General features: G+C 41.1%; 3 protein-coding genes, 1 long non-coding RNA gene and 1 other non-coding gene across 8 annotated transcripts; 2 read left to right on the forward strand and 3 right to left on the reverse strand.

Annotated features, from left to right (window-relative positions):
* Window positions 1-46,286: 46,286 nt before the first annotated feature.
* On the reverse strand, window positions 46,287-78,372 carry LOC131400770 (uncharacterized). Of its 2 annotated transcripts, XR_009217448.1 has the most exons (6): window positions 78,175-78,372; window positions 77,480-77,591; window positions 55,163-55,226; window positions 54,357-54,541; window positions 52,305-52,529; window positions 46,287-46,457 (listed from the first exon to the last, which is right to left on the reverse strand). It is a non-coding gene; the product is annotated as an uncharacterized LOC131400770 (long non-coding RNA). The 2 variants fall into 2 exon arrangements; XR_009217447.1 differs by lacking the exons at window positions 46,287-46,457; window positions 52,305-52,529 and having other exon boundaries at window positions 52,774-54,541.
* A 12,986-nt stretch (window positions 78,373-91,358) lies between these two features.
* CTPS2 (CTP synthase 2) lies at window positions 91,359-189,273 on the reverse strand. Of its 3 annotated transcripts, none has more exons than XM_058535497.1 (19): window positions 188,933-189,273; window positions 183,880-184,084; window positions 178,858-179,028; window positions 176,826-176,926; window positions 168,634-168,750; window positions 168,407-168,490; window positions 167,451-167,531; window positions 164,534-164,685; window positions 159,785-159,917; window positions 157,329-157,417; window positions 156,268-156,362; window positions 153,962-154,024; window positions 153,814-153,857; window positions 130,902-130,998; window positions 114,612-114,667; window positions 111,000-111,096; window positions 105,808-105,952; window positions 93,292-93,402; window positions 91,359-92,297 (listed from the first exon to the last, which is right to left on the reverse strand). In XM_058535497.1, the coding sequence occupies exons 2-18, from the start codon at window positions 184,043-184,045 to the stop codon at window positions 93,333-93,335; spliced, it is 1,761 nt and encodes a 586-aa protein (XP_058391480.1). In that variant the 5' UTR covers window positions 184,046-184,084; window positions 188,933-189,273; the 3' UTR covers window positions 91,359-92,297; window positions 93,292-93,332. The 3 variants fall into 3 exon arrangements, with proteins under 3 accessions (XP_058391480.1, XP_058391481.1, XP_058391482.1); XM_058535498.1 differs by lacking the exon at window positions 188,933-189,273 and adding an exon at window positions 188,714-188,849; XM_058535499.1 differs by lacking the exon at window positions 188,933-189,273 and adding an exon at window positions 187,891-188,089.
* S100G (S100 calcium binding protein G) lies at window positions 140,186-143,472 on the forward strand. Its single transcript, XM_058535500.1, has 2 exons — window positions 140,186-140,370; window positions 143,220-143,472. The coding sequence occupies exons 1-2, from the start codon at window positions 140,236-140,238 to the stop codon at window positions 143,322-143,324; spliced, it is 240 nt and encodes a 79-aa protein (XP_058391483.1). The 5' UTR covers window positions 140,186-140,235; the 3' UTR covers window positions 143,325-143,472.
* A 4,814-nt stretch (window positions 189,274-194,087) lies between the features above and the next one.
* Window positions 194,088-226,883, forward strand: SYAP1 (synapse associated protein 1). Its single transcript, XM_058535501.1, has 9 exons — window positions 194,088-194,367; window positions 200,540-200,658; window positions 201,674-201,740; window positions 205,253-205,326; window positions 211,501-211,640; window positions 218,169-218,317; window positions 219,966-220,024; window positions 220,474-220,621; window positions 223,047-226,883. The coding sequence occupies exons 1-9, from the start codon at window positions 194,184-194,186 to the stop codon at window positions 223,172-223,174; spliced, it is 1,068 nt and encodes a 355-aa protein (XP_058391484.1). The 5' UTR covers window positions 194,088-194,183; the 3' UTR covers window positions 223,175-226,883.
* Window positions 226,884-231,065: 4,182 nt separating this feature from the next.
* On the reverse strand, window positions 231,066-231,183 carry LOC131401504 (U5 spliceosomal RNA). The gene has a single exon (XR_009217703.1). It is a non-coding gene; the product is annotated as a U5 spliceosomal RNA (small nuclear RNA).
* Window positions 231,184-233,986: the final 2,803 nt, after the last annotated feature.

Below are 233,986 nucleotides of genomic sequence, written 5' to 3' on the forward strand. Positions count from 1 at the left end.
TGGGTGGAGTGCTCTGTATATGTCTACTAGGTCCATCTCGTCCAGTTTTTCATTTAAGTCTAATATTTCTTTATTAACTTTTTGTCTGGATGATCTATCCATTGCTGTAAGTGGGGTGTTAAGATCCCCTACTATTATTGTGTTGTTGTTGATTTCTCCTTTTAGGTTTGTTAATAGTTGCTTTATGTACATTGGTGCTCCTATGTTGGGTGCATATATATTTATAAGTGATGTGTCTTCTTGATGGAGTGTCCCTTTTATCATTATATATTTCCCTTCTTTGTCTTTCTTAACCTGTTTTATCTTGAAGTCTACTTTGTCTGATATGAGTATGGCAACACCTGCTTTCTTTTGTTTGCCATTAGCTTGGAGTATTGTCTTCCATCCTTTCACTCTGAGCCTGTGCTTGTCTTTAGTGCTAAGATGTGTTTCCTGAAGGCAGCATATTGTTGGGTCTTGCTTTTTAATCCATCCTGCCACTCTGTATCTTTTGATTGGAGAGTTCAATCCATTTACATTTAGAGTAATTATTGAAATATGAGGGCTTAATGTTGCTGTTTTGTCACTTATTTTCTGGTTCTTTTACATTTCCTTTGTTTCTTGTCCCATTTGTTTTGGACTGCCAATTCAGTTTGGTTGTTCTGTCTTATGATTCTTCTAGTTTTCTCTTTGTTTATCATATGTGGTTTTGCTTTGATTATTTGTTTAGTGGTTACCTTGAGGTTTGGGCAAAAAATCTTGTGTATGAGATAGTCCATTATCTGATAGCCTCCTATTTCCTTATACTAAGTCAATTCAGTCACTTTCCTCTTCCCCTTCTAAGTTGCTCTTGTTATACCTTATTCTATCTTGTGTTGTGGCTGTGTGTTTACAGTGATGAGGTTAAATTTATTTTTGGTGAATTTCTTCCTTTGATCTTTGAGTTTAGTATTTAAGTGGTTGCTAACCTATTCCGGTAAAGATCTACTATTTCTCTGATTTTGTCTACCTACTTTTCTCCTTCCTCCAAGCTTTGTGTTCCCTTTCTCTTCTTTTTTTCAGGCCTGAGGGCCTTCTTGAGTATTTCTTGTAGTGGGGGTCTCGTGGCCATGAACTCCCTTAGCTTTTGTTTATCTGGGAGAGTTACTATTTCTCCATCATATTTGAAGGATATTTTTGCTGGATAGAGTATTCTTGGCTGAAAGTTTTTGTCTTTTAGTATTTTGAATATATCATTCCAGTCTCTTCTAGCCTGAAAAGTTTCTGTTGAGAAATCCGCTGAGAGCCTGATGGGAGTTCCTTTGTATGTTATTTTTTGTTTTTGTCTAGCTGCCCTTAATATTGTTTCTTTGTCGTTGACCCTGGCTAGCCTTACCACTAGGTGTCGTGGTGAAGGCCTTTGTCTGTTAATATATATAGGTGTCCTGTTGGCTTCGCTTACTGGTATTTCCTGCTCCTTCCCCAGATTTGGGAAATGTTCAGCTATTATTTCCTTGAATAGGCTCTCTGTTCCTCTTTCCCTCTCCTCTCCCTCAGGAATACCTATAATTCTTATGTTACATTTTCTAATAGAGTCAGATATTTCTCGGAGTCTTTCTTCATTTCTTTTTAGTCTTAGTTCTCTCTCTTCTTCCATCTGGAGTATATCTGTATTCCTATCCTCTAAAGTACTAATTCTTTCCTCCATATTGTCAGCTCTGTTCTTTAAAGATTCCAGATTCTCCTTTATCTCCTCCATTGTGTTCTTCATCTCCATCAGCACTGATTGGTTTTTCTTTATGATTTCAATCTCTTTTGTGAAGAAACTCCTTCATTGAATTGTTTGTCTGTGTTGTCTCGTATTTTGTTGAGTGTTTTTAGGATAGCTATTTTGAAATCTCTGTCATTTAGTTTATGGATTTCTGTGTCTTCAGGGTTGATTTCTGGGTGCTTGTCATTTTGTTTCTGGTCTGGTGATTTCATATATTTTTGCATTGTGGTTCCTGTGTTGGTTTTGTTTTTCCTCATCCTGGAAGTCTCTGGTTGCAATTTCCACCTGCCGCCACTGTCTGGTGGTAAAGGGCTGTGTAGTCTAAGCCCCCTGCGCTCTGCCCCGGTTTTTCTGCTGCGATCCGCAGTTTTGTTTTTTTTTTTTTCCCCCGTTTGTTTTTTTTTTTTTTCCCGCTGCGATCCACGGGTCCAGTCCAGTTTGATCAGGTCTGCCTCGGATCGCTAGGTCTGGTCTGGTTGAGCTGCAGACTCCGGGTTGCGGGGAGTGGGGAGCTCTCTCTTTTGCCCTCTGGGTCCCTGACGTGGGAGGCTTCTCGTTTGCCCCTCTTTATCCGCTCTCTGGGGTGCTCAGATGTTGATGGTAGCCCTGTGGCTCCTCTGAGTCCTCTTGTGCGGGAGTTTCCCACTGGCTGAGAGAGTCCGAAGAGCCATGGTTTCCCCGCCGAGGGCCGCCCCTCCCCCCTCTCTGGGAGACGCGCGGACCGGGATCGCTGATCTGATGGGGAGGGAGCGGAGTTCTCCTTACCTCTCCCCACTTCCTCTGGGGGCCCAGCACGTTCCGCTCTCAGATGTGCGGCAGTGTGGATCCCTCCGCTCTAGGTTTTCACTGTCTGGGATTCCGTTGTTGGTCTGTGGCTGTTGCTTTTGTTGTATCTTGTGGGGGAAGAATTCACGGGAAAGCTCACTCCGCCATGATGTTTGGGCTGATTTTATTTTAATGCAGAGATCCACTCTTTCCTCTCATTCCCTATGATTATTTTATACAAATTGCATTACATTGGTGCCTTGGGAAATACAGGTGTAAGTTTCTTTTCTGCTTCCTAGGACTGAAAATGACTCCAGAGGGGCTGAATTGGAATTTTTTAAACATTCTTTATCCATTCATATGTTCTGGAGGCAATAGATGCAAATGCAGAGATGCATTGCCATGGTTGACAGTTTCAGAGTCTCTAACATCAACCTGTAACCTTCTATGCTAAAGAAATTTGTTCACCGAAAACAGTTTACCAACTTCCTCTTGGAAAGGAAAATCATCAACATATTTTTATACAAGTGAATTAATTTGTTAACCCTCAAGAATAAAGAAAAACACCCTGGGTTTTTATTAGCAATCACATCTATTCCAGTTCTATCTTTGAAACTGAATGTGTAAATGTCACTACATAGACAGAATGTTGTAGTCATTCTAACCCAGAAGACACTAAACTACAAGCTGGTCTCGGTGTTTCTGTCTGTGACGTCAGAATCAGATACTGTGTGAGAACAATACTCTCATCTCAATGATGCTTGTTAAAGCCATTTGAGGGCTCCTCGTTGGAAACCAGTTTGCAACTTGGTCAGGACTGTTTACCACTGAGAAAGGCTACAAGAGGGCATATCTCTAAAGAATGAGGCTGATTTTCTTTAGGTGGCTCCAGAACCATCTTCGAAGGTTTATTAGTTTTCTAGGGCTGCTGTAACAAAGTACCACAAACTTGAAGGCTTTAAACAGCAGAAATTTATTCTCTTCCAGTTCTGGAGGCTAGAAGTCCAAAATCAAGATGTTGACAGGGCAATGCTCCCTCTCTCCCTCTCTGTAGGGGAGAATCTTTCCTCGCCTCTTCCAGTTTCTGGTAGCCCCAGGTGCTCCTTGGCTAATGGCAGCATCACTCCAATGTCTGCCTCCATCTTTACATGGCCATCTTCTCCCTGTGTGTCTTCTGCCTTCACCAGAATAAGGAAGGACAGGAGTCCTATTGGATTAGGACCTGTCCTAATGACCTCATCTTAACTTGATTACATCTGCAAAGACCCTATTTCCACACATCCCAGACTCTATTTCCTCACATTCACAGGTACCAGTGGTTAGCACTTCAATCTATCTTTTTGGGGGACACAATTCAACTCATAATAGAAGGTAATCCAGAGAACAGGTTCAAAACAATGTTGAAAGTTCATAAAGCCCTGAGAGCTACTAGGACTTTGCAAAGTAACGTTTGCAGAGCCTAGAAGCAAGAATACAAATGGAAGTCCACATTCCATAAGTTTAATGATACAGAACTTACAAACCAAGCTACAGCAACAGCCAGGCTCCCATTCCCGCCCAATACCCCACAGCCTGGGGGCTGCTGTTACCTCAGATAGGTTAAAGGAGCTGAGGCTGCCTCCAGTAGCCAGCCGTACTGTCTGTGAGTCCAAATGACAGAATGGTTGTCAGGGGGTCAGGCATGGTGGAAGCCTGACCTAGGTCTGACTGGACCTGCCCCAAATCAACGAGGTCAAGCTCCCCAAGGAGCCAAGGAGGGCACTTGACCGACTCAAGATTTTCAGGCAGTTCTAAGCACTCCCTAAAACAACACCAGCTGAGCAGAAGGGAAAAAGGGAACACAGTTATCTGGGAACCCCATTTGCCTAATCACCCACGTGGAGTCATATAGAATGGCCAACTTTAAACGAAAGCAGCCACTCTTCCTTGGGTTTCCTAGGGCAGGGGCAGTGCTTCCCGCACACACACACACCCTACACACACAGATGTACAGGTTCTCAGCTACCATTCTCTGGGGGGGGGCAACCTTTTTGGCCTGGGGGGCCTGGGTCAGACAGTGCATCTCTCTCCCACAATTCCCAGTAACAATCGGTTATCACACTTTTTAAATGTTTTTGAAACTTTAAAAATTCATTAAACTTTTTTAAATTTTCAAATTTCATGAGTTTAAAACAAAATTCCAGAAGTCATTGCCTTTCATGGCTTGTGATGTGCGGGGGTCCTCTAAGGTGAGGAGCCCAGAGCAGGGGCCCCTTGTGTCCTGGTCTAAGGGCAGCACTGATGCCTGATTGTGATGCATTTGTTTAAAAGAAGAACTCTCATTACTTGATAAGCCCCAGAGGGAGGTACAATTCCTGCAATGCCCCCACTTTGGGAGTAAGGCAGCTCACACTCATCTCACCACTAGGGGGCGAGGTGGTTAGTGAGGCAAGTCTGATCCCACTAACTGAACTGCCACGGGCCAACCCCCGCCAGGTTCTCCAGAGGCCCTACAAGCTAGACTCCTGTTCCACTTGATTCCCCGGGCAGAGCAACCCAGGTTGAAACACTTTAGTGGAGGCAGGAATGTTCAGACAGCCAAAAGAAGCTGTGAGGGGTTCTGAAGTCCCAATATAAGAAAGAAACCCAGACAAGGCATTTAAACTCTCTGAGCCTCAATTTCCTCTTCTGTAAAATGGGAATAATAACTCATCATATCTCTCCAGCTTACCTTATACAGGGTTGCTCTCAGGATCAGATTTCCAAGTGTAAACTAGAAATGTAAGGTTTATCAGATAAGAAGAACTATTGCTTCTGCTCTTACACCATCCACTGTGTTTGTTGGGTAATGACATTTTGTAGCTGTCAGTAAAGAGATATAACTTCCTGCAAGGAGTTAGAGTTTTAGAGTGGCTTAACCTCTGAGCTTAATAAATGCAAGATTACATGGTAATAATGTTATGATAATAATATAGTCTATTGGTTAATATTTTATGTAAATACTGAAATAATAATAATAAAACAAGGACAGGCTTTACCTTCAGTGGAATGGGTAATGACTTATGTGATGTAAAGGGAGAGGTGTTGGAAAAATTCCCAATATAAACATAACACCTCTTATGCTGATGTCTACAATTCAATTATCAGAGAGTTTTTCCTTTGGGTTAAGCATTTCCCCTCTCCCTATGTTCCAATTTAAAAGCCAATAACTTTGAAAAGAATAATGTATAAATTTATTAACATGTCAGTACAAATGTGTTTATCAGACAGTGTGCAACAAGCCCAAAGGCCCCTGGGCCCAGGAAGGGGTGGGGAGTTCAGGGAGAAGAAATGAGTAGAAAGCAGGATTGTGGGGCTGATTAAAAGATAAACCAAAGAAAAACTGAAAGTCCCCTCAAAGATAATTCCTACCAACCTCAGATTTCACAACCAGGCCCAGTCTCATGACAAAAATATATATATATATATATTTCCTAGCATATAGATATTAAGATTAAGGGAGAAATGGAAAAATACGATGTAAATAGCTAACTCCTAAAAAGTAGCCATGACAATGTGAGCATTTTAGATGGGATTTTCAGAGAGCTAATAATATCTCACAAAGAAATTGAGACATCCTCACGTAAAGATACATGCACCCCTCTGTTCATTGCAGCGTTATTCACAATAGCCAAGACTTGGAAGCAACCCAAGTGCCCATCAAGGGACTAATGGATAAAGAAGATGTGGTATATATACACAATGGAATACTACTCAGCCATAAGAGACGATGAAATCCAGCCATTTGTGACAACATGGATGGACATTGAAGGTATTATGTTAAGCAAAATAAGTCAGAGGGAGAAGGTCAAATACCGTAGGATCTCACTCATTAAGTAGTAGATAATAACAACAACAAACAAACACACAGAGACAGAGATTGGATTGGTGGTTACCAGAGGGGAAGGGGGGAGGGAGGAGGGTGAAAGGGATAATTGGGCACATGTGTGTGGTGATGATTGTAATTACTCTTTGGGTGGTGAACATGATGTAATCTATGCAGAAATAGAAGTATAATGATGTACACCTGAAATTTATACAACGTTATAAACCAAAAATCAAAACTGAGACATCCTCTTGAACTTTATCTGAGGGAAAAGTCTTTCCATTTATAATAAACTAACAAACTAGAAGAGCTCAAAAAGTTCTCCAGTTTTGTTAGTGAAAATAGATCTGTCTTTAAGTAGCACAGGCCATGTCTTCCTCTCTCATCTCAAATTACCCAAGACAATCAGAAAGAAACTAATCTGCAGCTGATTACTTTTTAAGAAAGAAAGAAAATCAAAAAGAAAGGAATGTCAGAGTGGCTTGCCAGGAGTCCTTTACAGAGTAGTTCCTCTTAGAGATGGAAAATGGGAAGAAAGTTACTGTCATTTGACAGACATTAGCTTAGACCAGCCACAAATGAAACTCCTGCTCCTCCTGAAAGCTATGTATCACCTGTAGTGCCCTCAGCCACATGATTGGAGTCTGTGATAGACCGATTGCAACAACTCTTCACCTGTCCCAGTGTCAACTTTGGTCATGTGGTTTTGCAGGCCCTCTCACTAAAGAAGCAGAGTCTAGGGGCCGGCCTGGTGGCGTAGTGGTTAAGTTCGTGTGCTCTGCTTCGGTGGCCCAGGGTTCACAGTTTCAGATCCCAGGCATGGACCCACACACTGCTTATCAAGCCATGCTGTGGTGGCATCCCACATACAAAATAGAGGAAGATTGGCACAAATGTTAGCTCAGGGACAATCTTCCTCACCAAACAAAAAAAAAAGAAGCAGAGTCGATTATCTCACTCCTTCAATCTGAGCTCACCCACAGGCTTTGGCCAATAGAGGAGGTCTAGACCACAGGAGGTCTTGAATGTTCCCACTTGCTCTCTCATATACCTCTGAAATTTCCATGAGAATATGCCCAGGATAGCCTGCTGGAGGATGAAAGACACAAGGAGCAGAGTCATAGTCAACCTGGATGAAGTCAGCCTAAATCAGCCAATAGCCAGCTGACCCCCAGTCAAGTAAGCAAGCCCCCAGAAGACTCTCAGATATATGAGTAAGCCAAGCCATGATCAGCCATGATCAGCCTATAGGAACCTACAGCCAGCCAAGCCCCAGACCCGTCAGTGAGCCCAACCAAGAGCAGCAGAGCCACCTAGCTAACCATCCCAGATGTGTGAGCAATAGATAGTTTTTGGTGTTTAAGATTAAGGTTTTGTGGCTATTTGTCATGCAGCATTATTGGGGCAATAGATAACTGATACACAGTCCTAGCTTTTGGGCTCCACTCTTCTCTGAGCAGTATCCAGAAAGTGAAAGACATCTTCATGATACCTGACCACCCAACAGTTTCATGGGACAGTCAACTGATTCACTTCTTGTAGCATCTTCCCTTTGTCCTGGAAGAGATGCAAACATGTGGGTAACTCTGTAGTAACCTCCCTTGGCATCTTTCATTAGTAGATCAGCCCTGACCACAGAATCATGAAGATACTGAAAGAATGAGGAAAGTAAATGCCTGTTAAAGACAGTTGGTGATAGCAGAGCATGGTTTCATTTATGTAAAAAATTATAATAAAATGTATACGTATGCACAGAAAAGGACCTCAAAGTTTACATACTGAAGCTCCAAAATGGTGTTTTCCTAGGAAATTAGGTAGGATTATAGATTAATGTTCTTCTTTTGTTTGTCCATAATATCTGATTTTCCTGAAATGAACATGAATTTGTTTGTAATTTAAAAAAGAGAGAAATGTAAACCATGAAAGAAACAATAAACCTTTAAAAGAAAAAAGAACAAACATTAAATTTATTTTCAGGGATTCAGCAGGTTATTATCATTTGTAGTTTAAGTCAATTGCACAGAATTGTTGGATGGAAATAAATTAGCTGAAATTTAAAAAGCAGAAATCAGGAGGAAATTCTGAAAGACAGACAAAATTGCTTGGAGACATATAAATAGTTACCAGGTGCACCCAAATTAGCAATGCTTTAAAAAAAACCGGGACTGGGTACAAACATTTTCCAACAAGTTTTTGCCTAGAGCAGGGGTCAGCAAACATTTTCTGTAAAGGGCCTAATGGTAAATATTTGAGGCTTTGCAGGTCAGACTGTCTCTGTCACAGCTACTCTGCCAGTGTAGCACAAAAGTGGCCATAGACAACCTGTGAATGAATGCACATGAATGTGTTCCAATAGACCCTTATTTATAAAAGCCGGCGGCAGGCCAGATTTGGCCCACAACCATAGTTTGTCTACCTCGGACCTAGACAAATTGCTGCTATAGCAATAATAGCTAATAGTCGTGTTGACAATAACTTACTTCATCATAGTGATGAAGAGTTCTCTGCACCCGGCAGGCCCTGTTCACCTTTGCCTGCTGTCAAATCCTTTTCCTTCTTTATGTCTCAGCCTCCTCTTCAAGAAACCTGAGACTGCTTACCTTAGAAGGATGTTCTAATCATGTATTTACTCGTCCTTCTCCATTAGGCTAAGAGCAAGATTATCTCTTAATCACTTGTCTATCCCCAGAACCTTGTGGAGAATCTGAACCATAGTAGATGCTCAATAAATGAATGTGAAGTGAATGATTCAGCAAAACACAATCATATCTGTAGAATGAGAAGACAACCACAGACTGGGAGAAAATATTTGCAAAAGGTATCTCTGATAAAGGACTATTATCCAAAATATGCAAAGAACTCTTAAAACTCAACAGTAAGAAAATGAACAACCTGATTTTAAAATGGGCAAAAGATCTGAACAGACACTTCACCAAAGAAGATATACAAATGCCAAATAAGCATGTGAAAAGAAGAAGTTCCACATCATATGTCTTTAGGGAATTGCAAGTTAAAAAAACAATGAGATACCACTAGACACCTATTAGAATGGCCAAAATCCAGAACACGGACAACACCAAATGCTGGTGAGGATGTGAAGCAACACGAATTCTCATTGCTGGTGAGAATGCAAAATGGTACAGCCACTTTGGAACTTAGTTCGGCAGTTTCTTACAAAAGTAAACATACTCTTTCCGTACAATCCATCAATTACACTCCTTGGTATTTACCCAAAGTACTTGAAAACTTATGTCTACACAAAAACCTGCGTACAGATGTTTACAGCAGCTTTATTCATAATTGCCAAAGCTTGGAAGCAACCGAGATGCCCTTCAGTAGGTGAATGGGTAAACTGTGGTACATGCAGACCGTGGACTATCACTTAGTGCTGAAAAGAAATACGCTATCAAGCCGTTAAAAGACATGGAACAACCTTAAATGCATATTACTAAGTGAAGGAAGCCAGTCTGAAAAGGCAACATACTGTATGATTCCAACTCTATGACATTCTGAAAATGGCAAAACTATGGAGACAGTAAAAAGATCAGTAGTTGCCAGGGGTTGGGGGCAAGGGGGAGGGATGAATAGGTAGAGCACAGAGGATTTTTAGGGCAGTGAAAATACTCTGTATGATATTATAATGATGGATACCCACAGAATGGGGTAATGACAAATTCTTGTCAAATCCACAGAATGTACAACACTAAGAGTGAGCCCTAATGTCAACTATGGACTTGGGTGATAATAATGTGTCAATGCAGTTTCATTGATTGTCACAAATGTACCACTCTGGTGGGGGATGTTGATAGTAGGGGAGGCTGGGCATGCGTGGGTCAGGGAGTATATGGGAAATCTCTGTACTTTCTCCTCAAATTTGCTGTGAACCTGAAACTGCTCTAAAAAGTAAAGTGTACTTAAAAAAAAAAAAACACAACCACATTATTATTGCAATGCTTACTCAGTCTCTTCTATGGCCTTTAGGAGACATTAAAAGGTAATTACTTGATTAGGCAATGGTTTCTTAGATCTGACTCTGAAAGCACAAGTGACAAAAGAAAAAAATTGATAAATTGGACTTCATCAAAATTAAAAACTTTTGTGCTGCAAATGTTACCATCAAGAAAGTGAAAAGACAACTCACAGAACAAGAGAATATTTTTTTACAAATCCTGTATCTAATAAGGGACTGATATCTAGAATACGTAAAGAACTGTTACAACTCAATGATTAAAAGACAAATATGCCAATTAAAAAATGGGCAAAGGATTTAAATAGAAATTTCTCCAAAGATGTACAAATACATATTTCCTCATACAAGAGCGAAATACTGCAATAATAATGATGATAATTGTTAATACTATTAATTTTATGTTAAAAAGAGCAATTATTAAAACCTTTCAAATAATTAAATCAGTAGGGAAAGAGATGAACAGTAAAACTGACTATTAAGAGAGAGTACATTACGTGGATATGTTTGGGGAAAACCTTATAATCTTTTATCCTCACCAATGTTATACAGTTTTAATAGTGATAAGATTATACATAATTCTAATTTTTGTAGAATTGCTCAGCATATACTCAGTCATAACATTAAATGAAATAAGCTTTAAGAACCGTATTTAATTTTTTGTTATTTAAACAAAATCTCAAACCACTGCAGATATGAAAACACAGTGAGAACTTCCAGGCCAATTTCTGCATGAAAGCTTGACTCTGTAGAGGTAAGTGGAAAAGCAAAGCCTCAAAGCTTCTTTAGCCCTTTGGACCCTAGTCACTAAGACAAACACTTGCACTCAATTCCATGGCCATTGCAGTCCAGAGGAACAGAGCCTGAAGGCCACGGCACCCAGAAACAGAGGTCTTGGGGTAGGAGAGGGTGAGATCCAGACCTGCCTGTCTCCCCCTCCCCCTACACCACCATCACCACACCTCTGGGACCTGCCTTGGTCTGAGCCAGAGCAGGAGAAGGAACATGTCCCAAATATGAACTCAAGCTTGGAGGAACCAACTCTGGGGGACAGTCATCTACTTAAAATTGAGGATGTTTTCAAGATATTTGAAACCAAAGTTATCACTGTAATCCCTTTTCAGCCATTTTTAATCCTTTTTTGGACTAAGACAGGTGTTTAAATTGAGAATTAAAATAAACTCTTTATATATATTTTTTAAAGTGTTGGAAATGACAATGTCAAAGGTTCCACTTTTCTTACCCACTTCATTGGTTGTGGGTTTTATTTCACAGCAAATATCCACTAATTAATTTTTGTCAATCTCCATAGCAAAGTGAACAAACGCAGAATTGTAAAAGGGCGCTCTGTTGTTTTTCCCAAATCTGTCTCCAAAGTCCTTTTATTTAAACAGAAGAAGAATTCACCTCCTTTAAAAGAAACAGCACTTCGAATAATCAAAAATAGGAGATGAAAAAGTTATACAAAATCCAGTCAACCAACAGCCAGGCTTTGTTTCCAGCTAATAAAAAAGTAGAAAAGAACCTGGTTTCTATTCCATTGTAATTGTGTTCCTTTCAACAACAGTGTCATAAGCTAAGGAATCATGACAAAATACAATTACTTAAATCTAATATTTTCAATCATTCCAAATGTGTTTGATTCTTTTCTATACGTTTCTTAAAGTATTTGCATTACTCCCAATACTTTTACCTTATTATTGGGAACTTCATAATTCCTAAAGCATTGGTTTCAGCTTAAGTGTGCATTTTGTAAATATATTTTGTCCATATTAACTAGAAAAGAAAAAATGATCCTTTTACAATTACTTAGGATAGTAACAAAAGAATATACAAAGATGCCCTTAGGAAAAATTGTCCAAGACTTGGAAATGGGCAAAAAATTACTGAGTGTCCTTTTAGCAGAGTGCTGAGTATTTTCCGGCCGACCCTCCTAGGATTATTTAATTCCATAGGGGTGTGCACCTGTGGTTGACTGTCATTCCGTTGATTAGGCTATTTTACAAATCTGTAAGGGTAGAAGTTGTAAAAAACTGTCAGTAATGCAAATAATTGCTATCCACTGAAACGCAAATTAATATTGTCTGGTAGAAATATAATGAATTTCTGCCCTATAGAAAGGATAACCTTAAACATTACACTTTATTGCCATATAGGACAGCACTGTCATGCATATTACATTTTCTAGTAGCACATTAAAAAAGGTAAAATGTTAAGAGGTGAAATTCATTTTAATAATATATTTTATTTAATTCAATGTCTCCAAAATATTATCATTTCAACAAGTAATTAACTTTTAAAATATTGAGATTTTTTATATTCTTTTTTTGTATATTGTCTTCAAAATCCAGTGTTTTTACATTTGTAAAAGAATTTTACATTTACAGCACATCTCAATTCATACTAGCCACAATTCAAGTGCTCAATAGCCACGTATGGTTAGTGGCTACCATATTGGATGGTGCAGCCACAGTTTCTCTTTGTCTGCATAGGTCTGGATGGTTCAACTATTATATCTTCCCGTGCAGCCATTTGCTAAAACACTTACGGTGTTAACCCTAGATATTTCCTCAGCACCTACTATGTGCCTGGCTGTTCGCTACTTACTAGGACAGGTATAAAAACTGTGTCATGGATGACCCCTGCCCTCAAAGAGTAAAGTGAGGTAAGACATATAATCATTAAAAAATTAGAAAACGAGACATCATATAAATGAATTCTTGAATTTAATGGATAATAGAGAAGCAAAAAATAAATACAGACAGGCATAGTCAAGGAGGAGGAGATTTGGAAGGGAAGAAAGGAGCCAAGGATATTCAAGGCTTAATAAACAGGATGAGGAAGAAAAGGGGTAAGTTAAAGCTTAAACAAAACAGGAAGTTACTGGCCTGATTTTATTAAAGACTCTATTTATTTGGTTCAGATCATGGTTTTCTTAATACATGGTTACTCTTTGGTGGAAAAATTAAAATAACTTTAGAATGAAAATAGAATTCATGTTATATGTTATATGATCTCAACTGTGCTCTAAAAATGCATTTTGAAAGACATGAAGAAAACATCCAAAAATGGCCCTCAATAACTGGATTGATTATGGTGAGGTAGAGGATGATCCTGCTTCTTTTTTTTTTTTAATTTTTAAATTTTATTTATTTATTTTTTTCCCCCAAAGCCCCAGTAGATAGCTGTATGTCATAGTTGCACATCCTTCTAGTTGCTGTATGTGGGACGCGGCCTCAGCATGGCCGGAGAAGCGGTGCGTTGGTGCACGCCCGGGATCCGAACCCGGGCCGCCAGCAGCGGAGCGCACGCACTTAACCGCTGAGCCACGGGGCCGGCCCTCCTGCTTCTTTGAAGTTTGTTATACCTTTCATTTTTTTTTCAATAATCATATAATACTTTTATAATTAGAAAAAATATATGCTGTTTATAATGTGTAAAGAAATTGCACTTATCTGATGGCTCCAGAAATTCTGACATGAGATTGGACAAATAGGTATGTCTAACCACTCCAATATGATCTCTTGATGTTTTAAAAACTAAAACAAGAGTCCAGGGTTTTCATATCACATATGCTGGAACCATGGGCTATTGGACTAATAAATCATGGAGTAAGCTTTCATCTATTTTCCATGGATTTGTCTGTCAACTGTGAGAAGAGTCAAGTATTGCTTAAGTTAATGTGGCCATGTAGGGTAGAATTTACTTTTAGAAAATCAGCTTGCTAAAGGTGACTGCCTCATTGTTAAGTAAAGTTCACGGCTAATGGTTTTGACAAGTAAAGCTGTTCAACTTCCCAAGGTGGTTCACTTGATCATTCATCCTCTGCTGGCCATGCAACTGATGGAAATTTTAAACACAGCTTTCATCTTTGACCTTTGTCTTGATGATTTAGCTCATACAGCAAACTGTTGTCATATTTTCCAGTTAACTTGGCCAAGCAACCCTTGCAGAATAATTGAATCCTTTGCTTTCACTTTGCCCACCCCACTTCTAGCACAACCACTAATCATGTCTTATCCTTATTTGCTTTTGATATTTACTAATTACTATTAACCATTGCCCTTTGTCGACATCATTCTCTCATTCTGACTTTTTCCATCTACTCAGCTATTTCTCGTCCTTCCCACACGTTCTCCTGCTTTAGCCCAGTAATTTCAAGTTGACTTCTTGAAATAAGCTTGGCACATTTTCAAAATGCTAGAACATTTAGAATACTGATAATAAGTTGACTGTTTAAGTATGATAACTCCTTATCAATCAGTAAAGTTAGCAATTTTTGCTGATCAAACACTGTATTTATAGATATATGGAGCCATAGGGATTTTTTTAAGCAAGTATGGGCCTAAAGAAGTCCTGAATAGCTTGCTTGTACTCATGGAATCAAGCAGTGAGAAAAAAAAGTATGAACTATAGAAAATAGCATATGAATATATGAGTTCACTACAGTGTACTTTATGCTAATGAAAACACTGGAAACAACCTAAATATCCAATAGGGGAATGGTGGGGGAAATTACATATATCTAAACAGTGAATATCATGCAACTATTTGAATATTGATTATGATATCTTTTGAGCAAAGAGTGACTAAGAATAGCCTTTTAACAATACTTGCTCTTATATATATATAAATGATCCCCTTCACTTTCCTGTCTCTAGGTCTTTATGGATCCTCTGTTACCTGGATGAGATACCCTTTCTCTCCTCTCCCTGCCCCCAGCCAATCTCCATGTGTCCAAATCCAAATGCTACACATTTGTCAGCAAACATTTATTCAACAAGCATTTATTGTGCACCCTGCCAGTTGGTACCTGCTCTCATGGGGCTCATGGTCAAATAATCACATAAATAAGTATATGATTACAAATGGAAGGAGTGCTGTGAAGTAAAGAAATGGTTGTAAGATACGGGAATCTAGGGAAGTGACACTTGAGCTGGGATCTAAAGAATGAGTAAGATTTCTGAAGCAGTATGGGCTCAGGGAGCAACATGTGCAATGACCCTGCTACAGAAAATGCTTGGTATTTTCAGAGAACTGAAAGAAAGGCCAGTGTGCCTGCAACACAGGGAGTGATGAATACTTCGAGATGAGGTGGAGAGGTAGACAGGACTGCAACGATGTAAGACTTTGTGGTTAAAATAGAGCAATGGAAAGTCACCAGAGGACATTAAGGTCAAGAAGTGGAGGGATGATGTGATGAAACCTGAATTTTGAAAAGATGATACTGGCTTCAGTGTGGAGAATGGATTGGGAAGGAACCAGGGTGGACACTGGGAGGTCAGTTAGGAGTCTACCACATTGGTCTGGGTGATAGTTCTAGCTTGACCTAGGGAGTTGGCTATGGAGATAGAGAAAAGGAGACAAATCTGAGAGGTATTTAGAGGATACAATTAGCAGGGTTTGTTAATGCAAATAATCCATACTCAATCTATAAATCAAAATTGGGGTGAGTGTATTATGAGCCAATTTGAGGACCAGCCTGGGAGAACTTTTCCACCAAGAGAGGAAGCTCTCCAAAGAAGTGTGGTGTACAGAGTGGTTATATACCATTTTGGAACAAAGAGCATACATCACTTATGACAGGAATATCTCTTTTGCTACTGTCACGAGATGTGTAGCTAGCACAGCAGGTCAGTGGTCACAAGGTGAGCACAGCAAGTCAGTGGTCAGCAAGTCAGTAATTAATCCTTACTTTCTGAAGAAATGCTTATCCTTAAAGAAATGCTGATATGCAGGAGGCAACATCTCTATCTTTAAGGGCATCATTCGTGGCTTTGGGACATTGTGAATGTTTAAAGCAGATGTACAATGCATGCTCAACAGGCCACACAAGGCCTTTCTGGAAAAACAAGGTCAGGCCGAATTAGTTTTAAACCAAATGGCTTCCTCATATACTCCAATATATCCTACTGCTTTCCATTTATTCATCAGGCTTAATGATAGACTAGAAAGGAGAATGAAGGAGAGACGTGAACAAGATGATTCCTAGGTTTCTGGCTTGTGGAACTGGATGGATAGTGGTGTCATTCATTAGAAGATGAGGTTCAGGACCGATGGTCATGAGTTTGGTTAAGTTTGACCATCCCATCATAGGCTTATAGATAATTATTGAAGCCATTGGCATGGATGAGACTGCCTAGGAGGAAAGGTTAGGGTGAGAAGAGAAGAGGGTCTATACTGAGCCTTGAGGAACTCCAATGTTGCATGGAAGATGCAACTGCAGAGGCAGAGAAAAGATGGTCAGTGAGGGAGGAGCAAAACCACAAGAGCACAGTGTCCCAAAACCAGGAAAGAATGTGTCAAAAGTCTTCCATAATCCTCCCAAACAATGGTAATTTGTCAGCCCAAAAACTTTAGCTAAGCCTTTTTTATAACACCTTTTCCTTTTTAGTTTACTTTATATTCCTTTCCACATGTATGTTATGGCTAGTTGTGCACATATATTACTACCACTTTTATAGTATAGGATCCTTAAAGGCGGAGACTGTGCCTTGCTTATCTTTGCATCTGCAACAAATAGTGCAGAGTATTGATTATGTGGCACGCTCAATACTTATTTATTAAATGAAGGAATGAATCATGGGATGGTAAGCCATTTAAGATTTAGTTGCAAAGTTAAAGAACTTTTGTAGCATCCGGTGATGTTAGTGACTCCCTTGGAAGTGAAGTCTTGGAAATGCACCATACTGAGAGGATCTAAGATAAGATGCTTTAGGACATGCAGTATTTTCAACAGTACTAATCAATGCCATGGAAGTGAAAAGAAAGCCAAATCTATAATCTACCTATAATTACTATATAGTCCACAGCTTTTTTTGAAATGGACTTTTTCAAAGTTATTGGGACCAACAATTACTTTCAAGTTTGCAGTGATAAATCAGTTGTTGGTCGTGGTAGCCACATGGTCAATTTGCACAACATTTCCTTCATTAAAAAACTTCAAGAGGCCAGCACCGGTGGCCTAGTGGTTGAGTTTGGCACACTCCACTTCGGCAGCCCAGGTTCAGTTCCTGGGCATGGACCTACACCACTCATCAGTGGCCATGCTGTGGCAGCAACCCACATACAAAATAGAGGAAGATTGGCAACAGACATTAGCTCAGGGTGAATCTTCCTCAGCAAAAAAAATAAATAGTTTTCTAAAAAAAAAGAAACTTCAAAAGTTGTAATGCTGGGGGCCGGCCCAGTGGCATAGTGATTAAGTTCCCGTGCTTCACTTCAGCAGCCCAATGTTTGTGGGTTCGGATCCCAAGTGTGGACCAACTCACCACTCATCAAGCCATGCTGCGGCAGCATCCCATATATAAAGTAGAGGAAGATTGGCATAGATGTTAGCTCAGGGCCAATCTTCCTCACCAAAAAAAAAAAAAAGGCATAGTGGGAGGGCAGAGGAGATTTCAGAAGCCATTTGGGGGAAAAATATCGTTCGTACCACTGGGAATCTGTGTCCAAAGCATTGATGCCATTAGATTAATTCAACTATAGGACATTGTCAACAGGTTTCCGTATAAATAATCTATTTATTTCTCTGCATTCACAGCCTTCTCTCCCCACTGCTGGCCCCACTTAACTCCCATTAACTCCCTCTCACATGGTCCAGTTGTTACTGAGCCAAAGTAGGTTCGCCTCCCAGACTCTCCACCAGAAGTAGTTGTCGGACAAAGTAGAGTTTATTTGCAACAAATAGGAGACCACACGGAATCATTTCCAAAGTTGTGGCTCTCTCCAAGCATGGGACAACAGGGGACTTTTATTTCAGATGGTGAATGAATATTCAAAAAGGAGAGGTGGGTATTCGCTTGCACAGGCTCAGTTGGAAAACATGCTTCCACATACATAGCACGTTAAGTAAAGGGTGACTTTAGGTCATCTCGACTCATCTGTGCAGGCACTGCTCTTACAGTGGGCTCAATCTCATTCAGGGTTGCTGGTGATTGCATCTCTTAACATAACAAAAAAGAAAAAAAACAATGTTTCCGAAACCTCCCTTGAGTTCCTCAGGGCAATTAGTCGGTGACACAATCAATGTGGCTGGAGCATTTATGGAAGGCTCCATGAAATAAGAAGGACCTGAGCGGGGCCTTGGAGAATGGGAAAACCTTTGGTGGGCAGGCATATGAAGGAGAAGAGTCAGGCACATTAGTGCTAAGTAGTGGGGCTGAGAAGGAGTATGAAGTGTCCTGAGGTCCAGGAGACTCTGACCTGGCCACAGTAATGGGTTCAGCTGGGAGGCAGTGAGAGGCATGGTCTGGAGAGCCACATTAAAAAGGTTCTTGAATGTTTAATGCGTGAGTTTAAATGCTATTCTGTAGTTGGTGGAGAATATATAGTGCTATCCTCCTCAATCGGATATGAAGGAGAGCGGGGAGAACAGAATATCAGCATCACACATGGAACTCTTCCAAACCACCCATGACCTTGCCTGCTGCAGTTGAGAACTGGCACTACAAGAAAACAGCACTCAGATAAAACCCTCAAAGGCAGAGAAAAGGTCTTGACTGGGATTTAACAGCAGCAAAGTGATAATTGTGATAAGAAGCCAACTCTCTCACCTCTGAGCTTTGTATTCACCTTTCTGTTCCCTCATTTTGATGGCCACTGTACTTTCCCCCAGGGTACCCTTCTCCCTCATACTGTAGCCGAACAACAACTCAGGGAAAATCTTTTTCTTTGTATTTCCTTGGTAGGGTGGAAACAGACTGACATTTTCCAAAATTACATTACAAATCACCAAGAGATGTAAAACAAGGTAAGAATAGCATGAAAAGAGTCAATTTTCCCAAGTAAAGATTTGGGGTCCAAAATCCCCTAAGATAGATAATCATTGAAGCAGTGAACCTGAGAGGTACCACTGTTAAAGAAGCATCCTCCAGACAGGAACCCCAATCCCTACATAAGGGGATACAACTACATGGAGCATACAACTCAGTAAAACCCTCTTTCCTCTCCAGTTTTCAGGCATCCCAAAATTCCCAGGAGCGTTTCCCTCTCCTACCTGAGAAATTACTCTCTCATCTATGCTGTCCAGTCCCACTGTCTTGCTCCCTTGACTGTTTCTCTTTTGCACAGACCATCCCGTATATCACCTCCCAAAATATCACAAAGTCTGTGCTACAAACCACTAAACCACTACACTTGTCTCTCTCTCTCTTTCTCTCTCTTTTCTCTCCTCAGCCTGGGCCTTTTCTGAAAACTCTGCTGCAGGCACGAAAAGATCAAAGGCTATGAATGCCTAAATGTCATATTTTCATCTGGGAGCCATTCTTCCCAGTTCCTCATCTGACCCAAAGGTATGTGACCACCAAGCTCTGCCTGTTCTTCAGCACCCAGGAAAAATGTCAATGTTCACAAATTCAACTTTATTCTTTTTCAGGCCTCCCTTATCTGCTTCAGGTCTTGTCGGAGGGGAGAACCTATTCCCCTGCCCTCTAGGTCCTTCTGGCTGGCCTAAGAATTAAATTGACATGAGACAGAATAACAGGAGAAAATCAAACAGAGATTTATAACATGTATACATGGGAGAAACCCAGGAAAACTGAGCAACTCGCCAGAATGGCCCAGGCTGCCACCTTAAATACCATCTTTAGCTAAAGACAAAGGAGGATGTTGGGGGTAGTGGTTTGAGGCTTCAAAGGGGAGGAAGGCAAGTCACATGGAGATGGAAAAGCAAGTGTTTGGTAGATAGAACTTTGATAAGAATGGGCTTAGCAAGCACTCTCCCAGTCTATCCATACCCAGACTTATCTATGGTGATGGCCTCTCCTGGGACAGGCCTTTTATCTTAAACTCTTTTAGGCAGTTGCGGGGGGAGTTCAAAGTTTGTTTCAGAGTCTTTTGTTCTTAAAAATAATTAAGCCCTGGATGTTAGCTCAGAGCCAGTCTTCCTCAGCAAAAAGAGGAGGATTAGCATGGATGTTAGCTCAGGGCTGATCTTCCTCACAAAAATAAATAAATAAAAAATAATAATTGAGCCAAAGAGACACATTTTGGGGTCACCAATTCTGATCCCCCACAGTCTGTTGCTAAGTTTCAGGTTCCTGTTGGAGGTACATATCTACTTCACATCCGAAGAAGGGCAGTGGTGACCAGCACCCTTGAACACCCAGGGAATGATATACATCATGTCCCCAAAGCCACCTCTCTGCCGCTCTTGAAATAACTCTCTCAACATACTCCTCCTCCTCTACTGCCAACCCCCCAACACTCCTATACATTGTAACCAGAAAAGATGTTCTCATAGAAATTCACTATATAACAATTCCTTAACTTGATTAGAAAACTAAGATAGATTCCAAAAGAAAGCTGGCAGACATTAAGAGGAAGGAAACAGAGAGAGAGTAACGACTAGTAGCAAAGGTCTGTTTGCCGTCAGGAACTCTTAGTATTGACCTGGAAGTGAGGACTAAGCATAGTATCCTACTCAGAGTAGGAGACTCTGCAATGCGGGATACAGTGCGGAAGACTGTAGCACTTGCAACTGTGGAGGATCAGAACTGGCCGCCCAAAGATGTGTCTCTTTGGCATGAGGATTATTTTTGGCTGGTTATTTTTTTAAAAAACTGCAGATATGGGAAAAGCTCTAAACCAAGTAGAAGTTACCCTTTGTAAAAGACATTTACATTTGTAAGAGAAATCTCCATTTGTAAAGATATCTCCCTCTCTGTACCAGAAAGAGGAGGATGACCTTATCTCTAGAAACTCTTATCAATTCAGAAGGCAAGGACTTAAATCTGCATAATAACCTTACTCTCATTTACTGTGCCTTTCTGGTAACCTCCCATAACTGACTCCCCCTACCCCCAAGATCCTCGTTTGTCTGTAGCTGAAGATGGTATTTAAGCTGGCGACCTTGGCCATTTTGGCGAGTTGCTCAGTTTTCCTGGTTTTCTCCCATGTATACATGCTATAAAGCTTTGTTTGATTTTCTCCTGTTATTCTCTCATGTCAATTTAATTCTTAGGCCAGCCAGAAGGATATAGAGTGGGTAGAGGAATTCTCTTCCTCCCAACACAGCCAAGTTGAAAAGGGAAATCAACTCTTGTGGTGGATCATTTCCAAACGTGGCCAGCAAAAATTCCCTCCATCCCTGTACACACGTGCCACTCCTCCCATCAATAGGTGGAGTCTATTTTACCCTGGACTGTTCTTGTAACTTGCTTTGGCCAATAGAATGAAGCAGAAGTGACATTCTAGTACTCCTAAGAACTACAAGAACTTTAAGGTCTTAAGAAGACTTGTAGTTTCTGCTTTTGTGTTTTCGGGAATTAGCTGACAGGTTAAAAAGCTCAAAGTAGGCCACTAAATGAGAAGAGAGAGGCCCAGCCAGCCACCAGCCATTCCAGCTGAGGCCAGACATGTACGTGATACCGTCTGGGACATTCCAGCCCCAACTAAGCTCCCAGTTGAGTACAGCCAACACCACATCCAGCAGAAAAACTACCCAGCAGAGCCCAGCCAACTCACAGAGTCCATGAGAAATAATAAGTTGTTACGGTTTTAGGCTCTGTTTGTTTTTGTTTTTGTTTTGTGAGGAAGATCAGCTCTGAGCTAACATCCATGCCAATCCTCCTCTTTTTGCTGAGGAAGACTGGCCCTGGGCTAACATCCGTGCCCATCTTCCTCTACTTTATATGGGATGCCGCAACAGCATGGCTTGATAAGCAGTGCGTTGGTGCGCACCTGGCATCTGAACCCAGGTGGCCAGTAGCGGAGCATACGCACTTAACCGTTATGCCACGGGGCCGGCCCCTAGGTGCTAAGTTTTGAGGGCAATAGATAACAGAGATAACTCTTTATCAATTCAACCCATCTCAGTCAAGGATATCAACAAATCTGGATCCCAAATAACCTCTTAATTTTCCTAGATTTTATGTTTGAACTGTCCTTTTGTTGCTTGAGTGTTCTATATTGATCTCAATCATGCATTCCAGACAGTTCTGGTTTCAAATATTATGTCCCATAGTTCCCATAAGAACAGTTATTAGAGCTTACTTTGAGTTCAGAAACTCTGACCACTTTATCCATATTACTCCCTTAATAGAGTTAATGCTTTAACTTCCTCTTTGATTCTAAAGAAACTTTGGATTTTATTCTTGGTCTGAATTTTAAATTTTACTTTCAAAATGTCCTGTGTGGGTATTTGCTGTGATAATTTCCCTTTGAATGTGTTTTGCAAGTTTATTCATGCTTTTCAAATGTAAATTCAATGATGTGAGAGCAATGTGCATTCAGACAATAGCGTTCATCAGATGTCACCACTGAAATAGAAGGAATCTCCAGGATTTCAGCTCTAATCCTTCTCTCTTCCTTACTTTATAGAATGTCTGTGTGACTTTATCAATGTCAATGACTTCAGTTAATGTCTGTAAAATGAAGACTCACAAATTAGACTTCCCATTTGGAGTTTTCCCCTGAGATTCAGATATAGTTTCAACTGCCCACCAGGTATCTCTACTTCGATGCTCTACAGGCTTCACAAACTCAACATCCCCAAAATGGAATTCATTGGCCCCCAGAACTTATTCTTCCTCCCTTAATCCTTTCTCAATGAATGATAGCAGCATTCAATCAGAAATCTGGCATGTGGGTCTCCCCACCAGACCAGGAGCCATACGTCTCATTCATCTCCATATCTCTAAATCCTAGCACAGGACCTAGTATATCATAGTGCCCGCTAAGGGTTTTTTCAACTAATAATTAAATGAACAATGAGGTTCTGGTTACCCCAATAAGAAATATCAGCTCCTGTCTAACTCAGCTAAATGTGCCAACACTTTCAGCACCATCTAGTTAAGTCCAAGGAAAGACTTTGTGAGGAAACTTGTCACCACCAGCCAGCGTAGGAACCAAATGAGCCACCACAGGCCACATATGCTTGGGTAAACCTTGGCCTCAACAATGCCTATGCTGTACAGCCTTCCTTACTAGGACCGACAGAGTTCATTTGAATGGGCTGCATGAGGGACCCATTGCTTGAGTTCCTGAGCCCCTGCTGAACCTGAGCTCTGTTCTGAGCAAAACATGTCACCTTCCTGATTTCAGGAATGAGATCCCTTCCCAGTCATTCAGGCTGCCATGACCCCAAGGTGTTCTTGTACTTCACAGCTGCACAATATCAAATGGCTCTACCCTTTGGAAAACAAGCTTTTAACGTTTTTTTTCCTGGTTACAAAATTCCAGCCAAGTCCAAGCAGTTCAATGTCAACTCAGTTCAAAGCTATGGTTTCTTTAAAGCACTATGTTGCAGATGTTAATCCCTTTTTATTGTTGGGTCACATATGCAAACCCAAGCCCTGCCTGGTTCATAGTGCCCCCCTTCCTGTCTGTGTAGCTCTGGAGGTCCAACCTGCTTCAAAGCCAAACCAGTCTGGGTCACAGGCATTTTGAGTTTGTCTTTATAGCCTAAATGTCTTTCATTCTCTTGGTATGATCATGACTGACAGCTTTGTGAACAATATTTTTAAGATTAATGTCTGTAATAACAGCTTTTATATTCCAGATTAATTTATAGCATCTTACATAATAAATCATTTGATCTGGCAATTTCTTTATGAAATCAAGCATAATCTCAGATATACATGAGATATCCTCTGGCTTTATAATTTTAGACTCTTAAATGTAACTCTACTTTTTTTCTTTCAAATACATTTGCTTTTTTGGAGTTTTGGGTGATTATAATGGGTTCATTTAAAATACACTTTATTAAAACAGCACTTCCCAATTTCATAACATCTGAATAAAAAAGCAATTTAATCTCCATGAAAACAATTTTTGGCATTAAAATTCATTATATCCATTTACATAATTATGGGGAAAGCTCAATGAAAACTACCAATAAAATCTTGTGCTTGATGAAGCACATTAGAACATGAATATACAGTCAAAAGACAGGTTCTTTCATTACCAGACTGTTACACTACTTCAGTAACAAATCTTATCACCCTCTCTCTATCCTTTGTCTTTCTGTACATAGTCTCTAAAACTACGCTATTATAAATTGAACTAACTAGGAAGGAGAGATTTAACATATTTGTGACATATGGATTATAAATAAATCAATGCCAATGTGCTATCAGCAAAGGTCTTAACAGACCTACTTTACTTAATAGAGTAAAATAAACATACTAACAGTTTCCATGAGAAGGGATAAAGCTCAAGTATCAGAAAATAACAATTCAGTTTAGCAAATCTTTTAAGTCTAAAAGTAATCTTTGGATCTGTAAATTCAACGCAATCCCTATCAAAATCCCAGGTGCCTTTTTTTTTGCAGAAATTAAAAACTGATCCTAAAATTCATATGGAAATACAAGGGACCCATAATAGCCAAAACAATCTGAAAAAGAACAAAGTTGGAGAACTTGTACTTCCTGATTTCAAAACTTACTGCAAAGTTACAGTAATCAAGACAATGTGGTACTGGTGCGGGATAGATATATAGATTAATGAAATAGAATTTAGAGTCCAGAAATAAGCCCTTACATTTGTGGTCAGTTGATTTTTGACAGGAGTGCCAAGACAATTCAATGGAAGAAGGATAGTCTTTTCAACAAATGGTGTTGGGAGAACATGCAAAAGAATGAAGTTGGACCCCTGCCTCATACTGTACAGGAAAATTAGCTTAAAATAGATCATAGACCTAAATGTAAAGGCTAAAACTATAAAACACTTAGAAGAAATCATAGGAGTGCATCTTCGTGACCTTGGGTTAGGAATGATTTCTCAGATATGACACCAAAAACACAAATGACAAAAGAAAAAGTAAATAAATTGGACATCATCAAGATTAAAAATTTTGTGCTTCAAAGGACACCATCACGAATCTGAAAAGAAAACCCACAAAATAGAAGAAAACATTTGCAAATCATATATCTATTGATATCCAGAATGTGTAAAAAACTTTCAGTACTCAAGAATGAAAAGACTAGTAACAACTAAAAAATGGGCAAAGGATTTGAATAGACATTTCTCCAAAGAAGATATACAAATGGCCAATAAGCACATGACAAGATGCTCAACATCATTAGTCATCAGGGAGATACAAATAAAAACCACAGTGAGGTATCACTTCATACCCACTAGGACGGCTATAATCAAAAAGATAGACAATAACAAGTGTTATCGAGGATGTGGAAAAATTGGAACCCTCATACACTGCTGGTGGGAATATAAAACGGTACAGCTGCTTTGGAAAACAGTTTGTCAGTTCTTCAAAAAGTTAAACATTGTGTTACCATATGACCCAGCAATTTCACTCTTAGGTATATACCCAAGAGAAATGAAGACATACGTCCACACAAAAACTTGTACACAAATGTTCATAGTAGCACTGTCTCAAAATAATCAAAAAGTGGAAATAATCTACATGTCCATCAACTGATGAATGGTTAAAGATTTGATACATCCATTCGTTTAGTGTTCTAGGACCCAATTCCAATGTGTGTGTTCCAGGGGGCTTCCCACACAACATCAAGCAATTCTCAGACACCAGCAGGGAGTCTGAGAATTCAACTCAATTCTGACACTGTCTACTCGGAGATAGCTTCAGATTCCACAGGCTAAGGGTTCGGTCCTACATGACTGCCCCCCTGACTTCAGACCCCAGTCGCAAGCCCAGTTTGTTACCTGTACTTCTCATTAACTGTCTACAAATTGGAGGTTCCAACATCTTCTGACTAACTGGCTATAAATTAGAGGTTCCCAGACCTCAGCCTCAGGTTTGACTAATTTGCTAGAGCGGCTCACAGAACTCAGAGAAACATTTTACTTACTAGATCACCAGCTTATGATAAAAGGATTGTTGGGGCCCAGGGCAGGCCACCCCAAAATTTCCCACAATAGCATACTTATTATTTTGAATTAAAGTTACTTGAGAAGCAAAAAGGTCATTCTGACCCTCCTGTCTCTGTCCCCCCTGAAAGCAGGAAATAAATCTCCCACGTGAAAGGTGCCCTCCCTGCATCCTTATCACCAGAGCTGGGGAATTCAAGGTTGAGAAGCCTGCATAAACAAACCTTGTTACTTTATACTAATTTACTACCTCAAGCCTTAACTCTGCTTAAATTCCTCACTAATTACATACCTGAAATCTAAGTTTCTTTGTTCTGTCATTCCTCACAAATTTATTGTTTCTTTGTGTAAAAGATATATATACTGCCTGCTTTGTTCACTCTCTGAGCATCACTTCTCTATGATCTCCAATACATACACATTAAACTGGGTTTTTCTCCTGTTAATCTGGTCTTGTGTCAATTTCATCATTAGTCCAGCCATAAGAACATAAGAAGGGTAGAAAGGGGATTTTCCCCCCAGCCCCAACAAGATATAACTTAGGAACAGCCAGACGGAAGAGATGCATAGGGCAAGATATGGGGAAAGGGGGAGGAGTTTCTATGTCCTCTCCAGGTGCGTTATTCTCCCCAAATCTCCACGTGTTCACCAACCCAGAAGCTCTCCAAACCCTGTCCGTCAGGGTTTTTATGGAGGCTTCATTACACAGGTATGATTGATTAAATCGTTGGCCATTGGCGATCGATTCAACCTCCGGCCGCGCTCCCCTCCCCGGAGGTCAGGGGGATGGGACTGAAAGTTCCAACCCTCTAATCAGATGGCTGCTTCATCTGGTGACCAGTCCCCATTCTTAGGTGCTTTCCAAAAGTCATCTTATTAATGTAACAAAAGACACTTTTATCGCTCTCTTCACTTAGGAAATTCCAAGGGTTTTAGGAGCTCTGTGCCAGAAACAGTGCTGAAGACCAACTATATATTTCTTACTGTAAATCACAATATCACATCCGTGCAATGGAATATTATTTGGCAATAAAAAGAATGAAATACTGATAGATGAACCTTGAAAACATTATGCTAAGTGCTAAGTGAAAGAATCCAGCCACAAAACACCACATACTGTGTGGTTCCATTTATATGAAATATCCAGAATAGGCAAATCTACAGAGACAGAAAGTAGATTAGTGGTTTCTTAGGGGTGGGGGGGACGGAGTGGGGTGGGGAATGGAGAGTGACTGTTAATACATTCCAAGTTTCTTTTAAGGGGAATGAAAATTAGATTGTGATTATGGATGCACATCCTGTGGACATAACAAAAAAAATTAATTATGCACTTTAAACAGATGAATTGTGTGGTATGTGAATTATATCTCAATACAGTTGTTAAAAAATTTTTTTAAAAAGTAATCTTCATCCCACCTTGTGTCAACATTCATTATGAAATCTGAATTATGGAGTCTGAATTAAGAAAGTTTTATGAACTTCCTTTTTTTCCCTCAATAGTTTTAATTTGTAGCTGAACATTTTGTAACTGAAGTGCCTGCTAAATTGATCCTATTTCTCTCTCCAGGGCAAATTTCATCAAATTTCCTTTCGATTGTTCTTTCCCCAAGAGAGATCAGTACTCTTGTACTTACAAGATGCAATCCCAAATGACTCTTCACTTATGTCCTGGGTAGCAAGCAGTGTTGCCACAAGAAACCATTTTTCTTTTGATTCAGAAAACTTGGCCAGTCTGCAATCTACATTCTGCTTCCTAATAGACTGCTCAGGGAACATTTCTTTACTTCTGTCAGGAAAACTTGTGAAAGACTTTGAAATGGAGCCCCAAAAATATTTTCCGGGTGTCCCGTCTGGCTCACTCTCCCAGGTTACCTGATTCTATAGGGGCTTGTGCCTTTCATTGTCTGAGCTATTTTACAACTCTGTAAATTGTAGAAAAATGATAATGATGTAAATGATTCACATCCATCGAAATGCAAATGAATTGTGTTGGTGGAATGGAATGGATTATTGCCTGTAGATACTGACCAGTTTTGAATCCATTTCTAAATTCTTGGAAGCATTCCTGATTGCATTTACAAGTGCATTTTTTTAATTCTCTTTTGAACTGGCTGTAACATCTTACTGGTTCCCTCAGTAATTAATGAGATAAATAAGATATTTCATATGTGTTCATTTTATTTCTGATATGAGTCGTGATTTTAACATTTTTTATAAAAGTATCCTTTAACACTTCTACTTTATACACAGTATACTGAGGTTTGGTTTCCCCCAAATGAGTCCCAAAGAAAGTGACAGATAACAAATAAATTAATTAACTAACTAACAATCATAGTTCAGTACCAATGCAGTTTTATCGTGCTGTAGCTGGACATATAATATTAGCACAATACCTAATACATGGTTGATACTCAATAAATTAACAGGTTGTTTTGGTGGGATTTTCAGAAAGTCAGCATGAAAAAGGGGTGGAGAACAGGGTTGGAGGGGATATCCTTGGATAAGACCATCCTCTGAGTAGATGGTAGAGTTTCATTCAAGTTTCATAGAAGGAAGTGGTCTCCCTGAGGAGTAAAGACTCAAGGTCAGGAGAGCAAGGTTCAGAACTAGGGACTATGTTGCATCCCCAAGGAGATCCCCTGTGACGGGCTTAAAGGCCTGAGTACATTTTCCATAGACCATGTGAAATAAGACATAATCAGTACATGGTTTAAAAGTCCTTCCTTCGTAGGTTGTAATTCCCTTTAGTATTCTTAGACCCTTCAGGAAAGCCTGATTCACCTACTTTGTGAGGGGGTGCTGTGAAGGGAAATGAGGGACAGGGCCATGAGGGGAGGTGAGTCCCCTCCTCCCCTCTGAGAACACTCTGGTTAGAGGCAGCAGTGCGAGCACATCAAGGAGGACTGCAGTTTAATGCAGGTCAGCGGCCCAGGCCAGGCCCAGCTGTGGTCCATGACGGCACAGGAAGTCACTCAGCCCTCGGAGAATAACAAGGAGGAACCGACGGAGCCTCCCCTCTCTCTCAAATGTACCTGAGCAGCACTGTCCAGGAGAAATATAATGTGTGCCACAAATGCGAGCCACGTATGAAATTTAAAATTTCTTGTAGAAACATATTAAAGAAAGTAAAAAGAAACAGATGAAATTAATTTTAACAGTGTATTTTATTTAAATAATATATGTAAAATGTTATTTCAACATGTACTCAATATAAAAATTATTAATGAGATGTTTTTCTTTTTTTTAACTAAGTCTTTGAAATCCAGTGTGTATTTTGCACTTACAGCACATTTCAATCCAGACTAGCCACATTTCAAGTGCTCAATAGCCTTATGTAGCTCATGGCTACAGCATTGGAAGGCACAGGCCTAAGGGAAGGTGACCCTGAAAGAAAGCAGACCCTTGGCTAATAACCCCTCATTCACTATGTTTCATTTAGCAGCTGAACTAGGGCTCTCTAGAGATATCAGAGACCAAGCCCAGCAGGAGTGAGTTATGGAAAAAGAATAAGGAATGAGCCGGAAGCCAGCCCACCTCTTAGAGATAATTGTGCGTGGAGCCAGCCCTACTGTCTGGGCCACATCTGCTGTGTCAAAACCCAATTTGGAATCTTACTTTCTACTGTGTCAGGAACAAGTTGTACTTCCTGACATCTTTACAGTATTTTCCCCTATTATACCTTCTATAAATTTCTCTTTCAAAATAAGAAAAAATTCTGGCTTATTCTGCTTGCTGCACTGTGAGCAATAAAGTCCTTTTTGTCTTTGACCCTGGGGTCTTACGTCTTCTGCCGGCATCCATGAAACTGTGGCACGCTAACTTGTTAGCTTGCAAGTAGGGTAAAATTTCAGACCCTTCACAGTTCTTGGTATTACCGTTCCATCCTTCAATGTCTAACCAAGGTCTAACTCCTCCAAGAGACCTTTGCTAACCACTCATAGCTCTTAACACTTCTTGTTTCTACTCAGCCTTTAGCATTTACCGTATAGAATATTTTGTTGTAATTTTGCATGCACCTATATTTTAACATCTCCAATTCCCCCCTACATTCTTTATGCACAATATTCATTAAAATGCTTGCTGATTGACGCATTGATTTTTGTCCCATAAATGTGAAATATCAGAGAACTTTTGTACCATGTGAAGATGAAGTCCTACCTGCCCCCTTCCCACCGTCAGATGTGATGATGATGTATGTCCCTCTCTCCTCCTCTCCTGCACTATCCTTTTCTCCTCCATCCCTACTCTCCTTTAGTTTCTCTTTCTCCTATAGTCCTGACTGCACTTTATTTTCATAACACTAAAACACATCAACTCAGTGGAATCAAGCCCGTTGAATCTGGAGTTATGGGATATGGAAGCTAAAGAAGATCACTTTCCAACGGAATCAACGAATGCCCAAAACATATTTATCTTCAGATTGCCTCAGGAAAAAAATTCTTTCCTTCACCAATGCAAATCCCTTTGGAAGGAGGCTGCACTAACACGGCTGAAGTTAACGGATCTCCAGTTCTTTTCCTCAGAGGAAAAATGAATAATTATGGCATGAGTCCATCTACAGATGAAGGATATTAACTATTGTATTGCAAGTAATTACTCCAGAAAATTCCAGTTATTTTAACCTACCCACCACATAACATTTGAAAAGATATAGAAATCATCTTTTACTCTCTAGATCCGAGTTATTTTTTCTTCCCTCTTTCTTTCTTTCCTACCTTCATTTTCTTTCTTTTACCCTTCCTTTATTCCTTTTTTTTTCTTTATTTTGTGCTTTCAAGTCTACAGCATTAAACATGTATTTTTCAGAGCTTTTCAAGTTAAAATAGACAAATGTATAATGATCCTTTCTACTTAGGTGGGATACATGGTAAACAGCTTAGATTAATCTATATTATCAAAACATTATAGGTTACCTTAGTGGTGCAGAGTTGCTCTGAGACCAGAAGATGTGTCTATAACCTGATTGAAGATTAATCTATCTATGCGAAATTGAGTTTTGTTAGCTATAGAGAGAGTGGGAGGGTAAGGTAGCTTGAACTAAAATTTCTCCCCTATGCTGCCTTCCTCCAACATCAGAGTTAGAGGCAGGAAGAACACTGAGCTTTGGAAAAGAACAAATTCACTGTGGTGTCATTCATTGTCCATTATCATGAGGAAGTTGCATACTGAAACTCAAGATGTATAAGCAATGAATATAACATTAAGGTATTAAGGAATAGCTCCAAAGCCCTGTTGATGCTATTATGCAATTTTTAAGTAGTCTTTGGAAGGCAACTAACGACCTATTTGGTGAGTGACACTCAATTTTTAGGAACCTTAAAAGGGAAATCATCTGCGGCATGCCATCTTTTCCCCACCCCATTCACAGGAACAGAGCTTCCCACAGTCTAGTACCAGCTAAAGTAGAAAAAGCTCTTCAAATCCAATAGACTACTGGGAAGTCTGAATTCAAAAGTCTCAAGAAGAAGGGCCGGCCCCGTGGCGTAGCGGTTAAGTGCGCGTGCTCCACTGCTGGTGGCCCGGGTTCGGATCCCGGGCGCGCACCAATGCACTGCTTGTCAGGCCGTGCTGTGGCGGCATCCCATATAAAGTAGAGGAAGATGGGCACAGATGTTAGCTCAGGGCCAGTCTTCCTCAGCAGAAAGAGGAGGATTGGCATGGATGTTGGCTCAGGGCTGATCTTCCTTACAAAAAAAAAAAAAAAGTCTCAAAAAGAGAGGGATTTTATTATTCTACGGGGAGGGTTAGTAATCCCTGAAGAGATACTGGAAGGGAGCACTCAATAGGGAAGCTCTTAAGGAGAGAGGACTTAAGAAGAGGTGGAAGAGTTAGAGAACAAGGGGACATTTACATGAGACTTACTCTAATGGCTTAGACAGTGAGAATTTTGCCTCTATGCATAATACAAACGACCAAGGGAGCCAAATCAGAGGCACAATACTTGATTCAATCCCTTCCATTCTCATACCACCCCGCAACTCTATGCATTGGGATCATTTCCTGAATCACTTCCTGAGTAAAGAAATGCTCACATCTCCATCAGGGTGCTGTGAGTATTTGGCTTGGGGAAGACAGAAAGGGCAGGATTCAGAACTGGCAGATGATGACCCCACTCCATAGTCATCTGAGAGTCATTGGCTCACCTTCAGTGGGAGGAGTCTCAACCAGCCAACTTAGATGGACATAAGACTATCTCCTCCACCTTTCCCTTCCCAAGAGGATAGTTAGCTACCCACCCTGTGGAAAAGGAAGTAGCAGCACTGTCAATATCATCATGCCCAACCAAACAGCAGCCAGGTGAGTGTACGTCTAGATCCGGATAAGTCACACATTCCTGATGGCAGATATGTCTCTATGGTGGAGTAGTAGGCATCAGGCTTACTCAGCCTGATCTCATTTGTGGTGAACATTTGTTGTTTTTTGACTACACAACTTCCAAATACCCTTCCTTTTGTGGAGAGTCTTCTAATGGCATGAAGTCTAGGGAAGTGCTGCTCTGTTTAAGTAGCATACTGTTTAATTAAGCTGACACTTTTTCCAAAGAAAAATTTTCTCAATAGAGAAAGCGCTAAATTCATTTATATTGTAGCACAAAGTCTTTACCTCGTCACAAAATTAAAACAATTAGTCCATAGCCTGGCACCAGTCTGCAGACTACACTTTGAGAAGCACATGTCCGGGCCCATGTATTCCCTCTCCTAGCATTCTGCTAGCTGTGTAGATGCACGTGACCTAAGTTCAGCAACCAGACGCTCCTACCTGGGTCTTTGGATCTTGAAGGAGAGAAACAAAGATGCAGGGACAGTTGAGAAGCTATACTTGGTGGTGTGAGCATTTTCAAAAGACCAGCAATAGCATCAGCATTGAGAGTCCACAGGTAGCGGCAGCATCAACTGCTCAGAGCTGGAACAGCAAGGTACGCTAAACAGACTATAGCATGCCCTGCCGTGTTCTCCATTCATAGCCGCTCTTGATTCCCACTGTTTTCTTAGCCTGGTTCTCCAGCCTACTCATAATTTCTATGAGCTACTCAAGAACTTCCAATGAATTCCTTTTCTGCTTAGGTGAGTTAACACAGAATTTTGTTGCCTGCACCTAAGAAACTTGACTGATAAACTCTTTCACATTCCAATCAGATGACTCTTGATACCTGTTTGGATAACAAACTTACCAAGCAATTTTCTGATTGTAAGTTGGCTTCTCACAGGTTAACTAGAAAACTCTGGGCTTCTTGGTAACTATATTTCTCAGTGAAAATTAATTAATTGGCATTTAGGTCTTCAATTTCAGGTGATGAGTAGGGATAACGTGAGTCCACCCCAAAAAGAAAGATCTACTCTCTCTAAGTTGACAAACTTGGATTTCATATGCTACAATGCTGACACCCAGAGCACAGGTTGTGGCAAATTCACCACATTAAGGGTATCCTATGAAGACCTGGCCTGGATAGCCACCCAGTTCTGCCCCAGTGACCCCTTCTGCAGAGTTATAACTCCTACACCCTCTGACACCTGGGGTTCAGTTAGCCCTATGGCTTTCCGATAGAGTTACTGGAGACTGAGTCAGACTTATTCACAGTCTTCTAAGTCTAAAACAGGCAATATACTGAACAGGTTCAAATGAAGCTCTTAGAAGTTCATAACTTACCAGTAAAGCAAGTTACGAATCTTGAAATAAACTTGTGCACATGCATCACATATGAATTGCTCACCTTTTATCACCCATAAGCATCCCATACCAAAACCATATGGAAATAAATCATTGTCAAAAAGCAATCTGTTTCTCCATATTGACTACACCTCATTAATTTCTGGCTTGATTCTCTCTAACTTGTATCATTGAATAATGGCTTGTTGATTTCATTTCTTTAAACATGAGTAATGATCATAATTATATCACCTTATATGTATGGAGCTGTTTATAGTTTTCAGAGAATTTGTTACTGTGCAAAGAGTATGATCTACTTGCCACGAGACAAAAGCCAATCCTTCAAGAGGCAAGATGGTGGTAGAGAAAGGACTTTATTAAGCGATGAGCTAGCTGATCAGAAGATGGTGGACTAGCGTCCTAAAGAACAATCTTAAAGGGGTACAGTATCTTGAATCAGTTATATAGGGCTAGCGGGCTATAGAGGAGGGGGTCAGGAATGTTGACCATCTGGCATTGCAGACTGGGAGTCGCCACACCACACCTTTCAGCTGTCATCAACGATGGATACCAGTATAGAATCTCTGTCCAGCGGTCGTTACATTCTTAAGGATTTCAAAACAACAAAGTTATCATCTTATCACAGCTGGGAGGTACATACCCAAGCAGGGGCCATAAAATCTACAGAGTATGTAGATCTCCTGGAGGGTGGTTATTAATCACCTAGACTACTTCCAAGCCATAGCATATCCAGCTGGATTAGTTAATCAGAGGTCATTCAAAGTTACAATATGGCTTCCTTCCTGTAATGTGGCTTCCCTTATGTCAACTTTGTGTTGAGCCAGGATCAAATTTTCTCACCCAATGTTTCATTTGATCCTCACAGTGATTCCTAGGAGAACTTTTAGCCTTTTTTACAAATGAAAAAACAGAAGAGCTAGTCCTAGGTCACACAGCTACTATGTAGCTGAATGTGGACTTGAACCTAGATCTTTCAAAACCCAAAAACCCAACACAGTGGAGGTTCCTGCCATTATCCAGAAAACTCATAACAATTCTATATTGCATAAGCATTACTTTATCCAAAATATCCAAATGAAGGTGCCTCCAAAATATTTCTATTTTACCCCTCCACTGTCAAAACAGGTATTGGGCAAATAAATCAGTGTTGTCATCTTACTTTTAAAAACAAACAAATAATCAAACAGTCTTTTACCAGACAAATCTTAAACCTCCAAATAAGCAAACTTTGCATCCCCAACAATGCTATTAAGAAGGCAACTCTTAGTTTGTTGTTGTATACACTCTTGATTCTACAGGATGATCTCTTCATTATCAGGTAAGTAGTATGATCTACAGTACTTTACAGCTTGCATAGTGCTTTTATACACATTTTGTTAAATTCTTACAAACATCCCAGAAGGTGGTATATGTTGCAAGTGTTTATATCTCCATTTTGCAGATGAGGAAACCAGGGCTCACAGTGATCAAAGGTATTTCTCAAAATGACTCATCTCAGGACTGCCAGGGCCAAGATTGGTTCAAATCTCAGTATTACCTGCTTCACTGCACCAGCATATGAAGCAATGAAGACCTTCACATAAACCCCACTGAGCACATGCTTCCTTCTCTAAGCAAACAAAAAGAATGACTTTACTGCCTTGATACATGCACCCTATTTTTCTCTGACTCTCCTTTTCTTCATATTGCCTCCTTCAAAGAACCAGTGCAAACCTGTTCTTGATAGATCCTTTTCTTCCTGATCATTTTATGTGATAGTTATGAGGATTAAATTTTATAATGCATGTAAAAGGACTTCGTAATCATGTACAGCATGGGTACATATAGGAAAATGTCATTGTAATAATTACCAGTTCCTCAGAAGCCAACAATAGTAGCTCTCCTTCCTCCTCCTTTCTCCCCTCTCCTTCCTCCTTTTTGCCTTTCCCTCCCTCTATCCTAAGTAATTCAGAGCAAAAAGCTCCATCCAATCAATAGCCAACATAGATACCACAAGACACAAAATGCCAGGAATATAAAAGACCACAGTCTCCTGAGGCAATAAATGGCCCTGAGATTGGCCTAAGTTCAGGGCAGAGCCCCAGCTGTGGCTTCATAAAGCTGAGTGCCCATTTCCTACCCTATTTGTGGGATAAGCTAAGTGGTGAAAGACAGCAAAATAAATGCAATATGCTTAGATATCAATGAAGTACGTTTTGCATTGTTCCACTAAATATCAAGATTTAATTATTTTTTATTTATAAATAAAATATAATATTTATAAATAATATTTTAAAATACAATAATTTATTTAATTAAATCAAATTAACTCAGATAAAATATTAGGAAATAATAAAATACATAGTTTTCCTATACATCTATCTATACATCTATACATCTCAGCTTTTGGAGGTCCCAGAAAGATAAGGTCCTCAAGTTTTGGCTTTGCCAGGGTTAAAACAAGTAAGGCCGTAGAAAGAGAACCGATCCTTCTGGAGCACAGATCATGACATGTGCTTTTTCATATGTTAACTCATCCCTCAATACCCACAACAGTTCTAAAAAGATATTATTATTCTTATCTTAGACATTAGAAAAAATGAGGCTCAGAAAAAGAAGTAACTTTCCACAGGTCTCTGACGCCAAATCCAAGGCCAAATGGCAATGAACAGAGTGAAGTGGAAAGACATAGAGGAAGTGTCATGCAGAATGGAAGCAGGTGCAGAGGAGGCAGTAGAAATTTTCAGGTGTGAGTCAGCAGGGAAACCCATTACATGATCAAAACAATGTCAAACAGTAGAACCAACAAGCTAGAAGACCTTCCACATCATAGTAGCAGATGCTGTCTGCACCCCATCCATATCCCCCACACTTACCATTTCCATGCACACCGATCTGACTTCCAACTGCCAGCACCTGCCATTCTCTGCCCTCGGGCTTTCTCTGGCTGCCAGAGCGGCTCTCTCCACTGGGAGTGTTGGAGGATTAACATCCCCCTGGGAATAACCCTCCACCAATGACTGACAAGAGTGGGTGGATGAATATTCCAGCTCCCTTGCCCCTCAGGAGAGCTGACTCTGAAGTGTGTGTTCTACATTGTTTCCCAGGGTTTCCCCAGTAAGATTGCACCTCAGTTGCCCACAGTAGTAACTGGCTTAATAACCCACCTTTTATTGGCTGCCTTCTTTCCCCCATCTCACTTCCCCACTTCCTACCAGTGTTTCTCAGATCTAACTCACCAATGAACTAGTTGCATAGAACCTTTGTCTCAAGGTCTTCTTCTTGGGCGAACCCACATTAAGAAAACAGCCTATCCTATGAATTTAGAGCAGCGGCAAACTTGTATTGGAATCATCCAACTCCAATAAATTCATGCAAGAGAATTCATTCAAGAGCTAGTCAGTAAAAGATAAATTACTACATCATCCATTTCCTGGGATGCACTAGCTAGTGGGTACTATGCAGGATGTGAGCCACATCTCACTCTCTCCTACCCTACATTCCCGGTTGCTCTAAGTTATTTTCAGGCATCCCCAAATGTGTCTCACACACGCTGCAAACAAAAGTCAATCAGGTCCCTGTCACTTGAGCTGGCTCTGCCCCCTGTCCGCTGCCCTCAGTGGGGGTCACCAGCTCTTCCCAGGGGTTCTCACCACACTGAGGAGGTCACACTGAGCTCCAGAGGAAGGGGAAAGAATGTCCTCTTCCCTGCCTTGGTCACACTTTGTCACATGGGCACCACATGGTATTGTTTGTGCTCTCAAGTCACATAAACTCTCTGTGGAAAAGCCCCTCTGGCTGCTGCCTCCAGCTCTTCCAAGCACAGACCTCGACCATGAGACCAAGGGGCCATTTTGGAGAGCATCTGCCCTCCCCAAAGTCTTTTCCCATAATCATCCCTGAGCTCCCTTGTTCTTATCCCTCCCCAAAATCTCCTGCCTACAGACCCTTGATGGCCCATTAATCATCTCTTCTCAGGTATATGTGAATTGCAGGACTGATCATAGCTTAGGCTCCAGCAGGAATCCTCACTTCACCCATTATCCAACGCAGACACATACACATCCTGCACACTCCATCTTTACTCACTCGACCACAAAAATCAGAAGTAAAGTGATTTTGGACACTGGAATCAATTGGATACAGTGATGAATTGGTCTGATAATTCCCATCATAAAACCAACTCTATAATGTGTGGTCATAGACTCGGTGACTTTCATTCTGTTCTGTCTGAAACCCTATAACCTTTTCTGAAGAACATAATGTACCTTTACTTTGCCCTGGAAATTTTGCAAAGGCTTTTGGTCCGAAGTCGTAAAGTTCTGACCTGATTTGGCTTGGATAGCTAATGGGAAAAATCAGAGGTCCAGGAGTTTTGAAGTGTTTCAAGCAGAGTATAATTGGAATGTTAAGAAAAGATCAAGATGTAATGAATTGAACATAGAAACACACGAAACCAGAAAGATATAGCTCAAATGCCACATCTTCTTTAAATCCCCGTCTGTTACCCGCACACACACACACACATACACACACGCGTGCATGCAGTCATGCATGCACACACAGGATCACTCACTCACTTGAATAGGCACGTGGCTCTTGGTTTAACATCGGCAGGGTAACATGCTGATTCTGGAACTGGATTCTCTGGGATCAAATCCCAGATCTACCACTTATTACTTTTGTAACTTGGACAAATTACTTAACCTCTATGTGTCTCAGTTTCTTCACAGGAAAATGAAGATACTAATAATTGCTTAAAGTTCTAATAAATTAACTATTTTTAAAGTGCTTAAAAGAATGACTCGCAGAGTAAGCACTTTGTACAGTGGTATGTATTTTGCTATCTTCAGTTTTATTTTAGTCACCTGTGCATTTTGTCGTATCCTTTCTACTATATTTTAGATGCTAGAGAATAGAGATCACATCTTTATACTGATATTTCTCCTACAGGGCCTTGCATTTGCAAGATGCTTAACAATAAATATCTACAGAATTTGATATTATTTAGTGTCCACCATAGGCCTCCTCCAGCTCCACAGGGAATATTTTTATCATGGCATGATGCCACAATGATGAAATTAATTCAGTACAACCAAAGCAGATAGAAAAGGAATTTGACATAGTATGCAAATGTACAACTAAGATGAGGGATCTACTGAGACTAAATGTAAGCAATGGCAGGGACCACACCTGATGTCACAAAGATCCCCCTACAATGCATGAGGAGATCCTGTTTTCTTGTATTTCTCACAAGATAAGCTCAGAATCTTCAAATTGAATACTCATTACAAAACTAAGAGGAAACAAAGAATCTAAAAACTCATTAAAGCATAAGAAATGTGTGCATTTTGCATGTACCAGGTAGAATAGGCTCCTCCAAATTTATCAAAGTCCAATCTTATACATAGGAATGAATGAAGTACATTCATTGGTTCCTAGTGCTCCACTACCATCGCCACATTGCAATAATAATAGCTACCATTCTTTGTGTACCTATTCTGGGCCAGACACTTTAAATATATAATGGTACCTTCTAAATTGAAATGACAGATTAAAAGCACACCTAATTTTGTTCCTTCCCCAAACCACACTAAAACTATCAAGAAGGGATTTTGTTTAAGTGGGGGGGGAGGAGAAAAGAAAACAAACATAAAAATTTTGGAAGTTGGGGAAAATACCAAGCAAGGAACTGGAGGAGATCTTTGAAAACAATACCACTATTAGTGAATTTTACTGAATAAGCTAGGTAACCTAATCTTCTCCATCTCAGATTTCACTAGCAATGAAATGGTCTATAGTATAGAACAAAGTTTCCAATGCCTGAACAGAGAAGTAATATTTAATATATTATCAGAATATGTTAATTTATGAGTGAAAGTACTTACCTTTCTGTCATCATTAATACATCATTCAAATATCTTTAGACATTCCTGAATTGTATAGCAAAGTACACAGCTTAGGGAACTATTTGTAAAATTTCATTGGCCAAGGATCCAACAATTTTAAATGATCATGAAAATTAGATTGTAACCCCCAAATGTATTTACCAATAATGCACTATAATTTCTAAAATAGCATAACAAATTATCTGATCCCCTTATGTTTAAAACCCACAAATGGTCATGGCCATTAACTAAAATCTGAGAAATACATTATCCATGAATTAATTTAATCAGCCGCTTGGATGCAAACATGGCAAGAAATATTCCCTGTCTTCAAAGGGTAAATTTGTAAAAAGTAGTTTATATGCTAGAAAATAAGTTGATTTACTTATAAATATATGACTACTTTCTTAGTTGCTAACACTGTTTTCCCTTATAAATTGTCTACATATAAGACTTTGAGATAATATTTATTAAATATATGTGTTCTATTGGTCAGGACATTTCTGATTGCAAGTGATAATAAAACCAACTCAAACTCATTTATGTTAAAAAGGGAAATTATTGGTTTGATTAACTGAAAAGTAGATGAAAGGAGTTCTAGTTTCAGTCACAGTTGTATCGAACAATGGTGTCGGGGCTCACTACAGTCCACACCTTGATGTCCTAACACCTCTACACCTTTCTTTTCATACAGACAACTTTAAAAATGTATCCTTCCAACATTATGCAACTATTCAATGTACCCTCAAAATTGCACTCATCCCCTTCCCAAAAGCATATACCCCAGTGCCACATCTCGTTAAGTCATTATACTCAAGATATCTGGGTGCTATCACCCAGACAATTCTAAATGTAGTTCCTTACTGCCTGTAAGTCTATGGATAGATTATTTAACTACCCTGTCAACCTACAAAAACAGAAACCAGTTTAAGAGGCAAAGTGTTTATTTGGGATCAAAGAATTGTAATTTAGGGAGCACAAATTCAGGTAGAAACCCAATAGTGTCCCGCTAGGGAGTAAAAGTAAGAGGCTTTTAAACTCAAAGAAGAGAGGTTGTATTACAAAGAATGTTCATTGGAGTTGGAGGCAGAGAGCTAGTCTTGGCTAAACATTGATAGACTGTTGATTCTATCTTCAGAAAGTCCACAATCCTCAGTCTTTGTGATCAGGATGTCTGTTATCTACTGACTTCTCAAACAATTCCTTGTAAAACAATTGCCCTTTTGGCCCAGTCCAAAGGTTTGGCCCAGTCCAAGGTTCAAGACAGCAAGGCAGTTTCTCTGGAAAGGCAGCTCGGACTCCATTTTAAAATGGCTCCACTGTAGTCAATTTTGACAACCCCAACAGACCCAGGATACAAAGGCTGGTGGGGAGAGGAGAGTGGAAAACAGGCCCACTGTTAGAAAAACAACTCCCATTTTTAAAAAATGGAAAGGAGGGGGAAAAGAGCATGCTCATGAGGAATATATTTTATTGAAAGGAACATCAAGTCAACATCAACTTTCCTGCTGAGGAAAACCGGTTGCCCCTGGTTTTGCACTCTGGGAGAGGGCCCCTTACTCATTGCCCTCCATATCTGCGCCTGAGATGGGCATTGGGGGGGGAGTCTCCTCTGAGGGGGCTGCACCTCTTAGCAGCTTGATTCCCATTGTTGCAGGTTGAGAGCCTGAAAATAACCTTTTAGGTTAAGCAGGAGCTTACAGACCTTTGCTCACTGAATTTAGGATTTCTCCTATAATACAACCTTCTTAAAAGCTTGATAAGTTTCTGCTTACATTCTTTCAGTCAGTTCTCTGAGCTAAGAACCAAAGTCAGAAATCTTGTCAAGTCATAGCCCGTGAATCTAGACCCTAACCTAAGAATTACTGTTTTTCAGTAACAAATCTCAGCGCTCTGCCTAGCCTCCAGCCTTCAGCTTAATGGCTTGCATCTTGCCGTCTGATTCAGAGAAATGCAAAACAGTAGCAGGATTAGGGAGGCACAGCTACTCTGTATTCCCAGCCTGCATACTCAAGATTTGTATCAGCCAGGAAACATACTGCAGAAGATGCCCAGGAAGGGCAGCGATATGCATTGTTTTCCAGGCCCCAAGTTCGTTATGTACTTGTTTCCCACCTCTGTTTTCCCCTTAGCCTCTAACAGAGAGTTCACCTTTTCCCCTCCTGCATGGATCATGTTATCCTGACTCTCAGACAAGTGGCATTGCTGGCTGCAGGCAGAAGGACCTCTAATAGTAAAGTTTTGAAATAGCTTTTATTTCAAAGTTGAGGTGCTTTTCTCTTTCTTATAAGAACTATTGGAGACCATAGAAAGTCGCCAGTGTGGGAGATCAAGATTTGGCCACCCTGAAATCTATCTCTTTACCTTGATTGTTTTCTCTGATGGACATTTGACCTCCCCTACTAACTGCCTAAAGAATTTGGCATAGTAACTCCTTCCTGGAACAGATCTTCCATCTGATGGCTGTAATATAATGTAAAATAGGTGTTACAATAGAAAAGGCACCAACAAGCCCATCTTATCGGAAGTTCTGTCTCTCTGGCCACATTCTCTGGATGGCTCTGCAAGGAGTTGCCAGACAAACATTTACATTTATAAGGGAAATCTCCATTTGTAAAGGTATCTCCCTTTCTGTATTGGGAAGAGGGGGGATGACCTCATTTCTAGAAACTTATCAATGTGGAAAGTGAGGCCTTAAATCTGCATAATAACCTTACTCTTGTTTACAGTGCTTTAGTGGCAATCTCCTGTAACTGACTCCCCCACCCCCAACATCCTCCTTTGTCGTTGGCTGAACATGGTATTTAAGACGAGAATTTCTGCTATTATGTTGAGAAACGCAGTGTTCCTGCTTTCTCCCATGTATACATGTTATTAAACTTGGTATTATTTTCTCCTGCTAGCCTGTCTTGTTAATTATTTGGCCAGCCATAAGAACCTTAAGGAAAAGGACAGAGGGGGCTTCTCCCTCTCTCTCCAACACCAGTATATTCCAACACCCTGACTTGTTTTTCCAATTCCCCCAAAGCTTCAGCCTCAGTACATATAAGATCTTGAGTCCCAAGATGCTGTGAGCAACAATTTAACCAAATTCTTTGCTAACACAAAGCAGAAACTGCCAACTTCCCAGCCAGGGGGAGAGAATCCCCGCAGCCCCACATCCACCTTGACCATCCAATTCCACATCTTGGCTCTGTCACTCATAGTCCTCATTTACGGGGATGTGTGTTGACTCTTACTCTGGGCAAGGCACTCAACAAAGCTAATCAGAAACCTTTTGACACGCTAATTCCCTTCTGCATCATCACAAGCAGTTCCTTTTTTAATTCAGCTTTCCTGCTATTTTCTCATTTCAAAGAAACTTTGCGGAGCCCCAAAGCCTGCAGTTTGGGGGCAGGCCCTTGAAACCCAACTTACTTCTTCCTTGCAAGATTTCTTCTGATTTTCTCACGCTCACATCCCTCCCACCACCCCACCACATGACTTCTGCATTTAGGGCCTTCCATGAGGCCTCTAGGCGGCAATCACTGCATCCTCTTCCCCCTTCACCACCCCCACCCCCCACACAGGCAAAGTAAAACCCCATTTCAATCCCTGTACCTAATGGCCTATTCGTTGCTTTGATTGGCTTCTTACCCTCACACATAAATAAATATCTAATGTGGTAGCTTCAAAGTCAAAAATTCAATCAAGTTCTTTAAAATCAATAAGACAAAAAGAGATCTTCCCTGCTATTTTTAAGTTATTAATATGTAGCAGCTGTGTCCCCAGATCTAATCAACTTCCCAGTATCCCCTAAATAGTACCTTCCCTTCTAAGATATGAATAAATAGGTAGATAAGTAGAGAGAGAGATTAAGTCATTGCCAAAATAGCAATGACTATCTGTAAGTTACGGAATGAAGAGAATTTTTATTTTCTCCTTTCTGCTTTTATAGATTTTCTAAACTGTCTAAAGTGACATCGTATTGTTTTTATAAAAAAAGAAAAAAGGTACAAAAGTTTTTTAAAAATTCAGTCAGCACAGGAGATCTTCTTGGGGTCATGGAAATGTTTTAAAACTGGATTGTGTGGGCCGGCCCCGTGGCTTAGCGGTTAAGTGGGCGTGCTCTGCTACTGGTGGCCCCGCTCTGCTACTGGTGGCCCCGGTTCGGATCCCGGGTGCGCACCGACGCACCGCTTCTCCGGCCATGATGAGGCCGCGTCCCACATACAGCAACTAGAAGGATGTGCAGCTATGACATACAGCTATCTACCGGGGCTTTGGGGAAAAAAAGGAGGAGGATTGGCAATAGATGTTAGCTCAGAGCTGGTCTTCCTCAGCAAAAAGAGGAGGATTAGCACGGATGTTAGCTCAGGGCTGATCTCCCTCACAAAAAAAAAAAAAAAAAAAAAAAAATGGATTGTGGTGCTGGTTGTACAACTGTAAATTTACTAAAAATCATTGAATTGTACACTTAACATGAATGAATTTTACAAAGTGAAAATTATACCTCAATAAAGCTGTTAACAAAGAGAGAACTTCCATCTGACTAAATTTAAAGGAGAGGAATCCCATCAGAATCCCATCAGCATATGTAACAACCTCACAGAGTGCTGGGAGAAAATAATAAGGAGAGGTCGGATGAGAAAGCGATGTGGACAATGAAAGGAAGAAAGAAAGGCAGGAAGAAGAAGAAAGAAAGAAAGCAAAGAAAGGAGGGAAGGAAGGAAGGAAGAGAAAAAGGAAGGAAGGAAGAAAGAAAGAAAGAAAAAGGAAGGAAGGAAGGGAAGGAGGGAGGGAGGGAAAGAGGAAGGGAGGGAAGGCGGGAGGAGAGCAGGTGGGAGGGAGAAAAGAGCTCAGAAATGAAACAGGAGGTGTCCCACTGTAGCACAGCTAAGACAGCCCAGCTGTACAGCTCCATCATTCCCACTTTGTGGGATATACGTGGTACATCAACATGTTGGTAAATGAACTTTTCTTGGCCCTCAACACAGCAGCAGAAGGCTGGTAGTTTGAAGATGTTGATATAATTTGGAAATTCTACCACCAATTCTGTCAGGGTACCCCACACAGCAATTCTGGCATTGCGTCTTTGAAAGACAGATTGTATGCAACAAATAAAATGCTATCATGGTGTTGGCGTACCACATGGACACAAACAACTCAAAGTGTTTGTTGCACCTAAAATGGAGAAGTGCTATCTTCATATAATTTAACTCAATATTTGTTGAACATCTGTTAGATACAATGAAATCTCCTTCCTAATTTGAGGGATATAGAGATGAACAAGGTATGGTTCCCGTCCTCTAGGAATTTGCAATCAAATAGAGAGGATACATTATATTTTCAGGGAGCTGCCACACTTAATGAAGGAGGTAAGTCTAAAATTTTGCGGAAAATTTAAAAAGAAAGAGATGAGAGAGTACCTTCCAGTCTGAGAAACAGCATCCATGAAGGTACAGAGAATGGTAGACTTAGGATGAGATTAGGAAACAGTGAATCATTTGGTTTCACTGCATGCAGGATTCATAAGCAAGTGGTGGGGAATATGTAATTAGGGCCAGATGGTGGAGGACCTGGGGAGTTTGAGACCTCCTGTATATGTAAAGTGGAGTCAGTAAAAATATTTAGAACAAAGATATGTCTCAAGATTCCAGTTTCTGTGAAGTGTAAGATGGTATGGTAGTTTTAAAGATATGTCCACAAATTCTTTGATATGGATTTTGCATGTGCGAGGAAGATAAATAATTTGTGGCCAGAGGGACAAATTGTGGTGACTTTAAAGATACATCCACAAATTCTTCAATACTCCTCTCAAGAGATGGAACTTAATTCCCTCCCCTTGACTGTGGACTGTATTTAGTGACTCTCTTCTGATGAATGAAATGTGGCAGAAGTAATGGATGTCACTTTCAAGGTTAGGTTATAGAAAGGCTGCAACCTCCAACTGCAGAGGGTGCTTACTCTCTCTCTCTCTCACTCTCTTAGCTCCATCTCTGTGGGAGAAGCCAGCTTCCGTGTGCTAAGGCAGCCTGGTGGAGGGGCCCATGTGGTAAGAAACTGAGGCCCGCTAAAAATCCTGTGAGTGAGCTTGGAAGCAGAGCTTTCTTCACCCAAGCCTCAGAGAACTGCAGCCCTGGATAACACTTTGATTGCAACCTCATGAGAGCTGCTGATCCAGAACCATTCAACCAAGCTGCTCCTGGACTTCTGATCTATAGAAACTGAGTTTGTCATTTTAAGCTGTTTCATTTTGAGGTAATTTGTTATGCAGCAATAAATAATACAAATGGCTTAGAGGGAAGAGAGGCTGGAGAAGGCAAAGAGATAAGTTAGAGTTGGCACTAGGCAAGGCAAGAGACAATGAATATGTAAATCAGAACAGTAATAATGAGTAGAGGAGAAGGGATCTATGCCCAAGGCCTGATAGAAATTCAATTGGCAGGATGTATGGGCTGATTAAATTGGGGGTAGTACTGAGATAGAAAGAAATCTTATAATGCTCTTTCTATGTCCAGTTGAGATGACCAAGAAGATGGTAATGTCATTAATGAAAAATGGAATATAGAAAAGGAAGTACATGAAGGGGGTAATGGTGAGTTAATTGTGTGCTACCATGTCTGTGTGTATTTGGGTTTTAAGCATGTTGACTCTCATGTACTAGCTGACATGCAAACAGAGATATCCAAAAAGCTATTGCAAAATCATACCTGGCACACTTTAGGGCACAGTTGATTCGGACTAGAGATGGAGATTCAAGGTTATTAACAGAGATGAGGCAAAACGATCCACACTTTGAGTGGCAAGGATCTAAAGTACCTTCCAGGCTTTTGGTTCTTTCATTGCCTGAAAATAAAAGAAGGCTGTTTACAATATAATAAAGGTTCAGGGGGTCCTGTGGAGGGGATTAGGAAAAGACTCAGGTGGGTAGAATGAAAGTATAAAGAAGGATTCTCTGTCACTGGGATTTAGAGCTAGAAAAATCTTTCCTGTATATGCATCAACAGGATTTTCCCCGTATCACATACAAGCAAAATTTGTTTGTATGTGATACAGGGAATGAAGAAAGTAAGAAAAGGAATGCTTTGGGACATTTACTCCCACTATTAACAAGGTAATGGTATAAATAAGTGATTTAACAATAACGTAATCAAGAAGCCAGAACTCGAAGAGTAAATAAATATGCATGACTTTCCTGTGACACCTGATATCATGAACAGCTTCCTATAGAACTTTATCTACATGAAAATATGCATTTGTATGTTAAATAGGATACATCTAGACAGCCAATTTATTCACTTAAATAAAATAACAACCTATGATGCTTTAAGCCAATATTTGAAAACACAGCAAAGATTCAAAGTTAATATACAGTACTCCAAGGAAAGAATTAAAAGCCTCAGGGAAAATCATACTGCCAAAACTAGAATGATAACGAGCTGAAATTTCAAATTTTGTTCTTGCAATTCGTTAATGTATTTGGGCAGAAATGTTGCTTAGAATAAATTTATTTCAGTGCTTCTAATAACCAAATGGCTTTCTTTCTCAGCCTCTGCCCATTGCAAATCACAGGTCCCTCGAGTGCCCTTCTTCAAGTCAAATAACCCTACAAGTTCGTCTTCTTGGCACAAGGATCTTTATTTCTCTGCTTGCTCTGCAGTCAGAAGTGGTCGCATCTATCCTGGAAATCTGGTGCATCCGACCATTTCTGTTTCAACAGCTGAAAGTCCCACGGCACACTGTGCCAGATTCAGGGAGCTAGATAATTATGGATATTCCCCACACTAAAAGCTATCATTTATTGGACATTTTTAGTAGGAAACAGGTGTGGATCTCAGCTGACAAACTTAACAGTGCAAGAAAGGACACATTTCTTTATTGTCTTTAAGTCAACCTAAATTGGACTCTGAGCCCTAGTTCCTCCCAGCTGGCAGGAAATCCAATCTTAATCATTTGTGCCCACTTCCTCCCCCTGCTCACCCCTCCCCTTTCCCCCAGGTTATAAAATGTCCTAACACCAAATCAGTCATCAATCATTAGTCTGCAATAGTTGCAACTGAAAAGTCCAGTGACTCATGAGTTACAATTACTTCTTGCCTCCTGGGGTGCATGCATTCATCAGTGAATAACAAGGGCCGGAGAAAACTCCTTTTGCCCCTAGAAGCTGCCTTAACGACAGCACCATAATCTTCTCCTAACCCATATGTTACATCTCAGACCTTTGCCTGCCATGACTCCACACTTTCTCCTAGAAAAACATCCAGATTCCTAAGCCCTTGTTGCCATCATGTGGAATGTAGACAACCCTAGTCTAGGACCCCGGCAGCTGAGGCAAGACCGAGTGAGAATACAGGACAGAGTCAAAGGACCAGTCAGACCTATACACAGGCCCAGAAGTTCATAGTCAAGGTGTAGGTAGGGATGTTGAGCTGAATGAGCAAGCCAGTGGTGGCTGCCAGAGGACTGGAAAGAGTCCATTAGATTGAGTAGTTAAGAAAGTCATTTGGTCATTTTGATAATAGCCATTTCAGAGCAGTAATAGGAAGGGAAATCTGATTGAAACAGGCTCACGAGTCTTTAAGAAGTAGGAAATGGATACAGCAAGTTTAGTCTGTTCTTTTGAAAATGTGATAGCTAGAGGTGATTTGGAGAGTCTGCCAAGGCTTGTTATAGTTTTGTTGTTTTTTTTTTTAAGATATCAGCAACTTGAGTATCTTTAAAGGGTATCTTTAAAGGAGCCTTTAAAGTATCTTTAAAGGCTCCTTCCTTGTAAGGAAGGAGCCAGGTTGAACACATAAGACAAAGAAATATCAGAGGAAGCTATATCTTTTTATTCTAGTGGGGATGAGAGGGAAGAGACTCAAAAGCACAGAGAAAAATGTTTGTTTGTAAAAAGAAAAGGGAAAAGGATGCCCCCCATGAATACAGGAAAGGAGGCACATGTAGGGGCTGACTTATGTAAGTTTGAGGTCATGAGGTCAGGAAGTTGTGGGAGCTCAAACCTCAGATCCTCATTTTCCCCTGCACGGTACAAGACGAGGTCATCTGCTGAGTGATGGGGTGGACAGTGGGTTTGAGGCATGAGGCAAAGATTTTGGTTTCATTTACTTTTTTTGTTTTTGCACATAAATGAGTTTTATCTCTTTGTTTATAAAAGTTGTGCCTCTTATTTCTTTTTCTTGCTTTATGGCATTGGCTACACCTGGGCTTACAGTAATGCTTTGGCCAGGGATCCCCACACCATGTGGAGACTATAAATTTGAGCTTCACTCCTTGTATGATGCAGGTTTGGGATTTTAGTTTCTCCAGGAGTCTTATTTTTCCTCACCCCAAACCAGAGCTGGGACAAGATTTCTTCTCTCCTAGACCCATGGGCAGAGGCTTCTGGTTACCCTTACATATAGGGGCAGCATTTTCTGGGGGGCAGCTTTACTCTGGGATTCCCATTCCAGCTCCCCACCTCACACAGACCCAAGGACACCTCTCTTGGGTGGACGGTCCTTGTCTCCCATGGTCCTCCTGTGGTCCTAGCCTAAGGTTGTCTACATTCCTTGTAATGGCAACAAGGACTTTGGATATTTTTCTAGGTTGTGCGTGTTAAACTTTAGCCCCTATATCTGGGGTTTACATACAGCCCTTTGGCCATCAGAACATCAGCTTGGATGCTATGAGTTCCTTCTTTCTTTCTTTCTGGAACCTGGTGACTTCCTTTTCTTATTTCCAGTTCAGCTCTGAAATTATACCTTTTAACCCACACTGTAGTGAGGTGGGGGCCTTGCTGCTGGTACTCCAGTGGTCCCTTCATGGTGCAAATCTGCAGAGCTAGATGGTTTTTTTCAGGAGCCCTCAACAACCCAGGTGGGAAGATGGAGAGAGCAAGAGTTGCATTTATCCTAGACTGGGCTTTGTAGGGCAGGCAAGATAGAAAGACAAGGGGGAGAGGGCATTGAGGATAGTGGCAGGAGGATGTTGAAGTGATGTACCGTGAAGTCTACGTTGGAGAGAGAAGGAAGTGAGTCCAGGAAGGGGCTAAAAGAGAGGCGCAAAGGGACTGGGACAATGAGGTGGGAGAGCAGATGTTCTAGCAGTAAAGGAGCGTGAGAACAGGCAGGCCAAGAGATTGTGCTCAGAAGAGGGGTAATGGAGCTTAAGCCTTAAGCAGAAGATTGTTTCCAGGGGGCATCAAGATCATGGGAATGGATTACTGAAGTGGAAAGTTGGCAAAGCCTGCTGGAATTTGATCCTGGCAGGTGACATGTCAGACCCTCCCACCTATCATCTTATCTTCCAGACTCTTGGGTCCACCATTTCCAACCTTCACAGTCATCTCTGCAAATTTTATTTAAGTCAGTAGTTATCAAAGTGTGGTCCAGGAGCCTCTGAAGGCAGTGTTGCCTAGAAGCTAGGAATGTGAGCTGGGAGTCAGACTGCCTGAGATTGCATCCTTCTCTGATAGGTTTACCTTGGACCAGTTATTTAACACCACTGAACCTCAGTTTCCTCATTTCTAACATGAGGATACTAGTGGTGCCTACCTCATAGGGTGGCCATGAGAAGTAAACGAGGCAATACATGTAAAACGCTTGTTCCTGAGCCCGGCACACAAGAAATGCTCAGAAAAAGTCAACTGCTACTCTTAGAGATGAGGAATGCACCATTGCAGAAATGTAATCATTTCCTCAGCTCTTAAAGACAAAGAGTGACTCCAAAGACTTCATTCTTTCGTTTAAATGAAAGGCTATTTGTTTACTGGTGACTTTAATAAGGTTACTAAAATCTGGTGTTCATACCCGAAAATTCACTCTTCACCTGAGTTTCATGAAGACTTGAAATCTCTCCAGTATAAACCTTGTCCCCACCCCCAGGAACACAGCAAATCCCCTCTACGCATGTGCACGTGTAGATGACATTCCTCTGATTTTGAGGAAGAATACTTTGTTTTGGTGCCTTATCAGAGTGTCTCGAGGTTGGTGAGATTTTTTATTGCTGTTGTTCCTGCTTTTGAGTTAGAAATTACTATTTAGATTCATCAACATCAATTTAATTTGGGAAGGGTTGCTTGGCTAACTGCAGTGGACGGTGAAACATTTTGCAGCCACAGTATTTGGGGCCCATAATGTTCAATAAATGGACATTTAAATGCATATCCACTGAATTTTATGATTCCCTACCACCATCCTGGTATCTCTGCAGATGCTAAAAGGAAACTAATTTGACAAGGCTGGCATGCTTGAGACATGCAAATCTCCCCCATCAATACAGAAGAACATATATGTGGTGATTTCCTACATCAAATATTTTACACACAAAAAAAGACTTGGAGAGGGCCGGCCCGGTGGCGCAAGCAGTTAAGTGCGCGCGCTCCGCTGCGGCGGCCCGGGGTTCGCTGGTTCGGATCCCGGGCGCGCACCGAAGTACTGCTTGGTAAGCCATGCTGTGGCGGCGTCCCATATAAAGTGGAGGAAGATAGGCACCGATGTTAGCCCAGGGCCGTCTTCCTCAGCAAAAAAGGAGGAGGATTGGCGGATGTTAGCTCAGGGCTGATCTCCTCACAAAAAAAAAAAAGAAAAAAAGACTTGGAGAGCTCAAATCCAAATCCATTCTACCATATAAATTAGCCGATTTCACAGTGTACAAGAAGAAGCACTACTTTTCATTGCCTGTCTGAAACTAGGAACTCTCTTGCAGTAGTACATTTTGTTTGGAGCAAAATATCTTTTAGCGAGCACTCACAGAATCATGACCTTATTTTCCAAAGTGTTATCTCTGAACACACAATCAGATGAAAGAAATTTATCTCTTTACACAAATTAATTTTGTAGACAATTTTTCATGAACACCTCCCTTGAAAGCTAACACTAAATGAGATACACTTATGCTTGCAACTACAATTTATCTCGGTTAGTGGGCTTTTGCTTTCTGGGAGAGAATTTTAATCTTGTATAGGAGCAAAGTAATTTGGGAGTGACGAAGTATATGGAACTGTCAACAAACAAAAGAAATGAAAAGAACCAAAGAAACCAACTTTAATTCTAGGACAGAAGGACTATGAGAAGCACTGGGGGAAGTTGCCATCTGCAGGAAATTTGGGGGGCTCTACTTCTGTGATTAACTCAATGTATTATCCCCGACCTACAATCTTGTTGCCCTCCTATTTATCAATTTCTTTGCTCATTGTTCTAATAGATATCTCCCTACGAAAATCAGGAATCCCACCAAACAACTAATTTTACTAGGAAGATCTCAAAACCAGGTTGTTAAGTTCAGAAAGGCTCTCATGCCAATTGGTAAACAGCTGCCACCCAAAGCCCCTTGAATCCTCCCTCCCACACTGACCTGACCAACCCAGGTCTGGAGAGCCTCAAGTGGTTGCTACCTGGGTACTTGGTGCCCACTGGTATTCCAGCAAGCCCACCACAACTCCCATGCACCAGCGCCCATCTTTATGTGTCCTCCAGGCCAGAGAAGGTTCAGTCCTCAGCTGGGAAGATGCCACTCCAGGTGACAATGTCGGCACCCAGTGAACAAATGCCCAGTGCCTATCTGGTCCCTGAGGCTGTGACCTATCATTATAGGCTCATACTCCCTTGGAGTTGCCCTTGCATGGCCACCTGTGGGAACTACAACCTCTGCAAGATACCAAAAAGGTTATTAACTATTTTGAACACCACCTCTGATTGAAACCATACTCACTATTTTATTTTCTCAAAGATGTTTCCTTTTCATTGAGTATAACACCATTCTGTCTATTTTCCTCAAGCAAACACACATCCTCACTCCCTCATCACAACATGAAAAGTCCACACGAACTTTCTGAAATGGTTGATTTCATAGAAGAATGAAACTGCTTCCAATCTCCCTAAAGTTCTTCTCTAAGCTTGCATTTCACATAAGATGAACTTGGGCATGTGCCTCCATCTAAAAGAAAAAAAGATGTGTATTACTGTTTTAGTTGTCAATCATACTGCAATAAAGCTGAAACACATATATACATTCACAATGGGGAAAAAAGATGCATGAGCAATTTGGTCCTCTGAGTTCTGTTATTTTTCTCCTCCCATCCCCCATTGACCGCAATGCTGTGAAGAAAAAGTCCGTTTCATTAAATATATTAACAAAAGAAAGTGGAATGACATAAACAATAAACCATCAGATATTTAATTAAGATCAAGCTAGTTTTATTAAAGATAGTGTGCCACATGGATTTAAGCAATTATACGTTTATGAAATCCTTTGCTTCTCTCCATAGTTCTCTCTCTGGTTGGATATTATTGGCTGTCCTAGACTATGACTAAGTATTATAATCTTTCCCCATCATATTTTTCCCATAAGCTACTTAACTTTTAGTGTCTGGTTTCATAGGATGCAAGATATGTCAAGAATATATGTTATATTATGCAGAAACACCATTATTTGAATTTATTTCTAGCCTGTTATTTTGTGCTTTCTATTATATGCTACTTCCACACTTTCTTCTTTTTAAATTGTTTACTTTGTCTTTTGTATTGATTAAAGTTTTTTTTCTTTATTACTACTGGTTTGGAAGCTCTAGAGTCTATTCCTTTAGTGATTTTTCCTTAAAATTTTAACATTCATATCTTGCTTAACAACGTTAAAATAAAATTAAATCTCTCTATTCTAGAGCAATACAAGGACCATAGATGGATTCTTTTCTGATCATCTCCATTCTTCTTTTACATCACTTTGGATCAATATTTTAGTTTTCCCTTGTTTTAATATCCATGACCTGAATATTTTATAGTTATTTCACAATATCGATATTTTAGATTTGCCCATATGTTTATAAATTTTTAAATCATCATTCCTTCTTGCATCTTATTCCATTCTGGATTCAATTTACTTCCTACTGAATTATATACTTTGCAGCTCTTTCAGTGAGAGTGTGTGAACAGTAGATTTAATTTTTGTTTCTCTGAAAAGGTCTTTCTTTGACCTTCATTCTTCAATGATAGTTTAGTTGAGTATAACATTCTGGATAGATCGTAGTGTTATCTCAGCATGACAAGGATTCCACTGTATTCTGGCTTCTTTTGTTGCAGTTGAGACAACTGTTATCAGTCTGTCTTTCTTTCATAGGTAATCTGTTTTTTCTTCTCTAGTTCCTTTTAAGCTTTTATTTGCTTTGCCATTTGGCTACTATGTGTTATTGTGTGCATTTATTTTTTTTAGTTATTTTACCCAGATTCAATTCTGGAAAATTTTTGGCCATTATCTCTTTGAATACTCATCCTGCACATTCTCTCTCTCTTATCCATTTCTACTTCTGGAACTTCTCCTAGGTATATATTTTAGAAATCCTCATTTAGTTTTCCATCTCTTTTAAACTTTTTCCATCTCTAACTGTCTGTATTACTTTCTGGGGAATTTATTTAGATCTCTATTCTAGTTTACTGATTCTCTCTTGAGCAGTGTCTAATATGTTGTTAAAGTTATCCCTTAAGATTTTAATTTCAACAACTATATATTTCAATTCTAGAAATTCTTTTATTTTAATCTACCTAGTTATCATATATAGGTACTATTCTTTTCTTGTGTTTTCAATTATTTCTTTATGTCTTAGGTCATTTTAAAGACACTTATTTTATAATGTTTGTCCAATAATTCTGGAGTTCTAGTTTTGCTGTTTGTTTTATCTGCTAAATTTTGCTCTTAATGGATTTCTACTAATTTTTTTATTTTGAATTATGAGTTCATGTTCAGCGGGATTTTATCTGTGAGAATTACATGTTGCTTGGGTTGAAGGTATGGTCCTCCGGAGAGTTTTTGTCAGGAATTCCAAGATATTATCAGCCTGGATCACATTTCTTGTCTATTTCTTGAGTTGGGAATTCTCTTCCCATACAGGTAATGTCAATTTAAGATCCAAATTACAGGAAAGCATGCCCATAGTTATAAGAGAATCTGTTTCCCTGCAAGGGACAAAAACAAGATAGACAAATTTCCTTATTATCTCCCTGTGACAGTTGGTAATGACAGATTATTTTATGATAAAACTTTTATTGGGCTTTTCTAGAATTCCAGGTTTATGATAGTCTCAATCCCATCTCTCTACCTTGAATAGACCCAAGTCATTCTTTCCTGTTCCTACATGGCTTTTAAAACCAATTACCCAATTTCCATGGTTACTGGGACTGGCAACTGCCCACACACACACCTTCCAGAGACCATCCAAACTTTCAATTTCTGTTTGTCAGTCTTGAGGTTGAGGGATGGGCTACTTTCTATTTATTTTTGCCCTGCAAGGATTTCCTCTACTTTCTTGTGAACGTGACTACATATTTAAACTGATGTTTTTACAATGTTATAAACCAATGTTACTGCAATAAACAAAAAATTAAAAAATAAATAAAAAATAAAAAAATAAACTGATGTTAGCTACATATTATCCAGCATTTCTGGTTGTTTTGAACTGGGAGGGTTGCTTGATCATCTAGTTAGCCATAGTGTCATAAGTAGGTTTTTATGATCATAAGTCATAATTGGGTTTCAACTATAATATTTGTGTGAAGAATAAAACAAAATTTGCTTACATTGGGTTTGGTCCAAACAATATTTCTCCAATATTTCTCTTCTTTCTTCCAAAGAGCTTTGCATCTGAGAGAGAGTCAAGAGTAAGTACTCGGTTGTACATTTAGTCACTTGTATGAGAGACTAACAATCTGGAAAATTTATTGAACCATCACATTAATCTGGTATAGCTATAACTTCAGTTCTTCTGGTTATTTTAACTTAACATATAATATCCTAAAAAAAAAAAATGTAGCTTTTTGACATTCAAATACTAGCATGACTACCTTTAAAAAATAACACAAACTGAGCCAGCCCTGATGGCCTAGCAGTTAAAGTTCAGCACGCTCCACTTCGGTGGCCCGGGTTCTGTTCCCGGGCATGGAATCATGCCACTTGTCTGTCAGTAGCCATCCTGTAGCAGTGGCTCACATAGAAGAACTAGAAGGACTCACAACTAAAATACACAACTATGTCCTGGGGCTTTGGGGAGAAAAAAAAAGAGGAAGATTGGCAACAGATATTAGCTCAGAGTGAATCTTTCCCAGCATAAAAAAAAGAAACACACAAAGTTTACTGCTGAACAGTTTTTATATAGTACAACTCCCAAACTATTGTTTCTCCTACACAATGACTTCGTAGTGACTTTGATTTGTCCTTCATTAATAATTAGTAGGCAAAACAGTATTTCAGAAATGGAGTTCCTTTTTGCAATCATTGCCCAAACATTTGTTAAGTTCTTGGCATTGTATTCATATACATGGGATAGGGATCAAGAAAGCTAAATAGCCTCTGAACCCAGAAACACAGATAGGTAATCATAACATAAGCAGAAATATTGATCACCAAAAAAACCCTCTTATACACTGAGTTACAAACTATTTTACTGCAATATTATTCCTGTCCAAAAATATATATATAAAGCCTGTGGAATTCAGGGAACGTTTTTACTGCCTTTGCATAAGATTTGAAGTTTCATGGTTTCCAAGCTCTATAGCAAAGACAACAGTGACAAACTCAAATGATGTTCAAACACTTGGGATTCTTTTCCCTTCTCTAAAAATGTCAATAGTATTTTCTAATAGCTACTATCTGTTCAGCAAATATTATGTGACAGGTATAATGCTAAAGACTTGTTGCCTCATTTAATCTTCACACAATCCTATGCTTACATGTTATTCCCTTTACACAGTGAGGAAAGGGGATCAGAAAGATTAACTAACTTGCCCAATCAGGTTTGTCTAACTCGTAACTATTCTGCTGTGTTAGCTTGTGCCCTGTCCCTATTCAGACATTTGATACCAATGCCAAAAGGAACAGATGCTCTGAACAAAGATTGAAATCTGACCTTGATTAGAGTGCCAGAAAAAAAGACTCAGTCTTGTTCTCAAAATGAAGATTTCCTTGCAAATAAAAGCTCTCAATCACTCGACACATATTCACTGAATACCTATTGTGTGACAGACTTTCTTATGGGAGCTGCTTATTAAATTAAAATTGAAATGGATGCTACTAACTGGGTAACTTACTATACTAAGGCGGATGAAAAAAGGAAAAAGTGTAATTTAGAATATTCTTAAGTATCGCAGGGAACTCAGCTTGAATCTAAATTTTGTTCACCACAGAAATCAGACATATTTAGGGACGTGGGAGGTGGAATAGGGGATCCTTGAGCATTTATGGAAATGTGCCTTTTAAAGAAACTCATTCTAAGAGAAGAGAATCATAAAGAACAATTTGGGCACTAGGACAGTGGAAAAGGTCAAAGAAGAAGGTAGGTCTTCAGATCATCTGGATTGATGATGCAATCCCAGAAACGGGCCTGAAGCAAAGAGGCAAGCAAAACCCATAAGAGCTGAACCACCAGGTGTCAACTGTGGCAGTTCCATTCATGGGCAACAGGACTCACTGCCCATGGCTCTTACAGCAAGAGGAGACTGCGCCCTCCAGGCAGACATCAGTGCCCTCAGCACTGCACTTGGGTAGCTTCAAGATAAACATCACTTCTGGCCTCATCTTTGGAAACCACCAACAGTGAGTGAACCAGTTGCCATCCTGGGCATTAACAGGGTGAAAAGACTTTCCCATAGAGGTCTGGAGCAGGAGAGGAGATAAACATGGGTGCCACAGGGCAGCCAAGGAAGCTAGTTCCTGGAGCCTTCATGAGATACCTCCTTGAGTCTCCCAGGACCATCAGGAAGGAATTAGAGAGATCAGAGCTCTATTAGACTGCTGCAGGTGAAGACTGAGCCTGGGAATTTAAGTGTGTGCTCATTTTCTGCCAATTTGTATTAAGCAGATTTGTAATATTGCAGTGTGAGAAGATTAATTAAGTCTCACTTTATGTGTGAAATGTGAAATAATTCATCCAAAATTTTTTAAATTTAAGAATCTCATAATTCCAAAGCTGCATGGCCAAGTGAATTTCATAGTGAGTTTATCCTATAGTGACATGGCACAGCCACATTAGCTATTAAACAGAAATAATGTTCCTATTAGAATATTCACCTGAATTACATGGGTCCTGAATTATGCAAGGTATATGAGCTTTGTTGCTATTCCTTTGACCTATTCAAACTCCAGGTTGATGTGGCTGGGATGCTTGGGTTATATAAAAAGCAGAAACAAAGGGGTTGGTGAGTCAGATATAGCCATTCTAACCAATGAAAAAAGTGCCTTTTCCTTTCATTCCAATAAATTAATGCCTCCTTTCTTACAACATGGCATTTTCTCAGAAGACTCCTGAAAATGAATTAAGTAGGAGTTGCATTTTGAAGCTAGCTCCTGCAGAGGTTTATCACCTAAGTAACATTTATACTAACGTGGCTGTAATATTTTTATTTTTCAATTCATCATGGATTACATCAATCTATTTTGCATCTCTCTATGGGCTTAATTCTGTCCGCCCACTCAGAAGTCACCCATGGCAATACATGAGTCTTTTGTAAAGACAGTCATCTAAATAGACTGGGTGTGCTATAATGGATTTTTGGTTTTGTTTCTTACGGAAAAAGAAAACGTAGTCATTGAGATAAGCAGGCTCTTACAGCAAGTTCTGTTTGTTTTTTTAAAAGGGCTTTGGAATTATTTTAGTAATCATAGAGTATGAAGTGTTAGACCTGCCCTGTCCACTATGGTGCCCATTAACCACACATGGCTATTGAGCCCTTGAAACAGGGGCTAGCCTGGGTTGAGACGTGCTTTAAATGTAAAAAATACACTGGTTTGCAAAGATTTAATACGAAAAAATATAAAATGTCTCATTCATAATATTTTATGTTCATCAAACATTGAAATAATAATACTTTGGATATATCGGGCTAAATAAAATATAGTACTAAAATTGATTTTACTTGTTTCTTTTTACTTTTTTAATGAGACTAACAGGAAATGTAAAAATATACATGGAGCTCACATTGTATTTCTCTTCGACGGCGCCAGGTTAGATGCTGCCATTACTCCTCCATCGTCATTTTCTTTCTCCACTTTTATATGGAGGGCATGCTGGGACTGGGGAATTTATCACTTTTCCATCCGTGGAGGTCCAGATATCTCCAGAATATTTCTGAATATTCTCAGGGAGTGTATATATGTCCTGGCTGTCACTCTGAACTGCATTCATGCTTCTGCCCTCTTGGAACATAGCATCTTTTCCCATCTCCTCCCATCCCTAGTTGCAGCCCCCTAAGAACTCATGTTTCTAGGCTCACAAAAAATTCTTTCACACCAAAGAAAAATTGTTTTTCATGGACACATGCCTTTCTTTAATGAGACAGACTTCGAAGGAGCAATTTAGTTCCCCATTTTCTCTGCGGCTCTCACCAGACTCAGCTCTGGGTCTTTCATTTGCACAACCAAAAAACCCCTCAGAATGTTTTCCCAAACAAGAGGAGTCTTTCCCCAAGATAAATTCTGCACCCCACCCCATAGGATGTAAAAAGGGCTGCCTGCCAATGCTAAACCAGTCCCCACCTTTCCTTACTTCTCGCACTACGGAGGCTTGATAACACCCCATTGGGCAGGGTTTGAAGCCAGTGAGACGTGTTGTGAGAGCTGTGTGTTCACCATGATTGCTTGCCTGAGGTTGGCTCATTCAAGCCTTTTTGCTTACTTACGTGCATTCATCCACAGTCTCTGCTCTGGAACATTTGTGTATTTTTGAACAGATGGTTGTGAACCGTTATCTTTGATTGAATACCCATTCATTTAGCCCTTTCTGTGGGCCAGACATTGTGCTGGGTCAGAGGGATGCTGAGGACCTGGGATGGGGCTTTGTCCCTGCCTCCCACTCTGGATACTTCTGCCCAAGTGAGCTTTCACTGAGCCTCACACAGTATGGATGTGCCTAGGGTAAGGGTGGCTGTTGAGGGAGAACCCCAGAACCCCCTTAGCTGGTACCTAAGCAGAGGGAGGGAGGTATCTCCAGGCAGGTGGATCAGCGAAGTGGATGGTGGAGCCCCATGTTGCCCTGTGATTATAAGGAGAAGAGGACCAGAACAGTGATGGGCTTCAATGATGACTTTCTAAAAATTTAATAACATTATTTATTTATTTATTTATTTATTTATTTATTTATTTATTTATTTATTTATAGTATTGAAGTCTTTATTGGCTGTACGATGCCACATTACGTTTCTTTTTACCTTTTGTTAGGAACGATTGTAGACATACACAGAAGTGGCTGGAATAGGATAATGCACCCCATGGGCCGTCACCAGCTTCCGCGGTCATCAGCTCACGACGGTCTTGTTTTACTCATTTCCCCCACCTTCTCCCTCGGCAAATTGGGAACAATCGTTAGATTATTGATTTCATTTATGAATATTTCAATACACATCTAAAAAAATAAGGACTCCAAAAAAAGTAAATACATCATCACACCTAAAAATAATTAACAACATAATCCCTGAATATCAAATATTTAGTCAATATTCAGACTGCCTGTTGTCTCCGAAGTGTCGATAGATTTTTATTTTAAATTTAAAAATTTATTTGAATCAAGAGCCAGAGAAAGTCTAGGCATGGCAACTGGTTGATAAGACTTTTATAGTCTTTTAAGTCTGTTTTAATCTTTTCTCCTTGAAATTTATTTAATGAAGTCTCGTTGTTTATTCTACAGAATTTTCCAGTCTGCAATTTGTTGAATGCATCTCTGTGGTGCCGTTTGACATGATCCTCTGTCCTGTGTATTTCCTGTCAATTGGTAGTTGGACCTAGAGCCAGATTCCCTTTCGATGTTACATATTTACTGCTTCCCAGGCCCTTAGGGGTCTATGCAGATAGTAATGGGGGATGTGAATCAGTTTTAAGTATTTTTTGTTGTTGTTTTTCTTTTTTTTAAGAGTAGAAGTATTTTAATATTTTTATTTTTTATTTTTTTAATTTTTTGTTTATTGCAGTAACATTGGTTTATAACATTGGAAAAATTTCAGGTGTACATCATTATACGTCTATTTCTGCATAGATTACATCATGTTCACCACCCAAATACTAATTACAACCCATCAACACACACACATGCCGAATTATCCCTTTCGCCCTCCTCCCTCCCCGCTTCCCCTCTGGTAACCACCAATCCAATCTCTGTCTCTATGTGTTTGTTTATTGTTGTTATTATCTACTACTTAATGAAGGAAATCATACGGTATTTGACCTTCTCCCTCTGACTTATTTCACTTTGCATAATACCCTCAATGTCCATCCATGTTGTCACAAATGGCTGGATTTCATCATTTCTTATGGCTGAGTAGTATTCCATTGTGTATATATACCACATCTTCTTTATCCATTCGTCCCTTGATGGGCACTTAGGTTGCTTCCAAGTCTTGGCTATTGTGAATAACGCTGCAATGAACACAGGGGTGCATGTATCTTTATACATTGGTGTTTTCAAGTTCTTTGGATAAATACCCAGCAGTGGAATAGCTGGATCATACGGTAGTTCCATCCTTGATTTTTTGAGGAATCTCAGTACTGTCTTCCATAGTGGCTGCACCAGTTTGCACTCCCGCCAGCAGTGTATGCGAGTTCCCTTCTCTCCACATCCTCTCCAACATATGTTGTTTCCTGTCTTGTCAATTATAGGCATTCTGACGGGCGTGAGGTGATATCACATTGTAGTTTTGATTTGCATTTCCCTGATAGTTAATGATGTTGAACATCTTTTCATGTGTCTGTTGGCCATCTGTATATCTTCTTTGGAGAAATGTTGGTTCAGGTCTTCTGCCCACTTTTTAATTGGGTTGGTAGTTTTTTGTTGTTGAGATGCATGAGTTCTTTATATATTTTGGAGATTAACCCCTTATCAGATGTATGGTTTGCAAATATCTTCTCCCAATTGTTGGGTTGTCTTTTCGTTTTGTTGATGGTTTCCTTTGCTGTGCAGAAGCTTTTTAGTTTGATGTAGGCCCATTTGTTTATTTTCTCTATTGTTTCTCTTGCCGGGTCAGACATGGTGTTTGAAAAGATGTTGCTAAGACCGATGTCGAAGAGCATACTGCCTATGATTTCTTCTAGAAGTTTCACAGTTTCAGGTCTTACATTCAAGTCTTTAATCCAGTTGGAGTTAATTTTTGTGTATGGTGTAAGGTAAGAGTCTACTTTCATTCTTTTGCATGTGGCTATCCAGTTTTCCCAACACCATTTGTTGAAGAGACTTTCTTTTCTCCATTGTATGTGCTTGGCTCCTTTGTCAAAGATTAGTTGTCCACAGATGTGTGGGTTTACTTATGGGCTTTCGATTCTATTCCATTGATCTGTGTGTCTGTTTTTGTGCCAGTACCATGCTGTTTTGGTTACTATAGCTTTGTAGTATATTTTGAAATCAGGGAGTGTGATACCTCCAGCTTTGTTCTTTTTTCTCAGGATTCCTTTACCTATTCAGGGTCTTTTGTTGTTCCGTATAAATTTTAGGATTCTTTGTTCTATTTCTGTGAAAAATGTTGTTGGAACTTTGATAGGGATTGCATTGAATCTATAGATTGCTTTAGGAAGTATGGACATCTTAACTATGTTAATTCTTCCAATCCAAGAGCACAGAATATCTTTCCATTTCTTTGTGTCTTCTTCAATTTCTTTCAGCAATGTTTTATAGTTTTCAGTGTACAGATCTTTCACCTCTTTGGTTAAGTTTATTCCTAGGTATTTTTTTCTTTTTGTTGCAGTTGTAAATGGGATTGTATTCTTAATTTCTCTTTCTGCAACTTCATTGTTAGTGTATAGAAATGCAACTAATTTTTGTATGTTGATTTTGTATCCTGCAACTTTACCATATTCGTTTATTACTTCTAAAAGTTTTCTGGTGGATTCTTTAGGGTTTTCTATATATAAAATCATGTCATCTGCAAATAGTGACAGTTTCACTTCTTCCTTTCCAATTTGGATCCCTTTTATTTCTTTTTCTTGCCTGATTGCTCTGGCTAGGACTTCCAGTACTATGTTAAATAGGAGTGGTGACAGTGGGCATCCTTGTCTGGTTCCTGTTCTTGGATAGCTTTCAGTTTTTCACCATTGAGGATGATATTAGCTGTGGGTTTCTCATATATGGCCTTTATTATGTTGAGGTACTTTCCTTCTATCCCCATTTTATTCAGAGTTTTTATCATAAATGGATGCTGTATCTTGTCAAATGCTTTCTCTGCATCTATTGAGATGATCATGTGATTTTTATTCTTCATTTTATTAATGTGGTGTATCACGTTGATTGATTTGCGAATGTTAAACCATCCCTGCATACCTGGAATAAATCCCACTTGATCATGGCGTATAATCTTTTTAATGTATTGTTGTATGCAATTTGCTAGTATTTTGTTGAGGATTTTTGCATCGATGTTCATCAGTGATATTGGCCTATAACTTTCTTTTTTTGTGTTGTCCTTGTCTGGTTTTGGTATCAGGGTAATGTCGGCTTCATAGAATGAGTTAGGGAGCCTCCCCCCCTCCTCAATTTTTTGGAAGAGTTTGAGAAGGATAGGTATTAAGTCTTCTTTGAATGTTTGGTAGAATTCACCAGGGAAGCCGTCTGGTCTTGGACTTTTATTTTTGGGGAGGTTTTTGATTACTGTTTCTATCTCCTTACTGGTGATTGGTCTATTCAAATTCTCTACTTCTTCTTGATCCAGTTTTGGAAGGTTGTATGATTCTAAGAATTTATCTATTTCTTCCAGATTGTCGAATTGGTTGGCATATTGCTTTTCATAGTATTCTCTTATAATCTTTTGTATTTCTGAGGTGTCTGTTGTAATTTCTCCTCTTTATTTTCTGATTTTACTTATTTGTGCCTTCTCTCTTTTTTTCTTGGTGAGTCTAGCTAAAGGTTTGTCAATTTTGTTTATCTTTTCAAAGAATCAGCTCTTTGTTTTATTAATTTTTTCTATTGTTTTTTTGGTCTCTATTTCATTTATTTCTGCTCTGATTTTTATTATTTCCCTTCTTCTACTGATTTTAGGCTTTGTTTGTTCTTCTTTTTCCAGTTCCTTTAGGTGCATTGTTAGATTGTTTATTTGAGATTTTTCTTGTTTGTTGAGATAGGCCTGTATTGCTATAAACTTCCCTCTTAGAACCACTTTTGCTGTATCCCATAAATTCTGGCATGTCATATTTTCATTTTCATTTGTCTCCAGGTATTTTTTGATTTCTTCTTTGATTTCTTCATTGACCCAGTCGTTGTTCAGTAGCATTTTGTTTACTCTCCATGTATTTGTGGCTTTTCTGATTTTCTTCCTGTAGTTGATTTCTAGTTTCATACCGTTGTGGTCAGAAAAGATGCTTGGTATTATTTCAATCTTCTTAAATTTATGGAGACTTGTTTTGTGGTCTAATATGTGATCAATCCTGGAGAATGTTCCATGTGCATTTGAAAAGAACGTGTATTCTTCGGTTTTTGGATGGAATGCTCTGTATATATCTACTAGGTCCATCTCTTCTAGTGTATCATTTAAGGCCAATGTTTCCTTATTGATCTTCTGTTTGGATGATCTATCCATTGGTGTAAGTGGAGTGTTAAAGTCCCCTACTATTATTGTGTTACTGTCTGTTTCTGTTTTTATGTCTGTTAATAATTGCTTTATATATTTAGGTGCCCCCACATTGGGTGCGTAGATATTTACAAGTGTTATACCCTCTTGTTCGATTGTTCCAACATCCAACATAAGGGCATTATGTAATGCCATTCTTTGTCTCTTTTTACAGTTTTTGTTTTAAAGTCTATTTTGTCTGATATGAGTACTGCTACCCCAGCTTTCTTTTCACTGCCATTTGCATGGAGTATCTTTTTCCATCCCTTCACTTTCAGTTTGTGAGTGTCTTTAGGTCTGAAGTATGTCTCTTGTATGCAGCATATATATGGGTCTTGTTTTTTTATCCAATCAGCCACCCTATGCCTTTTAATTGGAGCATTTAGTCCATTGACGTTTAAAGTAGCTATTGATAATTATGTACTTACTGCCATTTTTTAACTTTTTTTTCTCAGTGTTTTAGTAGTCCTTCTCTGTTTCTTTCTTCTTCTATACAGAATTGATGGTCTCTTTAGTTTGACCTCTGTCTGAAAGCTCTACTCTTTAACTCCCCTCCTCCCTCCTTTTATGTTTTTGATATCATATCTAACCTCTTTTTTGTGCATTTGTATCCATTACGCTCTTATCATGGAAACAGATAATTTTTCCTATTTGTGGTCTTCTCTTTTCCCCTTAAATCAGTCCCTTTAACATTTCTTGTAGCACTGGTTTCTTGGTGACAAACTCCTTTAATTTTTGCTTGTCTGGGAAATTTTTGATCTCTCCTTCCATTCTGAATGACAACCTTGCTGGGTAGAGTATTCTTGGCTGTAAGTTTTTTCCTTTTAGCACTTTAAATATATCATGCCATTCTCTTCTAGCCTGTAAGGTTTCTGCTGAGAAGTCAGCTGATAGCCTTATGAGGTTTCCTTTGTATGTAACTTGACATTCTCTTGCGGCTTTTAGGATTCTCTCTTTATCTTTAATTCTGGACATTTTTATTATGATATGTCTTGGTGTGGGCCTCTTTGGCTTTGTCTTGTTTGGGGCTCTCTGTGCTTCCTGTACCTGGATGTCTGTTTCCTTCCTTAGGTTAGGGAAGTTTTCATCTATTATTTCTTGAAATAGATTCTCTGCCCCTTTGTCTCACTCTTCTCCTTCCGGGACACCTATAACATGGATGTTAGTGTGCTTGATGTTGTCCCAGAGGTCCCTTAGACTGTCCTCACTCTTTTTAATTCTTTTCTCTTTTATCTGTTCAGCTTGTGTAATTTCTTCTAGTCTTTCCTCCAGCTCGCAGATCCGTTCTTCTGTATCCTCTACTCTGTTTTTGAGTCCCTCTAGTGAATTTTTCATTTCCAGTATTGTATTCTTCATTTCTGATTGCTTCTTTTTTATATCTTCCATTTCTTTTTTGACATTCTCACTGAATTCATCTATTCTTCTCCCCAGATCAGTGAGCATCCTTAACACTCTTTGTTTGAACTCTCTGTTGGGTAGGTTGCTCATTTCTGTTTCACTTAGTTCCTTTTCTGGGGTTTTGTCCTGTTCCCTTACGTGGAATGTATTCCTTTGCCTCCTCATTTTGCCTCTTTCCCTGTGCTTGTGTCTATGTATTAGGTAGGTCAGCTACGTCTCCTGCTCTTGGATAGGTGACCTTATGTAAGTGATGGCTTAGGAGGCCTGCAGTGTGCTTCCCTCAGTTCTCAATGTTCTAGGGGTGACTCCTATGTGGGCTACGTGTGTCCTTCTGTTGTGGCCTGTTTGCTCTTCCTGTAGGCGCCCAGGGAGGCTGAGTTATGCTCCTGGCCAGCTATTGTAATGCTCAGCTGCTTGTAGTTGTTGTGGGCCCTTCAGTCTCTTTATCAGGTGTGGGGAGCCCCAGCACAGTTGGCTGCAAGTTCTAATACCACATTTGTGTTGCAGTATTTCTTTTAAATGAGTAGGCCCCCAGCGTGGCAGGTTGTTAGGCTCAAGGCCTTACAATTGCTATAAGCCTCCAGCCTTTAGGTCTCTTGTCAGCTCTCTGAGGATTGCAGCTGGGTGGGGCTGGCCTCAGGCATGGGAGCACCCAATTGTTTCAGGCTTTGGAATGTGGGGCAAACCCCCTATGTGGGTCTTTGAGAAGCACAAGTCTTCTGCAGCTGACAAGCCCTGCCGCCCACAGGTCCACACACACAGTCAACACAGTCCTGCCCCGTGTGCGTGCCCCGACCTCCTGAAGCAGACCCAGTCTCTCCACGGCAGGAGCCCCACACACTCCACCATTGCCCCACACTCTCCACCTGCTCCTTGTGCATGCCCTGCTCCACTGAATTGGGCTCAGCTGCCAGGCTGCAGAGAATCCAGTCACCAATCTATGCAGGCCCACAAGTTGCCTGAGGGCTTGTTGTTGGGTGGGGCCAGTCTCTAGGGTGGGCTGCCTGCCCTGGCTGAGCTGGATTAAATCGGTGCTCTAGCGGGTGGGGCAGACCCTGGGCTAGCAGGCCCCAGGGAGAACTCCAATGGCGTCTGTGTCAGCACACCCACACCAGGCCACAACAATGGCCGCCGCCAATGTCCCAGTCCCTGGAGAGGTCTCACCTCTCACCGAGATGCACTCAGGGCCTATTAGGTGAGTCTGTTTTCACCACAGCACTGTGCACCTTTCTTTCTGGTGATTTTAGGTTGCTTTCTGAAACGGGTGAGTTTGCGCTTGGGCCCTTTAAGAGCCGGTTTTAATTTCTTTGTGAACCAGCTTTTCTGGGGATATTCCCCAATGTTTTAGTAGCAGGCAAAGTCAGATATTCTGCCACTCGCCTCGATTGTGCTGGGTCCACAAAATGCCCCCAGCGGGGGCACTCCCCAGCTCAGGGCCCTGTGCCTCCAGGGAGGGCTGCGGACCTGTGCGCTGCTCCCGGGCAGCCATGTGGCGCTGCGGCTTGTGAAGGCGGCGTTTTTCCTCTCAAGAAGGGAGTTTCTGCCTCTTCTACCTCAGTTAGGATTGTCCGTTGTTGCAGGAGTTCCTCTCATCCAGTTCTCATTTCTGTCTCAGGGGTAATTTTTCCACGAGTAGTTGTAAATTGGCTGTGTCCGCGGGAGGAGGTGAGTTCAGAGTCTGCCTACACTGCCATCTTGACTTCCTCTCCAATAACACATTTAAATGTAAACATTTTTTCACTAATTTAAACATTTTCCTCAAAGAAATGATTGTTTCCAGGTTTGAAGCATGAAAGAGACAAGACATCATGCTGAGTCAGAAAGCATGGAAAGTTTCACATTAATAGGTGAGGTCCACAGGAAACAAGTTAGCTCTTAATGTCCAAAGTCATAAAAATTTGAAAATTAAAAATAAGGACTCTGGTTCCACTCAAGATGGAGTAAGTACATTCTACGCCATCTCTGCCTCAGATTATAACAAAAAACCCTAGACAAAATCCATAAAGGAACTACCAGAAGATTCTGAAAGGTAGATGTATTAGTTTTCTTTTGCTGCTGAAAAATATTATCACAAATTTAGTGGTTTAAAACAGCACAAATATATTATCTTTATATATTATGTATAATATAAATAATTTTTATTGTATATAGTATAAATCTTATTATAGATATGTATATTTAATATAATATCTTATATTATCTTTGTAGAGGTCAGAAGCCTAAAATGGGTCTGCAGGGTCTGTGTTCCTTCTGGAGGCTCTAGAGGAGAATCTCTTTCCTTCCCTTTCCAGCTTCTAGAGGCTGCCTGCATTCCTTGGCTCATGGTCCCTTCCTCACATCACTGTGACTTCTGCTTCTGTCATCACATCTTCTCTGACACTGACTCTCCTGCCTCCCTCTTATAAGGGCCCTTATGATTACGCTGGACCCATGCAGATAATCTAGGATAATCTCCCCAATGCAAAATCGTCAACTTAATCAGGTTTACAAAGTCCCTTTTGCCATGTAAAGTAACATATTCACGGGTTCCAGGGATTTGCACATGGACATCTTTTTTGGGGGGCGGGAGGCATCATTTGCCTAGCATAGTGGATAAAGAGCAGAGGACTGGGTAAGGAGCCCAGGTCTTAAGGCATGACCTGGACGTGAGTTTCTAAATTCCTAGGTTTTTTTTCTTTTTTTCCCTTCTATATATTCCAACTCAAACTCTGCAGTAGTCTGCAACCCAGGATTGAGAGAGGGCACAGACAGAGGGAGTTCTAGAAAAGCCTGCTCTCTCCAGTCATTTGAGGGGGGTGGAGGAAGGGGCAGGTCCTAGAGACAGAGCACTTGGGACTTTCTCTGCCCTCTGTCAGGCGAGAACCAGCAATGAAGTAGCATCAGGAAATCTCCAAATTTCTATTCTATTCTATTTCCAAGTGCTTTTTTTAGGATTCCAGAATCAAATCAAGTGAAAACAATCCCAACAGATAGAGAATACCATTGAGTCTAATAGCAATGGTCTCAGAGGACCAACATACATTGTTGGGATTGCAGGAGTGGATAAAAATTGAGTTCTAAGAAGGCTCTTGGGAAATTAAAAACAAGAAAGAAAAGGAAAGATTCTTGAGACTGAAAACAAGGATCAATCATAGAAAATGCAGAAGGAAAGAATATGACTGGGGCCGGCCCCGTGGCTTAGAGGTTAAGTGCGCGCGCTCCGCTACTGGCGGCCCAGGTTCGGATCCCGGGCGCGCACCGACGCACTGCTTGTCCGGCCATGCTGAGGCGGCGTCCCACATACAGCAACTAGAAGGATGTGCAGCTATGACATACAACTATCTACTGGGGCTTTGGGGAGAAAAAGGGGAAAAAAGGAGGGGGATTGGCAATAGACGTTAGCTCAGGGCCGGTCTTCCTCAGCAAAAAGAGGAGGATTGGCATGGATGTTAGCTCAGGGCTGATCTTCCTGACAAAAAAAAAAAAAAAACACATTAAAAAAAACAGAATATGACTCATGAATTTCAGATACAGGCAGAAAATGAATATTTAACAATTACGCAGAAGATAAAATAGAATTAGGCAGCTGCTGGATGAAATGCTGGAAACAGAACCCCAAGTCAGCTAAAGCCTTCTGCCTATTTCCTGAAAATTTTTCAAGGAAAATTTTCAAGTAACCAACAACTGCACAACTTCAGGTTCCTTTCACAGAGCCATAAGTCAAGCCAGAGGAAATTCCTAAAACTGTTGAAACCAATTACCTGTTCCAGGAAGGAGCAACGCTTAAATGACTCAAAAGGAAATTTTAAAAGCATTTTGGAGGAACTCCTACCACCTCCTCAGTTCCCTTTTCTGATGCTCAACCCATCTCAGATATGCCAGCTGTGGCCCCCTGGCACCTAGAAGGCCAGAGAGAAAGGGGCACAGACCCCAGCCAATGTCATGGCTTGGGCAGTCCTAAATTCTCCCTGTGATTTCAGCTTAGTCCCAGAGTTGCACTTCTGTGGTCAGACTATGATGTCCAACTATACCATCTCTGATCCGGCCCAAGTCCCCCCAAATGCAAAGATTGGTTCCTTCACCACTTCCTACAAGGAACTCAGTCATCTCAAGCATTTTGTTAATTTGAATATAACCTTTTCAAGGTTGAAGAGCTTGCCAAGAGGGGTCATTAGTGAGAGTGCAAGGGTCTCCCTCATCTCCTCCCTCTCTTCCTCCCTCTCCTTTGCATCCCTGTGTGATCATCTCTTCTCCATCCTAAATAGATGATCTCCCCACCCTCCAGCTCCAAATTTTAATCTATTCATGTGTAACAGTCTTGTTCTCTCTCTCTCTCTCTCTCTCTCTCTCTCTCAGTAATTAAGATGTCTCAGTGACTACCACAAGCAGGCAAGACTTTCAAACAACTGTAGTACTCTTGATAAGAGGAATTTTTTTTTTTTTTTTGGTGAGGAAGATTGGCCTTGAGCTAACATCTTGCCAATCTTCCTCTATTTTGCATGTGGGTTGCCGCCAGAGTATGGCTTTGATGAGTGGTGTTGGTTCGTGCCTGGGATCCTAACGCATGAACCCTGGGCTGCTGAAGCAGAGCATGCTGAACTTAACCACTACACCACTGGGCCAGCCCCTGTTAAGAAGAATTTTGATGCCTAAAATTCTCTCTATCTCAGTCCATCGATCAAAGCAGTATCATTTCTGAACGTAAAGCAAATGTTCCCTACTACGGTTCTCACTATTTGCTGACATGGTGGATGACATTTAATTCCAATGCTTCTTGTCACCATTTTGACAGCTTACTTATCCCAATGAACTTTCTCACTTTCAATCTGGGCTTACAAACAAATTCCCATGGATCAGCAGAAGCAAAGGAAAAATTCATTATCAGGAAAGGAAATATCTATAAAAATGATATTGGATTCAGATACCTTGGCTTTGGGCAAAGTGAGAGTTTCCGGTAATGCAGTGATTCTTTTCCTTGTCATAAAGTCTTGGTTTCAAAACATGATTTACTCTTATTTGAGTGTATATGAATATTTGATTGTGAAATGGTGATTTCCTCCAAGTAAAATTAACTAAGTGTGCAAATATCTTTTTCAACTGGAGTCTGCTCTGTCATCTCCCATTATTTTGGCAATCCCCTTTAACATTCCCAACCAGTGTCCTTATATTTCAGTAGAAAACAATGGTATATACTAGAATGAGGGATACCTAGGAGATATGGATGCGGCACCTTTGTGGCCCCACTCAGGTCCTCCTGTCATGTTCCTAATTTATATTTCCCTTTAGTCTCACCTCTTAAAATTCCCATTCCAGCTAGATCTCATGTATATAATGAACTAATTCATATTGTCATAAATATCTTAAAAAGAGCTTAATGCTTTACAAGTCCCCCAAGATACTTCACATTTTAAAAAGAAATGTGTTATTAATGGTAGAATCTAAGGTGATGTGTTGAAAAGGCTGAGAAAATATTTTTTTGTAGGAAGGCCTTTAATGGCATCTCTAAAATCCCTCCATTTGGGTGACCTCCTTTTCCATCTTGTGATATCAGTCCTAGAGGCATTCCAATAAAAATATCATGAGACAACTGAATGAATTGTCTATGTGAATAAGGGATAGGTTAGAATGCAAATACACTTCTCCGCAGGATGATCCCTTTTAAGTTTGATTTCTAAGGAGTTCAATAGAACTCCCATGGTGGTCCCACACAAAAAACACATAGAGACGAAATCCTGAAAAGTAATTGAATAGTAATTGTGTGTGCAAAGGAGTCTCCAATAGAAAATAAGAGTTTGTGGAGCAGAATTCAACCTCAGAAAAGTAATCCCCCAGAGACTATCCAATCTATCATATGCCATCTAAGGTATAGACTGTTGATTGTTCCCTAATACCCATTCTTTCCCTCTTATAACTCCTGATTTTCAATCGGGCACATGGTCACTGGATAAAGACTACATATCCCAGCCTCCTGTTCAGCTAGGCTGGCCGTGTGACCAAGTTCTAGCCGATTAACTATAAATGTGATCTCATCAAGTGATCTTCTCCGAGGACCTTATTTAAGAGCAAGAGCTCACCTTTTCTCTTCCCCCTCCCCCCATGCCCCCATCCCCCTTTCTTTCATCCTGCTGCTTAGCATGTTGGTGCGATGGTTCTAGCTCCATCTTGGACCATTAGGATGAGGGCCATACCCCAGGGATGGCAGAAAGGAGAGCTGGAAGTAGCCTGGGCCTCTGAGGACTTTGTGGAGCAGAACCATTGCATGAGCACTGGAAGACCCACCTCCAGACTTCAAAATTCTATTGGGAGTTTCTGTTACAGTCAAACTAATCCCAACTGACACACCATCCTCTTTTTTTTTTTTTTCTTAATCTAAAAATTTGACTCAACTTTTCATAGGAAAGAAGGACCTATGCAACATGCAGGCAAATTCGCAGGTTGGAAAGCTAATGTTATCACATATGTCATTACTGCAGTGTCACCCAGATGGTTTTTTAACATTCTTCTCTCTTATTATTTTATTATGATCTTTGATGCCTGGATAATTGGAGCATCAGAGGAAAGTGACAAGAATATAGCCAATGTAATAATTCATTAATTAAAAAAAATAATAGAGAGCAATCAGAAGCATGAGTTTAATCCTGGTTTTATCTGCACATTACTAAGCAGAACTCTTTTGGAAGCTGGGGAAAATGAGACGGCTACAAGGCACTAGAAATATCTGTAATCCTCTGTACCCTGTGAATGAGCAATTGAATGAATCCCAGAAGGTTTCATGACCTTTGTATTCCAATATAAGTTACAACTTTAAGGCTGAAATAAGACCCAAAGATTTTTTCATGAAGCAACTAACATGGTCATGCATGTTTTAGGAAGGAAAGAAGACCAAAAAGAGACTATTTTTGAGATTGCATTTTGTGGAAATCACCTTATAACAATAGCAGGCATGCATAGCTCCACAATCTGAAGGCTGATCATACTATGTCGGATATTTCTAGATAGTTATGTTTTGGAAGGTCAAGATAGGACCTCAAATAATGACAAATGTGAGGGAATGACATGCTTCTTCATTTGGTAGAAATATTATTCCTCTATTAAAAGGCCAATTTAGAAAAAAATAACCCCACAAACTTAACTAGCAGGACATTGGTTGTTCCCTAATAAGATGATACATCTTATTAGATGTCTAACTTTCTGTTGACATGTCATTTTGCAATCCCCTGTCAAATTTGCTATGATTTTGTTTAACATGTTGTGAAAAAACCTCATCCTCTTAGACCCTTGGTAGTTTCCCCAAAACAGTGTTCTCTACGTTGGCTGCACATTAGAATCACTGGGGAGCTTTAAAAAAGACTCAGCCCCAGGCCCACTCTCAGACGAATTGAGTAAGAACTTCTTGAGGGTTGGGCTGAGGCACTAGTATTTTCCATATCACCCTGGGTGATTCTAATGTATAGCCTGGGTTGACATCCACTACCACAAAGGAGCCCACTCCATCTGTGTGACTAGAGCCAACTTACACCTTGCTTGAATTAAAATATACTGAAAATTAACCCTGTCATCTCTTCCCCCAAACATACCATATTTAGATTTTCCCCTCACATTCTCATGCCTGTTTCATTTTATTTTTTTATTTTTATTATTTTTTGCAGGGAAAGATTCACCCGGAGCTAACATCTCTTGCCAATCTTCCCCCCCACCTTTTTTTTTCCTCCCCAAAGCCCCAGTACGTAGTTGTATAACCTAGTTGTAAGTAGTTCTAATTCTTCTATGTGAGCCGCCGCCACAGCGTGGCAACTGACAGACAGGTGGTGTGGTTCTGCAACTGGAAAGCGAACCTGGGCTGCCGAAGCAGAGTGCACTGAACTTTAACCACTAGGTCATCAGGGCTGGCTCATGCCTGCTTCATTTTAGATAAAGGTATCAAGAAAAATAATTCCCCAAAATAGTTCCCTTTCACAGTTTTGCAGTTTCTGGTTTGGCTGCAGTCTTGTCTAAACAAAACTGGATTTGTCCTTGGCAGGAGAGAGGAGAGGTTAAAACAAAGTAAAGGGACAGCTGACTCTTGACCCAGACTGGAGATGAGAGAACTAATCAATACTCCGTCCTTCCCCTTCACCCACTCTCAACATCCACCTCCAAATATCCTCTGCCTCGGGTAAGGCTGCAAGCCTGTTGGTGTTTCCAGAACCATTTCTGTACAGAAACCCAAGTAAGAAATAGGGGCTGCATCTGTCATCTTCTGCTAGACCAAACTCTCACTAAAACATGAAAGAAAAATAACCTCTAACGTTGAGAACATCTTTGGATCATTCCTACTCATTGGGAGTCTTGTTATTTGAATAAAGTAGCCTCTTTCCTCTCTAAGCATCAAGGTGGTGGTTGTGGAAGGAGTGGAGGATGTTAGATGTCCAAGCAGCTTCATTACTGATTGTTGAGTAATTCTGGATGAACTTCTAATCCTGATTCACCCAGAAATTATGAAGATAATTTGATTCAAATCCCAAATCTGCTCTACCATGTCTTTGCTACATGTTGAAATCAAAAGCTGGAAAAGGGCATCCGTAAAAGAGACAATGGTGCATAACAAATTCAAAAGTTACACCTGAGTGTCTGTTACGTTATATAAAATCGAATAATATAATTTTAATACTTTTCCTTCTCTTCAACCTAATCATGAATCAGAGGTTTTCAGTAACTCTCAGAGCAAGAAAAATTTCCATATTCAAAATGACACACTTGAAATGTTGGAAACGTTTAGACTGTTAAGTGATTAACTAAATGAGCACTATTTGCTTGTTAAATTGCATAATGTAAAATGAATGTTACTTTCAGATATTCAAATAAAAGACATAAAACACTGAACATAACTGCAGTCAACTTTTGATTATCTATACTCACAGAAAAGAAAAGGTGGCCTGAATAATTGGAAAGTTAGAACATGTTTCTGGAAGGGAAGACAAGTGTCAATTCTTCTAAAAACAAAATATAAATGTCATTACAATCAGCATGAAAATGGAAAATTTTTAACAAGTGAAGTGATTTTAAAGCTCATATAGGAGAATAAATGTAAGAAAATAAAGCCAAGAAAAAATTAAAGAAAAATAATGAGGGGAGTAATTTATGTTTCCAGACATTAAAACTTGCTGTAAAACTTGTTATAGTATCTGCATAGGAAGAGACAAATAGATGATAGAAGAAAGAATGGAGAGTTCAGAAATAGAGTCAAGTAAATATGGAAACAATATACAACAAGGGTGGTGTTTCAATTTATTTTTAAATGAGTTGTGTTAGTATAAATGACTTTCCATATGAAAAAGAAAACTTATAGCTCTACCTCATATCATATTTTTTAAATTCCAGATAAAGATTGCAGTTTTAAGTGTAAATATAAAATAATAAAAATATTAGAAGACAAATTAAGACAGTAAATGGATAACCTTAGAATGTGAGCATCCTTCCTAAGTAAGACCCTAGTCCCACTAAAACCTACCATTATATCTCACCTGGATTACAGCAATAAACTTTTACCTAGTCTGCCTGCATCCACCCAAGTCCCTGTATAATACATTCCCTAATCAGAGTGATCTTTAGAAAACGAAACCTGTACCACTGGACGTGACTGGACTTCCTATAGTTATGTCTTCCTTCCTCATCCTTAAAGTTGTTTACTTGTGTCTTTTCTCATTTTTTGTTTTCTTGAACCAACTTTTGGTCTTTGTTGAGTTTTTTTAAATTATATCTTTATTTTCTGTTTTATTTATTTTTATTATTGCTTTCTTTACCCTTTTAAAAAGGTTTTACTGCTATATTTGGGGACTTAACTCTATTTTTAAGCTTTTCTTCTTTGCCAATGTAAATATTTAAGATTATAAATTTCCCTTATAGTACTGCTTAACTTGCAAGTTTTGATATGCAGTATTGTCATTATTATTGTTATATTTCCATCATGATTTTTTTTACTCATGATTATTTAGACGTGTTTTTGTTCATTTCCAGACATATGGTTTTTTCAAGGCAGTTCTTATTGAAGTGTTACATAAATACCAAAAAGTACAGAAATCGTCAGTACAAACCTCGATGAATTTCCACAAAATGAGTTTAGCCATGTACTCACTCTCAGAACAAGATAGAACGTTATTAGTCCCAGACGCCCCCAGTATGTCCACTCCAAGTCATCACCTTCCTCAAAGGTAACTAACTATCCTTACTTCTATTACCATCAGTTTTGTCCATTTTTGGATTTTATATAAACAGAATCACACAATTTGCTCTGTTTTGTATCTAGTGTCTTTCATTCTTCCCCACAGTTGTGAGATTCATCCATTTTGTTGCATGGATATACAACTCTTGATGGACATTTGGGCTGTTTTCAGTGTTTGATTCTTATGAATAGTACTGTTATTAACATTTTGTAGGCATTTCTGTTGGGTGTATACCTAGGAATGGAATTATGTGTTATAGCTATGCCTAGGTTCAGCTTTAGTAGATACTAGCAATTTTCCAAGGTGGTTGTACCAAGCTACATCACCACCACCAGAGAATGAGAGTTTTTGGTACTTCACATCATTGCCAACACTTAGCATGGTGAGTTTTCCTAGTGCTAGAGTTTGGGGAGTACAGAGTGGCTTCTCATTGTGTCTTAAATTTGCATTTCCCTGAAGAACTAATGAGCTGAGCACCTTTTCATATGTTTATTGGCAACTCAGAGATCCTCTTTTATGAAGTACCTGTTCAACTCTTTTGCCCATTTTTTATTTATTTATTTATTTTGTGAAGAAGATCAGCCCTGTGCTAACATCTGCCAATCTTCCTCTTTTTGCTGAGGAAGACTGGCCCTGGGCTAACATCTGTGCCTCATCTTCCTCCACTTTATATGGGAGGCTGCCACAGCATGGCCTGACAAGCGGTGCATCGGTGCGCGCCTGGGATCTGAACCTGGGCCGCCAGCAGCGGAGCACGCACTTAACTGCTACACCACGGGGCCGGCCCCTGCCCATTTTTTAAAATTGAGATGTTTGTATTTCTCTCACTGACTTGAAGTAGCTTTTAATAAACTGAATATCGGTCCTTCATTCAATATATGTATTGAAAATATTTCTCATATTATGTGCCTTGCCTTTTCACTCTCTTAATGCTATGTTTTCATGATCAAAAGTGTGTAGTTTTAATGAAGTCCAATTTATCAGTCTTTTCCATTGTGACTGTGATGTTTACAACACAACTAACAAAAGATGAGAGTTTGGAATATATAAAGAACTTTTACAAGTCTATAAGGAAGAAAAAATCAATTTAAATGTATGCAAAGGACATGAACAGGTATTTCACAAGAAAGGAAAAAGGAATGGGTAATAATCATATGAAAAGATGTTCAAACTCATTAGTAATCAGGCCATGGAAAAGGGATACTATTTTATACCTGTCAGATTGGCAAAAATTAAGAAGTGTTTGGTCAAGATATGGAGCAACAAAACTAATACACTGGCAGTGAGGGGTGAAAATTAGAACAACAACTTTGGAATACGGTATAGTATTACCTTATAAAGTTCAAGATAATCCTTGTCATTCGGCTTTTTTCCTCCCAGATATCTATCCTAGAGAAACTCATGCACATATGTGCATGGAAATTGGATAGCAGTACTATAAAAATGTAGAAATGACAAATGTCCACTGATAGTAAAATAGATAAACAAATCATAGCATATACACACAATGGAACAATATACAGCAACAAAAATTTAAATAATATATATCAACTTGGATGAATCTCAAAATTATATTGTTAAGTATAAAAATCAATTCTCAGAAGTCTACATGCAGTTTGAAACTACATAAATGTCAAAATCATACAAATTTGACAATATATTGTTTGGGAATACATATATATTCAGAAATATGATAACAAAATTATTATCACAAGGGAATGATAATAAAATTCAAAATAATGATTACCTTTCATGTGAAGGAATACAATTAGGAAGGTGCCCACAGCGGTCCTGAGAAGTTTTGGTAGTATTCTAGTTCTTGAGCAAGATGAAGGAGTACACAGGTGTTTCTTTTAGTCCTATTTTTATATTATATAAATGTTACATCTATTCTATAGAAGACTATTTCATCATAAAAGATTTTTTAATATTATGTAGCCATCAAAGTGATATTTTTGGAATAGTGAAATATCATGAAAATACCAAGATCTCCACATATGCTTTTGTATGCATAGCATATCTCTGGGAGGATATACGAGAAAGTGGTAACAATAGTTGTTATAGAAACTTATTATCTGGAAGGGCTCCATTTGCCCCTCTAGACCCACTTTTCATCCTTCTCCATCCTCTTCTACACCCCAAACTCTTTAAAGTTCCCCTGCTCTATAACTCCAGGCGAGTTCAGCCAATTGGAGGCACCGGGGAGAAGGGTGGGATTTAGGTATTTACTCTCCAAGCTCCCGTCCTGCCTGGTGGCCAGGATTGTCTATGTGCCCCTCTAAGAAAGGCCACAGCACCTGTTACCTTGCCCTCTGAATTAGTCAGGGTTCTCTAGGGAAACAGCCAATAGGATGTGTGTGTGTGTGTGTGTCTGAGAGAGAGAGAGAGAGAGAGAGAGAAGAAGAGAGAGAGAGAGAGATTTACTATAAGCAATTGGCTCACGTGATTATGGAGGTTGAGAAGTCCCAAGATATGCAGGGTTAGTCAGCAAGCTGGAAACCCAGGAGAGCTGACGTATCCTTCCAGGCCGAGTCTGAAGGCCTGAGAACCAGGAGAGCCAATGATGTAAGTTCCAGTCCAAAAGCTGACAGGCTCAAGACCCAAGAAGAGCAGGTGTTTCAGACTGAGTCTAAGGCCAGAAAAGACCATTGTCCCAGCTCAGCAGTCAGGCAGGTGGAGTTCCCTCTTACTCAGTCCTTTTGTTCTATTCAAGTCTTCAACGGATTGGATGAGGCCTACACCCATTAGGGAGGGCAATCTGCTTCACTCAGTCTACCAATTCAAATGTTAATCTTATCCAGAAACACCCTCACAAACATACAGAGAATAATGTTTGGCCAAATGTCTGGGCACTCTGTGGCCCAGTCACCTTCTCTGATAGCTATAAGCTGCTCTCTCTGGGTTCTCCCTCCTCTTTCCCATTCAAGTCTAGAATGTTACTGCACTGTACCTTGTTTTCCTTAACCCACGCTGTTGTAAATAGTCCCTCAAGTAACCACTCCTCAATTATCCTATTTGAGTATACCACCTGTTTCCTGCTGGGTCCCTGACTGATACTCTTATTTTTAAATATTATCAGCTATAGTTAAAATTCCTAACATACAATAAATAATACGAGCTTATTGGTAAAGAGCCTTTTCAAATACAATGCAATCCTAGGCCAGCTGAACTATTCAGAAAGTCTTTGTGCATCAAAGACTTTGTGCATCTCCCCGGCCTTCCAGTCTGAATTTCCAAGTGAAACCAAGGGCAGAGAGGCCAAAGGAAACCTCAAATGCTAACATCTCAACAGCACTTACTGTCCATGGTATCTGGCCAGGATCTCTGAACTGCAGTCTGGCCTCATCATCTCCTCCGGGACACAGCTGGCCACTGACAGGCAGTCCAACACACCTCTTAAAATTCAAAGTGTGAAACACAGAATAATGAAGCCATCTGGTCCATATTATGTTGTCCAACAATTATAAGTAATGTGAGCTATAAATACAACAAGCAAAAGGAAGCAAACAAGAGACCATTAATCAATACAGACAATTTGCACAAGATATGATGACTCAAGTGTATTTACACAAACACAGAAAATCCTTTTTCAAGAGAATCTTTACAAATAGTGGACTAAAGCAGGTCTAGACTGAAAAATACGACCTGCCAATGCCCTTCAGTCCTATAACTTCTCTGAAGTAATAAAAATCTGCATGGGAATTTCACACTGAGAACTTTGATTTGACAGTTAATAATTCATAGAGTTATATACGAAAGGCAACAGGACCAGTCCCGGTTCTGAATCCAGAGTAACTTCGCCAGGGTTACATCATAAGGAGACCTTAGTGGAGCGGACTCTAAGAAACCCGTAATACTCGTCATCAGTCCCACTCACAAAATCTGTGGGAGCCTGAGTGGGAAAATAAACAACTACTCTGGATCTTTACAGCCAACAGTCTCCTCATCTCTCTGACTATCCCATAGTCACTTCAAACACAATATATCTAAAATTGAACAAATGCTCCTCCTTTCCCAATCTGGACCTTCTCTTATATCCTAGGCTTCTAACATGAGCAACTGAATGGATAATGATGCAATCTGCTAAGAGAGGAAACACATTTAAACCACACAGTTGATTTCTCAGAAGAAGAGGGAGTGTGGTAGAATGGATTATTTGTTCTCAATTCTTCCTTTCTTCCCCTGCTTTACCACGGTTTACTGTGGGCGGAGAATAAATCCCAACCCTCACTGATTTGGTTTGGCTTGGCCTCTTTTGCACTTCTGCCATTGGCCGTGAGAATAACATGCCCTGAGTAGCCACTGGTGATATATGGAGCAGACAAGAAACCGACCTGCAGCCAGAAGCCACGTGCTGCAGAGCCACAACCACTTGCAGACCCACGAGTGAGAAATAAATGCTTGCTTATGTAAGCCATTGAGATTTGGGGGGTTAGCTGTTATGTAGCATTATCACAGCAGAAACCTGACTAATATAGGTTTCTTCTCTGCTCTGGGAAGAAAACAATCATAAATGTATACCACAGTCTATCTTGGTAGTTCAGTGTGCACATGCATGCACACACACATACACCCCTTTATTCCTGTGCACACATTTTTTAAATGCTACCACCTAACATAATACAGCTACTCCACATACAACCAAAAAAGAACTGACCCCTTTGCATTAGGAGACAACTCAAAATCACAGCCAGTCTCCCCATCCAGCTCTCAAGTCAAGTATCTCTTGGTGATGTCCATGACTCAGGTAGGATGAGATGTGGCATCTCATGGTCTTGCAATTTGTGGGCTGAATGATATCCGATATACAATGTGAGGAGGGAGGGACCAAAAATATTCAATAAACTTCTCAAGCATGGACATGATCCTACTGGACCATCTTCTGTAAACGTCCACTTGTTGATTCACTTCCCTAGCAGTGGAGAGAGGTCTTTGGTCAACTCAGTTTGTTCCCATAGGGTTTCTTTCACCCAGTGTCTTCAAAGAACCCACTTGAAAGAGGCAGTGGGAGGATTCCCCTGCTGAGCATGGCACCATCCTAGCAGCCCGCTTCATAAGGGAGCATGACCGGCAGATTCTTTTTTTTTTTTTTTTTTAGAATTGTATACTTTTTTTTTTTTTTTGTGAGGAAGATCAGCCCTGAACTAACATACATGCCAATCCTCCTCTTTTTGCTGAGGAAGACTGGCCCTGGGCTAACATCTGTACCCATCTTCCTCCACTTTATATAGGACGCCACCACAGCATGGCCTGACAAGTGGTGCATCAGTGCGCGTCTGGGATCTGAACCCAGGCCACCAGCAGTGGAGCACGCACACTTAACCGCTATGCCATGGGGCCGGCCCCAGACAGATTCTTGATATATCAGATTATTGGCTTTCTTAATGGAGCCATACACCAGTCTCGTTCTATACTTTCAAATGGATCATCTAGAACCAAAGCTTAGCTCTCTCTTGAAGCACCTCAAGAAAGGCAGAAAGGTAGCCCACCCTGGGAAACATCCAGACATTTTACAGGTACGTGCACAGTTCCAGGAGAAAACAAACCATAGTCTGATCAAGTTTTGCTGTCCTTTATTATAGAAAAATAGAGGGCTCTGCCATTCACAACACAATCAGTTCCACATTCTACGGTCTGTTGCTTGCAAAATCCCTCTTCTAGGTACAAATTTCTGACTTAGTTTAGGTTCTTTTGATTGCAAGCAAACAGAAACCAATGAGTTTAGGTTCTTTTGATTGCAAGCAAACAGAAACCAATGCAATTGGAAATAAGCACAAAGTGAGGGTGTGAGCTGTGGGAGAATTCATTGGAAGGACACCGAGGAAGCTTAAACACTCAAAGAGAAGCTGAGCAACCAACCTGTGGAAGGCAGAAACCAGGGCCTCGTAAATGAACCTTTTGTCCAGGCCTGTATGATCAGCAAAGTCACAGGGTGTGCCCATCCTAAACGTGTCTCCTTGCAAGGACCAGCCACTTTTTTGGGCTGATGAAAATGTTCTAAAAAAATATTCTAAAATGGATGGTGGTGATGGTTGCACAACATTGTGAATATACTAAAAGCCAATGAATGCTTCTTTAAGTGGGTAAATCGGAAGTGGAAATGTAAGTGGTATGCAAATTATATCTCAATAACGCTATTATATATATATATATGTGTATACTTTTTTTTAAGTCAGGAAGTCAAAGAGAAAAAAAACAAAGATTAAGAAGAGGTAATCCAGGGGTCGGCCCAGTGGCATAATGGTTGAGGTCACGCGCTCTGCGTCAGCAGCCTGGAGTTTGCGTGTTTGGATACCAGGCACAGACCTACACACCGCTTATCAAGCCATGCTGTGGCAGCATCCCACATACAAAAAATGGAGGAAGATTGGCACAGATGTTAGCTCAGGGACAATCTTCCTCAAGCAAAAAGAGGAAGATTGGCAACAGATGGTAGTTCAGGGCCAATCTTCCTCACAAAAAAAAAAAAGGCAATACATAAAGGTGGAAATCAGAATGGCTAACATCGTCAGCAATCAGAGAAACGTCAAAACAACGAGATACCACTTTGTACCCATCAGATGGGCAAAAATTAGAAAGGTGGATAATACTTGGTGCATATGAGGGGAACTGGCACCCTCCTGACCCGCTGATGGAAATGTGGACAGGCTGTTATGGCCACTTTCCAGAAAAGCAACCTGGCTGGTCTTGACTCAAGTAAGTGTGCCTATTTCCTATGGCCCAGTAATTCCATTCCTGGATATGTGTATTCCAGAGAAACTCATGTATAGCTCCATTAGGGAGCTGTTCTTTGCAGCATTGTTTGTGGTAGCAGGAAGGTGGATGCTACTCAAGAAACACATCAGTAAATGTAATGGCTGCTGACTAAGGAATACGGCATAGCAGCCCAAAGCAATGAACTAAATGTACATAGAGCAGTGGGGACAGACTTCAAAAACATGGCGGTGAATGATAACAGTAAAAAAATAGAATAAGAATTGTAGCACAATGCCATTTATATAAAGACACAAACACGTGCACCAAACAACACTGTCAACGTTTCAGGGATATATACCTTTTCAAGAACATGGTGGTACCAATATTACCTCAGTAAAAAATTAATTAAAAAAAATAGAATAAATAATAATAAAAAATTTAAAAAGAACATGGTGGGAGGGGAATACAAAAAAAAAAAATCAGGGGCCTTGGACTGACCACGAAGGATAGAGAGCCATGAATGGAGATGTATGATGAACTAAGCTCTCTGTGTCAGAGATTTTTTTAAATTAAATAAATCACATAAGTTAAATGTTTTACTGACTCGTCTGGATGACTCTTAAAAATAAAAGAAATTAGAAAAAATAAACTCCCTCATGTTCACCACCACCCAAAGATAACCATTGTTGATACTCCCAATGTTTTCTCAATGAATTGCTTTTTAAAGTTATTTCATATAGCAATTTTACATATAAATGATTTATACTTTTACTACTTTTCAGATAGCTATATTACATGTAAGTGTCTCTTGGGGGAAAAAAAGTGAAGAGTGTATGCCACCGTATTTACCCCCTTCACTGTTTTCTTTGCACATCAAATGATTTATAGCTAAAGAAAACCTCAGGTGTGGACAATCAATAAATTATCTTGATTGGGTTGCCAGTCTGTAGGCACTCTGCATTTTCTCACAGCTGCGGATCCCACCAACGGCAGTTCCAACTTCATGATAAACCTTGTTTCTAGGTTTCAAATTCTAAGTGGTTTAGCCCCTCAAGTGCTATCATGGTTGCCTTCCTGAGTTTCTGAGTGGCATAAGAGTGAAGTTGCAATCGAGAAATCAAAAAAAAAACGAGACAAATCAAAATAAAAATACCTCGAGAGTTTACCTAACTTGTACTGTATTTCCACGTGGTATTCTAGGTTACGTGTTATTTTTCCTTTGATGATCTTTCTGAATTCTTCTTTCTGCCTCAGTTGAACTGTTTAAACTGACCTGTTTCTATAGGACCAGAGAGCTATCAAGAGCAAATAACTGCCATTCCAAAACTAGCCAATCCATATTGTACAGCTCCAGATTAAACACAGAGAAAATGGACACAGAAAAATTCCACCACACCCTGATCGGAAGGATGCTGTGATATTGGAGGCTGCTACTATCTAATTCAGTTCAGCAGCTTTCCAGGGCAGCCACCTTGACCAGGCAATTTGCCCATGTCTGGGCCCGGCGTATTCTGTCTGAGAATTCAGCCTCATTTCTCTTAAATAAAAAGGTATCGCTTCTCCATGAAGGGGGCTTTGGCTCTTTTTTGTGAATCCCAGCTTTGCAAGATACAAACCATAATTTAAGGTTAGTCTTGCCCTCATATTCCTCTAAACAATAAAGACAGAAGTAACATTATATACACACTTTCACTAAGGATGTATTCTGGACCCAAAGCTTCCTGTTTCTGTGCGACCCGCCACAGAGTCTGGCATACCACAGACCACTGCAATGGAGCACTTGAAACATAACTAGTCTCAATTGATGTGCTGTAGAGATCAACAGACCCGAACTATATGCAAAATTTAAAACAAACATCCAATAAACATCAAATCTCACTTCTATATTAAGAAAGCCATCATTTATGTAGCCACTTGAAGGATTTTCTGCTCCACAGTTATGGTTTGCCTTTGTTAACTGACATTTTAAAACAACTTTGATCCACTCATTAGCATTAGGGGCTCCCCGCCTGCTACAGGCTTCCTAGGTTGCCATTATTTTGTTTTAGATTAGAAAATACTTACACTAATATGCAATTACTTATTATCAAGCCAGAAATAGCCAGGATTTAGGAAAGCCATGGAGAGGGATTCTAGTGCAATTTACAAATATAATAAATTCCCAACTGCATTTCCCATTGTTGTTATTATAGAATCCCTTTGTAAAATATGTCACAATTCCACAAATCTACCTAACTCTATCCCAGGTTGGAGGAAATCATTCTTGTGCATGTCCACGTGTGTGTGCAGCTTCTCTCAGTAACGTAGAAAGCCTCACATACACGTCATCACCTCCTCACTAAGATGCCATGACATTATTCTATCCCTCCATTGAAACACTCTCAAAAGACTCAGATGTCACTCGTGTGAATCTCTTCCTATCTGCGCCTAACATCAGACTGAGTTCTCTGAACACAGGGCTCAAAATCTACTGTCTAGCACCTACTGGGAAATTTGAGTCAAAAAAATGTTTGATGAATTGAATTATCCATGTGTCACAACATTTCTTTCTTAAGAAGTTCCATTTTCTTTAGTCCTAATGATTAGCAGGGCCAAATTTGCTGATCAATAGTAACTTCCATCTGAAGCTTGCCAGATGGTCTGGCTATTGTCTAAACTATACCCAAATCAAGGACGAAATGTCAAAGTACAACACTGGCAATTAGTGGATTCTGCTGTCAACGTTTATTCTCCTTTGAATGCAGAAAATACTCATTACTTGCAAATGTTCTTAAGGGGAATTTGAAGGAACCTACCAAGTAAATTTCCCCTACAGTGGTCCTGAGTAGAGTAGTAAATGCTAGAATAGCAAACCCAACTAACTCGTGTCTTTCCTCTCTTTAAGAATGCTATTCGGCATCTGGAGAGTTCTGAGGAAGACAGAAGCATGCACTTTCTCAAAAACCAGAGGCAGAAGTAGGACTGGGGCTGGGAAGCCACCAGAAGAAACCAGCAAGATGATAGATTACCAAACCCAATAGCAAGCCTCATACATGGCTTTACTGTACTGGTTTCACCCCAAACACAAAAATGTGCATAACCAAACATGAGGTGCTTTAAGATTGTAACATATATCCTTGTGCTCTATGATTTATACCCAGGGATTCTGCCATGAGCAAGTGGTGGATCTGCACGTCCCCTTTACACAGAATCTAGAGCTGTGCTGTCCAATACTGTAGCCACTCTCACACGTGGCTGTTGAGCACTTGAATTATGGCTGGTCTGAATTGAGATGTGCTGTAAGTGTAAAATCCGTACCAAATTTCGAATACTTAATATGAGAAAAAAAATCTCATTAATAATTTTTATATTGATTAGATGTTGAGATTATAATGTTTTAGATATATTGTGTTAAAATATATTACTAAAATTAATTTCACCTGTTTCTTTTTATTTTTAATATGCTTACTAGAAAATTTCAAATAATACATGTGGCTCACATTTTATTTTTTGGATAGCGCTGGGGTAGAGAAGGGAAGAGAAAGTGGATCTTGAAGCTCTTCTAAAACCCGGGATGAGAACCCGGGTTTCTCACCACCAAAGTATCTCTGCCTGCTACTGAGAATACCAACAGCACTCACAATGACTCACAATTTTCAGGACGCTCCAAATCTGGGTGGTGTTATTTGAGGAGGTGGGCTCATTATGTCTCAGGAGCATCCTTGGGAAATGGTTGGGTTAGCCAACCATTGGTCTTGCCAGTGTTTGTAATACAAAGATTCATCAACCCAAGTCCTAATCATCCATCAGGATTCAGATCAAGCACTATATTAGGCCCTTCCCCAGCTAGACCACACCCTACAGGTCTTCCATATTCTCTGCCGCATCAGTTCGGGGTTGGGCCCACAGCATGCACACGATATCTGTGAAAAGCTGAACTAAGTATTGACCTTTCCCCTGTACAATTTTCCTCGTTATCTCATAACCATTTTTTCACTAAATAGAGAAATATAATCTCATCTGCAATACGAACGCTGCTCAAACATTATGGTAAAACAATCATCATTGCATGATATGTCTCTGGAAGAACCCAGAATAATTTGATAACATGGCCTCCAGGGAAGGGAATAAGGTGGCTGAGGACAGAGAGTAAAGAGACAGTTTTCTGTAACTGTTCAATGTGGAACCTCACATCATGAATTTTTTTAAAACCTTTTAAAGAGAATATCTTCACTATATAGAATATAGATTTTTAAAACTTAGATTCCATTGAAGACTTGTAAAGAATTTTTCTTGCCTCGCACCTTTTAGATCAGCAGTCAACAAATCGGGCTGTAAAGCACCAGAGAGTAAATGCTTTAGGCTTCGTGGGTCTCTGTAGCAACTACTCAACTCTGCTATTGAAGGAGAAAAGCAGCCACAGACAACATGTAAAGGAATGCATGCAGCTGTGTGCCAATAAAGCTTTATTTATAAAAGTAGGCGGGATTTAGCCTGTGGCCATAGTTTGCCACCCCCCTGCTTTAGGTAGTGCCTCCTTTGAACAATAAAGAATGTGTAATCATGCTCTTGACTTTTTCATTCTTAAACAGGTTAAAACAAATCTGCCTTCAACTCAAGTTAACAGTTATGCTTAGGAAGAGTGGAACAAAGGAATGATAACAGAGAATAGAAGAAAAACACCTAGGTTATGGGATAAAACCATAGAGTTGTGATATTCTCTCAGAAAAGCAAAGATGTTTCAAAAGGCATGAAAAACTCTCATCCTATCAGAAATCTTCCTGGTATGAATCAATGGTGGCAATAAAGAGGTCACAGTCTGGGCTGAAAATTACTTCTGAGTCTTCATACTTCTCAAGTTTGACATTAAAACAATATATACTTATGCAAATAAATTCAGAAATTGCTACTCCAGAAATGTAGATAATCTAAATTAACTAAATATTGACCTCTTGCCATTAAATTCCTTACAGAAGTGACCATTATAACAAGTAGTCTCATGGTCCTGGCCTGTGGCACATGACGAGGTTTCTCTAATTCAGAGAATGCCCTTGAGAGGGTGATTCAGCATGGAAAAGTTTAGTTTCCTGGGACACTGGCCCCACCCCCCAGGTTCTAGGCTTTTATCTCACTCTACGGAATACTCCCAGCATACTAACTGAAAGCATAGTCTCCCTCAGAGAACACAAATCAAAGCAATAGATCTATTTTCAAAACAATTTCTTGTTCAAGAAAAAGATGGGAGGTTTAAAACTTAACACTAAGGCTTAAAAATGAGCTATATAACCAAACAGTGCCAACCGGATCCTCCAGTTTTTCCTTGGTATTCTTCTCAGAGGAAGCAGGTTATAACGAAGAAGCTACAGAGATGGAAAGTGGGCCCCACTCAGGAGAGAGAAAACTGAATGGTGTCCATAGAATTTGCCACCATCTTGTAGACATATTCATGGACATGAACCTTAAAGACCAAAGCTGCATGGCAAAAAGCAGCTCAACAAGTTAAATTTGTATTTCCAGGAAGCTATTATGTCCCACATGGAAAGCCTATGTTGAAACAGGGTAGGATGTCCACTAGACCAGCGAAAAACCTTGATGTTTAGCAAAACCCAAAGAAAAATGGAAACTCAGTTATTTTGTTCAAGGGCGGTGTGAGTCACAACAGCATTAACTGTTTTTCAAAATGATTTACCTATTGATTATTTCTGGTAATAGAAGAAGCAGTGATATGGGCAAAATGGCAGGTCATCATTACATTTGGCTTACTAATAAACCTATATTCAAAAGTAAATACAAGCCAGGGGCTGGCCCGGTGGCGGAAGCAGTTAAGTGCGCGCGCTCCGCTGCGGCGGCCCGGGGTTCGCTGGTTCGGATCCCGGGCGCGCACCGATGCACTGCTTGGTAAGCCATGCTGTGGCGGTGTCCCATATAAAGTGGAGGAATATGGGCACCGATGTTAGCCCAGGGCCGTCTTCCTCAGCAAAAAAAAAAGAGGAGGATTGGCGGATGTTAGCTCAGGGCTGATCTCCTCACAAAAAAAAAAAAAAAAAAAAAAAAGTAAATACAAGCCAAATACTGGTATCACACAATAAAAGGCTACCTCAGGAAGAACTAGAGGCTGGTCGCTTCCACGAAGCTAACTTTCTGGCCAGCACTGACTGTGCCACTCAGATTAATGGCAAGTACAGAGCCTACTTCCTTACCATTGCTGAGAAGAATACAAGTGTGACTCCATTTTACAGACTGAAAGAATCCCATATCTCCTCATCCACAAGTAAGACAGAAGAGGTAGAAGGAAGATTCTTATAAGGGTTTGGCAGCCTAGGGTGAGAGCGGTTCACATATGTTGCTGTTACAAGGTCTTGAACTCTTTCTTGCTCCATTCAAGAAGTCCAACCAAACTCCAAAGATACCAGCACAGAAAGGGACCCCACAGGTGGCATCTCACCAACTCTGGATTTCTGGCGATGTTTCTGCGTATCTCACCTCATCTTGTACGGCATCTTTGGGTTGTGGAACCTCAGATCTAGAGGAAATAGCGGTGAGTGTCAACGTCTGGCACTGACCTTAACAGAGCATAGATGTGTGTGTAACTAGTACTTTTAATTTCAACAAAATAGCAAGCCCAAGTAAGAGATATAGCAACAAAAGTGACAATTAGGAATGGAACGAGATGGCTTAAGGAGAAAACAAAAAAGAATGAGTCCCTTCAGCTTAAGCCCAATCCAAATTTCAATCAAGTAAAAATGTAGATTGAGGGGCCGGCCCGGTGGCGCAAGCGGTTAAGTGCGCGCGCTCCGCTGCGGCGGCCCGGGGTTCGCTGGTTCGGATCCCGGGCGCGCACCCACGCACTGCTTGGTAAGCCATGCTGTGGCGGCGTCCCATATAAAGTGGAGGAAGATGGGCACCGATGTTAGCCCAGGGCCGTCTTCCTCAGCAAAAAAGGAGGAGGATTGGCGGATGTTAGCTCAGGGCTGATCTCCTCACAAAAAAAAAAAAAAAAAATGTAGATTGATACCAAGCAAGTAATGACACCATTGAAACAGTGCCACCACCCACCCAATTGCCCTGCCACTCTGGGAAACCGCACCCCCACTGGGTCTCGTAGCTCTTGGCTCACCCTCTTTGCACTGTGATCACAGGCACACATCTTAAAACACTTACCAGCTTTGTTCAGGAGGCCTTCCCTGGCTCCCCAGTTTGTCATTTGACCCCATTTTACATCTCTCACAAGTCTCTGTGTCTTTATTCTTTGACACTCTATTAGCCCCCAAACATGTCACAGTCATAATTAAATACTTATTTTCTTATAGATTTGTTTAAAGCCTGCCTTCTCCCAAGAGATGGTCAGGTGCAAGTTGCTTCTGTAGGGGAGGAAAAATCATTTTCCCTCTACCCTTCTAGGTTCTTGGCTGAGACTTCCCTGTAATAAAAGGCAAATTAACAGGAGAAAAGCAAACAGAAATTTAATAACATGTACACCTCCTGTATAAATGGGAGAGACCCAGGAAAACTGAGTAATTCCTAGAAATGGCCCAAGCCAACACCTTCAATACCATCTCCAGCTAAAGACAAAAGAAGAAGGGGGGGGGCGGGGAGTGACCAGGCAAAGCACAGTAAACAAGGGTAAGGTTGTTATGCAGGTTTAAGTCCTGCCTTCTCCATTGATAAGAGTTTCTAGAGATTTGGTCATCCTGTCTTCCTGGTACAGAGAGGGAGACCCCCTTACAAATAGAGATTTCTCTTATAAATGTAAATGTCTCTTACAAAAGGATAACTTCGACTGGGTTTTCAGAGCTTTTCCTGTGTCTGCAGTTTCTTAAAAATAATCAGCTAAAATAATCCTTATGGCAAAGAGGCACATTTCGGGGCCAAATTCTGCTCCCCTCTACTTACCTCCACACCTGACACCCTGTGTGGCTCATGCTGGGGGCTCAAGGTACATTTGTTGATGAATGATTTATAATAACTTTCTATGTGTTCATGTCCCACGGCTGCTCCACCATCCTAAGCAGCTATGCTACTACCATTCTGTGATTCCTGGACTCCAAGTTCAAAGGGTGTCTCCAAAAGAGAAAAATCTCATGTAGCAACAACAAAGAGGCTGGTTTATTGTTTCTTAAGTGCCCTTCCTTCTGGTCCTACTTACATGCATCATTAGCCTGCAGCAGCGAAAGCACTCTGTTAGATGTGACTTTAGAAATCCTAAGCATTACAATTGGACACTTTCATTTAAGCCAGACTACCCCTTTGTGATGTTGAAATGCCCCCTCTGTGCTTAAGTCACTCTCTCCAAGAGGCCTATTCCAGCTTTCAACCTACCTTGTGGGTTTTTCATTCGGAGCCTCTGTGATCTGCAAGCTGTAATTTTCACAAGTGGAGCCCTAAAGCTCTTTAATATTTTTGTTTAACAGAATTATTCGTTTCATTTGTGCCTGCGTTTGGTAGATGAATTTTCTGTAGCATCTTACAAAATAATGCTGTAACACCTTACAGCGTTAAAAGAAAAAAGTGAAAAGGCCAAAAACAACCACAAAAAAATTACCTGGGCAGTTAAAATATTTGAATTAGTATCAGAAAGCTCAAATGTAAGCAACAACTAAGTCATCTCAAGCACATCGACAGGAAGAATCAGGAAGCATACTGGACTGGGGGAGGTGTGGGAGGTGTGGGGCTGCACCCCGTCTTTATTTTAAAATTTGATATTTTGTTCATTGTGAATTTTTTAATTAATTCTTTAAAATATTGCATTAAAATATTATTGATGCTTCCTCAAAAAGTTAAATAGAATTACATATGACCCAGCAATTCCACTCCTAGGTATATACCCAAAAGAATTAAAAACAGGCATTCAAACAAATATTTGCAGATGAATGTACATAGCAGCATAATTCATAATAGCCGAAAGGTAGGAACAACCCAAATGTCCATCAACTGATGAGCAGATAAACAAATTGTGGTAGATACATACAATGGAATTTTATTCAGTCATAAAAAAGAATGAAGTACTGATACATCTTACAATAAGGACGAACCTTGAAAACATGATGCTAAGTGAAAGAAGTCAGACACAAAAGGCTACATATTGTATGATTCCATTTATATGAAATATCCACAATAGGCAAATCCATAGAAATAGAAAAGAGGTGAGTGAGGAATGGGGAGTGACTGCTAATGGGTATGGGGATTTATTTTGGAGTGTTGGAAATGTTTTGGAAGTAGATAAAGGTGGTGATTGTACAACATTGTGAATGTACCTAATGCCACTGAACTGTTCACTTTAAAATGGTTAATTCTATGTTATGTCAATTTCACCTCAATTAAAAAATATATACATTATTGATCTTGATTCCTGAGTTTTTTATGCCCCCTTAAATTCTGTACCTGAGGTGAGGGCCTTACTTGCCAACCCCAGTCTTAGACCTGTTTAATTTTGCTTTTAAATAGAAATAAACAGGGTAAGAAATTGAAATAGGCTTGGGGCACACACAAATCTGTGGTTGAGTTCCAGGTAACAGAACGACTCATTTTTGACTCAAAATTAGTTATCGCACGTGCCCCGCCACCCTTCCCTTACAGCACAGCGAAGGCTCGGTTACCCGGATCCTTGCTCACCACCTGGACATCACAATACACTGGACAAAACACGAACACACTTTCTCCCCACTGAGGTTGTTGGGAAAGTTTAATCAGCCACAGAAATTTGAGAGAGGCAAAGGCTGCCTCTGGGGGAAAAGAAAAACTACCCCTTTGGTTCTGGTTCATGGAAGGACGTATTATTAGATTCCCTTCGAGGCTTTATGTCTGTATTTGGTGGAGAAGAGAGTGATTCTTTAAGAGTGTGGTGATTTCTTCAGACAGTTCCTTCATCTTGGCTTCAATTACTTCAGAGGCTTAAAAAAAACAAGAATATCAGCATTAGCAACATCAGAAGCTGAACAATGTAAATCTTTAAAACACCTCCAGCTAATCTTTGCACCATTTTGGTCTGCTCCTAAAGGTCTCCATGTTTGAGGCAAACCTAGACACAGATACGCTTTCTCTGGTGAACATGAATAATCTGCCTCTAAATGAAATATGAAGAGAGCTCACACTGGAGCAATGAAGTCTTTACAAATTTTCCTAAAGCTGCTGTCCCTGCTAGAGAGAGCGGCTCATCCACTTCAAGTCCCGCCAGAACCTTAGGGTTGTCCCAGGAAGTATCTGCCTCTGAGCTTGGATGTAATAAAGCCATCCAGGCTGCTCTCCTCTCTAATAAAGCCTAATGGAGCTGCGGGGAAAATAAGCTGCCCTCAGAAGCCAAGCCAGTCTCTGTATCTTCCTACGAAGAAATAAAATACTATTTTATTTTATACAAATCCAAGGAAATCTGCTTTTCCATGAGTGACCTAGACCAGGGGTCAGCTAAGTGTTTTTATAAATAAAGTTTTATTGGGACACAGCCATGCCCATTCCTTTATGTATTGTCTATGGCTGCTTTCCTTCTACAATGGCAGAGTGGAGTAGTTGCAACAGAGATGGCATGGCCCACAAAGCCTAAAATATTTACTATCTGGCCCTTTACAGAAAAAGTTTGCGGACCCCCGACCTAGACTATTACAACTCTAACCATTACAGCCTCCAGGTATACATTTATCGGTGCCTCAGGTATACGTTTATTCCTGGCCTCAGGTGCATTCCATTTCCCCCATGCTAACTGCTAGCCTTCTCAGGTGCATTCCAGGTTCCCAAAAGCACGATCGGCTAAGTCTGTCCTGCTAACTACCCCAGTCAAATAGGAGCAGCCCAGGGTAGCAGGATCCTGCGAGACAAATCCTGTAATGCTCGCTTCTACCCCAAGACAACAGCTTGTCTGTAAAACAAACAAGAACTTAGAGTCCATCTTACCCTCTCAGGCAATCCCTGTTATTCAGAGTCATGTATTCGTTTCAGCTTATTTCCAACTCAGCTATCCGTGGCTCTGAAAAGCTGTCATCACTGGCATCACTGTATCTATCACTAGATCAAAAGAGGAACTCATTTAGCAAGGTGTAAAAAAAAACCTTGGACAATTATTCTATTACGATCCCCTACACTTCCCATAATTAACCCCCACTCACAGAGGAGACTAAGGAATATTCTATTATCACTTTCTAGTCACTACAGGAAGACGTTAGTCCAACCACACTCAACGGCCTCCTTCTTTTGTCAGAGGAGCTAGCTGATCACTTGCTTTCAATCTTAAATCGGAAGTAACTTAGTCAGAAAATTTATAAAAGCGTTCCAATTTAGATTAAATCTATAATTTTCTGAAGATCGCTGATCATTTCTAAACCTCGAGAAAAGCCTTGAAAGCAGATTGCTCTTGCCCCTCTTACCTATTGTCTGCTTTCCACTAGAGGTGTTATGTTAATAAATTAAGTTAAAATGAAAGCCTGAGCTGATGGATTCATTTATTTTCTGTGACTCTACTCTTGTCATACTAGGGCCTAAAACTCAGTCCATCTGAGGTTGAGCATCACTCAGTCCTATTCCCGCCGATCTCAATTCGTCCTCAAGTGCAATGACATAGCAGAAAATAGTACCTGGATACTCAGAGTTTTTTCATTTTTCACCCTTCTGATGACAACTGTTTCCTTTAGCAACATGAAAGGACTAGAGAACAGAGAGAATAGCTGTATGTCCCTTGATTACGTTAGTCAAATGCTATCCTTTTTCTTCAGCAGCAGGCTGGGTCTTGCTTCTGTGTTTGAGGACCATAGCAGCTCCCTAGACAGCATCATGATAGAGGAGCTGGTCATCCAGTCAGCAAACTCCACAGGGATACTGAACTCAGTGCTCATGAGAACTAAGACGTGCATGTTGGCTTAAGACCCAGGAAACATCCAGTAGCTCACATAAAAAACGTTACTGTACTCTCTAAATTCGCCTTGAAATCCTATCCGCTTGAGATCATATTCACTATGTTTTATAGGTCAGCAACATGAAGGTTTTCCATTCCAAAAAACACTCTCATAGTACCAAGGATTTGAGAAATAATTATGCTGTTTTCAAATTAGAAACTTTATGGGATGCTCCGACTACCTCGAGTCACATCTAGTATTCAAAATAGGAACAATTATTGACATAGATGTTGCCATGTTGGGTGCCCTTAGAAATACACCTTCTCCATGAGACAGCCTTGCAGTTGTACTTTTGCTCTGAGGTGTGTGCTCAGTTTGGGGTTTTTCTTGCTCAATTCCAAATAAGTCAGCAACTTGATCAACTTCACATGAGTTCTCCTGACCTATGGCGACAACATTGCCAGGAAGTAAGCGTTTTGTGCCTGGCCCATCCCTAGCCTTGGCCAAGTTTTTGCTGACTTGTAGCAATAGAAGTCTGAATTTCACAACAGGTGAAAATCCACTTTTTTAAGGGAGGACAGGGAACAATTGGAGGAACTCTATGCTGACAAGTTAGAAAACAAAGATTTACTCTAAACACATTAAGCAAATATCAATAAATATGTAAACAAAATCATCAAAGACAACCTTACTCTCCTCCCTGACTTTTGGACAAAATACCAGAAGGGGGGGTGGCTACAGTATGGAGAGGAGATAGAAGATTAAGAATTAGCACCAAAGACATGTTAGATAAACATATAAATCAAGATATCATTAAAACCAATCAAGTAGAAGACAGCTCCTAGTCAGATTTTAGTTCAGTGAAATCACTTCTGTTACAAAAGGGTTTCCAATAAAGAAAACACAGGAATAACCTAAGAATGTTAAAAAAAAAACAAACCTACCCCCAAAAGTTGGTATATGCTTATCCATGCACTCAGACTACACAAATGCAGAATCCTGCCTGGTTCTATGCAACATTTCATGTCACAGAATTAGCAAAGAAAGGGGATTTGGAAGTTGCACTCAACTCGATATCTGAGCAGAAATGAAGGTCAAGGGTGTTCAAGTGATTCACCAGGCACACAGCTCATTCGAGGCGGGGCCAGAATCCCCATAATGCTAACCCAGGCACAAGCTCAAGTCTAAGCTGCACTGTAGCGGGCCGAAAGGGCCCACAGGGCATGTCCCCTGACACCACAAGTGAGAAGGCCCAAAGGGCCGAGGGCACTCCATCTCCTCAGGCATCAGATTTTACATCTGCTTTCTTCCCCACCTCAGAGCCCGAGGAAGAGTAGGATGGGTCCACGTCTGCCCCCTCACACTCCTGGTTGTACTATTTATTAGCCACGTACCTTTGGACTGGTCGCTTGACTCCTGAGAGTCTAGAAAAGAGCAGTAATAATACCTGCAACCTCACCAAAATGTTATGAGGGCCAAAAGAGGATGTATAAATGTGTTCTGAAAACTATATAAAAATATAAGCTGTCGGGGCCGGCCCGGTGGCGCAAGCGGTTAAGTGCGCGCGCTCCGCTGCGGCGGCCCGGGGTTCGCTGGTTCGGATCCCGGGCGCGCACCGACGCACTGCTTGGTAAGCCATGCTGTGGCGGCGTCCCATATAAAGTGGAGGAAGATAGGCACCGATGTTAGCCCAGGGCCGTCTTCCTCAGCAAAAAAAAGAGGAGGATTGGCGGATGTTAGCTCAGGGCTGATCTCCTCACAAAAAAAAAAAAAAAAAAAAAAAAAAAAAAAATATAAGCTGTCACTATTTATGGGGGTTACACATTCATAATGTAGTATCTCTCAAAAAGTCATAGAACTATAAAGAAGTCATGAAAACTGCCAAGTGCATGATTTTCAGAATTGTTTCCTGGACCAAGAGTAATTCCCTACCCCCATTAGCAAGTGGACTTGGGTGCGTCTGTTTCTAACCTAATGGCTCTCATTTCCTGTCTGATGGCTGTCTGCCTCAAATTCTGCCAACACATCAAAATGGCACAGGCTGAGTCTAACAAAGTGGGGCTTGGCTTGAGTTTACTCATCACCAAGGCAAATGACTGGGTTCCGAATTCTCTTTCCTGTGTGTCAGGGGGCGGCGGTAGGACAATTAAAGAAACCACAGCACTCAAGACTAGAATTATCAAAATAGACATTGCTGCTAAACTTGCTGATTTTATGGCATTCATGTACCAGCAAAAAGCAACTGCTAGACTCAACTGTGGGTCATCATCTGCACACGGAACAGCAGTGGTTCCTGCACATTCAATAAAATGTGGGCGCTATTCTGTGTGGCACAGGACGTAGGGGTTCATTTTTGCTTCACACAGAACAGACTTAAAGAAGTCATAAGATATACTTATCTGGGTATATCATCACTTAATTTGAGACATCTCAGCTCTATCTTAAGACTAACCTGTCTTTTTAAATAATCTTCTCTGTACACACACACGGACACACACACACACGCCTTTCTCAGTGGGGAAAGTTATTAGATACTAGAGTCTTGCATATTAAATTTTATGAAATGCCACAGAATACAGATCCATTCATGTGTGTCTTGTTACATTTGAGGAGGGGAAAATTTTAAACTTGCACTGTCCAGTATGGTAGCCATGAGCCACAGTGGTTATCTAAATTTAAATCAATTAAAATCAAATAAAACTGAGAATTCCATTCTTCATTCAAACAGATTGAGCCACACTCCAAGTGCTCAATAGCCATTTGTGGCTGGTGACTGCCATATTGGACGGTGCATCTTATAGAACATTTCTACATTGCAGAAAGTTCTACTGGATAGGGCTGATTTGAAAACAAATGAATAATGATTTAAAAAAACAAACCATCACCACCATGCAATAGTCCTCCTTGTTACTCCCTAAAAAGGGTTTTTTTTAAGGTCTGGCTATCTACAGTTAATTAAAACCACAGCAAATCTCTCTTATGCATGCATGTGCCCCCCAAACAATGGAAGCATTCTTTAAAAACATTTTTTACTATACTATTTCTTACAAGACAAAATCAAAATCACCAGTAGCAACACATAAGAATTGCTTTCCTTACAACCCTGCTTTGACTTACAAGACTTGACAGCAACAGTCTACACGTGGTTCTTTGACAAACAAAAGGCTCGTCATAGTCAAGTCTGTTTGTCAAAGACTCTTAGCTCCTAATAAATGCCCAATATAAGAAAACATATATTCCAAGGCGCCAGAGCAAGGGTATAGTAATGCCTCATACAGCCCACCTTTTATGCTACCCCAGGGACAGCTGTTAAACCATTTCTTCTCCATTAACAGAAAGGGGTGGTTGGAATTAAAATTTTCCTTTAATGGCATACTTAGGATTACCAGCATGCACGAGTTCCTACAATACTTTATATCAAAATCCATTTCATGTGAAAAAAGCATGTTTTAAAACAGGTTGCCATGCACACGGTTTTCCCCAAAGCATTGTTACCACTATACTTACTTCCTTCTCAAAGAGCCCCTGGAAGTCATAAAATATAAGAGCAATGGAAAAAAACTTAGTATGCTTTGAATGAATTTTTCATCGAATAGTAAATGGCAGAATTACAACCCCGGCAGGGCATTAAAAACACAGTAGTCTATGTTACTATTAACTCCGTTCCTGGCCAGAACCACATCATTAGCACCGCAGTGAACTGCAATCAATAAAGAGCACCTTGTAACCAACATTTAATTCTCAAGGGAAGGTGTACTCAAATGTGGTTTATTAGCAGTACTTTACAGGTAAAAGTCTCAAGGTGTGGAGTTGGAGTCAAACAATCACAGGAGGGGAGCTGTTTTAAAAGACGTTTAAAAGAACTGTTCAAAAAGAAAGCAAAAAAGAATTGTTTTTTTCCAGTTCACTTTTGCATGAAATGTAACAAAGGGGGAAAAGTGTATTTTTCTATCAGTTTAAAATTTACAAAGTACCATCTCAACTGTTCCTCACCCTAAAGGATGAAGATCCTGAGGTTTAGGAGTCGGGAATTGGAAAAGATTACCCAGTAAGCGGCAGACCCAGAAATTAAATCCATAGCACCTGCTCTACTCATCCACACTGTCCCCAGAGAAATAAAATACTTGCACCATATATTGCAAGAATGGCTCCTGGCAACATCAACCATGCAGCTGTTGGGGCCCAGGGCAGGCCACCCCAAAAATCCCACAAGTGCATATTGATTATTTTGAATTAAAGTTACTTGAGAAGCAAAAAGGTCATTCTGACCCTCCTGCCTCTGTCCCCCCTGGAAGCAGGAAATAAATCTCCCACGTGAAAGGTACTCTCCCTGCACCCTTATCACCAGAGCTAAGGAAGTCAGGGTGGAGAAGGCTGCATAAACAAACCTTGCTAATTTACTATCTCAAACCTAAACTCTATTTAAATTCCTCATTAATTACATATCTCAAATCTGAGTTTCTTTGTCCTGTCATTCCTCACAAATTTATTGTTTCTTTTTGTAAAAGACATATATACTGCCTGCTTTGTTCACTCTCCAAGCATCATTTTCATGCTTCCCCTGTATGCACATATTAAATCAGGTTTTCCTCCTGTTAATCTGGTCTTGTGTCAATTTTATTATTAGTCCACCCATAAGAACATAAGAAGGGGACTTTCCCCCTCTCCGACACAACCCAAAAGAAAAAAAAAAGGCAAGGTGATTCCAAGTTTAAAACAGTGCTAGAAAATGCACATCAGATTCACGCAGGAGAAAAAACATCTTACTCTCCCAGTCAAAGAGAAAGAGCCACTCAAAGCGGGATGAGTATGCCTTAGAGGGAGAAATGCGCACTCTAATCAATGGAGGGGCCACTCCCACCTCTGACGCCCACCGTCAGTAACGATTTGGCCAACTAGCATCCTAACAGGATATAGATCGGTACTCCCCTCTCACTGAGCAGTTCAGGAGTGTATATCAAGAGCCAAGAGAGCGGTGTGAGCCAAGGCAACGGCATTAAAACCCTCTGGGGAGATCAGGGGACTGCAAGCTGTTCAGCATGGATTTGTGTGCATTTTATCCTGTAAGTCAAGGGAAGCCATTGAGAGTTTTAAGCTCCAAAATAATGTAGGAAGATTATTCTGCCCTCAGAAGATGGATTGAGGGAGGAAAGCTGGCGGCATAGAGACCAGGTAGGAGGCTATGCAGTAGGCAAGAGATGAAGGAGACCAGAACTAAAGTCAAATTAATAATAATAGCATGATAATAATAATAATTCCCATTTAATTTCCTACCACAGACCAGGCACTGTGCCAAGGGCTTTACATTTAATACAAAACTGAATCTTCATTACTACCATGTGAAGTGGGTACTATCACCATCCCCTTTTTATAAAGAAACTGACGCACACAAGAGTGAGGTCACAGCCAGCTGGGAAACGAAAGAGCTGGGTTTGAACTCAGCAGGTCCCACCTCCAGAGCCTCGCGCTGAGGCCCAGGCCACACTCCTTGCAGTACAGCAGAAGATATGGGGAGGACAAGTGGATTCCAACACCAGGAATCTCCAGGACACGCTGACTATGCGAGATGGGGGAGGAGAGAGGAGGAATCTGAGCTTACTCGTGGGAGTCCAGCCAGGTGTGCGGATGATGTGGATGGTGGCAGGAAGATGTTTATCCTGATTAGTCACGACCCTGGGAGCCTAGGAGCAGCCCTGGGCTGCAGCCATAGAAGAGAGAACAAGCTGTAATGTGGCATTTCCCACACTGCTGAGGCTGTGCACCTGCATGGCCCTGTCGTTTCTTAGCTAGGAGTCTGTACTGGAGGACCCCTAGAAGAAGGTCATTGGATGGAGGTCTTTCAGGATATGAACACCAGGAAACAACACCAAATTGGTATGTGTGTGCAGTTTTCCAGGAAGTGAGTCCCCAGCTTTCATCACGTTCCCAGAAGGTGATTTGTCAGCCCCAAAATGTAAAGAACCATTATACTACTTGATGAGTCCCCAGGAAAGGGAATGTGTTCTTATCGACTAGCAGTTGATTCTGTCGCACCCAGCATAGTGGCTGGGATAGAGTATACTTTAATACACACGGTGCATTGAGTGAATACTGAATTACACAGCCATTAAACATTACAAGCATTGTGCAACTTGGAAAAACGCGTACAAGGTGTTAAGTTCAAAAGACAGTCTTTTGTAATTAATAAAGAATCTGTAGGCCAGCTCCAGTGGCCTAGTGGTTAAGTTTGGCATGCTCTGCTTCAGCAGCCCTGGGTCGGTTCCTGGGCACGGACCTATACCACTGGTCTGTCAGTGGCCATGCTGTGGCGGTGACCCACATACAAAAAGAGGAAGATTGGCAGCAGATATTAGCTTAGGGTGAATCTTCCTCAGCAAAAAAAAAAAATTATTTTCATTAAGAGAAAATATTATGTTTGTTAAGAGGGGAAAAAATGATTCTTCACTGTACTATTCTTTCATCTTTTCTGTAGGTTTGAAAGTTTTCAAAATAAAAAGACTTGGAGAAAAAATATATATACATACACACACACTCAGTATTATGATTACAACCATGAAAAGAGTCATATATAGATACAGAATAAAGACTGGAAGGAAATATTCAAATATGAACACAGTGACTATATTAGGCTGGTGGGTTTATGGGTCCTTTTTTTTATCTTCCAAATTTTCTATAATGCTGCATCTAGAAGTCAACAGAAAACAAAATCCTCCCAGGCTGGAAGCCAGCATGTCACTTAAAAGGAAAACCCCAAAGAGAGATCAGAGACAATGGTGAATGAATGGGCGCCTTTCTCCCTGACCACTGCCAGAATTCAAAAATAAAAATAGAGGGGGAAGAGTAAGTGTGAAGGAGAGAATGGACTTAGGGCCTAGGAGCTCACAAGGGGTCAGGAAATGGAAGGAACTGGCTCTGAGTATGTACTTCCTATAAGGACCCTCTGATTATAAAGTAGTTTCAACTTTTGAATCTAGTCTGAAACAGTCAAGCAAATATAGTGAATCACCGAGTAATTTCCCTCCTGTTGTTTCTATATTAGCCTGCGTCCTGTTTCACCATAAAAAGATGATTTTTCTGCACAAGAGATAGTTGGGTGGAGACATGGAATCCAAGAACATAAAACTTACGCAAAATGCTACTCAAATGTCATAACATTCCGGTTCTATACTTTAAAAACGTGTTTCCCCAAAGAGCTGCATTTCTGTGAACTGCTGACTGAACGCCATCTAAGTTCTTGCTTTCCGACAGAGAATGAGCACTATCTAAGCAAGAGGGTTTTACTCTGACCTGACAGATGGGCATGATAAATGCCAGCATCATAAAAACTGGAAGTTACTCCTAAACTTGGCATATAGCGAGTGCACCTACAAGCCTTGAGAGTAGCCCTGGAGACACACGTGCTGAAAAACAACCTAGGAACTTTCGACTCTGATCCCTCTTCTGTTTCCAGGTGCTCAAAAATGGAATTCTGGACAGAGATTATGTGCTTTGTTGCAATTACAAGCACCTTTGTATATTCTATTTAGTATAAGTCTCCTAAAATTTTTTTCTTACGATTACATGAAGCAGTCCCATTCCATTACATTATAAGCCAGCAAGACCATGCAAATTTGTGGTTACCTTTTATACATGGGACAAATTATCTTTAGACACCAGGAGAGAGATATCAGCAAAGAATTACAAAGATTTATCTAATGGACCATAATTACATTTATTTATTCTAAAAATGGCTTATTAGACTAGTGCAAACGAGATAACACAGCAGGCCTGCTATCTTTGGAAGGGCCTGCTGGCAGGGGAACTTGGTTTTCAGAATGTTTTCTCCATTACTAACTGATAAGGTCGTTTCGCTGGGCCTAAGCTGTTTGTACAAACAATGTGACTTACGGTGAACACTTGCTTTCCTTCTGGGAGTCTGGAATTTGGGTGGTTGCTAGCTATAGAATGCCTATGTGAACAACCCCCACGGAAAACCCTAAACTCTCAGTCTCAAATGGGCGTCTCTGGGCATACACATCACATACACGTTGCTGCATTTTCACTCTGGAGGGAGGGTGAGCTCGACGTGACTTCTCACGGGAGAGAGAGAGCATAGGAAACCTGCAAATAGATTTCTCCAGACTCCACTTATACCTCTTCCCCTTACTGATCCAGCTGTGTTTGCTTACTCTGTCACTGCAATAAATTTTAGCCATGAGTAAAACTATATTCTGATTCCTTCTAATGAATCATCAAATGTGTGGGTGGTCTTGGCAGACCCCCAAAAACAAGGCTCTTAGTTTGATTTTACATATACTTTTGAGTAGCTTATAAAAGTCTAAATACTATCCCAAAACTATTGTGTGTCTTGAACAGACCACTACAAGTCTAAAACCAGGTGGAACTGGTCTTCATAACTGCCGCCGTTCTGTAGACAGCGGAGTAGCTGAGAATTTAGCTCATCAGCTCTAGATCCCAAAATAATATTCTTACTGCAACTTCCCAGGCACTAAAAGATAAATGTTCTCCACGGAGCAGAATGCAGAGGTTATAGCTCAGGTGTACTTGTTCAAAGCCAAGGATTTTTTTTTACATTCTGGGCTTTAAACACATTGGCTGCACATGTGCCATACAGTTAAATATCATCAGCCAATTTCTGGGAGAGGAAGTCATTACTCTAGTGTTCATATTCCCTGTCACATCTGTTTAGGGTTGATTACAGATAGTAATCTTGTTTGACAGAAATACAGTCCCAACTCAGCTCACATTAGAGCCTCGCCATCAAAGCAGTCACTTGTTTTTCAGTGCTCACTAACGCCATGGAGCCGGGCAGGGAGGAGGGGAAGTGCAAGGTTCCTCTGGAATCCTGGTGTCCGTCACTGGATTAACTCATGGTCACCATTCTTAGTTGGAAAACCCCCTGCAAGCTGTCAAGTTTAGACTAGACTATATCCATCCTCCTATGCTAACTATATTTATTACTTTAATGGCTAATAAACAACCCCTATGTGCTAGGGAGCCAGGGAGACAAAGATAAATAAGACGCTGGCTGCTCTTAAGGAACACACCAGTTTGTGGCTGATACATAGGAATTCTTTGACTATAGTGGAAGCCTGCTAGTCAGCTGTAATTCCAATACCAGCATCAGAGTTTTGTTAAGAGGTCTTTCCTCCTCTCTGAGACATACCGTGTCTTGCTCAGGAGTCGCTAGCAAGCAGTCATTTTTCTCAGAAACTACCAGTGAGCTTTACCCAGAGACCACCAGGCCCCATGCAGGAATCAGCATGCCATCCAGCACACAGGTGGGCAGGCCGCGTAAACCAGACACTATCCACATATTAGATGATGCTTGCAAACAACCAGATAGTTACGTGTGAATTATTATGCATGAGTTATTTCTCCTAGCTGTCTAACTTGCTCCACTGTCATGCTCCTTTCACATGTGAGCACCTGAAATAATGGAGACAATAAAGTGGCTGAGAAGGGCACTTCCCAGCACACATCCAACATGGGACCACACTGGAATTTCCAATCTGCTGCGTAAGCAGTGCAGCCTCAGAACACTGGAAGCTCATCTTCATATGAAATCTCATGCAGAATCATGACACGTGAGCCAGAAAAAGTGGAGCTGCTCAGCTGAAGCAGGGAAGAGCAGGAGCCCCTCCAGCCCACTCCTCAGGCAGCCCAGCTCCGCAGGTCAGTGGGAAAACCAGTGCACTGGTTCAAGAATACAAGGAGTGATCATTAATTCAGTGAGATGCCCGACATGCAAAATATGTAAAGCTGTTCCTCTATGAACACACGATTAAAGGAAGTGCTAGAAAGCTGTGAGTTTCTCCTGGCAGGTAATGTTGCAAATAAGCAGGCTTGCTAACACAAGCACACACAAACACACCATGTACTGATCCTGGCAGTCCTCAACTGCAATATCGCAAGAGTTATCTGCTAGGATGATGGTCCATCATGGCAATCTTCTAAACAACATATATCCAGTTATTGTGGAAATAACCCCTACTTAAGTCCATGATTCTGGCTAGTTCCTTCTGCTTTTAAAGTTATCACACACAGTATTCTTGGATGAGAAGTAAAGATATAAATTCTTTCCAAACTAGTATTGAAATATAAAAAAAAAATTTTAATGGAAATCCCTCAGGGATTTTTTATTCGAATTTGATTTTAAAAAATCATTTTAGGGGCTGGCCCCATGGCGTAGTGGTTAAGTTCAGTGCATTTTGCTTTGGCAGCCCGGGTTCACAAGTTCGGATCCCAGGCACGGACCTATTCCACTTGTCAGCACACTGTGGTGGCAAACCACATACAAAGTAGAGGAAGACTGGCACAGACGTTAGCTCAGAGGTAATCTTCCTCACACAAAAAACAAGGAAGATTGGCAACAGATGTTACCTCAGGGCTAATCTCCCTCAGCAAAAAAAAAAAAAATCATTGTACAATTCATCTGGAAGAACAGCAAAATACATTTTTAAAAGTGTTAAATAATAATGGGATTGGGTAGATAAGGACTTGATTTACAATAATGCTATGATAATGAAAAGGGTGATAAGGGTTCAGAAACAAGAGATGAAATCATCAATGGAACAAAACAGAAATCTCTGAAACAAATCTAAATTACTCAACTTACCAACAGTTGGGATGAGGGAAAGCCAGATCCCTACCTCACACACTACACCAAAAATAAAGTCCATATAGATTCTAGATTTAAACTATAAAATTGAAACCATAAAAATGCTAGTGGAAAACAAATGGGTTATTATTTCTATCATCTTTTGATAGGGAAAGTCTTTGGGCATGATACTAAAGGCAGAATCCATAAAAGATTTGACTACATAAATTTAAAAAATACATAAATAAGGACTACATAAAGTCTTTATTTGAAATTCTTTAGGGAAAATAAAAACTACTTAACAACTTAGAAGAAAAACAAAATCACTTTGAAAAAATATTTGCAACCTAACAAAGGATTAATGTCCTTTATATATAAAGAGCTTACCAATCATTAAGAAAAAGGATATAATAGCAAAAGGAAAAACAGGGCAAAGGATATGAACAGGCTATTCATAAAACAAAGGGCCAATAAACACATAAAATATTTATATATATTTATTAATCAGAGTCAACAAAAGAAAATCCCATTTTTCACTTACCAAAATGACAAAAATTTCTAAAATAATGCTCAGCATCAGCACCATTTGGAAAGCTGACATGTTACAGTTGTAGATATGATTAAATAATTTTCATTAAGGGGCCGGCCCTGTGGCCTGGTGGTTAAGTTCGGCACACTCTGCTTTGGCAGCCCCGGTTCGGTTCCCGGGCGCTGACCTACACCACTTGTCAGCGGCCATGCTGTGGTGGCGACCCACATACAAAACAGAGTAAGATTGGCACAGATGTTAGTTCAGGGCCAATCTTCCTCAGCAAAGAAAAAAAAATCATTTTCATTAAGAGAAAATATTATGTTTGTTAAGAGGGGAAAAAAATGATTCTTCACTTAAAAAAAATCCTATAACAATACTAAATTTTACGAGAAACTTAAGATGTTGATAACTGCATCTTGGGTTGTTGCTAAGAGCAGTAAGCTAATTACCTGGAAGACAGCTTGCATCCCTGTTGCAAGTAGGCATTCAGGTTCCCAGTTGCTGCAAGTAACAGTCCCAGGTATGGAGGGGAAGGCTTCATTGGCCTAGAAGAAAACTCGGGATGGAATTGGACACCAACAAAATAGGGATGATCTGAAATGAGAACAATCACGAATCGATTGAAGCAGACAAACATGAGAACTGCTTTAAAGGTCTTCCTACCTTTCAATAAGAAAACTCATTAAATGGTAAGATGATTATTTAACTTGTTATCATCATAGCCAGTTACTTTCATGATCCATCTTCACAGCAGAATTTCAAATTGCAAAATACATCTCACTTAATAAGAGATCCGGCATTTTAATTGCGGAAGGTGTTAGAGTGAGCCAAGTTAAGCAAAAATTTTTGAAAAGCAAGATGAATTCTGCTTTCCCAGAATCTGCCTGCTTTTTGAAGGTCCTTGGTATCCCTCACACTTTAGGCTAAGAGTAGATCATTCTTTCTCTTAGATGGCTTCAGGCCATTTCTTACACAGTCTTCTTTCCCAAGGGAAGGGTGCCCTGGGAACGCAGCAAGTAAACTGCTTTTCTAGTCACAGCTTTAAATTGGATATTAATCCTAGATAGCACCATGAAACTGAACTGGCACACATATTTCAGCCTGTGCCAACTTATCCTTTGTGATGAAGAGTCTCCGAGTGATAAAAGGATGGCCTTTCAACATGTTAATGGTGGCTATGGCTCAAGGTGATGAGAGTTCAAGATATTTTACTTTCCTTCCGTATACTTTTCTGCATCATGTGAACTTTTACAAAGAGCATATATTATTTACATTATCAGGAGGAAAAATTAAGCTGTTTTCACAATGAGGGTTGAAAGAAGCCCCTGTATGAGCAATTCCAGTTTTCCTAGATGTAATAGAAACAGAAAAGTAGCTTTTCCCAGGTATCTGGAATCTCCTGTTTTAGAATGGTAAAAAATTAAAAGGGCAACATTTCCAAATTTGGGTAGAAATTTTCTAGGATTACAAATTCCTTCTGCCAATCAGAACTCTCAGAAACTATGTTTATTCCCAGATTAGGAAGCAAATCCTAATGAGAGACTGGGCAACTCTCTGATCCCATAATTACTGTAGTACAGAGCATGGTCAGTGTGCTGTATTCTCTATCTTAAAATCATTTTAATTGATATACACATCAAACTGAAAACAACAAAATGTAAGTTTTATAGGGAGAAGTAAATATAACTTTAAACCTTTCAATGAGATGCTTTTATTAAATGATCTAAAAATCTAGTATGGAATTCAAAAATCACAAATCCCCATCACTTTCCACTGGAGCCAAGGCTACTGCTACAGTAGGGAGGAAATGATGATTGAGCAGACATGTCCACTCTCTTAAGGTTATCATTTAAAGCTTTGCTATACAAAATGATAGTCCTTAGCCACATGTGGCTATTTAAATTCACTCAAATTAATTGAGCATGTTTCAAGTGCTCAATGGCCACAAATGGCTAGTGGCTACCATATTGAACAGGGAAGAATAGTTCCATCATGGCAGCAGGTTCTTTGGATAGCTCTGAGTCCAGAAAAATTCAGTGTAGAAATCCTCTACATCACATCTAGGAAGAAGCCTCCTTGAATTAGAGGGACACTTAAATATGAAAGCTTGGAGAGGGGAATGCCACCTTCTCCCAGGAATGTGTCCCCTCAAGAAAAGAAGAAGAGAAATCATTCACACTTAGAAAAGAAACTAAGTCATGTAGCTTTAAATTTAGGATGCAATGAATCTTACAGCACAGCATCTATGGATGTCTTTGAAAGAAGCAGACAGTAATTGTGCTTTTATACCACTACAGACAGAAGCTGAGCAATGGATCATGTCATACCAGCACAGAATATTTGAATAATGGATCATTGCTCTGAATCACTTCATCCAAAAAAATCCCCTATGCCAATATGAGGAAAGAGACTAAAATGTTTTTATTTTGATGATGTTTTATTAGTCAGATAAAGTATCTTTAAAATAATGCTCTCAATTGCTTTGAACCAAATTCTGGCATTATACTAATCTCAAGTTTTGTTGTTCCTTTTAGAACTCCTTTAGCAATGTAGAGATTCGTGGGTATGCTTCTAAGGGGTAGCTAAGATCAAAATCTTCTGGGGAATCATCCTTAATAAAATGAATCCCCTTGCAGTCAGCTTTCAAAAATGGCAAGGTTTTACAGGGGCTCTCATTTCCTCTCCAACCCATGTGAAATTTGAAAGTGTCAATGGGAATCTAAGTCCTTGAGATGAAAGAGGCTTCTAAGTATTTGCTGACAATAATGAGAGCCAGGAGAATTAAAAGAGAATCAGTACTTGAACAAACTAAACAAATAGTAATCTGCTTAAGAAACTCTCTGCCCTCTCACATGCCAGAAAGGCTTAAGAGACTTCAACATCAAACTGTGATCCACACTATAAAAATTCTAAATCATGGGCATTTCCATCAGAAAGACCACAGGAGGGGCCAGCCTCATGGCCTAGTGGTTAAGTTCAGCGTGCTCCACTTTGGCAGCCCAGGTTTGGTTCCTGGGCGTGGACCTACACCACTTGTCGGCCGCCATGTTGTGGTGGTGACCCACATACAAAATAGAGGAAGACTCACATGGGTGTTAGCTCAGGGCGAATCTCCCTCAAGCAAAAAGAGGAAGATTGGCAATGGATGTTAGCTCAGGGCAACTGTTCCTCAGCAAAGAAAAAAATAGAAAGACTATAGGAAATACATTGTCATATTCTATTTCAAAACTTTAGGCATGGATTGATAATCTTAGGTGGAATGTCCAGTGAAAACAAGAGGAACGATAAAATCCCACAGGAGTGGTGGCAGAAGGAGGTGATGACCTGGTTTGGCTCCAGCCCTGCCAGTGGCTAACTGGATGGCCCTGGGCAGGTTATTTAACCTCTCTGCACTCCACTCTCCTTTCTCTGTAAAGTTGGAATAACATCACCAGCCTCGTGAGTTACGCAGGCACGCAGAGTCCCTAGCAAGGGGTCTAGTGAGAAACATCTACTGAGTGCACACTCAATGTCCATTGCTTTCCTTCTTTCAGGGTCCAGGTAACATACTACTGCATTCAAAGCCTTTTCCAACTTCAATTCTCCTCCCTGCTCGGGACTTCTGAAGTACCTGAACACATTAGAGACAGAAGGGGGAAAGGACAGAGAAAAGGAATTTGAAGTAGAGAACAGAGACATGCACTAAGATGAAAAAAAGAGGTAGGAAAGTTAGAAGAAGAGTAAGTAGTCCAGGTTATCTGGAGCCTAAAATATACAGGTTGAAAAGGCAGGTGCTAGAAAATGATACTACCGTTTTTAGAGCATCTTGTACATACTAAGCATTCAACGAGAGTGGTCTATCCAACAAACTAGTGTCACATGGACTGCACAGTCAGAGCCCTGCCCTCATTAGGAGGTACTGGAGAGGGGAGAGCCTGGAGGCAGGAAGGAGCTCGAGGACTAGTCTGGGTAAGAGTCACCACCTGCTGGGACTAGGGCGATAGGGATGGGAATGCAATCCCAAATCTGGTCTTTCTTTCCAGGGACGGAATTTACAGCACTTGACAACTGATTACGAGTTGGGGGTATGATGGAAGAAGAGCTAAATAAGTCCAATTTCAAGCCTAATAGTCTAGGACAGTGGTTCCCAACTAGGGGCAAATGTGCCCCTCAGGGACATTTGGCAATGTCTGGAGACGTTTTTGAGTGTCGCAACTTGGGTGGGGGGTGCTATTAGCATCCAGTGGGTAGAGACCAGGGATGCTGCCAAACATCCTACAGTGCACAGGACAGCTCCTACCACAAAGAATTATCCCACTCCAACTTTCAAGGGTGGTGAGGTGAGAAACCCTGGACAAGGAGATTGATGAGAACAGGAATAGGCAGGGGGAAGAACTACTTTGGAGATCATGTAAATTTAGTTTTAAATAAGTTGAGTTGGAAGTGCCAGGAGAATATCCAGATAGACAAACAAGTCAAGCAGGCACCTGCAAATATTAAATTCAAGTTAGTTAAATGAAGTGCATGTGTGTGGGTCTAGAACAGGGGCTGGCAAACATTTCTATAAAGGGCCAAGTAGTAAATAATGTTAGGCTTTGGGGGCCATAAGGTCTCTTTCCCAACTACTCATCGCTGCCATTGTAGCACAAAAGCAGCCATAAACAATACACAAATGAATAAGTGTGATTGCGCTCCAATAAAACTTTACTTACGGACACTAAAAGTTCATATAATTTTCACACATCACAAATCTTATAATTTCTTTTTTTTTTTTTTAACCATTTAAAAATGTAAAAGTCATTCTTAGCTCATGAGCTGTACAAACATGGTCAGGGGGCTGAATTTGGCCCACAGGCCATAGTTTGCCCACCCCTGGGCTAGAATGTCCAGAGAAAGAGCTGGGATCAGCTGGAAGCCTGAGCTTACCATGTCTTTGCAGCTCTGAATGAGAACACTGTCCTCTGTCTTGTCAATAATGGATGTATGGTTTGTGCCTATGCTCTCCAGGTGTCCCAGCCCAGACACAAACAACATCTTTGGTGATCTTCCTCAACAGAAGTCCAATCCCTTTGTGCTGTGTTTGGTCTTACTAAGAACTTCTCTGAGTGCAGCAATTAGCGATCACAAGTTTAATGACTGGCCCATGCTTGACAATGGAGCATGAGCAATAGGGAATGGCAGATGCCACATGGAATGAGGGGCCAGGTCCCACGTGCAACAGATGTCACACCAGTCACCAGTAGTGAGGAGGGCACAGGGCCACTCTTCCTCAAAGGAGGGAGAAAGCAGGGTACTACTCAACAGGGGGCTGCCTGCCTTTCCCAGAGCACCTAACCTAGGGGCTAGCAACAAGAGAAGCCCCAGAAAGGGGGCAGGGATGGTAAAGAAGCATACTACTGGGAGGACTAGTAGGCATACATCATTTTATGATAGGTTCATACTAATGGGCCCCAAAATTATTAGGATTATAAGCAGTCTGTTTTTTCATGCACTTTATATTTAGTACATATTATTTATATTTAGTGGCATATTTATTTCAAAGGAGAGAGGAAAAGAAAGAAAGCAAGCAAAATGAGTCTCAAGTTATATCTTTGCATGTCTACGGTCAACAAAAAGACGTCAACACACTGTGAAAATTTTCAAAAATGAAGAGCCCACTTACTTGCCAGTTCAATGATTTCCATCCTCTCCCCATCGACATCATGACCTACAAAACTTAAGTCGTTCTGCTCAAGTTGGTGGATCAGGCTGGGGTTCACCTGGAAAAACAAGAAATTGTCTTTGGGTAGCAGAGAAATACAGACATATCAGCTTATGAACATGTCCTCCATCAACTGGGTGGGTTTTCCATTTCAGTGATGTACTAACTAGCAGTTAATTTCCACATTCAACCTCCAACACCTGTTTTTAAACTCATGATGAACCTGAGATGGAAAGTCTAATCACAGCCCCTAAATCTGGGAGGCCCACCTTCTGTCACCCAAAGATAAGATTCAAAAAGTAGGGGCCGGCCCCGTGGCTTAGCGGTTAAGTGCGCGCGCTCCACTGCTGGTGGCCCGGGTTCGGATCCCGGGCGCGCACCGACGCACTGCTTCTCCGGCCATGCTGAGGCCGCGTCCCACATACAGCAACTAGAAGGATGTGAAACTATGATGTACAACTACCTACTGGGGCTTTGGGGGAAAATAAATAAAAATTAAAAAAAAAAAATTATAAAAAAAAAATAAGATTCAAAAAGTAGGACTGTGACACAGATATTCTGACTTGGAATCTTGAGACTAGCTATTGATAGTCGTCCCCATATTTGCTTCTTCCCTTGAGTTATGTGTAATTAACTATCTCTCCCCAAATCACAAATCTGCTTAAGGATGGAAAATGTCTTATTTCCCCGATGACTAACCCCAATGCTTTCTTTACATATAGTTACATAAAAGCACTAAAGAGAAGCTTGGAGCAATTTTTCTACTAAAATATAGGTTATAGATGACAACTTGATGACCTGGCTCAAGGCCCTTCCCTCACTTGTCTCATCGCTAGCCTTTTCCCAAACTTTTCAGCCTCTCCTTCACAGAAAGCACTTCCTCATCTAACACCAAAATAGTGTCCCACCTGTCCTCAATCTTAACCCTATGCACTTTTATTTTATTTTTTAACTTTAGGCTAGTTCTCATAATTGGTAATTATTTTTCTTTTTTTAACAGCTTTATTGAGATATGTCACATATCATACAATTCACCCACTAAAAGTGTACAACTCAATGGTTTTTAGTATATTCACAGAGGATTTCAATCATCACCACAATCAATCCAAAAATATACCCTATACCCTACAGCCTCTAATCATCATCCCCCAATCCTCTCATCATCACCCCTTTGCCAAGCCCTAGACAACCACTAATCTACATTCTGTCTCTTTAGATTTGCCTGTTCTGGGCATTTCATGTTAATGGAATCATACAATATGTAGTCTTTTGTGACTGGCTTCTTTCATCTAGCATAATGTTTTCTAGGTTCATTGATGTTGTAGCATGTATCAATAATTCATTTATTTTTATTGTCAAATAATATTCCATTGTATGGATATATCACATTTTATTTATCCATTCATCAGTTAACGGACATTTGAATTGTTTCTAGTTTTTTGGTTATTATGAATAATGCTGCTATGACCATTTGTGTACAAGTTGCTGTGTGGACATATGTTTTCATTTCTCTTGAGTATATACTAGGGATGGTATTGCTGGGTCATATGGTAACTCTATGTTTAACCTTTTGAGGAACTTCCAGATGGTTTTCCAAAGTGGCTGCACCATTTTACATTCCCACCAACAGTGTATGAGAATTCCAATTACTTCACATCCTCACCAACACTTGTTATTATCCATCTTTTGATTATAGCTATCCTAGTGGGTATAAAAGTGATATCTCTTTGTAGTTTTGATTTGCATTTCCCTGGTGACAAATGATGTTGAACATCTTTTCATTTGCTTATCAGCCATTTGTATATCTTCTTTGGACAAATGTCTATTCAGATCCTTTGCCATTATTTATTATTGAGTTGTAAGAATTCTAAGAATTCTTTATTCTAGATACCTTGTCCGATATATGATGTAATCTGTAATTATTTTATCTATCTTTTTTTGTGTGTGTGTGAGGAAGACCAGCCCTGAGCTAACATTCAATGCCAATCCTCCTCTTTTTTTGCTGAGGAAGACTGGCCCTGGGCTAACATGCGTGCCCATCTTCCTCTACTTTATATGGGACGCTGCCACAGCTTGGCTTAACAAGCAGTGCATCAGTGCGCGCCCAGGATCCAAACCAGCGAACCCCGGGCCGCTGCAGCTGAGCGTGCGCACTTAAGTGCTTGCGCCACTGGGCCAGCCCCTCTATCTTATTTTTTGTCCTCTCCAATTAGAATGTAAGCTCCCTAACAGGAGGCAGACCATATGTTTCTTTCCCCCTTCCATCTCCAGTGCATATCAGATGCAAAATAAGTATGAATGAATGGCCACACTATCATGTGCACAGTAGTTCTCACACCTTCTAGCCACCACTTAGACAAAGCAGCTCAATAGTTTTCCTCCCACCAGTTGGGCCAGTTCCCAATGTAAAGAAGATCACAAATGGCCTACACTCAGAAAGTTACATTCACTGATTATAGTGACATTGTTGGTAGCTTGCCCAGCATCAATTCCCACTAGTCCTCCTTCAAAATAGACCCCAGGGCTTATTCCAGTATCTACTTCACCTGCACCTGGCCCATAGGACTCCATCTCCCTCATTCTAGAAGTTGGTCCTAACTGGTCTAAGCCAAACATGATAAACTCATCCCTCTTGGCAGATGAATAATACAAGAACTAGAGTTTAAGCCTGGCTCAGTATTGCTCTGGCAATGGTTACTAGTTCACAGGTGGGCAGGTAATCTAAATTGACCCAATAAGACTGAAAAAAAGCTTCCATGTCTAGGACAGATGCATGCATGTTGCCTCAGTTGCTGCTGGCAGCCATCTTGCAACTATGAGGAAGACCAGCCTGAGGGCAAGGCAGACACAGAGAATAGGGTCAGGCCAAGAGAATTCCAGAGACAGCAGGAGCCCTGATCACACCATGCCTGGAGCCTGCCCAGCATCTGAACTGTTACCTGAGATAACAAATTTCCTTATTGTTTAGGCTGGTTTGAACAAATAATGAGCAGGGATTTTGGTTCTTCACAGCCAAAAGCATCATAATTAATACACTATGAATCCTGGTATAGACAATCTGCATTTTGGGGAACCTGTGCTTCTCATATGGCAATCTCAACAATAACTCTTCTTAATCACGTGACACTAAGCCTCATGCTCAACATGGACTTCCAAAGAGGTCCCCAAACCAAGAATCCATCATGTGATACTCAGAGACACATCTCTATCTCAAGGAGCATTTGGTTCCTTTTCAGAAAAGGCAAGTCCCCCTTCTCCCAAACCTACCAAAATAAAGGGCAGGGGGTTAAGGATAAGGATGACAACCTTATCTTGGTCTAGGAGACAGTAGTTAGGGTAACATAGAACTCAGATATGTCCCATGTGCAAATACTTTAAGATTTTGCCTTTGGAAAGCCAAGAAGAGTAGAGTCTCCCCACCCCACCCACCTCCTCTGGGAAATTTGGCACACTTCCCCTGAGCCCTACGGATACCACTGGGCTGGACACCTTTTCCAGAGGCCCACTTGTAATCACTGGGGTTCCTTGCACTCGGCATCTATATTCTACAGCAATTCAGTGTGAAAGCCATACCTCATACCGATGTCTGTGTCTTTCTTCTATGAAAGGAACATCACCATAAAGTTTCCCTGTAAAGATACGAGAGTGAAATTAATAATGGAGTAATTGGCTTTAGAACCAGACCCATGGCATATGTGTGGGGGAACCCTCTTTGATCTGCCTATCAGAGACCTAAAAATGAACTAGACCCTGGGTAGTAATCTAGATTTTCTTCTCTTATGGTACAGAAGAGCGATAGCTTCTTTGAAACCCTGAGGCAATTCTCAAGTAAGCCATCACCATTGCATAAAGGGAAGCCCGTTATTATACAAGTCCACTGTGGACTCCAACAGACGTGCCCTCCTTTCATACATCTGCCTGCAGGATCAAGAGGCTGTGCAATGTCTGCACCATTGCTTGTTGCATTTTAGTCTCCAAAAAGACTAGGACAGAAAGGAAGACTTTGCCATTTTGTTGCTGTTGAGGATTTCCCCCCATGCCTAGGATCATTGCATGGCACATGTGCTCAATAAATCCATCCAGAGAACCGCTCATAACAACATGGCAGATCTACTCCTCAGTCTTTTCACTCCACACCTAAATACAGTCTACACTCAGCAGCATCTAGCATCTCACCTCGGCATTAATCGTCCTACAGCACTTTCAGTGACAGTGTGGATCAGTGGCTCCTAACTGGGAATGCACAGGGAGCCACTAGTGGTACTTTGTAAAAGCCCACATGCTGGGGTACTCTCCTAAGAGTAACCAAATCAGAATCCCTGGTGCCAGGGCCCTAGAATGAGCACCCTTAGTTTTATTTTGTTTTTAAGGTGTTTTCAAATAGAATTGGACTGGTAACATTCTGAGCTGATTCTCAACGTATAGTTTTAAAGGAAATTTTAATTTTTTCTTTTTTCATGGACATGGCAGTGGATTAATTTTTAAATTCATTCTTGACAGATTTGTAAGTGATCAAGAAAGATTTTGAGTGCACAAAACAATAATTCCAAAGTTCTGAAAACATGTTTCATCATATACCATATACATTATATATATATATATATATATAATAGACAGAGAGAGAGAGAGAGCTCTTCATTTATTAAACAAATATTTATTGAGCACCTGCTTATGTGCTAGACACTGGTCTCAAGAATTAAGGGGAAGGGTCCCTATCTTGTCTGTTATCTTGTAGAGTTTATATTCCAGCTTCTATTCTTTCTATTTGGATTTCATAGTCTAGAGATAACAACAGCAATCACATGGTTTACTTACTTACTGTTCTAAGTGCTTCACATATTTTGATTTATTTAACCTTCACAACAACCCTATGAAGTAGAGACTATTGCAATCCCCATTTTACAGATGAGGAAGCTGAGGCAGAGAGGTGAAGTAACTTGCCCAAGCCACACATCCATTAAATGATGTAGTGGAATTTAAAGTCAGGCAGTCTGGCTCCAGAGTCACTACACCTCCCTCCTCTTCTTGTCACCTCTGAGATATCTTAGCAAACACAGAGTTTGCCTTAAGCCAGGCAGCAGGCATAGGCCATGCAGTTTCAAAAGTTTGCACAAGGACGTCAGAGTGACGTCAGCATCATGGCAGAGTGAGCTCTTCCCTTAGTCTCTCTCCTCTAAGATACAATGAAAAGGACATTCATAAACCAACAGAGAACATTCACACAACAAAATAGACATCTGAACAATCCACACAGCCATACATCTGAAGGTGGGGGTGCTGGACCATCCCCCAGGAGGCAGTGGAAGGAAGTAAGGGGATCCCCTCTGCCTCCCAGGCGGCAGCAACCTAGGGGTAGGACCTCACATGGCAGCTGGCATGCAACCCTGACAGGAGAAGGGGGAGAAGGCAGGCTCCACGGGAATGCTTGGACTCTCAGAATTGCCTCCCAGCCTGTGGCAACGCTCCACACCGAGGCGGCTAAGGAATCGTGGGGGCATCCGCATGAAGCCAGGCAGACAGTGAGTGCAGAGCCAGGGCGCTCAGGACTGCACACATGAAAGAGAGTGCCCCTCCCCCCCTTCCACCTGGTGCACCAGCTAGGCATGACGGCCTGAGCAGGGAATCCTCGCCAAAGCGCCTGTGCATACATGTGTAAAGCAGTAGCAGCCAGCGGGCAAACACAGACGGACCCTGTCAACACAGCTTCCAACAGACTGGCACATCTGCCAGGAGTTGCAGAAGGCTCATAAAACACAGCTCCTGCCCCCTCGTCCCCAGTGGTGGCAGGTGGAATCCATGATCAGATATGACCACTATGCGACAGCAAAAATCCACCCCATCAAATAGCATGAAGAAATATATTAACACTGTAGACCAGAAGGAAAATGACAAATACCCAGAAATCAACCCTGAACTCACAGAAATTTACAATCTAAATGAAAGAGAATTCAAAATAGTTATCATGAAGAAACTCGAGTTACAAGAAAACTCAGAAAGACAGTTTAATGATCTCAGGAATAAAATTAATGAACAGAGAGAATTCTTCACAAAAAGAGATTGAAACTTTAAAAAAACTAATCAGAAATGTTGGAGATGAAAAACACAATGAATGAGATAAAGAAAAATCTGGAGTCCTTAAAAAACAGAGCAGATATTATGGAGGACAGAATCAGCAATTTAGAGAACAGAAATATAGAAATGCTGCAGATGGAGGAAAGAGAACTAAGCTTAAAAAGAAATGAAGAAATTATCGGAGAAATATCCTACTCAATTAGGAAATGCAACGTAAGGATTATAGGTATTCCAGAGGGAGAAGGGAGGGAGAAAGGAGCAGAGAGCTTGTTGAAAGAAATAATAGCTGAGAACTTCCCAAACAGGGGAGAAGAAGCTGGAATTACATGTAAAGGAAGCCAATAGAACTCCTAATTACATCAATGAAAAAAGACCTTCTCCGAGGCATATATTAGTAAAACTGGCAAAAGTCAATGACAAAGAAAAAATATTAAGGGCAGCAAGGCAGAAGAAAATAACCTACGAAGGAATCTGTAGCAGGCTTTCAGCGGATTTCTCAGCAGAAACCTTACAGGCTAGGAGAGAGTGGAACGATATATGCAAAATTCTGAAAGACAAAAACTTTCAGCCAAGAATATTCTATCCAGTGAAATTATCCTTCAGATACAATGGAAAAATAAAAACTTTCCCAGATAAACAAAAGCTGAGGGAATTCATCGCCACAAGACACTCCCCCCTACAAGGAATGATCAAGTAGGCCCTCATACCTGAAAAAAAAGAAAGGGTTTACAAAGCCTTGAGCAAAGAGATAAACAGACAGACAAAATCAGAAATACGCAGCTTTCTATCAGAACAGGACAGCAAACACTTAACTATAACATTAAAGATAAAGGAAAGGAAAGCATCAAAAATAACTATAATCACTTCATTTTAACCACAAACTCACAACACAAAATGGAATAACTTGTGACAACAATAACTTAAATGGGGAAGAGGAAAGGGATGGAACCTGCTTAGACTAAGGAACAAAGAGACTATCAGAAAATGGACTATCTCATCTACGAGATCTTTTATACAAACCTCATGGTAAACACTAAACAAGTAATCAGAACAGAGACACAAATGACAAGCAAAGAGAAAACTGAGAAAACCATCATAGAGAAACACCAAAATGAACTGGCAGTTAGTAATACACAGGATGAGAAACAAGGGAAATACAGAACAACCGGAAAACAAGCGATAAAATAGCAGTATTAAGCCCTCACAGGGGCCGGCCCCGTGGTGTAGCGGTTAAGTGTGCACACTCTGCTGCTGGCAGCCCGGGTTCAGATCCCAGGCGCGCACCAACGCACGGCTGGTCAGGCCATGCTGTAGCGGCGTCCCACATAAAGTGGAGGAAGATGGGCACAGATGTTAGCCCAGAGCCAGTCTTCCTCAGCAAAAAGGGGAGGATTGGCATGGATGTTAGCTCAGGGCTTATCTTCCTCACAAACAAAATTAAAAAAAAAATTTTTAAAAAGCCCTTGTATATCAATAAGCACTCTAAATGTAAATGGATTGAATTCTCCAGTCAAAAGACACAGAGTGGCTGGATGGATTAAAAAACAAGACCTAACAATATGCTGCCTCGAGGAAACACATTTCAGCTCTAAAGACAAACACAGGCTCAGAGTGAAGGGATGGAAGATGATATTCCAAACTAATGGCAAACAAAAGAAAGCAGGTGTTACCATACTTATATCAGACAAAGTAGACTTCAAGATAAAAAAGACAATGAGAGACAAAGAGGGGCAGTATGTAATTATAAAAGGGACACTCCACCAAGAGGACATAACACTTATAAATATATATGCACCTAACACAGGAGCACCAAAGTACATAAAGCAACTATTAACAGACATGAAAGGAGAAATTGACAGCAACACAATAATAGTAGGGGACCTCAACACCCCACTTACATCAATGGATAGGTCGTCCAGACAGAAAATCAACAAGGAAATAGTGGAATTAAATGAAAAACTAGACCAGATGGACTTAATGGATATATATAGAACACTCCATCCAAAATCAGCAGAATACACATTCTTCTCAGGTGCACATGGAACATTCTCAAGGACAGACCATATGTTGGGAAACAAGGCAAGCCTCGATAAATTTAAGATTGAAATCATATCAATCATCTTTTCCAACCATAATGCTATGAAACTAGAAATCAACTACAAGAAAAAAGCTGGGAAAGTGACAAATATGTGGAGACTAAACAACATGCTACTGAATAACCAATGGATCATTGAAGAAATTAAAGGAGAAATCAAAAAATATCTGGAGATAAATGAAAATGAAAATATACCATACCAACTCATATGGGATGCAGCAAAAGTGGTCCTAAGAGGGAAATTCATAGCAATACAGGCCCACCTTAACAAACAAGAAAAATCCCAAATAAGTAATCTTAAACTACACCTAACAGAACTAGAAAAAGAAGAATAAACAAAGCCCAAATTCAGCAGAAGGAGGGAAATAATAAAAATTAGAGCAGAAATAAATGAAACAGAAACCAAAACAACAGTAGAAAGGATCAATGAAACTAAGAGCCGGTTCTTTGAGAAGATAAACAAAATTGACAAACCCTTAGCTAGACTCACTAAGGAAAAAAGAGAGAAGGCTCAAATAAATAAAATTAGAAATGAAAGAAGAGAAATTACAATGGATACCACAGAAATACAAAGGATTATAAGAGAATACTATGAAAAACTATATGCCAACAAATAGGACAATCTAGAAGAAATGGATAAATCCTTAGACTCATACAACCTCCCAAAACTGAATCAAGAAGAAATAGAGCATCTGAATAGACCAATCACAAGTAAAGAGATTGAAACAGTAATCAAAAACCTCCCAAAAAATAAAAGTCCAGGACCAGATGGCTTCTCAGGAGAATTCTATCGAACATTCAAAGAAGATTTAATACATATCCTTTTTTTTTTTTGAGGAAGATCAGCCCTGAGCTAACATCCATGCTAATCCTCCTCTTTTTTTTGCTGAGGAAGACCGGCTCTGAGCTAACATCCATTGCCAATCCTCCTCCTTTTTTTTTTCCCCAAAGGCCCCCAGTAGATAGTTGTACATCATAGTTGCACATCCTTCTAGTTGCTGTATGTGGGACACGGCCTCAGCATGGCTGGAGAAGCGGTGCGTCGGTGCGCACCCGGGATCTGAACCCGGGCCGCCAGTAGTGGAGTGCACGCACTCAACTGCCAAGCCACGGGGCCAGCCCAATACCTACTCTTTTCAAACCGTTCCAAAAAATTGAAGAAGACAGAACAATTCCTATCTCATTCTACAAGGCCAACCTCACCCTGATCCCAAAGCCAGACAAGGACAACCCAAAGAAGGAAAATTACAGGCCAATATCGCTGATGAACATAGATGCAAAAATCCTTAACAAAATATTGGCAAACCAAATATAGCAATACACTAAAAGGATCACACACCATGATCAAGTGGGATTTATACCAGGGACACAGGGATGGTTCAACATCTGCAAATCAATCAATGTGGTACACTACATTAACAAAATGAGGAATAAAAACCACATGATCATCTCAATAGATGCAGAGAAAGCATTTGACAAGATCCAACATTCATTTATGATAAAAACTCTCAACAAAATGGGTATAGGAGGAAAGTATCTCAACATAATAAAGACCATATATGACAAATCCACAGCCAACGTCATACTCAACAGGGAAAAACTGAAAGCCATCCCTCTGAGAACAGAAACAAGACAAGGGTGCCCACTCTCACCACTCTTATTCAACATAGTACTGGAGGTTTGGGCCAGAGCAATTAGGCAAGAAAAAGATAAAAGGTATCCAAATTGGCAATGAAGAAGTGAAACTCTCGCTGTTTGCTGACGACATGATTCTATATAGAGAAAACCCTAAAGAATCCATCAGAAAACTATTAAAAATAATCAACAACTACAGCAAAGTTCAGGGTACAAAATAAACTTACAAAAATCAGTTGCATTTCTATACTCGAATAACAAACTAACAGAAAGAGAACTCAAAAGTACAATCCCATTTACAACCACAAAAAAAGAGTCAAATATCTAGGAATAAATTTAACCAAGGAGGTGAAAGATTTATACATTGAAAACTACGAGCATTATTGAAAGAAATTGTTGATGACATAAAGAAATAGAATGAGATTCTATGCACATGGATTGGAAGAATAAACATAGTTAAAATGTCCATATTACCTAAAGCAATCTACAGATTCAACACAATCCTAATCAGAATCCCAATGACATTCTTCACAGAAATAGAACAAAGAATCCTAAAATTCATATGGGGCAATAAAAGACCCCAAATAGCTAAAGCAATCCTGAGAAAAAAGAACAAAGCAGGAGGCATCACAATCCCTGACTTCAAAGTATACTACAAAGCTATAGTAATCAAAACAGTATGGTACTGGTACAAAAACATACACACAGATCAATGGAACAGAATTGAAAGCCCAGAAATAAAACCACACATCTATGGGCAGCTAATCTTCGACAAAGGAGCCAAGAACATACAATGGAGAAAGGAAAGTCTCTTCAATAAATGGTGCTGGGAAAATGGACAGCCACATGCAAAAGAATGAAAGTAGACCACTATATTTTGCCATACACAAAAATTAACTCAAAATGGATTAAAGACTTGAAGGTAAGATGTGAAACCATAAAACTCCTAGAAGGAAATATAGGCAGTACACTCTTTGACATTGGTCTTAGAAGCATCTTTTCGAATACAATGTCTACTCGCGCAAGGGAAACAAAAGAAAAAATAAACAAATGGGACTTCATCAGACTAAAGAGCTTCTGCAAGGCAAAGGAAACCAGGAACAAAACAAAAAGTCAACCCACCAACTGGGAGAAAATATTTGCAAACCATATATCTGAAAAGGGGTTAATCTCCAAAATATATAAAGAACTCACACAATTCAACAACAAGAAAACAAACAACCTGGTCAAAAAATGGGCAGAGGATATGAACAGACATTTTTCCAAAGAAGATATACAGATGGCCAACAGGCACATGAAAAGATGTTCAACATCACTAATCATTAGGGAAATGCAAATCAAAACTACACTAAGATATCACCTTACACCCGTTAGAACAGCTAAAATCACCAAGACAAAAAATAACAAGTGTTGGAGAGAACGTGGAGAAAAGGGAACCCTCATACACTGCTGGTGGGAATGTAAACTGGTGCAGCCACTACGGAAAACAGTATAGAGACTTCTCAAAAAATTAAAAATAGAAGTACCATACGACCCAGCTATCCCACTACTGCGTATTTATCCAAAGAACTTGAAATCAACAATTCAAAGAGACTTATACAACCCTATGTTCATTGCAGCATTATTCACAATAGCCAAGATGTGGAAGCAATGCAAGTGCCCCTCTATGGATGAATGGATAAAGAAGATGTGGTATATACATACAATAGAATATTACTCAGCCATAAAAAAAGACAAAATCGTCCCATTTGCAACAACATGGATGGACCTGGAGGGTATTATGTTAAGTGAAATAAGCCAGACAGAGAAAGACGAACACCACGTGATTTCACTCATCTGTGGAAGATAAACAAACACATGGACAAAGAGAACAGATTAGTGGTTGCCAGAGGGGAAGAGGGTTGGGGGGTGGACATAAGGGGTAAAGGGGCACATATATACGGTGACTGATAAATAATAATGTACAACTGAAATCTCACAATGTCATAAATTATTATGACCTCAATAAAATAATTTCTTTAAAGTTTGCACGATATCTTGCAAGTCCTGATGACTCCAAGATATAATTCTTTATATCCTAATTTGGAGATTTTTGCCATTTTCCTCACCATCTCTGTTAATATTGGCAGACTCCATTATTGGATTTGCTAAGTCATCTGTTGTAATGAAGGAAGCAGAGAAGAAATTTTGGACTATAGGAGGAAAAGATCAAAGTCAGAGGTCAGAGGGGAATCAGAGTCCTCTCAAAGTTAATTGCAGATCTTTCAACTGCTTTTTTTTGTTAACTTCATCACTTGTGTCCCTCCTCAAGTCAAGCACACAGTTTCAGATTGGCTTTCAGAAGCACGGGTGGCTCTTCACTTTCTGTGCCCCCTGCTCTCCCCCCAGAAGATACTCCTCCTGAAACCTGCAGAACCCTATCTTAGGACTCTCGGCACGAGGCAGCTCTCAGCTCTGGGAGCTGTTTGGGTTTTCTCATCCTCTCTGTGATTAAGGTCCAGCTATTCAGTAAAGTGAGGTGGTCAACAGTTCAGGCTCTGAAATCAGCTCAGTGACTTTCTAACAAGTGACTTAACCTTGCTAAGATTCCTTTCTCTCATGAAAAATGTGACTGGGCCCTAGGGGCACTGAGAGGAATAACTGAAATGATGCACACAATGTGTTAACTTCTGGTGCTTAGAAAGTGGACAGTCAGAGCCAGCCACTGTCTTTCTCCTTCTTCATTTATTACTTCGGGATTTTAGTATGTCATTCTTTTAATTTTTATAAAACATCTCATTTCTTTTAAGTATCTAAACTCCTCCCCTTTCCTTCATCTTACTTATCATGATCTGCTTTTATCTCAATGAAATAAAAATGCTAATTTTGTAGTTTAACAATGCTACTCTTTGCCTTTAACTCTACATTGCAAAGTTACGTTCTTTTTCATTGCTTGTATCTCTTTCTTCCCCCCCATTTAGTATTCTTATCTCATTTTCAACATCTCTTTTCTTAGATTTTCTGTATTCTTCTGCTAGTCCACATTAGCAGGTGGGGAGCAAAGACACCAGAACAGAGACTGGAGAGAACCTGCAAGACAAAGGGGCTGCCTGACCCTCTCCTCAGGCTGCCTTCCCACTGCCTGGGGAAGTGGCGAGGAGGATTGGCCCTGAGCTAACACCTCTTGTCAATCTTTCTCTTTTTGCTTGAGGAAGAGTGGCCCTGAGCTAACATCTGTGCCCATCTTCCTCTATTTTTGTATGTGGGATGCCACCACAGCATGGTTTGATGAGTGGTGTAGGTCCACACCCAGGATCTGAACCCTTGAACCCAGGCCGCCAAAGTGGAGCAAACTGAACTTAACCACTATGCCACCGGGCCAGCCCCGGGACCCCATTCTTAATACGAGGTCACTGACTGAAGTTTACCCCGAGCTTTGAGAGAATCACAGGTTGATACAATGAACTCTTCACATTTACAATCCTAAAAAACAGCCACCTTGAATAGTGCTTTTTTTGTGCCTGGCACTGTTCTAAGGACGCACATGTATAACTGATTTAACCCTCACAAGAATCCCATGAGGCAGGAGCTATTCTGACATCCATTTTACAGATGCAGAAACTGAGGCGTAGTGCAGGGAAGGAGCTACACAGGCAGTGACTGAGAGCTGAGGCTGGAGGGGCCTCTGATGGCGCAGTGTGGCTCCAGGGTCTGGGCTGTTCACCACTCCACTAGTTCCCATGGGTGAAGTACTTGGGACAGTGCAGGTCCAGTAAGGGGGACATAAATGCCATCTGTTGTTATGATTAAAGGAGCTGTGTCCCAGACCTGCAAGCCTCCATTTTAACGAATACACTTTAGCAAGCATGTTCCCCAGCAAAAGGCAATAAGCAGGGGAGAGAGCCGCCCTGCAGTGTGGACCGTCCGTGGGGAGGCAGGGAGGCTGGGCAGCCGGCACACTCCTCTCCCGAGGCCCATCACACTCCTTTCAAATTTGTATCTCAGCACAACAAATTACCGTGGCAGGGACTTTCAGCATCCCTAAATCCCTGGTGACCTCTTTTAAACTGTTTTGTAAATTACCTCATTAACCCAGCCAAGGCTTTTTATGTGGCGTGGTTTTTTTCTTAAACTTCCTAAAAATCTAATCACACCAGGAGCTAGAAGCAGTCTTTCTCTATCAATGCTTTCATAAGAGATAAGAAAGCAAAAGCAATTTTTCTAGCCTGTGAAAATTTGTTCCCCCTTATCCCTATTTCTGTCAGTTCTTTCAAATCTGAGATTGAACCACTCTGCATTTCCAATGCCATGAATTTGACCCAGATCCTTAACACTGGGACTCACTCAATATTTCCTAATTGGTCTTTTGCCTCTGTTTTTTTCAGAACAAAAACCTTTTTCTCTTACAGTAAAGCAGAACAAGTGTTTTAGTCAAGTCTTTCTTCTTATTATGAGAAAATGCAGAGAAGGTCCCCGAAAGGAATGAAGTCTTTTCCTAAAGCATTCAATTCCCACCTGCGGTGTCCAGCCGGCTTCGCTGGCCTCCTGCACCCTGGTCTCTGCCACATTCCCTGTGGCATCACCCTAAGGCACTCTCCCCAGCCTCCTCTGCCAGCTGACACTTGCCTGCATCGTCTCACTGTCCCGTGTCGTCTGCCCTGAGGATGAAGGTCATCTTCTCAGAACTCAGAGGGGAAATCACCAGGACCTGGTCTCCTGCACTGTTGCGTACACTGCACTGCAGGGGGCTCCTGATTCCTTCCCATGTGTCCTGCTGCATTCTCCACTGGACCTGACACCTCTAGAGGGCAAAATGGCAGCCACTCGCTTTTAACGACCCCACAGCCCAGCACTGTGCTCATGGGTTGGCCCTTTCTCTCCTACGCCTCCCAGAGCGCTCGGCCTCCTCTGCACCCTTCCACCTCTGCGCATTCCTGTTTCTAAAGGCCAGGGCTCCCTACCCATTTGGGTGCTGATTTGGAGGGCAGAGTTACACAAATTGCACATAGAATTCGAGACTGCTTTAAACTGGGTTTACTCAAGCCTTCCTACCAGTGCACATACACCAGACTGTGCAGTACTCAAACATGTGACCTAAACGGCCCAAAAAACGTGTGCTTTCTGGTAGGTGGCAGTTTGGTTTGAAAACCACACTCAGCACGGACAAAGACTTGTTTCCCTTCCCGGATGTCGTGGCAACATGTCTGGGACCTGACCAAAAAATTAAGCCTGGGGCCTGTAATATTTTGGAAACACTATCAAACAAGTTGTCAGCTGTCCCCTGAATGAGCTCTGAACCTGGTCTGAATTGTTTTCCACTTTATGATGTTCCTATCTCTTGCACTCAGTTGAGAGCCACAAGCAAAATGATAAAGTTTATTTTTGGAGTCTTAAAACCCTCTAATAACAAAATTCCTCGGTGTTCTCCCTGACTCCCCCTCACCTGAGCCTGATCCCCTCCACCTCTAGCCACCCCTCATTCTAGATTTCTCACTCTTCAAAGCTCCCCATTTAATACTTAACTGTTCTGTGCCATTTCTCCCTGCTTTTCAAAAATCATCTATTGAGTTAATCAACCAAGTAATAGTATCACTATACGGAGACAAGTCTTAGCATGTACATTCCCAGATAAAATGTAGGTTTTTTTTAAATTGAAGTGTAATTTATATGCAATAAAATGTACAGATCTGAAGGGTAGAGCATTTGACAAGTTTAACAATCATAAAATGTGTGTTTTAAGGATTACATTTCAGAGAGTGATTGTAATGGTGGGCTGTGGAGCCAGGGCCATGTGTTTCAGTAGAAGACTAGAAACTAGGTAAGAAGAATGTCCTGGGCCTGTTCTGACCACCCACCAACTGTGAGCCACTTCAGCTCTGAGCCCTCCACTTCCTCAACTGGAAAATGCAGAGCTTGGATCAAATGGCTTATAAAAGCCCTCTTGGCCTTACTCTGTCACTAAATAGGATATTTAGGCAGCCAAGTGGACCAGTGGGGAGATGTCCTTGAACCCTCCCCAGGAGGAGAGTAGCCTTAATGCCTCGGCCATGCCCTTCATTCCACCTGTGCTGCTTCTGTTTAGACCAGAGTACCGCAAGCCATGGCAACCCCGAGGCATAACAGGATTCCCCTGACTGTTTTTGGTCAGCCCTTGAACTAAGAATGGTTTTTACATTTTCAAATGGTTGAAAAAAATCAAAAAAGAATAATATTTCATGATGCTTTAAAATTACATGAAATTCACATTTCAGTGCCCATAAAGAAAGGTTTATTGGAACACAGCCATGCTCGTTTATTTACATAGTTGCCTATGGCTGCTTTTACACTACAAGGGCAGAGTTGAGTAGTTGCATCAAAGACCATATGGCCCCAAAGTTGAAAATATTTACTATCTGGCCTTTTACATAAAGAGTTTACCAACCTCTGGTTTAGATCATTTAGGTAATACAGTAGGCTGGTAGATCCCTCCCTTCCCATGTTTAAGTGCTAGCAAAAAGACTAAAGAAAGCAAGAACACTACAGTACAGTTAATGTCATTATGAACTGGTTCACCTCTTCCTCCCAACAATGTGGCAGAATTAGCAGTCATAAAAGTGTTCTTGCTCTTTGACCTAACAGTCTTACTCCTGGAAATCTATCCTAAGGAAACAATCAAAAGAACAAAAACAATGTGTCAAGATGCTCGCATCAGCGTTTTTCTAACAAAACGCCGAAACTAACAACCTGAAATGTTTAACAATAGGTAATGAATTAGTAGATTGAGGTTCCTTAACTCAATTAAAAATTATATGCCCAAATAATAGACACGAAGGCTAGATACATGAAAAGTTATGCTACAATAAAATACTATAAAAAACTAAGCATGATAGATAAATAAAGTTTGGAAAAGACCACGAATATGCAATTAATACTTAGGTGAAGGATTAGAGATATACAATTTGGAAAAATATCTTATTTCTAAAGACTCTTGAACCAGCTTTGACAATTCCACGCACACTATCATTAGTCCTTTTATAAGAAAAAGCCTTTGCAGACAAAGACAACACACACACAAACAGAACACAGGACAGGAGTGGGCCTCTGGGAACACATTTCTTATAAACAGAGCAGATGATGAGTATCAGTATTTTCGTTTAAATCAATTTATACCTATAATCTCCACTTCCAAAAACTCAAATTCAACTTATCAAGTTGTATACATTAAATATGTACAGCTTGTTGTATGTCAACCATACCTCAATAAACCGGTTTTTAAAACAAGGAAAATCAGGGGCCGGCCCAGTGGCACAAGCAGTTAAGTGCGGACGCTCCGCTGCGGTGGCCCGGGGTTCGCCAGTTCGGATCCCACGCGCACACCGACGCACCGCCTGTCAGGCCGTGCTGTGGCGGCATGCCATATAAAGTGGAGGAAGATGGGCAAGGATGTTAGCCCAGGGCCAGTCTTCCTCAGCAAAAAGAGGAGGATTGGCAGACGTTAGCTCAGGGCCGATCTTCCTCACACACACAAAAAAAATACTAAAAAAAAAAAAAAGGAAAATCAAATTCATATTTTCATAACCCTTAAGGAACTAAGAGGGACTAAGAGAAAAAGAGGGATTGTTCTTGATGAATATAAAAATCAGAATCACTCTAGTAATCCAACCATTGTGTCAATCAATATCTTTAGGCTTTAATCCTATTACAAAGTAGTCTCTTTTACTAAAAAGAAATCTTTACTTTCTTATTTTCCCATTTATTCTAGAGCATTGCAATCACTGGCCTGTAAATCAAATTTAAATAAAGAATGAATAGTATCAAAATGCTTTCCATGAAGACTATAAATTATCGTCACAGGCAATGTAGCCAAATGTATTTTGTTCCTACCATTCTTGCAGAAATGTGCTGCCTAGGAAAAAAAGCCAACAAAATAAATGGGCTGACTAGAGGAAAAAAAATCCTACAAAAGAAATCTGCCAACTAGGAAAAAAAACCCTACAAAACACTATGGTGCTATTTTGTTTTTATATTTTTATGACTCTCAATAGAGCCATGCACAGTAGTTCTATTCTTATCTCTTCTCTCTGACACAACCTTTTTGGGAGACCTATGGAAGACCTCACACAGGTGGGAGGGCAAAACCTTATGCCTCCTGGGGACTACAGGCTCATATACTCACATGCCTTTTGCAAACCATGAAGCACAATTTAAATTTAAGGCAGGCCTGGAAACAACCCAAACATCCATCAACTGATGAATGGATAAACAAAATGTGGTCTATCTATACAATGGAATATCACTCAGCCATAAAAAGGAATGAAGTATTGATACATGTTACATTGTGAATGTACCTTAAAAACATTATGCTAAATGAAAGAAGCCAAACACAAAATACCACATATCATATGGCTTCATTTATATGAAATGTCCAGAATAGGCAAATCTATAGAGACAGTTAGTACATTAATGGTTGCTTAGGGTTGGAGGCAGAAATGATAGCTAAAGGGAACAGGGTTTCTTTTTGAGGTGATAAAAATGACAGTCAAATCACAAATTGACTGTGGTGATAGTCATACAACCCTGTGAATACAATAAAAACCAGTGAACTGTACACTTTTAAAAGATGAATTGTATGGTATGTAAATTATATCTCGATAAAGCTGTTTAAAATTTTTTTTCAAGGCAGGAGAAAGATATTAAGCAACAAGCTTTGGTGTTTGTTTAAGATTCATAAAAATCATCAACATTATTTTTATGTCTACTGTAAAGAAAAACAAATCCTAAATCAGTCTTATTTCCATCAAGACAGATCAAATTTTTAATATATTGAACATAATGCTCTTTTTTAAAAGTTTAGTACAATTATCACTGAATCTTTTACAGTGGATACAATTCTAAAACGTTAAATTTCTCACTAAGCATTTTTTGTCACTTAGGCAATTATTTGAATGGAGTTTCAAAGTATTTGAAAACATCTGAAAGCCAAAGAATCACTGCTAATATCCACAAAGAGAAAAAATTCTTGTATTCTTAAAGAAAAAAGTCACTTTGAGAACAATGGCTTCTTATCCAGAGAAAGCAGGGAAATGTGTATACTTTGAAACTTTTTCTTTTTAAATTTCATTCTTGCTAGGAAGTTCTATATTCCTTAGAAGCTGTTTATCATCCTTAAAGGAGAAACTCATATTTCAGGTCTTATTCTTTGAGTTCAGAAGGCATGTTTCTAAAGTATTCTGATAACTTCACGGGAATGATGCTGGACACCCAAGATGCCAGGGTTCCCTTCCTCTGCCTCCGGCCCTTTTAGCACCGTGCACAGCCCCTGTCATCACGCTCTTTCTGCTGGTTTCGAGGCCCAGAGAGGGCAGGGCTGGTATCTGTCCCGTTCGCTACTATATCTGCAGAATCTAACACAGTGCATATGGCACAGAGTAGGCACTGAAGATATATTTATTAAATTGAATTAAGGGCTTTGGGTTTTTTTACATTGTTGTTCTCATATAATATGTTAATCTATAAAAAATCTCCACAGAAATTAGAATAACCTTATTGGGAGTAGGAAGATCAGCAAATATCAGATGGTGAGCCACATCATATTTTCCTCTGCCCATGCTGGAGCTATTGGGGGGACAGAGAAATAGACTTCTGGGAGACATAACTGCTGCCCTCCTCAAGAAGTTCATAAACTGGTGCTAAAACCAGTCAGACATGAAACAGTGAAACAGGGAGCGTGTTTCAATGTAGTGGAGAGAACAGTGGATTCGAAAGAAGGAAGTCTGAATCAGGGCTCTCCCAGTGCAAGGTCGCCTCCGGGAGCATCGGTAAATCACAAAGCAGCCCCTGGACAGGCTGCGGTGGAGATCAAAGGAGAAGGGGCATTCATGTGTGTTCTACCAACCCTTCTGGGGAGAGGAATCGAGAAGCAGTAGGGGCAGCGAGGGCAGGGAGAGACAGGTGAGAGGAAGAGTCCGAGCTCCTGAGGCTGATGGAAAGGAAGCGGGAGAGGTGGAAGGGGTGGGGCGAACTCCACCAGGAGGGCTGCAGCTGGGCACAGCCATGCGCGCGACACCCAACATCTTGTAAAACAAACGGTCTGAGAAACTTACTTAATATTGAATTTTCAGTTTTGAAAACAGTTCTTCTTATTCCCAGCCTCATTGTTCCTCCCAAATTGCCAGGGTTGTGTTCGGGCATATCGATCACCTTAGAAAACAAAACAGGTCTGATTTTGTCATCTTGTAAAAACGTAATTTCCCAAATTTCAAGCTTTACTTTTAGAGGCATGATCGCTGGGGAAGGATGTTCCCTCAACAATAAAATCTGACCATTCCTTTCAGTTTTCCTATTCAAATATGGCCACGCTTTATACACTCCTCACAGTATGCTTCCTTTTCATCTCTGCGTCTCATCTTTCATTCAAATCGCTTGTAAAAAATTTATCAGGGGCATCTTTATGACCTTCTTCCCATCATTATTCAACCTGTCAGTTCCAGGCAATGTTCACACTTCAAGTTCTGGACTTCTGGGGCCTCCCACTTTGGTATTCACATCTCTCCCATAATAACAACCCTCTCCCACTGCCCACTTCATTCTCTAAAGATTTTCCATAAGCAAATCTGTCAATCCTTGTAGAAAAGTATACCAAAAGTACTTATTTGTAGAAAACCACTCAATTCCTTTAAAAAAAAGTAATATTATCCATTCTATAGGTCAGAAAATAAGCACCAACCTGGATCTCTCCCTCTCTCTCACCCCTCATATCCAATCTGTCAAGTCCTATCAATTTACTCCCTCCAGACTTTCTACATCCATCCACAGCTCCAACCACCTCCCAAACCACAGCACCTCGCCTAGGCTACAGCCAGAGCTTACTGACTGGCTGCCTCACATTCATACAGCCCCAGTGCACCCAGCACACTGCAGGCAGAGTGGTCATGGTATTTCTCCTGCTTGAAGTCCCTGACTGTGTGCTATTGGCCCAGCCTCGCCCTCCAGCCTCACCTCCCATGACTTTCCCCTCACACCCTGAGCTCTGGTCACCGTGGCTTCCTTCAGTTCCTCAAGTGCATCTTCTTTCCTACTGCCATGGGGACTTGCACATGTTCTTCCCTCTGCCCAGAACATCTTCTCCCACTCCCCTACCCTCTTTTCCTAAATTAAACCATCCTCAACCTTGAGATCTTAGCTCAACTATCCAGTACGAGCTTCTATGGGAGCTGACATTCCTGGACACCATAGCCTCGGCAGGGTCCTCTACCTACAGAACATCTTCTCCCACTCCCCTACCCTCTTTTCCTAAATTAAACCATCCTCAACCTTGAGATCTTAGCTCAACTATCCAGTACGAGCTTCTATGGGAGCTGACATTCCTGGACACCATAGCCTCGGCAGGGTCCTCTACCTACGCCCTCCCTGCCGTGGCACTTCCCTCAGTTTGCATCTGTAGAATGCTTTGCGTGCTAGACTCTACATCTTTAAGAGGTGGGGTAGCGTTGCTTTTCCTTACCATTGCATTTCCAGCCCCTCGAATATATGGAACTGGCATAAGGTATGCACTGAGTGAATGCACGAATGCCCGAAAGAACTCAGACTAAATGATTTCAGATTTATCTTTATGATTAATTCACAGAAATTCAGAAACGCATGATTTTTATGAAAAGCCTGCTCTCGTTAGTCATTGATCTGTTTTCTCAGTTCTGTTCACTACAATCTCATGGTTTTGTTTCATCTTTTCTTTTTAAGTTATTAGAAGAGACTACAGTTGGGTGAGTTAACCTGTTCTAATAGAATTCTCAGGCTTCCCTCTCATAAAACCTTTTTGGGTTTTTTTTTTCCATACCCTAATTGCCACATATTGCTCTATAGGAGTCCTTGACAACTAGAATTTTATGAGGTAAAAATTTTCCAAGAACTCCTCTGATCTTATCAGCGCCCTAGAAGAACTTTGCGAGCCATCTGAATCCTGTGTCCCAAGCACGCTCTAAGAGTCACTGAGGAGAAAGAGTGCAGAAAAAACTTGAATATGTCCGTTGTTGGATGAAGCGCTCCACTCTGAAGTGTTCTTGGCCTTCGCATCTCTTCCCTGTCTTCTTTGTTTGGCTAATTATGGCTAGATTAAGCATTACTGGAGTAAGGCGAGAGAGGGCATTAGCTTCCAGTTCACAAAGCTGAGCTGCTTACGCACTTTCTAGGAAAGGACAGATAAGACTGCACTCTTCACCACAGATTTGTAAGAAGTCCTAAGTTTATTCATAGCCTCAATTTCTGCTTAAGTTTAAGACAACCTGAACCATCTAGGAAGACCACAGCAATAAACTCCCCTTGGTTTCTTCTTAAAAGTGTACTTACTGCTTTGGGTCTGTCTACCCAGGAAGAGTTTTATAATGTAGTGTGTTCAGTTACTTGTGAGTTTGGTGTTCAAGAAATGTTCTGGTATGAACCATTGAGAATAGAGTCAAATGACCCAACTAAGAACAGGACACCTGCCTTACTGCTTACTTGGGATGAACTTGACAAACACCTCAAGACTAGAAAATATTTCCAAAATTAAAGTGGGGGTGGGGGGTAGAGAAGGAAAATGCAGTGGGCACAGGGGCTGCCTAAGGGTGCGAAATACTTCCCCCAACATAGGGGGAAGTCTGGAAATTCCTGACAGAGCAATGTGACAATACTATTTAGGAACATGGAGGTAAATATCAAGAGAAACAGCTGGAAGAGTGGACGGTGGTAGAGAGGGGGCAAGAATTACTGAATTTTTTCATTAAAGGCCTTTTGAAACTGTTGGCTTTTTAAACTTTGTACATAGTATTATTTTAATGAAAATACAAATTTAAGGCCCAAATAGTGAGATGTATTATTTAGGCTTTCCACTAGGGTATTAGCTCACGTTATCCCTGCTGTTTTCAGAAGCAATAAATATCACCTTCTCCTGAAATGACAGCATAGAAAGAAATTCTAAGGCTTAACAGCCACGGTGATCCTCCAATTAAAATGTGCTAGTATAGAAGCCAGTGGAGAAGGCAAAGAAAATGTTAGAGAAAAGATGGGGGAGCAGGTGGAAGCAGCTTTCCAGCCCCAAATGATGCCCTGAACGTCAGTGAACGGAGAAAAGCAGAGCGAGAGCTGACAGGAGAGTTGCTGCGCTCTCTGGTCTGGCTTAGGAGGCCTCATCAGGGGATGCCCGCCACACACTCAGTCAAAGAACAGCTAGGCCAGGCACAAGCTGGTGGGATCCAAACACTAGGGAAGGGAAAGTTTAGGGAAGGTAAAGAATACGGTGCATTTCTGGCCAAGCCTGGCCCAACCAGCTGCCTTGCAGAGTTATCAGGCAATCCTACAAACTCTAAAGATGACAGTAGGGCTGCCTTCCGGGTTATAAGCAACCTGATTCAGCAACAAAATTCAGGAAAACATCTTTGTTCCTGGCGTTCCTTCCACAAAAGGCCTGAGAAACAGGAGAACATCACTGTTTCAAAACATATCTTTTATCATTACCAGAGTGGTTAAAGAAAAGAACTTCAAACACGCTTTAGTTTTAATCCCAACATTTCTCAAATACACTAGATTTTGCATTTAAGAGGAAAATGCCTCTTCCATTGCAAAAGGATTGCCTCGGCCCACTCTGATTTTGCTTAAACGCTGGCTGCTGTCTGATCCCCACTACAGATCTGTCCTTCCTTGGAACCAAGCCACATAGCACAAGAAAAAAAAAAAAGATCAATAAGTAACGAAAATTGGTGGTGATAAAGCTTGAGGAGATGTAAAAGTACCACAAAAGGATAAATACAGCACTAATTAACCTTTACCAAAGCTTCTGCAGCCCACAATAAAAGTGTAATGGGTTCAAGACTTTGTACGTCCTGGGTGCCTTAAACAACAAAGTCTACGGAACTTGGGTTCTCTTATCAAAGATGAAATTCCTAAATGGCAGTGTGTGAAGGAGCAGAAGGCTTCTGATCAACCTGACAGAGCCCCGGTAAGGCCAGCCTCCCTCACGTCCCTCGCCTTTGGACATTCCATGTGGGGACACTGGGGGAGCCTACCCCTCAGCAGACCGTTTACAGTCTCTTAGGCCACACACACAGTGATTCTCTCAGACTTTCTAGTATATTCTTCAAGTATTCTTTACAAGGATTTCCCCAACCTGTTCCTTTCCTCCTGTCCATTGGGTTTTTTCTGTTCATTATTTTTTCAAGCACGCTTCTGATTTTGATTCTTGATGAGTCATATTCAAGTTGTGCATAAAGTCTGAACCAATTCATGTTGTTTGGTATGAACTAACACTGCTAGCTACAGCAGCCTCCATTGCTACAGATCAAATCTAAACTCTTCCACGTGGCTCTCGGCTTCCACCACCTCATTCAGGAACTCAGTCTAGCTATGCTTTCCCCACGTATTCTAACCTGTGGTTTCCACCCCAGCCAGATGGGTCCATTGCCGATGGGTCCTCTGCTCCCCTCCCCACAATCCCACTACACACGTATTGCTTCTTCACTACTTTTCCTAAGATGCCTTCTCCCTACCATTCCAAGTGGGCTCATGCTTCAGGGGCACCCTCCAGTTCTCCTTATTGCCCCATAATTAACACCACCCTGTTATGCTCACCCTACCAAATAAATAACCTATACACTGTTAATTCATTTTTAATTAATTTGTGGTAGGTTGAATAATGGCCCCCTAAAGATGTCCAAGTCCTAGTCCTTGGAGGCTGTGAATATGTTACCTCACATGGCAAAAAGGACTTTACAGATATGATTAAATTAAGGCTCTTGAGATGGGAAGATTATCCTGGGTTATGTGGGTGGGCCCAGTGTAACCACAGGGTCTTTATGAGAGGGAGGCAGGAGGGTCAGAAGCAGAGAAAGAGATGGATGACAAAGGAGAGGTCATCCTCTGAGAAAGAGAGAGAGATTGGAAGACGCTACATTGCTGGCTTTGAAGACAGAAGAAGGGGCCGTGAGCAGGCAGTCTCTACAAGCTGGAAAAGGCAAAGAAACAGATTCTCCCCGAAAGCCTGCAGAAGGAACGCAGCCCTGCCAACCCACTTTATACCTCTCAGATCCAGGACAGTAAGAAAATTAATTTGTGTTGTTTTAAGCCACTAAGTTTGTGATGATTTGTTACAGCAGCAATAGGAAACGAATACAATCCTTTATTGTATACAACTTTAACCTCTATCATTTCGTATATGTGTCTCCTCTCACAAACTATGGTGTGGGCTCACCAAGCACAAGAACTAGATCTTCTTCTCTGTCTCCACCAGAGTCCAGCACAGTGTCAGGTTCTGATCAAGTGCTCCATAATTAAATCTTCCCGGATTTTTATCAAAAACTAACAGAGGAGACTAAGGGACTGGTTGGTGGGCCTAAGAGCAGTGAAGGGGTCTCTGAGATGCTGCGGGTTGTCTCGAGCTGCAGGCAGGTCACTTCAGCAGACAGGAGGGGAGGAGCAGTGCCCTGCTTTGAGGCAGAGGCACTGCTGTGCCCAAGCTGGCCTCTCACCTGATACAGGACCATTACTTCCCTTTCTGTCTTCTCAACCTGCCACATCACGGAGCAGTGTGAGGATGGAACCTACAATGGTGAAAACATTGAGCAGTCCTCTAAAGAAATATTTATTTTCTGGTCTCTTAAACTTGTTTTTTTTCCACCAGTAAAAGAAGGCATATGTTACTTCCATTAGAAAAAGAACATTCTTATACCTCAGGTGCGCCCATAACACTTAAAGCTAAGTCCTACCTCTGGGCCTCACACTAACATTGACCAGCCCTTCTCACAGAAGCCGTACCCCTGGGATGGGGCAGGTGGCGTGGTGGCTGAGGGTGCAGGCTGGGCCTAGACTAGAATCCCAGCTCTACCACTCCCCAGCGATGTGACCTTGAATGGTCCTTGAATGTCTCTGCAGACTGGAGGTAACAGTGGTATCTGCTTCCCAGGGGTGCTGCAGGGATTTCTCAAGGTAATGGGTCGGGTCCGGGGGCAGCACACAGCCCATGGCAAAAATCAGCCCTCAATAAGCGTGGGCTATGATTAGGAGGCCTCTGGGAACTCAACCACCCAGGGCCAGCACAGGCAGGCCTCCAAACCGGTGAGACTCACAGCCCAGGCAAAGGTTGGAAGTGGAAAAGAAGGTGAACTCTGTGTTAGGGCACAGGGAAGGCAGGGAAGGAGATGGGGGCCCCCTTTCAGGGACAGCTACATTGTAGCAGTCAGGGTCTCCTCTAAACCTCAGGATCAAAGGCAACACGAACCCATGGAGGCGTTTCTCGCCCATTTTGTTTTGTGGGGCCTGGGTACTGACACCGCAGCCTCTTCCCAAAGGTGCCCTTCCAGGCACTGCCTGCTGTGGACTCCAGTAGAATAACACGGCTATGGAAGCCTCTGGTATCCGGAGCTTTTAAAATACGTTACTCTTAGCTTTCCTAGGAAAGACCTAAGTCTGTCCAAAGATCAAGCAATCGAACAGTGAGGTGATAAGTAACCTTTGTCTTTCCATTTCTCCATAACTGACCTTGTGCCTGTCATTTTTTCCCCTTTCTCTAGTTTCAAAATGCACTCTTTTGAACACACCCTGTATTTATCACCTGTCTCCATATATTTTTAGTTAATGTTTCATGAGAATATTATTGGTGGCTTTCATGGTTTCCACTGCAGGTTTACCAGCACACTTGAGTCTATAGGTAAAGAGAAAAATAAGAGATGAGAGATGTGACTGACAGAGGTGAGCAAGTAAAAATTTAAGAAGACCCACTAGTTGTTTTTCAAGTTCTGTTAGTGTTACTACAAGGATTAAGTTCTAACAACAAGCAGCACTGGGCCTGTTTTAATCAGAAGTCTTCCCTTGAAAAAAGAGATTTGTCGCCTAACAGTATTAGTATTAATACTTTTGTAGCCTAAAAGTATTATTAACCAATACTGTTCCCAATGTTTTTCTTAGAGTTAATTATACATATATATATATACACACACAATACACACATACACACACGTCATATATACTATATGTCATGTGTTATATATAACATGTTATCTGTCATATAATACGTAGTTATTAAAATCATATAGTTATATATTATATAGTTATCAAGATCACATACAGTTAATAAAATCATTTCTTCAATATAGACTCAAGAAACATAACAATTGCCATGTTGATTTTAGCTCCCAAGTGGTAGTTTGAGAGAACAGATGATTGAAGATGCTATTTCAACCACTGGGGAAATTTGAATATGGGTTGTGATAATGGCATTGTGGTTGTGTAGGAGAACATCCTTGTCCTTAGGAGATAAGATGCTGAGGTATTTAGGCAGAAGTTTCTGGATGTCTGTAACTAATTCTCAAATGGTTCAAGGGGAAAAAGGTTTTTGTCCATAAGAAGAGAAAGCAAAGGTGGAAATATTAACAATTAGTGAACCTGGGCAAAAGATGGGTTGGTGTTCACTAACTATTCTTGCAACTTTTCTGTAGATTTGAAATTTTCTTAAAAGATGTTAGAGGAAAAAGATATTTCTTGTTATGCTTGCTCAACAAAAGCCTACTTCCTCCCAGGTAAAACAGAGCATAAGTATAAAAACACTGGAAATTCTCTAAAATCTTGATTAAAATGCATTGCCAAAATCAGAATAACTTTGTGTGAAAGTCTTATAACAAAAAAGAAAATGCTTATCTTTACTCCAAGAGGTGAGTTAATACATAGTCAGTACTGATGCATACCAAAGTCAAATAATCTGTGATAAAAGAGAAGAATAACAAAAGAAAAGAACAACACAAGACAGCAAAGGCGAATGAATGATAACCATTCAGGATTGGTGGGAAGCTTTTAAGGAACACCATAAGATTTCACATTTATTCTCCAAGGTAAATAAGGCCCTAGAATTTTAGAACTGAAAAGGGTCAGAGAGAAATAACAGTCCAATAGTTCAATCCTCAATTTGTACGTGATATAATGAAGGGTCAGAGAAAATTATACAGGAGCGGAAGTGTACAAGTGCTTAAAAGCTGGTAAGTGCTTTTAAAGTCGATCTGAAAACCCTTCTTGTGAGTTATAATCAGTAGTAGATCAATGTCCCCGTTCTTTCATGGAACTCTTTCTAACAGAAATAAATTTAGTCTCCAATTTTAAATCCTGGCAGTTCTAAAAGTTTGAAGTATTTCCAATTGAATAAAAGTAAGTCAAGTGTTTTCACAAGTTTTTAGAGTGATTAACAAAATATATTTGGTAAAGAAAAGGGTATTAAATAAAAAGCAGATATGGGAACAACAAATAATGAAAAAGTTGAAAAATGACCACGCTACTTGGTAATCTTGCTTTGCCAAATAAAACCACAAATTATTCTGTATCTTCTCCCCACTTCTTAAACCTGCTTCTCAATGACACTTCTATTCATTCATTCATTCATTCATTCAGTTATCCACCTAGTATGTACAAAACATCAGAGGGACTTCAACAGCCAGACTGCAATTTTTTAAATTATGTAGTATTGACCATCTGTTATAGTATTTTTGCGCCTGGATGTGAAGGAAGTTACTTTTTCAAGGCTAAATATGCAACTAAATTGAAATAAACCAATATCTAAGCTTTCCGAAATGTGAACAGCGAGTAAATATATCATAATTCTACATTGGAGGAAAATATAATCTAAGGGGGAAAAAAATCCATGCTTACTCATGGGACTCTGAACCATGAAGCAACTGGGGAGGTGGCCCTTTATTGGATCTTGCCCTTAATTATGAGGTTCATGCAATCTTAAGCTTAAATTTCAAAAACCATTAATAATTACCCTTAAATGGCAAACAAAAGGAAAATTTCATAATCAGGGTGGTGTGCCTGTGAGGACTATAAAAGTCGCATGATCCTGCTCAGCTCTCCACACTCCTGTTTGATTCTTCTAGCTGCCTCACTGTTACAGGGCAACCAGGTAAGTGTGATTTTACTATTATCCGGAGCTCCTTCTGCTTGCATTGATATTCACTCTGCTTCCTTTCAGAATGGTATGAAAGATAATGGTCTGGGGAGAAAGTGGGTTTGTGCCATCTAAAGACAGTACCAGTCATTTAGAGGCTAGAAGCTGTAGTCAGGTTTCTTCAAGACCACAGACTACAGTGCAGACCAGGTACATAAAAAGTAAAGAATGTCATAATTACTAATAAAAGTATTTGGCTCCAGGGACTATCTCCTAACAGATGTACTCTAAGAACAGACAATTACAATACTGTTTAAGATGATTCTTTTTAAAATACCTGCGGTTCCCACAGGTCCGCCCCCTCTCTTCTCCTCCTCCCTCTCTATTTCTTCTCTCCCTCCCCCTTTTTCTTTACTTTCCCCAACCTATGCCAAGGAAACAGCCCAAGGGCACTAAACTCTTGCTGGCAATCACCAGCATAAAACTCCACTTGAGCTTTTTGGTAAATTCATTTCTTCCCCAATTTACAGGGTACCAAAATGAGTGTAAAAAAGTCTCCTGAAGAACTGAAGAAAATTTTTGAAAAATATGCAGCCAAAGAAGGCGATCCAGACCAGCTGTCGAAGGGGGAGCTGAAGCAATTGATTCAGACTGAATTCCCCACTTTACTGAAAGTGAGTGCACCACTGCAGAGCCCGCTGAGCCGGCCTCTGCTGGGGGGCGGGGAGAGAAGGGTGGGGAGATGAAAGGGCACCGGGAGAGGCTGAGGTCTGCAATACTGATCGGAGCTCCATCTGGGGCAGAGCCCACAGCAGCCCAGGTGCGGGCATCGCAGGAGGGAAGCACCTCTTGAACGCGTGCTTTCCTCCCCTGGTGGCAGGTCACAGTTCAGATGGCAAGCTCCTAGAAAGCAGGGGCCAAGCCTTCTAGCCCCCACAGCCTGAGGGATAGAACTCTCCATCACCCGCCATAGCAAACGGAAGCAGTGATCCCACTTCTACCGAGCTAGGCCTGGAGGACCTGCGGGTCGCCAAGCAAACACACTAAGGCCTTCAGCCTGGATTCAGCAGCTCCGTGCCAGGCTTTAGGACAACAAAGAGGCTGGTAAAATAATATTAGTTGGCTTTGGACGTGCTTCATTGTTATAGGTAGGATCTCTCAACAAGACCAACACTTACTTGGCAGTCCCTTAAGAAAATTTGCTTCTCGCTGACAAATTGCCCTCTGTCGACACCCATTTATATTTAAGAAGCATTTAATTTGTGTTATTGGCATTAAGCATCTAAATTTGTGTTAATGAGGCAACCATGCATTTCTAAACAACTTTCAGGAAAGGATTGCCTTTCCTTAGCTAGAAAGTTTCTCATCAAAGCCTTCTCAGAGTTGTCAAAATCAAAACGCCTCTGGAGGACACGAGGAATAGGGAACGGCTGATTCTCCCTGCTCCAAGGTACTTTCTTTCCCTTGCAACTAAAACCGACCTTCAAAACAGAAGCAACTGCGCAACTATTACATCTGACTTCGTCACTAGCTGTAACTTCAGAAGCAAGCATTTGCTTCCCAGATTTTAACCAGAAATGTCCCTTCTGCCAATATGACATGTGAGAAGGTTTCTGGTTTTAGTTGTTGAGAAGATCTCTGTTTTTTAGTACTAAAAAGAAAAGTGGCTGAATTCAACGACCTTATAACCCAATATCTTATTTTCTTACAGTTAAAATATAAAATAACTTTAAAAAGCAGTTAAAGGTGCTAGCAGAAAAATCAAAAACAAAAATAAAGGTTTCTGAGACAGATTAAATTCTAAAAAAAAAAACCTCAAATTTTTCCAAAAGGAAAAAAAAATAAGAGGAAGGAATAATAATAAGAGGAAGGAATAATAATAATAAAAGAAAAATAATAATCTGACAGGGAAGTCTAAGCAATCTACTCAAACAAGTGGTTTTAAAAGGTAAGACTGGTGAATTTTTCCATATTTTTCTATGTTTTATGTATTTCCTATAAAAAACACGTGTGACTTTTATAATTTGGATAAAGGTAGGAAGACCAATGGTAAATTTTGAAAAATCTACGTACAAAGTCATGTACCTGATTATATCTCCATAAGGATTACTAAGGTTTTCCAAGCTATACTCTGTTTACATCATCACCTTGTATGGTTTAGAATCTAGTAAACGCTTCAGGAAAACAGTGTTTGGTATTTATAAAACAGATGCTGAATATCTTACAGTTTGGTCTTATTATCATAACAAAGTACCAAATGTCTCTGTAGGAATCTTAGGGGTTAAAACATGTCTTGATGTAGAGATCTGTGGCACAACAATATGAACTTACTTAACACTACTGAACTGTACACTTAAAAATAGTTAAGATGGTAAATGTTATGTTTTTTCCCACAATCAAAAAACAGTTTTGAAGCTGACTTATAAACAATAGGTTTCCTAGGCACTATTTTGCCACAGACAGAAAGTCAGAGCTGTAACAGCTTTAAGACTTGAGTTTTATGGCAGAGACAAAAATTAAGTCTGCTTAAGACACTACAGGAATATCAGTAGTCAGAAGGGAGTCCAGCTGAACATGATCTCATGTAAGCTCTCAAGCAGTGGTTCTCTGAGCGTGATTGGTCCTGGACCAGCAGCATCAACATCACCTGGGAACTTGTTGGTTCCCCACTCCAGGCCTAGTGAAATCAGAAACTCTAGGAGTGGGACCCATCAATCTGTATTTACTAAGGTCAGCAAGCCCATGTGGTAATTCTGATGCACACCAAAGTGTGAGAACCACCGATGCAAAAAGTCATCTTGCACAGTACAGAGGTGGGCCACAGCCCAGGGTTTAGGAAAAACTGGGGTGGTTGCTAGTTAAGGGGTTGGACTCTAGAGTCAATGTTTGAACCCCAAGCCCTCTACTCACCAGCTGTGAGCCCTGGAGCAAGTGAGCAGCTGTCTCAGAACCTCAGTCTCCTCATCTGTAAAGTGGATCTCCCCGACAGGGTGGTTGGAAGGACTGCACAGGCTACGGAAAGCCCTTGGCACAGTGCCGGCCAGCAGCAGCCAGCCATGCATGCTGCCTCGGGTTATATGGCAGCCTAGCCCTGGAGCTGGACGCAAAACCAGCTCCCAGAAAACCTTGGGAAAGGGGTCCTCAACTGTTTGTGGGCCGTGGGCCCCTCAGCAGTCCAGTGAAGCCCCCAGGCTCCTTCTCCAAAGAATGTTTTTAGAGGCATAAAGAAAAATACATAAGATTACATAGAAACCCAATTATATTAAAATACACATTATCAATATTAAAATAATAAATGTGTGATATGGTAAAAAAAAAAAAAAAGGGTAGCCAGTTCCGTGACATGGAGCAATACCACAGCTAAGGTTGGTTTTTCTACCTCTACCTCTCAGCAGCATGTGACCAAAAACTCAGCTGCCTTCTTGGAATGCAGACCCAGTGCCTCTCATTTCGGAGAATGTATAGCAGTAACTGATTCATTTTCTCTCCTCTTCCTTATCCCATCCTTTTTGTCTAAAACCAGGGTGCAAGCACTCTTGATGACCTCTTTCAAGAACTGGACAAGAATGGAGACGGAGAAGTTAGTTTTGAAGAATTCCAGGTGTTAGTAAAAAAGATATCCCAGTGAAGGAAAAAACAAAACAACATCATTCTAAGCACCAAAAGAAGAGCGCCTGGGATGTGGCCCTACTCTGTATGGAATCACCAAAGTCTCTGTTTAATTCTTTGCAATTCTAATAATCTGGCAGTGAAGACCTAATAAAGAAATTCTTAGACATGTCTTACCTTGTCAAGTACTGACGTCCACAGTTTAATAGCTCTGAAGGTAACCTTAGTCTGACGATGTAATTTTATAGATTAAAAAAAATTAAAAAGGCCCAGAATAGTTCCATGATCTCAACCAAGACTACAAAGCTGGTGTCAGAGATTTGGAAAGAATTCTGATGTGCCAAACCAATTCCCTCACTCCATTCTTCCACCAGAATAATGCTGTTCCAAAAAATAAAAATAATAACTGTTCCTTGCTCTCCCTCCCCAACTACTCAGTGTTCGCATCCTTTCCAATTTGAACTCATATTTCACTCTAGTCAATAGCTAGTGAAAAACAGACTTCAAAAAACAGACACTTGTCTTTAAAGTCATCTCCCAGCACTCGCTGTACTTTTTGAATGAACGACCCTCTCAGGGACTAGAAGGGATACAGGACCAAGAGTCAGTTCTGCTCCATCACCGAGGGGGTGGCCTTGGTTCTGGTATGTGATGTGTAAAATAAAAGAGACAGGAAGACAGGGCCCTCCCAGCTCTGGCATCCCGTGTGGCTGGGGCGCTCAGTATCTCAGAAACAGTTAGCCCTCAAGTTCCCCTTGTTGAGTCCAGCAGCGGGGGAGGGAAGAGGGGAGAGCATGGGAGGGGAATTTAACCAAAAAACAGAAAAATGACTTCTAACCCCTCCACCAAGAAACAAAGGAGATTTTAGACACAGTGAGGGAATGTTTACGTATAATTTGTAGCATTCTAATTCAACACAAGAGCATACTCATGGCATCAAAAGCCTTAAATATTTCTAAGGACTATATTTCTAACATAGTCTAATATAGTCTAAATATTTCTAATGACTATTTAGAGTGATTATATTCCACTGCAGGGATACCCCATAATAGTCTTAACTATTTCCCCATTGTAAGGCGTTTAGATTATTGTCATTTCTGATTCTTCTAAATAATGTTATAATGAGTACCTGTTCATATCTCTGTCAACATAGTAGATTTCCTTAGGAGAATTTCTGAGAAGCAAATGCCTGAGTCAGTGGGTATTAATATTTTTATGGTTTGTGAAACAGACCACCTAACTGATTTTCCACAGGTTGTATTGATTCATATTTCTACAAACAGGCAAGAGAACACCAGCTTCACTCCTCAGACAGCATTAGCTGGTCCCATTTTAACAACTTTATTAGTCACAAGAGTGTACATCTTTATTCGTTTCTGTTTTTAACAGGAATCCTCCACTATTTCACCACTGAGTTTACTGTTGGATATTTGTTTGCAAAACGTATTCTTTCTCCTGTCTAAGAAGTACGCTTCTCTTCCTAGTTTGCTGTGAGATTGTGCGCACCAGGGTTTAGATACTATAGACTGCCTATTGAGAATCTATGGTGATATGGAGGTTGTCTCTTGTTTGATCAATATGATGCATTAATCTATTTAATTCCCGGAATAAATACACTATCCAGTCATGATCAATTATTCTTTAATGCTTTTTAAATTAGACAGTCTACTATTTTATTTAAGATTTTTCACATCTTTGTTAATAACCAACATTAGTCTATAGTTTGGGATTTTATTTTTTGCTGCATGTGCTTTGTTGAGTTCTAATATCTAGGTCATGCTAGCTTCCCATTTTAGCCTATGTTCTGGATCTCAATGAGCCACTCGCAGAGTAAATACACATTATGTCTTTCAACTCCAATATATATAAAGCATCTACTATGCACAAGGCATTATACAAGATGCCATAGGAGATACAAATTTCCAGAGAGATCTCTGGAAGATCCTAAGATCTCTCTGAGATCCTAAGTCAGTAAGTCTGGGATCAGGCCAGGGAAAGTCTTCATCGAAGAAGTAGTATTTCAACTGGGATTTGTAGGAAAAGCCTTGAGGGGAGCCTGCAGGGAAGGGGCAGCACTGGGCATTCAAAAAGAGAGAAAATACTCCAAGTAAACACACCATGTCCAAGTGCAAGGCAGTTCAGGGGGCACACATACTACGTTTTGGGTGGAAAGCCAGCTATGAGGAATAAAGAGAGCACACTGGCTTCAGATCATGGAAGTCCTTGGTTGCCACGCCAAACCAAGGTCAGAAAGGGAGCAGGAAGGTGTAGGAGTCACAGAGTGACGTGAATGCGCTTTAGGAAGATGAGGTGGCACCAACAAAGGGTCTGCAAGGGAGGAGCGGTCAAAGAGTGGAGGCCAGGGTTAGGCAGGAGGCCTCCAAGGCAAATTGGGCAAGCTAGGCAGGCCTCGAAGGAACAATAGCAATGCACAGGAAACGTATGGGAGAGAGACCTTCTCCACCTGGCTGAGATTTACTGACTTGGATGAATTATCGTTTGAGGGTTAACCCTCAAGAAGGATGAAAATGTTGTGTGTGGTGTGGATGTGTGGTTTCTGTATGTGTGTGAGGGGTGTTCGTGCGTATGTACACATGTCTACTTCATTGGCCTTCTTGGCCTGGTTTCCAATACTGATCTCATCTCCCACATCCAACAGGATTCACCTGAATTTCCCCTTGAGTCAACAGTACCAGCATTTTGTCAGCCACAAAACTCCAATCCTCATTAGACTGTAGGCTCCACCAGGGCAAGAATTTTTATCTGTTCTTTTCACTGATGTAGCGCCAAGTCTAGATCAGAGCCCGGCACATGGGAGAGGCTCAAAAGCTATTTACTAAATGAATAATTCTTGACTATCCAGTCACTAAATCTTATTGACTCATTCCATAAAGCCGCTTTGCCGGCTGGGTCTTTCTACAGTAACTCCCACTCCCACTGGGCTCCTTAGATCGCAGACCGAGGCTGCTGTAATACTCAATCACGTGCCCTGCCTGAAGTCTTTTCTCCCTGTCTATCTCCCATGCTAGCTGAATCTTTCTAAAGCACCCATTCTATTGGAAAGCCCTCGGTCATGAGTATGGTATTTGCATAATACGTCACAGTTAACAGGTATCAGCCTATGGGTTCCCTATTGCCTTCAGGATTAATCTTGGCACTGACACTCAAGGACCTCCACAAATCCACACCAATCTCCTTTGTTTCACTCCACTTCCCTACAGGAGCCATGTGCTTCAGCCAAGCTACTCCCTATATTGTGACCAAATCTTGGACATTCCAGCCTAGCATATGCCTCCCCTCCTTTCTACGAAGTCTCCAAGCCTTTGACAATCTTCTCTTCTTACTCCAACCCACAGCATTTTTTTCCGGACTCTGAATTCTTAAGTATCTAAGGTCTACCTGCGCGCTGCAATACCATGGCCACTAGATCAGGTGGCTATGGACATTTAAATTAATTAAAACTAAATAAAATTTAAAATTCAGTTCCTCGGCCACACTAGCTACATTTCGAGTGCTCCATAGCCCCATGTGGCTAGTGGCTACCATATTGGATGGCACCGATACAGAACATTCTATCACGGCAGAAAGCTCTAGTTGACAGCATTGGTAGCATTAATGAGAGAGTATTTACATACTGCCTATGTATTTGGTTATATATTTCACCAGTCTATGCCTTGTGTCTCCAACTAAACTGCAAGCAGGGCTGTCGCACAGATCATTTGTAATACACTATATTTAGGACTGCACTTAAGTGGACTAGCTCCAAAGGCACAGTGACTTTTTTCTTTTGAATAATGTCTTTCCACTACCATCCAGTTATTTCTACTGCAAAAAAAATCTTTCAAGTGATTGAAATATCTATTCCTAAGGCATTTCCCATTGAGCTCAAGGTATAAAAGCTTTAAAATACATTAGCTTTGAAGAACTCATTTAGTCATTCATTTACTGCTAAAATTATGGACTACCCTTGTGATTCACTAATGGGGGGTTATGCTTAGCTACGCTGTCTCCTTTCAAAAAGTAGACTCAGGTAAGGGGGAGGGCCAGGTGGAAAAGATGCCCTAGCCATTAGGCAGCAGCCCTCATGCCTAGAAGAATTTTTCTTTCTCCAGATAGAAAGCAGCTACTATGGCCAACAGCCTGATATCAACTCTGAACCTATCATCCCCATAGAGACAGGATTAAGAGACTATTAGGCTCCCAGACTGGTCCATAAAAGGCTATTTTGCCTACAGTATAGCTGTCTTCTTGATGGCTGCTTTTACGGGAAAAAAGTTCTTTAGCCCAAACTAAGCTCCAAATGACTTCTGTAAGATCATTTTGTTAGTTGGGAGATGCTTACTACAATGTTCTAAATGCAAAGCAGTCTTCAAAGTAATAAAAGTTGCCTGAAAGGTTACTCTAAGTGGAGTCTGGGTTTTTTTAATGCCTAAATTTGCTTTCCATATGAAGCTGTCAGAAAAAAACATGGAAGTAGAAAATATTTCAAACAGGGCTTCAACTAAAGATAGGAAAATGTTATGCATTAGTTATGCTTAATGTGTAACACAAATTACCCTTCACCTCAGTCGACTTTTAATTATATGTGACTATTTCACAAATCCATTGTGTCAGATGTACAATTAATTTTGACTTTGCAAATTCCCAGATCAAAAAGGGGTAAAAGAAGTCATATCTATAATAAATAACTAAAATTAAAATAATCTCAAATTTCCATGTGCATCTGCTTAAAATGCTTTGAATTTCTCACGTTTACTTACCAATACCACCTTCCAAGTGTGCGTGTGTGTGTTGACATGTTTGAAGGTGGAACATGGATTCTGTTTTCAGGATGTTATATCTTACGTAAATTCAGATTTTTAAAGTTACTATTTTCAGTAAACAGAAAAGAAATGCTAAAAATTAAGCACATCCATCTACCTAAACATCGGATTGAGATCATTCTTCCTATATATGCCAAAAGCCAAAAATATTCTAAACATAAAGTCCACAATGCCGTTGTTAAAGAGAAAAACAACAGGCCCAAAAAGGCGTCCTTTGGGCTAAAGACCATGAGACCAAACCTAGAGTTCATACCTGACCTAATTTCAGGAATGTAATCTTAATCGACCAGTCTGGAATTTCCTGACTAACACTAGTGAGGCATCTGCAGGATAAAACCCTTGCTGCTCCCTTCCCCTCAAAGAGAAGATGTCCTGGCTCAAAATAATCCTTTCTTTTGCTTTGCTAGTAACTTCCTTGCCCCACCCTCCTTCCTACAAATACCTTCCATTTTGTACAGCTCCTTGCAGTATCTCTCTACTTGCTAGATGGGATGCTGCCCGATTCATGAATTGTTGAATAAAGCCAATTAGATCTTCAAATTTACTCTGCTGAATTTTGTTTTTTAACATCATGAACTATCTTCTACATGAACTGGAGAGATCTGAAGCTGAATTCAAGGTCAAGGGTGTTAGCAGCAGCCACATGACTGATATAAAGTTAGAATGCAAGTCAGTTACAGCTGTGTTCCTGGTAAGCATTATCTAGAAAGCAGGTAAAACTACTTTGAAGCAGGCCAAAAAATCAGACTTGCTGTAGAACACTAAATATTCTCCAAATTCCCAACGCCTTCTATTTCACCTTGTGGATTAAGCAGAGAAATGACACAATAAAATAAATTTTACTCATTCTCTCCTGGTACTCAGAAAGAGTCTCCTTTCACTCTTAGAAAAAAATCTCTCTCCCTTTTATGTGTATAAGTGACACCTCCTCTTAGATATCTTTCCTGGATGCCAGTGTCTCTATCGATTTCATAAGCAACCATAAGATTAATCACGCATGCCAAGGGAGGGTCATGATGGTCCATGAAGGAGAGCAGAATTTGCCACCCCAAAATTTGTCTCTCAGGCATAAGGATGACCTTGAGCTGATTTTTCTTTTCTTTTTTTTTTTTTGCTGAGGATGTTTTGCCCTAAGCTAACATCTGTGCCAATCTTCCTCTATTTTGTACATGGGTTACCACCACAGCATAGCCACTCACAAGTGGTGTAGGTCTGCGCCCAGGAATTGAACCCAGGCGCACCAAACTTAACCACTAGGCCATGGGGCCAGCCCCTTGAGCTGATTATTTTTAAGAAACAACAGACAAAGGAGAAGCTCTGAAAACCTACCCTTTTGTAAGAGACATTTACATTTATAAAGGAACTCTCCATTTGTAAGGGTGTCTCCCTCTCTGTACCAGGAAGAGGAGGATGACCAAATCTGCAGAAACTCTTATCAGTGGAGAAGGCAGGACTTAAATCTGCATAACAACCTGAACCTTGTTTACTTGCTTTGCCTGGTCACCTCCCATAACTGCCCCCACTGCCAACACCTTCTTTTGTCTTTAGCTGGAGATGGTATTTAAGGTGGTGACTTGGTCCATTTCAGGGAATTCCTCAGTTTTCCTGGGTCTCTCCCATGTATACAGGAGGTATAGATGTTATTAAACTTCTGTTTGTTTTTCTCCTGTTAATCTGTCTTTTATTACAGTGGAGTCTCAGCCAAGAACCTAGAAGGATAGAGAGAAAATCATTTTCCCTCCCCAACACCCATGAAACATATTTTTAGCAGCAAATATACCCTAAAATAGGCTCCTGGTTTCCAAATTATTTACTTTTTTAGCTAGAAGGGCCAGAATGGCCATTACCCACTGTAAGTCATTGTTATTTCCTCGAGTTTAAGTGATTCCCCAGGCTTCCTCGTGTTTGCTGCCTGGTGATTCTATTACCTTAGTCTTTTTCTTTAATAAGACTTCTTACCATTGTCACAAAGGCTGGCTATTTTTCTCCAACAAACTGATTGCAGGCCATAAAGATGTTCAGTAGCAATTAGGTTTTATTGTTCTCATCTCACTTATGAGGATAGAAGCTATCAAAATGTAAAACGCACATATCCTCTGACTTAGCAATTCCCCTTCTAGGAATTCATCCCATAGAATTATGTATGTGTGGGTACAAAGACATATGTACACGGATACTAATTTGCAGCATGATTTAAAGTAGCATAATAATGGACACAACCTAAATATTCATCAATATGAGACTGGTTAAATAAAGAATGATGCATACAGCAGGGTAAGCACATGGGAGATCCCTGTGCATTGATGTGGAGCAGTCGGTACAAAAAGCAAGGGAGAACAGTGTCTCAAGCATGCTAACATATGGATTTTTATAAAAGGGAACACGTATCCATGTATGTGTGTGGGTAGGTGGGTGTACACACACACACACACACAATCTTTGGAAGAATAACAAAAGAAATGGATGAAGGTAGTTGCCTCTGGGGAAGGGAACAGAGGTGAGGTAGGGGCAGAGGAAAGGCCGTTTTATACCTTTTCTGTAGGGCTTAACTTTTTTACCCTGTGTATAAATGTTTTAAACACACACACACACACTCACACACCCAGTAAAGGATAGTCATCAAAGAATTAACCTTGCCAAAGCTATCTAACAGTGGCACCTACTGGTAAAGTCACTTCCTACTCCAAAGTATTATCTTAAAAAAGAAAACACATGGTTTGCCAGGCACAGCCATTTCAGCCATCAGTCAGGAAATACATTTCTATTAAAGCCTTATAAGGAACTCTTCACTCATATTAGGTCTTCTGAGCATAAGACTTAAAATTACCATCTGGCTGGGAAGCTACGGCTCATTATAGTATGAATTGCAAGCCATAAAAAGGAGTGAAAACTATCTCTCTATCCTTCAACGCTGTGCTCTCCACTCCAGCATATAGTGTTAAGTGAAAAAAGCAAAGCAGGAAACATGTGCAAAGTATGTTACCATTTATCTAAGAAGGGGCAGGGGTTACAAGCAGATATGCAGGTTTACTTATATTTTAAAAATGGAAATATAACCCATAAAAAAAAAAAGAATTAATGGTTGCCATAAGGGAAGGAAGGGAATAGGTTGGAGGGGAGAGGAATAGAACTAGATTTCTCTAAATCAGTGGTTCTCAATGGGGGCTATTCTGCCTGTGTCCCCAGGGGATGTTTGGCAATGTCTGGAGGTATTTTTAGTGTCACAATTGTGGGTTGGGAGGACTGTACTACTGACGTCTAGTGAACAGAGGCCAAGGATGCTGTTGAACATCCTACAGTGCACAGGACAGCCTCCCTACAACAAAAAATGCTCTGGCCCAAATGTCAGTAGTGCTAATTATATATCTAATAAGGAACTTGTATCTAGAATACATAAAGAACTCTTACAACTTAACAATAAAAAGACAAATAACCCAATTTAAAAGTGGGCAAAGGATCTGAATAAACAGTTCTCCAAAGATGATATACAAGTGGCCAATAAGCACATGAAAAGATGTTCAACATCCTTAGACATCAAGGAAATGCAAATCAAAGCCACAGTGAGCTACAACTCCACACCTCCTAGGATGGCTATAATCAAAAGGACAGACAACAATGAGTGTTGAGGATGTGGAGAAATTGGAACCCTCATACATTGCTGGTGGGAATATAAAATGCTGCAGCCACTTTGGAAAAGAGTCTGGCAGTTCCTCAAATGGTTAAACATACAGTCCTCATAAGATCTATAACTCTACTCCTAGGTATATACCCAAATGAAATGAAAACATTATGTCCACACAAAAACTTATACAAGAATGTATATAGCAGCATTATTCATAAGAGCCAAAAAAGTGGAAACAACCCAAATATCCATCGATGGATGAATGGATAAATAAAATGTGGTATATCCATATAATGGAATATTATTCAGCAATAAAAAGAAACAAAGTACTGACAGATGCTACAACATAGACAGACCTTGACAATGTTATCCTAAGTGAAAGAAGACAGTCACAAAAAGCCACATATTGTATGATTCCATTCATATAAAATGTCCAGAAAAACCACATCTAAAGATTTCTCAAAAAAATTAAAAATAGAAATACCATATGACCCAGCTATCCCACCATGGGTATTTATCCAAAGAACTTGAAATCAACAATTCAAAGAGGCTTATACACCCCCATGTTCATTGCAGCATTATTCACAATAGCCAAGATGTGGAAGCAACCCAAGTGCCCATCAACTGAGGAACGGATAAAGAAGATGTGGTATATACATATATACAATAAATAATACTCAGTCATAAAAAAAGACAAAATCATCCCATTTGCAACAACATGGATGGACCTGGAGGCTATTATGTTAAGTGAAATTAGCCAGACAGAGAAAGAAAAATACTGCATGATTTCACTCATATGTGGAAGATAAACAAACACATGGACAAAGAGAACAGATTAGTGGTTACCAGAGGGGAAAAGGGTTGGGGGGTGGGAGAAAGGGGTAAAGGGGCACGTAAGTATGGTGACTGACAAATAATAACGTACAACTGAAATCTCACAATGTTATGAACTATTATGACCTCAATAAAATAATAAAATTTAAAAAAAACACACATCTATAGAGACAGAGAACAGATTAATGGTTGCCTAGGGCTGGGAAGACAGGAGGCTTGGGGGTGTCAGCTAAGGGGTGTGGGGTTTCTTTTTGGGGTAATCAAAATGCTCCAAAATTGATTGTGGTGATGGTGGCAGAGATCTGTCAATATGCTAAGTCAATGAATTACACACTTTCAATGGCTACATTTTATGGTATGAGAATTATATCTCAATAAACTGTTAAAAATATCACAATGGTGGGGTGTGTACTCTGATAGAGGTGTGTGTGAGGCACATCAGGTGGAGGCAGGAAAGAAAGGAGGTCAGGAAAGACTCCCAGGATGAACAGGAAGTTGTCAGTAATCAGGTTTGGTTAATTTTTTTAATTAAATTCTTCATTGGTTTTATTGAGATTCCAGGGGAGATTCCAGGGAGGTTGCAGGAAGTGGGACATCTCAGGGAATCTCAGGATACACCCAAAAAATGTGTTCAGATTGTCCAAACATAACACCTCAAGCACACGGGGGACTGTTATGTCCCTGTTATGGAGGGACAGGGATGCCATGGGATGAATTAGCAAAGCGGCAGGTGACAGAGCACGTCGGCCTGCCAAGAACCTTGGACTGAATATTTTACGGGAAAAGGAATCAGTGGAAGATGAGGAACAGCGGAAGAACAGTTGTCACTTTTGTTTTAGAAAGACAGATGACCGACAATGTGGAAACTAGACAGACGGGGGATGAGTCCAGAGACAGGACAGCCCATTTATTTATATTAGTTGTTATAAATTGTTGTCACAGTCAATTTAATCCTTTCCTAAACATTAAGCTTGAAAATGGTTGCAAAGAAAAGCCAGTCCATGATCGTGTCTTTCTTCAAGGCACAGCTGACAAGATGGACCATTGAGAACAAAGCAGTTTGATGTAAAAATAATAATAATAGTAATAATAATCATAAAATCATATATAATTTTAAATGTCCTGATGTGGTAATGAAAAAATAATTATAAACACCCCTTATGAGTTTAGGCAAGAGCCAGAAACAAAATGACAATAACCCAACCCGGAAAGATAAACAAGCCACTTACCAGAGGAACACGGGCATTGGGCTCAAATTCTGTGGAACTAGCATCTAAAGATTAAGAAACGAGTTCAGTAATTCACCAATATTGCTGAAAAATATTTTAAGTAATAAGAATTTTTTTATAAAAGGTTATTAGCCAATCTCAGACTTACCTTTCAACTTAAGGCAGTTTCTTGCGAACTCTATCACTGCTAGCTGCATCCCAAGGCAAATTCCTATGTTAAGAAGCACATAGACAAAGCAAATGAACATATTTTGCATTGCTTCGTATTTTCTGTTCATTTGTTGGCTGTCTGTCCCCTCCATCGAGGGCTCCGGGAGAGCGAGACTCTGCCTGTCCGGTTCGCTGCTGGACCCTCTGCCCTCAGAACGCCTGTGGCAGAGGCAGGGAAGGGGTTTGGATGACCCGGAGTTGATGAAGAAGGAATGTGAGGTTAGAAAAGGGCAGGAGAGGACAGAGCAAGGTGCAAAAGGCAAATCTGCCTCCTTCCAAACTTGTCTCTAAATTGAGGCGTATGTGTGGGCTGCAGGGCTGTCCCAGAGCGCGTGATTCCTTCAGAGAAGATCTAACACACTCCAACTCCAGAGGGAGTCTCCGTGGGCTGGACTTCACACTCTCTCTTTACAAGGTAGTTTCACAGGCTTAAATATGGGCTTTGCCTGAGGGCAGCCTCAGGCTAGCCAGCTGGCTGGGATCTAAGCAGTGCCTACAGGCGGGCAGTGGAGCGGGAAGTCTGTGCCAGGCTGCTAAGCCCAGAACAGCCCCCTCACCTCACTGTAGGAAAACAGCAGCAGCTGGGGGAGTTGGCACCTCGACTGTGGGCCTGGGCGTGGTGGAGAGCAGGGAAGGGAGATGCAAAATGGAACTGAACAGAGAGCTCGATCAGGAGGAAAAAAGACCTGCATAGCCTCAGATCTGCTGTCACACGGATGAGCCCTTCACCCATCTCCACATTCACTGCGGCCCACCAATTCTCTCCACTAAACTAATGCCAAGGAGCATTCCAGATGCTTTTTTTTTTTTAATAATTTTATTTATTTATTTATTTTTCCCCCCAAAGCCCCAGTAGATAGTTGTATGTCATAGCTGCACATCCTTCTAGTTGCTGTATGTGGGATGCAGCCTCAGCATGGCCAGAGAAGCGGTGCGTCGGTGCGCGCCCGGGATCCGAACCCGGGCCGCCAGCAGCGGAGCACGTGCACTTAACCGCTAAGCCACGGGGCCGGCCCTCCAGATGCTTTTATAGACATATCCAAGGTATGCAAGGGACTGAAAGGAGACAGCAATCAATATATTGGGCACAGCAGAACAAAAGTCAAAAAGCATGAAACAGCTGAGTGGTCTGGGGGGACTTCAGAAAGTTCCATATGGCTAGCACATGAAGAGATGCTGCGGTAAAGAGAAAGCTAAAGAGTTACGAACTATTCTATACAGTGAAAATTATCTGAAGAACACTAACCATGTTCAGACAGAAACCAAACAAGATTACTTCAAAAGAAAACAGCGGCAGATGGGCATAGACAGGTAAAACAAAGCAAGGTATCAAGGTACTACTCCTGGCTTCTCTTTTGAAAATGGATCCCAACTGGAGAGCATCTAGGAAGCTATTGAAAGAACAGGCAATGGGAAAACTGAACAGTCTGCTGATAGCAAAAGGCACCGAAGCCTGTCCACTCGGTTCACAAACCCACCAGTACATCCACACACAGTGTGAAACACAGCCTCTCCGCACTCCCCCTCCTGCCTGAATCCCCGACTGCAGGGCTGCCTTTAGCCCATCAAGGTTCCATTTCATCTGGTTTCACTGGTCCAGAAGCCATGCTTTGTAATAGAACAAAAGCATTAAAAAGACCTAGCTCTACCAAATTTTAACAGAGCTGTTCCTGTAATGTTAGATGGTCTTTCTGTATTATCTTTTCTAGAAGCAGCACATAAATTTCAACTTAAACATTCTTTTTTTCTGATTAGAAACAACATGGTGGACGTCTGTTGAACGCTTCTCTGCTTGAAGTGGTGAAAAGACGGATTCGGGTGGGAATCGGAGGTGAGGGCAGGTGTGGACAGCGACTTCTCCCAGCCTCTTGCTCCCCAACCAGAACAGTGGTAAGTTCTCCTAGGTCGACAAATTTTTCAGTAAAGGGCCAGATAGTAAAGATTTTAGGCTTTTAAACCTGTAGGGTCTCAAATTCTGCCAGTGTACTGCCAAGCCAGCCATACACAATATGTAAACAAATTGGTGTGGCTGTGTTCCAACAAAACTTTATTTACAAAAACAGCACGAGCCAGGTATGGTTTGCAGGATGTACTTCGCTGATCCCTATAGCAGACTCTTTGGCACCTGAATATTCAAATCTGAGATTACACCTTTCATCTTAACAAATCCTATCAAGTGTAACCCCCACTACGTGTCAAAAACCTAATAAACTCATACTTAGAATCCATAAACATGAGTTTTACCCAGAAAAGGAATCTTCTTTGCCCTTGCCCAAGAAATCGCCTGGAGTTTTCCTGATGTTCCTCTGATTCCGAAGCCTCCTGGGACAAGAACACCACTGCAATCAAGACAAGACGAGGGTGAATTTGACGTTATTTTTATTTTTAAAACTCTTATTTTCAGCCAGTCATGCTTACTGATCTCAAATCGAACACTTGGCACAATCACTAGAGAACACACTTGGGGTCTATTTTCAGAATTGATTACATGATTTCACATCCTGAACTTTCTTCTTGAAACCCTCCCAATGTTATGAAGAAGTTGCGACAATTTCTCACAACTGACCTCAATATATATTTTCTGATAGGTCTCTGCGGCACGTGCGCATAGTGACTAAGAAATGCAATTCTATTAAAAATGCCACTGAGAGAATTATCTGAATAAAAATAGGTTAAGGTTCTTTTAAAAGCACTATTATAAAAATGTTAAGATCTCTTACATAATCAGAAAGAGTTAAACTGGTAAAATCAGCCTTCGATTTCAATTGCTAATTATGTAGTGGCACATGAACATTTCCTGGTTAGGAGACACTTTAGAGACCTTCTATGTAAACATTCTCATGTGAAAAAGACAAGAGTCCAAGAGAAAAACCGGTAGGGTCACGCTACCCTCACAATACAATGCTGCCCCCAAGAGTTCTGTCAATTACTTATGAAATAAAACCTAGAATCAAGTGGAAAAGAAAATAAAACCAAGAAAGAAGGGTTGTCATTCTTGTACTTTAACTTTGCATATGTAAGATCTATCTCTGCATCTTTCAGTAGCATCAACACACTTTCTCTACAATACGGTATCCCCAACCTCCCCAAAATAAAACCATTTCCATTGCACACTCCACTAACATTAACATGGCACATTATAAAGTAAAGGCAGTGTGAATGCGGCACAACCACCCACAATGGCCATAAGTAATCCAAACTACCTTTCACAATGAACAAAAATTAGTAATTGGGGTAAATTGGATCATTATGGAAAAAGCACAATCGTGTTCTTCTAACTGGTATGGATGGTCCTCAGGACTCACTCAGCTTTGCATAGCTTCTGCCAAGCTTCATGGAATTTCACAGGGTCCTCAGTTTCAGTGCTCTGCTCCAGATCAATGGAGTCTATGTACTAAAAAACATCCAACAGATTAAACGAACATTTAAGAAAAATAAATACTGGAAAATACTAGAGCTGTCTAGCACTATGACACAATTATTCAATAACTACTTATTATGCAAACACTGTACTGGTCACTTAGGACAGAAAAGCATGATTTCTGTCCTGTGGCTCTTAGAATCTTTCAGGAAGATTATGAAACCAAATAACCAGGCATCCACACCATAGTGTGACAACAGCTATGATGGGCCAAGAAGAGAATGCTGCAGAAGTAACCAGGAGCCACACCTAACCTAGAGCTGGACACAGCAGGAAAGAAGGGAAGGAGTGCCAACAGGGAAGATCTCTGAGGACGTGATGTCCAAGAAGCTCAGCCCTCGAGGAGGAGCAGAAGCAAGATAAGCATGTGTGTGCATGTTGGCAGACAGGGGGGAAGGTGTGCAGGAGACAAAGGGAGTGGAGGAGGCGAAGGAACAGTTTGTATGAAACCTCAGGGGAAAGACAGAAAGTGGTGGCCACTCTGGGGCCCTCAAATGAGGCTCCACCCAGCGAGAGGATAAGTTTCCAGTTGAAGCCACTGAAAGGTCTTAAGTAAGGGAACAATAGGAAAAGAGAGAACAGAGAGTGATTCTAGAAAGATCACTCTGGTACAGTGTGGGAAATGGAGGGAAGACTGGAAACCAGTCAGGAAGTTGCTGCAATAAGCCAGGTGAGATAAACACAGCAGCAAACTTGTCTAAAAAGAATATGACAAGACCGTGATTCAAATAGTACTTAGTAGAAGCTAATGTCAATGAATTCCATTAAACGAAAAATCATGTATTAAATGAAAAATCAGAAGCTAATGTCAATGAACTCTATTAAATGAAAAATCGTGTACAATTCCTATGTACATAACAGTCCCTATATAGCTATATTATTTTAGTATTTCTTTTGTAAAAATTACTATCTGAATATATCTTAAGATACAAAATTTTAAAGGCTTTATAAAATTTGTATTATAACAATTTTTCTAGTTTTCTTTTTTCTACAAGGGGACTTGGCTGGGTGGGAAGAACCGGAAGTGAAATATTCCTTGGAAAGCCAAAAATAAAAAGTGATTAGAAAAGAAAGAGGCTACAAAGAGGTGAGAGAAAAGTCGGATAGGCCCTACGCTGGTGTCTAAGTAGAAGTTACTACATTTCTTGAACATATAAGTGTATCTTTTTGCTCATTATATAAAGGTTTTACCATTTAAATCAAGATAATAAGGCTTGCTTAAACTATGATATATCCAGACAGAATATCATTAAACGTTCACATAGAGAGAGAGAAAAGTCTAGAAAGATATGCATCAAACTGGGAATGACAGGTACAACAGAGAAGTGGGATTTCAGGGAGGAAGAATCTTTCACTTTTTGCAGCTTACATTATGCTTTGCTTAAATTTTCTACACTGAGCATGTACTACTTCTATTTTAACAAAGACAAAGAATATACTCCAGCTAGATATGATAATTCCACCTCTGCTATCCCATAATATTGATTTTAAAAAACAAATAACCACTGTTTGCCAGATATCAGTCCTCCAAGTTAGAAAGGGGAATAAATAAATAAATAAGTATATATATATATAGCATTTTTTAAATGTGGATTCAATTCTAATGCTAAAGGGGAAAAAAGTTCTATCATTTTCTTGTTAGGCAAATACAATGTACTTAAATGAGCATGAAGTACATATGCCCCGGATGTGCAAAGCCTAATTTCAGAGATTGTGCGTTAAACCTGTATGCAGAAAAAACTTAGCACGACAGGCTTGACTGCTGTCCTTGGAAAGCCCTGCTTACAAGGTTGGCCCTTGGCTGGCATCTGGAAACTTGGATTTGGGGAGGGTTCTCACCATTCCCAGAAATGGTAAGAGTGGCTCACTGTGCCTACAGTATTTGTAGAACCAACATGATTTATGCTGAACACCTGCTTTCCTTCTGGGAGTCCAGAATTTTGGTACTCGGTAGGCAGAGGGTGCCAATGTGACCAGCTCCCAATAAAAACCCAGGGCACTGAGTCTCTAACGAGCTTCCCTGGGAGACAGCACTTCACATGTGTTGTCACAGCTCGTTGCTGGGGGAATTAAGCTCAACCTGTGTGACTCCACTTAGGAAGGACCCTGGAAGCTTGCGCCTGGGTTCCCCCAGACTACATTCTTTGCTCATTTTGCTCTCTACCCTTTCACTGTAATACATCTTAGCCATAAATCTGACGATATGCTGTGAGTCCTCCTGGCGAATCATTGTCAATCCTGGAGGTGATCTTGGGGAGCCTTCAATACAACCTGCCTCTCTGAACCACGAGATATCAGAGTAAACGACTGAAATACGTGGAAGACCAGGCCGGGGCTCACCATCAGATTCAACTTGTGGTTGATGGCCAAGGCTGAGTGTTCCAGGGCTTTGAACACGGAGGCGTAGCAGTCCCTGAGCTTGGTGTATTTGCCAACCAGGGCTATGGAACATGTTTTCTGTAACCTTTCATACCTGGGAAGACAAGCTTAAAGGTTATATGCATGCAACATAACATCACAAACACTATGACAACCACTGTTCTTATCCCAAGGCACTTTTTAAAACCCTAGGAGCAGACTAGCCTCAAATTTGATGTACTTGACTGAAATCCCTACCCCACCCCCAAAGAATGAAAATCTGTACGCCAACAGATTTCAAAATCATAATAAATCCCAAACTGGCTTGCATAAGCAGGCACAGATATACATCCGAGGAGAGTATATCAGAGAAAAAGTTAAAAGCATTACAAATAAAAAATAAAAAAGCTGTCCCCATCTCATAAACATGAGCTGTCCTTAAATTCATTTATAAGGTGACATTGTATAAGAAAAAGCATTCTGAGTGTCAATAGGAAACATTTCAATATTAACTTTGTAAGGTGACATTATATAAGAAAATGTATTCAAAGTGTCTACATTAAAAATTATTACATTCTCAGCTGGTCCTCAAAAGGCAGGTTATTCATTGCATGCCTGAAGAATGATACTAAGAGAACTATTTAAAATATTACAAGCGATTTAGATCACTTTTATGAGAAAATTCCATTCTACATAAGACGCTCAATCACATTTTACCATTAGAGACCCAATCTTTACTGTTGCTTTTGTCAGGAAATCTGTTCAAAGAACATGAAAAATGTCTGGTCTGGTACTAAGTATATGGAAATGTCATCTTGGGGCTGAAGATGTTTTAGGGCTTTGAACCAACCCTTCCCCAAACACCTTAGAACAAAAATGTTACCGTGATAAGGAATATTCCTCTTTCACATCAACATCTGTGAAGAGTGCAAGAGAAATGTGATTGCAAACAGGCTGGGATGAGAAAAATGCACAAGAAGCTAAGAAGTCAAAACTGACAGTAAAGGTGACTTTCCAGGAAAGTGACTAAAGAACCTGAGAGAAGGCTGCTAAGCCTTTAACTTGCTACTTACTTTTATGTTGCTCTGGAGATTGCGTGCTTGCCCGCGCTTCACCCCAGCGCTACACAAAGGACGCAAGTAACCAAGCAAGTTGGTATCGAGCCAAGATTCCAAGACAACATCAGAGGTCAGTGCTTCCTGTCCCCGGGTTTGACCCAAGGGAACTGGTGATCACAACGCCATTTGAGCATAGCAACTTGGCTGAGCCCTCACCCCCAATCTCACTCCTCCATTGATGAAGGGACATCGGCTCTGCTCTCAGGAAGGAAGCAGGATTCGAGTCAACATCGCCAGTTCCCTCTTCCGCTCACTCATGTCTGGTCTTCCCAGGGGAAGAGGAGTTGCTCAGCAGCCGGGTGGGACAGGTGAGTCCCCTGGGTCACACTGACCAGGGAAGACAGCTGACACCCAGAAAGATATCCTGAGCCCACTCACCTTGTGCTCTCTTTCCCTCTCGGACCTGCGGGCTAGGCTCATGGAGCACTGCCCAGACCAGCCAAGCGTCTCCCTTGGGCTCTCCATTCAGCCATCAATTGGGTGTGAGGCAGGCCGCTAACACTGCTGTGAGCTACTGGTGGGAGGCAGATGAGGAGTCTGCTTTGCAGGCCCATCCCCCCACAGGCAGGTCCCCAGACAGGCAAGGTTGTCCCCACTTTGGCCTTAGGTCCCAGGTGAGCTCTCCCATCCGGTTTAACCAGGGAAGCCTGGCCTCCGAGCAGCACTGGATCTCCATGATCAAGGCTGCTCTTTGACCTCTGTTTGCCTCCCTTGTATCTCTCTACAGGCTGTACTGAGGGGACAGGGCCTAAAGAATGGACACTCCAGACCACCATCACCAACGAACCAACATCACAGCCAACGTGATACAGAGGGACTGACGCTCAATATTTCCTTTGCTTGAAGACTGTGGTGAGCTGAATGGTGGCCCTCCAAAAACATATGTCCCCCAGAACCTATGAATGTGACCATCTCTAGAAAAAGGGTCTTTGTGGGTGCAATTAAATTAAGGACCTCGGGATAAGATCATCCTGGATTAGAGCGGGCCCTAAACCTTAAGACAAGCATCCTTATAAAAGAAGAGAAGGAGAGAAGACACAGAGAAAGCCGTGCGATGACAGAGGCAGAGACTGGAGCGACGCGGCCACAAGCCAAGGAACACCAAGGATCGCCAGCAGCCCCCAGAAGCTAGGAGAGACGCATGGAATGGTTTCTCCCTCAGAGCCTCCAGAAGGAACCAATCCTGCTGATGCCCTGATTTTGGACTTCTGACCTCCACAACTGTGAGAGAACAAACTTCCATTGTTTTAAGCCATCTGTTTGTGGTGACTTGTTACAGCAGCCACAGGAAACTAATATGAAGACCAAACACTGGCTTTAAAAAGCACAGAGGCATAACAACAAAAAAACAAACAACCCGATCAAAAAATGGACAGAGGAAATGAACAGACACTTCTCCAAAGAAGATATACAGATGGCCAATAGGCACATGAAAAGATGTTCAACAACACTAATCATCAGGGAAATGCAAATCAAAACAACACTAAGATATCACCTCACACCCGTTACAATGGCTATAATCACCAAGACAAAAAACAACAAATGTTGGAGAGGATGTGGAGAAACAGGAACCCTCATAAACAGCTGGTGGGAATGCAAACTGGTACAGTCTCTATGGAAAACGGTATGGAGATTCCCCAAAGAATTAAAAATAGAAATACCCTATGATCCATCTATCCCACTACTGGGAATCTATCCAACAAACCTGAAATCAACAATCCAAACAGGCTTATGCACCCCTATGTTCATTGCAGCATTATTCACCATAGCCAAGAAGTGGAAGCAACCTAAATGTCCCTCAACTGATGATTGGATCAAGAAGCTGTGGTATATATATACAATGGAACACTACTCAGCCATAAAAAAGACAAAATCGTCCCATTTGCAACAACATGGATGGGACTGGAGGGTATTGTGTTAAGTGAAATAAGCCAGAAAGAGAAAGACAAACACTGTATGATCTCACTCATATGTGGAATATAAACCAACACATGGACAGAGAAAACTGTATTGTGGTTACCAGGGGCAAGGGGGGTAGGGGGTGGGCACAGGGGTGAAGGGAGACATATACATGGTGATGGACAAACAAAAATGTACAACCCAAAATTTCACAATGTTAAAAACTATTAAAACATCAATAAAAAAAATTATAGTGAAATATGCATAATATAAAATTTACCATTTTAATCATTTTAAGTGTACCATCATTGGCATTAAATAAATTCATGTTGCTATGCAAAAATAGCCACTATCAAAAAAAAAAAAAGCACAGAGGCATAGAGTATAATTTAGAACTATTTTCAATAAAAAGAGTTAAAATATTAAAATTTGTAGTGCTTAAAAAGGGTCAGCCCTAAGCTACTCAGAAAATTCCTACAAAGTGACTGTTATAGATGGGAGAACAAGCCCGAGAGGTTAAGTAATCTGCCCAAATTCACACAGCTAGTAAGAGGGAGAGCTGGGGTCTGAATCCACGGTGACTGACGCTTGAGCTTACGGGTTTTTTTATTGAGATATAATTGACTATAACATTATATTAGTTTCAGGTGTACAACATAATGACTCAATATATGTGTACATTACCAAATAATCACCACAATGAGTCTACTTAACATCCATCACTGCTTAATGTTACAATTTTTTTTCTTGTGATGAGAACTTTTAAGATCTACTCCTTAGCAACACCAGAACCCACCTTTGTAATGCTGCCCCACTGCCTCTGCCTAAGCTGCACAGAAGCTGGGCAGTCAGGACTTTATGGAGTCACACCTCATCTATATTTAGTAAAAGAAAACAGATGATGGGGATTGAATTTGCTAATGAATTCAAATTAAACAAACCCTGCTGAAATTAATATGATTGTCTTAAAGCTAAAACCTATGGGGGGGGGGTGTTGGCCCTGTGGCATAGGGGTTAAGTGCGTGCTCCGCTGCTGGCGGCCCGGGTTCGGATCCCGGGCACGCATCGATGCACGGCTTGTCAGGCCATGCTGTGGCGGCGTCCCATATAAAGTAGAGGAAGATGGGCACAGATGTTAGCCAAGGGCCAGTCTTCCTCAGCAAAAAGAGGAGGATTGGCATGGATGTTAGCTCAGGGCTGATCTTCCTCACAAAAAAATAAAAAATAGAATAAAACCTATCAGGGGTTTTCATAACGATTCTGATAGTTAATAACTGCAGGCTGGAACAACAATAATAAAGCCAAAACTTTCCATTCAAAAGGATTTTCTTTGGGAAATGTTAGCCAAATCTTAAAAACAAGCAAAAAAAAAAAAAAAACCTTGTGACATTAAAACTACTATTAAAACTACTTAAAATATTCAGAAACTAAGAAATAAACTAATAAATAGATCAAAACGCCTCCAGAATTTTAAAAAAAAAATCATCCGGATTCTAAATTCCTTCAATTCACTCTGGTTTAAGCAGAGCAAAATCAAAATCTCAGAAATCTTCAAAAAATACAGCAAAACACTCTACCACTTTAGATACATTCCGACCCAAACACACACATACAGAAAGCTGAATGCTAAATAGATACCCTTTAAGGTACATCTCAGTCCTACCCCCAAACCCAAGAATTATTAAAGATTACATTAGTAATTCCTTTCACGTACCTGTCAGCCATATTTCTCCACTTGAAAAGCAAATGACTTGCAGAATCACCAATGGGCAGATCCAATCTCTCCTTAAAATACTTAACAATGCCTTGTTCCTCCAAAAGCACAGGCACTCGGTATGTGGAAGAAACATCATGGATACATATGACCTGATTGATGATGATAAAACACATATTTAAGTGGAATGACTCAAATATGCCACAAGAATGAGCTCAAGGATGAGCCAAAACTCAAGAGAGACTGGCAGTTCATTTACACTGAGAGAAGAAAATCAAGAACCCAGCAACCTTAATAAGAGTCAGAATTAACACAAGATAGTTTGATCTAATTACAAAACACTCTGAATTCATTATCGTACCTCCAGAACCATGGATGCTGTGGTAGAATAAAAATATACATATATATGGTCTTTGTTCCTAGTTCCTGGCACAGAGCTTCAAAATCCTTTCGAATTTCCCGAGTGACAGGACTATCTTTATTATGCTAATGAGGTGACTCAGGGTAGCCCCTAGATGGCTTCAAGATGGGAACTGGTCACCAGAAAAACCAACCAAGTCATTAGAGGGCTGGAACTGTCAGCCACCTGACCTCTGGGGAGGGGATGGGGGCTAGAGATTGAGTTCAATCGTGGGACCAATGATTTACCCAATCATACCTACTTAATGAAACCCCAATAAACACTCTGGACATTGAGACTTGGGGGAGCATCCTGGTTGGTGAACATACAGACGTGCCAGGAGGGCAGTGCACCCTGACTCCACAGGGACTCAAGCTCTTGCACTCAGGACTCTCCTAGACCTTGCCTTATGTATCTCTTCATATGGCTGTTCATTTGCATCCTTTGTAATAAAAAGTAATCACAAATATAGCACTTTCCTGAGTTCTGTGAGTTGTTCCAGAGAATTATCGAAACTGAGGGGGTGATGGGAAGCCCCAAATTTGTAGTCAGCCAGGCAGAAGTGTGGGTAGCTTGGGGACACTGGAAACTTGTGGCTGGTATCTGAAGTGGGGGGCAGTCCTATAAAGGACTAAGCCCTTAAACCTGTGGAGTCTGACGCTCATTCCAGCTAGTTAGTGTCCAAGCTGAAGTGCAGGACTCCCAGCTGGTGTCAGAGAATTGGTGCTGGAACATGGATGCCTTATATGTCAATATCCAAGACACATGGCCCAAGGCACCACCTTCTAAGTCTAGGTTAAAGCAGTAGCATTGAATACACACACCTTGTCTTCTAAGTGTGGGTATGCAGTTTGCTTATTCATTCATTTGTTGTTGTTGCTGCTGCTGTAGTTGCTTTTGTCTGCTCCTTTCATTTGGGTAAATTTACAAGCACACATTGAACATAATCAAATTAATTGCACCTGTGAGAGGAGCCAGGCTCCTTTAAACACCAGGTGGTGTGGTTGTTTTTCACACTTATTCTAACGAGCTTTCACCACCCTCTTAAGCACATGCAAGGGGCTACTGGCAGGCATTTAAGGATCTGCCACATCCTAAGTAAATGCCAAGAAATGTTCTGCCAACTCTATGTGTTTAGTCTTCCCAAATCCATAGCTATCCAACCAAGGGTTCCTAAGCCGTTTGGACACCACCAACTTGCTACTTAAGACTATCATGTCTCACTTGTGCATTCACCAGTGCAATTCAAAGGGCCGAGATGTCACTGAATTGAGGCTGTGTCCCAATTACTAATTAAAACTAAATCTCTGGAGAGTCACAACTCTCACAGTGGAAGACATGGAGTATGGAGCTATTTACTTATTTATACTCCAGGCCGGAGAGATATTTTTTAAAATAGCATGGTAACAGACCACATCCACAGAGACACCTCCGACCCTCCATCCCTTCCTCAGCAATCCAGAGGAGAGGAGCTTTAAATGCAAGTTTACCAGGAACTAAGAAATGGGAGCATTACCTCACATGAGCAAAAATGATGTGCTGAAAAATGGCTAATAAACTAGCCTGTGGACTGATAGGATAGAGCATTCTTCAGAATCTATAGTTATATAGAAAATAGACTCTATATGATCAAAAGTTTGGACTATATCTTCTGTTTGCAGAGCTCTGAGCAACCCAACTCTAAAAGCTGTTTCCTTCTATTTCAGAAACTGGGTTATATTTGTTTAATACCCACACAAAGTACTATTTACCAATAGGAAGGGTACAAAAAACAAGTGAACAAAATCAAAATGGCTTGACGACATACAAATACAGGAGAGTCCTTTAAACCTGCCATCACATTTTGCGAAGTGGTTCAGACTTGTGCACCCACCCTGAGGCATCAGGCCGGAGGCTCTGCATCAGACTGCCTCCTGAGACACGGAAATCCGATTAGATGGTTTTTAGGCTTCAGAGAACCCAGAGCCAATCTAAAGAAAACAAAAGGTTTCTGCAGAAAAAAGAAAAGCTGGCTCTCAGATTCCCAGGTGGACAGAGGACCTGAGCCCAAATCACAGTACAGTTTCTGTAATGATGGGAATTGACCTGAGGCCACTGATGTAATCAGAAGTGATAGTGTGAATGTCAACGGAATGTGTGGTCTGGGGTGAGTGAAGCTGTAACACGTACAAAGGAGAAATGGCAGTGAAAGCAGTAAGTGTCCCGGAAGACAAGCTAAAGAGACAATAAGCAGGCTTCACTTGGTTCTCTCTCTAGAGGCTTGACTGTAAGTTAAAAAGTCCACCTGGTTTTATATCTATAACTTAAAGAGTGATTATGCAAAGCAACATGCAATCAATCTAAGGAATCAGGAGTCTCCAGACTGTTCACTTAAGGGCAAGGGAGCCATGGTTGGATATGAATCTCCCAAAGCTTTCATAAATGCCATGAAAAGTAATACGATCATTTAAGAGGTGCAAAACGTTGGCATCAGCAGAAGTGCCTGTAAGGTAATAAACTCTAAAGAGCAGCACTAACCTGTTCAGGGTTCACATGACAAAACATAGAAATCTTTTCCTTCACAGCCATTTCGATGGGCGTTGAACTTCGGCAGACAATCTGTTAGAGTCAGTTATGTACAGGTCAGAAAGCAGGAATTAGGCTGTTCACACTGCCATTCGTTTTCAGGAGGATGCTATTTTAATTTCTTTTTGCTACAAGAGACTTGACCAAGTATGGGCTTGTTCATTCTGGGTGTTGCACTGGACGATTAGAAATGGGTCTGAGCACTAATATAAGCAAGTAGAACCACACTCAACACAAATCGACCAGTAAGAACTCAAAATGTCAAGGTACCTCTCGTGAATAGAGTCAAGGCTCACAAACGTGTCTTCTTTAAAAATACAAGATCAGAGCGAGACCACAGGTTGGCAAAGTTTTTCTCTAAAGGGCCAGATGGTAAAAATTTTAGGTTCTGCAGGTCATGCAGTCACTGTCTCGACTACTTAATTGCACCACTGCAGTGCAAACGCAGCTATAGACAAATGTAAATAATAGATGTTCCAATAAAACTTTATTTACAGGCAGCAAGCCTGCAGGCCTTTATTTGCCAACCCCTGATCTAGACTACTGGCAATAACCGGATTCCCTGCTATAAAAAAGAGCAGTGACAGCCCATTTAGCACGGTCACAGGAAAATCTCCAAGGTCCCACCTCACTCTAAAGGACCCAGGGACCATACAAATGACGGGACATTGCACTTGCCCAGCTGTCACTGTGGCCAATCAAATGAGGGCCTAGAGAAGAACAGATGGCCAATTTAGAAATGTGGGAAGCAACACCTGAGGATGAGGGAATAAGCCTCCCCTGGCTCCCAGACACAAAATGCTCAGCGTCCTAGGAACCATTTGAGAGCTAGAAAGGACTAAGATGATATTATAGATTAAGAAATGGAGGTCCTATTCCAAGAAACTCACCCACTCTCCTTAACTCACCAGATCTGGAGACAGGCCTAACCCCCTCAGCGCACGGACACTGTTTTGTGTGGGTTTGGTTTTTTGTTCTCCAGTAGCACTGGGCTGAAAAGCAATGGGTCACTGTCAGTACACTGGACATCTAGCTCTTCTGGAGAATGGCTCCCTAGTTGAAAATGTAGAATAAATAGAAAATAATAGGAAGACTTACAGAAGTTGCTGTCTACATACCTATCTGGAAAGCTCACCTGTGGGACAAGGCTAACATGGATATTACAGAAATTCTCTCTTTTTGCTTTAAACTGGAATTGTCTGAATGCTTCCACAAATGGCATTCCTTCAATGTCTCCAATGGTGCCACCCAGCTGAAAATGGAAAAAAAAGACACATGTGATCTTCCATGGTACACAGATGGATAGAAAAATTCTTAATAAACTAAGCATAAGAACTGAAGTTTGATGGTTGCAGAAGAAGTTTGTAAATATACTAAAAATCACTGACTTGTACACTTAAAACAGGTGAAATTTATTGGTGAAATTTATTATATATACAATTTAAACCTCACTAAAGCTGTTAAAAATGAAAAAGAAGGGCTGGCCCGGTGGCGTAGTAGAGCGCACGCGCTCTGCTTCGGCAGCTTGGGGTTCATAGGTTTGGATCCTGGGCACAGACCTATGCACCACTCATCAAGCCATGCTGTGGCAGGCGTCCCACATATAAAGTAGAGGAAGATGGGCACAGAAGTTAGCTCAGGGCCAATATTTCTCAGCAAAAAGAGGAAGACTGGAAACAGATGTTAGCTGAGGGCTAATATTCCTCACAAGAAAAGAAAAAAGAAAAGCATTTTTAAGAGGGAGATGAAACAAAGGGAAGAGAAAATGGAGACTAGAAAGTAAAATACAAAGAAAGGGATGGAGTATTACATAGCCAGGAAAACAGTTAAGAGAATAAGCAGAGCATTAAGAAGGGAGGAGAAAGCAAAGTCAAGGAGGGCTTTAAGAATGATCTGATTCCTGTGTTTATAAGATCACTCTGCTTGTGTGGAGATAGGGACTAAGTTAAACAAATATATCACTGATTCACTTGGATTTTACAGACTAGTAAATACTCCCTCCAAAAAATGGGGGATCATTATAGGGCTGTCAACCTTTCATCTCATCAAGATTGAAAATGTGTTTTTTTTTTTTAAAAAAAAAAATGGAGGGCTTTAAGAAAAGAGAAGGGAATTCACAAGCAGATAGAAAGACCCAGAATACAGGCCACAGAGGAGCGAGATCAGCCAGTTTCTACCAGTGGTCCAGCTGGAAGGTAGAATTCAAGTCTAGTGACAATATGTGAAAGGTGAGAGCCACCCGGCCTTGCCTGGTGAGAAATAGTGAGCATTCTCTCTCTCTCTCCCTCTTTCCATGAACACACACACATACACCCCTGCATGCATCTGAACAGTCTCCTCGCAATGGTGGTACTACTGGAATTAAATCGCTACTATTAAAACATGCTAGCTTTCTGAAACGAGTAGTACCAAAAGCCCCGAGAATATTCCTGACGGTGTAATCCTTCAATACATGTTAACTTGATTTACAGTGTGCTTCCAATAAAGTTACTATAGCATGTTACTTTAGACTAGGATAAAATTCACCTTAATCCATTCCTCCTCAGCATATTTAAATATTTAAAGACTATCACATGGATTTAAAAATTAATTCTCTAGCATTTGAGCATCTACTACATGCTCAACACGATAAACGAGGTGCTGGGAAGAATTTAAGACAACATACTCCTAAGGAGCTCAGAATTTAGCGAGGAAAATAAGGCAGAGCTAAAGAAAATAATCAAGAGTAAAAGTTAAGCACTCAGTGGAATGATCTGGATGTGGAGGAGGAAGAGATCGCGGTGGGCCCAGTCCCAGAATTCACCATCTTCTCTGACTTCAGCTACCCGACCGAGTCTGAAATCTACCCTGAGCCCTGACCTCTCTTCCCAGTGCCATTGGGCTTTGGAGCCAACTTGCCCTTGAAACCTCGGATGGCTCAACAATTACTCGAACTTACCATGGCCCAAACTAAACTCCTGGTCCCCCCACCCCTGGGCCTGTTTCTCCAGGTGCTTCCTCATCTCAGCAAATAGCATCTCTTCCCACTAGCTGGTTCATGCTAGGTCTGGAAATCATCCTCGATCCCTCCTTTTCCTCACCCAACCCAGTCCAATGGGTCATACCTCCAAAACCTCTTGGAAATCTCTCCACTGCTCTCTATCTCCACTGCTACCACTCTAGACACTCAAGCCAACACCATCTTTTGCCAGGATTATTGCAATAATCTAAACCAGGGGGTGGCAAATTATGGCTTGCTGCCTGTTTTTATTTACAATGGTTTACCAGCACACAGCTCCGCCCATTCGTTTACAGATTGCCTGTGGCTGCTTTCACTCGACAATGGCAGAGTTGAGTAGTTGTGACAGGGACTCTGACCCGCAAAGCCAAACATATTTACTCTCTGGCCCTTTACAGAAAAAGTTGGCTGACCCCCATCTAAATGGCCTCTCAGCTTCCACCCTCTGCTGTCCTACAGTCAAACCATTTGTCACACACCAGCAGAGTGACCTTATAAAAACTCAGAGTATGTCTCTCCAGTGCTTATACCCTTTAGTGGCTCACTGCTTCACTAGAAATAAAATCGAAACTCCTTTATGCAGCCAATAAAAGGCCCTACATGATCTGGCCCTTGCACTCTCATCTCATGCCCCACTCCCACCTTTCCATCCCTCTACTCCTATGCCCCCCACCTCCTGCTCTCTCTGCTTCAGCCCCATTGGCCTTTCAGGTCCTCAGACAGGCCACGCTCTTCCTTGGTGCCCCTTAAGCCCTCCTACCCTCCTTCTTCATCTACATCTATCTCCTCTTTATCCTTCACCCGGGAGCTATGTCACTCTCAGAAAGCCCGACCCTGACCACCCACCTAAAGCAGCCTTGCTCCCGCTGCTCACTATCACAGCATCCCATCTGTGCCCTTCCTGGTAACTCAGCACGAGATGTCATCATTTTATTTGAGTCCCTGTTTCCTGTCTCTCTACACCACTAGGCTGTAAGCCTCATGAGGGCAGGAATGTGCCTGCCATATCTCCAGCACAAGCCCAGAGCCCTTCATACAGCACTGGGAGTTTAGGTTAGTGGTCAGTATAGGACAGAAGGGTCTAAAAATTCAATACAAGCTCTAGGTAACAGTGTTCTAGTACCTGTTACCATAATTACAATGGAATCAAATTAAGAAGTCTCAGGATTACATTGCTACAGAAGAAATTATTCTTTAGTAACTTTAACTCAGATAACAAAACATAATTAAAATTCAAGTTTCCTGGGTATGGAACAGATATAAATATATGATCGCTCTGTAAGAGAATGACAAATTTAATTATGAAAATCCAAGAAATATCACATGCAATCAGGAAAGGAAACTGGCAGGGGGTGAGGGATGTATGTAAGTGCTCACTAACTACAGTGCACCAGAATCTGATGGGGAAAAAAGATTTTAGGAAAAAAAGGTCTGCACTGATACGAAACCGTACAAGGACATCTGTTTTTTGATAGAGGTACTCTGGGAGTCAAGAGTGAATCGGAAAAAGTAGGCAAAAACTTTCAACATTATCCGCTTCTGCCCTCATATGGCCGACAGTGGTACTGCATTCTCTCTGCCAATTTGGAAGGTCCCGCTAGTGCTCCTCTGGCTCCTGATTACCATCAACGTGATTAGAAACTTTCAGTGTTATTACTGGAATAGGCCTAAGTTAACTATTTCCCAGCACAACAGGGAAAATATCACCCACAACAATATTTTAAGATCTATCCAAAGCTGAAATTGAAGCAGCAGCAAATGTATGAGATGTGTAATGTCCATTTTGCCTTTAAAGGAAAAGAGTCTTTATCTGCAAGTTGCTAAGAGAGTAAATCTTAAAAGTTCTCATCATGAGAAAAAAATTGTAACTATGTGAGGTGATGGATGTTGACCAAATTTATTTATCATTTCACAATATATACATATATACAATCATTTTGTTGTACACCTAAGACTAATACAATGTTATATGTCAATTATATCTTCATAAAACTGGAAAAAAAGTTAAATAAAAATAAAAGGAAAGGAGTTTTCTTTTTTGAAAAAAAAGGCCAGGCCTTTAAGGCAGGTGTAAATTATTTCAGGTTCATGCTTAGATGACCTATAGTAATATGAATAAGGCTTGTCAGCTCTGCCGGTCTGAGAAGCCAAGGCCTCACCCACAAAAAGGCTTTGGAGATTTTTCAACAGCTTCTACACGCTTAAAACTAAAAATAAGCTTTGGTGGTCCTTCTCTGAAAGCTTAAATTATGTACAAACACAAATATTGAGCACAACTTAAAACAAACCCAAAAGGATGCCTGATCTAGGATCCAATAAGCAAACATAAACATCAGGGTTATATGGAGAAGAAGGGGTTTCTCTGGGGACAACTTGTCACAGTTTCTCTGTTTCCATGAAATTAAAAATCGAGGCGATGTGTCCTGGAGAGCAGGAGTCAATCACATTCACCCTCGTATCCCTAGCAGCTATCATCGGGGCTAGGACATACTAAGTGCTAAGTCAATGTTTGTTAAGCCAAAGAAGTCAGTTCAAGAGCAGAACTGAAAAAATAAAGAACATAGACACGGAAAAAAAAAAAGAACAATGGCAGGTACAGGCCTAAAATGTTTGCGTGTTCTTTGTTGATATGGCACTGAGAATTCTTGATTTCACTGTGCAAGTGGAATCTTCAACAATTAGAGTCTGAGGGCCAGCCCCGTGGCTTAGCGGTTAAGTGTGCGCGCTCCACTGCTGGCAGCCCAGGTTCGGATCCCGGGCACGCACTGATGCACCGCTTCTCTGGCCATGCTGAGGCCGCGTCCCACATACAGCAACTAGAAGGATGTGCAGGTATGACATACAACTATCTACTGGGGCTTTGGGGGGAAAATAAATAAATAAATCTTTAAAAAAAAAAAAACAATTAGAGTCTGAATCTATAGCATACTTCTTTTTAAAATAATGACAAAGAGAATCAGGTGTGCCAGCCCCAGAATGAAACATAAAAGCTTTGTTCAAGGATGATTCTCAAAAAACAATAGCTAGAAAAGCTGAGAAGATGAAAAAGAAGTGTTAAGAAGGCTCATCCCAAGGTCAAATTGGGCTTATATTTTAATGACGTTCAGGGGCAGCTCAATTACATTTTAAAAATATATTTCCCCCTTCTCTTTTTTTTTGTGATTATTATTATTATTAAAAATGTAATTTTTTAATAAAAGAGCAGAATCAGAGAATAAAAGGCAAAAACATTCATACACACGACCATATGGAACTTTTCCTGTGATTAAGGTTAATAGTCTTAAGAAAAGGCTATTCTTTCACCTACAAAAACTAAAAGAAAGAAAAAACAATCACTGGAAAAGTTATAAACATGTTCAAGTTTAGAAAATTAGTCATTACTTTTGGGCCAGGGACCAATTCTTCTGGGAAAATGGACACATTTTGGATCCTTTATCTTTCCTGTTGCTAGAACAGCAAAAACCAGTGAAAGTGCTAGACTAGTGCTGTCCGCTAGAAATATAATGCGAGCTACACAGAGAATTTTAAAGATTTTAGTTGCCACATTTTAAAAAGTAAAAGTAAACAAGAGAGGGGCCGGCCCGGTGGCGTAGCGGTTAAGTTCGCGCGTTCCACTTTGGCGGCCCAGAGTTCGCTGGTTCAGATCCTGGGCGCAGACATACTCACTGCTCATCAAGCCATGCTGAGGCGGCGTCCCACATAGAGGAGCTACAACTCTACATCTGTGACACACAACTATGTACTGAGGCTTCAGGGAGAAAAAAGAAAAAGAGGAAGATTGGCAACAGATGTTAGCTTAGGGCCAAACTTCCTCCAAAAAAAAGTAAACAGGATAAATTAATTTTAACACTGTATTTTATGTAGCCCAGTATATCCAAAATACTATCATTTCAATATATCACCAATTTTTTTAAAAATTATTCTTTTTGTTTTATACTAAGTCTTTGAAGCCCAGTGCGTATTTTAAACTCACAGCACATCTCAGTTAGGACGGGGCACATTTCACATACTCAGCAGCCCCATGTGACGAGTGGCTACCGTATTGGACAACGCAGTACTCTATATAACAAATAGGCAGCGTAAACCAAAGGCATGAGGGCTTGTCCTACCCTCTGCCAGGCTTGAAGAAAATCAGCCTAGGGCTGACCTTTAAGATACTGAAACTGCGAAATGGCACCTTCAAGCTGACATTAATAAGTGTTTTTTTTTTAATCAAAATAATACACATACGTGGTTAAAAACCAAATTGTACAGAAGAGCTTACAATAAAAAGCCAGAGTCCCCTGCCCCAGCTCTCCCCTCTCCCACATCCAGATTCCCCAAGGCAAGCGCTTTAACTTCTCTGTTAGTGGTTTATTCTGGTAGTTACCTCCATATTTCTAATACCGTCCAGCTGGGCTCTTTCTTGACTTACCCGTTGCAGACACCCTCTAAAGAATGCAAGTTGACTTGGGGCTGTGACAGATGAGGATGCAGCTCTTTGGTGCTCCCATCCCCACATCCCAGTCTCAATGCTTAGTTCTGTTGGTTACTTTCCTAACGTGACATACTTTTGCTTCTTTTCCTGCCAACTACTAACAGTGTCTGTTGATGTCTCACAGTGTAAAATGAGGTTCTTATCTCCTTCCTTCCCCCTCCAGCGCTCCTCCACCCCCTCCACCTCACGATTCCTCTTTTCAAAGCTGATGACATTTACATCCCTGCTTTTAAGCCTTCTCTGATGCATCTTGGGGAATGATTCTAAAACCTGAAAATCAATAAATAGAGCGACCGTCTAAGTCTCCCGCACTGTAGAGCCCAGGTCTGCCCCAGGTTACATCTCCATTCTCACACCAGATGCGATTCTTCCTGGCATCTTTTACCTGCCTTTCTCTTTTCTTACACTTATTTGTCTTTATCATTGCCTCAATTTGTTTGCAAACTAGTCATTGTATTGGATATTAATTATTTTTTAAAGGAAGCAAGCCTAGTCATGCAGGTGTGTTCAGTTTATAAAACTTCATCAAGCTATACATCTATGATATGTGCACTTTTCTGTGCTTATGTTATACTCCAATTTAAAAAAATGATAAAGAAAGCATCCCCTCTTCCCTTGTAAATTGTGAAGGAAGAAATACCAAGGGAGAGAAAACTGTGTATAGCACACTTATATTATACATTTATATTAAGTTTATCAGCCATACTATTACAGTAGTACAATCTAAGTTAATATATGATAGTACAGCACATTTATGCTAAGTTTATCAGCTCTACTATTAACAAAATGGATCTTGCGGATAGCATAACATCTGTTAACACTGATAATGATGACAATAATAACAGCTAACATATTTATAGAGCACTTCCTAAATACCAGATATTGCCAAGCACTTTTTATCATCGCACTTAATCCTCACAACAACCCTGTTATTATCATCTTGTGATTATTACAATATTACATTATTACCATATTGTTATAGATGAGTACATTGAAGCTTTGAGAAGTAAGCCTTTTGCCAAAAATCACACAGACATCTTAATAACGGCTAATAATTTTTGAGCACTTACTATAGATCTGACACCATTCTAAGCACTGAGTGTACTGACTTATTTAATCCTCAAAACACTATCACCATTTAGCAGATGAGTAAACTGAGGCACAGAGAAGTTAAGCAAACTAGTCCAAGGTTGTCCAGCTGATAAGTGACCCAGCTGGGCCATGAACCCAAGCAGTCTGGCTTCAGACTCTTAACCACTGAGCTATACACTGCTCGGGTGGTCACGGCAGAAATGTGAACTTGGGCAGTCTGCCTCTAGGAACAAAACTATTCATTATTCTGCTGTCTTGCCCGGCAATTCGGCCAACTGACATTTCTATAAGGAAGATATGGATGTTATTCTCATTCTGCACCTGGAGAGGAATGGAAGCCGTGAACAAGTAGCAAGTTCAATACTATGTTCTTTCCTTAAACAGCTAATACTCGATTCTCATCTCTAAATCACCTCTACCACCACACTCCCCTAATTCAGTCTCTCTCTACTTCCAAAGCATTTTGTAAATACTTCTCAAATAGCACTCGCTAGAACCCATTCTGCAACCGATCTGTCTCCATATGCAGATTGCTGCACACCCACCCCAGGAGTACTCACCCTGTTTAATACCAATCTTCCCCACTGACCTGTGACCACAAGGGCAGGGACCATCTATGTCGTTCCCTGCTGTAATCCCACCTCCTAGCCCAGTGTCCAGCATACAGGAGACCATCTGTACATATTTGTTGAATGAGTGAAGATCAGATGCTTAAAAACCCAGAAGGATGTAAGTCTATAAAGAAAAGTTCCATGCTTGCCTCAATAACACATATTTGGGGCTCTTCCTTATGCCCGTCCACAGGCACCATGGCTTGATTCATAACCCACTCCTGGACAGCATCAGTAATATGAGGGACAACTGTAGAAAGAAGCAATAATTAGCACAAAAGCATATTTCAAGGTCATAGTCATGAGAAAGGAATATATTAGTGTCTTTAGCCCTCCCAAATAACCTGAAAACCACCTGGAAAATTAGACAAGCTACAGTCCTCATGTTATTATCCATCTCACTGAAACCAATATTATAGATGCAACATAGGTTTAGTCATTTAATGTTAAGCCATCTCTCTCGAAACCGACCAACCACAGAGAACAAGAAACAGAAAGCAGAAATGCCATCTTCAATGCAACTAGAAAACACCTACAATGACAACGAAAAACTGTGCAAGGAGGTCTGCCGAGGGTGCTGAACGCAGGACTCCACGAGGAAGAAGGATGCAGAGTGTCCAGCCCAGCAGACCCTGGGCAGCCCACCAGCCAGTGGGGAGGCATCCACTCAGAGGGGGTAGACAACGCCTTCGTATTGCCCAGAGGCCTACGGCTGCTAATGTCAGCTAAAGGGCCAAAAGGTGACATCTCTGCAAGCACATGAGGCCCAGGGGTCCCTTGGGTGGTGAGCAGGCCTGCAGCTGCTGATCTCAGATGAAAAGACAAAAAGGTGACATCCTTGCAGGTGTGTGGCAACTGGGTACAGCCAACTAACCTAATGTGACACACGAAGCAGGAACACTGGCCTCCGGGAAGCTGAGGCAAAGAAGCATCTGTCCCCTGCTCTGCCTTGCACCTGCCGCTCCCTCGAGGCGGGAGGAAGTCGTCTCTGATTGATGCATTTGGAAGGCCACCCCGCGCATGCCCAGCCCGGCCCCTTTCCAGGATGGTGGGATTAGCTGGGCTCTGACTCCACGTGGGCAGAGCAAGGATCAGGGGTCAGGGCCCAGGTCTGCGGCTTTGCCCTCTCTCCAACGTTGGGATGTGGCAGGTGTGAGGCAGCAACTCTCCTCCCGCGGGTCTTCCCAAAACCTACACTTGGGGGAAAACTATTAGAAAGCACAGTTGTAGCCGAGATCTAAGCCACACCGTTCAATTTCAGCAATAACTTAGCTGATCTTTCCGTCTCCATCTGTCCGAATCCTATGTCTACTTCTCAGCTAGTTCCAACATGAACGTGATTTAAAGGGGATGGGAAATTATTACCTTTACCCTACCATGTAGGAACATATGAATACAAGACTTCAGAGGGATGGGGGGCGGGGGACGACGACGGTCCCCCGTCTAAGACAAAAGAGAATCATAACCCCCGGGAAAAGGTTGGCGAAAAAAGTGTCAGAGCATGCTGCCTGCCACTCCAGTTCAATCCCTCAGTCCCTCCCCAACTCTGTCCTTCTTCAAAGGGGAGTAATCCTTATCCATGCAAAGATACAAGAAAAAAGTAGAAAAAGAAATATTAGGGCCAGCCCCTTGGCTTAGCAGTTAAGTGCGCGCGCTCCGCTGCAGGCAGCCCGGTTCGGATCCGGGCGCCCACTGACGCACCGCTTCTCCCGCGATGCTGGGGCCTCATCCCACGTACAGCAACTAGGAGGATGTGAAACTATGATGTACAACTATCTACTGGGGCTCTGGGGGAAAAAATAAAATAAATAAAATTATTTAAAAAAAGAAATAATTAAACAAAGAACAGGCAAACCCAAACCAATCTGCACCCCAATCAGGTAAAAATGATGAATAAATGGTTCTCCACGGATTTGATAAATAAAAACTGAAGAGAGAGAAGAACAAATATATAGACTAAGGGAAACAATGACATTAGTAAAAAAAAGACTGATGAAAATACAATCAGAAACATGGAGGATGAACTTGACACCTTTGAGGAAAAGGAAAAGGAAAAGAACTCAAGGATCTGAAAGGATTAAAACTTGCAGAGCTCAGGAACCTCCTGAAGTTCACATCTATGTTGAGCAGGGTGTGGATGCTCAGCACACAGGGCTCCCTAATGTTTGTGGAATATAATACCTTGTACTGTTTTCCCCAGGTAATCGCCACGCCTCTCTTTATTGATCACATGCTGATAGATCTTCCCAGTGGTGATGTTGTTGTCTTTATAAAGATTAATATCCAAGAATCGTTCATAATTTCCAAGATCTAAATCAACTTCTCCACCGTCGTTTAAGACAAACACTTCACCTAGGATAAAAAGGCAATGTAAAAATCACAAATTTGCTTCCGGTAGATTGTTTATCAAAGATGAGCATGTTATATTAAAGAGCTGGTAAAAGACTTATTTATAAGCCATGTTCTATCACCATTTCCTTATTTTGATGGGAAAATTTAACAATTCAATTCTAGCCATGAAAATGCATCAGAAAACTTCTGGTATCCTACTATGGTATTTTTTAAATGCTTACTGAAATTCCGTCTTCAAGATTTAGCTTTTCCAAATTCATCATATATCACATTTTAAAAAAGGGACTTTAAAAACGGCAATTTTAAAAATAAATAGCAATTTACTCCAAAGGATCAGCATCCTGGACTCCGGAATTGGCATAAGAAAGTTTTAATTGATTTTCATCTTGGTTAAAGCCACAATTAAACAGACAGTAAATGAAAAGCAGGGCCCCAGCTAGCACACAGGGCAACTTGGCAAGAGTGAGGCAAGAAAAGACAGTGTGTGCAATAACACAACAGCACCGTGAAAAAGGACCTAGATGAAGACTTAATCACATGAGGAGCACTTGCGTTGACTATTGACATGTGTCTGGGTCTCCAGTCTCGCTTGAGGGCATCAATTGGAAGTCCAACGTTCTAAAGCCACCTTGTAAGAATTGAACTTCTCCCTGATTAAGAAAATTCTATCATTTACTCTTATTGTGAGATGTTCATACCAAAAAGTTTGACTAGCTTACAAACCTAATCAGAAACCTTTTATGTCCTCATTTATGTCTCCCTTATAAGGTAGCTAAGTGCGGTCAAGAAGGTCTCTAACCTTAAGGACAAAGGAGCAAATTGATGAAATTGCAATATTTTTGTACTTCCAGTTCAAATTACACTTTCTCATGTTAATTGGGAATCACCAACCTACGGAAAAGTCTTTTTACTTTGATCATCTTAATTTCTGACAAATAAGGGATGATCTCTGAAATCTCTTTAGTTAATTCAGGCCAAATCCAGTTTGCCAATACTTCAGCTATATGGCAAAGGTCTTGAAATTTAAATTCCTAAATTTTAAAAGTATGTACCCATTATGTTCCTAGAAGAGAAAGAAAAACTGTAGATGTCTTCAAAAATAGTTTTTTAGATTTAATGTAATCATAATAAAAATTCCAACAGATTTTTTTTTAACCTGACAGTGACACTAAAGTTAATTTGGAAGAAAAAAAGATGTGATTACCAAAACAAAATACAAAAAAAAATAAATAAAAATAAAGACCCTTATAACAAATAACAGTGACTAAATGAAGGTTGAAATACATGTACGTATATATATAAATATGGAATAAGGTAACATCAACACACAAAACCAAAATATCCAAAAAGGTCCCTATTACATAAAGGAATTTAATACATGACTTCAAAAAATTTAAGGGGCCGGCCCCTTGGCTTAGCAGTTAAGTGTGAGCGCTCCGATACTGGCGGCCTGGGTTCGGATCCCGGGCGCACACCAACGCACCGCTTCTCTGGCCGTGCTGAGGCCGTGTCCCACATACAGCAACTAGAAGGATGTGCAACTATGACATACAACTATCTACTGGGGCTTTGGGGAAAAAAAAGGAGGAGGATTGGCAATAGATGTTAGCTCAGAGCTGGTCTTCCTCAGCAAAAAGAGGAGGATTAGCATGGATGTTAACTCAGGGCTGATCTTCCTCAAAAAAAAAAAAATCAAGGATATCATCATAAATCAAAGTAGATAAAATACTCAGAAATAAACTTCAAAGAGATGTGTAGGATCTATATGAAGAAAATTTAAAAACCTTACTTCAGAGACATAAAGAAGGTATGAATAAAATGAAAGCCACTTATAAAGTTCCTGAATGGACCAGTTAATATTTTCAGAGTTTAATTCTTCCCCAAATTAATTCATAAATTTAAAGCAATTTCTATCAAAAACTCCAATTTGGGGGCCGGCCTGGTGGCGTAGCGGTTAAGTTCACACATTCCACTGAGGCAGCCCGGGGTTTGCTGGTTCAGATCCTGAGCACGGACCCACTCACTGCTCATCAAGCCATGCTAAGGCAGTGTCTCACATAGAAGAGCTACAACTCTACAGCTATGATATACAACTATGTACTGGGGCTTTGGGGAGAAAAAAAAAAGAAAGAAAAAGAGGAAGATTGGCAACAGATGTTAGTGCAGGGCCAATCTTCCCCCCCAAAACAAATAATAAACTCCAATTTGATTTCTTGTAAAGGTTGACAAAATGATTCTTAAGTTAATCTTGAAGATGACGAACATTTTGAAGTTAAAAAAAAAGAAGAAAAGGAATAATGAGGACAGTCCTGTCCTACTTGATAATAAAAAGTTGCAGCTATTAAAATGGTAGGCAGGAATAAACAGAGAGATCCAGAACAGAGCAGAGCACAAAGACAGACCTAATTACAGACAGAAATTTAGCATATAATAAAAGGTGGTATTTCTTTTTTTTTTTTAATTTTTGTTTATTGTGGTAACATTGGATTATAACATTGTATAAATTTCAGGTGTACATCATTATACTTCTATTTCTGCATGGATTACATCATGTTCTCATGTAAAAGGTGTATTTCAAGTCAGTAGAGAAAGGATGAACTCTTTGATAAATGACATTAGGAAGAGCTGGCTAATCAGAAAAAAATTTAGAGAAAAAAATTATGTTACATCTTCACCTCCCACCAAATTCAATTCCAGATGTGTTAACAATTTTAAAGTAAAATCAAAGGGAACTATAAAAGTGCTAGAAGAAAATACAGGTGACTATTTAAATATTCCTGGGGCAGAGAAGCCTAAAGGTGACATCAAAGGCAGAAACCATACAGGAAACAGTTGACACATTTAATCACATAAATGGTAAATTGAAATTCATCAGCAACTAACAGAGGTAGTATTGACATATTTCAGAGTAAAAATATATACATGTCATAAATGTAGGTTAATATACTTTACATAAAGTACTCTTTAAAATCATAAGAAAATAATTCAAAGGAAAATTGCCATAATACACGGCATTAGTCAATTTTGCTGCATACCAAACAACCTTAAAATCTCAGCGGCTTACAAAACATTTATTGATTTCTCACTCATGTTACGTGGGGGCTGTGGGTCAGGCAGCATTGAAAATTTCTGTTTCAACAAGGCATATATCATATTCACTAATATCCCATAGGGCAAAACAAATCACATGGCCAAAAAATGTGACCAACCTCTCCGGTCTGCCCAGGACTAATAGGGTTCCCAGGATGTGGGACTTTCAGTTTCCAAACCAGGAAAGTTCCAAACAAACCAGGACTGGTTAACCACCCACGTGGCTGAAGTCTAAAGTCAACGGGGCGGGGAAATTTACTCCACAGAAGGAAGTTGGGTAATAGTTTCAAACAAAATACAATCTGCAACGGACATGAATAAGTCATTCCACAGACAAAACAAAAATCAAATCTAAATGAAAACAATGAAATACCCTTTTTTTTTTGCGTTTTTTGGCTTACTGTCAGGTTAGTAAAGTTAAAAAGAATAATATTCAGCAAGGGTATAAAGAAACAGACCTTCGTATACACTCTTGATGCGGATATAAATTGCTGCAGATCCACAAGCCTTATCAGAAAATTCTTGGAGACAAGAAGGAAATTGGAATTTGGAATTTTTCCAATCATAGAAAGGTAATATAGAACACTTTCCATATATTAGAAAACACCCCGAAAGCAACTCACAATCAAACACATTCCTAGTGGAATAAAGACTAGAAATAGGCACAGCTTTATGAAGATTTTTCAATTCTCAAAGCTTTTGGAAAAAAGACTATAAACAGCCACAAACTCATGAAGAATTTTAGATTTTCAGAACTTTTTGGATTTCAGAGCTGTAGGTAAGGTATTGTGAACCTAAAAAACTTTGGCAATATGCATTATGTGTTCAAAAGCCTGAAAAACATACCTACCCATCAAATCAGAAATTCTGTACCTAGCCATTTATGTTAAAAAAAATAAATTCTAAAGATTTCCATCACAGTATTGTTTATAATATCAATCCATTGGAAATTGTCTTATTATTGTTCAGATTCTGTGCAGCCTTTAAGAGTATAAAATATATAAAAATATCCAAATATGTTAAGTTTTAAAAATTAGATTAAAAAATAAGGTGACTGTAAGATTCAATTCACTGAAAGTTCTAAAACAAGCAAAACTAATCCGTGGTGTTAGAGGACAGGATAGCAGTTATCCTGGTGGTTTCAGGTGGGGATAGATTGGAAGGGACATGGGAGGGTTTCTGTTTTTTGATCTGGGGGCTGGTTACACAGTATGCTCATTTCATCAAGCGGTACACTTATGATTTATACACTTTCCTGCTTGTACGTAAAAAGCTTCAAGAGAAAGTATGTAAGGGCTAATGCCTTTTAAAATAATTAGTATATATATCAAAATGTCAACATTAATAATAGTTACTTCAAGCAGTGGGAAATGGATGATTTTTATTTTCTTCATGCCTTTTATATTGCCAATATAATCGTCAATATATTCTATATTGTCTGAATTTTTCTCTTAACAATGAAAGGTTAAGAGAAATATATTACCTTTATGATACAATAAAACAAAATATAATCCATACTGCAAAAGGTACAATGAAAATGGTATCCTCACACACTGTTTTCCAAAAAGCTGGACTAACATGGAATGTCACCAGCAATCTGAAAAAATGTAACAATGACCATGAGAACATTCACATATTCATAACAGTAGGATCCAGCGACTCTACTTCTGGAACTCTATCCTCAAGAAATCACCCAAAATATCAGAAAGAATGGCAATTTAACCCAGTGCTTTATAAGGGGGAAGTGGTTCTCTTTCATACCGTGCTCATAAGGTGAAAAAGTGCCCGCGTCGATGTTAATATAGGGGTCGATTTTGATGGCAGTAACTCGGAGCCCACAGGATTTTAGAATCATCCCAATGCTACTTGCAATGATCCCTTTACCAATACCAGAGATGACCCCACCAGTGACCAGGATGTACTTCATTGGCAGAGGAGTGGCTGGGTGCCAGCACCCAGATATAATCTGAAAGGTAATAAAATGAAGGGTCACGGAAGAGAAACATTTTCTCAAACCAGTAAAGCAGAGAGTGTGTTAAACCAGAATTTCAAAAGCACACAGCATTTTTCTATCTAAACTAAATATTTGAAACTTTTGAAACAAAGTCTTATCTTCTAGGTTTTTAATTTGTTGAGATGTAGGAAGCTGTGGCTGCTTTCTACAAGCAAAGTGGCAGGCTCCATTACCCTGATTTTCCATTGACCTCGACTCTGTCATGTGACAGACTTTATCCTGAGAAAACAAATTTCTCTGGGATTCAGAGGCATGGTATAATATTTAAGAGATCAGTCTCTAGAATCAGACAGATCTGTACGAGCTGTACCTGGGCAAGTTATTAATCCTTTCTGTGCCTGTTCCTTCATCTGTGAAATGGAATAAAAAATACCAGTCCCTTGGAATATTATTCAGCACTAAAAAGCAATGAGCTATCAAGCTATGAAAAGACATGGAGGAACCTTAAATGTGTGTTACTAAGTGAAAGAAGCCAGTCTGAAAAGACTGCATACTGCATGACTCCAACTATGTGACATTCTGGAAAAGGCAAAACTATGGAGACAGTAAGAGGATGAGTGATTGCCAGGGGTTCGGGGGAAGGGAGGGACAAATAGGCAGAGCACAGAGGATTTTTAGGGCAGGGAAACTACTCTGTATGATACTATAATGGTGGATACATGTCAATATACATTTGTCCAAACCCATAGAACATACAACACCAAGAGCAAACTCTAATGTAACCTATGACTTTGGATGATAACAATGTGTCGATGCAGATTCATCAGTTGTAACAAATGTACCACTCTGGTTCTGAGTATTGATAGTGGGAAAGGCTGTGCGTGTGGGGGCACGGAGTATATGGGAACTCAGTAATTTCTGCTCAGTTTTGCTGTGAACCTAAAATCGCTCTAAAAAGTAAAGTCTTTTTTTTTTAAAAATCAATATTCAAATATGCCACCATAAAAAAAAAAAAATCTCATAGGTGCTTGTGAGGATTAAATGAGCTAAGGTATAGACCAGAGGTCAGCAAACCAGGGCCCACAGGTCACATCTGGCCCACTGTCTGATTTTGTATGGTCCCAAGCTAAGAATGTTTTTTACATTTTAAATGATTTTAAAAAGATCAAAAGAAGAATATGTCATGACACATTAAAATTGTATGAAACTCAAACTTCAGTGTCCATAAATCAAGTTTTATTGGCACACAGCCATGCCCATTCATTAGCATATTGTCCCTGGCCACTTTTTGGCTACAATGTCAGAATTGAATAGCTGTGACAACAGAGACTTTCTGGCCTGCAAAGCCGGAAATATTTACTATCTGGCCTTTTACTGAAAACGTTTGCTGATGTCTGGTATAGAGGGGATTAAAATCGACTCCTATATTAACATATAGTAAGAACTAAAAGTTACCTATTAACATCACTATTAACAATAATAAATGTATCCTCCTTAACTAAGCACGCTGAACACTGAATCTGTTTCATTACTCATCAGTTTTACCAAGCAGGAATATCCAAGCAGGAAAAAAAAGAAAAGAAAATATTATGTCATATGGAAATTTTGACTTTTTCAAACCCTTTTGTTTTAGAGGCAGACAGGAAGCCCAATAGCTACTTGGTCTTCTTTATTTTGAGTACTATTGTTTTCCCCTTGAGCATGTATAGGAGCCTTCCATGCACATGAAAACAGGCCTTAACAGTAATATTTGTGTAGTCGTGGCAGGCAAATGGAAAACTGAGTAAGACCACTAACGTAAAATTACAATTGCAAAAAAAGAGAGTAACTAACATAAGCTAATAACTGTAAATCCCACTTTCTATTGTTATTCCAAAATTTTTTAAAATACCTGGAAATTAAGCACAAATGCAATCAGGTAGGAACGATTTCAGCTACCCATTTATCTTATTTGTCTGTCCTCGTCAAAGCAATGCTTGCTCTGATTTTGTAGTTTCCTCTACTTTCAAAGAAACGATTTGAACTTAAAGGTGTAAAGTTATTTCACTTTAGAGCTGTGAGTTCAATTTAAACTATCTTACCATGGTCAGGGCGAGTAAACTGAACCCATTCAAAGTATACATGTCCCATCCCAAATGGCTTCCCTAAGTCCCTGGGCCTGCCTTTCTCTACACACTACAGTTGATCACATTCAATGCCCTTGTTCCTCTCACTACCCACCTGGCCATCCACTCCCCTGAGCTAGATTTAGCCTAAAAGATTCTCAGTCGAAACCCATGGTGCTCCTCCCATAGATCCAAAATGTTTTCGAATATTCATCTCTTTCCACTCCTACTGGCCCAGGTAGTCCTTATAGTGGTAATTTCTTCACAGCTCACTTTTGATCCCTTACCCATCCCACTGTTGATTTCTTCTATTTTGATAAGTGCCCCTCCTCTGGAGTCAGACAGCCTGGGTTCAAATGCTGACTCTGTCATTTACAGCTATGACTCTGGGCAACTTCTTCAACTTTTCTAGATCTCAGTTGTCTCTGCCTATGCAGTACATAGAGATAACAACAGTGCCTGCTTTACAGAGGTGTGTGGGCATTGACAAAGAGAGTGCCCAAGCGCTAGATGAAAGTTATTTGTTATCATTTTTCAGAACCATCTACTCACTGATTCAATCAGTTCACAAATGTTTATTGAACGTTTATTATATGCTTGACGTGTTCCCAGGTCCTGGGGACATGAGGGTGAACAAAAAGTCAAGGTCCCTGCTCTCCTAGATTTCACCTTTCCTGTGGGATTAAGGGGCAAATAAGCAGCGCTGTAATTGTACCTTACTCTGGCACTATCGCGCTATTAAAATGACTTCCCATTTTAAAAGTTAGCAAAATTGAAAAATGCCATAGAAAACTGGAGTATATTCACGTGAAGTCACATTATGTGGTTATCAAAAACCCTAAGAAGTTTTCATATAAGATATGCTTGTGTTACATGAACAGAGCACGATATAAAATTGAATATAATATTATCTCAACTATGTTTTTTTTTTAATTAAGACTGGTCAAAAGTACACCAAAATGCTAAATTTTAATATATTTATGTGGTTGGGTTTAGGGAATTATTAGTTTTCTATATTTTCAAAAGCATAAGATACCTTTTTAAGCACATTAGATATTTTACAAAGTCCTTCTTGAAAATATCACTGAATACCAAAGAGATACCTACTCTTTTTTTACCTCTTTTAAGCAAACAAGTAAGTTTGAAGCAACGTTTTAAAACTACAGGAAAAGGTAGGCTCTTCAAGCCACTTCCTTGAATTGGGATGTTTTCTCCTGTGTCAAGACTGAAGTTTTCATTTACTCTTACATGCAGTGAGCAGAACCAATTGTCTGTAAAATAGGAATGTGTAGGGCTGTTCTGTCTGCTGTCCAATAAAATCATTACACCTGTGTAATTGTTAATTTTCTAGTAGCCATATTTAAAAAGTAAAAAGAAACAGATGCAGTTAATAATATCTTATTTAACCCTATGTATCCAAAATACCATCATTTTAACACATAATCAATATGAGAATTTATTAGTGAGATATTTTACATGCCCCTCCCCTTTTTTTTTTACTAAGTCTTCCGAAATTAGGTGTGTCTACTTAACAGCACATCTCAATTCAGAAACACAACATTTTCAGTGCTCAAGAGCCACATGTGGTGAGTGGCTCCCACACTGGACAGTGCAGGCCTAGAACAACTAAAAACATCGGAAGCACCAAGAAACACCTTCTCAAAGACGGCCATTTAAAAAGTAATGTTAGTCAAAAACGAAAAGAGTACTTACTGAATGATCCCATTTTATGAAGTTCTAGAACAGGCAAAACTAAACTATGATAGAAATCAAGGGAATGGCGGGGTGTGGATTGACTGGAAAAGGCCACGAGGGAACTTTGTGGAGTAAAGGAAACGGTTTACGTCTGCGTTGGGGTAGTGGTTAACACGGGTGTATAATTTGTCAAATCCTCGATCTGCACACTTACAATTCGGGGATTTTATTGTATGTTAATTACACATGGAATTTGTAAAAATTATTACAAAGAAAAAGCTATTTTGTAGCAGCAGCTTAGTTAGGCACCGGGCGCCCTAACGAGCTATTATGGAGGAAATGCGAGGGTCGTTGTTGAACGGGTGCACTGGGCGGGGCAGGGGACAGAAAGGCGATTTCACTAGGCTCGGGGCTGCACTTCCGCCAACGCCATCTCGGGGCTCTGCGGCTCCCGAGGCCAGGGGGAAATGGGGCCGGGGGCGCGGCGGGGGGCGGGGAGAAGCGCCCCCGGGGGACGCGACGCTCCCGACCACGGGCCGCGGGCCGCCGCAGGACGGGCTCCGACGGCACTGGGCACCGGGCACTGGGCCCGGCAGAGCGGCCCCGGCCCCCGCGCCCCGCCCGTCCGCCCGCCCGCAATCTGCGTGCGCGGGGTGCGGGGCAGCGCCCGACGCCCGGTCCCTCTCGGACACCGCGCGGGCGCCATCGGGGAGGGGACAAAGGCGCCCGGCCACACGTGCGCGCCGGGGCAGGGGGTGCAGGCAGGGGTGCGGGGCCCTGGGGACGCGGGGGGACCCTGGCGCGGAGGCCCTGGGGGTCCCGGCGAGGCCCGGGGAGTTACCTGCGCGGTGGCGGTGGCGCCGGGAGGGTGGCCGATGGGGACGCCAGACTCCGACCCGCGGCCAGCCCGCCCTCACCTGTCGGGCTGGGGAAGGGGCCGCCGCTAGGGGTGTCCCGAGTCACCACCCGGTTCTCCCCGCCGCCCGGGCGGGCCTCGGGGTGCGCGGCGCCCTCCTCGCCCACCTTTCCCTCTCCTGCCCTGCGGGTCCCGCTGACTCACGCTGGTGAACTTGGGGTTTGCACCCGTGTTTGTGCAATGCTCCAAAACAAGCGTCTCAAAAGTGACTCCTCCGGCACAGCTTCCCGTCACCCTCCGCCCTGGACGCACTTGGCCCCAGGCCTCGCTCAGCCCGGGGACTGCTCCTCCCCTCCGTGGCTCACTTAGCAGAGGCACTTCGGGGACGCGAGTGAACGCCGCGTTCCCGGCGAGCTCCAGCCCCTCGGCAAGCCGAGCCCCTTGCCTGGGGCCTCCTGTCCAGTTCTCACAGCTGTAAAGAACTTCACTCTGTCACAAACGTTTGTGGATCCCCTGCTGCGCCCCGGGAACTGCAGGACTGCCCAGGAGGGGACGAAAATTAGACGGGATTCCTGTCTTTGAGGGGCTCATAGTCTGGGAGGAGTTCTACTGTCTACTGGAATCAGTAAGGTTCCTGGAACAGTACTACGTGTTCAAACAATTTTAAAAATGCGGGGGCCAGGGGGAGGACGAATAGGGCTTCATCAAGTGAGTTTTTAAGAGTATTTGGAGGATAGTTGGTGCTGAGAAAGGACACAGGAGGGTATTAAGGCGAAGGGAAGAACACACACAAACCACTGAAGGAGAAGGGATCTAACTATGGACAACAGAAGAATTTGGAGTGAGATGGAAGGGTTAGGAAAGTGGTGAAAATTTTGAGTAACCAGCATGAGGCACTACACTGCCAAGTTAGACAAGTGTCATTGAAGACCTGGTAGAGTTTAGAAACCATAGTTTCTAATGTAATGATGTCCAGCTATAATTTTGTAAGATATCTATAGGTGGATATATAAATATAGATATTTGTGATAAAACCAGAGCTCGCTGGTTGAGTAGAGCAGAAGGACAAGAGAGGGAGGAAGTTTAGGGCACTGAAAGAATGTGATTGTAGTAATGCTCCAGGGGTCTAGTCCACAGAGGAAGGCAATGGGAGCAACAGGAGCTGATAGACTGGGAGAAAGAACAGAGACGGACCAAACACAAGGGCCTATGGGAATGAGGGAACTGGCGAGTTGTCACCAGAGTGTGGAAGCACTTCCAGGAGATGATACGGTTTAGGGTGTGACCGCTGAAACGGAGTCAAGTGAGATGTGCGTCACTGGGATTGGGTCTAGCAGCCACCAGGCCAGTGTGTGGTACATCCGGGGCCCTGGCAAGATGGCAGAAGTTGGAGGAGTCAATTAAGGCCAAGGAACCAAGTTGTCAGTGAATGTGGAGGAGTGACTCTGAAGCTAGTAGATGACAGTAACAAGGTAGGCTAGAGGGTTGTATGGCAAAATTAAATGAGTTTCAAAACAAAAGAATTTCTCCCCACCAAGGATCACCGAGCAGTGTCGTGGAAGAAGCAGTAAAGAGCAGGGGGTAGTGATGTCAACTTCTGGGAAAATGAGCAGAGGCTCTACAAAAGCCAAAAAATAAATAAATAAGTACATTTTTTTAAAAAGGAGGAAACACCTTCTAAAAAGGCTCAAGACATAGACGAGTTTGTTAATGAAACAAGTCTTCCAGAGGGCCCAGTGAAAAGGATGTTTGTGAAATGGGTTGACCTTGATGGTAATACTAATAACCTGCCACATATGTAAGGTTTCCTTCCACATTTCAGTACTTCATTTCCTTTTTACAACCAGGACAGTTATTATGATCCCCTTTTTATAATAAAGAACCCGAGGCTTAGAGATGTGAAGTGCCCTGACCGAAGGTACAGGTTAATATGAGTAGCAAAGCCAGGACATCAATGCAAAGTGTCTGTCCCCAAAGCCAGACTCTTCACCACAGGATGTAGGGCCTCATCCTTACCATCTATGAGGCTAATGGACAAAAGATATTTTGTGACTACAAAGGGGTTATTATAACTATTGTATTATTAATCCAAAATGGGAAAAAAATTTTGAGCAGAAAAACAAATTTGATAACAAGGTTCATATCAACTGATTCGTGTGAGATAAGGGTGTATCCTCATTCAAGTGTTTATTCATTTTCTACTGGCAGCATAGCATTGTGCTGGACCCTTAAGAGGATGAAAAAGAGATGAAAAGGAAGTCCAGCATTAGGTTGATTGCTCATATTCTTTTATAATATTTTATTTTGAAGAATTCTACCTTTCAGAACGATTATAAAACTGTCTGTCCCCTGGGGAACACAGCCTTCACCGTGGTTTTGGGTGGTCCTGGAGATAAAAGTAAGGCTGAATGGGCTGGCCCCACCTCTGCTATGGGAAAGGCCAGCCCTATATTCCTTTTGTAGATGAAGAAACTTGAAGGGCAGAAACTACGAGAAACAAATCAAGGTTATTCACCTATTAGATAGTGGAGTTAGAACACATACACACACACACACACACACACACACACCCCTGCCCCAGGCTTCTGACTGAAATTCCAGGCTCATTCCAATCACACTTGAACCAAATATCCTTTTTCTGGAAAGTGTCAGCCACTTTCAGGTTCTGACTCACTTAATAAATCCTAGAAAGGCGTGGTCCTAAGATATCTCCTGACTTTCAAAGCTGAATCAATACCCAGACTCAAGAAACAAATTGGAATGCCATCGATGCCACTGAATTGTACACTTAAAAATGGTTAAAATTGCAAATTTTATGTATATATTTTACCACAATTTTTAAAATTAATAGTATAATACACCAAAAACCATTGAATTGTACCTTTTAAACAGGTCAATTGTATGGTATGTGAATTATACCTCAATAAAGCTGTTTGGAAAAAAAAACCAGGTTGGACTTGTTAAGCTAAAGTCCTGGTCCTGATGTGTAAATATACCTCAGGCTGGAAAACTGGAGAGCAGGGAAATCAGAATTGTAATCCATCCCCCATATACTCACACAGGTCACTGGAACCAGGCTACTTTTCTCCAAATGGTGGGAGGAAGAGAAATAATGGGTGTCCTTCACCAACAGATTGCTTGAGACTGTGCTTGAGAAATACGTTCATGAACTCTCTGCTCTGAAGGGGTAGTTGGTCGCTTAGCCAGTTTTTGTTTGTTTGTTTGTTTGGTGAGGAAGATTGGCCTGAGCTAACATCTGTTGCCAATCTTCCTCTTCTTGCTTGAGGAAGGTTGTTGCTGAGCTAACATCTGTGCCAATCTTCCTCTATTTTGTATGTAGGACGCGGCCACAGCATGGCTTGATGAGCAGTGTGTAGGTCCGCGTCCGGGATCTGAACCTGTGAACCCCGGGCCACCAAAGTGGAGCATGAAAACTTAACCACTACACCACCAGGCTGGCCCCTTGGCCAGTATTTTTTGGTCCTTTGTTTACGTTATTATGAAAAAAGTTAAATATATAGAAAAGCAGACATTAACAGTATAACCACCCAGCTTCAACAATTATCAATGCATGGCCAGGCTTGTTTCATCTATCTCCCCACCTATTTGCCCCCATCCTGTATTAATTTGAAGCAAACGTCAGACATCCTATCGTTTCACTGGCAAATATCTCAGTTTGACTTTCTAAAAGATAAGAACTCATTTAAACACACACACACACACACACACACACACACGATACCATTACCACACTTAAAAATTAACAACTCCTATGTCCATCAACACATGAATGGATAAACAAAATGTGGTATATACATACAATGGAACATTATTCAGCCTTTTTTTGTGTATGTGTGAGAAAGATCAGCCCTGAGCTAACATCCATGCCAATCCTCGTCTTTTTGCTGAGGAAGACTGGCCCTGGGCTAACATCTGTGCCCATCTTCCTCCACTTTATATGGGACGCCGCCACAGCATGGCCTGACAAGCGGTGCGTCTGTGCGCGCCCAGGATCCGAACCTGGGCTGCCAGCAGCAGAGCGCATGCACTTAACTGCTATGCCACGGGGCCGGCCCCTATTCAGCCTTTTTAACTGTAGCCTTTTTTAAGGCAGAATTTTAAGGAAATTCTCACACATACTACAACATGAATGAACCTTGAGGACATTTGCTATGTGAAATAAGCCAGTCACAAAAAGACAAATATGGTATGATTCCATTTATGAGGTTCCTGGAGTAGTCAAACTTAGAAAGTAGCGGGGATGTCAGAAGCTGCAAGGAGGTGAGAATGGGGAGTTGTTGAATGGATACAGAATTTCAGTTTTGCAACATGAAAGGAGTTTTGGAGATTGGTTGCACAACAATGTGAATGTACTTAACACTACTGAACTGTACACTTAAAAATCGTTAAGATGGTAAATTTTGTGTATTCTAGAACAATTAAAAAAATTTTTTTCTTTGAGGAAGATCAGCCCTGAGCTAACATCCATGCCCATCCTCCTCTTTTTTTGCTGAGGAAGACTGGCCCTGGGCTAACATCCGTGCCCATCTTCCTCCACTTTATATGGGACACCGCCACAGCATGGCCTGACAAGTGGTGCCTTGGTGCACGCCCGGGATCCGAACCTGGGCCGCCAGCAGCAGAGCGCACGCACTTAACCGCTATGCCACAGGGCAGGCCCCACAATTAAAATTTTTAAAACGATTTCTTAATTTCCAATTCTTATAAACGTCATACTTTTTTTCCCCAATGTGTGTTTGAATTAGGATCTAAATAAAATCCACAAGTTGCCATGGGTTATGTCTCTTAAATCGTTTTTAATCTATAGGTTCCCCTTTCCCCCCTTCCTTGCAATTTATTTGAAGAAACAAGGTCGTTTGTCCTGTGGTTTCTCACAGCCTAGATTCTGCTGCCTGCATCCCGTGGTGTGCTTTCACACTTTCCTCCGTCCTCTATAGCCCCTCTGTAAATTGGTAGTTGGACCGAGAGGCCCGGGCTAGTTTTGATTCGGGCTCAGAAGGAGGCTCAAGACATCCACTTCCGTGGGGCTGGCCCAGCTGGACCTGAAAATGAAAGGCTAAATCACCAGCCAAGCTGCTTAGAGTGACAAAGACGCTGTTGACACGCCTAAGTCAGTCACCAACAAGGCTGGGAAAAGCGCACAAGGGGCGGGGTGGGGCGGGACTACGTGGGGAAAACCCTTTGACCGCTTTCCACGCGCGCGCAATAAAGGTACCGAAACTTACAGCCAGCGGGGGCGGGGCCTTCGGAGGGAAGTGACGCACGCGCGGCTGGCGGCAGAGTTGCCATAGAGGCGGGGAGACGGATAGACCGGCTGCTTCGGAGGCGCACTTCCGGCTATCTCCTTGGGACACAAGCATTGTGGAGTCGGGAGCAGGCAGTAGCTGCTAGGGTCTCTGGTGACCCGGACCGCGGTGGCGGCCCCGCGAGCGGGATGTTCCGGGGTTTGAGCAGTTGGTTTGGCTTGGAGCAGCCGGCGGCGGGTGGCCGGCAGTCCGAGGGAGACGGGCAGCCCGAGGGAGACACTCCACCCGAGCAGCGCTCCGAGACGGTGACGGAGCCGGCGCCGCAGCAACCGGGGGACCAGGAGCTTCTTCACCAGGCCAAAGGCCTTGGCAGTGAGTCGCCCCTGGCCCCCGCGACCAGAGAGTGTCGGGGAGTGCCCGCATCCCTCCTCTTGACGCCCCTGGGGCGTGGGCCCAACTGATCGGGGGATGTGGGGTCGGGGGAAGAGGGGGAAGGTGTGTCTGTCCGTCGGTCCTCTCCGGAACCGGAGAGGTTGGTGAGGATCTGGGCAAGGCTGAAGCTTCATCAAGCAGTCAAATCCTGTGCCTGAAGTTCCTGGTGACATATCACTCCTTGCAGAGTGTGTAAACATCGGGAGCAGGGCCACAGTAAAGCGGTGTGGCCCGACGTCTTTAGGTTTGACAAGGAATCTTTTTGTCCACCTTGCCAACTTTCACCTTCACACTTCTCCACCCCCACGACAGGGGACGTTGGGCAGCTTGAGTTGGTTGAAAAAGTGCCTTTTTGCCCTTAGGGCAGAATGTGTTGTCCGAAGGGAGTTGAGGAGGAGTTACTGAAGGCCTCCATGAGGCTCATCTCCTTTTTAGGTGCAATGGGACTTGTTTCCTTAAGGCAGGAGAGTAGCTGCCAATTATTGTTTGTGCCGTGCAAGTTTCATTACTAAATGTTTTATGAACGATATTTCATTTCATCTGTTAAACACCCAGTGAGTTGGGAGAACAAGCCCAGAGTTAAACTGGCTCAAAGTTATACTGATAGTTAAGTGGTAGAAGTAGAATTTGAGCCCAGGTCTGTCTAAGTTCAAAGCCTATGCTCTTTCTGAGCTTGCAGTCTAGTTGGGGAGGAGGGTACAAGTAGTAGGCTTGAAGAATAAACACATGTTCTAGTAATTCTGATTCTGGAGAGACCTTGGTGGGCTTAAATAGTCAAAGAAACGTTTTTGAGAAGGTGGGCCCTAAAGCGGACGGCACTACAAATGAGAGAATTGCACCAAAGGTAGATATGAAATTCAGCAAGCATTTTTTAAGAATCTACTAAAAGGCAAGCGTATAAGGGAGGTTGGAGCCCAAGAGTGGAGAAACGCATATTAGAATAAGAAATTCTCTGACATTCAGAAAGTTTACTGTGGGGTGGAGGGGCAGGGAAAACAGACATAATCTCAAATCATGGCAGTACGTCATCTCAGCCCAAGGCCCCCAGACAGTGCACAAGAGAAATCACTACAGAGGGAACCACTGTTTTCTGTGTAGAAAATTGGGAAGAAATGAGCTTGGAATATTTGAGAGATGTCAGGAGATGAATTTGACTAGAGCAGAGAGGCTGTTAGATAGTTGGGATAGATAAAAGTGGGACCACATTAGGAAAAGCAGGGTATGGGTGTTTACTTGATTTCGTAGAATATAGAGAATCATCTTCATTTATCTTCAGGTGAGTGTCAAAAGTGGCTTCTTAAAGCTTAGTGAGGGCTTTATTGTCAACTTGAAACCTCATGTTTGTGTTTAGTAATAAAGACCTCTGAATATTTTTTAATAAATATGTTTTTGATATGAATGTCTACTTGGACCTTAATGCTGCTGTCTCTTTCTTTCCTCACCAGACTCTTCTGGTGTTTGAGGAGGCTAAGGTTAGATGGCAGTACGCCCCTCCCTACCCACACACACATTGTGAATGCAAAGTTTCTGAATAAATGAGAGCTCTTTTGGTTCTGAAATTTATGTGATTTTAAAAAAATGTAAAGTTTCTAGTTTATACACAAGCCTTCAGAAAGACAAGAGAGATGATCAGATATTTTTTATTTCTACATACTGATCCTAAGAGGTATGTTATCTTTAAAAAGACCTGTTTATGTTTTGAAAACTGACATTAAATATCTCTGAGCCTGATTCCCACTGAGTAGGTTAGTTTCTTTATTTAGCCTTTTAAAATCTACATGGAATCTCTTGGGAGTCCCATTTGTTGTGTAAACATTTGTTGAGTGCCTAACTTCAAGACTGGAGCCTAAATACTTCGAGTTCATGGTGACCTATTTATGAATTTAGGCAACTCACCACTTGCAAGCGGTGGACACCCAGGCCTACATTCCACTCCCTCACCAAAAACCAAACCTTCCTGTCTTTGGCCCTCCCTCCTGATAAACTTAGGACCTCCTATGATCACCTTCAGAAGAGCAGTTGATAAGGAAACTCTCGCTGAAGAGCTCCTCCCTACCTCCCTGAAGGCCTCATGCCCCAAAGTAACTTCTTATTCAGCACAGATTGGTTGGTTGGTTTTCGTTCAAGTCAACTAAATTAGAGCTTTATCTGTTTTCTTTATCTGTTAGTCCAGTCCATGCCCAGGAATGCAAAAATGGCCACCTCCTCTTCCTTCTCCTGTGAAAAGTGCTGTTAGTATTTGCAGTGGAACTGTGTTAATTAGGTCATCCTCCTCTTTTTCTGTAGGGAATGTGCATTTCAAGTTCTAGATGCCTAACTTGCTTAGTTTATGACCAAGAGGGTTCCAAAAGTTAGTGTGTACATAGGAAGATATATATCTGCTTTGAGTAGAAGTAAAATACCCAATTCAGTTCTGATGACAAACCCAGGTTTACCACAAGGAGGGCAGCACAGATGGTCAAGAGCCTGGATCCCGTGGCTTATGAACAATACTAAAAGGAACTGGAGATTTTAGCTTGAAGAAGAAGAAACTCAGGGGCATTGCTCAAAATTCTGAAAGGTGTTTTTGTAGAAAAGAAGTCATTTTATGTTACTTAAGAGGACAGGACTAAGTCTGAGAGGTGTAAATGACGGGAAGTGAAAAGGATTTTCTAATTAGAGGTGGATAACAGTAATAATTGGCTGCCCTTTGAAGTCACGTGCTCCTCATTTCTGGAAGTGGTGTTACCTGGATAAGACGTTGAATTAGGTAACCTCTAGAGTCCCTTCCAACACAAAGATTCTAAAATTGTATGAAATATAATATTTTGGAAAAATTAACCAGCCTCTTCATAAGAATATTAATTTTCTAAGGCCTCTATATGCCTTAGAAACCACTGTCTGCTTATTATTTTCCTATTCTAGCAGCAAGCCTTAAACTCTACCTTCCTGTCTTTTCTCTGGTAAATTTATGCTTTTTCTGACCTTTGAGAACCTTCCTACATTACCCTTATCATTCCATTGAGTTCCTCAAGCCATTGTCAGTTGCTCACGTGATGTGAGGTAGTATGGGATCGGGGCACGATCTCGCCATTTAGAGGCAGATAGCATAGCCTCTGAGTTCCTTACACTACTGTTGTCTTTATTGTGATACCATTTGCAAATTACAGAAAAAAGTCTGTGAAACAGAGGCTTAACAAGAAGACGTTGATTGTTTGTGTCCGACGTCCCCAAGACCACCCCCAGGTTTGATGAGCATCCACCAAAATTGGGGTTGTTTTGGCAGGGAGGAAGGGGATAGGCTATTGGCTAGGCGGTCAGCAGCGTCTACTCCTATCTTAATGGACGAATCATTTATCCTCTGTGAGCCTCGGCTTCCCTGTCTGTAAACTGGGCAGATTATACCTACTCTTCCCAGGATGGTTGTGAGACTAAAATGACATAATGAAAATGAAGGTAAAATGACTACTTCTGATGTTGGCGATCTGCCCCTCCTTCCACAAAGTTGCTGAGTGTACTCACTCACAGACGTTTTACTTAGACTTCCTTTCCTCTTTGGTTGCTGCTTCAGTTCAGACCCTCTCTTGGTGCCTGAGTTCCTGAAGTGGACATTGGTACTCCTGTTACTACTTCCTGTTAACTCTTATCTCAGTCTCAATTTTTTCTAACCACTTAGTAAAAACTGTCTTTAACTTGGTGTCAGCTGATCTCTGCAAAATTAATAAACCTTACTTCTCGTCTCTGTGAGCTTCTTGCCTGAAAATCTCCTGTTGTGCTCTCCCACTTCCCACTCCCTCTGCCTTCAGACTCCAGGCCACTCTCCAGTTACTCTGGGGAGACCTCCTCCCTTCTCTGAGTGCCTCTGTTTAATGAATAATCTTGCTTCTCTTATTGTCTTTGAGTTTTTTGTTTGTTTGTTTAGAAATGGACATTCCTTGAGGCTGAGAACTGTGCTTTCTCTGATGTTCACTGTATTCAGTGTACTCTACCCATGGAGTCATGAAAATCTGAGAATTGAAATTATTATGCTAAAATACCAGTTTTTAAATTACAGCCCTCCCTTAGAATAAAAATGATGAGGGGGCCGGCCCCGTGGCATAGCAGTTAAGTGTGCACGCTCCGCTGCTGGCGGCCCGGGTTCACATCCCAGGCGCGCACCAACGCACCACTTGTCCGGCCATGCTGAGGCGGTGTCCCACATAAAGTGGAGGAAGATGGGCACAGATGTTAGCTCAGGGCCAGTCTTCCTCAGCAAAAAGAGGAGGATTGGCATGGATGTTAGCTCAGGGCTGATCTTCCTCACACACACACACACACACACACACACACACACACACACAATAAATAAATAAATAAATATTAAAAAAAAATAAAAATGATGATTCTAATTCAAAACGTATTCCTGAGAAAACCTTAAAGAGAATCCTGCGCTTTTGGACCTTTAGATTTCTTTGTCTATCTGCAAAAAATATTTTTACAAAGGAGTATGGCTGTCTGCCCATTTTATCATACCACTTTGGGTAAATAGACTAGTCATAACGAAGAGAAATGAAGGATCTCCCTAAAGCTCAGCACTCATTATGTCATTCCTCATTCATCCATTCAGCAAGTACTTACTGGTCACTCACTGGGGATACGAAGACAGACTCACCGAGTCATCGATAGTGTCATGAATATTGTTGATTGGGCAACAGAGGTGCTGAGAGAACACATCTCAGGGGTGCCTACTCCAGTCAAGGAGCTGGGGAACATTTCCTGAGAAGTGATATGTTAGTGGAGACCCACAGAATGTGTAGAGTTAGCCAGGTAAAGGGAGGACAGATAAAAGTGGATCAAACCAAGGAGGAACATTTGAGGCCTCTTGGAGATACTCAGGAATTTCTTGTGGTCATATCAATGTAGAATAGGAGAGGGGAGAATGGCAAGAATGAGACCAGAGACAAGAGTGTCCTGTGGTATAGTCACAGTGGGGTGTTGATGTCATTGACAGATGAATACCACCAGGCACAGTGGGAGAAAGTAGACTGTTTAATGGTAAATGATGTAGGAAGTGGAGAGATGGTCATTCAGATCGGGAGATAGTACTGCTGCTCCCAGATAGCCAGACAAGTCGGGAGATAGTACTGCTGCTCCCAGATAGCCAGACAAGTTGCCTGATTCTCTGGAAGTGATACCACCCACAGAGTGAGGATTTATTTAATCAGGTGTGCCAAGCTCCGTTTGCCATTCTTATTGGGGTTTTCTCCCTGCCTTAATATTGTGAGTCAACCCACCTGCTCTGTCAGCAGGTGCAAATAGCAGAGGCAAGACCACCCTGCCTTACCGAGTATTTCCTGTGAGATGAGATTCAAAGGCCACTTGCCCTGGAGCATCCCCCAAGAGGTCCAGCTTCAGGACCTGCCTGAGGTCACTTCCTGCGGCAGATTGTGTACAGTGTGCACTTTGAAATGATATTTGTCTACATACAGGCCTTTATATTATAGTGCAATAGAGCCTTGATATATATGTCTTTTCAGGTCTTCAGGAGAGTTAGTTTTGTGTTTTGTTTTGTAAAGGTGAAAGTTTGTGTGTTCCAGTTTTAATTTTGTTCTACGTATTTGCTCATTATTATTAGTTAAGAAGGATTTATATTTATATCAGGGCTTGCCAAAATTTTTGTTTATTAAAAATTCCCCCAAATTTATCATGGGATGGGTTAATCTAGGAAAGGAGGGACATTTTTTCTTTGAATAGGAGGGAAGAAGGAGAAAATGAGGATGGGATACTTAGAGTCTAGAAAGGAAAGAAAGTAAAAAGGAGCCTTGATCTTATTTGTAAAGTTGGAGGGGAGATTATTTACTGAGACAGGTTAGAACTAGAGACTGGAGAAGACAAGTTTGAAACAGCTACTGGGGTGAACTGGGGAGTATGCTAATGGTCTTTGAAAGAGATGGATTAAAGGCCCGGGATGGATGGCCAGTCCACCGGGACAGTGGGGGACTGTCAGTGCTTTTCATTCCTTGTTGCAACTCCTAATTAACAAGAAACATGCCCTATGGTTTAAGATTCTTATAAGAGCTCTTGAAGGGAAAAATCACCAATATAATAACCATTGTACTTGAATGGAGCATCGTCTCTTTTTTATTCTTTACAGACTATCTGTTTAACTTTGCAACTGCTGCTACAAAAAAGATAACTGAATCAGTTGCTGAAACAGCACAGACGATAAAGAAATCAGTAGAAGAAGGAAAGATAGATGACATCATTGATAAGGTACATTTAAATATCTTTTGGAAGTCAAAATTTATGAAATTCATTAGCAGCCAATATAATCATGCCTTTTCTTATGAACTTTATTAACCCAAGTAGGATATCATATTCTAATATTAATTGTTGAGATTCTTGGTTTTTTCTCTCTTTTTATATAACAAGAAAATATGATATAAGTTACTTGTTGTAAATAACTTTGGTTTTAATTTTAATATATTCTAAAATACCTTGATACTTTTGGGTAATACTAAAGTTTTCATATTGTGAGTTTAATTTTAAACTGTAGCTATTTCCAAATATATTTATGCCTTTGCATCACTCAGTTAAGTTTTTAAAGTCCTAGCCCATTAGGAACAACCCTTTTAAGACTCTAGGGAGTGAGTTTGTTTATTTTTTGCAGTGGTAGGGTGCAGGCCTAGGGAATTTCATTTATGCTGGTAATTATTTGAACTAAGGAGGTCACCAATTACACTTTAGATAGCTTGTTATTTAGGTATTGTGTGTACTATTTGTTAGATGAGATTTGACCTGGCTTTTATTGTTTTTTGGAATAATACAAAAGTTCAGTTTTTAACTCATTTTATTTTTGCATTTGAAAAGATAATCTATCATAAAGGGGGTTGTATACTTAAAATTCAAAAATGTTGAATTTCTGGGGCAAGCCTGGTGGCGTAAGGGTTAAGTTCACGCTCTGCTTCAGCGGCCTGGGATTTGCAGGTTCGGATCCTGGGTGTGGACTTACTCACTGCTTATCAAGTCATGCTGTGGCAGGCGTCCCATAGATAAAGTCGAGGAAGCTGGGCATGGATGTTAGCCCAGGGCCAATCTTCCTCACCAAAAAAAAAAAAAAAAGTTGAATTTCTCCTTTTGTTGGGGAAAGAAGGAAATGTCACTTTTTTAGCCTTTTTTATTTGAAGAAAATAAATAAAATGTCTCAGATAGACTTCACAAATCTTGAATATAATTCTTATCTAGTAATAAAATTTTCAAAGTAATTTGACTGTGCATTTTTTAACAGACAATTATAGGAGATTTTCAGAAGGAACAGAAAAAATTTGTTGAGGAGCAGCATACAAAAAAATCAGGTATGGTATAGGTTTGTTGTACACCACTGACTTACCTGCCAAATTTTATCAAGCACCTGTTATATGTCAGACAGCACGCTAAGGCTCTGAGAACACAAACATGTGTCAGTAACAGTCCCCAGCCTTCAGGTAGCGCAAAGGCTAGGAGGGGAGACAAACTCACAACCTTCGGGGTTGGAAGGAAGGAAGGAAATCATTCCCTGTGGCTAGGATGGTGGGTGAGGTCAGCCAGTGACAGCCCTCTGGGGAGCTGGCTCTGAAAGAGAGAGAGGAAGCTTTCATTTCTCACCTTATAACATGTCTAGCACAGCGTATGGTGTACACATAATAGGCACTTAGCAGATGTTGGCTCCCTTCCCATTCTCTTCAGGAGAAAAAAACAAAAGAGCTTTCCAGGGGAGTGACAGAGGGCCCTGAAAAGTCATGGCGTGTTTAGGGAACTTAATACTTTTTCTTACTGACAAATGTTTGTTTAAATGTTATAAGGTCTCAAAATGCCTATTTGTACTGTTTGGTGGGGTTCAAACACAAAACTGGCCTCATGTCTTTGAATTTGGCAAAAGTGCAAAATAATTCAATTGGTTTGAGCAGTGCCACAAATTCAGAAAGAACTAGTTAGTCTTGTGGCGAGTTCCCGTCAGGCATTGTCGCGCCTAGGTAAACTCAAAAGTATGAAGCAGCTCTTTGGGACAAATAAACTATACAAACTAGCATAACTTAGTGATTCATTGGAAACAGTAAAATTGATCGTGGCTTGAAGACTTGGTGTTGGAGCTGGTTGGTGCCTCCGAGATGGGAACTGTGAGGGACTGGGGGTGAAGAATTAGAGGCAATTTCCGTTTTGAGGTGCCCATTAGACAACCAGGTGAGAGGAACACACACAGAGGCAGGGAAGGGAACGCAGGTGACATATCGGGAAAATTGCGTTACTCAGTAGCACTAGTCACATTTCAGGTGCCCCATAACCACGTGGGGCTAGTGGCTTCCATATTGGACAATGCAGATATAGAACACTTCCATCATTGCAGAAAGTTCTGTTGGTCAGCACTGCTCTAAATTTATTGAACGGGGTCCAGCAGTAGTTTATTCCTGTTTGAAGCAGGAAGAGAATTCCATCTACTGATATAGATTATCAGTCAAGTCATGTAAAAACCGTGAGAGTAGGTGAGCTCCTCAAAGAAAAGTGTGTCAGGCATTAAGAGAGCGGAGCAGAGAGCTACAGTGTTGAGGGGAAGGGAGGAACGGAAGGAATTGACAGTTTCTGAGTGCTTGCTAAGTGGCAGGCACTTTATATATAGCATCTCCTTGACTAAAAGGAAGGATCAGCAGGGTTAAGTAATTTGCTGACAGTCACTCTGCTGATAAATGATGAAACAAATCTGCCATCAAAACCAGTGCCTGTTTGCCCAAGAGAGAGAACGGCTAGGAGTGAGAGGCAATGGGAGCCCAGAGAGGGGGGAGAATTTCAAGGAGAGCGAGGTCAGCTGAGAGGTCCATATCCAGTGACCATGAGGAAGGGCACTGTGTAAATGTTCCACATGTATTTGTTCCCTTAACAGTCACAGTAACTCTTTGAAGTACTTACTTTATCTCCATTTTCCAGATAAGGAAACTGACCTAGAGAGAAAAGAACTAAGAAGTGTCCGTGGAGTTGGACAACCAGGAGGTTGTTGGTCACTCTAAAGAGAGCAGTTTCAGAGGACCGGGGAGGTGGGGGTGTCCCAGCCATACCAGAAGCTTGGGCCATGGGAGGACCTCATTATCTGAGGATAAGTAGAACTAGGAGAGGCTGCCCAAGGTGAATAGACTTAAAATCTCCATTTTAAGTTATGGAAATGGCGTGAGAAAAAAAATTTTGAAGGGGCTTTACCCTAATTTTTAAAAAGTATGAAAATTTGTTTATAATTAACAGAATTTGGATTATAATTGCCACTATTTGCTTGCTTAGGATGAATGAACCAGGTATCTTGTCTGTCTGTCCATGTGTCCATCCATGCATGCACATAACTTTTCTATCAATTGGTACACAATAGATGTCCCTTCTACTTGACTTTTGCAGCATAATAGAAAAAGGGATTATTTCTGCAAAAATATTCAGACCCTCCGCATATGTATCTTCCGTGCTGACCGCCCACCTCCACAGCCTTGCTCTGCCCTCTTGCCTGCTCCAGGCTCACACGGTAGAGCTGCTCAGACGAGCTGGTTGGTTTGGTCTCCACTCTTACACTTGCTGCTCCCTCTGACCACCGCCTGCACACACCCACCACTGAACTCCTCCTAGACTAAGATCAGCTCCCAAGTCACCACAGAAAACTCCGTGAGACTCACCTCTCCAGTTGGTTGCCATCTGTCACCTGGCATGAGAATCCTGCTGAGTTGTAATCATCTGTTTTTCTTGTGAGCCCAGAAGATACGGGCTCAGTTGTTTGTTGTCTTGGTATTCTGGCATTTAGCTTCTAAAGGTTCATTGAGGATTTGATTCCAGCCTCTTGCTGATTGCCTCTGATTTGCCCATTTCTTTCTTCGTTTGCTTTCACTCCTGACAACCCTCTTCTCAATTCCTAATTGCATATCTTGCAGCCTCCTTATCACCTTTTGTCCTGAATCAAGTACAGTAACTTTTTATAAAAACTTTTTATTTGGAAGTAATTTCAATTTACAGAAAAGTTGCAAGAATAAGAGTAGTACAGAGAATACCTGTAGGCCCTCTACCTAGATTATTGAAGTTGTATTCCATTTGGCTAATCATTTGCACTTGCTTTCTCACTCTGTGTGTGTGTGTGTGGCTTTTTTTCTTCCTGTTCCATTCAATGTGTATTTCCTAAGAATTAGGGATATTCTCTTACATAATCACCAACCATACAGTTACTAGTTTTAGGAAATTTAACGTTGATATAATATGCATATTCTGATTATGTCAATTGACCCAGTAATGTCCTTTCTACATTTTCCTCCTCAATACAGCATCTAGCAGGGTACAATATTGCATTTTTTGTCATGTCTCTTAGCCTCCTTTAATCTGGAACATTTTCATGGCCTTTCTTTGTCTTTTATGACAATTAATATTTTTGAAGAATACCCCCCCCTTTTGTTAAATACACTATTCCTCATTTGGGCTTTGTCTGATATTTCCTCGTGATTAGATTCAGATTATGCATTCTTGCCAGAATACTGCAAAGATGATGTCATGTCCTTCTCAGGTATCACATCTGGAGGCCCACAGTGGCCGTCTCTCCTTCACTGGTGATATTGATTTTGGTCACCTGGTCAAGGTGTTGTCCAATTTCTCCACTGTATAGTTCAAGTAGAGTAATGTTTTACCAAATGCATATATGCATGAGATTCATACATTAAGTCTGGGAATTAACGATGAATGTTCATATTTGGAACTTCTTAGTAAATTGCTAAAATAGTTGTGTGGAAACTTTCTCATTTCTTTCAAACCACGGATTGCAGTGTAACCCTTGTAACCTGTTTTTCTCTTTTCTTCTTTGCCATTGAAAACCTTTTAGAAGCAGCAGTGCCCCCATGGGTTGATAGTAATGATGAAGAAACAATTAAACAACAAATCTTGGCCTTATCAGCTGTAAGTATCTTGTGATACCCTGTATAGAAATACTTCCTTCCTATCATAACTTTATCCTTAACAGACTGTTTTTCTTCTATACAATTGTTAAAATATTTTGAAATGTTAGGAATATACACATCAACTTTCACTATTTTTTTTCCACTAACTTTTAATTTGCTTCTCCTTAAGTTCTTTTTTCTTAATGGAAAAGTATACTCTATTACACAAAGTAATTCTTTCAGCTTTAAAAGGATTCTTTTATGTTACTAAGATAATATTTTGAGATATGCTATCATATAAAGTTTCTAGATAGCATTGTAATTTTCTGAATGAAATGATTGTATTCTAAATTTTCTCTATATGTATTTGTTTGAAACTAAAATTGAAAGAAATAAAATTCCATGTGCTAGCCCACAAAAATTTCTCTTGGGACTTCAGAGGGAAGGTAGCAATTCCAGTTAACAATTGGGTGGCACCTCCCAGTTTCAGGAAGCATTTCCTCACACCTTATCTCTGTCAAGCCTCACTGCACATCCGCGAGGTAGATGTAGGGGCTGTTATCCCCATTGTGCAGGTGTGGGGACCAGACTCTCACATGTGACCCTCACTTCTTATCTGTGTCTCCACTGGGCTATGAACTCTCAGCGGGCAGAGACTGGCTTTGATCTCTGTCACAGCACCCAGCACCCCACCGGGCTCGGGACTCAACAAATAGACCTTTTTACTTTTCAGTGGTTTTCAAGCTTCGTTTCTAACCCACTCTTTTTTTTTTTTTTTTTTTAACCAAAGTCATAAGTGGAACCTCAGTCTAGAAAACAAACAAACGTATATGTGGGCTTTCCCTCCCTTCCATTGCCCTCCCCTAGGGCATTTTAAGGTTCTTTCTTTCCATTAGTAAACCCTTTAAAGGCGTGAGCATCGATATGAGTTCAGTGTGAACACCATGTATTTTCTTTACCATGTTACTGCCAAACTTAATGCTGCCATCACATACCTGCTTATTTCCAGAAGGGAATTGGGATGGTGAGAGTTGGTGTCATTTGAGGGCAAACATCCGATGCTCACCAGAAAAGTCCCCACAGCTCCTCTGTCCCTCCCTACCTGTTCCTCTCCTCATCTCCATCTCAGAATAAGACTCCAGTTACCCACCAGTTTTTTCTAGCCACAAACCTAGGAGTCTTCCTTGAGTCATACCTCTCCCCATCCTGACAATGCTGTATTCAGAATATAGTCCACTTCTGCACTGCTGCCTCCGTGGTCCTGGTGCCAGCATCTGCCTGAAGCGTCCCGACTGCTGTCCCATCCTTGCCCCTTTCCAGTACAAGCTCGTTGCAGCAGCCAGAGGGGTCCATTTATAGCGTAAATCACTTTGTGTCACTCCATTGCGTAGACCATTCTAATGGTGTCTCCTCTCTTGTAGACCAAGATCCAAACTCCCTCCCCTGGCTTTTAAGGCCCTTGGCTTTGCACACCTCTCCTCCCTCATGCCCCGCTGCCGTGATTTCCCAGCACTCCAGCCACTGTTGCTTTCTGCTGCACAACCAGGCCGAGCCTTGTCCTGCTGTAGTACCTTGTGCTTGCTCTCCCCTCTTCCTGGAACCCCACCCTGCACCATTCCACAAGATCTCAGCTCAGATCTCACCTCCTCCTAGAGGCCTCCCTCACCACCCTTTCAGCCCTCCACTCCCAGTTACCCCATCTGAGAGTCTTAGCCATCTAAACCCTTGTCTCTTTCTCTTCCCACTCCCCTAACGCCTAACTAATGTAAGTGCTGTGAAGGCAGGGACTCCATCAGTACTGGGCCCTGCTGAGCAGGTGACACGGTGCCTGGAGCACAGCCGGTGCTGAACGAGCATCTGCTAAATGGATGATGTGGTAAATGTTGCACGCAGACGTGCCTACAAGAGAGCTCCCAGGATTTCAGCATGACCCAGAGCCTTTAAAACCGTCTTCGATACGTCCTTTCTGATGGCTGCTAAATTTGTTAAGGGATAGACTAAATTGTTATGATAGAGAGATCCAAAAATACAGTAGGTTAAATAAGCCATGAGTTCTCTCCTCCCTCCCCCTCTCCCTCTCTCCCATTCTCCCTCCTTACCCCTCATGTAAGAATCCAGAGGTAGATGGTCCAAGGAGGTGTGCTTTGCCCCATGACATCATCTAGGGACCCAAATTCCTCCTGTCTTACTCCTATCCTATACCAGCCCCTAGAATATTGTCTGTCTTCTATATGGTGATGCCAGCTCCTCATGACCATGACTGTGGTCTAGCCTGTGGGAATTGGGAAAGAGGTGGGCATGCCAGACCACTTGACAGATGAGACCCAGGGGGCCTGCCCCATGGCCTAGTGGTTAAGTTGGGCACACTCCCCTTGAGTGGCCCAGGGTCAGTTCCCCGGGCACGGACCTATACCACTCGTTGGCAGCCATGCTGTGGTGGCGACCCACATACAGAATAGAGGAAGATTGGCACAGGTATTAGCTCAGGGCTAATTTTCCTCTGCAAAAAAAAAAAGAAAGATGAGACCCAGAAACTGCACCTATCACTCAGGCCCACATCACTTGGGCAACTTAGATGTGTGGCTGCTCCTAGATGCCAAGGAGCCTGGAAAATCTGGTCTCTGGCTGGGTGGCCACATGCCCAGCTGGAACTCAGAGTTGTGGTCCTGAAAGAAAGGAAGGAAGAAAGGGATACTGGGAGACAGTGAGCAGTCTCTGCCAGGGTTGCTTTACATTCTCCGACTTAACCAGACACTAGTTTGGGACAATGCAGAGAGTATAGCAGAGTAACCCTTTAAGCCCCTTGTATCGAGGAGCCATTTAAGGCCATGTAATGCATGAAAAGAAGTTGATAGTACCATTGTCATTAGGTACTTGTGAGAATTCGATTCAGCAAATTGTTGTTAGTAACTAGTCTGGGCCAAGCCTTGTCCTATGACTTGAAGTAAATGAAACACACTCTCAAGAGCCTGAAGGCTTACTAGAGAGAGCTGCTAAGTACATATCCAGTAGCATTCCCTGTAGTAAGGACTGTAATACAGGATGCTAAGGAAGTGCAGTGGAGAGGAGCGGTTCATTTATTTCAGAGAGGGAAAAAGATGGTCCCGGGGAAGCTCCCCAGAAGTGATGACCGTGGAGCCAAGTTATTGAGTCTTAGAAGGAGGGTGCGTGGATGTTTGGGGGATGTGGGGCAGGGTCTGGCATTTGGGTAGCGGGTATTGCGAGCATTTGGGTGTGGCTAGACTATAGAATGCAGGTGGAGAGGTAGATCAGGAGCCAGACCATGAGGACCTTTTTATACCATTCTGATAAGTTTCGGTTTTATCTTAAAGGCAACAAGGCGTCATTGAAGGATTTTAGTGATAGGTAAAATATATGTTTTTCTTGGGGCAATGTAGAGAGTGGGTTGCTATGGGTGGGAGAAATGGGACTGGAGACAGCTGCCCATTAGGAGGCTGCTATAGAAATCCATGTGAAATGTTATTGGGACAGTTTCAGGCTTTGAAATTTTTACATTGGAAGGTAAAATAACTAAAATCCATTTAAGTTCAGATTTGTTCTTACTTTATGTAGGAATTCTCAAAACCCAAAAATATTGTTAAAATTTAACACAAGCAAGAGGAGATGAAACTGATGGGCATTGTTAATAGCAGTATGAACTGCTACAGTATTTCTGGAGGAGAGTGTGGGCAATATGTATCAAAATAATCCTGCTCTTGGACCAGAAATCCCACTTCTAGGAATTTAGTCTAAAGAGATCATTTCAGAAGGGAATAAAAGCTATCTGTTTATAAAGTGATGTTACTTGCAGAGTTCTTTATAAGGAAAGAATAGAAACCATCTAAATGACTACTGAAATGGGCCTGGTTAATTAAATTATAGTTCATTCAGTGTGCACATATCTGCATCAGAGATGAGATGTTCACAGCCCTGAGTGAAAAGGAAAACAGGTGATCTGCAGCATGCGGAGTGTCTTCCTGTTTATGTCAAATTGTGTTTGCAGAAACACTGCATATGCAGAGGGACATATCAAAGAGGGTGTTCATAGAAATGTTTAACTGTGGGTTAAACAACCCAACAACTGTGGGTTGTCTGTGGATGGTGGGATTTTTGACTCTATGCTCTTTGGTGTTTTGAATTTTTTAAAAATTGGTGTGTATTATATTTACAAACAAAAAAGATGTTTAAAAAAAGAAATAGAGTAGAAACAAACAATCTTAATTGTTCGAGTAGTCTAAAGCAGCAGCTTTTTGCCTTGGTTATTATGTTCAGTCTATAGGAGAGGGGGTGGTTTGGAGACTTGCCTTTATGCACTAATCTGCGTGAGTCAAGCTCCATCTCAGAGGAACTCAAAGCCAACTTCATTCCCTAGGAAATTTTCTGATCCAGGGTCAGGTAATCCAGGGCAGCTTTGACTTTGGATCTTTCATTTCGTTTCCTTCTTGGCTAGCAGAAGAGAAGGGGTCCAAGAGAAACACGGACTCACACAGCTCTTCCCGGTTGGGCGTAGTGGGCGCAGGTGCACTGGAAATTCACAGCAATGCCTTGCCAGAATTTCTACGTCATGTCCTGGCTTTGCAGTCACAGGCCATACGAGGATCTTCTGTGATGGGCATGTTTTCTCTAATCCAGTCTTGGGTTGAATTTCCTTTTAATGAGACTCCAATTTTAATACACTAATGACAAAATGTTTGTGTGACATTTTATTTTGTCCATGTGTTGCCTGTACACATGGACAGAGTGTGGATTGTCTAACCCTTGGTTTAAGGTATCCTAAGCCTGAGGACAGCAGCAGGAAGAAGAATTCACTTACAGCTGTTATTTGTAGTGTATTTTTAAAAGGAGATTGGTTTCTGGCAGGGTGAGGAAGAGCAGAGGGAGCCAGTCGTTTCACTCGCCTCCTCCCCCGCTGCAGACAGCCTAGCAGTGCACCTCTTGCACCAGAAACTTGTAGGAGGCCGAATCTGCAGGGGTGATCAGGTGAGAGGGTTGCATGAGAAAGTTGGAAGCACTGCGTAAGCGCAAAGTGGCAGGATATCAGTGTCTCACCGTCCCTGGAGTGTTGTCACACCTGTGGCAGTGTTCATCTTGCAGAGTAAAGTGATTGTCCTTGATTAGAACGGACGGAGCCCTCCAGAGATGTCGGCAGCCCATTGAATTGCCGCTGTGCTAGAGTTGGGGAGTGCTGGACCCTGCCACTCGCTAGAGCACATACCTGACCTGGGACAAGCCATTTGTGCTCCCCTGACCCAGCTTCCTCGTCTGTAAAGTAAGGATGGAAGTGCTTGCTTCCCAGTGTCATTACCAAGAAGCCAGGGCTTCAGGCCCTAATACTAGTGCTCAGTGAAGGTTTGTTGACTGAATCAACAACGAGCCTTTCCCCAGCATGGCTGCGTTCTGCGGGGAAGCCACACTGTGTCTCTCTCAGTCACCATCACGTTCCCAGGCCCCCAGTACAGGGACTCACCCACAGATCTTAGCAGAGATTCGTCAGGCAGAACCTGTCAGGAGGTGTGGGACAAAAGCATGGTCTGTGCACGCTTGAGGAGTAAGTTGGGTCATGCATTTCACTTTCTGATATGACCACCATGGTTAGCTGACTTCACCTTTGGGTTAGAATGTTTCTAAGATTATTTACACTAGTTTTCACATACCTAAAGGTGCCCACTAAAGCAAACGTATGTTCACGTGATTTCAAACTATATAATTTTAACTAATCGCACAGTTGAATTTCCAGGCCTCCCACGACGCTCTCTCCAATTGAGACTGTTAAAAAATATGTGAGCTTTCAGTGACTGGAGCTGGGGAGATCCTGGCCGGGCCGAGGATGTCAGATCTCACTGTCCTCGCAGCCCTTCGACCCTCCCCTGAAGCCCCTCAATGAAATGGTTTAATCCAAAAAATGTGTGTGTGTGTGTGTGTATATATATATATATATACACAACATATATGTGAAAGGATTGGTTGTTCTCTGCTCTCTCTTAAGCACACAGGTTAATGATAGCTCAGTGGACTTTGTGGCTGAAGTCTTTAGGAGGATTCAGTATTTGTCAAATCAGTGTTGCATTACACTGCCTTCATATTGCATATTACATATTAATTGTAACATTACATATTAATACATATTAATTTACATATTACATATTAATTGCCTTCTGTGGTTTTCACCATGTCTTTACCCTTTTCATCAAAGGACAAGAGAAATTTCCTTCGTGACCCTCCAGCTGGTGTGCAGTTTAATTTTGACTTCGATCAGATGTACCCCATCGCCCTGGTCATGCTCCAAGAGGACGAGCTGCTAAGCGGGATGCGATTCGCCCTTGTTCCTAAACTGTAAGCAGTGTGTTCTTGAGCCGGAGTGGTGCTGCTCACGCGGCGTGTGTTTGCGTTTTCTGAGGGCCTTACTCGTGTGCACAGTCTCAGGGGAGAGAATCTTGGGATGGGGGCCAGGATGGTCTCAGACTCTCTTCATAAACATGGGCTCTGCAGCCCTTCAGCAACGCACACATGCACACACACCCCATAGAATCAAAACCAATAGTGGACTTTCCAGAAAATTCGGGGTGGAGATGAGATGTGCTGTTTTATCCCCAGTTAGAAGGTAGAATGTATTTTCCTACAAAAACAACAAATGTGCCCATGTCTTGCTGAATAAAATTAAGGTCGAGGAGGCCTGGCTGCTGCCTTGCCTCCCAGGCTCTGCTCTGGCAGCAGCGTCCTCGTTCTCTTTCCCACCCGCCGCTTTCCCTCTGCTCCAAGGCTCTGCTCCCCTCCCAGAATCCCTGCTTGTCCTTTAAGCTCCAGGGCAGGCATACTGTCTTCTGGGACACACCCCTGACGGCCGTCAGCAGAGGGCCCCCTTGCCTTCCCCTCCACCACCACAGGGCTATTCCTCACCTTTTCTAATTCCAGTCCCTTGTTTTGCATCTGTCGCATGTTTCAAGTCACCCATCTTCCTTATTCCATGAACGTTCTTGTTATATGGATCCAGTCAGTATCTCACTGGTCTCTGAGTACGTGAAGTGTAGTTTTCTTGAGATGCTCTTCTGTCTGTGCTCTTTTCTCTGAATCTTTGTGTTCACTCTGGGCTCTGTCCTGCATGTTGCAGGCTTTCCTTACTCGTCCTTTGTATCTGAAGGCGCCACGCTGATAGGGTGCTGGGAACTGGGCCTGGTGGCTTCCCCGAGAGGACTCCTCAGCCTCCTGCCTGGCCGCAGGCGGAACACCGGGGAGAGCCTGACTCCTGTGGCTTCAGTGTGGCACCGCACCCCCGTTCTCAGCTGCACCAGCTGTCCCTGAGTGCGGCGGCTCAGAACCGTCGGGCTCTGCTGCAGCACAGTCCCTGGCGGGAAGGGGGGCACGGGAGTCAGAGCCGGCTCACTGCTCCTTCAGGGTCTCTCCCGAGCTGCTCCAGTCTTGAGCCCGGCCTGCACCCGGCCTTCCGAGAGCCTGCTGCCTCCTGTCCCGGGTCTTTCTGGGCTTCCACCTGATAAACAGGCCTGCTTCTTGCTGGCTGCCTCTGCTGCGGGCAGCTCAGCGCAGCTTTCTCTGGTCTACAAAGTAGCTTACTATTTGCCCATCAACTTTTCAGCTTCCACTATCATTTTCCTCACCAGTTCTCTTTGTCATTGTGAGGTTTTTATCTACTTAAGTCCTTTTCTAATATTTTAATGGTGTTTTCAAAGGGAGCACAGATAAACGTGTTCATTTTGCGATGTTTAGCTGCCCAAAAAGGGGTTTGAACAAATATTTGCTAGCCTTTTGGTTCACACAGCAGCAAAGGCCTTCTATCTGTGAGAGAAGAATGCTTTGGAAGTGTTCTTCCAGACTTGGAACAATAGTTATATAGAATCTTTTTTTTTTCTTTTTAGTGAAACTCTTTCCTCCATAAAGAGAATGAATTTCTACAGTCCTCCCCCACCCTCCCAAAAGAAAAGTGTGTGTTTTATGGCTAAAATCTCATTACAAATTTAATCTTTAGACTGTGTCTAAAATAGCTATTTTTAGTTAAGAATATAAAAAAATTTACCATCTGATCTATTTTTAACTGTTACAGTTACAAAACTCTGGGAGCTGGCTTTTGAACAGTTCATATGTATGTATCTGTTTGAAGCTCTTTCATCTCAGAATTTGAAGTTGTACCTATTCTGAATAACTGCCTCTTCCTGAGAGAAGAGTAGCAAAGCTCTGGGGTTCAGGTGGGCTTCACGCCTGAAGGCTCCATCGACTTGAAGATCACTTGAATCCCTCTGGGTGGGCTCTCTACCAGGGCTCTCGGGACTGTCCAGAGGCCCTGACGTGCTGGGACATGTGGCCTAGGGTACTCATGGCAGGCATGTAGCTGTCCATAGTTTTGGGTATTGACTCCCTCTCGCTGCTGACAGTAATTTTAGATTTTTTAAAAGCTTTGGAGAATTGGTATTTGGAAAATAGTATTTCTGATTTGTCACAGGCTAAGTAAATGACTCATTGAGTAATATAATTTTAGTTTCCTACTTCTAATGCTGTTAGGGATGATTTAGAAATTAGAATTATTTTTTATAAGTATTTATCTGTTAGAAATGCTTACTGAAGTATTTATGGATGAAAGCATATGATATCTGGCATTGCCTTAAAATATCCCAACTCCCACCCAAAGAAAAGTGTGTGTGCAGGGGAGAGTGGCATGACACATGATTGGCAAATGCTGATAATTGTTGGAGTTAGGTCATGGGTTCATGGCAGCTCCTCATTCTAGTCTCTCCACTTTTGTTGAAATTTCCATAATAAAACAAAAATGAGCCATCACACACACATATAGGACTTCTGGTCTTTTCCTTTCTGGCATACAGAAGTGCATCTTTATCATTTGAGAAACTTTTTCTGAACAGAAACCATCATTAACCAGGAACAATTTAGAAAACAGACCAAAACAACACTTGCTCTGTATTTCAAAACGCCTTTTAGTGTGTTAGCACTTCCCAATGACAGCAGTGCTGGCATGTGACAGGGCCCTGCTGGTGCGTCACAGACACCCTCTGAGGCCTTCACTCTGACGACAGTAGGAAAATCACCAGCCCCTTCCAGCCTTGAACTGTGACATATGCCCATTGTTTCCCAGAGGGTGCTCACAGCATATTACTGCCTTAAAATAGTCCATGATGGGCCGGCCCGGTGGCTTAGTGGTTAAGTGTGCGTGCTCCGCTGCTGGCGGCCCGGGTTCGGACCCCGGGCGCACACCGACGCACTGCTTCTCCGGCCATGCTGAGGCCACGTCCCACATACAGCAACTAGAAGGATATGCAACTATGACATACAACTATCTGCTGGGGCTTTGGGGGAAAAAAATAAATAAATAAATAAATTACAAAAAAAATAAAATAAAATAGTCCGTGAAAGCATAAGTGGTCAGATAAGGGTTTGGGAGGTGCTGCATTTGATGGTTTTCTTTATCAGACGGCTTCTCAGAACCTTTAGTGTGTCATCTGCATTGTGACTTTCTCCAGAAAGTCTGCAGTGCTTCCACTTACATCAAGAGGGAGAGACTCTGGAAAACAACCCAGGTGTTTGTCTTTAAGAGAGCAATCATTGCCCATGATCCACTGTAGATAGATAGAACACCTCTTTCATGTTGGACATTTTGTAGAGCTCAAAATTACAAGTGACCTTGAAAATATTCAGGCAGCTCACTACCTCATGGGAAGGCTAATCGCACTTTTGTATAGCTGTGATGTTCCTGTTTAACACCATGAACTTATCTGGGTAAACAGCCCAGTTCCTTCATTTGTTCCCAAGGTGGTTTAATCTCTGTACCCCCTCACCATCGAGGTGAGTTCCCCAAAGTGAATACAATGTGTTGTCTAATTGCAGAAGGGCACGCTGTAGTGTATCTTATGTTGCTCTTTAATGCAGCCTAAGATTTCATTAGCTCTTCTAGCAGCTACAGCCTACCATTGTTTGCTCAGCTAAACTTGTGATCGGCCATGACCCCTTGAACCCCTGTTAAGCCAGGTCTCCCTCCTGCCGAACTATTTCTGAGAGATATTATGAGGCCACGTGAGTTTGGGAAATGTGCTTGGCACGTAGTGACAATTTAACAAGTAAGAGGTCATTATTATTCCTGTGACCGTCTCTGTTGGCAGACAACTTGTCTCATTCATCCCAGAATTCCCCCGGCACCTAGCCTGGGGCCTGATGTGTGTGGCACTCGGTAAATGTGGCTGGAATTAATGAAAGAAAAGATGGGTCGCATCTAGCAGCATATCGTCTTGTTACCTAGCCTAGCTTATGTAGATAATCTTGCATTTTGCCTCTGTCACTTAAAAAGCTAGCTTCCTGGCCCAGCTTTGCCATTCACAGATGTGACAACCGTGTATTTTGATGTCTTATCTAAGGCAAGCCTTGTCCTTGTTCACAAGCCTGGGTCTCAGGATTTTCTCTTCATTCTCACTGATTTTATTCTACTCCTTCAGTCTTTTTCTGTCATGCTTTCTTCCTCAACTTTCCCCCCATTCTAAGAACCTGCATCCCTTCTAGTAAACCAGGAGGTAAAGAGGCATCCTCCTACCCTTTCGTCATTTCTTTTTTTTTTTTTTTTTGTGAGGAAGATCAGCCCTGAGCTAACATCCATGCTAATCCTCCTCTTTTTGCTGAGGAAGACCGGCTCTGAGCTAACATCTATTGCCAATCCTCCTCCTTTTTCTCCCCAAAGCCCCAGTAGATAGTTGTATGTCATAGTTGCACATCCTTCTAGTTGCTGTATGTGGGATGCAGGCTCAGCATGGCCGGAGAAGCGGTGCGTCGGTGCGCGCCCGGGATCCGAACCCGGGCCGCCAGTAGCGGAGCGCGCGCACTTAACCGTTAACCGCTAAGCCACAGGGCCAGCCCCTACCCTTTTGTCATTTCATTAGCAAAACGTTTTTGGAACACAAAGTGAACAATTCCTCCAGGCAGTCCCCCTCCCCCGCACATACTCTGCAGGTCACTAAAGCCGTTCCTTGGCTGTCCTTGGTTTGGGGGTGTTGTGCGTTTTATGTTTTTTGTTGAATCTTGCTTTGTTTCCACCCTTGAGATTTTTATTTAATTGCTCTGAGGTGAGCACAGTCATCAGTGTTTTTTATTATTATTATTTTGAAACAATCACCAACTTAAGGAAAGATTAGAAGTACAGTAGAAAGAACTCTTTTCTGAATCATCCAAGACCTGATGCCCCATCACCCTTGAATAATTTAGTGTGTATTTCCTACAAACAAGGATTCTACATAACCATGATGTAACCATCCAAGTCAGGAAACAGTCACTTTTGCATTATTACCATCTAATTCTCAGGCCCTATTCAGGTTTTTTACCATTTGGCCCAGTAATATCCTTTTTAGCTAAAGGATCCAGTTCAGACTCACGTGTTGCATGTCTCGTCAGTCTCCTTGAGTCTGTTGCATCCTATCAGGTGGCACACACTGCCATTTTGTCCCATTACTGTCTATTCTTTGGTCACTTAATGAAGGTGGTTTCTGCCAGGCTTCTTGACTGTGAAGTTACTCCTTTCTTCTTTGAAATTAATAAGTATTTTCCTGGGGAGGTACTTTGAAACTCTAAAAATTCCATTCATCTTCAGTCTTACAATGTATTCGTGTATTTATTTACATCTGTATGGACGCATGGTCCTGTTTTACACAATTGTTAGAATTCATTACTATCATTATTTATTTTAATGTCCAAGTTATCACCAATTTGGCCAGTGGGAGCTCATTCAAGCTGGCTTCTGTGTTCTTTTGACTCAATGCCCATCATTTTTTGAGCATTTCCTTGCTTTCTGGCACAAGATAGTCCAGGATCATCTTGTTCTTTCCCTGCTGTACCCCTGGCATCAGCCATTTATCCAGGGAGCTTTGATTCCTTTTAGTGGAAAATGGTGTTTAGAAACCAAGATCTGAGTGTTAGGCATGCTCATTGCTCTTGGGGTGTCACTACTCCTTGGCCCACTCAGTGGACAGAGCTAGAAAATGTGTGTGTGCTGGTGTACATACACATGCACTTATTTGCATCTCTATTGAATGAAAACCATGTGTTCATAGTGATACCTCATGACAGGGATCATTCTAGAATTTTCCCTTTGAGTGTTTGTAACTCCCTTCTCTGATGCTGAGAAACCTGGTTTCCATATCTGTAATATTTTTACTTAATGATCAATCCCCCCATGTGTAACCAATCTTCCATTTTTACCACCACCTCCTCCCCTGCTCAGGCTCTCACTCCCCATTCTAGGCCACCCCCCTGTGTGGACACTTACCTTACCCCACTTGGACACCAACACCCCATCCCAGGTGATTCTCATATGCAGACAAGTGTGAGAACCACTGAGAGTTCTCAGGTTGAACTGCACTTAGTCTTTTTATCAACCTTCTCCCACCTCATTGCTAACTCTTACTGATTGCTAGTTGTTTGCGAACTGCCAAACATTTCCTTTCATAAGGAACAACACCCACAATCCTTTCTTCTCACTGCTTGAAAGCACTTAATCCTTCAGTAAACAGCAAATAATTGGTGGAGTCCTGGCTCCGCTTCCAATCTCCCAGGCTGATTATGCTGCTTTCACAGCAGCACCCTGTTTTCCTCTGCTGAAGGCAGTATTGGTATCATTAAAATCCCTGAGGTGTCACTGGTGTTCTGTAAGTTGTCTTTTGGTGCTGTGGAGAAGATAGCTGTTCTTTTTATCCTGTTATTCAACTTTCAATTAGAAAGCAAATGAGAATCTCCTTTGGCCTCACTTGGATTTGAAAATGCCCCTAAAAATCATCTATTCCAGTCTCCACTGCAACAGATAACCACTGCGTGCATTTGTATGCCTGCATTCTCAAACGTGGTGTTGTTTGTCTTTAAAAGCGTGAAGGAAGAAGTGTTCTGGCGGAACTACTTTTACCGTGTCTCCCTGATTAAGCAGTCGGCCCAGCTCACGGCCCTGGCGGCCCAGCAGCAGGCCGCCGGAAAGGAGGAGAAGAGCCACGGCAGAGAGGAGGAGTTGCCACTGACAGGTATATTCAGAGGAGACTTCACTCTGAAAAAGAGAGTTACTTTAAAAATATTCTTAACTTAGAGACTCTGATGAGCTTGTCATCTTGTATGTACCAGAAATGTCATTGTCATCTTATGGAAAATTCTCTTCTTTCCAGAGGAAATATTCATTCTTCTCTTGTTGCCCTCTCTCTGACCCCGCTCACACCTCTTCCGCAAGCTTTCCTTTACTTTGGTATCTTTTTGTGCTTCAGTTTTTTTTTTTTTTTAAGCCAGGAAGCAAACATTTTATTTTTCCTTTAAAGAAATTTGAATTATGGATAAAACAATATAAAAAGTCATTTTTTACTACCATCCATCTTTCTAATCAAATCCAGATCAAATACATTACATGAACATGGACTTCAAGTGGAGTTAAGAACAGAAGTCAAAGTTAAAGAAATTAACTGACAACCATGGATGCTCAAGTCTTCTTTTATTATCAGAAAACGGGCAGGGGCATTGCTCCTTAGCCGACTCGACTCATGCTTCAGTTTTTTATTTCTTCCTTTTTATTCCTCCCTCGATCACCAGTCATCTTCCCATCTCTTTCCTTGCCTCTTACTATACCTTCTGTCCTTCACCGATTCGGTCTACCCCTTTTCTTTGTTTCTCAGTCTTCTGTTCAACCTGATGTCTCCCCACTACTGTAGTCTGTAGAGCAGAACTAAGCTCCGTTCTACTCCAAGTAACAAATATCCAGCTCCAAGCTGGCCACTATTACATTACACATTTGACTCTTATTGTGACAGTTTACCTCTGGTTTGTTGAGGAAAGTGTTTATAATATCAGCAACGATTTCACAACTGTAAAAATAATTAAAATAAGAAATGTATTTTGTGTCATATTTTTAATGTTTAATGAATACCTGCTGTGTATAGGGTACTAATTACAACTGGAGACTTAACCATGCATGGAATTTTAAATGATTATGCCAAACAATGTGTCCTAGGCACAGGTTGTACAGACCGCTAGGAAAGGACCTGACACTGCATTTAGGGTCAAGGAAATGTAGTGAAGTTGCTCTACACAGTAAAATTTACCATTTTGCATATAGATGTTAATATGAATCCCAATTGTCTACCATTCTTTGTGTTTCTTTTTATTAATTTTGTTGGAAAATTCCATTTTACCAGATACTGCCTGTATAACAAAATGGACTTCAGACAGGGTTCAGTAAAGACTGCACATCTAGTAAGGTGGATTAGAAAATGCGGCCCATGAGAAAGAGGAGAAGCTGGGACTGAGCAGTGCCCTTTACTTTGTGCTTTCTAGCATTCGTGACGGAAGGGAAACTTGCTAAATACCTTAATTCTTGTTATCCTAAAAGAAAGAGCAGAACTATCCTTTAATGAATTTTGCTAACACTGAAGTCAAAATTTATTTCCTGCAGGACATCTAAGGGGCATCGAATATGATGACATATAAAAAATATCCCCAAAAGAAAGAGGTTGAGATGGTTTTACCTGGCTATTTCTTGTAATAACTTAAGAAAAACCAAAAGCATAACATAAAAGCCCATTTCTGAGAATTATTTAGTATCGTCATACTTGTGGATATTTTAGTTGTTATTATAATATGTATTCAGAATTGAATCAAGCAATTGTCTCTTTTATTCTCACTTCTTAGAGGCAGTACGGCCCAAAACGCCACCTGTCGTAATCAAATCTCAGCTTAAAACTCAAGAGGTAATACAGTTTTATGTTGTACCTAGTAGTTGATGTCTGGAAATGAAGTAACTCTGTGTTAACTATCTCAGATACCATTTCAAACTACTTATGAATACGGGGCTTATCTGTTCTGCAGAAGAGGGGTCTGGTACTTGAATATTTAAGGACCTAGAGCTGAGACGTGAGGCAATTCCCTGGCATAAGTAATTCTAGATGTGCTCATCAGGAATTGGACAGAATGAGTGGAGCGATCCAAACTGTGTGAGCATAATAGATTCAGGTGGTAACTCATTTAGTTACCAAGCAACTGTGCAGGTTAGAAGGTTGGAGAGCAGTGAGCATTCGACAAGCAGAGGAAGGAACCGAAAATGATGCTGCATTAAATTGTGAGATGACTATAAACCAGAGCTCTATCTAGCACATAAATGTCAGAAAACCATTTTCCGAGCTCATTTGTTGCATTTCAGGATGAAGAGGAGATTTCTACCAGCCCAGGTGTTTCTGAGTTTGTCAGTGATGCCTTCGATGCCTGTAACTTAGATCAGGAGGATTTGAGAAAGGAAATGGAGCAACTGGTGCTTAACAAAAAGGAGGAGGAGACAGCCGTACTAGAAGGTAAAAAAACAAACAAACAACTGTTCTCTTCCCCTGTCCCAAAGTTGATTGTAGAAAATTGTTATTCTGAAGCAGATATACAAAAGTATATTGTAACTTTTGCAGCAGAATTGCTTCTCTGTTCCCCACTAGAAGGTGGATTCTAGCACACTTGACCAGACCTCATGTCCATTTGCCCTAAGCATGCACAGAAGCTTAGAGAGGAGAAACTAAGAGCCAGAGAAGATAAGTGATTTGTCCAAGGCACCTCAGCCCCGTGGACATGTGGCCAGGAACGGGTGAGGAAGTGTGCACGCCCTTTCACTTAGAGATGCTGCCCTCTGGCCTTCTGCTTTAAAAGCTGCCCTCCTGCTTAGGTTGGTACTTGTATGTAGAAAATTATTTTCCCAGCTGCTGTGTGCCACAAGAGCATCACTTCTGGGAAGGAGCAGGCTGCCTTTAAAAAAATCATTTAGAAAAAAGGTATAGATTGGGGGGACTGGCTTTCTACTGGATGAAAAGCAAAGGCTTGGGTTAATCATCATCAAATAAAGAGTATTTCACAAAGCCATCTGAGACTTCCAGTGTGTTCAGGAAGCCAGTTGTTCCCACAGTTGTGCAGAAAGCACGGCGAGGTGCTCCCGGAGGTGAAGCGGAACCCTGTTTGCACACTGCAGAGGGACTCTGGAGGAGAGAATTGGGAAGGAAGGAGGAGCGGGGAGCTGTGGGGGAAAGAGAAGTGAGTGGGGAAGTGACAACCTGGGCTCACCAGGCCCCTCAGACCCCTCCCACCCCATCTGTTTTCTGATAAAGATGGCTGCTGGCCACTGCGGATGAAGGCGGCGTGAGCCCCATGTGTTGTGGGCAATAGCTAGAGCAGACTGCACTGGCTCCCTTTTTGCTGGCGTGACTAGTAGCAGAGGCCCCACAGGAGACTGGAAGGATCCCTGGGTCAGGACTCATAAGGTGCCAGCTGGCTGCTCCAAATGAGCTGTTCTTTCTCTGAATTCCTGCCCTAGTTATAATTTGAACCACTTAATATTCTTTTATGTATGAGTTGTCTTGGCCCCCCAGCTAAATTGTAAGTTCCTCAAGGGCAGTTGTGACTTGTCTTGTTATCCCCCACGGTACCTAACATGGAGCATAGCACCCAGTAAGCACCTAGTAAATATTTGTGAAATTGATGATTTGCTACGCAACACACGATGTCTTTTCCCTTGAGGTCACTGCTGCAAAAAGATTGAAAACATTTGGTTTTTGTTTTCTCTATAGCTGCTAGTTTAAAATTTGTTTTTGAAAGATGAAAATGGATTTTAGCTTTACTTTTTAAATAGCCGGTCTGTTTTCTCACTATTTTATAACACTACATAGCCGATGCCTTATCCTAGACCTACATACGTACGTGTACACACACACACACACATACAGAGGTATATTGAGTGTCCAAGTGGAAAGTTGCAGCTCTAAATCTCAACACGGAAGACTGGTGTGAGAGCTCCGATGGAGCCCACACAAGGGGCCAGCCTTTGGCAGGAGACTGCCTGATTTCAGGTCCTGGTAGCTGTTGCCACTTTAGGGAGACTGCTGCTAACGTGGTTAAGCACAGACTGTGGAGCCTGCAGATCTAGTTCCATCCGTATGTCTGTTGCAATCAAGCTGTGTGATCTGGAGCAAGTCACTTAACCTCTCTATGCCTCCATTTCCCCACCTGTAAAATGTGTGCAATAGTGTATCTCGTCCATGGATTGTTCTAAGGATGGAAACAAAGAGTGCTATGTAGAAGGCAGGTAGCCCAGTGCCTGGCTCAGTGAATGCTCAAGAAACGTTAGCTGTTTTTGCTATCGTCATCATCGGTACTAGTAAAAATTAAATTGCAACCGAGGCCAGCCCTGTGGCGTAGCGGTTAAGTGTGCACGCTCCGCTGCTGGCGGCCCCGGTTCAGATCCCGGGCACACACTGACGTACCGCTTGTCAGGCCATGCTGTGGTGGCGTCCCATATAAAGTGGAGGAAGCTGGGCACAGATATTAGCCCAGGGCCAGTCTTCCTCAGCAAAAAAAGAGGAGGATTGGCATGGATGTTAGCTCAGGGCTGATCTTCCTCACACACAAAAAACAAAAATCAAATTGCAACCAAATATTAGTTATCAGTTATCCATTCAAACATAAGGAAAAGCAGAGGCGTAGGTAAAGCAAAATAACACCCAAAATTTATGATGACATAATACCTTTGCTTCTATGTTTAAGAAATTTATCTTTCTAATCATATTTCTCTTTGGTCACTGTTAAAATGTGTTCAGTTTTCCTGAGCACACACAGTAAGGAAGCCTGAGATGTTAAAAAAATACCATGGCTAGGACTTACATAGGTAATTATAGTCAACTGAATTGTTAAAACCAGCATTATGCACTCAGAGAGAATCTTTTCCTTCTCGTTTGTTTCTCTTAGAGGATTCTGCAGATTGGGAAAAAGAACTACAACAGGAACTTCAAGAATACGAAGTGGTGACAGAATCAGAGAAACGAGATGAAAACTGGGATAAGGAAATAGAGAAAATGCTGCAGGAGGAAAATTAGCTGTTTCCTGAAATAAAAGAATAATCCTTAACCTTGTGTAACTGACATGAAATTCTAGATGGCGACGCTTGCTGAATCAGAAGGCACAAAAGAGTATAACTTTATGAAATTCAAAATTATTCTTTTTTCAAGCTGAAACTTACCTCTTCTACTTAAAAAAAAGTATATAGAACAGTTAGTCTAATAATCAAAAAGGGATGTTTTATGTAATATTTCTTTAATGTAAATCTAGTTGGAGATGTTCTTCTAGTTAGTATGGATGTCTTTGCAACAGAAACACAAGTAAACTTTTTGAGTTCTGTTTTCCATGAGGTCAAAAATGTGATTTATTCTTCAATTGTGGTTTTCTAAACATTTGTACTTCTTGTTGCATTTTCGTTGATACATGTACGTTAAAGTACTTACTCAATGGGTTGATAACTATCAAAATGACCAAATTGTACCAAAGAACTTAAGAGGAAGCACTTTCAGGACTATTTTCTTGCTAGGTTATTTTCTAAAATTCCATCTGGAAGCCAAAAGATAAAATAATTATGTTGATTGTAATGGTATAAACATCACACAATTTGACATTGAGAAATACTGTACAAAAATGTTTTTCTCCAGGGCCTTTTGTTTCTTTCTTGTTTGTTATTTTTTAAACTATACCACATTCAATAATATTTTCCTAAATCGCACATCAGAGTTTTTGTAGAAAGCAGGGCCTTTCATCCTTTTTGTATTGATAACCTTCAGAAGCCTGTTCACCTTAAAGTCTCTTATTCTTGTTTAAATCATCACCACATATAAATGTTTTAGCTTTGTTTGTCTTAATTAAACTGTCTTTATAAAATTGTGTTCCTCTGAGTACAACTTATGAAACTTCACTGATCAATCCTACTTGTATTCTGCTACACCAGCACACCCATGTTCATAGAATATGGTTATTTTAAAAGAACAAGGTGGCTTAGTGTCAGAACACTTCCAAGGCATTTGCTTCCTGAAACTTTCGTATTTTTCCAGGAGCCTTTATTTCTTAAAGGGAAATACAATTAAGACAATTCTTTATAAGGAAAATGTACATATTTGTATTCTTAACCCCATAAAAATTAGCCCATGGTCCTCTGGCAAAGGTATAGTCAACAGGAGAAATGGGTGTGGGTCCCAGCATTACTCTTGTTTGTAGTTTGGGATACGCACATTTGAATGAGCCAGACTGTCAGCCTGGGATTACTTGGGTTTTAGCAGTAAACTCACATATTCTATGAAACCACTGACCCCATTATCAAGAGATTTCCACTTTGTGGTGCTGCAGTTGCCGATTACCCAGTTTAGGTTCAGCGATGATGACTGGCAACTTCTAAAATAATCCTATTGAAGGGAAAAGTTTGACTTTTCTTTTAAATAGAGTTTGCTAGAGGGAAAGAACTATGTTAAATGTTTTTAAGTAGCTAAAAATCCTAGATGTAAGTAGATCAGAATATGACAGTTCTGATCATGACAGCTTGGCTCTTAGTATATGCACTAAAATTCTTATTGATGAATGTTGAATAAATATAAAAGTTTCAGAGAAAGTAAAAATAAAATGACAAAATATGTTACTGTAACAACAGTTTTACATAATACTCTTACTGTGTCTAAAAACAACTTAATTGTTCATTGCCCTGTGAAAATAAAAGGATAAAATAAGATTTTATACACAGCATAAAAATACAGATATGCTATAGTTTTATGGTTTCATCAAGGAGTAAAATGTTCTGCTTTTGTAAATTATACAAGTAACTGAAGTGTTATTCCTTTAAAGGGCAGAATAATTTGTAACCATGTTTGGTGGGAAATTTCTAAGTGTTTATTACATACCTGGGGGTTAGCCAACAAGATATACTGAGCATAAAAACACGTAAGCTTCATAAAAGGTTAGAATATGAACATACTCCATCGCACTATGAGGATTATACCTCACTACCCAGAGTGTGGCTCAGGAACCAGCGTCAGTGGCCTACCCTGGAAGTTTGTTAGAAATGCAGGGTGTCAGATCCTGCTGCAGACCTGTTGGCTGAGGATCTGCATGTTACCAAGACCCCCAGGGATTCGAATGGACTTGACAGTTTGAGACGTGCTGGACTAATGTACTAATAATGTGCTCGGGGCAGCCGAGGTTTCTGGACCCTTTCACTAGCGTCCTTGGATGACAGTCTTTCTAGTTGGCGGTACAGGTGCCTCCTCTGTTGTGCCAGTGAGTACTGACTGCCAACTTCCCTTTCCATGTTGCCAAATAAAGAGGAACCAAATCCCCAGGGGGACCACAAATAATCCTGCTAAATCAGATATTTCTGATAGCACACATCTCGAAGGAAAATGATGACACTATGAAGCACAGAGATAAGGCTTGCTCAGAACGTTTTTTTTGAGACTTTACATGTTCTCTGAGAACACTTTACACATTCGCAAGCTTTCTCTGAGGTTCTTGGGTGGCATTAGAGAGCTGATGTGCCCTAAAGGCTGTAAAGGTTGGATGGTGCCGTGTGTGGCATGTTTAGGCACGTGAAATCAAATAACAAAAACAGTTTAAAAGGTAACAGAGCATGGAGCCCATTTTAGGTGCATGGAGTTAATACAAAAATTAACACTATCCGTTTATCTGCCGTTACAGCAGTTTATGGCAAGCTAGTAAAATCCTCAGCTGACGCAGCAGCAGACTTGGTTACAATGTCACAATCTCCTTATACTCAGAAGTGGTAACTTCTTATACGAAATGGGAAATCTCAATTTGTAATTTTTGAAGAGTTAAACCAGAGGAGCTTATCTTTTAGGAGATAAAGCAGCAATTATCCTTGTACTCACAGTGCTTTCATGCTTTCAGATGTCCTACTGTAACCAAGATGATTTTCCACCATCAAAATATTGTCACAAATAGGATTTTTTTTTTTTTGTGAGGAAGATCAGCCCTGAGCTAACATCTGCCAATCCTCCTCTTTTGGCTGAGGAAGACTGGCCCTGGGCTAACATCTGTGCCTATGTTCCTCCACTTTATATGGGACGCCGCCACAGCATGGCTTGACAAGCGGTGCGTCAGTGCACACCTGGGATCCAAACCCCGGGTCACCGCAGCGGAGTGTGTGCACTTAACCGCTATGCCACTGGGCTGGCCCCACAAATAGGATTTTTAGGACATTTTAAAGATTTACCAAAAGAAAACTTATGATCACATCCAACTTGTAATATATATATATTTTTTGCCTCTTTGACTGTTTTGGTGTAAAAACCAGAACTCTGAATGTGCTTCTATAGTTTAAATAGTTTGATATGGTTGCTCGTCCTGGTCATAGTGAGATTTTCCCTCCATTTTTAAGTAAAGATAAACATTTTTCAACTATGAAAATTAGGTGCATTTAATTTTAGCAAATTTATTTTTCAGCTTTTAAAAATATAAGTGGTAGAAACTTTGATATAGTTTATATAACTAGTTTTATTGGGGGGAAAACAGGCCATTTTAATAAATGATTACTTCCACAGATTACGTGGATAAGAAAATAAAATTACAAAATGCATGTTACAGTACCCAAAAAAGATGGTGCTTAGAGAGAAAACTAATGAGTCATAACAGATGATAAATACATACTCATGAAGCTTTAATCACATGCAGTTATATCTGTCTCATAAATCATCATATTGTTTATCTGGTCTTCACACTAAGGGTTTTGTTTAAATAAAGCCATTTATGATTTCAGTTGTTAAACTATGATTTTCTTTACAGTATTTATTCAATGCATCCTGATTTATTTCCAATATGAAAAACTATATTACACTTTGTTCTGAATAAATAAACCTCACTTTTAGTGGTAAGATATGTTACAATGGTTTTTCCTGAATAACTAAAAATTCTATTCTGGTAAAGAGGACTTATAAATATTTCAAAGTTATCTGGTATGTAGGCCCCTATTGATAGAATTAAAACTGCCTGCGGTGGGCCCAGTGGTGTAGTGGTTAAGTTCCCATGCTCTGCTTTGATGGCCTGGGGTTCACGGGTTCAGATCCTGGGCACAGACCTACACACTGCTCATCAAGCCATGCCGTGGCAGCATCCCACATACAAAATAGGGGAAGACTGACACAGATGTTAGCTCAGAGCCAGTCTTCCTCACACAAAAAAATAGAAAACTGCCTTGAGATAGTATTGAGTTTTAAGAACACGTTTTACTTTCACCATAGAGTTCTACTCAAATGCAGTAGGCTGTCCTTCATAATAAAAGGTCTTTCTAAGCCAGTCAGTAGGTCTTTTCCTCTAAAGCTATTGTGGGATTTTCCCTCCTCTGGTAGTGATGAGATATATTGATCTCTCTCATTCTTTCCTGATAACCATAATGAGCACTGACGATGCTTTCTGCTGGCTAGAGCTAAAACTCAACAAAGTTAATCAGCTCCTCTAAGAATTAAGCCTGTTCTCAATAAAGCCGGGGGAAAAAATTAAGCCTGTGACCTAATGGAGATGATACATCAATTCATCATAATGGAGGATTTGAGTGACTGCTACTAAAGTATCCACACTAGAATGATGATAGCCATTAAGTGCATAATATTCTTCTCTGCCATTACTGCACTCAGACAATGCAAAAATCCAGATATAGCAAAATGGCCACATCACTTGACAATTGTAACTCTTTCATGGAGACACTACAGGGTATAAATGTGATGTGAGAACTCAGCTAAATTGTGTACCTCTACCAAATGAGTATGGAACAAAGTATTAATGCCACTAGCAAAATTAACAGAATGCATGCTCGTGAAATTAAGGCATGAAAATAGACACTATTCAAAATTTGGACAACACACAAAAGTAATTACATGGGATGGATGCCTTACTGTCCATATTATCATGCTTTTAGAAATAGGCTAAGCCAGTGACTGACTCTCTTGGCTTAGCACAGTGACCCTGCTGCACTTGAGAACCACCTGGGAGCTTTGAAAATGATGCCCAAGCCCCACCCCCAGAGAGAGTAATTGGCCCAGGTTGTGGCCCTGGACATAGGATTTTTCAACAAACTCCCTAAATCATTCTGCTGGGCAGCCAGGGTTGCAAAGCACTGAGCCCAGAGGCAAGAGGCCTGAAGGAAAAGTCAGATTTGCTTGGGCAAGATACTCAACTAGAGGGCACTCAGCTGCTTCCTTAGAAAAACAAAAGGATGGAATTGCATGTTTTTTAAAGTCTATCCCACATCCTAAATGTTATCCTATTTTAAGAGAGGCCTTTGGGGCTGGCCTTGTGGCCTGGTGGTTAAGTTCGGCACACTCCGCTTTAGTGGCCTGGGTTTGGTTCCCAGGCGTGGACCTACACCACTCGTCAGCTGCCATGCTGTGGCAGCGACCCACATACAAAATAGAAGAAGATGGGCACAGATGTTAGCTCAGGGTGAATCTTCCTCAAGCAAAAAGAGGAAGATTGGCAACAGAAGTTAGCTCAGGGTGAATCTTCCTCAGCAAAAAAAAAAAGAGAGAGAGGACTTTGTAAAATAGATAAGATTTTAATTCTGTTTTTGAAGTAGTTTTTAAATTTTTCTGAAATGTATGATATCTTGGGCTTTCAGATTGAATCCAGCAGATTAAATATATGCAATTATCTCCATTCCATCCGCAAACCTCGCTAAATGACAGTAAAAGAATAAAAAGAAAAGGTATACATTCATAGCAACAAAAACAGGAGAGCAGGCAACAGCAGCCAGGTGGTGACAAGGACATTTGGATGCTTCAGAACCCTGGGAAAGCTCAGGAATTCCAGAGGTGCGCTACCTCTGAAGGCCGAGGAAAAAGTGGTATCAGAGTGGGCAAGTAGAAGTCTCTGCCACAATTTAAAACTGAAAATCAAGAAAGAGTGGTATAAGCATGTTATTGTGAGACATAGAAGCCAACAGATGAAACTGCTAAGAGTTTAAAATGATGGTTCCTGGGAAGTGGGAATTGGGGATGGAGAAGGACAAGTCAGGGGTTTGCTGTTCTGAAAGCCTTGTGTCATTTAACTTTTAAATTAAGTACATGCATCATTTAGATTAAAAAAATTTTTTTTAAATCTACTTTTAACAAGGGTATGGGGGGAAAGGAACGCAAATACCGTAGATGGGAATGTAAAATTGTAAAATCTTTCCAAATGGTGTTGGGTGATATGGATCAAAAATTAAATGCTGCTGGGCCGGCCCCGTGGCTTAGCAGTTAAGTGCGCGCGCTCCGCTGCTGGCGGCCCGGGTTCGGATCCCAGGCGCGCACCGATGCACCGCTTCTCCGGCCATGCTGAGGCTGCGTCCCACATACAGCAACTAGAAGGATGTGCAACTATGACATACAACTATCTACTGGGGCTTTGGGGGAAAAATTTAAAAAAATTAAAAAAATAAAGAAATTGGCCGGCACCGTGGCTTAGTGTTTAAGTGCGCGTGCTCCGCTGCTGGCAGCCCAGGTTCGGATTCCGGGCGCGCACGGACGCACCGCTTCTCCAGCCATGCTGAGGCCGCGTCCCACGTACAGCAACTAGAAGGATGTGCAGCTATGACATACAACTATCTACTGGGGCTTTGGGGGGAAAAAATAAAAATAAATAAAATCTTTAAAAAAAAAAAAATTAAATACTGGAACATTTAGTCCAGCATTTCCACTTGTGGAACTTATTCTGAGGAATTGGACAAGTGCTGCTTTGATTATAAAACAGAAAAATTGGAAACTACCTACATGCCCTACACCAGAATCTTGATTTGAACAAGTGATGGCTCATCCATACATGGGAATTATATGTAAATTTTTTTTTGGCTGAGGAAGATTCACCCAGAGCTAACATCTGTTGCCAATCTTCCTCTTTTGTGAGTGTGTGTGTAAGCCGCCACCACAGCATGGCCACTGACAGACGAGTGGTGAAGGTCTGTGCCTGGGAACTGAACCTAGGCTGCTGAAGCAGAGCACACCAAACTTAACCACTAGGCCACCAGGGCTGGCCCTATATGCAAATATTTTAAGTGATGGATTTCACACCCCCCAGATGGTCAAAAATGTAAGTCTGAAAATAGCAAAAGTTGGTGAGCATGTGAAACAAAGGGAACATTGACATAACGCTGGCGAGAGTGTACACTGCTACAATCTCTTTGGAAAAAGGCAAAAATTGGCATTACTTAAATGAAAAGTTGAATATGCACTTCTTTTTGACCAGCAATTCCTCTCCTAGGGAGTATAAAATCATATAACTACTTATGAGGAAAATTACCATTACTTAGTAAAATGGAAGATACATAGAAGGATACACCCTTATGCAACTAGGCGATATGTGCAAGAATGTCCATAATAGTGTTCTAATAGGCTGCACCCAACTCAAATGTCCATCACATAGAATGGAAATATAATTGCGTGATACCACAGAGAAGACCAAAGAACAGCCACACACAGTAATGTGAGTGAATCTATGAATCTCACAAATACAAATGTTGAGCAAAAAAAAAAAAAAAGCAAGACCCAGGGGGGCCAGCCCAGTGGCATAGTGGTTAAGTTCACGCACTAGGCTTCAGCGGCCCAGGGTTCACGGGTTCAGATCCCAGACATGGACATACAAACCAGCTCATCAAGCCCTGCTGTGGAGGTATCCCACATACAAAATACAGGAAGATGGGCACAGATGTTAGCTCAGGGCCAATCTTCGTTACCAAAAAAACAGAATAAATAAGTAAAAAATGAAAGGAAAAAAACCAAGACTGAAAAGAACAGAAAGACTTAACCTACATAAGCTTAAAATACAGATAAAACTATACGACTACATGGAAGTCACATATTACAGGAGTAAGAAAACAGGAGCTTTATCTATACCTAAAGACAACAACCACCACCACCAAACAGGAAACCAAAACTATCCAAGGATCTATTATTATTACACATAAATATCAGCCCTGTCACTGCACAAGGCCTGAAAAAATTCAATCAAGATTCAAGCTTGTTTCTCCCCACGGAAATCTTTAGTAAAAGGCGAAAGATTTATGCGTTCTGAAGAGAAACATGAATATAGCATCGCTACTGGAGAGACAATTGCCAGGGAACTACCACTCCTGGTACACTGAGGGTGAAGTTAAGCCCAGCTCAAGAGCCTGCAGCAGCTCTTTCAATCAATTGGGAAAAGAAACATCTCATTCTTTGAAATAATAGGTTTAAAGGAAACCTACTGCTTTTAACTTGAAAATATATTGCGTGCAGTACACTATTGTTATGCAAATGAAAGCTGAGTCATCGCCCTGGAGATTTACACTGTAGCTGCCGAGCTCCTCTGAAGCCTGCTTGGCAGGGAAAGGACCAGTCCCAAGTCTACCTGGGACCCTGATGCCATCTGTTTTGTTCATCGAGGCTCTGAGTGTGATTGCTTTGGAATTAAAGGGTTTTGTTGTCGCTTAAGAAAAAGATGTCGGAGCTCTGTATTGGACATGAGAGAGTCACACTATGTTAAATGAAACATAAAAGATAAATTACAAAAATATATTTAATCCCATTGTTGAGGCTCTAAACCAGGGGTTGGTTAAGTATCCTTATGAACTGATGGGTTTAAATATATTTGATGTGTGTCTATCCATTGCGGTTTTTATCTTTATTGATGCTTAAATTGTCCTATCTTAGGCCAACAGGAGCTTCTTCAAGTAGGTCCTTGAGTCTTTTTGACTCAACCCTAGCAGTCTTTGATAGCTTTATTGTTTTTCGGCATCTACACACACAAGATGACAAGATATCTTATACTCATCTTTTATATTTCTGCCCCAGACCTGGAATCAGGTATTTCTCCAAGGAGTCCTGGTTCCTTTTGATGGACAGATCATTTACTCTTCACGAATTGTCTTGGCTATTCTTTGCCCTTTGCTTACTCTGTTCAAAATATAGGAGCTCTGAAGAAGAGTCAATGATACAAAGTGTCGATGAGGGAAAATTCTTCTTTATAAAAGAATTCCAGCTAATAAATACAAAAAGTAGCATTTTGCAAGGCCAAGTGAAGTAAAGATCTAGTCAATAATCATGAATGATGCTAAAACAAAGGTTAATGAGAAACGTTATAATGAACTTAAAACAAAAACTCTAATATCTGGAATGAGATATTAGAAAGTATCTCATCCATGAAAAAAATAACAGTATGCTATAGAAAAAGAACTTATTCAGAGAATAAGAAAGAGATCTAGAGAATTAAAATATGATGGCATAATTCAAAACTTCATTTGAAGACAAAATTGAGACCATCTTCTAGAAAGTAGAGCAAAATAGGATGTAGAAAAATAGGAGAAAAAAGATAAAAATTAGGGGATCATTCCAGAAGGTACAACATCTAGCTAAAGAAAATCCAGAAAAAGAAAACAAAATGGAGAGGAGAAAATTATGAAAGAATTAAAGAAACTTTCCCAGCATGCGCGCATGCACACATGCACACTTCCCCATCACCATCCTCCTGATATAGTTATATTTTAATTTTGTTAATTTAATCTTTTTTACATTATTTCCATGTGAATATTATTCCCAACCTAGTCATATAGTGTCCTATGAATACAGTACTTTTCTTGTTCAACTTTCTTTGTCTCTGAGTCAATAATCGCCTTATGTTTTTATTTGCTTGATTTCCTATACACCTATACTTTTCCTATACACCCAATTCTTTTCCAGAGTCTGTGCTAGAAATCTTACTCTCCTCTCAATACATTCCAACGCCTCAGGTAATTTAGTCTTTTTATCTACTTCCTCCAGGAATCCTATGTCTTCCTGCTCCAGTCTGGTCGTTTGCTCTCTCCAGGCAGGATCTCCCTTCTCCTTTTTCCTTTTGGGTCCCTTTTCCTGGATGCATATTTCTCTCTTTTCTGGGTTACCCCTTTGTATGTCACCCAGGTTAAGTTATGCTGTGGTAACAAACAACCCCAATACCTCACTGGCCTCCAACAATGAACATTTCTCACTCATGTTATGTGTCCCTCATGGGTTGGCTGTAGCTCTGTGCTTCTTCTTCTCCCCAGGACCCAGGGGATGGAGCAGTCCCTGTCTGGGACATCAGTCTCAAACCAGAGGAGAAGTGGGTGTAGCTAACCAGAGATGACCCTCAAGCTTCTGCTCAGAAGTGACACATGTCTCTTCTGCCCACATTCCAATGGCCAAAGCAGGGTCACATAGCCACTCTTGAGTTCATTCCATATCTATACTTCAGCTGAGTATAAAATTCCTGATTGGAAAAAATTTACTTTCAGAATTTTGAAGGCATTGCTGTATTGCCTTCTAGCTTTTAGTGTTGTTGTTGGGAAACCAATGCAATTCAGATGCTTAAATCTTGGTATGTGACCTGTCTTTTTTCTCAGGAAGCTCTTAGGATTCTCCTTTTGCCCCCGTTGTGTGGTGTGGGAGGGCAGGTGGAAAGCATTAGACCCTCTTCTTCCCTAGAAACAAATCTATATATAATATCTTTCTATGATTTAGGAATAAGTTTGATGGCATGTGACAGAAAATCCAAATTTATAGTGGTCTAAACTAGGTACTTATTTCTATTTCACATCAACGAAGTCCACAGGAAGGTAAGCAAGGTTGAGCAGTGTACTCCAAGTAGTAGTTAGGGACTGCGCCTTCCAGTCCCCGGCTCCCTAGAGGGGTTATTTATTTGCCTTCTCAGCATCCGGCTGGAGGAACGGGATAAGAGGCAATGGCGCCATCTGCTGTCCTGTAAGAAGGAACCAGCCACACTACATTTCCATTGCAGCCACTTGGCCAAGACTCTGTCACTTGGCCAGTCCAGCTCCAAGGTATGCTGGGAAATATAGTCTTACTCTGGATGTCCATGTGCCCAACTAATAATTGGGG

The sequence above is a fragment of the Diceros bicornis genome, chromosome X, assembly GCF_020826845.1.
Source record: "Diceros bicornis minor isolate mBicDic1 chromosome X, mDicBic1.mat.cur, whole genome shotgun sequence".
Lineage (NCBI taxonomy): Eukaryota > Metazoa > Chordata > Mammalia > Perissodactyla > Rhinocerotidae > Diceros > Diceros bicornis.

Coding starts and splice junctions, on each gene's coding strand:
- S100G (XM_058535500.1), top strand. CDS start 140,236: ATGAGTGTAAAAAAGTCTCCTGAAGAACTGAAGAAAATTTTTGAAAAA. Junction 140,371..143,219: donor AATTCCCCACTTTACTGAAA/GTGAGTGCACCA, acceptor GTCTAAAACCAG/GGTGCAAGCACTCTTGATGA.
- CTPS2 (XM_058535497.1), bottom strand. CDS start 184,045: ATGAAGTACATCCTGGTCACTGGTGGGGTCATCTCTGGTATTGGTAAA. Junction 156,363..157,328: donor CAGAAGCTATGCAAAGCTGA/GTGAGTCCTGAG, acceptor TCTTGATTGCAG/TGGTGTTCTTGTCCCAGGAG. Junction 111,097..114,611: donor GACACAGACATCGGTATGAG/GTATGGCTTTCA, acceptor TTGTTTTTCCAG/GTGAACCCCAGCCTGATCCA.
- SYAP1 (XM_058535501.1), top strand. CDS start 194,184: ATGTTCCGGGGTTTGAGCAGTTGGTTTGGCTTGGAGCAGCCGGCGGCG. Junction 200,659..201,673: donor TAGATGACATCATTGATAAG/GTACATTTAAAT, acceptor ATTTTTTAACAG/ACAATTATAGGAGATTTTCA. Junction 220,025..220,473: donor CTCAGCTTAAAACTCAAGAG/GTAATACAGTTT, acceptor GTTGCATTTCAG/GATGAAGAGGAGATTTCTAC.